Here is a 288,358-nt window from a genome sequence, read left to right as displayed (position 1 = left end):
ATGAGTGAACAACGCACTTTACTTAAGAAAATAGCACAAAGTAACAATACCAATGTGCGAACTGTCAGGGTGTGCGCTACTGGTGGAGAAGTCAGGTGCAGGAGAGCAGAGAGTTGTGAACAGGCACACACTTTATTCAGGCAGAGGCAATAAAACAGACAGACGCCACTGCGTCAATGTAACGACACCTCTCGTGAAGAGGGGGGTGTGTGGAATCCGGAGCAGGAGAGCAGATGGGTTTAAGGGAAACAACCGTTTATTCCAGGCGTTTCCAACAGCACAGCACAAAACACAACGGGAAAACTGCACAAATGGAGCCTCCACCCACAAGGGAGAAACTTCAGTACTCACAGCGGAGAAATCTCTACGCCACAAACTAACGGGCCAAACTGCCCACGGTAAACACATACCGTATAAAAATGAAACAAAGCCCGTGGTGCAGGCACGCACGCCTTACAGCACAAAGCAGTAACAATCCCGCACACAGCCTAACCTGCAGCGGGGAAATATAAACCCCCCACAATCAGAACAACTAGACACAGGTGTGTAAAACTAGACAGTACTAAACGAAAAAGGGATCGGTGGCAGCTAGTAGGCCGGTGACGACGACCGCCGAGCACCGCCCGAACAGGGAGAGGAGCCACCTTCGGTGGAAGTCGTGACAGTCAAAACCTCCAGCCAAAGGTAAAAGTGCTATGTGCGAAACACTCACAAAAAATGAGCAAATGTTGTACAATAAACATCCCTCGTGAAAAGCCACGGAATAACGGGGGGAAACCCAGCATGGCACGTACACACGAACATGTAACAAAAACAATTTCACATAAAGACATGGAGGGGAACAGAGGAATAAATACATGCAGTGTGATTAGGGAATGAAAACCAGGTGTGCAGGGAACAAGACAAAACAAATGGAACAATGGAAAAATGGAGCAGCGATGGCTAGAAAGCCGGTGATGTCGACCGCCGAACGCCGCCCGAACAAGCAGAGGAGCCGACTTCGGCAGATGTCGTGACACGAACAAATAACGGTTGCCACAAAACACGGGTGAAAACAGCACCCCGGAAAAAACTGCCGGAAACGTACCGACCTTAACAATCACACACAAAGACATGGGGGAAACAGAGTGTTAAATACATGACCAGTAATTGGGAAATGAAAACCAGGTGTGTGGGAAACAAAGACAAAACCAATGGAAAATGAAAAGTGGATCGGCGATGGCTAGAAGACCGGCGACGTCGACCGCCGAGCGCCGCCCGAACAAGGAGAGGAAACGGCTTCGGCGGAAGTCGTGACATACAGCATGTTCCAGTTCCTGCCAATATCCAGCAACTTCGCACAGCCATTGAAGAGGAGTGGGACAATGATCCACAGGCCACAATCAACAGCCTGAGCAAATCTATGCGAAGGACATGTGTCGACCTGCATGAGACAAATTGTGGTCACATCAGATACTAACTGTTTTTCTGATCCACGCCCCTACTTTTTTTATGGTAGCTGTCTGTGACCAACAGATGCATATCTGACAAATTGATAACTGCTAATGGGTCTGTGTGGCACTATAGCCATAGTAGATGTGGGACAATGGTAGCCAATGGTAAAAGAGGATGACTTACAGTATGTTTGAAGTACAGATTCTCTTGGTTGCATCCAAACCCTGAATGCCAGGGTGCCCTTGATGGAAAATCTGATATGGTGTCAGTTCAATGAATACTCCATTGATAGCCACTCATGACTTCATGTGTATACAATGAGACCACTCATTTTGTATGACTGTATCAGAACTCAGGATAAGACCCAGAGGCAGACAGTTCAAAGTAACAAAAGTTTTTACAAAAACAGGGGGCAAACGACAGGTCAAGGGCAGGCAGAGGTCAGTAATCCAGAGCAGAGTGCAAAAGGTACAGAACGGCAGGCAGGGGTTAGTAATCCAGGGCAGTGTCACTAGGTACAGAACGGCAGACAGGCTCAGGGAAGGCAGAATGGTCAAAACTAGAAAACCTACCCTTCTGGAAAGAGGAGACTGTGAGACAGAGGTTTAATCCTTGATACATGAAATGTGGGATGTATGTGGAGGGTGCGGGGCAACAGGAGACAAACAGCAGAGGGGCTAAGAATCTTGTAAATGGGGAAAGGGACGATAAAACATGGGGAAAGTTTGCGGGACTCTACCCAGAGGGGCAGAGCCCAAGGAGACAGCCATACCCTCTTCCTCCATGAAGAGCGGGGGCTGATAACCAATGGAGCACTCGAAGGGCGAGAGCCCAGTGGCCAAGCAGGGAAGGGTGTTTCAGGTGTACACCACCGACATGAGTTGCTGGCTCCAAGTGGTGAGGTTGGCCGAGACGAGGCACCGAAGAGTTGTCCCCAGGTCTTGATTGGCACGCTCCGGCTGGCCGTTGGATTGTGGATGAAGAAAACAACCTTCAATCATTACTCATCGTCTGTATGTACAGGGGGAAAATGGGGGCTCATCCAAAGTTGGCATCACCATCCTCTGGAGGATAAGAAATATAAGGGCACAAGGCGAGACCCAGCTGCAGACACGGGAGGTAGATGGTTTGAGTCTTTGATATTTATTACATCCAAAAGGGGTAGGCAAGAGAATGGTCGTGGACAGGCAAAAGGTCAAAACCAGTTCAGAGTCCAGGAGGTACAGTGTGGCAGGCAGGGTACAGAAAACAGGCAGGTGGGTACAGAGTCCAGAAAACAGGTAAGGGTCAAAACCGGAAGGACTAGTAAAAGAGAATAGAAAAGGCAGGAGCACGGGAAAAACACGCCGGTTGACTTGGAACATACAAGACAAACTGGCACAGAGAGACAGGGAACACAGGGACAAGCAACACCTGGAGTGGGTGGAGACTAACAAGGACAGGTGAAACTGATCAGGGTGCGACAGTACCCCCCAGGGACGCCACCTAGCGTCCTACCTGGGCGAAAACTGTACCTGATTGACCGGGGTGTAGGCGGTGGAAGTCAGTGATGAGGGCTGGATCCAGGATGTCTCTAGCGGGTACCCAGCACCTCTCCTCCGGGCCGTAACATCGGAGACGTCTCACTGTGTATTCCGGATGGCCCTTGATGACACGGAGAGGGGGGGGCCTCAGGACAGAAGACAAAGGACTATGACACACAGGCTTAATCCTAGACACATTGAGCGTTGGGTGAATACGGAGGGTACGGGGTAACAAGAGACGGACAGCAGTGGAACTAAGGACTCTCGAGATGGGAAACGGACCAATGAAATGGGGGGACAGTTTGCGGGACTCTACCCGAAGGGGCAGGTCCCGTGTGGACAGCCATACCCCCTGCCCAAATGGGGTAGCAGGGAGCCGGAGTCCGGCCCGCTTGTTGACAATACCTGGAGTTGATTATGAGAATTGCTACGCAAACTCTTCTCCAGGTACGTCGACAGCGGCAGACGAACATCTGGGCCGAGGGTATGTTGACTTCTGGTTTTTGTTCTGGGAAGAGCGGAGGTTGATACCCCATGGAGCACTCAAAAGGGGAGAGTCCCGTTGCTGAACAGGGAAGGGTGTTCCGGGCATACTCCACCCAGGCCAGTTGTCGGCTCCAGGTAGTGGGGTTGGTTGAGACCAGGCATCTTAAGGTGGTCTCCAGGTCCTGGTCAGCTTGCACAAACTGGCCATTCGACTGGGGGTGGAATCCGGAGGATAGGCTGGCCGACACCCCAATTAGGGTGCAGAACGCCTTCCAAAACTGAGATGAAAATTGAGGACCCCGGTCGGAAACCATATCCACCGGGAGTCCATGGATCTGGAAGACGTGCTGCACCATGAGCTGGGCCATTTCCTTGGCAGAGGGAAGTTTGGGGAGAGGGATAAAATGAGTGGCTTTAGAGAACTGATCCACCACTGTCAGACGGAGGAAGCCCAGTGACGAAGTCCAGAGAGATATGGGACCAGGGACAATGAGGAACCGGTAGTGGCTGAAGAAGGCCAGAAGGAGCTTGCCTTGGAGTCTTGTTCTGGGCGCACACTGTGTATGCGGCGATGAAGGCAGAGACGTCAGGAACCATTGTGGGCCACCAGAAACGTTGTTGGAAGAGTGCTAGGGTACTGCGGGAACCTGGATGACAGGTTAGCCTGGTGGAATGAGCCCATTCCAGGACCGGACTGAGTTAGGGACAAACAGCCGGTCAGCCGGATCCCCTTCAGGTCCAGGCTGGGAGCGTTGTGCCTTGCGAACCAGGGTCTCAATACCCCAACCCACTGTGGAGACTGTGGGTGTGCCAGAGGGAATGGTGAAGTTGACTCTCGTAAACAAGAGAGCCCACCGAGCCTGCCTGGAGTTAAGGCTCTTGGCTGTACAGAAATATTCTAAATTTCTATGGTCAGTCCAGACCAAGAATGGCTGTTCTGCTCCTTCCAGCCAGTGCGTCCACTCTTCTAACACCATATTGACTGCCAGGAGTTCTCGGTTGCCCACGTCGTAGTTCTTCTCTGCAGGATTAAGACGATGGGACAGGAAGGCACAGGGATGAAGCTTTTGATCCTGGGCAGGATGGCCCCCACTACAACGTCAGAAGCATCAACCTCTACCACAAATTGACGAGACGGGTCCGGATGGATGAGGATGGGTGCTGTTGTGAACTGATGCTTCAGGTCCACAAAGGCTTTGTTGACAGCTGGAGACCATGTGAACGGTACTTTGGGAGAAGTGAGTGCTGAGACGGGGGCTGCCAGGGTGCTGTAACCCTGAATGAAACGGCAGTAGAAGTTAGCAAAGCCTAGGAATCATTGCAACTGCACCCTGGACGTTGGTTCCACCACTGCTTTCACCTTTCCAGGATCCATCTGGACATTACCCTCAATGACATATCCCAGAAAGGCGATTGTAGAGCGGTGTAACTCACACTTCTCAGCTTTCACGAACAATTGGTTCTCCAGGAGGCGCTGAAGGACCTGCCTGACATGAAGAACATGTTCTTGGCTGACCGGGAAAAAAACAGGATGTCGTCAAGGTAGACAAACACAAAACAGTTTAGCATGTCCTGGAGCACATCGTTTACCAAAGCCTGGAAGACCAAATGGCATTACCTGGTACTCATAATGTCCGCTGGCTGTGTTGAAGGCTGTTTTCCACTCATCCCCTTCACGTATCCGAACCAGGTGGTAGGCATTCCGAAGGTCCAGCTTGGAAAAAATGGTGGCCCCTTGGAGAGGTTCAAAAGCCGAGGAGAGGAGTGGTAGGGGGTACCGATTTTTAACCGTAATGTTATTCAGTCCCCGGTAGTCAATGCACAGACACAGGGTCATGTTGTTCTTCTCCACAAAGAAAACCCTGCGCCGGCAGGAGATGCAGATGGACGGACGGCCCCAGTAGCCTGAGACTCCTTTATGTACGCCTCCATAGCCTTTGTCTCTGGCCCGGATAGAGAATATAGCCGACCCCGAGGTGGCGTGGTGCCTGGAAGAAGATCAATGGCACAATCATAAGAACAGTGCGGGGTAAGGGAAGTAGCACGTGCCTTACTGAAAACTTCAAGGAGGTCATGGTATTCAATGGGAATGGCAGAAACACCAAAAGCCTTGCTAACATCCTGAGGAAGACGTCTCGGGGAACGCTGTGCAGCTTGAAGACAGTGGGAATGGCAAAATGGGCTCCAACCCAGGATGGAGCTTGTGGTCCAGTCAATAACAGGGTTGTGTTTTTGTAACCATGAAAATCCCAAGACAACCGGAACATGGGGAGATGCAATGAGGAGGAACTGTATGGTCTCACTGTGGTTACCTGAAACCCGTATATGAACGGGCACAGTACTATGGGTGACTACCTATTCAGCGGCAGTCCAGTGCCCTAGCATTCCTGGGAACCAAGAGAGGTTGAGTGGGAATACCAAGCTCAGGAACAATAGTAGCATCCATAAAACTTTCATCAGCCCCAGAGTCAATGAGCACTCAGGGAGACTTAGATTGGTCTCCCCACAGCAAAAGCACAAAAAAAGGTGAACGGGTGATGGGAATTAGGGAGCTCCCAGTCAATTCATTTGGAGTAACTGTCATCCATTACCAACATCTCTTTTTCCTTTTTTACAGGCAGGCATGTGAAGAAAATCTATTTGCATATTTACCAAAGGGCCCCAGGGGACCGGTAATTCCCCTTTGGACACATGACTCACATCTGGATCCATGCGTGTGAAAAAAACAACACTGGTGTTAAATCCAAAATAAACAAATTAGAATAAATAAATCAAATTATCTGTTGATAACTCCATAAGGAAATAATTGTATCCCATAAAGTAATGGTAAAATAGACTAGAGACAGCTCTCTCTCTCGTCCTTCTCGTGGTCCGAATCACACATAGGACTATTGATAAATTATAAACTCCTTCTTAATTATTTGTTTTTACATAGCCCATTAAAAAAACAATGTCTCCTGTCTTCCTAGTAAGGGTGATCAGGCCTCACCAGGAAGTCAGAACAGAAGTCAGTCAGCCCTATTAAGTGAGTGTTTTCCTGCACCTTTAACAAATATCCAATAACAGGTGGGTTGTGTGTGGGTGCTGGCATGTGTGTGGCAAAAAATCGTAGGATAAACACAAACAAAATGGCCAGGCCTTGCTTAATTTGGGAGGTACAGCTGGATCCTGGCACTTTTAACTGCTCTCCCAAGGCACCTGCCTCAGGAAGCCTTTCAAAGGAAGAGATACAGAATCATTGATAAACATGAAAGAAAAACTTGGTAGTGGACATTCCATCAGTCCTGGAAGAAAATAAACTTGTACTTAGTTTTCACTATGCTACATTTAATCAGTCCTAAAAATTCAACTCTTGTAATCATAATATTTTTGACCTGTTGCATTGACATACAATTCTGTACAAACTGTCCCTAATTTCCCCACTGTGTCTATTGAGTTCAGTGTGTACTGGCAGCTATCTATTGTTACAAAGGAAAGTTCTCTAATCCAAACAACAGATGACTTAAACACGAGACCAGTGGACCAGGCCTTGAAGAATGAGCAGCCTCTAATTTAATATCAGTCCCAATGCTCAATCCCTCTGTCTTACTCCTTAAAATTGGATTGCTATTTAAAAGCCGTCATTCACTTTGTTACTTTCACTAGTCTCTATAATCTGTTTCCTTCAACTAAAACCTTTCGACTCTTTCCAGTAGAAAAATACATTCTCAATCAGTACTCCTTGTAATGAACACGAGGGGAGACAGAGAGCTGGTTTCAAGCGCAGGGCACAGCAGGTGTTTATTGAAAAGGACCACAGGAGGAGGCAGGTAGCTGGGTCCAGGGGCACGCAGAAGGTCATACACAGGGGGTCCAAAAGGGTAACAGTACAGGCAGGGAAAAGGCTAGTAATGTAGTCCGGGAGATCAAGCAATAGGTAGGTAACGGGAAATCCGATAGGCTAAAGTACAGGCAGGGAATAGTCAAAAGTCGTTAGTCGGTGATGAGGTCCGGGTCCAAGATGTCTTTAGCGGGAACCCAGCACCTCTCCTCCAGGCCATAACCCTCCCAGTCAACCAGGTACTGAAAACCCATGCCCTGTGGTCGAACCCTCAAGAAGCATCTCACCATGTACGCTAGATGGCCCACGATGACACGGGGGGGGGTCCTAGAAACAGAAGACAAGGGGAAGTCAGACATGGTTTTGACTCGAGACACAGAAAATATAGGGAAAATATGGAGGGTACAGGGCAACAGAGGATGAACAGCAGAGGGGCTAATGATCTTGGAGCGAGGGGGACAGGTCTCGGCTTCCGGGGGTGTAGCCGCGGCCCTATAGTGTCGTGCCAGTGCCTCAGACTTGACCTTCTTGGATCCCGGTCGGTGCTGCAGAAGCGAAGTGGCCCGGCCCATACTGAATCCCTCCCAGAGGTCCTGGTACTCAGTGGAGCTGGCAGAGAGGTCCGGGGCAATTTCCAAGCCCCCAGGAAGACGTCCCAGGGCAGGCAGAGCTGACTTCAGGCAATGAGTGTGGCAGGACGGGCTCCAGCCCACAATGGCACCCGAAGCCCAGTCAATGGAGGGATTGTGTCACTGGAGCCAAGAGAATCACAATACCATGGGAATCTACGGAGACTCCACCAGCAGGAATTGGATAGCCTCGCTGTGGTTCCCCGACACTCGTAGGCTGACGGGGGTGGTCTGGTGGGTGACCTGGCCTATAGAGCGCCCGTCCAGTGCTCTAACACCCATGGGAATGGAGAGGGGTTGAGTAGGGATGCCCAGCTCTGACGCCAGGGTAATGTCCATGAGACTCACATCGGCCCCCGAGTTGATGAGTACCTGGAGAGACTTGGACTGGTCACCCCACAGCAGGGTGGCATAGAGATGGGGGCGAGTAAGGGGAGAAAAACTATTATCTTTCAGACCCACCAGTGTACTCACTGCAACGAATGAGCTAGCTCTCTTGAAGGGACAAGTAGACACAAAATGACCGGAAATACCGCAATACAGACAACTCTGGGTCTCAAATCTGCGTATGCGTTCGGCTGGAGACAGCCCAGCCCTTCCGAGCTGCATCGGCTCGGGAAGAGGTGAATTGGCAGTCTCTGGAGGCTCTTGGAGGGACTCGAGTAGGCACGGATCCTTTCTGGGATGTAGATTCCGGGGACTTCCTGAGTTTATCAGCTGCAAGGAGGGATCCCTGAGTGAACGATTGGTACCGCAATCGAACCTCTTCTCCCTCATACGTTCCGATAGCCGAGCATCGGCTAGATGGTTAAAGCAATGAGTGAGTCGAGATCCGTCTGTAGTTCTCGTGCTGCCAGCTCATCCTTTACCTTCTCCGATAAGCCATGCAGGAACGTGTCGAACAGCGCTTCTGGGTTCCAGATGCTGCTAGTGTGTGGAACTCCACCGCATAGTTTGCCACACTGAGGGTGTCCTGGCGAAGCTGGAGTAGCTTCCAGGCAGCCTCTCTCCCGGACACCGGAGCTTCTCTCCCGAACACCTTTCTCACATCCGCCACGATTACCTTCAGACTGAGGCAGATGGCAGATTGTTGCTCCCACACCGCCGTGGCCCAGGCGAGTGCCCTCCCAGACATCAGTGTAATGGGGTTCCCGGGAAAACAGGGTTCCATGGAAAATGGGGTGATGGCGCTGCTACCAGCCGGGTTACAGAGGGGCTGGGAGGTTACCGTCATGGTCGGCTGCCTAGTAAGCAACCCACAGACTTGCTCCCGCAAAATGTCCACAACTTGCCGCGAAACAACTCCTTGTGCCTACCAATGGTGGCTCCTTGGGAGAAGATGGCATAGCGGAGCTGGGTCAGTCATGGCTGGGTCAGTCATGGCCAGTTCGTACTATCAGGAATCAAGGTAAGACCCAGATGCAGACTGTCAGAGTAACACTGTTTATTGTAGGAACAGGGTCAGGCCCTGTACCCGCCTGACCTCTCTGCCTGATGCTAAGCCTGCCTGCCGCCCTGTACCTTTGCTCCACCTCTGGATAACTGAACCCTGCTTGTCCCTGTCCCTGAGTCCACCTGCCATCCTGTACCTTTGCCTTTCCCTGGATTTTCGATTCCTGCCTGCTTTGACCTGTCTGAGGCAGATGGCAGATTGTTGCTCCCACACCGCCGTGGCAAAGGTCAAAACCGGGAGGACTTGCAAAGAGAGGCTGGGAAACGATAGGAGCTGACAGGGAAAATGCTGGTAAGCTTGAACGAGCAAGATGAACTGGCAACAAATAGACAGAGAACACAGGTATAAGTCCACATCTGTCACATCCTGACCATAGTAAGAGGTTATTTTCTATGGTAGAGTAGGTCAGGGCGTGACAGGGGGTGTTTTGGGTGGTTTTCTATGTTTTCTATTTCTATGTTTTAGGTCTAGTTTTTTTATTTCTATGTTGGGTTTTTTGGGGTTGATCTCCAATTGGAGGCAGCTGGTCCTCGTTGTCTCTAATTGGAGATCATATTTAAGTAGGGGTTTTTCTTCCTGGGTTTTTGTGGGTTATTATATTTTGAGTAGTGTTTGTTTCTCTCTGCGTCACGGTTTGTTGTTTTGTCAATTTAGTTATTTATGTATTGCAAAGTTTCACGCATTTAATACAATGTGGAACTACAACCATGCTGCACTTTGGTCCGATCCTTTCGACAGCTGTGACAGAATAACCGACCACAAAAGGACCAAGCAGGAATGAACCTGGGAAGAGATTCTGGACAGTAAAGGACCCGGGAGGCAGGCTGGGGAGTATTGCCGCCCGAGGGAGGAGATTGAGGCAGCTAAAGCAGAGCGGCGTCATTATGAGGCGCTGTACCAACAACGAGGCAAGTGCGAGAGACAACCCCCAAAGAAATTGGGGGGGGGGGGGGGGCACACGGGGAGATTGGCAGAGTCAGGTTGGAGACCTGAGCCAACTCCCCGTGCTTACTGTGGGGGGCGAGTGATCGAGCAAGCACCACGTTATGCTGAGATACGCACTGTGTCGCCAGTGCGCAGCTACAGCCTGGTGCGCTCGGTGCAAGCTCCTCACAGGTGCCGTGCTAGAGTTGGCATTCAGCCAGGAAGGAGTATGCCTGCTCAGCGTTCCTGGTCTCCGGTGCGTCTTCTCGGCCCAGGTTATCCTGCGCCAGCTCTACGCACGGTACCCCCAGTTCGCCAACACAAACATGTGCAACCTGTCACAACGCCTCATGCTTGTCGGGCTACGGAGGTTATCCAGCCAGGACGGGTTGTGCCAGCCATAAGCTCCAGACCTCCAGTGCGCCTCCACGGCCCAGTATACCCTGTGCCTGCTCCGCGCACCCGGCCTCCAGTGACGTTCCCTAGTCCAGAAGTCTCAGCGACGTTCTCTAGTCCGGTGAGATCTATTCCAGCTCCACGAAAGAAGCCTCCAGTGATAATTTATGGTCTGAAGCCTGTAGGGATGATCCATGGCACAAAGCCTCCAGTGATGATTTATGGTCTGAAGCCTGTAGGGATGATCCATGGCACAAAGCCTCCAGTGATGATCCATGGCCCGGAGCCTGTATGGATAATCCATGGCAAGAAACCTGTAGGGATGATCCATGGCCCGGAGCCTGTAGAGATGATCTATGGCATGAAGCCTCCAGTGATAATCCATGGCCCGGAGCCTCCAGTGATGATCCATGGCACAAAGCCTCCAGTGATGATCCATGGCGCGGAACATGTAGTGATGATCCATGGCACGGAGTCTGCAGCAACGGTCCCCAGTCCAGAACCTCCTGAGACGCTCCCCAGTCCGGAGCCTCCAGCGACGCTCCCCAGTCCGGAGTCTCCACTGACGCTCCCCAGTCCGGAGCCTCCAGCGACGCTCCCCAGTCCGGAGCCTCCAGCGACGCTCCCCAGTCCGGAACCTCCAGCGACGCTCCCCAGTCCGGAGCCTCCAGCGACGCTCCCTAGTACGAAACCTCCAGCGACGGCCTGCAGCCCAGAGCCTCCAGTGGCGGTCTGCAGCCCAGAACCTCCAGGCGGGCTGCAGCCCAGAACCTCCAGCAATGATCAGTCCGGTTCAGTCCGGTTCAGTCCGGTTCTCTCGACGACGATCCACGGTCAGGTGGTAATAAAGCAGAAGGATCAGCGGGAGGAGCCGGGAGTACGCCCCGAACCGGAGCCGCCTCCTCTGCTGGAGGTTAAGGTTATGTGGACTGCATTTGAGCCGCCATAGAAAGGAGTTACCCACCCAACCCTCCCTTTTGTTTATGTTTTGTTTGGTGGCATTCGGAGTCTGCACCTTTGGGGGGGGGGGGTACTGTCATGTCCTGACCATAGTAAGAGGTTATTTTCTATGGTAGTGTAGGTCAGGGCGTGACAGGGGGTGTTTTGGGTGGTTTTCTATGTTTTCTATTTCTATGTTTTAGTTCTAGTTTTTCTATTTCTATGTTGTTTTTTGGGGTTGATCTCCAATTGGAGGTAGCTGGTCCTCGTTTTCTCTAATTGGAGATAATATTTAAGTAGGTGTCACACCCTGACCTGAGAGAGATGGTTTGTTTCTCTATTTGGTTAGGTCAGGGTGTGGGGTGGGCATTCTATGGTGTCTATTTCTTTGTTTTGAGCTGAGTATGGTTCCTAATCAGAGGCAGCTGTCTATCGTTGTCTCTAATGAGGAATCATACTTAGGCAGCCTTTCCCCACCTGTAGTTGTGGGATCTTATTTTTGTACTGCTTGTTAAGCCTACAAGACGTTACGGTCGTGTTCATTGTTTATTCCTCATGTTTGTAGTGTTCTGAGGTAAATAAATTCAACGATGAACACTTACCATGCTGCGCTTTGGTCCACTCCTTTTGACGGTCGTGACAGTAGGGTTTTTTCTTCCTGGGTTTTTGTGGGTTATTATATTTTGAGTAGTGTTTGTTTCTCTCTGCATCACGGTTTGTTTTGTCAATTTAGTTTTTTATGTATTGCAAAGTTTTACGGATTTAATAAAATGTGGAACTACAACCACGCTGCACTTTGGTCCGATCCTTTCGACAGCCGTGACAACATCCCACAGTCCACACCCCCTCAATAAAGATCTGTTGCTCCCCAACCCCCATCACTTATTTGGGACAGGCCAGCTCCAGCTCCAACTTGGTTCACTATAGTACGTCCAACTACATAAAAACAGAGACAATGGAAGGAACCCAAGCCTGCACCACAGTGCCATCTTACCTGGGATGGTCCATTTTCAACACTTTATGCTGCTGTCTCCCAATTGGAATTGCGGCAATAGTTTGCTCATGCAAGGTAAGATATCCAAAATTCAGACTCAATCAATTATTCAACAATTATAAAGGTATTTACAAACGCATCTGCTGATTAACTATTGAATAGCTTGTGTGATTTTTTAGATGGATTCTATGGTTATCTAAGTGAAAGTGGGATAATGCATTGATTATCCCCCATTGTGTGTTTGAAGGCGGATAATGCAAACGCAGTTGGAGAGGCAACAGTGGCTGCAGAGGCGTCCAGGATGGCCAAGATCCTCAATATCGTTGGATTTGTTGTTGGGATTGTGTTGCTCATCATTGTTGTTGCACTGAAACTCACTAGTCGGGAGTGAAAAAGGAGAATATGTTTTTGTTCCATCTTTTGCCCTTTGCATTCCTTTTTACGACTTCATACAACACACCAGCCCAGACATACCCTGATGAGGACAAGCTGTGCTCTAACTGAGCCCCAGTGTTAACAAACGCCTTGAAAGCAATTAACTGACCAGCTCTTGCGTTCCATGCTCAGAGACATCTAGGTAGAACTTGACTGTAGATGTTGCAGTTGCTGGTTTGAGAAAATATATGAAGCTTCCCGACTGTCAAATGTAATAATAAACACATGAATCCGCCATAATTCATCGTCTTTGTTTATTTACTTCCAAGCACTTCTGAGACATAGAATTGTTGATATAAGCAATACAGGCATAACGGTTTACATCAAAAGTACAGACTGATCATTGCAAAAAGTTGATAAATCAGTCTTAGATTTTTGAAACGTTTTTAATACTTATCTGTCCTCCTACAGTGTCCTGTGTCAATACTGTGTATACCAATTTTCTAAAACTCAAAACCTCTACTACAATCTAGATTTGAACACCACAATGTTTCAGCCCCACAGCAGCCGCTGCCATTTCAGCAGGGAGGTGGAACTGAAGAAATTCAACCACTGTCAAATTCATACACTCAGCTATGGATACAAGGGTTATCAAAAAGATTGATATGATAGTTTTAAACATACACATTTCTTTAAATTATACAATTATTAACAAAAACTAAGATGACAAAAAAAAGCAAAAACATGGACCATTGCAACCTATATTTTGGATTATTATACTAAGTTCATAAGGCATTTATAAGTTATATTCCTCAAGAGCCAATGGGTATTCATTGATATGACCATTGAACAGCAGGAAATATCACAGATTGTGCCTGCAACTGACAACAGCAACTGATGATCCTAAAAATTATCTCAACACACATAGGGTTGAAGGACACCTCCTGTGCCACCCTCCCAGCATTCTAGTCCCAGTGGGCAAACCTGGTTGCAGTGATGTCAGTCTGATCTCTTTTATGACGTCATGGTCAGTTTGGATACAAATTGTAAAATGATAGGTGTGTGAGTGTGCATGAAGAACCTCTCCGTCACACTTCCAAGGAGAACGTTTTGGTCTTTCATCAGTTGCCAGTTCATACACAACTGTGTTTTTTCCAAGCAGATCAGCCATCATTAATTGTACTCAATACTGTATGTGATGGGCTCTCAACATTTTCCGTTCCGACGCTTACTAAAATGCTTTCCCAAAATCCGGGGACCCCTAAATCATGTCATAGGCCCCCCTGGTTGAGAATCAGTATTTTCCTCCTGGGCTTTGTGACGCACTTCCATGGTTCGGAGCCCCAAGCTCTTCTCTCTCAACAGCCTTTCAACATGGAGGAACACCAAATCCTCCCTGTGCTTCTGCAGGAGTCCCTCCACCTCCTGCTCAAGAAAAAGACACCAAACAGGAATGGAACATGATAATTGCCAAAGACAGTTGTTTTCCATCACCATCGTGTGGAATGCTTTAGAAATAAACTCCGTATCACTTTATTTTAAAAGACCAAAATAGATGGTTTCTTTATTGTTTCTAGCTATCATAATCGTTGAGGTGAAACGCCAGCAAGACATTGTGCTAATGTCGATTCCCCGGAGAGGAAGAACGTACTTCCTGTGAAAGGAGCCCCCGACTGGGCCTCTGAAGCCCCTCCAGCAGGGAGGTGGGGTGGGAGTCCCATGGCATGGAGCTCTGTGGAGCAGCACATTCCATACCCATTGAGGAACTCCGTAGTCGGGCCTGGAATAGCTCACCCAGACATGCTTGCAGCAGCTAAGAAAGAAAAACAGTAACATATTACATATAATGCTTTATAACTTCTTATACGCACAAATTAGTCTTTAAAAAAGTATTATAACTTGTGGTATCACTTTACTTGACGCACCTTCTTATGAAGACTTAGATATCCTTGTAAACATATTCATACTGTAGGACCTTATAGATGCAGTCATAGAGCATTATGAAACTATGATGAATCTAATTGTCTTGAGTGTGTATGATCCCTTTATAATGTCTTATAATAACCTTATAATGATCATAACATATTATAAGCCTTGTTATAATAGAATGAGGAATTGGCGTGCTCCTGTGGCGGTCGGTGTCGTTTAAGATAAGGGAGGACGATTATTTATTTTTTATGAGCATGGTCTTATTTCTATTACAGCATATTGGATGACTGTCATTCATATTCCATTCACCCAGCTCAATGTAACATCAATAAGTTTAGGCTACTACATGATACTCAAATGTTCCCTATACCCATCATGAGGTTGTGTCACGTCCTGACCAGTGAAAAGGGTCATTTGCCATAGTATGGTCAGGGCGTGGCAGGGTGGTTGTTTTGTGTGTTTTGGGGTTTTTGATTCTTGGGGAATTTGTTCTAGTTTTCTATTTCAATGTTTCGTTTTCCATGTTTGGCCGAGTATGGTTTCCAATCAGAGGCAGGTGTCTTTCGTTGTCTCTGATTGGAAGCCATACTTAGGCAGCCTGTTTTCCTTTGGGTTTTGTGGGTGGTTGCTTTCTGTTTAGTTTGTTAGCATACCTGACAGAACTGTTTGGCTGTCATTTGTTTTTTCTTTATTAAGTGTTTTCATTAAAAGTAAAAGATGAGCACTCAACACGCTGCGCCTTGGTCTCTTCAATACGACGCCTGTGACAGGTTGCTTACAACCTAGCCTATAAATTAAAGTTTACAACGTAGGTGGACAGGTCTAGATACATTTGAGTAACCAAGGTGACAGACATTGACACATTCAGTACTGCATTGCACACTCTTGCCTGCATCTACAGTAGGCGATCTAGGATGTAATTATTAGTCCAACAGTTGCAAACAAGAGTTTCTATTGGACAAATGTAGGTATTTTTAATCCCTGTTTTTTTCTGTTTGCTTCCGTTTAAGAAACATTTTTTCAACAGAATCGGTGGAATGAATACACCCTTAATCACATGCAAACACAGTTCACTTTCATAGCAGCCACACACAACAATAAAGGGGTTCATGCTGTTTGTATTTGTTCTCGCATCTACATGCTCCCCTCCTTTCACCTTTTCCCCTTCGCTTGTGAACTTCAGTGCACAACACATCAGCTTTCAGTGACCAAGCGAAAAAAACTTTCGAAGCCAAACCTTCATATCATAACCGTTAACCGCTACACACAGCCCACATCGTTGTCACCATATTAACATCATTGTCAACATAGCTAGCTACTAGAACTAATGTATTAGTAAACCTGTTACAATCATGCAGTACAGTGTACAGTCAGCAGTTTAGCAGCTACACCGGTGGGCCAATGTGGCAATAAATTAATAATCATCTCATATTGCTCAAATAAACAGCATACCTGCTTTCAAAAAACAGATAAAGCAACACCTCACAGCACAACGCCTCTCCCCTATTTGACCTAGATAGCTTGTGTGTATGCATTGATATGTAGGCTATGTGTTGTGATAGAAAAATTACTTATTTACCTGGTTTGTTTATATTAATAGTTAGCAATTAATACTTAACAAACAGGACATGTCTGTTCTGTTTAATTCTGTGTTTTCATGGGCTCCACTCTAGATCCCTGCTGCTAATCTGGGCGTATGGTCACTGGAGATGGCTTGAGCTGACAAATGAGTTAAAGACTGCATTACATAGACAAGAATGTGTTTTACTAGAGATAGCTTAGGAGTAGAACAATCCTTCATTGTCTCAAAATCAAACAGCTCTCCAAACAGGTCAGGGACAAAGTTGTGGAGAAGTACAGATCACAGTTGGGTTATAAAAAAATATCAGAAACTGAACATCACACAGAGAACCATTAAATCCATTATTAAAAATGGAAAGAATATGGCACCACAACAAACATGCCAAGAGAGGGCCACCCACCAAAACTCAAGGACCAGGCAAGGAGGGCATTAACCAGAGAGGCAACAAAGAGACCAAAGATAACCCTGAAGGAGCTGCAAAGCTCTAACTGCAGAGATTGAAGTATCTGTCCATATAACCGCTTTAAGCCATACACTCCACAGAGCTGGGCTTTACGGAAGAGTGACCAGAAAAAAGGCATTGCTTAAAGAAATAAATAAGCAAACACGTTTGGTGTTCACCAAAAGGCATGTGGGAGACTCCCCAAACATATGGAAGAAGGTACTCTGGTTAGATGAGAGTAAAATTGAGCTTTTTCGCCATCAAGGAAAATGCTCTATCTGGCGCAAACCCAACACTTCTCATCACCCCGAGAACAACATCCCCACAGTGAAGCATGGTGGTGGCAGGATCATGCTGTGGGTATGTTTTTCATCGGCAGGGACTGGGAAACTGGTCAGAATTGAAGGAATGATCAATGTCGCTAAATACAGGGAAATTCTTGAGGGAAACCTGTTTCAGTCTTCCAGAGATTTGAGACTGGGACTGAAGTTCACCTTCCAGCAGGACAATGACCCTGAGCATACTGTTAAAGCAACACTCGATTGGTTTAAGGGGAAACATTTAAATGTCTTGGAATGGCCTAGTCAAAGCCCAGACCTCAATCCAATTGAGAATCTGTGGTATGACTTAAAGATGTCTGTACACCAGCAGAGCTGGAGCAGTTTTGCCTTTAAGAATGGGCAAAAAATACCAGTGGCTAGATGTGCCAAGTGTAACCGATGTGAAATGGCTAGTTAGTTAGCGGTGGTGCGCGCTAATAGCATTTCAATCAGTGACGTCACTCGCTCTGAGACTTGAAGTAGGGTTTCCCCTTGCGTTGCAAGGGCCACAGCTTTTGTGGCGCGATGGGTAACGATGCTTCGTGGGTGTCAGTTGTTGATGTGTGCAAGGGTCCCTGGTTCGAGCCCAGGTTGGGGCGAAGAGAGGGACGGAACCTACACTGTTACACAAGCTTATAGAGACATACACAAAGAGACTTGCAGCTGTAATTGCTGCAAAAGAATACATTTACATTTACGTCATTTAGCAGACGCTCTTATCCAGAGCGACTTACAAATAGGTGTGTTCACCTTATGTTATCCATTGGAACAACCACTTTACAATAGTACATCTATAACTTTTTTGGGGGGAGGGTAGGGGGGGTTAGAAGGATTACTTAATCCTATCCCAGGTATTCCTTAAAGAGGTGGGGTTTCAGGCGTCTCCGGAAGGTGGTGATTGACTCCGCTGTCCTGGCGTCGTGAGGGAGCTTGTTCCACCATTGGGGTGCCAGAGCAGCGAACAGTTTTGACTGGGCTGAGCGGGAACTGTGCTTCCGCAGAGGTAGGGAGGCGAGCAGGCCAGAGGTGGATGAACGCAGTGCCCTTCTTTGGGTGTAGGGACTGATCAGAGCCTGAAGGTACGGAGGTGCCGTTCCCCTCACAGCTCCGTAGGCAAGCACCATGGTCTTGTAGCAGATGCGAGCTTCAACTGGAAGCCAGTGGAGTGTGCGGAGGAGCGGGGTGATGAATAGTTATGCACGCTCAAGTTCAGTTTTTTGTCTTATTTCTTGTTTGTTTCACAAGAAAAAATATTTTGCATCTTCAAAATGGTAGGCATGTTGTGTAAATCAAATGATACAAACCACCAAAAAAATCTATTTTAATTCCAGGTTGTAAGGCAACAAAATAGGAAAAATGTGAAGGAAGGTGAATACTTTCGCAAGCCACTGTATATATAGTACTCTGCATTTGTGTAAAGGTTAGGTTACTTGGTCCAACACTCAAGGGTGGGGGGGTCGACCAGCCTCATTATTGCAATAATTAATCAATATTAAATAAGATTAAATAAGAAATGACCAAGTCTCTCGCAGTACTGATTTTCCACAACAGTGTGCCTTTTTTAAAACCTCTTTGGGCTAGGCGTGCCTCAAGCGACCCACCTTGACAACATCCGATGAAATTGCCTGAGCGCCAAATTGAAATTACAGAAATCGTAATATTAAACTTTCATGAAAATACAAGTGTCATACATCATTTAAAAGATAAACGTCTTGTTAATCCAGTCGCGTTGTCAGATTTCAAAAAGGCTTTACGGCGAAAGCACACCATGTGATTATCTGAGGACAGCGCCCCGCATACAAAAGCATTAAAACATTTTCCAACCAAGCAGATGCATCGGGAAAGTCAGAAATAGCGATAAAATAAATCCCTTACCTTTGAAGATCTTCATCTGGTTGCAATCACAAGGGTCTCTGTTACATAACAAATGGTCCTTTTGTTCGATAAAGTCCTTCTTTATATCCCAAAAAAGTATGTTTATTTGGCACGCTTCATTCAATAATCCACCGGTTTCCCCTCGTTCAAAATGCATACAAAATTAATCCCAAACATTATCAATAAACTTGGTCCAAACATGTCAAACAACGTTCCTAATCAATCCTCAGGTACCCTAATATGTAAATAAACAATGCAATTTAAGACGGAAAATAGTATATTCAATACCGGAGATAAATAACCAAGTGCGCGCCCTCACCGGTGCGCGTCACAATCATTTTCCAACAAAGCAGATGCATCACGAAAGTCAGAAATAGCGATAAAATAAATCGCTTCCCTTTGAAGATCTTCATCTTTTTGCAATCCCAAATGTCCCAGTTATACAATGAATGGTCGTTTTGTTCGAAAAATTCCTTCTTTATATCCCAAAAATGTCTGTTTATTTGGCGCGTTTGATTCAGAAATACACCTGTTCCAACTCGCCCAACAAAGGAATGTAAAAAGTAACCCGTCCAAACATTTCAAACAACGTTTCTAATCCAACCTCAGGTACTCTAATATGTAAATAATCGATAAAATTTAAGACGGAATAAACTGTTTCCAATACCAGAGAAAAATATCGAGGAGCGTGCAGTCATTCACGCGCACCATAATACTAGAGTCCTTCTGAGTGACAATTAGAAAGAATATGAATACTTCTTCATTTAAAAAAAAAACATTGAACAATTTCTAGACTGTTGACATCTAGTGGAAGCCATAGGAATCTGGGTCCTAATAATTCGGCTTTCCCATAGAAAAGCATTGGAATGTAAATTGACCTCAAAAAACGTTTTCCTGGATGGATTGTCCTCAGGGTTTCGCCTGCCAAATCTGTTCTGTTATACTCACAGACATTATTTTAACAGTTTTAGAAACTTTAGAGTGTTTTCTATCCAATACTACCATATGCATATCCTAGCTTCTGGGCTTGAGTAACAGGCAGTTTACTTTGGGCACCTCAGTCATCCAAACTTCCGAATACTGCCCCCTATCCCTAAAAAGTAAAAAATGTATGTAGTTCTGTCTTTTAGCTGTTCTTATCTATTGATGTTCTGTATTATGTCATTCTGTATTATGCTTCATGTTTTGTGTGGATCCCAGGAAAAGTAGCTGCTGCTTTTGCAACAGCTAATGGGGATCCTAATAAAATAACAAATAACAAATAAAACCAAAAGCTTACCTTGGCTTGGAAGAGTTCCAGTGTTGAATAGCCATAACCAGCTAGCTAACATAGCATCCCTCTCTGTTTGAGCCAGGTGTTTGAGTTGGCTAAACTAGCTGCATTCACTAGCCAAGTAAGTGAAAGTGAAAAGAAATCTCTTTCTCTCGCTTCTTTAATTAATTAAACTATTCAACTATTGTCTTTCTCTCTCTTTGAGTCAGCTACTCACCACAATTTATGCACTGCAGTGCTAGCTAGCTGTAGCTTATGCTTTCAGTACTAGATTCATTCTCTGATCCTTTGATTTGGTGGACAACATGTCAGTTCATGTTGCAAGAGCTCTGACAGGTTGGAGGACGTCCTCCGGAAGTTGTCATAATTACTGTGCGAGTCTATGGAAGGGAGTGAGAACCACAAGCCTCTAAGGGTTTTGTATTGAAGTCAATGTACCCACCCAGAGGAGAACGGAAAGCAATTGTATCCAGCTACACCATTGTGCTACCCTACAGTGCTGTTGAGGCTACTGTAGACCTTCATTGCAAAACAATGTGTTTTAATCAATTATTTAGTGACGTGAATATATTTAGTATGTTTTATATAAAAAGGATAACTTTAGAGCCTCCACTGGCGTGCTTAACTCAATAGTTTATAGTAACACAAAGTATTTGAGTGCCAGGTTCAAAAGGCACATACTGGGGAAAAGGGAAAACCCACAATCACTGAAACATTCGTCAAGTTTAAATGTGTTTTTAAGCAGCAGAGGTCAGAGCAAACGGACATGTTTTGGCGACAGCCTTCATCAGCGTTTGGAGAACAATAGGCATTTACCCACAGCCTTCAGAAAGTATTCACACCCCTTGACTTTTTCAACATTTTGTTGTGTTACAGCCTGAATTTTAAATTGATTCATTTGAGATTTTGGGTCACTAACCTACACTCCATAATGTCAAAGATTAATTATGTTTTTTGAAATGCTTACAAATTAAGAAGAACAATTAAAAGCTGAAATGTCTTGAGTCAATAAGTATTCAACCCCTTTGTTATGGCAAGTGTCATGACTCTTCTGTGAAGATCTGAAGGATCAGTTTACAGTGGGTCTGCTCTTCAGCGCCTTCTCTCTCCCGCAGAGGGGGAGAGAGGGGTGAAGTTGGCAATTTTATGACGGTCGTAAATACCAGCAGGAACTCGCTTTCTCCCACCCAATGAAAAGGGAAGTTAAAAATCCCTTTGTTACAACAGAGAGAGATTTTGTAGTACTGTGACATCCAGGTATGGATAATTAAACAATATTTCTGTAATCCAAACAGTTGGAAGAGTCCGTGGGTACTTAAAGAACAATTATGTCATATCAGTTGTTGTTTTGGGATCTCATTAAGGCCGGTATAACAATGTAACTGTATCTCTGAATGTGTACATTTCCCAGTTGTCAGGTTCACAGCTAAATGTTCAGGAACTTATATCATTAAATATGAAGCTATTTGTGAGATGTAATGTGATGTTAGCCTTCTAAATGAGAGAATTGTTTTTCATTTGAAGTCTTAACCATTCAGTCAGTGACCACACCCACGTGAACACAGACATTATGTCAACGTCATGGAACGACCCCTTTTTCCAGAATGCATAACCCCCCCCCCCCCCCCCATCGTGACCCAATTCACATGTTGAACATGTTGAAATGGTTGGCAATTTAAATACAGACCAGTTACGTGCAGCGCCAGCTGTACACGTTGAAATGGTTAAGAAAACTACAAGACTACACATTCACAGTCTGCAGCTGTGCATGTACAATAGTCTAGTAAACTCGACCGAAAACGAGAGACAAAGAAAAATTTGCTCTCACCACTCTATTCTAACGAACAGAAACCGCTGAACAAGCTACAACTATGAAAGACTTCGAGACTTCTGTCGAATTACTCCCCATGCAGACCGCCGATTTCAACAAAAAGACAACAAAGACATACAAGCGTAAATATGTGTTGCATTTCAAAATCTGAATGAGCGGTTGTTAGGGTGCTAAATATCCATATTTACGGTGGGCGTATTTTCACATGTATGTACAATAAGCCCACTCTCTGTCTCTCCCACTCTGTCTTTCCCGCTCTTTATCTGTCCACACCCCTTTCCATTGTCTACCAAGCCATCATATCGGGTTAGTCCACTAGGGATCCTGTTTGTGTGTTTATGTAATTCTGTGTGATTATTTTGTTAGTTAGTAAATAAATAATTAAGCCAATTTGTATATCGCTGATTCATAATTTATGCTAGAGTTCGTGCAGATATCCAAGAGTTTTGCGACTTTCAAAAAAAAGAGTTTAATGGCTGTGATATGGGAAAACTGAGGATGGATCAACAACATTGTAGTTACTCCACAATACTAACCTAAATGGCAGTTCATTTCGCAAGGAAGCCTGTACAGAATGAAAATATTCCAAAACATGCATCCTGTTTGCAATAATGCACTAAAGTAAACCTGCAAAAAAAAAATCCTGAATACAAAGCATTATCTTTGGGGCAAATCCAACACAACACATCACTGAGTACCACTATTCATACTATCAAGAATAGTGATGGCTACATCATGTTATGGGTATGCTTGTCATCGGCAAGGACTATGGAGTTTTCTGGGGATAAAAAGAAACGTAATAGAGCTAAGCACAGTCAAATTCTTAGAGGACAACTTGGTTCAGTCTGCTTTCCAACTGACACTGGGAGACAAATTCACCTTTCAGCAGGACAATAACCTAAAACACAAGATCAAATATATATTGGAGTTGCTTACCAAGACCACATTGAATGTTCCTGAGTGGCTTAGTTACAGTTTTGAATTAAATCCACTTTGGCAAGACTTGAAAATGGCTATCTAGCAATGATCAACAACCAATTTGACAGAGCTTGAAGAATTTAAAAAATAATAATGTACAAAAATAGTGTACAATCCAGGTGTGCAAAGTTCTTAGAGAGTTACCCAGAAAGATTCACAGCTGTAATCACTGCCAAAGGTGTTTCTAACATGTCATGACATGTGAATACTTATGTCAATTAGATATTTCTGTGTTTTATTTTCAATACATTTTCAAAAATGTTTAAACACATGTTTTCACTTTGTCATAATGGGGTATTGTGTGTTGATGGGTGAGATTTTTTTTTATTGAATCCATTTTGAATTCAGGCTGTAACACAATAAAATGTGGAATAAGTGAAGGGGTATGAATACTTTCTGAAGGCACCGTAGATGATGTCACAATGTAGTACTGCTTCTTTCTTTTTTCACAATCCTTATTTACACAAATAGTTGATATACTGTTTTGTATATTGTTTTACTTGTTTTTTTACAAAAAAAGAAATGCACACCTGTTGCTCACAGGAAGTAACCTAACAGAAATGTTTAATTCAGGCCTCTAGGGCTCTGTTTGTAGTGCACGGATATAATATGCCTCTCTGCAACAGCAATTTCTCTATATCACCTCCTCTCTTAGGTGGCTGTACAACTTCTATGCCAAAAAAAACTTAGTTGGCAAACATCATGTCCCACAGCATTAACACTAGAACCCACCCAGCCTGGAAACGTCTTTCTAAAATCGAAGGATCCAAATCACGTTCTGCGCATATGTTATTTTACACACACATTCAAATATCGCTCTTTACTCACCCTCTTCTGAACCCTCAACCAATTTGATCAATATGATGATGTAGTCTATGTCTGTGCCTCGTATTTCTGAACAGCTGCGATTTGAATGAACATTAAAAAAATATATATGAAGGCTACGACTATGTCTGTGGTAACGGATAACGCCGTAGGCACAAGCAAGACTCAGTCTACACATTGCATTGGGGCAAAACAATTAGTGTTTTGTGTGATGATTATGGTGCGATATAGCCTCCTGTTTAGCCAATGTTTGCAATGATGAAGAAAAAATAACATTACATCGTTGTTGATTGCCTGTCTGTGTCTTGCTTGTTTGATATGCTGTGCAGGCTACATACCGTAGCTGCATCTAAATACCTGCGTGTAACTCCCTTCCTGAAAAAATAACATAAAATTGTTAGACAACCTCTTTATGTTGTGCTTATGTTTGCAATAGCCTACTTTTACAACAGACGGAGAACTAAGTTTGTTCGAAATGTAACTGTCATTGTGGACTATTTGTGTAATTGCTTTAAGAGAGAGTGGCATTGCCTGTCTTCCCTGACTATTTAAGGAGCCTTACTTGGCCCCAGTCTTAGTGCGTCATCTATAGTTTGAAAGGTGATGAACTCTTACAAGAGCAGCAAGTATATTTTTTGATTCAATAAGTAGCAGTTGGTGTTGTTAGGCCCATTGAAATTAAGTGCTGTCTTTTCCCTAGTAGCCTAGTTAATCACTGCTGTTTGAACTGTCTGATTGCTCAGTAACTGTGATTGTCATTGTGGCCTTGGATTAGTTTCAGGCCAATTTGTGTATGCCAATTTTCTGTGTCCTGGCACCCCAATGGTGGAACAAGCTCCCCCTAAAGTCAGGACAGCGGAGTCCCTGCCCATCTTTCAAAGATGTCTGAAACCCTACCTCTTTGAAGAGTATCTTAACTCTCACGGCGCCCCCAACGCTGAATAAAACATACAGCGTGGGTTGCTCACAATGGCAATCCCAAACAAACAAATGGACAAAGAACTTAGATGAGCTGGAGTCGGATAGAGGATCGGATATTGAGCTTGAAAGCAGCATTGCTGATGAAGTCTTCACCTGATTCTGATGTTGACTTCAAGCCTCCGCCTCCGGTACCTGAGTTTTGCCAACTGAGACGGTAATCCCAACTGCCACGGTGGAAACAGAAGTCTGGGAGGGATGGCATGGTTTGGGTAGAAAGAGTGACGAGAACGCAACAGGAAGGCGGCTTTTCCAGAATATTCTCACAGAGAGAGCAGGCTCTACACCTCACGCAAAGAGACAAATTGCCAGCGCACTCCACAGATTTCTTTGCTTATGTGACATTCAGATGTTGTAGCACATCAGAGATTGCACTGTCACTCATGCGCACAGGAAAGTAAACAGTATGTGGGTGGGACATGCCTTTATTGCACTCTTGTGTATCTGTGGGGCATACGGCCGAAAAAGCAAGGATGTGGAGTCATTTTTGTCTGATAGGTGTGCAACCGCTTCAAAAGCCCTGTTTATACCTGGTCCTAACCTGCTTCCTTTGCCCTGATCTTGTCCACATTCTGATTGTGCCCAGAATTTTTGACAGGTGTAGACGATTAAAAGACACATTGTGATCTGATTGTGATCAGATCTTACTGACCACCTACAGAGGTAGTCAGGGATGCATTGTTCCCAGAAGTTTGGACAGGTGTAGACAATTAAAATACAAATTGTGATCTGATCTCCCTGACCACCTCCCGAGGTAGTCAGGGATGCATTGTGTCTGGATATCTTACAAGTGTAGATGAATCTGGACAGTGAAACCATGTAAATCATAATTATCCTGCCCTCCAAATGAAATCACAGGTGGCACCATTGACTTATGGCATCAATATTTGTCTTAAAACACATTTATGAATATGCATCCCATGGAAAATGGCGCCGACAGAGATGGTCAGCTCACTTCAGGTCCTTAGAAAACTATGCAGTTATTTGTTTTTTATGTATTATTTCTAACATTGTTAACCCAGAAAATCTCAAGTGTTATTACATTCAGCCGGGAAGAACTATTGGATATAAAAGCGAACTTACCATCATTACGACCAGGAATGCATCTTTCCCGAAGCAGATCCTTTGTTCGGACCTCCACTCTGTTCATGCGATCTTATCCCAGAGGCCGACCCAAAACAACGCAGTCGCCGCAGGAGAGGCAGACGGAGCGGCCTACTGGTCTGACTCAGAAGGCGAGCACACCATCCACCACTTCCGAGCATATTACTCGCCAATGTCCTGTTCTCTAGATATCAAGGTGGACGAAATTAGGACACAAGTTGCCTCCCAGAGAGACATCAGAGATTGTAACATTCTCTGTTTCACGGAAACATGACTCACTTGGGATATGTTGTTAGAGTCGGAACAGCCACCCGGTTTCTTCACGCATCGCGCCGACAGAAACAAACATCTCTCTGGTAAGAACAAGTGCAGGGTGTATGCCTTATGATTAACGACTCAAAGTGTAATCACAACAACATACAGGAACTCACGTCCTTTTGTTCACCTGACCTAGAATTCCTTACAATCAAATGCCATCCGCATTATCTTCCAATAGAATTCTCTTCAATTATAGTCACAACCGTGTATACCCCCCCCCCCCCCCCCCGCCATCCTGAGGCTGCATAAATTGTAGATGGGGATTTTAACAAAGCTAACCTAAGAACAATACTTCCTAAATTCTATCAGCATATTGAATGCGCGACACGAGCTGGTAGTATTCTGGATCATTGCCACTCGAACTTCTGCGATGCATACAAAGCACTCCCCCGCCCTGCCTTCGGCAAGTCTGACCATGACTCCATTTTGTTGCTCCCAGCCTATAGACAGAAACTAAAACAAGAAACGCCCGTGCTCAGGTCAATACAACGCTGGTCTGACCAATCGGATTCCATGCTTCAAGATTGCTTCGATCACGTGGACTGGGATATGTTCCGGATAGCCTCAGACAACAACATTGAGGAATACGCTGACTCGGTGAGCGAGTTTATTAGCAAGTGCATCGGAGATGTCAAACCTTTGGGACTATTAAAACCTTCCCTAACCAGAAACCGTAGATTGATGGCAGCATTTGCACAAAACTGAAAGCGCAAACCACCGCTTTTAATCATGGCAGGCGACCAGAAACATGACCTGAATACAAGCAGTGCAGCTATTCCCTCCGCAAGGCAATCAAACAAGCAAAGCGTCAGTATGGAGACAATGTACAGTCACAATTCAACGGCTCAAACACGAGACGTATGTGGTAGGGTCTACAATCAATCCCGGATAACAAAAAGAAAACCAGCCCCGTCGCGGACATCGACGTCTTGCTCCCAGACAAATTTAACAACGTCTTTGCTCACTTTGAGGACAATACAGTGCCACTGACACGGCCCGCTACCAAAGCCTGTGGGCTCTCGTTCTTCGTGGCCAACATGAGTAAAACATTTAAACCGTGTTAGGTCCCGTGTGGCTCAGTTGGTAGAGCATGGTGTTTGCAACGCCAGGGTTGTGGGTTGGATTCCCACGGGGGATCAGTACAAAAAAAAAAAAAAAAATGAAATGTATGAATTCACTACTGTAAGTCGCTCTGGATAAGTGTCTGCTAAATGACTAAAATGTAAAAAATGTGTTAAACCTCGTAAGGCTGCCGGCCCAGACGGCATCCCTAGCCGCGTCCTGGCTGGTCTGTTGACAGACATATTCAACCTATCCCAGTCTGATGTCCCCACATGCTTCAAGATGGCCACCATTGTTCTTGTTCCCAAGAAAGCTAAGGTTACTGAACTAAATTACTATTGCCCCATTGCACTCACTTCTGTCATCATGAAGTACTTTGAGAGACTAGTCAAGGATCATATCACCTCCACCTTACCGCTCCAATAGGTCCACTGACGATGCAATCGCCATCATACTGCCCTATCCCATCTGGACAAGAGGAATACCTATGTAAGAATGCTGTTTATTGACTACAGCTCAGCATTTAACACCATAGTACCCTCCAGACTCGTCATTAAGCTCGAGACCCTGGGTCTTGACCCCGCCCTGTGCAACTGGGTCCTGGACTTTCTGACGTATCACTAGTCACTTTAAATAACGCCACTTTAATAATGTTCACATATCCTACATCACTCATCTCATATGTATATACTGTATTCTACACCATCTACTGCATCTTGCCTATAACGCATACCATCGCTCATCCATATATTTAAATGTACATATTCATATTCATCCCTTTACATGTCTGTATTTGTGTGTGTAAGGTAGTTGTTGTGAATTTGTTAGATTACTTGTTTGATATTACTGCATAGTCGGAACTAGAAGCACAAGCGTTTCGCAACACTCGCATTAACATCTGCTAACCCTGTGTATGTGACCAATAAAATATGATTTGAATATTATTTTAAAAAACAATATCTGTCAAATGATTTGCATACAGGGAAATTTGGTCACAGTGTGGACACGGTGGATGGGTAAGAGACATTTTAATACTATGTGTAGATGCAACGGTTTATACGTGGGCACAATCAGAATATGGACAAGATCAGGACAAAGGACGCATGCTAGCCGCAGGTATAAACAGGACTAGAGAGATTATTCTAGTTTTGATGACAAGGAGACAAGACCAATATGTGTGCAGACAGACAGGTTTGCCGCTCTCAGACATCTGGACAAGTTCTGTAAAGAATTGCATTACTTGTTACAAGCCAGGAGAGAACATAACTGTTGATGAGCAACTGTTCCCAACCAAAGCTTGTGCCGTTTTACCCAATACATGGCCAACAAACCAGACAAATGTGTATTTAAGTTATGGTTATGCCAAAACCAAGTACTTGCTCAATGGCTTTCCATATCTGGGGAAAGATTAAACCAGGCCAGCGGGTGAGCGACGGTCTGAGACTGTGGTTTTGAGACTTGTGGGGCCTTACATAGGCAAAGGCAGAAATGTGTCTATGGACAACTTCTTTACATCAATTTCCCTGGCAGCCAAGTTGATTCGTAAAGAAGACCTGCTCGGAAGAGTGAACAAACAGATGGGAGCTGCATGGTCCTCAGCACCATGCATCCCAGTGTTGCCATTGGCATTGACCAGAAGAAGAAACTGGAGACGGTGACAGATTACAATCGCACAAAGGTAGACTATATGACCAAAATCCCAAATCATGGGCATTAATAGGGAGTTGATTCCCTTTGCTACTATGTCAGCCACCACTGTTCTGGGAAGGCTTTCCCCTACATGTTGGAACATTACTGCGGGGACTTGCTTCCATTCAGCCACAAGAGCATTAGTGAGGTCGGGCACTGATATTGGACGATTAGGCCTGGCTTACATTCGGCTTGCCAATTCATCCTACAGGTGGGGTTGAGGTCAAGGCTCTGTGCAGGCCAGTCAAGTTCTTACACACCGATCTTGACAAACCATTTCTGTATGGACCTCGCTTTGTGCACGGGGGAATTGTCATGCTGAAACAGCAAAGGGCCTTCCCCAAACTGTTGCCACAAAGTTGGAAGCACAGAATCGTCTAGAATGTCATTGTATGCTGTAGCATTAAGATTGCCCTTCACTGGAACTAAGGGATCTAGCCCGAACCATGAAAAACAGCTCCAGACCATTATTCCTCCTCCACCAAACTTTACAGTTGGCGCTATGCATTGGGGCATCCGCCAAACCCAGATTCATCTGTCGGACTGCCAAATGGTGAAGCGTGATTCCATACTCGAGAGAACACTTTTCAACTGCTCCAGAGTCCAATAGCGAAGAGATTTACACCACTCCATTGCTCATGGTGATCATAGGCTTATGTAAAGCTGCTCGGCCATGGAAATCCCTTTCATGAAGCTCCCGACGAACAGTTCTTGTGCTGATGTTGCTTTCAGAGGCAGTTTGGAACTTGGTAGTGAGTGTTGCAACCAAGGACAGACTATTTTTACACTCTGCATTCCTGTTCTGTGAGCTTGTGTGGCCTACCACTTTGCGGCTGTGCCGGTGTTACTCCTAGACGTTTCCACGTCACAATAACAGCACTTATAGTTGACCGGGGCAGCCCAAGCAGGGCAGAAATTTGACGAACTGGAAAGGTGGCATCCTATGACAGTGCCACGTTGAAAGTCACTGAGCTCTTCAGTATGGCCATTCTACTGCCAATGTTTGTCTATGGAGATTGCATGGCAGTGTGCTCAATTTTATACACCTGTCAGCAACAGATGTGGCTGAAATAGCCGAATCCACTATTTTGAAGGGGTGTCCACATACTAATGGACAATAAAGTTGTAGTGTTTCCACTGAAACTAGAGATCCTTTTGACACAAAGAATCACATAAATTCTGCGAGGATTCAGTTCTCAGTATGTGGCGGGCTGACTTTTTTAGGGGAGAAAACTATTCTGTGGAAAGCAACTAAGCAGTTTTTGAGATTTCAAAATAGATAGATTAAAACAGACAGGAACAGCTTCCATTCACACTGAAAGGTACCTTCTGAGCAGTGTGGCTCAGCACAGCTTTCAAACATCTGCCATTTCCGTATGTTTGAGGCAAACACCTGCAGCTCACATCTTGACATTAGAAGTCATGCAAAATATATTCAGTTGTTTTTAAGAATGTAACGGTAATCTAAATACATGTATTAAAATGTAAATTGGGGCTGATTACAGTTATTTAATTTTTGTAATGTGATTACCTAATCCCTGTTACAGGTTATCCGTTACTACCCAACCCTGTTCACGATACAGTCACACACAAACGCAAACAAAGACATTATGTCATCTCCAGACAGTTTTTTGGGATATGACAGAGGTTGCGTCTCAAATGACACCCTATTCCCTAATATAATGAACTCTTTTTGACCAGGGCCCATACGGCTCTGGTCATAAGTAGTGCACTAAGTTGGAAATAGGTTGCTTTCTGGGACGCAGACAGAGTTTGGCAGCACCTTGAAGAAAGCCCGTTGGAAGGTAGGACTTGAGTCGACGGTCATGTCCCCAACAGTGACATGTGACAGACAGTGCAAGAGGAGCAGAGAGAATCCTCCCACTGACTGCAGTCTCTGGCGACGCACAAACACCGTCTTCTCAGCCTCCTACCAACACATGACATCAGTTAGTAGCAAACAGATGTGGCACAGATGTTAACATCACAAACATCAGATGCTAAACTGCAAGATTCAGAGCTGTCATTCAATCCTAAAGGGAAATAGATTTTATTGATGTTGATTATCGTGTACAACATGCACACTGTTCCCCAATGCATATTTTATTCCAAAATAGAAATGTAGTCTCTCTCCATCCCTCCATCCCTCCCTCCCTCCCTCTCTCTCTAGCTCATGCACACACAGCGGAAATTGGGACATCACCTGATAAAAGAAGGAATTTCGGAAGGCATTGTATTTGTAGTTATTGGATGGAAGACTAGTTGCTATCTGGAGTGACACTGCTGGAGTCTATGGAAGTAATATTATTAACAATTGGTGCTAAGAACATTCACACTGACAAAGAAAAATACTTTTAGACAGACAGTAAAGACCACATATGATTAATTAATCTCCTTTTGATAGGAAAGATGAGTTAAACAATGCTTTGAACTATGACTCCTTCACAAACCTTTCTCAGTATGTGGGAGAGAAAGTGAGTGACTAACCAGTTCGAGAGTATGTAGTGTTTGCAGTAGGAATAGCCCATGGTGGTAGACCAGGAACTCTCTGGGATTAAGACAATCTGGGTCAAGAAGGAGCAGCTCTCCTTCACACTCCCACTGTGCATCCAGATAGTCAATAAAAGAGCTCGCTCTGCCTGAAATACAGAAATAATCTATAAATCCAGTTGCCCATTTCTGCTTGCTGGGTTATCAATTCACACTTCACGTAGCACAAGTAGTCTAGGAACTCTAAAAAGGCTGTGTATTATCACAATTGAAAGCATACATTTTAGGTCAAGTAAAGTTGTATTGAGTGTTGTGGGTGTGACATTTGGTAATAATTATCAAAGCACCAAAGCAGTCGTTAACAGGGTATTGTCTTTTTGGCAACGGCTATTTTGTCTTTTTTACTTTTGTCTTTTGCTTGTTTTCACTTTGATTCAGATCTTTTTCTAGTTCCTTCACAACCACAGCTGGTAGAGATTTTCCCTGAACAAGTGGTCCGGTTTGGCCTTTTGGTTGCATTTTGGTTGTGTAATTTTGTGACTAATTTTAGAGTCAGACTGAAACAAATCATATTATTATGAATTCTATGTATTTTCTATGGTTTTCTCACCTTGTCTCACATAGCGATCTTAAGATGAATGCACCGACTGTAAGTCGCTCTGGATAAGAGAGTCTGCCAAATGACTCAAATGTAAATGTAAACAACGAGGGCCAAAGGGAGGGGAATTATGACTCCCGGTGTAGCAAAACCTCGGAGGATAAGAAGCAGCTGTGGTGTTATCTTGCTATGTCAGCCATCTTAGCTGCTTTTTTCCCGTGATGGTGGGGTGATTTGATTATGATGGATGGTCAGTGTTAGGGAAGCTACTCTGAAAATATAGTTTACCAAGCTACCAATTACTTCACACTGGAAGAAGTTAAGCTACGCTAATGCTACCCTTAAACAAAAAGTATACTTTACTTAACTAAAGTTACTTTCAGAAAGTAGTTCACTTCATCTAAACTACAGTACTACGTGAAAAATGATCATATGTATATCATCAGACTACAAATTCCAAGAACAGATCACTTTGGGGTCATTTGGTAACATACTGTAATGTGTAATTTAGCTTATTAATCACAAAAACAATGATTCAAGTGAGAATTACGCAGGCCTGATGGCGAAAAAGAAAGACAATTATTACATAGCTCCAGTAGTTAGCTACACCGCAACATGGGAAAAAAAGTAATTAACTAAGTTGAAATTAGTTCAAATACCAGCAAGATACTGCAAAATGTAGTTAAATTACTAGTTGAAATACATGTAGTTCACTACTTCCCAACACTGTGGATGGTAATCCTTATCTAAGAATTACGTTATTTGTATAGTGCATACCATGACAGTTTGTTTCAAAGTGCTCCTCACAAAAATTATATCTAATCTCTAATCTCCCAACTGTCTTCCTTCCTGTCCCGTTTCTCTGTTTAGACTTTTACTGTTTCTGAAATAGTCTTCTTAATGATTCCTTATTGAACGTCAGAGTTGGTCTCAAATATTAACAACTACCGTGTCAAATTGCATTTGTGTTGAACAAGGACTGGCTGAAAGAGTCCCTCACAAAGCCTTTTAGTTCAAAGAGGTGGTACACTATGTTCTTACTCAGATCTTTCTCCATGCCAATGTCATCCTTTACTTCCTCTTTGGGGGGTTTGGTTATTGATTTTGGTACAAACTATTTGGTGACTAAAGGTTTGCCACAAGAGAAGTACGTATAAAAATAAACATTGTTCGGTTTGTTATTGTGTATTGTTCGGTTATTATATATTGTGGTATGTGGTGGAGCAATCGTGTGTGTGAGGGTCCTCTTTAATCTCTACAATTCTTGGCCCAAACACATCACAGGACGTTTGTAATCTGCGTTTTACTCTACAGGCTATTGCGTAACCCACCGTCGAGCTCCCCCCTCAGGAGTCCTGCATCTCGCGCTGGGCCCCTCAGCTTCCTCTCCACACCCTTTAGCAGCTGGAAGAGTGGGGAGAGCTCCAGCAGTTTATCCCACTCCCCCTCTGTATGGGAAACATCATCACAGACTTATACCGTACACACACACTGTACACATAGAGCAGGTCACACATAAACATTTACATGCCATTATGAGACACTCATCTCAGAGCTACTTTTACAACAAGTCATCCTTGTGATCTTGTTTGAGAAGTTCTGTAATTCGTCCAAACACTATATGTAGTCAATGTGTTACCCACAAGGTGGAGACATAGTCAAAGCACTTGAGTAGAATTGAAACGAGATGAGATTACAATTTCTCTGCACACAGTTATAGTGAAAACAAAAGAATAGTCTTGTTAAATCTTTATTTTGTAATAAAGAGCACATTTCAATGTTGTTCTTTACCTGACAGTGTGGGGACACAGACATGTGACTGCTGAACAGATTCTTTCATAGGCTGGCCCTCTGTGAAGGAATGGGACATCATTAGGACTCTTCATAAATATGATCAGCAGAGCCTATGATGAAGTAAAGGTAATTCATTTATTAAATCATTAATCAATTAATCTTACCTTGTGAGTGTATGTCGGAGATTGCAGTTTTTCTGTGAGCTGTCTGTGAGTGAGTAGGACTGGGCTGGGGGACACTGGGGCCCTTAGAATCCTGGTCCTGAGGCTGAGCTTTCATTGGTTCTCTCAGAGACTGGGTGGAGATTCCTTCATAGATATCTCTCACTGTTAACAACAGTAACTCATCAAAAATAGATCCCTTTTTACTAGATAAGGCAGTGTTATGAACAACAAGCAACCGCAGTAGAATGGTTCTATCACATAGAACAGTGTGAACAGTCTATCTGTGACAACCCACAACACTAGTGTCGCCAGTACCATGCTCCAACCAACCGAGCCATCTGAACCACTAGGACCACTGTCTATTGCGCCTACCTTTAACCACAGGCACGGACTCTGTCCATGCACGAGAACATGTCTCCAATCCAAACGTCTGTTTTGTTGACAAACCTACAAACACACATTTGACAAAAAAGCTATATAAACAACATCCTTATCAGAAAAAACAAGACTGAAAAATGCAACATAATGCTTGCTGAGGTACTAGAGATGCGCTGGCGGTAGGTGCTCGGGGAGAGACTTGGCTGTTTGTTGTCCTCCAGTAGCTGAATGAGTCGCTCCAGGAGAGGCACAGCTTTCTGCTGGGTCAACGACACCACCTTCAGAGGGTTACTGGGGACCATCAGCCTGGCCAGCCCAAACTCCTTGTACCAGAAGGAACCTGATAACACAGACTGGATAGAAAGATACGCTCAATGGCAACACTAGTCGACTATATTAAAGGGATAGTTTATTCAATAACAAATATACAGTGAGCTCCAAAAGTATTGGGAACCTGAACAATTGTTTGTGAAATTATACAATGACTATTAGGTCAAAGAAATTACAGCACTTTTTGTACATAGTCCCCACAATACCAAAGGTATTGCTAGAAATTCACTTACAGTATACACTACTGGTCAAAAGTTTTAGAAAACCTACTAATTCAAGGGTTTTTCTTTATTTTTACTATTTTCAAAATTGTAGAATAATAGTGAAGACATCCAAACTATGAAATAACACATATGGAATCATGTAGTAACCAAAAAAGTGTTAAATAAATCAAGATATATTTTGTATTTGAGATTCTTCAAAGTAGCCACCCTTTGCCTTGATAACAGCTTTGCACACTCTTGGCATTCTCTCAACCAGCTTCACCTGGAATGCTTTTCCAACAGTCTTGAAGGAGTTCCCACATATGCTGAGCACTTGTTGGCTGCTTTTCCTACAAGGTAGGAAATAGTAAAAAATTAAGAAAAACCCTTGAATGAGTAGGCGTGTCCAAACCTTTGACTTGTACTGTAAGTATTAAAGCAGTAAAAAATTAAGTATTTGGTCCAATATGCATCGCACGCAATGACTACATCAAGGTTGTGACTCTTCAAATTGTTTGGATGGATTTGCTGTTTGTTTTGCTTGTGTTTCAATTGCTTTTGTACCCAATAGAAATTAATGGTAAATAATGCATTATTGTGTAATTTTGGAGTCACTTTTATTGTAAATAAGAATATAATTTGTTTCTAAACTCTTCTACATTAATGTGGATGCTACCAAGACTAAGGACAATCCTGAATGAATCGTGAATAATGATGAGTGAGAAAGTTAGATGTACAAATATCATGCCCCCAAGACATGCTAACCTATTTATTACAATAAAAGGGGAGGATAATTTTTTTGGGGGGGGGGTGATATTTGTGCTTCTGTAACTTTCTCACTCATCATTATCCGTAATCATGGTAGCATCCATATTAATGTAGAAGTGTTTAGAAACATATTCTATTCTTATTTACAATAAAAGTGACTCCAAAATGACAATACATTATTTACCATTCATTTCTATTGGGCACAAAATCATCTGAAACACAACCAAAACAAACAGCAAATGCATCCGACCAATTTGTAGTCACAAGCTTGATGTTGTCATTGCATGCTGTGAATATGGGACCAAATACTTAACTTTTACTACTTTAATACCCAATACTTTTGGTCCCCTAAAATGGGGGGTGGGGGGGGAGGTACTGTAATTTCTAAATGGTTTACCCGATATAGATGAAAATAAAGCTGACAGTTTGCACTTTAACCTCATAGTCATGGTATCAAATCCAAAGTTCTGGAGTACATAGCCAAAACTACAAAACATTTGTCACCTTCCCAATTGGGCTCCAGAGTGGCGCAGTGGTCTAAGGAACTGCATCTCAGTGCTTGAGGCATCACTACAGACACCCTGGTTCGAATCCAGGCTGTATCACAACTGACCGTGATTGTATTCCTTTCTGCCTGTGCTTACCTGCGCTGTATCTGCACGGAGCTGGCAGAGTTCTCGGACACAGCGCAGCTCTATAAGAGCAGCATCTAGTTCTGCCTGCCTGGAGTTTAGCTGCTCCCATATTTCTTTCTGTCTCCGTTTCCCATCCTGGGAGACATACAAGAGAGACTCAAAACAACACATTTCCATATTTGTGAGTCATTGTGACACATTCATTTCTTGTACATTAACATGCATTCATCTGCAGATTACAATCCCCTTAATAAATTATACAATTCATCTTCACCGTAAAAGGATTTTGTTTTTCTAGTGAGCAAGCTTTTTAGTCTAGGACTAAGCTTAATCTTTGTCCGGGAAACCGGCCCCTTGTGTTTACTTGATCTATATGTTTGCGTAATCGGATTGAACTATGCTAGATCTGACCACGACATGGATTGATGGCGTCTGCTCTCCTCTCTGTGCTGTCCATCTTTCCTGGTCCTGCTGCAGTTTCTCCACGCACACGTTCACCCTGTCCAGCCCAGCCACCAGCTCTGTCTGCCAGCAGCACTGCTGCTCCCACTCCTTATCATCACCTAAACACAGTAAGACACACACAGACACGTGCTGAGTTGTGGTAACACAGTATAAGCCACATTTATGATTCCCCACCGGAGATCGGGGCTCAATCCCAGCCACCACTTTTTCCACTGTTACTCTCCTCCTCTGAATTCCTTATTCTAAATAAAGTTAAAATCCATAAAATATACACACACATCACAAGGTAGCCTAATATGCAATCAAAAGTATATTACAATATAGCTTTGAGCTATGGATAAGCCTATCCAAATCCACTCTCTAACGATTAACTGAAGACTTGCAATACCTTGAGTGAGGATGAGCAGAACGCGAGGAGGCAGGAGCAGAGACAGGTCTGAGAGCTGGGATGCTCTCCTCTGGGCTTCTGACTGGCCAGCCTCATGAAGCTCCGCTGCAGCCTCCCTCAGCTGCCTCTCGGTGTCCACCCAGTGGGCCTACAGTGCACACACTCACACACACACACACACACACACACACACACACACACACACACACACACACACACACACACACACACACACACACACACAGAATGGATAAGGATCTCCATTATACAGTAATGCCACTAGGGAGATTAACATAAATCAAAATGACATGTATGCATTCAAACAATTCAGCAGAAGACAAATCCTTTCCTGTTTGTTGAGGACTGAGCAGCCCCATCCATCTGCCTGCCCAGCCTAGTTCAGCTTACCTGCTCAGAGTCCTCCTGAGTGGCCACAAGGACACAGTGCTGCAGAGCTGCATCCAGATCCCCAAGAAGCTCCTCCTCCTTCTGTTTCTCCTCTTTCCAGTACCTGTTCCTCAGACACCACTCCTTCCGCAGGGCCTCCACCTGGCATGCACAACAAGTCAACAAGAGATACATGTGATTTATCCTATGGAACTCAATCACTGTGTGTTGATTATGTTAGTTGTTTGAACAAGGGACGGAAAAGCACTCAAACGCAACATGTTGGAGCCATTGTGTGCTTAACCTGTCATTTTGGGAACATGTATATTGACAATGGCCAAGTTGAACGTGTTGAAAAGAAAAGCAACCAGTGTAATTTATCTTTCTTACCAGCACACTGTCAGTATTATCTCCCAGAGCCAGGCAGTATGAAGCAGTAACAGGCACAACAGTCTGTCTGGACACATCCAGGCGAACCCCCACAACAGGAGCCAGCACCTCTGTTACAGGGTCCACTGTCAGGGCCCCAAAACGAATCGCAACTAGTCCTGTCGAATAACATACAGTAGCACAGAAATACTGATATGATACACTATAAGTGTATGGCAATCAAATATATTAAATGTACTTCTGTATCAGGCAATCAGTCAGTCCATCCATCATCCAATCACCTTTGCCATCTGGGTCCTCCATGGTTCCAGCCAGGGGGACAGTGAGTCCTGACACAGGGTCCATTTGAGCCCCCAGGACGGGGACCGTTAGGCCAGAGCCCTGTGGATCAGGATACTCCATCCCAGGCAGTGCCGGGAGGGACAGATCAGCACCAGGGAGATGGATTTCTCCTAATGTAGTAGGATACAGATGTCAGGTCCCCATAACTCTTAACCCTTTTTACCCCGAAAGCAGTGGGAATAAGGGGCAGCCAGGAAGACAGTGGCACTTTTTGACGGACAAAACGGATTGATGTATTTTTTCAGCCGTTTTCATCCGCCACTGTCTACCCCGGCCTAAACTTGGCCTTCCATTCGCTCTATTTCTAAACATCTGGATTGGGAGTAAGGATTCAATCAGATCATCGTTAACCCGCTGTAACCGACAAACGCATAGCTTATTATTGCTCTTGTTAAGACTGTGTTGGAGCTGTCAAATCCATCAGCGGCTAATCTTGCGGTCATTGTCACAAAACCATAACCATCCCGACTCCCACCCGCGTGAGAAGTTCAGAACAAGAAAGCGTAGGCTATATAGAAAATAATGACACTTAAATTGAAAATCATTCAACAAAATAATAAAGATTTATATCAGCCTAAATGAGGTGTAGATTACATCACAAATCCCAGGGTTCAAACTGCATGGGATTTCTAGTAATGCGATGGCAATGTCCACAATAGGTATAATGCTGGGTGTCGCTTGTGGATTTGATCCTTTCAATGCATTTACACCTCCGACACGCCTAAACAAAAGCAATGATAAGCAATGCATTTGTTGGTTACCGCGGGTTAAGGCTGATCTGATTGAATTCTGGACAAAAATAACTGGCAAAGTACACAAGCACGTGTGAAAACAACCTACCTTGGACGCCACCATCTTGGGCAACGCCCCAGGCCCAGTCCAGCAGGGTCTCCAGCCGGCTCAGCAGCTGCAGGTGACAGTGTAGCCCTTTCACCCAGGCCTGCTCCAACTCCTTGGCTGCAGCCTGGATCCGTCCCAGCTCAGTCTCCTTCCTCTGGGCCTGCAGACCCCGCAAACCCATCTCCCCAGAGCCCCAGTCCTCTCTGAGCCCACGCAGAAGCTCCACCAGGCGGATACGGGCAACCAGAGTCTGGCTGTTCAGTAGAGCCTGGAACCCCCCGGCATGAGGCACCAGCTTCCCAGCCCGGATGCTACCGCCGCCCACCCGGACCACCATGCTGCTCAGGGGCTCGATGAAGGACTCACCCAGGAGGAGGCCGCCTACCGGAAGCACCGCTCCTAGAGAGAGGGATATGACATTATGTGTAGGGCCAGGAGTTTGTCCTTACCATTTGACCTGACCAAGAGGAACTTAGTGTCCTAGTTACAGTTTTTCCTGGTTCAGGTCAAGTGGTCAAGGAAAACTCCTGGTCCTAATTATGATTAAGTCACCAGTAGATAGGCTATTGTCTTTTTTTAACTTTTCTTTCTTTACTTTCTTCCCGAGACCAGAGGAGTAAAAAAAATCTCAGAATACTCAGCTTCCATTCAGTCAGCGCATAAAACCACTTCACCAGGCCAAATATATACACTCCTTTCTTGAAACATTAATACGGTATCTTAACAGCCTTTATATCTATTATAGACAAGTTTGCGCAGTGGAGAACCTATAGGCCTTCAGTGTGTGACAGGTTCGTGATTCTGAAAGGACACCAACAGGGACGTCACTTGACATTCAGAACATCCGGGGCTCAGACCTGAAGACCTGACTCGGAGGGGGGTCCCTGCGCGGCCGAAATGAAGCGCCCCGTACTCTTGGCCTCCCCCAAACTAGAAGTGAACATTTTGCAGAAACAACGCGATGTCGCATATCTCACCGCTTTCTTCCATGCGCTGTGCTCTCCTGATGCCAAACTTCCTAATATTAGTTTAATGGATTGTGGTCAGTAAACCCATGGAATATATTGTTAATAGTACAAATTACAAGTGCATAAATATTTCGGAATGTTCCATATAGACAACTTGTTGGAGAAGGTATGTATTATTTTGGTTGCAATGTTTTCATAAACAATGTCCAATATTCGATTGAAAAAACAACTCATGGTGTTGGTCACAACAAATGTGAGATTGTCATGCTTTGCGCACTGTGCAGTTCCAACATAATCCAAAGGGTTATGCCATCCTTTGGATTATGTTGCAACTGCGTAAATTTACATTAGCAGTAGGCTTGTATTATAACTGTAGAGTGCAGGGTACCCAGAAAACTTTTGCAGATAATATGTACAAACTCATGCACCAAACACTTGAAAATCATGATTTTATAATATTTGTGGTAATAAATCCGATTCCAAGCTCAATTGGCTACAGGACAATATTTCTACCTATTTAATTAAACAAAAAAAACAATATATTGCCTACTTGTCCGCTGAAAACAACTTTCCTGTTGAGGGTAGCATCAAGCTATATTGCCTATTTGTTCGATTTTCAAAGCGTGTTATTATGAACAGTGGGGGAAAAAAGTATTTGATCCCCTGCTGATTTTGTACGTTTGCCCACTGATAAAGAAAGGATCAGTCTATAACTTTAATGGTAGGTTTATTTTAACAGTGAGAGACAGAATAACAACAAAAATATCCAGAAAAACGCATGTCAAAAATGTTATAAATTGATTTGCATTTTAATGAGGGAAATAAGTATTTGACCCCCTCTCAATCAGAAAGATTTCTGGCTCCCAGGTGTCTTTTATACAGGTAACGAGCTGAGATTAGGAGCACACTCTTAAAGGGAGTGCTCCTAACCGCAGCTTGTTACCTGTAAAAAAGACACCTGTACACAGAAGCACTCAATCAATCAGATTCCAAACTCTCCACCATGGCCAAGACCAAAGAGCTCTCCAAGGATGTCAGGGACAAGATTGTAGACCTACACATGGCTGGAATGTGTAACACAAAATCAACCACAAAGACCAGGGAGATTTTCCAATGTCTCACAAAGGCAGTGGTGGAAAAAAATATCCAATTGTCATACTTGACTAAAAGTATAGATACCTTAATAGAAAGTTACTCAAGTAAAAGTGAAAGTCACCCAGCAAAATTGTAGTGTAGTGTAACTGTAGTGTAACTGATTTTACTCATTTCATTAGTACTGTACAAAGTTAGGTATGAAAAGTAGAAGTAAAAGTATAAATAATTTCAAATTCCATATATTAAGCAAAGCAGACAGCACCATTTTCTTGTTTTTAAAATGTACAGATAGCCGGGGGCATACTCCAACACTCAGACATTATTTACAAAAGATGCATTTGTGTTTAGTGAGTCCGCTAGACCATAGGCAGCAGGGATGACCACATGTTCTCTTGATAAGTGCGTCAATTTCACCATTTCCCTGTCCTGCTAAGCATTCAAATCCTTTCCCTTTCAAAATGTAATGAGTACTTTGGGTTGTCAGGGAAAATGTATGGAGTTAAAAGTACTTTATTTTCTTTAGGAATGTAGTGAAGTTAAAGTAAAAGTTGTCAAAAATATAAATAGTAAAGTAAAGTACAGACACCCCAAAAAACTACTTAAGTAGTACTTTAAAGTATTTTTACTTAAGTACTTTACACCACTGCACAAAGGGCACCTATTAGTAGATGGGTAAAAATGAAAAAAAAGACATTGAATATCCCTTTGAGCATGTTGAATGTATTAAGTACACTTTGGATGGTGTATCCATACACCCAGTCATTACAAAGATACAGGCACCCTTCCTAAATCATTAGCCGGAGAGGAAGGAAAACGCTCAGGGATTTCACCATGAGGGAAATGGTGACTTTAAAACAGTTTAATGGCTGTGATAAGAGAAAACTGAGGACGGATCAACAACATTGTAGTTACTCCACAATACTAACCTAATTGACAGTGAAAAGAAGGAAGCCTGTATAGAATACAAATATTCCAAAACAAACATCCTGCAAAAAATGTAGCAAAGCCATTCACTTTTTGTCCTGAATAAAAAGTTATGTTTGGGGAAAATCCAATACAACACATTACTGAGTACCACCCTCCATATTTTCAAGCATAATGGTGGCTGCATCATGTTATGGGTATGCTTGTAATCGTTAAGTTTTCCACCGGACACTGCGAGATGAATTGACCATTCAGCAGGACAATAACCTAAAACAGAAGGCCAAATCTACACTGGTGTTGCTTACCAAGAAGACAGTGAATGTTTCTGAGTTTCTGAGTTACATGATTGACCTAAATCTGCTTAAAAATCTATGGCAAGACCTAAAAATGGTTGTCTAGCAATTATTAACAACCAATTTGACATAACTTGAAGAATTTTGAAAAGAATAATATGCAAATGTTGCACAATGCAGGTGTGGAAATCTCTTAGAGACTTACCCAGAAAGACTCACAGCTGTAATCACTGTCAAAGGTGCTTCTACAAAGTATTGACTCAGGGGCAGAGGTGGTTCTAGCTTGTACGGCTCCTTTGGCGAACCCCCTCTTCAGTGCCCCCCCACCAACAACAAAAAAACACCCCATTCTGCACTAACTGTAATTTTTATTCAGACATTTGGAACAACACAAATAAATAATCATAACATTTAAAACTATATAAATATAAAAATGTATATAAAAATAAAACATGTAAAAAAGACAAATAGAAACAAATTTGTGTTGATTTGGCACTCGAGCATCAATACATTACCCATCCCCCAACACTATTATTCTGAACGATTTTGCATATATATCTTTTTAAATAAACAAAATAAATAACAAAAAATTAAATAGCAGCAGTAAAATAACAGTAGTGAAGCTATATAAAGGGGGTACTGGTACAGGCGGTACTGGTACAGTGTGCACAAATTAGTCGTGGTAATTGAGGTAATATGTACATGTAGGTAGAGTTAAAGTGACTATGCATAGATTATAAACAGAGAGTAGCAGCAGCGTAAAAGAGGGGGCGGGGGACAATGCAAACAGTCTGTGTAGCCATTTGATTAGCTGTTCAGGTATCTTATGGCTTAGGGGTAGAAGCTGTTAAGAAACCTTTTGGACCTAGACTTGGAGCTCCGGTACCGCTTGCCGTGCAGTAGCAGAGAGAATAGTCTATCACTAGGGTGGCTGGAGTCTTTAACAATTTTTAGGCCTTCCTCTGACACTGCCTGGTATAAAGGTCCTGGATGGCAGGAAGCTTGGCCCCAGTGATGTACTGGGACGTACGCATTACCCTATGTAGTGCCTTGCGGTCGGAGGCTGAGCAGTTGCCATACCAGGCAGTGATGCAACCTGTCAGGATGCTCTCGATGGTGCAGCTGTAAAACCTTTTGAGGATCTGAGGACCCATGCCAAGTCTTTTCAGTCTCCTGAGGGGGAATAGGTTTTGTCGTGGCCTCATCACGACTGTCTTGGTGTGTTAGGATCGTAATAGTTTGTTGGTGATGTGGACACCATGGAACTTGAACCTCTCAACCTGCTCCACTGCAGCCCCGTTGATGAGAATGGGGGCGTGCTCGGTCCTCCTTTTCCTGTAGTCCACAATCATCTCCTTTGTCTTGATCACGTTGAGGGAGAAGTTGTTGTCCTTGCACCACACTGCCAGGTCTCTGATCTCCTCCCTATAGGCTGTCTCATCGTTGTTGGTGATCAGGCCTACCACTGTTGTGTCATCGGCAAACTTAATGATGGTGTTAGAGTTATGCCAGGCCATGCAGTCATGAGTGAACAGGGAGTACAAGAGGGGACTGAGCACGCACCCCTGAGGGGCCTCCGTGTTGAGGATCAGTGTGGCGGATGTGTTGTTACCTACCCTTACCACCTCGGGGCGGTCCGTCAGGAAGTCCAGGATGCAGTTGCAAGGGAGGTGTTTAGTCCCAGGGTCCTTAGCTTAGTGATGAGCTTTGAGGGCACTATGGTGTTGAACGCTGAGCTGTAGTTAATGAATAGCATTCTCACATAGGTGTTCCTTTTTTCCAGGTGAGAAAGGGCAGTGTGGATTGCAATAGAGATTGCATCATCTGTGGTTCTGTTGGGCCGGTATGCAAATTGGAGTGGGTCTAGGGTTTCTGGGATAATGGTGTTGATGTGAGCCATGACCAGCCTTTCAAAGCACTTCATGGCTACAGACGTGAGTGCTACGGGTTGGTAGTCATTTAGGTAGGTTACTTTAGTGTTCTTGGGCACAGGGCCTATGGTGGTCTGCTTGAAACATGTTGGTATTACAGACTCAGACAGGGAGAGGTTGAAAATGTCAGTGAAGACACTTGCCAGTTGGTCAGCACATACTCGGGGTACACGTCCTGGTAATCCGTCTGGCCCTGCGACCTTGTGAATGTTGACCTGTTTAAAGGTCTTACTCACATCTGCTACGGAGAGCGTGATCACACAGTCGTCCGGAACAGCTGATGCTCTCATGCATGCTTCAGTGTTGCTTGCCTTGAAGCGAGCATAGAAGTAATTTAGATTGTCTGGTAGGCTCGTGCCACTGGGCAGCTCGGCGGCTGTGCTTCCCTTTGTAGTCTGTAATAGTTTGCAAGCCCTGCCACATCCGACAAGCGTCTGAGTCGGTGTAGTACGATTAAATCTTAGTCCTGTATTGATGCTTTGCCTGTTTGATGGTTCGTCGGAGGGCATCGTGGGATTTCTTAGAAGCTTCCGGGTTAGAGTCCCAATCCTTGAAAGCGGCAGCTCTACCCTTTAGCTCAGTGCAGATATTGCCTGTAATCCATGGCTTCTGGTTGGGGTATGTACGTACAGTCACTGTGGGGACGACGTCATTGATACACTTATTGATGAAGCCAGTGACTGATGTGGTGAACTCCTAAATGCCATCAGAAGAATCCCGGAACATATTCCAGTCTGTGCTAGCAAAACAGTCCTATAGCTTAGCATCAGCGTCATCTGACCATTTCTTTATTGACCTAGTCACTGGTGCTTCCTGCTTTACTATTTGTAAGCAGGAATCAGGAGGATAGAATTATGGTCAGCTCTGCCAAATGGAGGGTGAGGGAGAGCTTTGTACGCATGTCTGTGTGTGGAGTAAAGGTGGTCTAGAGTTTTTTACCTCTGCTTGCTCATTTAATATGTTGGTAGAAATTAGGTAAAACGGATGAGGATGAGTGATTTCCTGTTTGCTTATGGCCTTATACAGCTCATTGAGTGCGGTCTTAGTGCCAGCATCGGTTTTTGGTGGTAAATAGACAGCTACGAAGAATATAGATGAAAACTCTCTTGGTAAATAGTGTGGTCTACAGCTTTTCATGAGATACTCTACCTCAGGCGTTGGTAGGATATACGTGATCGTAGTTCATCTATTTTATGTACGTTGGCGAATTGGACTAATGGTAAAGGCAGATTACCCACTCGCCATCGGATCCTTCCAAGGCACCCCGACCTACATCCCCAATATCTCTGTCTTTCTCCTGTGAATGATGTGGATGAGGGCGTAAGTAAAGTAAATCCTTTGCGTCCGACTCGTTGAAGAAAAAAATCATCTTCCAGTACGAGGTGAGTAATTGCTGTCCTGATATCTAGAAGCTCATTTCGGTCATAAGAGACGGTGGCAGAAATATTATGTAAAAAAACAAGTTACAAATAACACGTAAAAACATAGACAATAACACAATTGGTTAGGAGACCGTAAAACGGCAGCCATCTCCTCTGGCGCCATTGTAATACTAGGGGTTTAAATACTTTCTGAAGGCACTATATAGAGCATCAGGATCTAACAGCTTATACACACAGGACATGTCAGAAGTGGCATCTTTCTTTTTTTGAGAGGTAATGTTTAGCAAGTACTACTTCCTCTGGTTTGAGAGGAATATTATATGTTTCTCTTCTGTGGGCCTCCCCTCTCTCTATGTTCTCTCTCTTCCTTGCTTTCTGAAGATGGATCTCCTATTATTACAGAGACAGAATAGTATCAGTGCCGTAACAATATGGATTATTCTGAACAGAAAAACACAGAAGTAATATGAACAATAGGCGAATAATATTTACCTGAATTGAGCTAGGTAAAATATGGGATCACTAATGCTCCTTAACGATATTAGCAGTTCACTCAATCTACAGCCTGATTAACATTCAACTGTCCTAACCTATCACTAACAACAATACCTGTGTTCTCTGTCACTTTAACAACAAAATTGACACACGTGCAGCCATGGGACAAACAGATGAGTTTGTCTTAGATTGTTAACATGTAAACTATATTTTGTCTCCATTGTTTATTGAAAGCAAATAAATGTGCACAATGACCACTTGCTGTTTCATACATCATTACAGTTGTTGGTTACTAGTAGCTAGCTGGCAAATTTTAGCCATATTTACATTTACATTAAATCAGTTAAAATACCATAAAACAAGACTCGGTATCTATAACAAGATGAAACATGCTGAAATGAGCCACTTACGACCCCCCACATGGCAGTGTCTTGTCATTCTTGCTAGCAATCTGGCCATATAGAATCACAACAGTCTGACCTCTGCCCCATGGAAGCGCTAGAATCGTTTTCGTGTCGTTGCCAGCAAACCCATATATGAAATGCTACAAGTAAATAATTGTGTTGCAAACACACACACACAATCTATTCACTTACTCCTGCAAATACAATAACCGTCTCTGTGTTTGCTGAGCTGCATCTCTCACCCTTTTTCTCAAGAAGAAATTCTGTATGTCCATCTTCTTTAAGTTAGAAAAACAATGATAACTCCGCTATCCAGCTTTGTTTTCTCAACCAACCCAACAACAGATGGCAAGTTAATTGAGCTGACGATACTAAACATAGCTAATGTCATGTTAGCCATAAGTTAGCTAGCTTCATTAGAATAGTTTTGCATATTTGGACAAATTAAAAGCCCAATGAATACTCGCCTTTGTGTAATGATTTAACTCCCACCTCTTATGGGACATTTATTTTGAAGGCACGTATAAATAACTGCACGAGGACAGACAGTGACGGACAGGCTGACACACACGTCACAGTTACAACTAGTAGCGATCTAGAATTTGCTCAAAAATGTGTTTTTCAAAGATTACAAAGAAACGGAAAGTAGACAATGAATGTAGGGTGTTACAGCAAGAGTGGACATTGAAATATTTGTATATTGAGGTATCGGGGAAGGCTGTGTGCTTAGTGTGCAAAGACACCATCGCTGTCTTGAAAGACTAACGTTACAACTTGTCCCGACACACACCAGACAAAGCATGCAGGGAAATATAGGAATATGTCTTCTGAGCAGAGGGCAAGTGCATTGAAAGAGTTGCTTTCTCAGTTGCAAAAGAAGCAAGGACTTTTCACAAAACTGCATTCAGCAAACAACGGAATTGTGGGAGCTAGCTATGTACTGTCCCACACAATTGCTAAACATAGTAAAACATTTGCTGAGGGCGAATTCATTAAAGAACGTTTAATTGACTCTGCAGCAATACTTTGCCCCGACAAGAAAGAGCTGTTTGAAAATGTTTCGCTGTCAAGACGAACAGTGACCCGGTGTGTTGAGAACATCGCAGAGAATATGGAACAACAGTTGAAAGACAAGGTAAAGGATTTCATCTATTTGTCTTTGGCCCTGGGTGAGACCACGTGACACGGCACAGTTGTTGATATTCTTACAAGGCAAAATCCCAGACTTTGAAATTACAGAGGAGTTTGCTTCAGTGCAGTCAATGAAGAGCACAACCACAGGGAAATATTTATTGGAGGAGGTTAATAAGTGTGTGGCAAAGCTGGGACTGAGTTTTGAAAAGTTATCCAGTGTGACCACTTATGGGTGCCCAAACTTGACAGGAAAAAACGTTGGCCTTTTGAAAAGAATGCACGATCAAGTAGCTGAGCTGAACCCAGATTAGAAAATTATTTTCCTGCATTGCATTATTCATCAGGAGGTGCTCTGTAAATGTGTTCTGAAAATGAGCCATGTTGTGGATACAGTCACTAAAGTGGTAAACTTCATAAGAGCAAAATGTTTAAACCACAGGTAGTTTGTCTCACTGTTGGAAGAGACAGTCGGGTCATGCAGATCTCCCCTGCCACACAAACGTGAGATGGCTGAGTTTGGGGAAGGTGCTTAACCTGTTTAGGATAGGGGGCAGTATTTTCATGGCCGGATAAAAAACGTACCCGATTTAATCTGATTACTCCTGCCCAGAAACTAGAATATGCATATAATTGTTTGATTTGGATAGAAAACACCCTAAAGTTTCTAAAACTGTTTGAATGGTGTCTGTGAGTATAACAGAACTCATATGGCAGGCCAAAACCTGAGAAGATTCTATACAGGAAGTGCCCTCTCTGACCATTTCTTGGCCTTCTATAGCCTCTTTATCGAAACAGAGGATCTCTGCTGTAACGTGACATTTTCTAAGGCTCCCATAGGCTCTCAGAAGGCGCCAGAATGGGGAATGATGACTCTGCAGTCCCTGGCTGAAAAACAGTAGCGCATTTGGATAGTGGTCGATCTGAGAACAATGAAACGGGCGTGCGCATGCACGTGAAGAGTCCATTTTACATTTTCAGTCTTTGAACGAAAACGACGTCTCCCGGTCGGAATATTATCGCTATTTTACAAGAAAAATCGCATTAAAATTGATTTTAAACAGCGTTTGACATGCTTCGAAGTACGGTAATGGAATATTTTGAATTTTTTTGTCACGATACGCGCCGGCGCGTCACCCTTCAGATAGTGTCTTGAACGCAAGAACAAAACGCCGCTATTTGGATATAACTATGGATTATTTGGAACCAAAACAACATTGGGTGTAAAGTAGAAGTTTCGGTGGGTATGCTAGTTCTGAACGTCACATGCTAATGTAAAAAGCTGGTTTTTGATATAAATATGAACTTGATTGAACAAAACATGCATGTATTGTATAACATAATGTCCTAGGAGTGTCATCTGATGAAGATCATCAAAGGTTAGTGCTGCATTTAGCTGTGGTTTTGGTTTTTGTGACATTATATGCTAGCTTGAAAAATGGGTGTGTGATTATTTCTGGCTGGGTACTCTCCTGACATAATCTAATGTTTTGCTTTCGTTGTAAAGCCTTTTTGAAATCGGACAATGTGGTTAGATAAAGGAGTGTCTTGTCTTTAAAATGGTGTAAAATAGTCATATGTTTGAAAAATTGAAGTTTTTGGATTTTTGAGGAGTTTGTAATTCGCGCTAGCGGAACATCTAGATGTAAGAGGTTAAAAGGGTGTGGGACCTGAAGTCGGAGATTGCTGAGTTTCTGCAAATGAAAGGAAAATATGTGGATTTCCCTAAACTGCAAGATAAAGAATGGTTGGCTGATTTTGCCTTCACCGTGGACATCATGGCCCTCATGAATGAACTGAATTCCAAACTACAAGGGAAGGGCCCTTTGCACATCAGATGTACAGCCTTGTCAAAGCCTTCAAGGGAAAATTACTCCTCCTGACCCGCCAAGTAGAAGCCAACAATCTCACCCACCTTCCGACACTACTAGTCTGTTCCCTATCAGATGACCTGCGGGAGAAGTATCCATCGCTGCTGCGTGCTTTGAATGGTGAGTTTTCTTGTCGTTTTGAGGATTTCAAAGTGTTGGAAAATGACATGTTGTTGGTTTCCTCTCCTTTCACCTTCAATGTGGATAACGCTTCCACTGACCTGCAACTTGAGCTTATCGATCTTCAGTCAGTGATTGGAGAACTATTTAATTGACACTGACAAGGTTTTATGCATCTTTTGTTGAACAAAACTTTCCAAAGATTAGGAGTCATGTTCAGAAGATGTTTGTACTGTTTGGGTCAGCCTATGTATGTGAACTGACATTTTCAGTGATGAAATATAACAAGTCAAGTCACAGATCATCTCTTACTGATGCTCGCCTCTCAACAAACCTGCACATAGTGACGTCAGAAACTATACCTGACTTCACTTCTCTAGTCAATTCCCACCAGAGACTTCACTCCTCACACTGATTGAGTAGTTTAAATGTAATGTTGAGCTCTCTCTCTTGCTTGTGTTTTTGTGCATACCCGTTAACAAGAGTTCTGTCCGTGGTGCTGAATGCACAGTGTACTTTTCCCTCCATGTAGTTCATTGCATGTTTAATAATGAAAATACCTACCAAAAGGAGAACATGGATGTGGTTTATTTCTCTGCATGTTAAAAAAGTAAAATAAGTAACATATCAAGATGTGATTTACAGTAGATATATCTGTCAACAGTCATACACATTATGTATAATCCTGTAACTTCCGGCGCTGACAGAGATGCAGTATTTTGCAGTATTTCGTTTTTTTTATGTATTATTTCTTACACTGTTACCCCAGGAAATCTTAAGTCTTATTATATACAGCCGGGAGGAACTATTGGATATAAGAGCAATGTCAACTTACCAACATTATGACCAGGAATACGACTTTCCGGAAGTGGATCCTCTGTTTGGTCCACCACCCAGGACAATGGATCGGATCCCAGCAGGCGACCCAAAACAACGGTGCCGCAGAAGGGGCAGACGGAGCGGTCTTCTGGTCAGGCTCCGTAGATGGGCACATCGCTCACAAGTATACTACTCGCCAATGTCCAGTCTCTTGACAACAAGGTAGACGAAATCCGAGCAAGGGTTGCCTTCCAGAGAGACATCAGAGATTGTAACATTCTCTGTTTCACGGAAACATGGCTCATTCAGGATACGTTATCAGAGTCGTTACAGCCACCTGGTTTCTTCACGCATCGCGCCGACAGAAACAAACATCTCTCTGGTAAGAAGGGCGGGGGTGTATGCCTTATGATTAACGAGTTGTGGTGTGATCATAGCAACATACAGGAACTCAAGTTCTTTTGTTCACCTGACCTAGAATTCCTTACGATCAAATGCCGACTGCATTATCTACCAAGAGAATTCTCTTCGATTATAATCACAGTCATGTATATCCCCCACCCCAAGCAGACACCTCGACGGCCCTGAAAGAACTTCATTGGACTCTATGTAAACTGGAAACCACATTTCCTGAGGCTGCATTTATTGTAGCTGGGGATTTTAACAAGGCTAATCTGAAAACAACGCTCCTTAAATTTTATCAGCATACTGAATGCGCGACCCGTGCTGGCAAAATTCTGGATCATTATTACTCTAACTTCCGCAACGCATACAAAGCCCTCCCTCGCCCTCCTTTCGGCAAATCTGACCACGACTCCATTTTGTTGCTCCCAGCCTATAGACAGAAACTAAAACAGGAAACGCCTGTACTCAGGTCTGTTCAATGCTGGTCTGACCAATCTGAATCCACGCTTCAACATTGCTTCGATCACGTGGACTGAGATATGTTACAGATAGGGTCGAACAACAACAATGATGTATACGCTGATTTGGTGAGCGAGTTTATTAGCAAGTGCATCAGTGACGTTGTACCCATGGCGACTATTAAAACCTTCCCCAACCAGAAACCATAGATTGATGGCAGCATTCGCGCAAAACTGAAAGCTCGAACCACTGCTTTTAAATCAGGGCAAGGAGACCGGAAACATGACCGAATACAAACACTGTAGCTATTCCCTCCGCAAGGCAATCAAACAGCTAAGCCTCAGTATAGAGACAAATTAGAGTCGCAATTCAACGGCTCAGACACGAGAGGTATGTGGCAGGGTCTACAGTCAATCACGGACTACAAAAAGAAAACCAGCCCCGTCACGGACCCCGATGTCTCAGACAAACTTAACAACTTCTTTGCTCGCTTTGAGGACAATACAGTGCCACCGACACAGCCCACTACCAAAACCTCAGAGCATCCTCAGAGCATGCGCAGACCAGCTGGCTGGTGTGATAACGGACATATTCAATCAATCCCTATCCCAGTCTGCTGTTCCCACATGCTTCAAGAGGGCCACCATTGTTCTTGTTCCCAAGAAAGCTAAGGTTACTGAGCTAAACGACTATCGCCCTGTAGCACTCACTTCTGTCATCATGAAGTGCTTTGAGAGACTAGTCAAGGATAATATCACCTCCACCCTACCTGACTCCGTAGACCTACTCCAATTTGCTTACCACCCCAATGGGTCCACAGACGACGCAATCGCAATCACACTGCCCTAACCCATCTGGACAAGAGGAATACCTATGTAAGAATGCTGTTCATCGACTACAGCTCAGTATTTAACACCATAGTACCCTCCAAACTCCTCATTAAGCTCAAGACCCTGGGTCTCGACGCCGCCATGTGCAACTGGGTCCTGGACTTTCTGACGGGACGCCGCCATGTGGTGAGGGTAGGAAACAACATCTCCACCCCGCTGATCCTCAACACTGGGGCCCCACAAGGGTACGTTCTCAGCCCTCTCCTGTACTCCCTGTTCCCCCACGACTGTGTGGCCATGCACGCCTCCAACTCATCAAGTTTGCAGACGACACTACAGTGGTAGGCTTGATTACCAACAATGACGAGATGGCCTACAGGGAGGAGGTGAGGGCCCTCGGAGTGTGGTGTCAGGAAAAGAACCTCACACTCAATGTCAACAAAACAAAGGAGATGATCGTGGACTTCAGGAAACAGCAGAGGGAGCACCACATCGACGGGACAGTAGTGGAGAAGGTGGAAGGTTTTAAGTTCCTCTGCGTATACATCACGGACAAACTGAAATAGTCCACCCACACAGACAGCGTGGTGAAGAAGGCGCAACAGCACCCCTTCAACCTCAGGAGGCTGAAGATATTCAGCTTGTCACCAAAAACACTCACAAACTTTTACAGATGTACAATCGAGAGCATCCTGTCGGGCTGTAACACCTACACCACCCGATGTCACAGGAAGGCCAAAAAGATCATCAAGGACAGCAACCACCCAAGCCACTGCCTGTTCACCACGTTATCATCCAGAAGGCGAGGTCAGTATAGGTGCATCAAAGCTGGGACCGAGAGACTGAAGAACAGCTTCTATCTCAAGGCCATCAGACTGTTAAACAGCCATCACTAACATTGAGTGGCTGCTGTCAACATACTGACTCAAATCGCTAGCCACTTTAATAATTAAAAATTGGATGTAAATGTTTCACTAGTCACTTTAAACAATGGCACTTTATATAATGTTTACATACCCTACATTACTTATCTCATATGTTTATACTGTACTCTATACCATCTACTGCATCTTGCCTATGCTGTTCGGCCATCGCTCATCCATATATTTATATGTACATATTCTTATTCATTCCTTTACACTTGTGTGTAAAAGGTAGTTGTTGTGAAATTGTTAGATTACTTGTTAGATATTACTGCATGATCGGAACTAGAAGCACAAGCATTTCGCTACACTCACATTAACATCTGCTAACCATGTGTATTTGACCAATAAAATTTGATTTGATTTTGTAATAAGATTCTGGCCCGCAATGGCAAAAAAGATATTCTAATGTGGCCCTCCATGGAAAATAATTGCCCAGGCCTGTGCTAGAAGGATGTCATGTCCTGCCATTGGATGAGTGGGTGAGTGACTGACTTTTTCCCCTCATATCATATTGTTTTTCGGTGGCTATACACAGCTAGAGATGCAGGTGTCATTTGGTTAGCTAGCAATAACTTGAACAACTGTTATACAGTTAGCATATCTTTTGCGTTCGCAAATTCACTCTGGCTATCTACTCCAATTTCAGAGCACTCTCGTCTGACTGTGCCAGAGCGCAGAACAACTGATGAATTTACAAACGTGCAACAACTGCTGAATATGATCATAAACATAGGCAAAAAAAGTTATAGTTAGTCAAGAACACAGTAGATAAAATGTAAACAGCCTAATCAGCTCTGCTCCGGTGAGTAAAATGGTCAGAATGAGGTGTATGGGATCAACATCATACCAAATGTATTCGCAAATGTAAATTCCCAATCCACCAATATAAATCACTTTCCACAAATGTGAAATCAGCAATCCACAAACGTAAATCACCAGTCCACAAATGTAAATCACCAATCCACAAATGTAAATCACTTTCCGCTGTCACGACACCCGCCGAAGTCGGCCTCTCTCCTTGTTCGGGCGGCGTTCGGCGGTCGACGTCACCGACGTCACCTTACTAGTTGCCACCGATCGATGTTTCACTGTTCGTTTGGTTTTGTCTTTATTGTGTACACCTGTTTTTGATTTAGCTAATTATGTTAATTATTTAACCTCTGCATTTCCTGTTTGTCTTGTCGGTGATTGTTTCCTGTTTTGTGTGTAGTTGGAGGTGTTTCTCCAAACTATGTATTTTCCTATGAGAAGATTTATTGATATTTTTAGTAAACACGTTTGTTTACATTTATCCCTGTGTCCTGCGCCTGACTCCTCTACTTCTCTAAAGAAAACCATTACATCCGCAAATGTAAATCGCTATCCACTGCGGTGTCTATTAATTGTCCAAACCCATGGCCGCTTTCTCACTCTATATTGATTGCTATAACATTTTCACAAATCCCTTAGTATATGTAATTCCCAAACATTCTAAGAATTTATGAAAACGTGAAAATGACCAAATTGGTCACTTGTCAGATTATTATTTATTTTTTTCAGTATCATATTCTTCCTGGGGGTGTATATGAACAGATTTTAATACATTTTCATGTTGCTAAAATGCTGTCAGTTCCACGTTATATGCAACAATGTTTCATACACATAACTTATTTTCAAAGAGATGGCTAACAACCGCAAGCACGCTGCAATAAAAAACACAGTCCCACTCATCAGATGATGATAATTTGAAAATTAACTTATTTTTGAAAGTTATCCTTGAAAAAGGAGAAGCTAACAAATGAGCAACAACATCCTGTTTGATAACACCTGCTGCAGCCTCTGCAAACTAGCCGGCAACAAAAGCTAGCTAGCTGGACCATAGGAAAACTACTGCTCGCTATTGCTCAGTGACTTGTTGGCCTTCAAGAAGGCAGAAGTTTCCATGTTTTTGTAAAGTTGAATTGTAGATGCCTTTATCTAGCTTCTGATGGCCTAGCCAATGGCTGACTTAGCTAGCTAGATTTATATCCCCAGAGACTAGCAAAGAAAAATCCTGATTTAAAAAAAATAAATATGAAAAGATTAAATCAGAAAATCATTGAGAATAACAATATAAATTCTAATTATTTTGATATTATTATAATCATTATTTTATAAATCCATACTGGACATTTAGAACTCTTATTATGGTGGTGATTTGACAAAATTACAATCATGGTCTTGAATTGGACTCGTATGTTTCTGGTCGCGGTCTTGACTATCTCAGACCTCTTGTCCCCCTTCTGGTCTCTTGGTATTGACTCAGACTCGATTTGCTCCAGTCAACAATTTCACTAGAAAACTAACCTACAACTAGACACCAATGCACAACCAATCCATATGCTAATGACAGTAGGCCTATAAGGTGACCGCAAAAACACTTTAGTAAAGCCTGTAAAACACTACAGTGAATACTATATAAATATAGTAATACTACAGTATTTATGTGGGTAATTTGTTCACCCAGGCAGTACTGACCTGTTATTGGATCTAGACTGACTCCGGCAGTCAGCACCACATTTCCTGTCATGGGGTCCAACATGGGAGAGCCCACCTGGATGGGCTGGGGCAGTCGGGTGAGGGGGCACACATGCACACCTCCCAGGGGGTACACCAGCCCAGTCTGAGGGTGGATGGTCACAGCTAAAATGGGCACCAGGACGCCTGTGTCAGGGTCACACATGGGTCTCCCTAGCAGCAGTCTTTGTCCAGGGCGGAGGCCCCTCAGTTGGGTGGTCACGGGCTGGGCTGAATGGCGGGAGAGGGGGTATGGCACAAACGGCAGGAGGGGAAACTCCCACTTTCTCATATCCCCTGATAACAAGGAGCAGGACATTTTAAGTATCTACAACCTTATCTAAATCATACATTTGGATTTGAGTGAATCTAAATCATTACTATGCCTTTTAAAAGTGAAAGAGTGTGAATTGTTTGTATGTGAACTTGTTGTACGTAAACTTACAAAGTTAAAGTGCATTACGAAGTCGTAATGCATGTACTATCGATCTCTAGTTGTGGTTACCACACAGCGCACTTGACTCACCTGTACATGAGTCTGTTGTGAAGACTAGGGTAGAGCTTGCTGGGTCATAGCCCACGTTGCCAGCTACGGGCAGCAGTCTGCCAGTCTGAGGGTGGAGGAAGAAGTCAGGGGGCACTGGCATACTGTGCCCGCTGGCCAGGAGCATGTGGGTGTGGGGTTTGGGTAGTATGAGACCTGTGATAGAGTCTGCATGGACTGCTCCACAGGCACGCACTGACCCGTCAGGGGCTGGAAGAAATGAAGTTGGAGAAGGATTTGATCCACCTCATAGGAAGCAATATGTCAAACGTTATAACAATATTTCAGTAAATCTGGCTTAAGTCTCTTACCACAGCCAATGTGTCTATGAAGCAAAATTAATCTGACTTGAGCGTAGACTGATTTACATTATATATTGGCCCTTTTGTCCCATTGACAAATACATAACATCTTTCTATCACAAGGTGGTGTCATTTCACTCGCTACAGCTTTGGAGTGAATGAAACACAAATCAGGGTGACTCCTGTGTGTAACTACTATTTATTTATCTTCATTCATATAAAATATGTATTTCTCTGAACTTCTCAAATTTAGCAGGGACAGATAATAGAGCCTAGAGTATAACCTATTATCTGTCGTATAACCTATTATCTGTCTAGGGACAGATAATAGATTCTAGAATGACTGTTTATTGCAGTCGTGTGCCTGTACTGTAAGATACTGTATCCGTTATTTAATGATTAAGCCTTCAGTTTCAAGCCTGGTGCAGTATGGTAAGAGGTCTCACCTATGATGTCCTCCTTGCTAAGGACTGAGCCAGTGTCAGGACACAGAAGCTTCGCCCCTGTTCCCTCTCCCAGGGTCGCCCATGCCCCCTGCCGCTGGCACTCCCCCGACACCTGCTCTGCCATCTCAGATGCCAGTGACGCCACCCTCTGAACAACACTGTATTAAAGATCATAGGGCACAGAGTTTTTTTCTGGTCAGGTCACATTGTCAGGCATTGGGAAAACGCAAGGTTCTAACTGTGTACCACAAAGCATAGCAAGGTCTATCTAACTTGGCTGTATAGCTCCTGTTTTCAAGAGCTGCTGTATTCCTGGTGGTTTTCATTTCTCCTTTGTTGTTAATTGATCATAATATAACTGCTGTTAAAGGCAAGGATAAACAAGCTCATCACCGAGCTAGGGACCCTGGGACTGAACCCCTCCCTTTGCAACTGGATCCTGTACTTCCTGGCGGGCCGGCCCCAGGTGGTAAGGGTAGGCAACAACACATCCTCCACGCTGACCCTCAACACGAGGGCCCCTCGGGTGTGTGCTTAGTCTCCTCCTGTACTCCCTGTTCTCCCACGACTGCATGGCTTCGCATGACTCAAACACCATCATCAAGTTTGCTGACGACACAGCGGTGGTAGGCCTGATCACCAACGGCGATGAGGTCAGAGACTTAGCAGTGTGGTGCCAGGACAACAACCTCTCCCTCAATGTCAGTAAGACCAATGAGCTGATTGTGGACTATAGGAGAAAAAGGGGGGGGCATGCCCCCATCCACATCGAAGGGGTTGTTGTGGAGCAAGTCAAGAGCTTCAAGTTCCTTGGCGTCCACATCATCACATACACCCACACAGTCGTGAAGAGGACACGGCAGCTCCTCTTCCCCCCCAGAAGGCTGAAAAGAATTGGCATGGGCCCTCAGATCCTCAAATGTCTACAGCTGCACCATCAAGAGCATCTTGAGTGGCTGCATCACCGCTTGGTATGGCAATTTCACCACATACCTCGTACTGCTGCTCATTGATCTGGTACTGGTACTCCGTATATATACAGTACCAGTCAAAAGTTTTCAACATTGTAGAATAATAGTGACGACATCAAAACTAGGAAATAACACATGGAAGGATTCATGTAGTAAACAACAGTTTTAAACAAATCAAAATATATTTTATATTTGAGATTCAACAAAGTAGTCACCTCTTGCCTTGATGACAGCTTTGCACACTCTTGGCATTCTCTCAACCATCTTCACTTGGAATGCTTTTCCAACAGTCTTGAAGGAGTTCCCACATATGCTGAGCACTTGTTGGTTGCTTTTCCTTCACTCTGCGGTCCAACTTATCCCAAACATTTCAATTGGGTGGAGGTCGGGTGATTGTGGAGGCCAGGTCATCTGATGCAGCACTCCATCACTCTCTTTCTTGGTAGAAATAGCCCTTACAAAGTCTCACAAGACACAGTGGTTGGATCCAAAAATCTCAAATTTGGACAAATTTCCACAGATCTAATGTCCATTACTTGTGTTTCTTGGCCCAAGCAAATCTCTTCTTCATATTGGTGTCCTTTAGTAGTGGTTTCTTTGCAGCAATTCGACCATGAAGGCCTGATTCATGCGGTCTTCTCTGAATAGTTGATGTTAAGATGTCTGTTACTTGAACTCAAGCATTTATTTGGCCTGCAATTTCTGAGGCTGGTAACTAATGAACTTATCCTCTAAAGCAGAGGTTACTCTGCATCTTCCTTCCTGTGGCTGTCCTCACGAGAGCCAGTTTCATCATAGCGCTTGATGGTTTTTGCGACTGCACTTGAAGAAACTTTCAAAGTTCTTGACATTTTCCACATTGACTGACCTTCATGTCTTAAAGTAATGATGGACTGTCGTTTCTCTTTGCTTCTTTGAGCTGTTCTTTCCATAATATGGACTTGGTCTTTTACCAAATAGGGCTATCTTCTGTATACCACCCATACCTTGTCACAACACAAATGATAGGCTCAAAAGCATTAAGAAGGAAAGAAATTCCACAAATGTACTTTTAACAAGACACACCTGTTAATTGAAACGCATTCCAGGTGACTACCTCATGAAGCTGGTTTAGAGAATGCCAAGAGTGAGCAAAGCTGTCATCAAGGCAAAGGGTGGCTACTTTGAAGAATCTCAAATATTAAAAATATTTAGATTTGTTTAACACTTTTTTAGTTACTACATGATTCCATTTGTGTTATTTCATAGTTTTAATGTCTTCACTATTATTCTACAATGTAGAAAATAGTTTTTTTTTTAAATAAGAAAAACCCTTGAATGAGTAGGTGTGTCCAAACTTTTGACTGGTACTGTCGCTCCATTGTTGTGTATTTCATTTTTGTTGGTTCCTCTTTTATTTGTAATATTATTTTTAAACTATGCATTATTGGGAAAGGTTCGTAAGCAAGTGTTTCACTGTAAAGTCTACATCAGTTATATTTGACATATGTGGTAATACAATTTGATTTGATTTGATGTGCTGCCCTCCAGGAGTCAAGCTTGACACCCCTGATCTTAATTAACAGACCAATGAGAGGTGAGTTATTTTTTTTTTTTAATCATTTACAAGCAATTTTTGGGTCTGTATTGAAACGTATCAATAACAGAACAGCAATGATCAAATTCTTAAAATACATTTACAGAACGTCTTATTTTCTTGCCTTTGGATCTGACTTGCATATCTTAGACCAACTTTTGCTGAACTTTAAATACAAATGTCATCTAAGTGTTTTGTTGACTGAATATTAACACATATTTTCATTCGAAGAGAAATGTGTTCACTCTTTCTGGCAATAATGTCACGTCCTGACCATAGAAAGCTGTTCTTTTCTATGGTAGAGTAGGTCAGGGCGTGACAGGGGGGTTTTCTAGTTTAGTTTTTCTATGTTATGTTCTAGTTTTGTATTTCTGTTGGGTTTGGTTTTTGGTTTGGGTTTGGTTTTTGGTTTGATCTCCAATTAGAGGCAGCTGGTCATCGTTGTCTCTAATTGGAGATCATACTTAAGTAGGTGTTTTTCCCACCTGGGTTTGTGGGAGATTGTTTCTGAGTTAGTGTATGTTTCACCTCTGCGTCACGGTTTGTTGTTTTTTTGTTCTTTAGTTTGTGTATGTATTGCATAGTTTCACAGTGAAAATAAAATGTGGAACGACACACACGCTGCACTTTGGTCCGCTCCTTCCTACGACAACCGTGACAGAATCTAACCACCACAATATGACCAAGCAGCGTGGTATGGACCAGTGGACTTTTGAGGAGATTAGGAGGAGTATATCCTGGACTTTGGAAGGAGTAGTGGCAGGAGACAAGAGCCTGCCAGGGAAGCAGGCGGAAGCAGCGAGGGAGGGACAGCTATGAAGTCGGGAAGGAAGGCCACAGAAACCCCAAGAAAATGTTAGGGCGGGGCACATGGAGCAGTCGGCGGAGCCGAGGAGGGAACCAGAGCCAATCCAGGAGAAGAGAGATATGGGAGAGTTGTTGAGTTGGTGGAGGATGCACAGATTTTTCCCAAAGGAACGTGGTTATCAGTTTGGTGCCACCTGAGTCAGCTCCCCGTACTCGCCCTGAGGTGCGTGTTACCAGTCTGGCGCCACCTGTGCCAGCCGCACGCATCAGGCCTCCGGCGACAGTTCCCAGTCCAGAGCTTCCGGCGACAGTTCCCAGTCCGGAGCTTCCGGCGACGTTTTGCAGTCCGGAACCTCCTGAGACGGCCCGCAGTCCGGAACCTCCTGAGACGGCCCGCAGTCCGGAACCTCCTGAGACGGCCCGCAGTCCGGAACCTCCTGAGACGGCCCGCAGTCCGGAACCTCCTGAGACGGCCCGCAGTCCGGGTCATTCGGCGACGATCCGGAGTCCGGTGACACAAAAGCGGAGGGATCAGCGGGCGGAGCGGGGATTATGCCCCGAACCGGAGCCGCCTCCTCTGCTGGAGGATCCGCGGGATGAGAAGGTTCTGAGTACTGCACCAGAGCAGCCATAGACATTTGTCACCCTCCCTTACCCTCCCAATTTTTTTGTGTGTTGGTGCATTCAGAGTCCGCACCTTTGGGGGAGGGGGGGGGGGGGGGGTACTGTCACGTCCTGACCATAGAAAGCTATTATTTTCTATGGTAGAGTAGGTCAGGGCGTGACAGGGGGGTTTTCTAGTTTAGTTTTTCTATGTTCTAGTTTTGTATTTCTATTTCTAGGTTTTGTTTGGGATGATCTCCAATTAGAGGCAGCTAGTCATCGTTGTCTCTAATTGGAGATCATACTTAAGCAGGTGTTTTTCCCACCTGGGTTTGTGGGAGATTGTTTCTGAGTTAGTGTATGTTTCACCTCTGCGTCACGTTTTTTTGTTGTTCTTTAGTTTATGTGTATGTATTGCATAGTTTCACAGTGAAAATAAAATGTGGAACGACACACACGCTGCACTTTGGTCCGCTCCTTCCTACGACAACCGTGACAAATAAGTAAATACTACTGCATTACACTACTAAATTCTAAATCACGCTATCAGTGTCATACCATGTACAATATAGGGAAATATCTAGACAATAGGGACACATGTTTTTTAGTTTTTTTTACAATATTGCAAACATGTATAGAATGAAGTTGGGTTACTTCTAAGTCATCATCTCCAACATTGTGACCTTCCATTTTACAGCTTTGCTTTGGTGTAGATTGAGGCCTGTACATTCATAGAAGTTGTATTCCTGCAATGCATTAACATTTCCTTATTTCTATTGTGGATTGTTTCTGTGTGCCAATGGAAAATCTACAAAACTATGCACTAACCAGGCTATGTATTGAATACATGGATTTGGATAGTGATGATACCAATGAATGAATCCTGCACACAATGTGCTTGTTTTTTTATTTTATGTGTATAAAATTGTTTGGTGAAATATGCATAAAAGGAGAGTAATTACCTATAATTATGCACCTTTGGATAGTTGTTCTTCCAATTTTGACCATCATGATTTAGTGACTACAAAGAAAATGTGTTAATCTACTGGAATTTTTAAAGAGACAGACTAACTTTCTCGATAAGTATGGTTGCGTTAATCTTTTTGCAGGCAGTCGTGGTCTTTTGATGAATTTATTAGCAATTTTGACAGTATAATATAGTTTTGATGAATGTATTTATGTTTTGAGTTTTGCAAAAGGACACCGCGTTCTGTGTTTTGTGGACTTTGTTTTGTAAAACGACAACATTGGTCCAAGACATGCTTGTACGGGATTGAGAAAAACTGTAACACTCTCATTAAAACCCCTGGCCAATTAAAAACAGCTGTAGTTCAAAGCTCTTTCCAGAACACACAGGCATGACAGGAAGAGACAGGGGACACAGATTCAGACATTACTGTTGTGGGTGTTCATCCCAGAGAGGGTGGTCAGTGTTGTCCACTGCTTGGCCCAGTAGCCTCACACATTCCCTGAGATGGGCCCCGAAGTTCCTGTGCACCGTCTGCTGGGCCATCAGCTCTGTCCTCAGGACCCCGAGCTGACTGTCCAAGAGATGTCTGAGCTGCTGGGCCAGGGACCTGCGTCGGATCACCTCCTGCTCCACCTGGTGATGTTTAGTGGGAGAGATGGAAGCAACAGTGGATGACAGTGGCACATGACAATGCCCTCTTATGGCAACAGGGGGATAGCATCTAGTATTGCAGTACTTTACTTACCACAATGTTAGTATAGAATGCAATGCATGTGAAACAATGAGACCTGGGTCAAATACAAGGTGCACTTGATTTAGCTTGATGTTTGCACTTCTGGGACTATTTCATTAGCTCCGTTGGTATTTGTACAGCGCAAGTAGCATGTGTTTGATTCAGGTCAGGGTAACACACACCTGCCTCCGCAGCCTCTCATAGCCCTCCTTGGTCTTCCCAACTGCAGACCAGCCCGGCTGTAGCTGGAGCCCCTTCAGCTTGCCCATCACCCCCTGATACAGGTCCTTCACCTGCAGACACACACACACACACACAGTAGAGCATAGCAAGTTTCTGTCTCCGAAACAGGGTTCACAAAGACTTGCAGGGTCCACGCTGCTCATATTACTGTACATCGTTATCGGTCCAGCTCCCCGGAGCAGTGTAATAATCTTAACCACTCTCCGATACTCTAACCACAAACAGGAAAGACCAATACGGTCAGGGTCGGCCCCAGGCATAAGCAAGATAAGTGATCGCTTAGGGCACCTTGGCACTAAGGGGCCCCAGACCCAAAAATAAATGTTCAACTTACTGTTGAGTTATAAAAACGGAATACACGAGGTGCAATTTGGTTGTGCATAAACATACATCCGTTTTTCTCTTATGTCAGTCACTGACAGTCACTCAATTGACCCATGTCAACAAAACATTTCTAGATTGGTAAATTAGTTTAGCCAGCTATCTAAACTTGTACTAATCATGGCCAAATTACCAACCAGGCATGCAGGGCACTTGCGCAGGGGCCCTGACCTCCAAAGGTCGCTGGTTCAAATACCCGAGACAACAAGGTGAAAAATGTGCTGATGTGCACTTGGGCAAGGCACTTAACCCTACATGGCATAACTCATGGAAAAATTTGTAGAATTGCACAAACATTTTTGTAGTTTTAAAGAATTATCTCCACTCTATGGCAAAATGTGTAGAATTGATGGAAATGAGCGATAAAACTGCATATTTTTCTCTCTGCCCCATAACAAAATGAGTAGAATTGCATAAAATATTTTATAAAATTGCTAAATCTTCTTCAACCCATGACAAAATCTGTGGAATTGCAGCAAACTTCTTTTAAAATGTCATTTTCTTCTCTCCAATTTTAAAAGTGGGGCCACTAAAATGTTTTGCCCATGAGGTGCTTAGGGCCCCAAAAAGGCTAGGACCGGCCCTGAATATGGTGAAAAACGGGTGTAACCCAAAAAAAACACAAGCATTCCAATATGTCATACAATATGAGAAGACTATACAATATGACATTGTCTCAATTTACTTGGACTTTACGTTTGGGATATTTGAGGCTTGGGAAGGTGAGAGTGAGAGGTTTGGTGCGAGGTTTGGCTTACCTATAGAAATACATGTACATACAGTATATGACAAATAGCTGTGAGTTTGTGAGATCATGTTGCTCAATCTATAAAAAAAATCTAATCCTATAGAGTTAGGCATTATAATACTATTGTTATTCCATTTCTGCAAGGTTATACCTCTCCTCTGAGCTGGCTCAGTCTAGCGGTGACAGACACACTGTGTTTTAGTAGGATGCTGTAGAAGGTGTTAGTGCTGAAGGCCTCCAGGTCCACCTGATGCTCATAGTCCCAGAACTCATCTGCCTCCAAGTCCAGGGCTACCACAGAATTAAATAGAACACAGAATGTATAGCATGAAGTATGCACTTGCAAACCAAGGGCTGTGGATTCGATTCCCGCTGACGCCACCCATATGTAAGTGGCTTTGGATAAAAGCATTTGCTAAATCCCACTGGGAACAGACGTCAAGTCAACGTCTATTCCACGTTGGTTTAATGTGGAAACAATGTTGATTCAACCAGTGTGTGCCCAATGGGATGGCATATATATATATATACATATTCAACAAGGGAGGTTATCCTGAATAGGTATTTTGTTTTATTAGCTTATCACTTAAGCCAAATCCTAACTTGAGATCCATGCTCTTAACTCAAATTTAGTCTCAAATTGATATTCATGAATGATATACATGAAAGTCAGAGTTACGTGCACAGATCTCCAGTTAGGATTTGGCCCACTGTAACTAACTGATATCTGTATTCAGAGGCATGTGTTCATGAGTGTCAAAGGAAGCCAGGCTTTAGTGTATCATACTTTTCCTTTTCCTTTCACATGACTGGGCTGGGGCGCAGCCAATGGGTGGACCTGTGAGAGCATAGGCCCACCCACTTGGGAACCAGGCTCACCTCACTGGGGAGCCAGACCCAGCCAATTGGAATGAGTTTTTCCCCACAAAAGGGCTTTATTACAGACAGAAATACTCCTCAGCCCCCCCCCCCCCCCCTCCCCCCCCCGCGAGGGAAGCCATTGAACTCAAGGGAAGCCAGCGAGCATTTGGCCTCCCTTGATAAAATAAAGTATAAAATAATAGCTAAACTGACTGACCTCAACTGTGAACGGTCCTGGCACACCAAAAAAAGGGTCAAGGGAAGCCAGCTTGGATTTGGCTTCACACAATTCACATTACATCGAGAGCAAAACATCAAAATACAGAAAAAAATAGAATTGTTGCATCTCACTGTGTTGTTGTCCTCTGGAGGCTAGCTAACTAGCTAAAACTGTCCCTTTCATAACTTAGGGATTTGGACTTGTGGGTTTTACTTAATTCTCCGTACTAGCCAATGATTTTAATGGTGATTCTGATCCAACCATAAAGTCATCCTTTGTGCCCCTGGCCTGAGAGGATAGAAGTTCAATATGTAGCTAGTTGTAGTACGCTAATGTTATCAAGCTAACGTTGCCCATGAAAGGAAGTTAGGCTAGCGAGCAAGCATTTTAGCCAGGTAGCCTAGGATAACAAAAACTAAAAGCGTATTGTATGACCGAGTTAGACTGTTTCGTCTCATGGAAGAGAGGGGGATGGCATTGGCGTTTCTCTACAAACTGGGTGAGTCAACATGTTTTTTTCCTACTTGCACGCATACACAGAGAAATCAGAACCATGGACAGCCAAATCATATTTAGCTTATGTTGATTGGACTAAATTGTTTTTGGTATCTTCTAGTTGTCACTGTATTAGACTAAGCGTAGGTGATTTCATGATGTTGAAATTTTGAAGGTGAAATGGTGTTGGAATAGTGGAGGCAGCTCCTGTTTTCTTTGCGACAACTCTGTTGTTCTAAATCAATATTGTTTAGTGGTCCGAAAATGTCGGAAACATTAACTTGCCTGACTATGCTGTAGGTCATGTAACTGTTTGTTACATGTAATATGCTTTGTGGACAGAGGTTGCTCTCCAGTTTTGTGATGAAACAAATGTGTGGTTGAATTTATTCTGCCACTGTCTCTTCTTAGTGTCTCGGCCTTAGGCCTATATATCACGGTAGCAAGCCATAAGAACTACCTACCTATCTTTCCGATTTAGTCCTGCCGTACATACCTACACGTACGCTACGGTCACAAGACGCAGGCCTCCTTATTGTCCCTAGAATTTCTAAGCAAACAGCAGGAGGCAGGGCTTTCTCATATAGAGCTCCATTTTTATGGAATGGTCTGCCTATCCATGTGAGAGACGTAGACTCGGTCCTAACCTTTAAGTCTTTATTGAAGACTCATCTCTTCACAGTAGGTCCTATGATTGGGTGTAGTCTGGCCCAGGAGTGTGAAGGTGAACGGAAAGGCACTGGAGCAACGAACCGCCCTTGCTGTCTCTGCCTGGCCGGATCCCCTCTCTCCACTGGGATTCTCTGCCTCAAACCCTATTACAGGGGCTGAGTCACTGGCTTACTGGTGCTCTTCCATGCCATACCTAGGAGGGGTGCGTCACTTGAGTGGGTTGAGTCACTGATGTGATCTTCCTGTCCGGGTTGGCGCCCCCCTTGGGTTGTGCCGTGGGGGAGATCTTCGTGGGCTATACTAGGCCTTGTCTCAGGATGGTAAGTTGGTGGTTGAAGATATCCCTCTAGTGGTGTGGGGGCTGTGCTTTGGCAAAGTGGGTGGGGTTATATCCTGCCTGTTTGGCCCTGTCCGGTGGTATCGTCGGACGGGGCCAGAGTGTCTCACGACCCCTCCTGCCTCAGCCTCCAGTATTTATGCGGCTATAGTTTATGTGTCGGGGGGCTAGGGTCAGTCTGTTATATCTGGAGTATTTCTCCTGTCTTATCTGGTGTCCTGTGTGAATTTAAGTATGCTCTGTCTAATTCTCTCTCTTTTTCTCTCTCTCTCGGAGGACCTGAGCCCTAGGACCATGCCTGAGGCCTACCTGGCTTGATGACTCCTTGCGGTCCCCAGTCCACCTGGTCGTGCTGTTACTCCAGTTTCAACTGTTCTGCCTGCGGCTATGGAACTCTGACCTGTTCACCGGATATGCTACCTGTCCAAGACCTGCTGTTTTCAACTCTCTAGAGACAGCAGGAGCGGTAGAGATACTCTGAATGATCGGCTATGAAAAGCCAACTGACATTTACTCCTGAGGTGCTGACCTGTTGCACCCTCTACAACCACTGTGATTATTATTATTTGACCCTGCTCGTCATCTATGAACATTTGAACATCTTGGCCATGTTCTGTTATAATCTCCACCCGGCATAGCCAGAAGAGGACTGGCCACCCCTCATAGCCTGGTTCCTCTCTAGGTTTCTTCCTATGTTCTGGCCTTTCTAGGGAGTTTTTCCTAGCCGCCGTGCTTCTACACCTGCATTGCTTGCTGTTTGGGGTTTTAGGCTGGGTTTCTGTACAGCACTTTGTGACATCAGCTGATGTAAGAAGGGCTTTATAAATAAATTGGATTGATTGGTTGATTGAACTAACAGGTTATACAGCAAACAATACGATTATCGCAACACATAGGTTGTAATATGGATTTTTTCTGGCTTGTCTTCCCCAGTGATTTTACCCACACTACTGGTATTGCTGTAACATTGTGTCCCTATTGTACTGTCTTGCACAGATTGTCCTGTCTATGATGTCATTGGTTCACATAAAACATGTTTTCCATTCTATATTATGCTGAATCGGCTACTGAGCATATTTTTCTGTATATTGGTCTTGTTCTTACACCACTGCAGTGATTTCGTTGCAATGTAAATTGAAAAAATATAAATTGTCAAAATATAAATATAACAAATCTAAGCGTATTTGGGCTGATTTTCCAACTTGATCAAGATTGTTTCAGTTGTAGTATGTGTGGCTGTTGATATTGCGTGAGCATGCACGTGAATGGGGGTATTTTGCAAGCACCACACCAGTGTGATTGGTTGTAGCTTTTGGGTGTCTAAGGGTCAGTCTCCCTATTGTGTAAACAGGGTTGTGTAAGGTAGTAAAGGGTACAGGTGTGAGCTGTTATACTATGGTCCGGTCCCTGGGAATGTTGTATAATAAGGTGTTTGGGTAGCTTGCTTGCCTATGGGCTATGGTGGGTGAAGAGTGAGTGGGAACGAGGAGGATATATTATACTGTACCGGGTTGTACAGAGGCCTCTGTCATCCTGGCCTGGAGGTTTCTGTGGTACTTCTTTAATGTCGTCACCCTGGAACCCTTTGATGAGTAGTCTTCCATGGGGTACTGGATCTGGAGTATACGGTACTGGGCTCTGGTGGCCACTTTCTCTGGCCAGCCATACTCCCGAAACAAGATCTACACATGGGAGTACAAATCTGTCTGACTTCTGTGTAAAAACAGAATTGTGTGTACAATGTGTATGACCTTTGCTCCACTAGAATCTAAAAGGTAGTCAACAGCAGCCCGAGAGGCTTGCAGGAAGTCAAAACAAAAAAGGAAGTGAATTTGTCACCTGCTACAGAATCATAGTGTTCACAGAATGTCATCAATACAATAAAGCAGTGAATACTCAGTGTCCTTGTACCTCCATTCTGGCTGCAATCAACAGATATGAGAATAATCCATAACATTCAGTATCAAGGTCTAGTGACCATCAACCCACACCTTGAGTGTCACAAATAGAACACTGAAAAATCATGTGCAATACAGAAAGGAAAGATACACTGGTGGAAAAGGTTCCCAAATGTCATACCTGAGTAAAAGTAAAGATACCTTAATAGAAAATTTCTCAAGTTAAAGTGAAAGTCATCTATTAAAAGAATACTTCAAATTGCTTATATTAAGCAATCCAGACGGCACAAGTTTCTTGTTTTTATTTTATTTTATGGATAGCCAGGGGCACACTACAACAGGCAGACATAATTTACTAACAAAGCATTTGTGTTTAGTGAGTTCACCAGATCAGAGGCAGTAGGGATGACTAAGGATGTTCTCTTGATAAGTGCGTGAATTTGGCCATTTTCCTGTCCTACTAAACAGAACTTTTGGGTGTCAGGGAAAATGTATGGAATAAAAAGTACATTATTTTCATTAGGAATGTAGTGAAGTAAAAGTAAAAGTTGTCAAAAATATAAAAGTACAGATACCCCCCAAAAAACAACTTAAGTAGTACTTTAAAGTATTTTTACTTAAGTACTTTCCACCACTGCCCCACAGCAACCATTTTTACTATGTTAGCCCACACAGCCACACAGATGCACTTTCATGCTTGGTTTAGGACTGCATATACTGTATAAGCTTATAGAGTCTCTAACTGATGTATAGAACAGTATTAAAATGATCAGTTTTGGCTTAGATGCAAGCATCATGAAAGCTATAACACAATACATTAATCTGACTTTGTGAAAATCCGTTTTTTGAACCTGACTTGCTTACCACTTTTCTTTCTTTTTTTATTCCTAAATATTTGGTCACATGATTCATTTTATGTATAGTTTCCTAGAAAGAGGGGGTGACTCAACTAACCCTTTGGCTCGACTGACCCCAATCTCCACTACGTTCTTAACTGTTACACATATGCATTTTCTAAACTGAAATTTCTCCATTATACTTGCCAATAATGTTTATGGACGTGTGTGTGTGCTTGCAATCAAGGCATGCCTGTGAGGACGCATGTGTGTGTGCCTGTCAACGCCAAGAAGTGCTCTCACCAGCAGCGTCACACACAGGCTGAGGATGACCACAGCACCAAGCAGCAGTCCTCCTGTCACCAACCAGTCAGGGCGTAGAATCAGGTGTCGTCTCTTGGCGATGCCCATCCTTGTCAGATGATGGGGGACAGTGGGGAAGAATGGTCCAGCCTCATAGCACTGTCCACCTGCTGGCATTACCCTCACATACTGTAAGAGGAGCACGTGAGCATATTGGCTTTAGATATTGGGAAAGTTTATGGATTTCACTTTTATCAGTTTAAAGTTACTCCATAACACAATTTTTTTAAATGAAGAGGAGCAGGGCATTACTATAGAACGATTGCATCTTTCGCCCATTTTGTTCATTAGGTAAGAACCTCTAAGGCCCTGTACAAACAAACAGGGTAATACCATGTGTTTGTATTGATGGTCACTGAGTTTGAAGGCGTACACCCCAGGTTGAGTGAAGACCAAGGAGAAGAGTGTCGGTGGAGTCCTGGCCAGTGTCAGGTCCTCAGCCAGCAGCCTCAGAGAACCCCAGTCAAAGTCACGGTTGGTATTGTACAGGTTCTCTCTGGACAACAAGACAGGAAGCTTGAAGCTCAGTAGTAAAAAAGGATAAAGAAAATGCTGCTCATAGAAAGATACCCACGCAAAGGCCAAAATAATTGTTGCAGATGGTGGCTTTTCCATACTGCACTTTCAGAAGTGCATTGGATTTGCAACGGCACCCTGTCCCAGATGAAGAGGTTTGACATTTTATAAAAAATCTTCAAGTCCTATGCAAATAAAAAACACATTTCTGAGAGCGAAGTGTAGAAAATCCACTATCAGGAGCAGTTTGATTGACTTACACATCATACTGAGGGTAGTGTTGTCTGGTGACAGTGAAGAGCAGTGTGTCTCCTTGGTGTAGACATGCAGTAGGGTTCAGAATTCCCACAGAGCTGGAGTTCATGGTTCCTCCCCAGATGGTCGATCTGCTGGACCAATCAGACCCAGCCCCTCCTTCCTCTCTGACACCAGAGTCACCTGGTAGAAAATAGTCATGGAGGGATGGATGGATGGTTGAATTAATTAATGAACAAATTAACAAACGAACAAAGAAACAAACGGAGGAATGGATAGATGGATGGATGGATGGATGAATGAATGAATCACAGAGATAATATTTTATCAGTAAGTGTGTTGGGACAGTAAAATTAGGATAACATGTACAGTGCCATGAAAAGGTATTTGCCCCCTTTCTGATTTTCTCTTATTTTGCATATTTCTTTATACTGAATGTTATCAGATCTTCAACCAAAACCTAATATTAGATAAAGGGAACCTGACTTTACAAATAACAAAAACGATGCCTGGCAAAAACCAATCACTGCATTCTACAGTAAGAACCTTATACCAATGGTCAAGCATGGTGGTGGTAGTGTGATGGTTTGGGGAGGCTTTACTGCCTCAGGACCTGGATGACTTGTTTTAATAGAAGGAACCATGAATTCTGCACCAGAGAAATCTACAGGAGAATGTCAGGCCATCCATCTGTGAGCTGAAGCTGAAATGTAGCTGGGTCATGCAGCAAGACAATGATCCCAAAACACACAATCAAGTCTACATGAAAATGGCTAAAAAGCAGCAAATTTGAAGTTTAGGAATGACCTAGTCAAAGTCCAGACTTAATCCCAATTGAGATGTTGTGACTTGAAACGAGCAGTTCATGCTTGAAAACCCACAAATGTCACTAAGTTAAAGCAGCATTGCCTGGAGAAGTGTGCCAAAATTCCTCCACAGCGATGTGAGAGACTGATCAACAACTACAGGAAGCGTTTGGTTGGAGTCACTGCAGCTATAGGTGACACAACCAATTATTGAGTGTAAGGGGTCAATTACTTTTTCAAACCAGGGCATTGTGTGTTGCATAACTTTGTTTATGAAATAAATCAAATAAGTATATAATTGTCGTGTTATTTGTTGACTCAGGTTCCCTTTATCTAATATTAGGTTTTGGTTGAAGATCTGACAATATTCATTATAAAAAATATGCAAAAGTAGGGAAAATTTTTTTTGACAGCACTGTAGGTTTTGTATCATTCTCTGATGATAGGGTAACCTGTAGAGATGTGCATTCCCATGCTTTTCTCTGGAAATAACTTCTGAATCGCCGCTGGGACGTCATTGAGGAGACCAAGGAACCCTGCATCTTTAAAAAAGCAGACACACAAAGACAGTCATTGTTATTATTGGTCCTACCGTGTATTAAGGACCTATTTTAACTGGGCCCACTCTGTATCCGAGGAGCTCACCATTTGTCTGCACTGTGTACACAGGATGGGAGACATTGTGGCGACCATCACACTGCAAGGTCCCCTGGGAGTCCCAGCGTTTGAACACGGTCTCCAGCAGCACACTCCCGGAGACGCTCACCTGTTAGAGAAAACACAGGGCCGTTTACTGATAACTATGTCAGGTTGTTACTCTATATGGCTGTCTATGATGTCCAAGCATATGATATCCAAGTATGTGATTTCCAAGTATGTGATTTCCAAGTTTATTCAGTGCATCCTCTGTCCATTGTCTGTGATTGTACAAGCTACGTTTTAACCCAAGCTAGTGTACTGTATACCCATCAATTTTTCATTAAAATGGTGCTATGGATGTTGATTAGAGTTAAGAGGACAGGATCAAGTGTTTGTAATTGAAGAGTTTCATTCCAAAATGCTATATATCCATGTTCAGAAATGTTGGTAAATTTGCTTTTATTGTTTAAAGAAATTATGAAAGAGATTAGTGTGTTTTTTCACTATCTAATCATTGCATGGGGTTGTTCAACGACAGACATCGCTTGATGGTTGAATTTCAGAGAGACAAATAATCGTACGTACGTACGTACGTACGTGCGTGCGTGCGTGCGTGTGTGTGTGTGTGTGTGTGTGTCAAATCCACGTTTTTATTGGTTGCATACGTGTGTGTGTGTGTGTGTGTGTGTGTGTGTGTGTGTGTGTGTGTGTGTGTGTGTGTGTGTGTGTGTGTGTGTGTGTGTGTGTGGTGCGTTGTGTGAGTATGTGCGCATAATGTGTCTGCCATGCAACTCTTTCCAACACATGCTCAAGTCATCATGGCTTACCTGGCCTTCAGAGTTGCTATATACCAGCTGCAAGTCTACAGCAGCACACACTAAATGCAGTGCCAGCTTTGGCCTGCTCCTACACCAGCCCCCACACACAGCTCTCTCTGGGGGTTCCCTGCACAGACACAGGCCCAGAGCTCCATCAAAGCCCTGGTAGTCCCCTGGAGAGAGACACACCTGGGAGAGGAAGAGAGGAACACTTGGGATCTGTTGACCTACAGACTAAAGGAAAAGGCTGGGACTGAGCGGCAGCCAGTCAAGGGAAAAAGGTTACACATTAAGTTGGACTCAATTATGTATATAAACCTTGGATTGATGATGCTATATATGGGCCAATGACATGATAATAGAATAAACGTGCCAAAAAAACTAATGTAGACATTAATAAATGCATTTCGATGGTTTCCAAAATATTTTTTACAATGGTGGGGGAGTGTGAAGATGGAGGTGCGGTGGCTTCAAAACAGTGCCCCCTGTCAGTCATGTAGTGCAGGGGTTCCTAAACTTTTTCACTCAGGCCCCTCTTCTAGCATTGGGGAACATCCCACGCCCCCACTGCGCACGTGTACATGTGCCACATTTATTTCTATGGGCACAAGCACTGTTCACACCCTCTTGTTGGTGGAGAGAACATTTTGCAGGTTTAAAGCTTATTTTCTTGCAATTCTAGATATTTTGCCTATGTCTAATGTGTATTCATGTGATATGAGTGTCTCAAGCATTACAACACAATCTATGGGGGGAAAAAACTAGCTAAAAATTGTTAGCTGACAATGGCTAGTTGATCTGGACATTTCTGACAAGTTATAAATAGCTCTCTAAGATACAGTATGCAACGACTGACAAGGAAAACAGATCATGCACTACAGCATTTCAAAATTGCATCTTGTGCATTCTACTATTACAACTTTCAAGAGTAAGTTGAAAGCTGGACTGATTTCCTTAAAAAAATCTATTTAAACTCGCGACCGCGAGCCCCACAGTTTGGGATCCACGGATCTATTGTATAAATAAATGATTGGTTGGACTAGTACAGAGTAGACACCCATGTTGCCACAGTTCCATCTGTACATTGTCTATGATTGTACACAGAATAGAATGTAACAATGGAAACAGTTTCCACGGTTTTTGTATGCATGTCTTGGTAAAGCAAATCGCGTTATTAAAAAAGTACTATCAACACACCTGTACTGCACAAAGTACTTTGTTCAATGAACTACAATACGTTGTTCAATTAACCATTGACACAGAATGTAGAGTGTCTGTGTGTGTGTGTGTGTGTGTGTGTGTGTGTGTGTGTGTGTGTGTGTGTGTGTGTGTGTGTGTGTGTGTGTGTGTGTGTGTGTGTGTGTGTGTGTGTGTGTGTAGGGTGTGTGTGTGTGTGTGTGTGTGTGTGTGTGTGTGTGTGGGTGTGTGTGTGTGTGTGTGTGTGTGTGTGTGTGTGTGTGTGTGTGTGTGTGTGTGTGTGTGTGTAGGGTGTGTGTGTGCATGCATGGGTGAGTTATCTTCTCCTAACCTGCTGGGTACAGTGCTGTGCCCACTGCTGCCTGTCCAGACAGGTTCCATGTTGTGTCCTCGCTCTCCCATCTCTACAAATATCATACACACTGTGCAAACAAGTGTCCCCTTGGCCCATGAGGCGGTACCCTAGGGCACAGGGGCACTGCCCATCACTGGCCTAAATTGGCACATGCACACACCCACACACACCCACACACAAACATCACACCAACACACACACACACACAAACACAAATACCAACACATACACACAAACACACACATGCACACAAATAGACATTAGACCTTTTGCAAAACTCGTTTGACTCGAAGCACACACACTGGACTCTCCCCACGCACTTGTTTACGAAGCATGTGACAAATACAATTGGATTTTGATTTGATTTGACATTAAAACGCTTAGATCAACACCCAATACCTGGAAGTCATTCAGAGTATCTAGTCATTTCCCCTTTGAACATGAGCTGCTGAGTGGAAGGCTCAACAGTCACTGGGTGACTGACACGGACGGAAATTAGACTCCGGCTATGTTGAAACTTGATATGAAACATTCTGAGCCGCGGGCTACAGATTGAACCCATGAACCAAGTGGATATACTGTATATTGTGTTAACTGTTCTTGCATGCAACCTGTGTGCCTGATACTACAGAAGACTGACAGGACAGAGTCATTGATACACAATACAAATCATAAAAGAAGGGCTTTGCACCCACACACACACACACACACACACACACACACACACACACACACACACACACACACACATACGTAAACACACACACACAGACACATACGTAAACACACACACACAGACACACACCTGGAAGGTTTGCCCTTCTCCAAGACACACACATCTGTCCTGGCCAGGTAGGGGCTGCTCTGCCCAGGCTCCACAGGGTATGCCGGAGGTCAGAGCAGGTCGTGGACAGTAGTGGTTGGTTGGGCAGCTGAGACAGCTGTCCATGGAACTAGCACCAACCGTCGGCCCAAACGTACCCTTCGGACATGGCACTGATGTGGGACTTCCCACCGGACAATAGTATCCTGTTTGAATAAATAGAGTTTTACCACAAAATGGTAGTGGTAGTGTACCACCAAGGGTTTCCATGTGCTGTCACAAGGTGACATAGTCAGGTTTTGTCTCTCATGCCACACACAGCTAAAACACAGTAGCCTCACAATAGGATCATAATTATTCTCAGGTCTATATAAGCATGCAGAGACATACAGTGTGTCTACCTTGTTCACAAAATGGCCTCTCCATCTCCCTGGTTTCCACAGTTCTGTTGTGGCCATAGACAGTGTGCTCCTCCACAAAGACGTACAGGCACCAAAGCAGCAGGGTTGGCCACCTGCAGACTCCTGGCCCTAACTTCCTTAGCATCATCCCGGTGCTGGACGATCCTGCTACTGCTGTCCCAGACTCAGTGGGGGACTGGAGACCAGCACTTTCCCTGGCCTACTGAATAATTGATGGGGCCTGAGAGGTAGGGTAACATGGGAGGCTGGTGGGTTGAAAATGGCAACCCTATGCGTCCAGGTCAGATTACAGGCTTTGTCCACATCAATCCTACCATGGAACTGATATTGAATTGATAGTGATTTGGCTCTCGTCACATCATCACAACTTTGCTTTACGGTTCATTGCAATTCTCCCAAAATTCTAGAAATGTACTATTTATTTGAATTGGATGTTTAGAATTAGCAAATTGTTTTTCAGATGGTTTCTGTTTGCCGTTTTGCCTAGGTCAAAGAGTGGTCGTGAGAAATGAATACTTTGTTTTGCTGCTTATCCAATCAAACTTTGTCCTGTGTACTGAAAGGCTGCCAGTTTGTGTTCAAAATCCAAGGTAACATCTTCACCCTTTGCTTCCTCAAGATAACGGGCCTGTCCTGGCTTTCATCAAGTGGTACACATACGCATACACATGTACTAAATCAATACCACATACCAAGTAAATATCAATGAAAAAAAGTAGCAGTTTGAATATAGGTCAACCACCTAGAAACCACAATACAAAACTAAAGTGTATAATGCAAAGCTCTGTGTGTGTGTGTGTGTGTGTGTGTGTGTGTGTGTGTGTGTGTGCTGTGTGTGTGTGTGTGTGTGTGTGTGTGTGTGTGTGTGTGTGTGTGTGTGTGTGTGTGTGTGTGTGTGTGTGTGTGTGTGTGTGTGTGTGTGTACACTAGGAATGTGCATGCACATGGGTATGTGCATGCACACGTGTGTGTGTGTGCTTGAGTGTGAATGCACTTGAGTGTGTGCCTGGGATGTGTAATATTTTATTTAATTTATTTAACCTTTATTTAACTAGGCAAGTCAGTTAAGAACAAATTCTTATTTACAATGACGGCCTACCAAAAGGCAAAAGGCCTCCGACGGGGACGGGGGGCTGAGATTAGAAATAAAAATAAAGAGAGACCTAAGGCAACAATATAGCATGGCAGCATCACATGACAACACAGCATGGTAGCAACACAACATGACAACAACGTGGTCGCAACAGAACATGGCAGCAGCACAACATGGTAGCAGCACAAAACAGGGTACAACAATTATTGGGTACAGACAATAGCACAAAGGGCAAGAAGATAGAGACAACAATACATCAAGCAAAGCAGCCACAACTGTCAGTTAGAGTGTCCATGATTGAGTCTTTGAATGAAGAGATTGAGATAAAACTGTCCAGTTTGAGTGTTTGTTGCAGCTTGTTCCAGTCGCTAGCTGCAGCGAACTGAAAAGACGAGTGACCCAGGGATGTGTGTGCTTTGGGGACTTTAAAAAAATGTGACTGGCAGAACGGGTGTTGTATGTGGATGATGAGGGCTGCAGAAGATATCTCAGATAGGGGGGAGTGAATCCTAAGAGGGTTTTATAAATAAGCATCAACCAGTGGGTCTTGCGACTGGTATACAGAGATGACCAGTTTACAGAAGAGTATAGAGTGCAGTGATGTGTCCTATAAGGTGTCACGCCCTGATCTGTTTCACCTGTCCTTGTGATTGTCTCCACCCCCCTCCAGGTGTTGCCCATCTTCCCCATTATCCCCTGTGTATTTATACCTGTGTTCTCTGTTTGTCTGTTGCCAGTTCGTCTTGTTTGTTAAGTCAACCAGCGGTTCACTCAGCTCCTGCTTTTCCCCTCTTTCTCTCGCCCTCCTGGTTTTGACCCTATCCTGTCCGGACTCTGAGCCCGCCTGACTGACCACTCTGCCTGACCCTGCCCCTACTCTGGATTACCGACCTCTGCCTGACCTGAGCCTGCCGTCCTGTACCTTTGACCCACTACTCTGGATTATCGACCCCTGCCTGTCGTTTACCTGTTGCTGTAATAAACATTGTTACTTCAACACAGTCTGCACTTGGGTTTTACCTGAAACGTTATATAAGGAGCATTGGTGGAAAATCTGATGGCCGAATGGTAAAGAACATCTAGCTACTTGAAAACACCCTTACCTGCCGATTTATAAATTACATCACCATAATCTAGCATGGGTAGGATGGTCATCTGAATCAGGGTTAGTTTGACAGCTTGGGTGAAAGAGGAGCTATTACGATAGAGGAAACCAAGTCTAGATTTAACCTTAGCCTGCAGCTTTGATATGTGCTGAGAGAAGGACAGTGTACCGTCTAGCCATACTCCCAAGTACTTCTATGAGGTGACTACCTCAAGCTTTAAACCCTCAGAGGTAGTAATCACACCTGTGGAGAGAGAGGCATTCTTCTTACCAAACCACATTACCTTTGTTTTGGAGGTGTTCAGAACAAGGTTAAGGGCAGAGAAAGCTTGTTGGACACTAAGAAAGCTTTGTTGTATAGCATTTAACACAAAATCCAGGGAGGGGCCAGCTGAGTATAAGACTGTATCATCTGCATATAAATGGATGAGAGAGCTTCCTACTGCCTGAGCTATGTTGTTGATGTAAATTGAGAAGAGCGTGGGACCTAGGATCGAGCCTTGGGGTACACCCTTGGAGACAGGCAGTGGCTGCGACAGCAGATGTTCTGACTTCATACACTGCACTCTTTCAGAAACCAGGCCAAAGACCCATCAGACACCAATACCCCTTAGAATGGAATGGTCTACCGTATCAAAAGCTTTGGCCAAGTCAATAAAAATAGCAGTACAACATGGCTTAGACTCAAGGGCAATGGTGACATCACTGAGGACCTTTAATAACCTGTTTGGGATAGGGGGCAGTATTTTCACGGCCGGATGAAAAACGTACCCAAATTAAACTGGTTACTACTCTTGCCCAAAACCGAGAATATGCATATTATTAGTAGATTTGGATAGAAAACACTCTGAAGTTTCTAAAACTGTTTGAATGGTGTCTGTGAGTATAACAGAACTCATATGGCAGGCAAAAACCTGAGAAAAATCCAACCAGGAAGTGGAAAGTCTGAGAATTGTAGTTCTTCTTTTGAATCTCTATCGAAACTACAGTGTCTGTGGGGTGACGTTGCACTTCCTAAGGCTTCCATTGGCTGTCAACAGCCTTCAGAAAGTTCTTTCAGCATTCTCCTGTCACTGGGCAGAGAATAGTAGCTCAGTCACTGAGTGGACTGCCTGGGGACAAAGGGATTGGATATGCGTGATCCCGCGAGCTCGCCGTTCCTTCTTTTTCTTCTTGAATGAATATGCTATTGTCGGGTTGGAATATTATCGCATTTTTACATTAAAAATACCATAAAGATTGATTTTAAACAGCGTTTGACATGCTTCAAAGAACGGTAATGGAACATTTTGACTTTTCGTCTCTGGTACTGCGCTCGCGCGTTATGCCTTTGGATAGTGCTCTGTACGCACAAACAAAACGGAGGTATTTGGACATAAATATGGATTATTTCGAACAAAAACAACATTTCTTGTGGAAGTAGCAGTCCTGGCAGTGCATTCTGACGAAGATCATCAAAGGTAAGAGAATATTTATAATACTAATTTTGAGTTTAGGTGACACCGAACTTGGCGGGTGTCTGTATAGCTTGCTGTGATGGCGAGCTATGTACTCAGAATATTGAAAAATGTGCTTTCTCCGTAAAGCAATTTTAAAATCTGACACAGCGGTTGCATAAAGGAGTACTGTATCTATAATTCTTTAAATAATTGTTATGCATTTTGTCAACGTTTATGATGAGTATTTTTGTAAATTCACCGGAAGTTTTTGGTGGGAATACATTTTCTGAACATCACGCGCCAATGTAAAATGCTGGTTTTGGATATAAATATGAACTTGATTGAACAAAACATACATGTATTGTGTAACATGATGTCCTAGGAGTGTCATCTGATGAAGATCGTCAAAGGTTAGTGCTTCATTTAGCTGTGTTTTGGGTTTTTGTGACATATATCCTTGCTTGGAAAATGTTTTGCTTTCGCTGTAAAGCCTTTTTGAAATCGGACAATGTGGTTGGATTAAGGAGAAGTGTATCTTTAAAATGGTGTAAAATAGTCGTATGTTTGAGAAATTGAAAGTTTTCGATTTTTGAGGTTTTGTATTTCGCGCCGTGCTGTTCCATTGGATGTTGGCTAGGCTGTCCTCAACAGGTTAAGGTTGCAGTGACACATCCATAACCTGAGCGGAAACCAGATTGCATACGAGAGAGAATAATATAGACATCAAGAAAGCCAGTCAGTTGATTATTGACAAGTTTTTCCAACACTGGATAAATAGGGCAAAATATAATTAGGCCTATAACAATTAGGATCAGCTTGATCTCCCCCTTTAAATAAAGGATGGACTGTGGCTGTCTTCGAAGCAAAGGGAACCTCCCCAGAGAAGAGAGACAGGTTAAAAAGGTCAGAGATAGGCTTGGTGATTATAGGGGCAGCAACCTTAAAGAAGAAAGGGTCTAAACCATCTGACGCAGATGTTTATTGGGGGTCAAGTTTAAGGAGCTCCTTTAGCACCTCGGACTCAGTGACCGCCTGCAGGGAGAAACTTTGTAGCAGGGCAGAGGAATAAGAGGGAGGAGCATCGGGGCTAGTCGCATTAGACCCACAGAGAGAGAACTGCTTCTTAACCTGTTAGGGCTAGGGGGCAGCATTTGCACGTCTGGATAAAAAAAATGTACCCGATTTAATCTGGTTACTAATCCTACCCAGTAACTAGAATATGCATATACTTATTATATATGGATAGAAAACACTCTAAAGTTTCTAAAACTGTTTGAATGGTGTCTGTGAGTATAACAGAACTCATTTGGCAGGCAAAACCCTGAGACATTTTCTGACAGGAAGTGGATACCTGATGTGTTGTATTGACTTTAAACCTATCCCATTGAAAAACACAGGGGCTGAGGAATATTTTGGCACTTCCTATTGCTTCCACTAGATGTCACCAGCCTTTACAAAGTGTTTTGAGTCTTCTGGAGGGAGATCTGACCGAACAAGAGCCATGGAACGATGATGTCCCATTAGACACCTGGCGCGCGAGTTCATGTTGGGTACCCTCGTTCCAATACGTTATAAAAGAGTATGCATTCGTCCACCTTGAATATTATTCATGTTCTGGTTAAAAAAGGCCCTAATGATTTATGCTATACAACATTTGACATGTTTGAACGAACGGAAATATATTTTTTCCCCTCGTTCATGACGAGAAGTCCGGCTGGCTTAGATCATGTGCTAACAAGACGGAGATTTTTGGACATAAATGATGAGCTTTTTTGAACAAAACTACATTCGTTATGGACCTGTGATACCTGGAAGTGACATCTGATGAAGAGAATCAAAGGTAATGGATTATTTACATAGTATTTTCGATTTTAGATCTCCCCAACATGACGTCTAGTCTGTATCGCAACGCGTATTTTTCTGGGCGCAGTGCTCAGATTATTGCAAAGTGTGATTTCCCAGTAAGGTTATTTTTAAATCTGGCAAGTTGATTGCGTTCAAGAGATGTAAATCTATAATTCTTTAAATGACAATATAATATTTTACCAATGTTTTCTAATTTTAATTATTTAATTTGTGACGCTGACTTGACTGCCGGTTATTGGAGGGAAACGATTTCCTCAACATCAATGCCATAGTAAAACGCTGTTTTTGGATATAAATATGAACTTGATAGAACTAAAAATGCATGCATTGTCTAACATAATGTCCTAGGAGTGTCATCTGATGGAGATTGTAAAAGGTTAGTGCATCATTTTAGCTGGTTTTATGGTTTTGGTGACCCTGTCTTTGACTTGACAAAACATTACACACAACTCTTGTAAATGTACTGTCCTAACATACTCTAAATTTATGCTTTCGCCGTAAAACCTTTTTGAAATCGTAAAACGTGGTTAGATTAAGGAGATGTTTATCTTTCAAATGGTGTAAAATAGTTGTATTTTTGAAAAATTAGAATTTTGACATTTATTTGGATTCAAATTTGCCGCTCTTGAAATGCACCTGCTGTTGATGGAGTGCACCACGGGTGGCACGCTAGCGTCCCACCTAGCCCATAGAGGTTAAAGTAACTAACTTTGGCCTTCCGGATAGCCTGAGTGCACTCATTTCTCGTTTGCCTGAAGGAGAGCCAGTCAGCCTGAGTATGCGTGTGCCGAGCCTTTCGCCAAATGCAATCCTTGAGTAACTCTGCCAGATCACGGTTGCACCAGGGGCTAAACCTGTTTTTACTTCTCATTTTCTTTATGTAATTACCTGCAGTATGTTCATAAGTCAACCTTCTGCACAAGCATAAGCAGGTGGCCTTAATCCACTGCTGGTGTTTCCCCCTCCCTATAGCATATGAAGTGATGGCAAAAAAAAGTTGAATTACAGGAAATTAGCTTTAAAAATGCGAAATCCTCTCCGCCTCATTGCAAAATGTCAATAATGACATTATTGTAGAATTGCAGGACATTTGGTTTAAAAAAATTAGCATTCTCTCTTTGCCCAATGGGGAAATGTGTAGAATTAGAGGATGTTAGCTGTTTCCCCCCTTGCTCAGACCTTGCGATAGATACACTGTTATCCACTCTCGAGGACATTTCACGTAATATATTTTTCCACTTGATTTTTTAAAGAAGAATGGACTTTGGCTACATGGAATAACCTACATAATTCACCACAGAAGCTCTGGACTATGCCCTGTCAATGACAATGCCCTTTCAATGACAACTAGCTAGTTACCTAAGAGAGCTGTGGTGACCTTTTACACACATACAAGCAGGATGAGATGAGTGAAGGATGTGTCCTGGCTGCAGTCAATGGTTAAACCGTCTGTGTTGGCATGAGGTCTGCAGATCATGGACATTATGACTGGTTACACTCATTCATATTTAAATATGTATGACTCGTGTAGAGATATTGCAACAGATGAGCTGAAACGAGGTGAGAGTAATATAGATCGGTGGGTTGTTAACCAATAAAACCAAGATATGCACAACGTTGAGGCAAAACAGACAGGCTTGGCTTACAATCAAAGGAATACTGACCAGTGGAGGCTGCTGAGGGGAGGACGACTCATAATAATGACTGGAACGGAGTAAATGGAATGGCATCAAACACATGGAATCCATAGCTGTGTTCGAATACTCATACTAACCGCACTAACCATAATAGTTGTGACGTATTTTGAGTATATAGTATGCTTACTGGTCACAGTATGGATATAGTTAGTATGCCAAAAGTTCCCGGATGTCGTACTACATTCGCAAAAATACAAAGTATACAAGCAGTGGACACTATTTCCCTGCTTTTAGGGCCCATAATGCAATTCTTTAAAAAAGGGGCGAGGCTTCACAACGTTTTAAGATGTGAAGAAAATGGCAAAAAATATGCAGCCCGAAGTCCAACAAGAGCGAATACCAATTAATTGCCTTATCTGATTATGACAAATGTTCAGAAAATGTTTAGCAATGTAATAAAGTAATGACTTTTCATTACTTACACGTTATATTGGCTGAATATGGCTGGTGTCAGCAAACGTTGGCAAAAAAGCGTAATTAAATTGTTGCCAGCAACACAGTTACAATCACCAACGCTCTGGACAACATGAAAACAGCCTAACCAGCTCTGCTAGAGCGAGTAAAATCGTCAGAGTGAGGTGTTCTCTCATTTGTGTGTGGAAGAAGCTAGCAAGTTAGCCAGTTAGCTTGGGTGCTTGACTGTCGTTGTGCGCTCTGAACGCTCCGAGAGGGAAACGCTCTGAATTTACAAACAGACAATCTGACAATGCTCTGAATTTACGAACGCCCAGAGCGCACTCTGAACACACTTTGGCACTCCAGATTGAATTGAATAATACACCTGAAGTCGTAAAACGTCTAGCTAGTCATTTGTTAGGCTAACAAGCTAGCAAGAGGTTGCATAGCAACAGCATCAACTTCCAGTAGACAGGCAAAGCTCTAATACGCTCAACTGAAAGGATACCGTTCGTTTACAGTATACTAAAATAAACTAATAGTATATAGTATATACTCATTAAGTATGTAGTATACAGTATGTTAGAATGGGTATTCGAACACAGCTCATGTTGATGTATTTGATACCATTCCACCTATTCCGCTCCAGCCATTACCACGAGCCCGTTCTCCCCAAGGTGCCGCCAAACTCCTGTGATACTGACAACATGTAAACTATATTTAGTCTGCAAATGTTTATTGAAAACATATATACATATGCCCAATAAGCACTTGTTGTCTCTCAAATACATTGTTACAGTTGTTGGTTACATAACTAGCTAATTTTAGCCATATTAGCACAGACGTGAGAAGTGTAAAAACACGTCAAAACAAGATATGGTATCAAGAACAAGAAGAGCCGGCCTTAGCCTCAGAAGGCATTTTTTATGATTATGTCTCAATAAGGCTACATTCACAGACAATAACACTAGTCTGTGAATGTAGCCTACTGCCTCCACCCACCATGATCCTGAGTGTTCCATTAAGTAATCCAGAACTGATTAGAGAACTCTAGTCAGATGGAAACATTCAACCAAGTTCAGCCGGATCCTGATAATATATACTACCATTGTTTTCAGAGGAGGAGCATATAGTGTGAGGTCTTTGACAGAAGTCTATTTTCCATGTCTGTGTACTCTTCGTGTACCACAGACTGAGGGCATTCAAGCCAAAATCAAGAATGTTATATAATAGGTTATAGAATGAACTTCAGTATAGAGTTTTTCCAGGCTCACCCAGTTGTTGATTTGAGCCTCATGACAGGGACTGGCAGGAAGCAACCATTGAGCTTTAGCCTAGTTGGCTTCAGTATTCTATATCTGATAGTGCCGCTATGTGCCTGTCACATGTTGCCCTCCCTTGTTTTTCCCCCAATTGGAAACCAGCCCTTTTTGTGTATATTTTATATTTATTTAGAGCTTGCAGTGACCTTTATCATCATTTGTGCACTTTACTCTGTTACATTATTTTCAATGGTTTGCTGTGCCTCCCCCTCCTTTTTTTATTTTCTGATTGATTTATTGTAGACTCCTCCCCCTTGGCTGGTCTCCTTGGATACTGAGTTGGCCCAGGTCTGCCACACCTGGGCATGATTGAAATAACGAGCTACCACACTACTGAAAAGGGAGCTTGCAGGTCCAATTTGGAGATTGAGTGGAAATGGAGTCCCAGAAAGCAAGAACAAAATGGTCGTCAGGAGTAGTGCAGTATTATTGTCAGGAGATGTATACTTGGAAAAAGGAGGAGGGGAAAAAGAGAGGTCTAAGAGAGAGAGGGAAGAAGAGGGTGAGCTTGAGTTGGATAAAAATTGTGGAAAAAAGGGAGATGGTTTGTTAAAGAATGGTGTAAGTAGAGGGAGCTGGAGACAGGAGGAGAAATGGAAGTGAATGAGGGTGACATATCGGAGGTGGTAGATGTGGTGAAGTTATCGAAGACCGAGGTATGCACCGAGGGTCAGGAAAAAGATGAGTCTGTGACAGTAGGAGTGAAGTTTATGGAAAAAGTGGACTTTTGGCTGATCCGTTTGTGGTTTCATGGTGGGTGAAAAAAGAGTTGGGTAATGTGGAATCGGTGAGGGTAACCAGAAGTGGTCTAGTGATAATTATTTATGTCGGTCCGAGGGAGAAGGCGCTCGGAATAAAACAAATGGGGGCAAGAACAGTGAATTGTTTCGCTCTCAATGAATGGAGTGGTAACTGGGGTAGCGGTAAATATAAAAGTTGACCAGCTGAGGGGAAAGATTTCCGCTGTATGTGATGCTCGTAGTTTGATGCGACACAAACAGGGTGGCAAGAGTTGGGAAACCGAAGAGTCATTGTCTCTTTTGAGTTTTGAAGTTGAGTCTTTGCCCGACAAAGTGAAGCTAGGATATATAAGTTATCCTGTATGAGCGTATGTGCCGAATACATTACGTTGTTACAGGTGTCAAGCTTATGGGAGCAGTGGAACAGACTAAGGGCAGGTATCTATTCCAAGTACAGAGAAAAGTCAGGGAGGATGGCAGGAAGAGAAAGAAGAGAGGAAGCTATTTTTACAAGATTAAGGGTTAAATAAGACTTTAAATGTGACCGGAAAGTGTGATTATTGCCAGGAAATATAGATACTGGAGCATGTACTAATACAGTGTGGGCAGTATGAGAGGGAAAGAGGCTGAGATCCAGTGTGAGGGAGAAGGGGATACAGGAAATTAGTTTAAAGACCTTACTAAGTAGAACATGATTAGATACTGTCTGGAATATATATAATTTAAGATAAACTGGACTGGCAGGTAGGCTTTAGTTTCTCTGGCCCCCACTCGTACAGTAGGTGGTGGTAATGCACAATAATGTTGGATGCCAATTGCAGATAAACCCCACAAGACCGTTTGGGGACTGCTTCTGTAGGGAGAACACACCAATGCTAAATCCAGTGCTTAATTTGATCCGGTACCTCTAAATTTGGACAGTTTTGTTCCGGAACCCATTTGTCAGGATCCAGTACATCTTGTGTCATGAACAAAATATTTCTACTGTTTGCAATTCTAATCAAATTCATTCAACTTGATGCCTTTAATTTTCTTGCTCCCTAAAAAAAAACGGAATGTGAAACGTGCCTAATATTCTAAGAATGGATTCATGTTGGGTCAGTCCAGGTTTATGGTTTGCGCAACATTGTAGCTTATGAACAAGGTGTGGTCATTGCTCTCCAGCATTGCACTTCATCATGCGGTACCCCTGATAAATGACAATAATTCAGAATAATACACCAGGAGTAGGCCTGTATTTATTTATTTTTTAAATAGCTTAGCTGTGGATTGTGTGTAGCCCTTTTCATATGGCATGCAGTTGGGAACGTGTGGTAAATATCTCAGTGAACAGAGAAGACTAATCTGTCTGTAGGCTACTAAATATGTTATCAACTTCCAAATAGGCCTATTGAGCGAACAGCATTGTTTTGCAAAAAGTATAACCGAGGCTTTAGGCAGAGCGCATCATTGGGGGAAACTGGAAAGCTGTTTTAAGACTATAATTTCCTCATGTTGTACGAGATCTCCACACACCTAGGCTATTAACGGATTCGAGACGAGGACGTTTTTATTGATCTCGGTTTGTCAGTCAAAGTATACTGTCATTTCGATCATTTGTGAGGTATTAAAAAACGATTCTGCTAAAGTCTCAAATCATCTAAAATGATGTAGAATTGCATGAAATGCTCTATGCTCTTATGCCAGCACACAAAGCGATGATAATGCATGCAATGCTGTATTATAAAGGTGACATTTTTTTCATGCATACCTCATAGGCCCCCCTGTCAGCTTACTTTTTTTTCCGGCACCTCTCAATTTACAAATAAAGATCTGGCGAAACCGTTGCTGCCACCACGGCCAGCATTAGTCACCACGTCACATGCAGCCAGAGCGACCTGAGTCGACAACGCTCTATACTGCAGATAAGGGATGGTCGAACCCTAAACATGCGAGTGTTGTCAAAAACTTCTGTTCAGAATGTCTCATGCACGTCTTCCTCTGTCGCCAGCATGGAACGTACCATGGGCTTGGTGCCACAGACACTTGTTGACAACGGACAAAGAGGAATGACTGGCAACCAACGACCGACAGACAAATGCTGGATGACTGACGGTGATGGCGAAGGCCATCTTGAGGAACTCCAGCAGCGTAGAGAGTATTTTGGGACTGTGTGTGTGAATAGTGTGAAGCCCCCTGATACTGTTGAAATCAAATAAAAAAATGTAAACCATATAGCCTTGTCTGTGTGGTGGCCTGGGATCTCAGAAACCTGCAAGTTGACATACACTAAAAGTATGTGAACACCTGCTCGTCAAACATCTCATTCCAAAATCATAGGTATTAATATAGTGTTGCTTCGGCTCGCAGTTAACGTTCCAATTCATCCCAAATGTGTTCGTTGGGGTCAGGGCTCTGTGCAGGCCAGTCAAGTTCTTCCACACCAATTTCGACAAACCAATTCTGTATGGACCTCGCTTTGTGCACAGGGGCATTGTCATGCTGAAACAGGAAAGGGCCTTCCTCAAAGTTTTGCCACAAAGAAGCACAGAATCGTCTAGAATGTCATTTGTATGCTGTAACGTTAAGATTTCCCTTCACTGGAACTAAGGGGCCTAACCCGAACCATGAAAAACAGCCCCAGAACATTATTCCTCCTCCACAAACTTTACAGCTGGCACTATGCATTGGGACAGGAAGTGTTCTCCTAGACGTTTCCACTTCACAATAACAGCACTTAGAGTTGACCAGGACAGCTCTAACAGGGCAGGAATTTGACCAACTGACTTGTTGGAAAGGTGGCATCCTACAACGGGGCCACGTTGAATGTCACTGAGCTCTTCAGTAAGGCCATTCTACTGCCAATGTTTGTCTATGGAGATTGCATGGCTGTGTGCTCGATTTTATACACCTGTCAGCAACGGGTGTGGCTGAAATAGCCTAATCCACTAATTTGAAGGGGTGTCCACATACTTTTGTGTGTATATATAGTGTACTTTTGGCCATGTAGTGCACCTAAGGGGATGAATTTAATAGAGCATTTAAATATAATTCAAAGTGTTGTTTTTTTAAATCATTTGTCCCCATGGTAGTTGAATTGACCTCTGTTGACCCGCAAACTCTTCCTGATATTGACCCTTTCGCCCCACATGACTCCTTTCATGACCACAACGCTTTTACAGTCTTACCCTTATTACAGGATGACATCATTTGAAATTCTTTAAACCGATGTCGCAAGGAATGTTGGAGCTTGTGCGGTCTGTGACAGTGAGTGTTTTTGTGCGTTGTGTTGGGTGCTATTCGTTATCAACATGACCCTCCACGTGTTGTGTGTTGACACAGGCAGAGTTAAGGACAACCAATGATAAGAAGGACCCATCCCTTTATAAGCACAGTCTTGATGAAGAGTCATTTTGTCAAACCTAGTACATAGGTAAGGACAGGCCACTCTCTCACTTATCGATCTTCTGCTACTTCTGTTTGTGTGGTCTATTTAGTCTGAAGATTCCTGTTAAAACTCCTAATTCATTTTCCCATTTCTCCTCAGTGTAAAAAAAAACAAAAAAAAAACATGCATCTCAAAGTAGTGATCTTCGCCTTGTCGTTTTTGACAACCACAGGTTTGTGCTTTCTTTCCTTTCCATTAAAAACATCATTGCATCTGCTGTCGAATAGTGTTTATAATATAGAGCAGACGCAACGATGTGTTAAAGAGAATAATAGGATTTAAAATGAGTTAATGTATCAATGGTGTTAACTTTTATCTTCTACTGTAGCATACCCACTCCACCGTACCAGCAGAGAAGCATCACAGGCCCTACAGGACATAATGACCAATCAGGCTCATGAGAAGACAGACCTCAACAAGGATGTCAAGTATGTCCTCATACAATATATAACATAAATAATTAAATCATGAATCAGAAATGCATGTATACAGGTGAGCCTTTTAACAGCCTTCTAACAGTCCGATAAAGCCTTATAGCAGTTCCATAACAGGCTTATAACAGTCTTTTAACAGCTTTGTAATGGTATTATAACAGTATTTTAACAGCCTCATAACAGCCTTTATAACAATGTTTTAACTGATCCTGTATGTTAACAGTGGGATGTGGAAGAGCCATGTGGAGAGCAGCAACCTGTACACCCAGGACAGCCCCAACCCCATGGTGAGCGAGATCAGGCACAAGCTTACCCTGGAGTCCGAGAGGCTGCGCGCCCGCCTTCGCCAGGAGCTCACGAAGTTGAGGGAGAGGCTCGCCGTGTACCCTGCCCACCCCCAGTCCAGCGAGTCCACCCTGGCCAGCGTGAGAAATCGCCTGGCCCCCCTGACCAAACAGCTCCAGAGCGCTGTGAACAGCAACAGCCAGGAGCTGTGTAGCCACCTCAGGCTCTACTTTCAGGGATTGGAGGCTGCGGAAAGCCAGGCAGCGGCCGGACCCACTCTATACCTGGAGGCCGTGCAGTGGATCAGCCAGACCTTGGATGACAGCAGTGCCAAAATGACCTCCATCATCCAGGACTTCAAAACCAAGACATCCAGCATGATCAGGGAGCTCAGTGGTACCTTCCAGGGGGACTTCTGGCAGGAGGTGAATGTACGGCTGGGACAGGATGTGCAGGCGTTGAGTCTGGAGGTCCAGGGCAGGGTGGGGGTACTGAAAGCAAAGCTGGTCCGTCTCCTGCTGGCTCCACACCCCCTCAGGGCAGAGGTGTTCACCAGCATGGAGCAGTTCTGCCAGAGCGCCACCTTACAGGACCAGTTGTTCCATGCCAGAATAGAGAAGCACCTTCTGGGGCAGGAGTCACAGGCTCAGAGCCCCAGCGAGCCGCCCTCTCCACCTCTGGGCTTATTGGAGGATGACTTCTCTGCGAAACTAAGCGCTCTCCTGCAGGACATTCTGTACACTGTCCAGTAAAAGCAGAACAGAACTTTCCTCATAGCAAAATGAGAGAGAAAGAACATGGTGTCCCATTATAGGGTACATTTAAACTATATCGTTGTTTCTGCTCCTTGTGCTTATATATATCAACTCCTCTACCATTGTATATACAGTACAGTAAGTAATCCATGTATATTTATGTTTTTGCCGTTTATTTCATGTGGATGATTGTTGTAAGGCATTTTATTTTGTCAACTGTAAATAAAGCTTGTGTGAAGTTTACAGAGTAAACGGCTAGTTCATATGCAGTACTTTATTGTATTCTCATAAAAACAGACACCATTACACAACATTGAATTCATGTTAAACTTTATTTAGTATTTTTTCCAATAATGTACAGAGCAGTAGTAGTAGGTCTGAAATTGGAGCATGATTGACACGAAAACTGGGTTGCTAAACCCAGCCCACTTAGGTTACAAGTCAACTGTATTGAGTACAGTATATATCAAAATAAAATCACCAAAACCCATATCATATTATAGCATTGTGGAAGACTCCGTGCATATATCTATGGAGTCGTAGGCAACGCTATTATTAGTAGTCAGATAAATGCCATAGGTAATATATCAGTTCCCACATTCCAGAATAATTGTTCAAATTCAGAGAAGTATTTATGTTGCCTCATCTAGTACACTATTGCTCAAGTATTTAACATACTTTCAGAAATTCTTATATATTAGTACAAAAGGTGAAGTATTGCGATGGTTCAGGCGGTTACACATTTTCCTTCGTAACCGGTAATTGATATTGATTAACTTAATCTAGAAACAAAAGGGTAATTAGACACTAGTGTCCACTTATTTTCTTAGGACACACTCAAGGTCTTCTAGTAGTATTTGGCTACAAAATTAATGACATCATGAGAAATCTAAAACACACCCTATTAGGCGAAGCAGATTGGGCAGCTCGGAAATGGACAGGTTGGTTGGTAGATGGTCATTGGCCAAGACACCTTTCAGTCAAAGGAGTGGGACAGACCGCCTGCCCAGTAGAACTTCTTGAGGAAAAACCAGCTGCCTAGGACAACCAGGGCTATGGCTGCAGTGCCAAAGAGGATCCCTACCACCAGCCTTGTGATGTTAACCCTGTCACCTCCTGACTGTACCCCTCCGCTGCCTGGATCAAACAGAGGAAAAGTAGAGCATAGTTTTGGGCGTGCTTTGAATGACAGGTTTATCCTCCCACCTAGACATATTCACTATTTGACACTTTAATTTAGCAAAAACATTTAACTCACTATATGCCAACGCAGCAGGTCTTTCCTCTGTAGGAAAAACAACAGGGAGAGAAAACATATTATTAATTTAAATGGAATTTGAGTAGCAGTGGTACTAATAGCAATTCCCTCTCTATAAACTCCAGTGAATGACTTGCTACCTGTGATCATTATTACTGAATATGTGAATCTCAGACATAATGTTGAACAAAATCGTTAATGGATGACTCCAGGTCTCACCATCTCTGCTAGTATAGAGTGGTCCCACAGAAACAGTGGCTGATTCTGCTGACTCGGATCCAAAAGGCTCCAGTGATCTCTTTCTTCTGCTATTGCAAGCCTGTAACAAAGATAAGTTCTTATGCTTATATGAACCATTTATGGTATTGCAGCGAATTCAGGGGGTAGCGCCGACCGGAACTTGGAACCCGGGTCCAGTGACTGTCAACCCAACAAGTTAGCCACTATACCAAGAGATCCGGTCTCTTGACAAGGTCACTGTGATGGGTCAAGGTCAACACTGTTTTATCGATGGTGCTAATTGTAAAGAACAAGATACTGTAAGAATGGTGTAGGTATGTGAACTCCACTTACATCAACCAGTTTCTGACACTTGCTGGGCTCACACAGTCGAAGGATGCAGTGCAGGAAGATACTGGACTTTTCCAGGTTATTGTGTGTCACAAAGCGAAATGCCTCAAAGGAGAATCGGGAATTCTTGGAAATCCCATTCTGTGTGACTGATGAGCGTGAATCAACAGTGCATCTGTGAACAAGGATTATAAGAAAACGCTTTGTCATTTTGCACATACTTATTATGATCAATATTTTGGGCTGTAATTTATCATTCATATATCTCTATATTTGAAATTGATGAGAGGATGGTTTTTGTCAAACCCTGTGAAGAAGTCGTGCTTCTCATTGTTTGACATGTTGTACGCTGATGGGGTTGCAAAGCAGTGGTCAAGTAAAAGATTAAAACTGTTTTAGAGAGAGAGAGAGAGAGAGTCATGTCAATTTGTTAGAAACAGAGTGTACACCATTCACAATAATGAAAATATAGAATATACAAAATAAATATGAATATAATGGATATGGATATGGCAAACAACAATGCAAAATACTGTACATGAAATGAGTATAGACTCCTTGACATTTGAACCAGTAGATAAGTTAAGAGACAAAAGGTTGACTTACTTCCCAGTGAGGTTGGTGGCCTTGACCTCCACATAAACCTTGGAACGCAATTCAAGTCCTGTCGGTGGAACCACCAATGGGTAACCATAATCCGTGCCCTACACAACAAACAGTAGAGAAGAGGAGTTGTGAGGAAGATCACAGGTGAGATGTATTTTGTAAATATCCAAATCAAAAGGCTAATAGTAGAGTAAAATAAGAGTAAGAGTAAATGAACACTTCATAATATGTCGCTAAGATATAGTTACATTATAATAACATTCTATAGGCAGGTACAGTGTACTTGAGATATTCTATACTTCTCAGACAGCCCTGACCATTCGTGGAGGCTTTTTTATACATAAGGAATTGAATCCTGCACTCACATTAAAAACACTCATACTCAAGGTGTTGATGAACGTGCCATTGTTGTCACTGGTGGCCACTGAGACTGACGACCTAAGATAGAACGAGTAGGAGAAAGCTGGCGTTAGAGAAGAAGGAAAAAGTGTCACTTAATATATACGTCAGTTGACCTGACGAAGATACCAGAATTAATTTGTAACCAAAGAAACACCTCCCCCCTCATCTATCTACATCTACGTAGCTACCTCGCTAGCTATATAACCCAATTCACCCTCTGGGGATCAATAAAGTACATTTTTACTGATAAACAGTTAGAGGACCGAGACTCACGCTACAATCTGTGTGTTGTTGAGAAGATACTCCAGTGGGTAGCGACAGGAGAAGTGATAGTAGAGGTCAGTAGCGTAACTGATGATCCCCACAGAGGACTTGGGGGTGTTAAGGTAGCCCGTGATGATGACCGACTGGATGCTGGAGAAAAAGTTGAAAGGACCAGAGGCATCCGGGGCCTCGTCCAAGACCTAGGCTCAATCAACACAATGATGGATTAATGAATTGATGATTGAAAGGGAAAGGGGTAATCTAGTCCAGATTGATTGGATTGATATAGGATCAACACGTTGTTATTAGACATTTAGCTAGTACACAAACACAACCCATCAATACTAGGTTTGTTTTACATTCGATTCTATAATAATGTAAAGTAGTATAATTTTACACAATTGAACAGTTCACAGTAGGCTACACACAATTTTCCTATTTCCATTAGCTATTTCCCAAATAACCACCAGAGGGCTAGTCTTGGACACAGTTCACATTACATACAGTAAAAAAGCCCATATCCTAATGATGTCCTAATTTACACCGTAACTAAGGCACTCTCTCATTGTGCGTAAACTGTAATATGCAGATTTTCTCAAATGTACACCTTACCTAAGGCACTCTGTCACAGTGAATGTCAAGTAACCCTCTCACCTGCAGTGACTGTCGACAGGGATTCGTCTGGCTGTGATTGACAGGCAGCTGGTAGCGGATGACAGGCGGATCCACGCTGGTGTCTATCAAGCCCTGGCACTGGCTCTTGTTGTGCTCTCCATTCAGAGCCAGAACGGCGGGGTCGAAGCCTGCCCACTGAGCCGTACACAGGTTCACCTTCAGGTTGATCATACTGGCCCCGCAGTCCACCGTCAAGTCACTGTTGTCTGAGGGGCCACAGAGGAGAGGGAGTGGAGGTTAAAACATATACAGAAAAATTACTAGATGACAGTAGCTGCTGGGGGAATCACTCAGTGATCTTACCACTGTTTATTCAACGGGTGAGTCTAATCCTGAATGCTGATTGGTTAAAAGTGCATACCAGCCGGTGTCTATTCCACAAGTTACCACCGGCTAAATCTATGACGTTAAAATGCCTATTTACTCTGTTCCACTTGACTGCGTAATCCACTGTCTGTTGTTCCCCCTGAGATTTTCACATGGGGAATTCCATCCCTGAATAGCCACGAGGTTCAACCCTCAGGACTTACCTGGGACCCTCTTGTACAGAGCAGAACAGTTGTAGGTAATGGAGAAGGCAGGCTGGAGGAAAATAGCCATCACAGCAGAGACACAGCACAGGGAGAGCATCTTAACTACTGTGGAGAGAGGATGAGAGACACACCCAGAGGACATTCACAGAACAGAAAGAACCACAGTCGGCATCCATGATCAGAGTGCAAAGCAGATGATAATGCAGAGATGGTTGTGAGACTTGCTATCCCATATAGGAAATAAACATGTAAAATGTACCACTAAAGAAAATCTGTTACATGTCTAAAATGATAAACTTCCCCCCAAAAATGATTCCCTATTCTAAATAAGTTTGGTTTGACCTTTCAAAACTAAAGCAGGAGAGCTGAGTCTCAAGTCATCCCATCCTACCTGTGAGGTTCCTGAGGAGGTGTTTGTGTGAGCAGGTGGTGGTGGGATGTGTCTCATATACTGCAGGTGTTAGACCTCCCTGACATCTAATATCACATGGGAGTGAAACACACATCCATCTCATCAACAAACACACACACACACACCAAGGTTTTTTAAAAAGTGAAAGCCATCAAACAACCACTAAGAGGAATGTGTCAGTGGGGTTTGACATAGATCTCAAAGGTTAACCTGCACAGGATATTTCATATTTCTTGGAAACAAATAGGGGATATCTTAAGAACGATTGAGCGTTGTTGCTTTTCAGGGACATATTGTACACTGTATTCATATCTGTTTTAAATATCATATTGGATTCATTCCATTCAGCATCAGGATTTTTTTTACATTATAAATGAACCCACTTGAATGCAATATTCTTCGGTGATTTGCTAATTGTGGAAACAATTAGTTCTAACTATATATCACTATTTAATATACAGTACCAGTCAAAAGTTTGGACACACCTACTCATTCAAGGCTTTTTCTTTATTTTAACTATTTTCTACATTGTAGAATAATAGTGAAGACATCAAAACTGGGAAATAACACATATGGAATCATGTAGTAAACAAAAAAGTGTTAAACAAATCAAAATATATTTTATATTTTTCAAAGTAGCCACCCTTTACCTTGATGACAGCTTTGCACACTCTTGGCATTCTCTCAACCAGCTTCACCTTGAATGCTTTTCAACATATGTAGGAGTTCCCACATACGCTGTCCAACTCATCCCAAACCATCTCAATTGGGTTGAGGTCGGGTGATTGTGGACTCATCAGACCAAAGGACAGATTTGCACCAGTCTAATGTCCATTGCTCGTATTTCTTGGCCCAAGCAAATCTCTTCTTATTGGTGTCCTTTAGTAGTGGTTTCTTTGCAGCAATTTGACCATGAAGGCCTGATTCACGCAGTCTCTTCTGAACAGTTGATGTTGAGATGTGTCTGTTACTTGAACTCTGTGAATAATTTATTTGGGCTGCAATTTCTGAGGCTGGTAACTCTAATAAACGTATTCTCTGCAGCAGAGGTAACTCTGGGTCTTCCTTTCCTGTGGCGGACCTCATGAGAGACAGTTTCATCATAGCTCTTGATGGTTTTTGCGAAGTTCGGATTGACTGACCTTCATGTCACAAAGTAATGATGGACTGTCGTTTCTCTTCGCTTATTTGAGCTGTTCTTGCCATAATATGGGCTTGGTCTTTTACCAAATAGAGCTATCTTCGGCATACCACCTCTACCTTGTCACAACACAACTGATTGGCTCAAACGCATTAATTAACTTTTAACAAGGCATACCTGTTAATTGAAATGCATTCCAGGTGACCAGCTCATGAAGCTGGTTGAGAGAATGCCAAGAGTGTGCAAACCTGCCATCAAGGCAAAGGGTGGCTACTTTAAAGAATCTCAAATATAAAATATATTTTGATTTGTTTAACACTTTTATGGCTACTACATGATTCAAATCAAATTAAACTGTGTTTGTCACATGTGCCGAATACAAGTGTAGACCTTACCGTGAAATGCTTACTTATTCCATATGTGTTATTTCATAGTTTTGATGTTTTCACAAATATTCTACATTGTAGAAAATAGTTTTAAAGAAATAAGAATAACCCTTGAATGAGTAGGTGTGTCCAAACTTTTGACTGGTACTATAATTGTATTTTTTATTTGATAGGTTGAGATATTGTGTAGAATATGCAATAATATGAATTCTGAGCCAATGAGATGATCCAGAAAATCTATACGAAATTCTGCTTTGAGCATGGTTTTTAGCCCAGGAACAGGCTTAACCTCTGTCTAGGAAAGAGGCCCTTAGAGCTTCACGGGTTGGGCATGCATTGGCATTTCATTACAAAACCTTGTTTGGAACAAGGGTGGGTCGGTTCAAATTTTATAAACATTAATCACCACACAAAACCTATTCATCAAAATGCCATTCAATCCCTGGGGTTCCTTTTGCATTTCTTATCAAACTTCCATCTAAAAGTGAGAAGTTAAGTCTATACGAGAGACAAAGCGGTCTTTGGGATGTCCTATGTAGAAGAGTGGATTCATGTCTTGAGAATGAAACACTATGAATGCTGGAAATGTGATAACGGAAGCCACAAGGTAAGAAACACACAGAACCAAAAATAGGCATTGTTAATTTCACTTGCATGTCATCCCTCTATTCTATTTTGTTCTAAGAGCTACTTTGAAAGTAGCCTTTGCTATAGGCTACAACTGCTACCGTGAATGCCTATTGTTCAGAGTGAAATATAGAATCAAAACGACCAGATATGTTTCTGCCAAAAGCCCCTTGGCGAGAGAAGAGATTTGTTATACTATACGGATGCATCACTTGGTGACAGTCCCTTCACTTTTTGTCTCTGCCCAAGATTTCTCCAATGATAATTGTTTAGTGTTCAACACGGGATGTATTTTTATGTGGTCTAATCATATTATCAGATTCCAATCATCCTAATGGCCGCTGGGGTCACTCAATGGGACAATTCCAGATTATGCAAAACTCTGGACCCTTGTAGTTTCAAGCTAAGCTGTTTACTATTATTTAAATCAAGGTTAATCAAGGTTGTTTGATTCTGAAAATGAATGAAAGAACAGTATTGTACATGTGGAAATACCATAGTAATAAAATGCATGTTGCTTGCCTTACTTGTTATATGATGCGAAGAAAGAAATTAATAAGCTAGATAAAAGGAAACAATTTAGCATGTGTATTTTGCTATATCATTTGTGGTTTGAGAGAGGGAACACAGATATGACAAAGGAATTCTGAACAATTAACTCAAATGTAAAATGAATGGGTTGATAATATACTGAACAAAATGTAAATACAAAAGCAATATCCCATGTTCCATGAGCTGAAATAAAAGATCCCAGAAATGTTCCATATGCACAGATGTATTTACATCCCTGTTAGTGAGCATTTCTCCATTGCCAATATAATCCATCCACCTGACAGGTGTGGCATATCAAGAAGCTGATTAAACAGCATGATCATTACACAGGTGCGCCTTTTGCTGGGGACAATAAAAGGCCACTCTAAAATGTGCTGTTTGGTCACACAACACAATGCCACAGATGTTTGAGGGAGCGTACAATTGGCATGCTGACTGCAGGAAGGTCCACCAGAGCTGTTGCTAGAGAATTGAATGTTAATTTCGCTACCATAAATCGCCTCCAACGTAATTTTAGAGAATTCACCTGCGGGATGGTCTGAGGGGGGAGGGGGTGTTGAGTTTTCTGTCTGTAATAAAGCCCTTTTGTGGCAAAAAAAAATAATTCTGATTGGCTGGGCTCTGGCTCCCCAGTGGGTGGGCCTGGCTACCAAGTGTGTAGACCTATGCCCTCCCAGGCCCACCCATGGCTGCACCCCTGTCCAGTCATGCAAATCCATAGATTAGGGCCTAATGCATTTATTTCTATTGACTGGTTTCCTCATATGATCAGTAACTCAGTAAAGTCTTTCAAATGGTTGCATGTTGCATTTATACACTGCTCAAAAAAATAAAGGGAACACTAAAATAACACATCCTAGATCTGAATGAATTAAATAATCTTATTAAATACTTTTATCTTTACATAGTTGAATGTGCTGACAACAAAATCACACAAAAATAATCAATGGAAATCCAATTTATCTACCCATGGAGGTCTGGATTTGGAGTCACACTCAAAATTAAAGTGGAAAACCACACTACAGGCTGATCCAACTTTGATGTAATGTCCTTAAAACAAGTCAAAATGAGGCTCAGTAGTGTGTGTGGCCTCCACGTGCCTGTATGGCCTCCCTACAACGCCTGGGCATGCTCCTGATGAGGTGGCGGATAGTCTCCTGAGGGATCTCCTCCCAGACCTGGACTAAAGCATCCGCCAACTCCTAGACAGTCTGTGGTGCAACGTGGCGTTGGTGGATGGAGCGAGACATGATGTCCCAGATGTGCTCAATTGGTTTCAGGTCTGGGGAACGGGCGGGCCAGTCCATAGCATCAATGCTTCCTCTTGCAGGAACTGCTGACACACTCCAGCCACATGAGGTCTAGCATTGTCTTGCATTACGAGGAACCCAGGGCCAACCGCACCAGCATATGGTCTCACAAGGGGTCTGAGGATCTCATCTCGGTACCTAATGGCAGTCAGGCTACCTCTGGCGAGCACATGGAGGGCTGTGCGGCCCCCCAAAGAAATGCCACCCCACACCATGACTGACCCACCGCCAAACCGGTCATGCTGGAGGATGTTGCAGGCAGCAGAATGTTCTCCACGGCGTCTCCAGACTCTATCACGTCTGTCACGTGCTCAGTGTGAACCTGCTTTCATCTGTGAAGAGCACAGGGCGCCAGTGGCGAATTTGCCAATCTTGGTGTTCTCTGGCAAATGCCAAACGTCCTGCACGGTGTTGGGCTGTAAGCACAACCCCCACCTGTGGACGTCGGGCCCTCATACCACCCTCATGGAGTCTGTTTCTGACCGTTTGAGCAGACACATGCACATTTGTGGCCTGCTGGAGGTCATTTTGCAGGGCTCTGGCAGTGCTCCTCCTTGCACAAAGGCGGAGGTAGCGGTCCTGCTGCTGTGTTGTTGCCCTCCTATGGCCTCCTCCATGTCTCCTGATGTACTGGCCTGACTCCTGGTAGCGCCTCCATGCTCTGGACACTACGCTGACAGACACAGCAAACCTTCTTGCCACAGCTCGCATTGATGTGCCATCCTGGATGAGCTGCACTACCTGAGCCACTTGTGTGGGTTGTAGACTCCGTCTCATGCTACCACTAGAGTGAAAGCACCGCCAGCATTCAAAAGTGACCAAAACATCAGCCAGGAAGCATAGGAACTGAGAAGTGGTCTGTGGTTAACACCTGCAGAACCACTCCTTTATTCGGGGTGTCTTGCTAATTGCCTATAATTTCCACCTGTTGTCTATTCCATTTGCACAACAGCATGTGAAATGTATTGTCAATCAGTGTTGCTTCCTAAGTGGACAGTTTGATTTCACAGAAGTGTGATTGACTTGGAGTTACATTGTGTTGTTTAAGTGTTCCCTTTATTTTTTGGAGCAGTATATTTTTGTTCAGTGTAGCTGTTAAACGTGGAATCTTTCTCTATTCAGTTTTAATAATACAGGTCCAATCCATCCAATCACCAATACAGGAAACCTAACATTTCACAAAGTTAAACATTGCAACTGTAACCTTCACCACTGAAAACGAGCTAGAAAAAGTCCCAGCCAGACATGACCAGTGTAAAAAACATCAAGACATGTCAGCCAGGATTATACTGTAGTGACAACATACTCCAACATCACCATTGTGCTTCTTTACAATATCCATTCTTAGGGCTCAACAAAGGTGGCAGATATTTGATCTCAGTCACAGCAATAACCAAGGGCAATTAGGGTTGTTTAAGATGCTGATTTGAATTGGGAAAGAAAATATGCTGGGAATAGGTAAGGGAATGATACTGTAGACTTTAGAAGGTGTGACGGATCAGCTAGTCCAAAACCCCCTAACACAGGTGGGAGGCATGAAATGAACAGACCGGAGGCAGTGGTTGTGGTTCCTTATCTTTCGTATTGTCACTAAACGGGTTTTTTCGCCCGAAAAAATTGTTCCTGTACAAGGTAGCATCTAACGCTGAAACAGTGTGAAAAGCTCTCTCACCCTCCATTTGACAAATCTGACCATAATTCTATCCTCCTGATTCCTGCTTACAAGCTCGGTCTATAAAAAAGTGGTCAGATGAAACAAATGCTAAACCATAGGACTGCTTTGCTAGCACAGACTAGAATATGTTCCGGGATTCTTCCGATGGCATTGAGGAGTACACCACATCAGTCAATGGCTTTATCAATAAGTGCATCGAGGACGTCGTCCACACAGTGACTGTACGTACATACTCCAACCAGAAGCCATGGATTACGGGCAACATTCGCACTGAGCTAAATGGTAGAGCTGACGCTTTCAAGGAGCGGGACTCTAACCTGGAAGCTTCTAAGAAATCCCGCTATGCCCTCCGACGAACCATCTAACAGGCAAAGCGTCAATACAGGACTATGATCGAATCTTACTACACCGGCTCCGATGCTTGTCTGACGTGGCAGGGAAGCACAGCCGAGAGCTGCCCAGTGACACGAGCCTACCAGACGAGCTAAATAACTTTACGCTCGCTTCGAGGCAAGTAACACTGAAACATGCATGAGAGAGTCAGCTGTTCCGGACGACTATGTGATCACGCTCTCCGCCAGCCGATGTGAGTAAGACTTTCAAAGAGATCAACATTCACAAGGCCGCAGGGCCAGATTACCAGGACGTGTACTGAAAGCATGCGCTGACCAACTGGCAGGTGTCTTCACTGACATTTTCAACCTCTCCCTGTCTGAATCTGTGATACCAACACGTTTCAAGCAGACCACCATAGTCCCTGTGCCCAAGAACACTAAAGTAACCTGCCTAAATGACTACAGACACGTAGTACTCACATCTGTAGCTATGAAGTGCTTTCAAATGCTGGTCATGGCTCACATCAACACCATTATCCCAGAAACCCTAGACCCACTCCAATTTGCATACCGCACCAACAGATCTACAGATGATGCAATTTCTATTGCATTCCAATCTACCCTTTCACACCTAGACTAAAGGAACACCTATGTGAGAATGCTGTTCATTGACTACAGCTCAGCGTTCAACAGCATAGTGTCCTCAAAGCTCATTCTTAAAGCTAAGGACCCTGGGACTGAACACCTCCCTATGGAACTGGATCCTGGACTTCCTGACAGGCTGCCCCCAGGTGGTGAGGGTAGGTAACAACACATCCACCACACTGATCCTCAACACGGGGGACCCTCAGGGGTGCATGCTCAACCCCCTCCTGTACTCCCTGTTCACTCATGACTGCACGGCCAGGCACGACTCCAACACCATCATTAAGTTTGCTGATGACACAACAGTGGTAGGCCTGATCACCGACAACGATGAGACAGTCTATAGGAAGGAGGTCAGAGACCTGACCGTGTGGTGCAAGGACAACAACCTTTCCCTCAACGTGATCAAGACAAAGGAGATGATTGTGGACTACAGGAAAAGGTGGACCGAACACGCCCCCATTCTCATCGACGGGGCTGTAGATGAACAGGTTGAGAGCTTCAAGTTCCTTTGTGTCCACATCACCAACAAACTATTATGGTCCAAGCACACCAAAACAGTTGTGAAGAGGGCACGACAAAACCTATTCCCCCTCAGGAGACTGAAAGATTTGGCATGGGTCCTCAGATCCTCAAAAGGTTTTACAGCTGCACCATCGAGAGCATCCTGATGGGTTGCATCACTGCCTGGTATGGCAACTGCCCGGCCTCCGACCACAAAGCAATACAGAGGGTAGTGCGTATGGCCCAGTACATCGCCGGGGCCAAGCTTCCTGCCATCCAGGTCCTCTATACCTGGCGGTGTCAGAGGAGGCCCTAAATATTGTCAAAGACTCCAGCCAGCCTAGTCATAGACTGTTCTCTCTGCTACCGCACAGCAAGCGGTTCCAGACCGCCAAGTCTAGGTCCAAGAGGCTCCTAAATAGGTTCTACCCCCAAGCAATAAGACTCCTGAACAGCTAATCAATTGGCTACCCAGACTATTTGCATTGCCCCTTCCTCCCTCTGGAATGCTGCTGCTACTCTCAGTTATTATCTATGCATAGTCACTTCTTTAATAACTCTTCCTACATGTACATATTGCCTCAATTACCTCGACACCGGTGCCCCCGCACATTGGCATTGACTCTGTATCGGTACCCCCTGTATATAGCCCCGCTATTGTAATTTACTGCTGCTCTTTAATTATTTGTTATTCTTGTCTTTTACATTTTTGTTGTATGTTCTTAAAACTATATTGTTGGCTAAGGGCTTGTAAGCATTTCACTGTAAGGTCCACACTTGTTGTATTCAACGCAGGTGACAGATACAATTTGATTTGATTGAAAAGAATAAATAAACTAAGCAGCTGACCAAAAGGCCGTGGCCAAAAAGGGAACGCATAACAACAAACGGCTCCCCTTGTCTTTAGACTATCGTCTTAACATCATATTTACAGGGGGAATTCTTCCCTCTATCTATAACCTGCCTTGTTTAACATAGAGCCAAGGTGCGTCAGATGAAGTCGCTTTCTCTGCGGTAGGAAAGTCCGATGTCCTCACAGGTCCCCGTGTCTGCTCCCAATCCACCCTGAGCTCCTCTCCTGTTACACCTATATAGAGGGAGACACCAAGCCAATTAGTGGGCCCAGGTGTATACTAATTGGCTTTACACTGAGTACCTATCCCCTGAGGAGGGTGCTGCCGTGTCGTCTTCCTCCGGCTGATCACTGGACTCTCACAAAGGGTATAGTGGAGAGATCAAGGATTCATTATAGTACCTGTCTATCGGAGTTGACATCCCCTGCGTCACGCAACTAGTTTATCTTTCCTTTCTCATCATGCCAGCTCGCAAGGTGGACCTATTATAGAGTACCATAGTATGAGTCATAATACCCATACAACCTAGAGGTCAAACGTGTGAATGGTTCCAATCGTATTTCCACCATTCATTTCTCCCATAGGGGATTTTAGAAACACTTAAAATAATGGCTGTGTTTTTTGTAGGCTCACCTGGTGTGAACTTTTGATAACCATGCAAATATCTCTTGACTTTTATCAATAAATTCAACTGTATTTACCCCTCCAAAATTGAAATGCTAATTATGTGGCTATCAGAAAGAACTACAAATACCATGATGATCTGGATGAGACAGCTGACTCGAGGCAAGGGTAGGAATCTCTGGGTTATAACTATCTAATGTCAGCTAAATGTAGTAATTAATAAAGAGGACAGATTTCTTTAAATTGACAGAATTCTGTGAACTGTCTTGTGCAAGTTTGAAATTGACATAATACATACTAGCAAAGGTATCAAGAAAATATGAGGAGTTTCAACTGTTCTGCCTGCGGCTATAGAACCCTGACCTGTTCACCGGACGTGCTTGTTGCACCCTCGACAACTACTATGATTATTATTATTTGACCATGCTGGTCATTTATGAACATTTTAACATCTTGACCATGTTCTGTTATAATATCCACCCGGCACAGCCAGAAGAGGACTGGCCACCCCTCATAGCCTGGTTCCTCTCTAGGTTTCTTCCTAGGTTTTTGGCCTTTCTAGGGAGTTTTTCCTAGCCACCGTGCTTCTTTCACATGCATTGCTTGCTGTTTGGGGTTTTAGGCTGGGTTTCTGTACAGCACTTTGAGATATCAGCTGATGTACGAAGGGCTATATAAATAAATTTGATTTGATTTGAGGAGCAGGAGCAGGAGCTTGCAGGGATTTGTAGTTTTGCATGACGTCTACTTTGATGCTAATTAGATTTTTTTTTTATAATCTGAAAGTAAATAGAGACAAATATATTGATAAAAGTCACCTTGTCCGGGAGAGATTAACTTGGTTATCACAACGTCACGCCAGGGTGAGCCTACACGAAACACAGCCCTTATTTTAAGTGTATCTAAAATGGTGGGAAAACTGTTGGAACCATTTCCCTGTTTGACCGCTAGGTTTTATGGGTATTATGACACCCCACTGTGGGGATCTATGGCCATACAAGGGCCATTATCTACATGTTATGGTACATGGTGTGTCCTTGAGAAGACTCTTGTGTGTTGGAGATGTTGGAGCAGAACTAGTGTGAAAGTAGAAATAGCATGATTATTGGTCACTGTCATTGCTTGAATAAGACAATGCAATGATGGTCAAGACATGGTGATGAGTAAAAAAAGATTGTCGTAAGAGTAGTAGTCTTTTGCTGTCATCTGCTGGCCAAGTTTGGGTTGTTATCAGTGCTCGTGGACCAAAGTATACAAAACATTCAGAACACCTGCTCTTTCCATTACATAGACTGACCAGGTTAATCCAGGTGAAAGCTATGACCCCTTATTGATGTCACTTGTTAAATCCACTTCAGTCAGTGCAGATGAAGGGGAGGAGACAGGTTAAATAAAAAAATGTTTTACCCTTGAGACAATTGAGACATGGATTGTGTATGTGTGCCATTCAGAGGGTGAATGGGCAAAAAAAAATATTTAAGTGCTTTTGAACGGGGTATGTCAGTAGCTGCCAGGCGCATCGGTTTGAGTGTGACAAGAACTGCAACGCTGCTGGGGTATTCACACTCAACAGCTTCCCTTGTGTGTCAAGAATGGTCCACCACCCAAAGGACATCCAGCCAACTTGACCCAACTGTGCCTCTTATTATTTGGAAATACCTGCAAATTCAAATATGATTATTCAAAATTACCAAAATGCAGTCCCAAATCACAGACTTGTATCAGCTTTCAGTAAGACCATATTTAACATTATATAACATACATTGTTTCCCTGTCAAAAAAATCAACTGGCGCCTTGAAGTAAAAAAGGCCTATTCCATTCCTGAGTTACACCAGAGGTGGACCCCCTCACAGAGAGACAGTGCATGCCTTTGCGTGACTTGAGTAACACTACCCTGGCCTCACTCAGATTACGACCCTCTCATGGGGCCAAGACTCGTGTCACTAATAAAGGGACATGATAGAGCGTTACATTCCAGGAAGACGAGTAGTGAAACTCTGGCCCAGAGCCAGCCAGACAGCACAAAAGTGCCTCACATAAAATTACTGTGTTGTGGAACACATCCCGGCTTGTCTGAGCTCTTCATTTTCTCCCAGAAAACATATGTTGCAGGGTTTACCATCTGCTGATGACTTATTGAGACAGCACGAAGAGAGGCGATGAGTCTCGGTCTTGTGGCTGACTTGTGGCTGACTTCTGTGTCTGCTGGGCCAAATAGGATAGTATTTTCTATTTAGACGTAAAAAAAAAAAAATGGATTTGTTATTTATTTGGCATAAATTCCCCTCCATTTATTGATAAAGGCACATGACTCTAGAACCAACAAAAGTCATAAAAAAATCTTGTGAATGTCCATGACTAGTCTACATGGAAATGTATCTGAAAATAAATGCATTTATTTATTTATTACAGTCTTGTCCCATCGCTGCAACTCCTGTACAGACTCGGGAGAGGTGAAGGTCCTGAGGAGCCATGCGTCCTCCGAAACACGACCCCGCCAAGCCGCACTGCTTCTTAACCCGGAAGCCTGCCACACCAATGTGTCGGAGGAAACACCGTACAGCTGGCTAAGTTAGCATGCATGCACCCGGCCCGCCACAAGGAGTCGCTAGATCGTGATTGGACAAGGACATCCCAGCCAGCCAAACCCTCCACTAACCCGGACAATTGTGCACCGCCTCATGGGTCTCCCGGTGACGGCCGGCTGCGACACATCCCGAGATCGAACTCGGGTCTGTAGTGACACCTCTACCACTGTGATGCAGTGCCTTAGACTGCTGCGCCACTCGGGAGGCCCGCTATTTGATTTTTTCTAAAATCAAAAGTCTACTTTTTGTAGATAATAGGTTTTTCCATTGGCGCAGCAGTCTAAGGCACTGCATCTCAGTGGTAGAGGTGTCACTACATACCCTGGTTCGATTCCAGGCTGTATCACAACCAGCCGTGATTGGGAGTCCCATAGGTCGGCGTGCAATTGGCCCAGCGCTGTTCGGGTTAGGTTTGGCCGGGGTAGGCTGTCATTGTAGATAAGAATTTGTTCTTAACTGACTTGACTAGTTAAATAAAGGTTAAACAATAATGAAATAAAAATTCCAGGACACCGACAATGCTATATATGGTATATGAGAAAACGTATGCTACGTCTTCATTCATAGAAGATTGTATTTGTTCTTTCATGATTCTGCTTGGGCATAATCTGTCATTGACAATATTGCAAAAATTATGTTCTGACTACACTAGGCTATATGTAACTAATATTATTAGTTGAGAGATGAGAGATATTTACTGCATGGAATGTGTATTATACTGTTATTGATTACTCTATTTTAAGCCTTTTAAAGCCTCTACATTCTTCTTCGTATTCTTCAATAGGCCTATGCATCATTTTTCTAGAGAGAAAAGGGAAATTAGTGGAAGTGCCTGAAAAACAAATGAGAAAGGACAGGGACAGGAAATATGGTGTTGAAAAAACAGCTCTTCCCTTTCCTCCTTTCTGGCTTCCTGTCAGGGACCAATGCTTTGCACACTCCTCTGAGCCCATGAACTCACTGCGATCAACTCTCCTCACAAGCAACCCGATCCTAGATCAGCACTCCTACACTAAGACCAGTGGAGGCATAGAAACCATGTGTTTGATACCATTCCACCAATTCCCCTCCAGCCATTACGACAAACCCGTCCCCCCCCCAATTAAGGTGCGATCAACCTCCTTTGTCTAGGACGCTTTATGAACGCAGGCCCTGGACTTTCCATTTCTGATAGTTACAGTCAAAACACTAACTGAAAACTGTTCACTGTAGGGGTAATTAAGGTTTCCAGGTTTAACATACCTGGCAACCCTTTGCTGTTTGTTTCCAAGTTAGCCAACCCCTTCCCATGTAGCCTAGGCCACAGCATATAACCAGCTGTGTTATTATGGTAGAGTCTGAAGTGACAGATGTTGGTTTTCTGAGACTACCAGATTAGCATCAACACTCAATCGTATCTCAAATCTGCTCTGGCATAAAACAGGCTTTTTTACTGACTGACAATGTGTAAGTTATGTGGATACAGATTTCAGGGTCATTGCTATCTGTTTATCAAATCAAATCAAATAAAATGTTATTGGTCACATACACATGGTTAGCTGACGAGTTTCAGAAGAAAGAGTCTTTGTTTCTGGCCATTTTGAGCCTGTAATTCCTCTTGTCCAGATGGGATAGAGCAGTGTGCAGTGTGATGGCGATTGCATCGTCTGTGGACCTGTTGGGGCGGTATGCAAACTGAAGTGGGTCTAGGGTGGCAGGTAAGGTGGAGATGATATGATCCTTGACTAGTCTCTCAAAGCACTTCATGATGACAGAAGTGAGTGATACGTGGCGGTCGTCAATTAGTTCAGTTATCTTTGCCTTCTTGGGTTCAGGAACAATGGTGGCCATCTTGAAGCATGTGGGGACAGCAGACTGGGATAAGGAGCGATTGAATATGTCCTTAAACACACCAGCCAGCTGGTCAAATCAAATCAAATTTATTGGTCACATACTGTCACGTCCTGACCATAGAAAACTGTTCTTTTCTATGGTAGAGTAGGTAAGGGCGTGACAGGTTTTTTTTCTAGTTTAGTTTTTCTATGTTGTTACGTTCTAGTTTTGTATTTCTATGTTGGGTTTTGTTTGGGATGATCTCCAATTAGAGGCAGCGGGTCATCGTTGTCTCTAATTGGAGATCATACTTAGGTAGGTGTTTTTCCCACCTGGGTTTGCGGGAGATTGTTTTTGAGTTAGTGTATGTTTCACCTCTGCGTCACGGTTATTTAATTTTTTTTGTTCTTTAGTTTATTTGTATGTATTGCATAGTTTCACAGTTTAAATAAAGAAACCGTGACAGAATCTCCCACCACCCAAAGGACCAAGCAGCGTGGAATGGACCAGTGGACTTAGGAGGAGATACTGGAAGGGAAAGGACCCTGGAGGCAGGCTGGGGAGTATCGCCGTCCTAAAGAGGAGATTGAGGCAGTGAAAGCGGAGCGGCGATATTACGAGGCACTATACCAACCACGAGGCAAGTGCGAGAGGCAGCCCCCCCAAAAAATTTGGCACACGGGGAGATTGGCAGAGTCAGGTTGGAGACCTGAGCCAACTCCCCGTGCTTACCGTGGGGAGCGAGTGACGAAGCAAGCACCGTGGTATGCAGTGATGCGCACTGTGTCGCCAGTGCGCATTCACAGATGGTGCGATCTGTGCCCGCACCCCGCATTTGTCGAGCTAGGTTGAGCATCCAGCCAGGACGGGTTGTGCCAGCTCTACGCTCGAGACCTCCAGTGCGCCTCCACAGCCCAGTATATCCTGTGTCTGCCCCACGTACCAGGCCTCCAGTGAGTCTATCCAGCCTGGTACGCCCTGTGCCTGCTCCTCGCACTTGCCCTGAGGTGCGTGTCACCAGTCTGGCCCCACCTGTGCCAGCCCCACGCATCAGGCCTCCAGTGCGCCTGCCCAGTTCAGGGTGTCCTGTTCCTGCTCCTCGCACTCGCCCTGAGGTGCGTGTCACCAGTCTGGCCCCACCTGTGCCAGCCCCACACATCAGGCCTCCAGTGCGCCTGCCCAGTTCAGGGTGTCCTGTTCCTGCTCCCCGCACTTGCCCTGAGGTGCGTGTTACCAGTCTGGCGCCACCTGTGCCAGCCCCACGCATCAGGTCTCTAGTGCGCATTCCCAGTCCAGAGCTTCCGGCGACAGTTCCCAGTCCAGAGCTTCCGGCGACAGTTCCCAGTCCAGAGCTTCCGGCGACAGTTCCCAGTCCAGAGCTTCCGGCGACAGTTCCCAGTCCAGAGCTTCCGGCGACATTACCTAGTCCAGAGCTTCCGGCGACATTTTACAGTCTGGAACCTCCTGAGAAGGCCCACACTCCGGAACCTCCTGTGACGGCCCGCAGCCTGGTACCTCCTAAGACAGCCCGCAGCCCGGAACCTCCTAAGATGGCCCGCAGCCCGGAACCTCCTGAGACGGCCCACCGCTCAGAACCTCCTGAGACGGCCCGCCGCCCGGAACCTCCTGAGACGGCCCGCCGCCCAGAACCTCCTGAGACGGCCCGCCGCCCGGAACCTCCTGAGACATTCCGCAGTCCGGAACCTCCTGAGACGGTCCGCAGTCCAGAACCTCCTGAGACGGTCCACAGCCCGGAGCCTCCAGCGGCGGTCTGCAGCCCGGAGCCTCCAGCGGCGGACCTCAGCCCGGAGCCTCCAGCGGCGGTCCGGAGCCTTCAGCGGCGGTCCACAGCCCGGAGCCTCCAGCGGCGGCCCGCAGCCCGAAGCCTCCAGCAACGACCTGTAGCCCGGAGCCTCCAGTGGTGGCCTGCAGTACAGAACCTCCAGCGACAATCCAGGGTCCGGTGACACAAAAGCAGAGGGATCAACGGGAAGAGCGGGGGTTACGCCCCGAACCGGAGCTGCTTCCTCTGCTGGAGGATCTGCGGGATGAGAAGGTTCTGCGTACTGCACCAGAGCCGCCATAGACATTTGTCACCCTCCCTAACCCTCCCTTTTTTTAGTTTTTTTGTTGTTGTTGTTTAGGTGCATTCGGAGTCCGCACCTTTGGGGGGGTACTGTCACGTCCTGACCATAGAAAGCTGTTATTTTCTATGGTAGAGTAGGTCAGGGCATGACGGGGGGTTTCTGGTTTAGTTTTTCTATGTTGTTATGTTCTAGTTTTGTATTTCTATGTTGGGTTTTGTTTGGGATGATCTCCAATTAGAGGCAGCTGGTCATTGTTGTCTCTAATTGGAGATCATACTTAAGTAGGTGTTTTTCCCACCTGGGTTTGTGGGAGATTGTTTCTGAGTTAGTGTATGTTTCACCTCTGCGTCACGTTTATTTATTTTTTTGTTCTTTAGTTTATTTGTATGTATTGCATAGTTTCACAGTTTAAATAAAGAAAATGTGGAACGATACACACGCTGCGCTTTGGTCTACTTCATCCTACGACAACCGTGACACATACACATGGTTAGCAGATGTTAATGCGAGTGTAGCGAAATGCTTGTGCTTCTAGTTCCGACCATGCAGTAATATCTAACAAGTAATCTAACAATTTCACAACAACTACCTTATACACAAAGGTGTAAAGGAATGAATAAGGATATGTACATATAAATATATGGAAGTGATGGCCCAACTGCATATGCAAGATGCAGTAGATGGTATAGAGTACAGTATATACATATGAAATGAGTAATGTAGATTATATAAACATTATATAAAGTGGCATTGTTTAAAGTGACTAGTGATACATTTACATCCAATTTTTAATTGATGAAGTGGCTAGAGATTTGAGTCAGTATGTTGGCAGCAGCCACTCAATGTTAGTGATGGCTGTTTAACAGTCTGATGTTCTTGAGTGGAAGCTGTTTTTCAGTCTCTTGGTCCCAGCTTTGATGCACCTGTACTGACCTCACCTTCTGGATGATAGCGGGGTAAACAGGCAGTGGCTCGGGTGGTTGTTGTCCTTGATGATCTTTTTGGCCTTCCTGTGACATCGGGTGGTGTAGGTGTCTTGGAGGGCAGGTAGTTTGCCCCCGGTGATGCGTTGTGCAGACCTCACTACCCTCTGGAGAGCCTTGCAGTTGTGGGTGGTGCAGTTGCCGTACCAGGCGGTGATACAGCCCGTCAGGATGCTCTCGATTGTGCATCTGTAAAGGTTTGAGTGTTTTTGGTGACAAGCCAAATTTCTTCAGCCTCCTGAGGTTGAAGAGGCGCTGTTGCGCCTTCTTCATCACGCTGTCTGTGTGGGTGGACCATTTCAGTTTCAGTTTGTCCGTGATATGTACGCCGAGGAACTTAAAACTTTCCACCTTCTCCACTACTGTCCCGTTGATGTGGATAAGGGGTGCTCCCTCTGCTGTTTCCTGAAGTTCATGATCATCTCCTTTGTTTGTGTTGTTGACGTTGAGTGTGAGGTTGTTTTCCTGACACCACACTCCGAGGGCCCACACCTCCTCCCTGTAGGCCGTCTCGTCGTTGTTGCACATGCTCTGAGGATGCGGATAAGGATACCTTCTGGGCCAGCAGCCTTGCAAGGGTTAACACGTTTAAATGTCTTACTCACGTCGGCCACGGAAAAGGAGGGGGGGTTGCAGTCCTTGTTAGCGGGCCGTGACGGTGACACTGTATTATCCTTAAAGCGGGCAAAGAAGGTGTTTAGTTTGTCTGGAAGCGAGACGTCGGTGTCCGTAACGTGGCTGGTTTTCTTTTTGTAGTTCGTGATTTCCTGTAGACCCTGCCACATACAGTGGGGGGGGGGAAAGTATTTGATCCCCTGCTGATTTTGTACGTTTGCCCACTGATAAAGAAAGGATCAGTCTATCATTTTAATGGTAGGTTTATTTGAACAGTGAGAGACAGAATAACAACAAAAATATCCAGAAAAACGCATGTCAAAAATGTTATAAATTGATTTGCATTTTAATGAGGGAAATAAGTATTTGACCCCCTCTCAATCAGAAAGATTTCTGGCTCCCAGGTGTCTTTTATACAGGTAACGAGCTGAGATTAGGAGCACACTCTTAAAGGGAGTGCTTCTAACCGCAGCTTGTTACCTGTAAAAAAGACACATGTCCACAGAAGCAATCAATCAATCAGATTCCAAACTCTCCACCATGGCCAAGACCAAAGAGCTCTCCAAGGATGTCAGGGACAAGATTGTAGACCTACACAAGGCTGGAATGGGCTACAAGACCATCGCCAAGCAGCTTGGTGAGAAGGTGACAACAGTTGGTGCGATTATTCGCAAATGGAAGAAACACAAAAGAACTGTCAATATCCCTCGGCCTGGGGCTCCATGCAAGATCTCACCTCGTGGGGTTGCAATGATCATGAGAACGGTGAGGAATCAGCCCAGAACTGCACGGGAGGATCTTGTCAATGATCTCAAGGCAGCTGGGACCATTGTCACCAAGAAAACAATTGGTAACACACTACGTCGTGAAGGACTGAAATCCTGCAGCGCCCGCAAGGTCCCCCTGCTCAAGAATACATATACATGCCCGTCTGAAGTTTGCCAACATCTGAATGATTCAGAGGACAACTGGTGAAAATGTTGTGGTCAGATGAGACCAAAATGGAGCTCTTTGGCATCAACTCAACTTGCCGTGTTTGGAGGAGGAGGAATGCTGCCTATGACCCCAAGAACACCATCTCCACCGTCAAACATGGAGGTGGAAACATCATGCTTTGGGGGTGTTTTTCTGCTAAGGGGACAGGACAACTTCATCGCATCATTTGACGGGGCCATGTACTGTCAAATCTTGGGTGAGAACCTCTTTCCCTCAACCAGGGCATTGAAAATGGGTCGTGGATGGGTATTCCAGCATGAAAATGACCCAAAACACACGGCCAAGGCAACAAAGGAGTAGCTCCAGAAGAAGCACATTAAGGTCCTGGAGTGGCCTAGCCAGTCTCCAGACCTTAATCCCATAGAAAATCTGTGGAGGTTGCTGAAGGTTCGAGTTGCCAAACGTCAGCCTCGAAACCTTAATGACTTGGAGAAGATCTGCAAAGAGGAGTGGGACAAAATCCCTCCTGAGATGTGTGCAAACCTGGTGGCCAACTACAAGAAACGTACTAAGTCATGTTTTGCAGAGGGGTCAAATACTTATTTCCCTCATTAAAATGGAAATAATTGTATAACATTTTTGACATGCGCTTTTCTGGATTTTTTTGTTGTTATTCTGTCTCTCACTGTTCATATAAACCTACCATTAAAATTATAGACTGATCATTTCTTTGTAAGTGGGCAAACGTACAAAATCAGCAGGGGATCAAGTACTTTTTTCCCCCACTGTACGTGTCTGAGCCATTGAATTGCGACTCCACTTTGTCCCTATACCGACATTTTGTTTGTTTGATTGCCTTGCGGAGGGAATAACTACACTGTTTATATTCGGCCATATTCCCAGTCCTCTTTCCATGGTTAAATGCGGTGGTTCGCGCTTTCAGTTTTGCGTGAATTCCGCCATCCATCCACGGTTTCTGGTTAGGGTAGGTTTTAATAGTCACAGTGGGTACAACATCTCCAATGCACTTCCTTTTAAACTCATTCACACAGTCAGCGTATAGATCGATGTTATTCTCTGAGGCTGCCCGGAACATTTCCCAGTCTGCGTGATCAAAACAATCTTGAAGTGTGGATTCCGAATGGTCAGACCATCGTTGAATGGTTCTAGTCACGGGTATATCCTGTTTGAGTTTCTGCCTATAGGACGGTAGGAGAAAGATGGAGTCGTGGTCGGATTTGCCGAAAGGAGGTCGAGGGAGGGCCTTGTTGCATAGCGGAAGTTAGAGTAGCAGTGATCGAGTGTATTGCCCGCGTGAGTGCTGCAATCAATATGCTGATAGATTTTAGTTAGCCTTGTTCTCAAATTTGCTTTGTTAAAATCCCCAGCTACAATAAATGCAGCCTCAGTATATTTGGTTTCCAGTTTACATGGAGTCCAATGAAGTTGTTGAGGGCCGTCGTGGTGTCTGCTTGAGGGGTTATATACACAGCTGTGACAATAACTGACGAGAATTCTCTTGGGGGATAATATGGCCTGCATTTGATTGTGAAGGAATTCTAGGTCGGATGAGCAGAAGGACTTGAATTCCTGTATGTTGAATATGATTGCCCCATGAGTCGATAATCATGAAGCATACACCCTGTCGGCACGACGCTTGAAGAAGCCCGGTGGCTGAATCGACTCCGACAACATATCCAGAGAGAGCCATGTTTCTGTGAAACAGAGAATGCTACAATCTCTGATGTCTCTCTGGAAGGCAACCCTTGTTCTAATTTCGTCTACCCTTGTTGTCAAGAGACTGGACATTGGTGAGTAGTATACTCGGAAGCGATGGGCGGTGTGCACACCTATAGAGCCTGACCAGGAGGCTGCTCCGTCTGCCACTTCTGTGGCGACGTTGTTTTGGCTTGGCTTCTGGGATTAGATCCACTGTCCCGGGTGGGGGTCTGAACAAAGGATCTGCTTCAGGAAAGTCGTATTTCAGGTCGTAATGTAGGAAAATTGACATTGTTTTCTGGGCTAACAATGTAAGAAATAATACTTAAAAAAAAAAAATACTGCATAGTTTTCAAAGGACTCAAAGCGAGGCGACCATCTCTATCAGCGCCATCGTGCAGTTGGTAATCACAAAACAACCTCACAAAAAACATCTTGTATTGTCTGGAGTTTGCTGCCTGGAACACAGTCTCACCAAAGTTTTCCATGTTGTAGCCTCATTACTGGCTAAATTACCACCCACCACCCGGCCCTAGAATTTCCTAATTTCCTCAAGTGAAAGAACACAATCTTCTCCTCAGGCTAATGCTTGACCTTTACATAATTAATTCCCAATTTTTCTCTCAACTGTTTTATTTCTTATTTCCCGCCCTGGTTGTCAAATCTTTCCCCCAGCACACAGTAGATCTAGGCTATAATAGAAGGAACATTTGTATATGAATGTTTGATATTCAATGAAAGTAGTTTGTGTGTGTGTGTGTGTGTGTGTGTGTGTGTGTGTGGTGTGTGTGTGTATGCGCGCGCGCGCGTGTGCGTGCGTGTATGAAATAGACGTTTGCTGAGCCAGGGGCGGAAATCCCGGGGGGGACGGGGGGGACACGACCCCCCCATCCTGGGAAAAATATGATTTGTCCCCCCCAATATATCACTGAAACATAACTATGTAATTTAAATAATATTAATAATACGCAATGAAAGCAATTGTGCTGATTATAGACACTTAATAGCTCGTTTTTAAGTTTCAAAAGATTGCAACCCCCCCACCCTTTGCCTCACAATGGTTTGATCCACTGCCAGTTCCTTAGCTTGCGAGGTAACGTAGAGGTCGTATCTACTGTCTGAAAGGCACTCAATGCACGTAACTGACGTGAGGTTAATCCAGTCAATCGCGCACACACACTAGCTGAATATGCAGAGCTAGCGCGCAAATATTAACTATTAAGCTAGCTAGTACCTATTCCATTTATGTGGCGTCGTCAAAGATGGAATCTTTGCTATCGTCAATTTATTCCAAGATCAGCATGCATGTAAGTTAGTGCTTCAAAGTCCCTGTGATAAGGTTAGCGATAAACTGAACAGAACTACACTCTCTTCTACCATTGTTTTAAATATATTTAATGGTCTCGTTGCAAAAGCTAAATTGTCGCAAGGGAACTTTTATTTATATATTTTATTTCACCTTTATTTAACCCGGGTAGCAAAGATTATAGCAAACACCACTGAATTGGTGCTCGCTAGCTTTGCAAATTCAGCTATTGTTAGAAGCCAGCCAATATGAAACAAACGATTAAAATTACAAAAGGTTGCAGCATATGTTGTGTAAATGGTGAACTCATACAGCTGTCAACTCTTGTCACTGCAATCCGTTTCACATTTGCTAGCTACCTTTTAGATCGAAGCCCATATAGAATGATAGAAGATAAGATGATAGAAGCCCATATAGAATGATAGAAGATAAGATGATAGAAGCCCATCTCCTACTGTAAATAACCTACATACTGTGTGTGTGTAGCCAACCAGGTAGAAAAATTGCAGAAAAAAGACAGACATCAGAGTATTTTTCAGTACACCAAAACGCAAAGTAAGAACCCTAGTAGCCTAATATCTCAAAGACTAGTTGATAAAATGTTCATAAGAAAGAAATGAAATTCTAATGGAAATGTTTCACAATGATGTCATTAGGCAGAGCAGGCAACAGATGGCACACAGACAGCAGAGTTGGGGACAGATATGCAGGGACAGACTGGCAGAGACAGGGAGTCTCAGGTAAGTTTCTTGAGTCTTTGTTTGGCAACATTATGAAAGGTTCTCCATTTTTTTGACTTGTAAAATAGGAACATAATTGGAAAATGCCATGGACACCCCCACTCTCAACTTAAACTGGTGACTGAACTAAGATTTGTTAAAGGCAATGGTATTGCTGTTGTGATTAGTTGTGTAGTTTTGGGTACCGGTAGTTAGGAGTACGGCAAACACCTTATTTCTTTGGTTCCTCAATATACATTTACCATATTAAACGTAGGCTATGTGTTACAGCACTACTTTTGGTGTCCCCCTCAGGAATTGCTCTTGAGAAAATGTAATGTAATTGTCCCCTCCAAAGTTGATATCAGATTTTCGCCCCTGTGCTGAGCATGTACATTTCTCCTGCTCAGTATAGCATATCACTCAAAGACATCTATTCAGTCTCTCTTCCATTCTTATCAAATAAATGTGACTTTGATTAGATTATTGTGTGGGTGCAGCATGGATTAGCCTCATTTCATTATGCCTATGAGTGCAAAAAAAAACATAGCAAGGTATGACAAGCATTCCTGCTTTAAACTTTTATCTTCGATGGATTTACTCAAAGTAATGAGCCAGTCGCAGTGAGAGCGGTTTAAAAAACGCAAAAATACTTCGACCTAATTCTGATTGGACCATATACGACTTTTCCCCTCTCTCAGGCTTTGACGGGCGGTTACGGATTTTCTCGAATTTACACGAAAGCTTAGTGAAGATGAAGAAATGGATTTTGTTAAACTGCTCGGGACTGTTATCGCCGTTTTCTGCCACCCAGGATTCACCCAATTTCAACACAATGGTGAGTGTTGACAGGGAAACAATGTCAAACTTGTCAAAGCCCGTTGTCAAAAAGTTACGGTATGATTAACCAAAGGTTATCTATAATGCATTGCAATATTGCGCTCTTTTGATTGTGCGAAAAAAAATCTTATTATGTAGTACCCAACGAAAGAAGAAAGATTTTGGAACGTTAAAATGTTTAAATAGAAACTTCAAATGTCACCTAAAATACGGGTGCTTTTGTAAACTAGATGGCAAAAACAGTCACTGCAATATTTCTCTTCAATAGGCCTAGGCATTGCCCAGAGCAGGCTTTTTGTTTTGGTTTGTGTGTTGGGAACCTATGATTCGTTTTGAGATGGGCCATTATGCTCAGAAGTAGGCTATATGTAATAGCCTAGGTGGTGCAAAAATCAAGGTGGGCCATATTACTTTAAAGCTTATTCACTGTGGTTTGCAACATTATTAATAAAGGCCCTAATAATAAAGAAAATAAGACAGTAATAATAAATAAATAATAACACACAGCCTATTCATAGTGTTACATGCAAGCACTTATGAAAAACAATACAACGTTTCTTAAGCTTATGGCAATTGGTCTACATAAAATCAAGAGATCTTGTACATAGGCCTATTATCATGTAATCCATGTAGGCTAATACATGTGCCTTATGTCCTCACAGTTTACATAACAACTTGCAATGTTATTCCACCGAATTACCATTCTGATTTTACGTTATTTATTACCCATGTTTAGATTTGCAATTTTCCAATTGAATTTGCAATTTGATTTGCAACTTCTTGTTTTCCAATGCGATGCACTGTAGGCCAGAGGATCTGCCGGCGTGGCACAGAGCGACCCTGCTACAGGATAAACTACTTCCAGGACCCACGGCGGAGGGTGACCTTCAATGATGCCAGGCAGGCCTGCAGGACGGATGGGGCAGAACTCCTCAGTATTGAGACTGACAATGAGCAGCGTCTGGTCGAGAGGTTCATCCAGCAGTTGCAGGCCACTGATGGGGACTTCTGGATCGGGCTGAACAGAAGCCCACGCCACTGGGTGACTACCATAGGATGCCCTTCGCAGTACTACTGGCTGGATGGCAGCAAGGCCAAATTCAGGTGTTCTTGTGTTTTACTTTGGTTTCAAGTCTAGGAGATCCCTGTAGCAAAAAGTATTGGAGATCCCTGCATCTGTTGGCATGCACACCACAGGAAAATACAGGGCCATAGAGATACTTCACATGACTCACAGTAATCTGAGAGTCATCACAGAGCATCGTGGATTAACATATGTTGGTGTCTACATGCTTTGAGGGTCATTGCTATTTTATCGGTACAATTTGTATTATCATGAATGTTGTGGTATTGGCAGTGTTGGGGAAGCTACTCTGAACATATAGTTTACCAAGCTACCAATTACTTCACACTGGAAGAAGTTAAGCTACATTAAAGCTACCCTTAAAAAATATACTTTACTTAACTAAAGTTACTTTGAAAAAGTAGTTCACTTCATCCAAACTACTTCATGAAAAATTATCATATGTAAATCTGAAATGTCATAGACGACAAGTTGCAAGAACAGATCACCGTTGTCAGATGTTAACAGAATGTAATTTACCCTATTACCCTATTAGTGTAATTTACCCTATTAATCACAAAATAAAATGCTTCAAGTGAGAATTAGGCAGGTCTGAGGCCAAAAAAAGGATTGCAAAAAGAGTAGTGTGTAGTTCCAGTAGTTAGCTACACCACTACATGGCAAAAGTTATTAACTACTGAAAACTCTACCTTGATTTGAATTTAGTTCAACTACCACCAAGCTACTGCAAAATGTAGTTAAATTACTAGTTGAAATACATGTAGTTCACTACTTCCCAACACTGGATATCAGTAGGATGAGAGTCCATTTTCAGAGGCATGCAGTTGACTATCAGAGGATCTCTGATAAAGTTGTTGACCTATGGAAAACACGCTTGTTGCAGAAACTGGCATTGGGACGAGCCATCGTGTGGCAACGAGATGTGTGTGGTGCTGTATCACCAGCCTTCTACCCCCCCTGACGAAGGGGGACGCTTAATGTTCCAGTGGAACGATGACAACTGCAACACCAAGAACAATTTTGTCTGCAAGTACTCCGAAGGTGAACTGTACCCTGGACACGTTATAAGTAGGCAAACGTTGTGGAACATTGCAGATAGAAATGTTATGAATAGAGTTGACATGATTTGTTATTCTACATGTCAGAGAGTTATGTTTGTTTCACATCATGTTTTTCTATCTGAACGTTCCACAACATTGTGCCCTGCTGAACATGGCCCCGGTGTCCTTGATAGTGTCCATATTTAGACATGAATAGGGTTGTATTCAAAGGACAGCAAATGGAAGGAAAGGGACCAAAACAGGGAGGGACTATACCTGAATTTGTCCAATTTTTTTGGTTAAGGATTGCAACAGTGTGCACTAATGAATTCGGCAATGTTACATTACATTTATCCTATCTCAATCCTGTAGTTTATCTCCACTGAAGGAGATAATATTGTATGGTATGATTTTGATTTTGATTTAATACTAGTTTATCAACAAGGAACCATAGAAAATATAATTCACAGTCAATATAGTCCATATTCTATTGCAGCTGACGATGTCTCTTTCTCTCTCGTACAGAAAAGTTACCAGTGTTTACTGTGGTGTGGAATTCATTATACACAGGTAAACCCACCCCTGCAACTAACATTTCGATTTTTTTAAGGTCAAATATTTGAATCCTTGAGATGAGTGCTTTGTTGATACTGAGATCAACAGCTTGAACATTGTTATGACATCACCATTCTCAATCGCCGAAGTGTCTATGTATAGGATGACATCTAGTGGTAAAGATTTATGAATCACAATATAATCTAATAGGAGAGAATATAATAGAAAATAAAAACTTCATCAGTGTCATTGAATCAATCCTCTTCCCAGATAATAAAGGCTATGCATGACAAATACAGTAGGCTATAGTACAGTTACAGATTACCAGTGAAGCTGCTTGAAATTGTTGTTCAGATTGAGTTCATTCCTAGGGAGTTTATTTGCATATTAGTCATACTGTACTTGTCTACACATTGCTGCATCACACATGCTCAATCTTTCTTCTCTGATGAAGACAAATGTTGCTTATTTTTGGTCTGCACATTTATTTGGGCAATATGATGTTTTTGTATATCAATCCAATTTACAGTGTCTGTCTATTTACAAGTTTTGCTCATTATCTATTTTCCAGTTGCACCAATTATATCTTTAATACCAATCCTCCCATCAGCTAAAGTGAGTGATGAGAAGACAAAACTAGGACTGTCTGAGTCATCAGGTAAAAAAATCTGCTCTCTTCATGTCTATCGAGTTTGATCCTTGGTTATGAAATATTGTACATTATGAACTGGGTGGTTCGAGCCCTGAATGCTGAATGGCTGACAGCCATGGTATATCAGACCGTATACCACGGGTATGACAAAACATTTGTTTTTACTGCTCTAATTACGTTGGTAACCAGTTCATAATAGCAATAAGGCACCTCTGGGGGTTTGTGATATATGGCCAATATACCACAGCTAAGGGCTGTGTCCAGGCACTCCGCATTGCGTTGTGGGTAAGAACAGCCCTTAGCCGTGGTACCACACCCCTTCATGCCTTATTGCTTAATTGTGTCCCAAATACAATAAATTATCTCCTCATTTATTTTCCAAAGTTTCTTTCCAAAAGTATTCATAGTGAGGTGCCAACTTACTGTCATTAGCCTGGTCCCAGATCTGTGTGCTTGTGCTATCATGTCAGCTCCTTTTCATTGACAATGAGTGACACGGAGTTGACATGATAGCGCAAACAGATCTGGGACCAGGCTATAATGCCATTGTCTTACCTCTGGTGTTTTTTTTCTCCCTGCAGTATCTCTTTCAGATAATGCCCTGTATGTCTCCTACATTCTATTTGCTACTATCCCTATTCTACTGCTGCTGCTTGTGGCTACAGGAGTCTTCTGCTATAAACGGGCTGCCAAAAGGTAATACTTGTTCGCTTCATTGAATAATAACAGGTAATAATACATTTTGTATGTTAGGCACCTGTCAAGGTCACCTAACATTATTTAAAAGTATGTAAAAAAGAATCTGTAAGTAAAAAATGACACAGATAAGAGGGGCAAAACAGAGTAAGCTTGCAAGAGGGCTTGTGAAACATAACCAACATCAGACGTCACAGAGCATAAGAGATGTTTTGTTTTGAGGTGGGTTTAAATGCCGTATTTGAAATAAGCAATGCTGGAGGTGTTTGTGGCTCGCTACATGCCTCTGTAACTGATAGTGTAACTGTCTTTATGCAGGAGAAAGTCTCAAACAGACAGCTACCCTAAGCAAGAGCAATGGGGTACAATGTCCACTGCGGCTTGCAACATCCAAGGACCCTATGCCTACCAGGACATCACCAAGCTTCAACCAGCCGATCTGGAGAGCATGGCACCTGCAATCAAGAAGATGTCCTTCTGTGCCTCCTCTTTTGATTCCCAGTGTGATGATTACGAGAATGTTTCAAACAAGGAGACAGTGACAGAGAGTGGCTTTGTGACCAATGATATCTATGAGGCCTGCCAAAACCAGGGTCGGCACTATCTCAACGAGACTGGATGGGTGGAGAATGAGATCTATGAGTAATGTTGCAGCCCTGCAGTGCCTCTCTCTTTACCACATGTCCACTGGGCCATCTGGGCATCTGACTCTTTTTGTCTCCATTCATCTTTCATATCTCCTGCTGGTGGGTTGTATGGCATCATGTGATGCGAGACAGGACGGACAGATCCTGTGTGGTATTATAAAGTGTTCGCTTTAGGGTACGCCCACTAACCGTACAAAGACGCCTATGGTGCCACCCCCATTTGAGGTTTCCTGTGTGGAAGTTGATGTCAGGGAACAGGACAATATCTTCGGAAATTCGGATAACAGAAGTCTGACCCCACGATACCTCTGAGCAATGGCCGCCTGCGAGAGATGATCCTCCCAGTGATGTTTACCAAAGCCTCCACTGCTATGACACCAGTTTGAGCTGGCTGGATAAAGTCATAATGTGCCTTTTCATGGCTACACCAAAGTCCTGGTTGAATAACAAGAGTGTGGCATTTGTTTATTTGCCTATTCCTTTGTCTTCGTCTTATAATCTTGTATTTATCACAATGTTGTGAAGAAAATCAAGAAAGGACATGTTTTGCGTATATGGTAGATTCAAGTGGGCCTGACTAGAGTGTTGTGAAAAAGTAGTCTAACGAGCTAAAGCTGAGTGTTCTTGGAGGATGTCGGACAGGAAATACCAAAAGCACATCTGGAACTCGCACATACAGGAAATCTAACAGTGACAGCAGATGCTTTTGGGTTGCTGCGCTCAACAGTTTTGTAAGGCTGTCACGATAGGTTAATTAACAAAACATGTACTCGCTGGACCTGTAGGCCTATATGGGTAATATTTCAAATACCGTGCACCGCTCTGGCTACAAATAAATGTTTTGTTTTTAGTTTTTTTATAATAATGTGCCTTTATTGTGTTTTTGTGTACAAGAAGAAAGAAAAATAGACAATTTATAAGCCGTAAAACCTTTGGTAAGATATAGCTTACTTTACTGTACTATTGCAAGCAGTACTTACTTATGGCTTCCATATTGTTTGTTTGACCAGCAGATGGTACTGTTTCATGTAATATTTTAACTGTCTTTCCATTGGTCTCTAACTCCAGCAGTTTCACTAAAATTCTATGTTGATCGCAAGATGTGCAATGGGTATGTTAAAAAAAATGATAATAATGTGCTAATATTCTGTCATATTATTGTATTATTCTCAAACCAATTGATTTGGCTTAATAACCTGTATCTAAAATGTATACTGAACAAAAATATACTGAACAAAAATATAAACGCAACATGCAACAACTTCAATTTCAACAATTTTACTGAGTTACAGTTCATACAGTATAAAGAAATCAGTCAATTAAAATAAATTCATTAGGCTCTAATCTATGGATTTCACATGACTGGGCAGGGGCGCAGCCATGGCTGGGCCTGGGAGGGTATAGGCCCACCCACTGGGGAGCCAGGCCTAGCCAATCAGAATGAGTTTTTTTCCCACAAAAGGGCTTTATTACAGACAGAAATACTCCTTAGTTTAATCAGCTGTCCGGGTGGCTGGTCTCAGACGATTCCACAGGTGAAGAAGCAGGATGTGGAGGTCCTGGGCTGGCATGGTTACACATGGTCTGCGGTTGTGAGGCCGGTTGGAAGTACTGCCAAATTCTCTAAAACGATGATGAAGGCGGCTTATGGTAGAGAAATTAAGATTCAGTTTCCTGGCAACAGCTCTGGTGGACATTCCTGCAGTCAGCATGCCAATTGCACGCTCCCTCAAAACTTGAGACATCTGTGGCATTGTGTTGTGTGACAAAACTGCACATTTTAGAGTGGTCTTTTATTGTCCCCAGGACAAGGTGCACCTGTGTAATGATCATGCTGTTTAATCAGCTTCTTGATATGCCACTCCTGTCAGGTGGTTGGATTATCTTGGCAAAGGAGAAATGCTCACTAACAGGGATGTAATCAAATTTGTGCACAACATTTGTGAAAAAAATATACTTTTTGTGCATATGGAACAATTCTGGGATGTTTTATTTCAGCTCATGAAACACTTTACATGTTTTGATTATATTTTTGTTCAGTGTACAAACCTGAATTGCAGAACACACACCATCCAGCATAATCCATATTAATGTTTGCCGTTTTGTGCGTAGCTGGGAAACCTGGCAAGCATCTCACACTCTCTTCTCAAAATGTATGATTATTTTACCACAGCCTTAAAGGGCAATTGCAACCAACAAAAGTCATAATAAAATGTATTAGGGGTTGCATTACTTGCATGCATCCTTTGCTTTGTGCATAAGCATGTATACATTACATAGTCAGAGCCCAGCTGCACACACACCTTTACACATCAAAACAACATGCATGCATGGATTAATGTGCTAGTATAAATGTACATAAATAATGCACCAGTCCAATCCCTGCACTTTGACTCAGAGTAACAAAAGATTTTTCTGTGCACCTGCAGGTCAAACTTCAAAGTCAACCCTCCACTCAGGGCGGCGAGCAAACAGATATCAGAATAGCAATGTTACCGGTTGACGTAAGAGGTGGGTCCGGTTGGCTTGGAAACGAATTGGCACTGAAGCGTGGAGGCCCGCCCCCTGTACAAATACCCCCATGGCTCTGACGTCAATGTACGTCAACGAGAGAATATGATGCCTGCTGCAACTCAACTCATGTACTTTAGCAAATATAGGTAGCTAGCTGAAATATTATAGCTCTATTGTATTGGGGAACGTGGCGTGACAGCCGTAAATGTCTTCTGTCGTCTCGTTGGTCTGAAGGCTCGTTAATGTTCAAACTGGCTGGGCGACCGAGAAATGTACTTTGTCTATTTTGAATAGACAACATTTTAGCGGGCGGTTTGTTTTCCCTTTCAACATCTGTAGGCTCAAGTCGCGAGCCCCTAGGTCCTCACCCCAAACCCTATTTAATAAAGCATGGTCATGGCTGACAATCACCAAAAACCAATGGTCCGGGGTCCTGTCCGAGTGGGCTTCTACGATATCGAACGTACTCTAGGAAAGGGTAATTTCGCCGTTGTGAAGCTGGCTAGACATCGCATTACCAAGACCGAGGTGAGTGCTGAGAATTAGCTAGCTGGCTGGCTAGCATGCTATTTAACAGTGAGCTAAGCGTGTGATTCTCTTGCAAAGGGCACTAACCTTGTCTTTTAACTAACAAGCTAGTAGTTACTTGCCCCCTGCATTGCAGTTGTAAGTTAGCTAGTTATCTGAAGTTATATTTGCACATTTATTCTGTAGTTGTCTCATTCTGTTCACATTGACATGTTTAGACCATTTCACACCTACCTAGTTTACTATGTTGCAAACAGTCTTTTTATTTTTTTTGCAAAGATTTTGACCCGTACATGAAAGTTATAGACTTGTAACTTAACAACTATTATGTAACTTGATAATCAAAACTGTCTAGGATTAGCAAAATTGGGTGTCACACAGTTTTACATTTAGGCAATGTTAGCCTAACTGTGAAGCTGATTCATTCATGTGTGTTCATGCCATGAGATTTACATTATCCCATCACTTTGTAACCTCAATGTTGTGCAATACACTGCCTTTCTTTGACCATGGATCAATACCTTGCTTCATTACTCTCACTAACAATTGTGTGCAGTTTGTATAGTGTTATGTATAATGTGGTCAACAAGACACCCCCCCCCCCCCCCAGTACTACACAGCTGATTCAAATAACCAACTCATCATCAAGCTTTGATTATCTGAATCTGCTGTGTAGTGCTAGGGCAAAAACCAGAACATGCACCCAGGGGGGACTCCAGGACAAAGTTTGGGAAACCCTGCCATAGACCTGTGTAAACAATTAGACCTGTGTAAAAATTAGATTTTTTTGTTGTCTCTTCTTGGGACAATCAGTGTGCAGTTGTTGTGTGCACTATTCACAGACGCTAATTGTCCTTTATCATGACTCTTACATTACACATAAGTCTTTGGACGATGGCATGTTCTGTGCAGGGGAGTTTTGTTAAGTGCGCTGACACTCAATCTGAACGTTAACAAGTGTAAGGACCGTATCTTTCATATCAGCGATTTCCAAAAGGTTAAATTGATCAAATCAAACTCTATTTGTCACACGCGCCGAATACGACATGTGTAGACCTTAACCAACAGTGCAGTTCAAGAAAGAGTTTACCAAATAAACAAAAGTAACACAGTAAAATAACAATGAGGCTATATACAGGAGGTACCGGTACCGAGTCAATGTGTGGGGTTACAGTTTAGTTGAGGTAATTTGTACATGTAGGTAGGGGTGAAGTGACTATGCATAGATAATAAACAATAAGTAGCAGCAGTGTAGAAAACAAATGGAGGGGGGGTGTCAATGTAAATAATCCAGTGGGCTTTTCATTAATTGTTAAGCAGTCTTATGGCTTGGGGGTAGAAGCTTTTAAGGAGCCTTTTGGTCCCGCACTTGGCACTCCGGTACCGCTTGCCGTGCGGTAGCAGAGAGTACAGTCTATGACTTTGGTGACTGGAGTCTTTGACAATGTTTTGGGCTTTCCCCTGACACCGCCTAGTATATAAACTCAGCAAAAAAATAAACTTCCCCTCACTGTCAACTGCGTTTATTTTCAGCAAACTTAACATGTGTAAATATTTGTATGAACATAACAAGATTCAACAACTGAGACATAAACTGAACAAGTTCCAAAGACATGTGACTAACAGAAATGCAATAATGTGTCCCTGAACAAAGGGGGGGTCAAAATCAAAAGTAACAGTCAGTATCTGGTGTGGCCACCAGCTGTACTGCAGTGCATCGCCTCCTCATGGACTGCACCAGATTTGCCTGTTCTTGCTGTGAGATGTTAGCCCACTCTTCCACCAAGGCACCTGCAAGTCCCTGGACATTTCTGGGGGGAATGGCCGTAGCCCTCACCCTCCGAACCAACAGGTCCCAGACGTGCTCGATGGGATTGAGATCCGGGCTCTTCGCTGGCCATGGCAGAATACTGACATTCCTGTCTTGCAGGAAATCACGCACAGAACGAGCAGTATGGCTGGTGGCATTGTCATGCTGGAGGGTCATGTCAGGATTAGAGGTCGGCCGATTAGGATTTTTCATCGCCGATACCGATTATTGGAGGCCCCAAAAAGGCCGATACCGATTAATCGGCCGTTTTTAATTATAAAAAAAATTTAACATTTTTAATTTTTTATTATTTATTTATTTTGTAATAATGACAATTACAACAATACTGAATGAACACTTATTTTAACTTAATATAATACATCAATAAAATCAATCTAGCCTCAAATAAATAATGAAACATGTTCAATTTGGTTTAAATAATGCAAAAACAAAGTGTTGGAGAAGAAAGTAAAATTGCAATATGTGCCATGTAAGAAAGCTGATGTTTAAGTTCCTTGCTCAGAACATGATAACATATGAAAGCTGGTGGTTCCTTTAAACATGAGTCGTCAATATTCCCAGGTAAGAAGTTTTAGGTTGTAGTTATTATAGGAATTATAGGACTATTTCTCTCTATACGATTTGTATTTCATATACCTTTGACTATTGGATGTTCTTATAGGCACTTTAGTATTGCCAGTGTAACAGTATAGCTTCCGTCCCTCTCCTCGCTCCTACCTGGGCTCGAACCAGGAACACATCGATAACAGCCACCCTCGAAGCAGCGTTACCCATATAGAGCAAGGGGAACAACCACTCCAAGTCTCAGAGCGAGTGACGTTTGAAACCCTATTAGCGCACACCCCGCTAACTAGCTAGCCATTTCACATCGGTTATACCAGCCTAATCTTGGAGTTGATAGGCTTGAAGTCATAAACAGCTCAATGCTTGAAGCACAGCGAAGAGCTGCTGGAAAAACTCACGAAAGTGCTGTTTGAATGAATGCTTATGAGCCTGCTGCTGCCTACCACCACTCAGTCAGACTGTTCTATCAAATCATAGACTTAATTATAATATAATAAACACACAGAAATACGAGCCTTAGGTCATTAATATGGTCAAATCCGGAAACTATCATCTCGAAAACAAAACGTTTTTCCTTTCAGTGAAATACGGAACTGTTCCATATTTTATCTAACGGGTGGCATCCCTATGTCTAAATATTCCTATTACATTGCACAACCTTCAATGTTATGTCATAATTACGTAAAATTCTGGCAAATTAGTTCGCAACGAGCAAGGCGGCCCAAACTGTTGCATATACCCTGACTCTGCGTGCAATGAATGCAAGAGAAGTGACACAATTTCACCTGGTTAATATTGCCTGCTAACTTGGATTTCTTTTAGCTAAATATACAGGTTTAAAAACAGATACTTCTGTGTATTGATTTTAAGAAAGGCATTGATGTTTATGGTTAGGTACAGTCGTGCAACGATTGTGCTTTTTTCACAAATGCGCTTTTGTTAAATCATCCCCCGTTTGGCGAAGTCTGCTGTCTTTGTTAGGAAGAAATAGTCTTCACAGTTCACAACGAGCCAGGCGGCCCAAACTGCTGCATATACCCTGACTCTGTTGCAAGAGAAGTGACACATTTTCCCTAGTTAAAAGAAATTCATGTTAGCAGGCAATATTAACTAAATATGCAGGTTTAAAAATATATACTTGTGTATTGAAAGGCATTGATGTTTATGGTTAGGTACATGTTGGAGCAACGTGTACCTAAGCGATTATATGCAACGCAGGACAGGCTAGATAAACTAGTAATATCATCAACCATGTGTAGTTAACTAGTGATTATGATTGACTGATTGTTTTTTATAAGATTAGTTTAATGCTAGCTAGCAACTTACCTTGGCTTCTTACTGTGTTCGCGTAACAGGCAGGCTCCTCGTGGAGTGCAATGTAAAGCAGGTGTTTAGAGCGTTGGACTAGTTAACCGTAAGGTTGCAAGATTGAATCCCTGAGCTGACAAGGTAAAAATCTGTCGTTCTGCCCCTGAACAAGGCAGTTAACCCACCGTTCCTAGGCCGTCATTGAAAATAAGAATGTGTTCTTAACTGACTTGCCTAGTTAAATAAAGGTGTAAAAAAAACAACTGCCAAATCGGCGTCCAAAAATACCGATTTCCGATTGTTATGAAAACTTGAAATCAGCCCTAATTAATCGGCCATTCCGATTAATCGGTTGACCTCTAGTCAGCATGAGCCTGCAGGAAGGGTACCACATGAGGGAGGAGGATATCTTCCTTGTAACGCACAGCGTTGCAATTGCCTGCAATGACAACAAGCTCAGTCCGATGATGCTGTGACACACCGCCCCAGACCATGACGGACCCTCCACCTCCAAATCGATCCCACTCCAGAGTACAGGCCTCGATGTAACGCTCATTCCTTCGACGATAAACGCGAATCCGACCATCACCCCTGGTGAGACAAAACCGTGACTCGTCAGTGAAGAGCACTTTTTGCCAGTCCTGTCTGGTCCAGTGACGGTGGGTTTGAGCCCATAGGCGACGTTGTTGCCGGTGATGTCTGGTGAGGACCTGCCTTACGACAGGCCTACAAGCACCTTTCCAGCCTCTCTCAGCCTATTGCGGACAGCCTGAGCACTCAGACAGTTGTTGTTGCCATCCTGTTCCTGTCCCGCAGTTGTGATGTTCGGATGTACCGATCCTGTGCAGGTGTTGTTGCACGTGGTCTGCCACTGCAAGGACGATCAGCTGTCCATCCTGTCTCCCTGTAGCGCTGTCTTAAGCGTCTCACAGTACGGACATTGCAATTTATTGCCCTGGCCACATCTGCAGTCCTCATGCCTCCTTGCAGCATGCCTAAGGCACGTTCACGCAGAAGAGCAGAGACCCTGGGCACCTTTCTTTTGGTGTTTTTTAGTCCGTAGAATGGCCTCTTTAGTGTCCTAAGTTTTGTGACCTTAATTGCCTACCGTCTGTAAGCTGTTAATGTCTTAACGACCGTTCCACAGGTGCATGTTCATTAATTATGGTTCATTGAACAAGCATGGGAAACAGTGTTTAAACCCTTTACAATGAAGATCTGTGAAGTTATTTCGATTTATCTTTGAAAGACAGGGTTCTGAAAAGGGGAGGCTTCTTTTTTCGCTGAGTTTAGGTCCTGGAATGCAGGAAGCTTGGTCCCAGTGATGTACTGGGCCGTACGCACTACCTTCTGTAGCGCCTTGCAGTCGGAGGCCGTGCAGTTGCCATACCAGGCAGTGACGCAACCGATCACGATGCTCTGGATGCTACAGCCTTAGAACTTTTTGAGGATCTGGGGACCCATGCCAATTCTTTTCAGTCTCCAGATGGGGGAAAAGGTGTTGTCGTGCCCGCCTTTTCCTGTAGTCCACGATCAGCTCCTTTTGTCTTGCTCACATTGAGGGAGAGGTTGTTGTCCTTCAACCACACTGCCAGGTCTCTGACCTCCTCCCTATAGGCTGTCTCATTGTTGTCGGTGATCAGGCCTACCACTGTTGTGTCCACAGCAAACTTAATGATGGTGTTGGAGTCGTGTTTGGCCACGTAGGTGAACAGGGAGACCTGGAGGGGACTAAGCACACACCCCTAAGGGGCCCCATTGTTGAGGATCAGCGTAGCAGACGTGTTGTTGCCTACCCTTACCACCTGGGGGCGCCCCGTCAGGAAGTCCAGGATCCAGTTGCAGTGGGAGGTGTTTAGTCCCAGGGTCCATAACTTAGTGATGAGCTTTGCGGGCACTATGGTGTTTAACACTGAGCTGTAGTCAATGAACAGCATTCTCACATAGGTGTTCCTTTTGTCCAGGTGGGAAAGGGTAGTGTGGAGTACGATTGAGATTGCGTCAACTGTGGATCTGTTGGGCTGGTATGTGAATTGGAGTGGGTCTAGGGTATCCGGGAGGATGCTGTTGATGTGAGCCATGACCAGCCTTTCAAAGCACTTCATGGCTACTGACGTGAGTGATACGGGCAGTAATCATTTAGGTAGGTTACCTTTGCTTCCTTGGGCACATTACTATGGTGGTCTGCTTGAAACATGTAGGTATTACAGACTCAGTCAGTGAGAGGTTGAAAATGTCAGGGAAGACACTTGCCAGTTGGTCCGCGGATGTTTTGACTACACGTCCTGGTAATCCGTCTGGCCCCGCGGCTTTGTGAATGTTGACCTGTTTAAAGGTCTTGCTCACATCGGCTACCGAGAGCGTTATCACACAGTCGTCCTGAACAGCTGATGCTCTCATGCATGCTTCAGTGTTGCTTGCCTCGAAGTGAGCACAAAAGGCATTTAGCTCATCTGGTAGGCTCGCATCACTGGGCATCTTGCGGCTGGGTTTCTCTTTGTAGTCCGTAATAGTTTTCAAGCCCTGCCACATCCGACGAGCGTCAGAGCCGGTGTAGTAGGATTCAATCTTAATCCTGTGTTGATACTTTGTTTGTCGGAGGGCATAGCAGGATTTCTTATAAGCGTTCGGATTAGTGTCCCACTCCTTGAAGCAGCAGCTCTAGCCTTTAGCTCAATGCAGATGTTGCCTCTAATTCTTGGCTTCTGTTTGGGATATGTACTTGCGGTCACTGTGGGGACGACGACGTCAATGCACTTATTGTTGCAGCCGAAGACTCCTGAATGCCATTTGATGAATCCCGGGAACATATTCCAGTCTGCAAGTAAAACAGTCCTGTAGCGTAGCATCCGCATCATCTGACCATTTGGTAATTGGTCACTGGTAATTCATGCTTTTGTTTTTTTGCTTGTAAGCAGGAATCAGGCGCATTGGTTTGTGGTTGTAAATGGACGGGTACGAATAATATAGATGAGATGAGATAGTTTGGTCTCCAGTTTTTCATAAGGTACTCTACCTCAGGCGAGCAATACCTCAAGCGAGCAATACATTGAGACGTCTTTAATATTAGACATCGCGCACCAGCTGTTATTGACAAATAGACACACCTTGTCTTAACAGACGTAGCTTCTCTGTCCTGCCATTGCATGGAAAATCCCACCAGCTCTATATTATCTGTCGTCGTTCAGCCACGACTTGGTGAAACATAAGATATTACAGTTTTTAATGTCCCGTTGGTAGTATAATCTTGATCGTAGGTCATCCATTTTATTTTCCAATGATTACACATTGGCCAATAGAACGGATAGCAGTGGGAGTTTACTCACTCGCCTACGAATTCTCAGAAGGCAGCCCGACCTCTGCCCCCTTTTTCTCCGTCTTTTCTTCACGCAAATGACAGGGATTTGGGCCCTTTCCTGAGAAAGCAGTATATTCTTCGCATCAGACTCGTTAAAGAAAAATGGTTCTTCTAGTTCGAGGTGAGTAATTGCTGTTCTGATGTCCATAAGTTATTTTTGGTCATAAGAGATGGTAGCAGCAACATTATGTACAAAATAAGTTTAACTTCTATGGGCTAGGTACCTGCGGGACACAGCCAGTGAAATATCAGGGCGGAAAATAAAAAAACAACAAAATGTCATAATTCAACTTTCTCAAACATACAACTATTTTACACCATTTTAAAGATAAACTTCTCGTTAATCTAACCACATTGTCCGATTTCAAAAAGGCTTTACAGCGAAAGCAAAACATTAGATTATGTTAGGAGAGTACATAGACAAAAATAATCACACAGCCATTTTCCAAGCAAGGACATGTGTCAATAAAACCCAAAACACAGCTAAATGAAGCACTAACCTTTGACGATCTTCATCAGATGACACTCCTAGGACATTATGTTACACAATACATGTATGTTTTGTTCAATCAAGTTCATATTTATATCCCAAAACAGCATTTTACATTGGCGCGTGATGTTCAGAAAATGTATTCCACCAAAACGTCCGGTGAATGTGCACATCAATTTACAAAAATACTCATCATAAATATTGACAAAATATATAACAATTATTTTAAGAATTATAGATAGACTACCCCTGGATGCAACCGCTGTGTCAGATTTTAAAATAGCTTTACGGAGAAAGCACATTTTTCAATATTCTGAGTACATAGCTCAGCCATCACGGTGAGCTATTCAGACACCCGCCAAGTTCGGGGCAACCTAAACTCAGAATTAGTATTAGAAATATGCTCTTACCTTTGCTGATCTTTGTCAGAATGCACTCCCAGGACTGCTACTTCAACAAGAAATGTTGTTTTTGTTCGAAATAATCCATATTTATGTACAAATACCTCCGTTTTGTTAGTGCGTACAGATCACTTATCCAAAGGCATAACGTGTGAGCGTGGAACGAGAGACAAAAAGTCAAAATGTTCCATTACCGTACTTAGAAGCATGTCAAACGCTGTTTAAAATCAATCTTTATGGTATTTTTAACGTAAAATTGCGATAATATTCCAACCGGACAATAGCGTATTCATTCAAGAAGAAAAAGGAGGAACGGCGCGCTCGCGGGACCGAGCATATCCAATCCCTTTGTTGCCAGGCAGACCACTCAGTAACTGAGCTCCTATAATCTGCCCAGTGACAGGAGAAGGCTCAAACCACTTTCTGAAGGCTTTAGACAATTCTCAGACTTTCCACTTCCTGCTTAGATTTTTCTCAGGTTTTTGCCTGCCATATGAGTTCTGTTATACTCACAGACACCATTCAAACAGTTTTATAAACTTCAGAGTGTTTTCTTTCCAAATCTACTAATAATATGCATATTCTAGTTTCTGGGCCAGAGTAGTAACCTGTTTAAATTGGGTACGTTTTTTCATCCGGCCGTGAAAATACTGCCCCCTAGCCCAGACAGGTTAAAAAATAAGTTACAAACAACGCGTAAAAATGAACAAAATAGCACAATTGGTTAGGAGCACGTAAAACGTCAGCTATCCCCTCCGGCGCCATTCTTCACGCCATATCTCCATGTTACAGCGCTTGTTATTCTACCCCCCAAGCCATAAGACTCCTGAACAGCTAATCAAATGACTACCCTGACCAGGCCCACCCATTTACTCTGTACTGGTACCCTCTGAATATAGCCTCACTATTGTTAATTTACTGCTGCTCTTTAATTATTTGTTACTTTAATGTTTTATTTTTGACTTATCTATTTTTGACTTATTTTTCTTAACTGCATTGTTGGTTAAGGTTTTATAAGTAAGCATTTCACTAAGGTCTACACGTATTGTAGTCGGCGCATGTGACAAATAAAATTGTATCTGTTTATAGAAAACAGCCGGAAGACGAGACGACCACCTGTGCTAATTAGCTACGGTATCTAGCATAGTCCGAACACATGTGTGTAACTCGGGAAGTGTAGCAGAAGTGACATTTCATTGGATAGAGGCACCCATAGCTTTATTGATCTGTGCAAAATGTATACATGGCTGAAAACTCTCTAATGCCGCCTAGAGTTTTCGAGAGCTAAGACGCTAACTGCTTTAGCGCCTTTTGACGGTAGAATCTAATGAACGGGGGAGTTTTTTTGTTGAGCCCAGACGCTTGCTCTAAACGTTAACACGCATCCTTGCAGGTACGGTTTTGGAAACATAAGGAACTTATCTTTCATATCGGCAATAAATAATTTTCCAAAAACAAAAGGTTAAATTACTACACACCTTTTTATAGGGTTAGGGTTCATACATGCCCGTATTTCCATGTTACATTGCTTGTTTACGGAAACAGACGGAAGACGGGTGGATTAGGGAGAGGCTGTGCGGACACACCTAGTGCCCAAATTGCTGACGTGTTGCGCAGTTGAGAGTCGGGTGGAGCTTAATGGATTCGGTTCAGTCAGTCCTCTTGATAAGCCCTTCCCAGCTTGTTAGTTTATGCTTGCTAGCTTGCAAAAAGAGCAGCATGGTGCTAGTTAAAACTTGTAAAAGAAAGTAATGTTTGTTTCGATGGGCGAGGGAGAAATAACTTGTTGTTAGGGCTTGCACAATTATCGTAGAATCGTGTAACCGACAATTAAGGACAATAACCGTGAACAATTTTTTTTGTTGTAGTAATAATCGTCATACAACTCTTTTCTGGAGGGTGGATTCAACGTTTTATTTAGTAGATATAGTTTACCCAAGAACACTTTAAAATGATGTGGGTAAAGCAATTAATAATTTTACGAGCAGAATGGCACAGTCGGGAGGAGAAGCATCATTTCTAAAAGTTCCAAGCTGTCAACACCATTCGTTTTGGAGGCAGGGGTGTCACCAAAGCTGTGTTGTATTTAGGGCTGAGCCCATTTAGTCGACTGGTCGATTGTTTGGTCGATAGGCTGTGCCACACCAGTAGTACATGTACTGTTAATTACCATAATTGCTCATCTATAACGTTTGTTTGGTTAGGGCAATTTCTGTTAATGCATTCAATATATTATTATTCTATTCTTACCATTGTTGTTGTAGGTGTGGACACGTTGTTTTTAGAGCGCACAACTACAGTAGACTACACTTGTGATAATTATGATTTCATTCCATTTACGAGCTGTCAATTTATTCATTGTCTTTTTGTTTGGAGTGCTCCTGTCAGTCTTGAGGAAGGACACGCACTTGATTATTCATAGAAGTAAGTAAGCGGCCAACAAGTGCTCAGCATATGTGGGAACTCCTCCAAGACTGTTGGAAAAGCATTCCAGGTGAAGCTGGTTGAGAGAATTCCTAATGTGTGCAAAGCTGTCATCAAGGTGGTTACTTTGAAGAATATAAAATATATTTAGATTTGTTTAACACAAGCATTTCCCTACACCTGCAATAACATCTGCTAAACACATGTATGTGACCAATAAAATTTGATTTGACATTTTTGGTTACTACATGATGCCATATGTGTTATTTTATAGTGTTGATGTCTTCACTATTATTCTACCATGTAGAAAATAGTAAAAAATAAAGAAAAACCCTTGAATGAGTAGGTGTGTCCGAACTTTTAACTGGTACTGTAGCTAGCTAATTAGCACAGGTTTTCCACTGGGAGAGGCTATACGGAGACGCCTGGTGCCCAAAATGTATGATGCATGCCATGCAGCAAGAGTTGAGTGGGGACGAACGGATTCGGTTCAGTCAGTTGTACTAATGAGCCCTCACCAGCTAGCTAATTTATTCTTGTGACTTCAACGAGAATTAGAAACTTGTCTGCCAAAGTTGGGACTTGAGAGAGTCATTCCATTTCTATCAGGGTAATTGTTTTTATTTTTATGTAGATATTAATGCCGTAGTTGTACATTTTCGGGGAAAATCACTACAATAAATTCGTTTTAGCTGTCATCCTGGCATGATATTGGCCACACGATCTAGCTACTTCCTTCTCCTTACTGCAGGACAGCAGTGCTCGGCATTAGCCGGCAAGCAGGAAATAAGGACACACTGTGCCCGGTGATGTTGTGTTGCCTGCTTGCATCGCAAACTCTCATTGAGCAGTAGACTGTATCACGGTGACTACCAATGCTACAAGTTAATTCTTGTGTAGGCTGCTATCCTACTCAAAGTATACTCAAGTGGGATGGAACAAATTGGCTACGTTAGCTGCTGCCAGCAGCATGATACATCTGCCCGGTGAAGCAAAACAGTGGGAAGAACCTCGATACAACCTCGTTACGTTAGCTAATTGGCACGTCAAGATGACATCCAGATGGTGACAAATGTTTCCATATATAGACACACACCCTATATTTGAATAAAGTAAACTATATGTAGGCTACTGAGCTTGTCTGATGCTTTAATAAGCACAGCGACTTTAAAAAGACATACAAATTACAAAAAAGAGGGAGCCAGAGATCATTATAGCCTAACCAGAAGAAAAAAACCTGTTCTTGACCAGACCCCCCTCCCACTTCGCAGATTGTGCCCCTGGTAATAGGCTTCACCAGCGGTTGGCAACCTTTCCCATTTGGAGTGTCAAGCTATCATACCATTTCTACTGATCTGCGTGCAAGTTGTGATTTTTCATATGCACGTTTTTGTGGAATAGTTTCATTTAATTTATAATAAGTCTTCATATCTCAAAATCAATGTCGTGGTTAATCAATATTCCATCTAAATGATACAAATCTAAAAGGTTCTTTATTGCCATTATTTAATAATAGGTTACATAGCTTACAAATATATTTTGATTTGATTAACACTTTTTTGGCTATTACATGATTCCATATGTGTTATTTCATAGTTTTTTTTCATGTCTTCACTATTATTCTACAATGTAGAGAATATTAAAAATAAAGGAAAAACCCTTGAATGAGTAGGTGTCCAAACTTTTGACTGGTATTGTATATGCGTCTCCAAACACCTGTATGTAAACAGAAGACGGACGCCACAAACGGGTTGTCAATGAAAAATACCGCTGGCTGCAGCTGTGTTATCTGTATGTGTGCTGTTTGCGTTTGTGGAATTATTTGAAAGTAGGGGGATTTATGTTTCTATAACCGTACCGCATTTGAGAATCGATTCACGTTTAGATGGGGTATTTGTCTGTTTTGGCTTCCAAAGCCATTTCGCCTTTAACTAGAACATTTTAAGGTCCTTGGATTATAATGAGCAACATTAGGCTCCTTTAGTCCATTACGGGGCTACTCTGTACATAACTAGTAATTGCCAAGCAAATCCGTCAGCCCCTGTTTAGTGTTTACTGCTTGGATATGGTATTAGCAGCAGCCCACTGTCCTGGATTCTTGACTTTGCAAGATTTAAAATCTCTCTCGTTACTCATATCGTCTTAGTGATCTTGTGATCAGTAGGTCCTCAGTTCAAGAATGCCCCCGAACCTTACTTGACCTCCTTGTAGGGGCTGGCAGTAGGCCTAACGCCTCATCACACCGACAGCGTCTTTGTGTTTTGGTACACCAGAAGTGTATTCATTTCCAATGGAACACTGCGTTTGCCTTGCAGCATTGCGTTGCAGAGGTAGTTGCAGTGCGTTCTTTGTGGTGCATAAATTGGAAATATTGAACGTATGCATCAAACAATATGCGTAGACGGCTTGACAGAAATGGTAGCAGAAGGTGAATGTTGAACTTTTGTTGCACTCATATCCAGATGATGCTGCGTACCATTTTGCGCAATGATGCTGTAGGTGTGATCAAGGTGTAAATGTCTTCTGTTCATAACGAAGAGGGAGGGGAGCATTAGTGCAGTGATATGGATGTAATCAAGCATTGTATTGGGTAAGATTAGAGTAGAATGATTAAAGGCCTCCCCTCGCTTTTGTTAAATGCTGTTTATGAGAGAGCTAGACTTGGGATATTGCATGTTATCATGACATGGACACTGTTAATCAACTCTTGCAAGGATGAAGAAATTGCCTGTTTTCCAGCAGCTTCTGCTAGTGTCTGCCCCCCTTACCTCTCACCCAGTGTGGATGGCAGAATATAAAAGCTGTTTATGATTTCTCTTAGCAAACCGTTTTTTGTGCAAAGGATAGTGTTTGAGGTTTATTGTCTGTGCTCGCCTTGCAAGAACTTAGAGTGCTGTGGAATTATATTAGGGAGAGATAGGCCTACTGCTTACCACTTTTGCCTTTGGACTTTCTTAGAATTATCTGCCTCAGTCTTAGCAACACTTAAATGTATGCCTATATATATATATATATATATATATATATATATATATATATATATATATATATCTATATATGCATACATTTAAGTGTTGCTAAGACTGAGGCAGATAATTCTAAGCATACATTAATATATATATATGCATACATTTATATAGAGGTCTTTTTGTGTAAAGGAATATATCAAGGGAATCCTTTTGAATGTTTTGTCCAGGGACTCATCACTGTATTCTGTGTTCCACAGGTTGCCATTAAAATCATAGACAAGAGCCAACTAGATGCTGTGAACCTGGAGAAGATCTACCGGGAGGTACAGATCATGAAAATGTTGGACCACCCGCACATCATCAAGTTGTACCAGGTAAACCGCTCCTTTTAAAACACCAGTCTACAAAATATAATCAATTTTTATTTGTTCCTCTGGGTTTTTGTATAAATGTGCAATGCCTATGGTCATTCAGGACATTTTCTAATGGGTGAGCAAACATCTCCAATCTACCTGGCCTTCACAGTCCTAGACCTTCATAGATATCAGAACTGACGTCTGACGGAGTTAATAACTAACCAACCAGCCCTCTCAAAGCAACGTGTCAAGGTGCTTAACAAAATTTCACCTAAACTGTACTGTAGGATTCAGCCTCTTGTGTTAATAGCAGTGGGGGGAAAAGCAATGTTCAGCTGTCAAGCTCTACAATCAGAGGAGGTCCTACTAGTCAACCTGAAAATCCCACCCCAGACTTCACTTTTCTTACATAAGACTTTAGGTCACTTTGGTTGTTGGGAATGTGAATAGCAGTTAATTATTATTATACAACCAAATGGCTCTGGTCCAGGCTTTGCTGTGTAATCATTGTATATCATTATTTCCAACAGCTCTTCCATACAAACGGCATGGGTCAATTAGTCATTTCCTTTCAGGCCTCATAAACAGAGGGCAGCAGGCTTGGCATCGGCTCTCATCTCCAAACAACCAATCCCCCCCCCCCCCCCCCCCCGTTCAGTTTGTCTTGGGGTCTTTGCTTCACAGGATGCCCGCTCCGCGGACTCAGAGGCCCAAGTTTTCCACAGTCACATACACACACACACACACACAGCTCTTCACGGTTTCCAATGAACTTGTAGGCTATAATGTTGACATTTGCATGGGATAACAATCCATGTAATTTCCCCATTTGCATCGTTGACCAAGTACTGTGACAGAATTTGGATAGTAAGTGCCATGTGATCGGCATGTTATGGAAAGCACTGGGGAAAGTGACATTGATTATCCCTACAGGGTTTTTGGTAAAATCATGGAGACGGGCATATTGGTCAGAAATGGTGCCGAGTAAAGCGTAAGTTTGCCCAGATGGGAATTTACATGAAATAACCACTTTGTAGGATTCCTATGTGAATGTATCTGATTCATTAATGCGTTTATTTTTTATCTCTATTCATCCCTTTGTTTTCTTTGGCTAATTCTAGGACACGTCCCAAATGACATCCTATTCCCAATGTAGTGCACTACCTCCCATAGGGCCCTGGTCAAAAAGAAGTGCACATAGGGAATAGTGTGCCATTTGGGATGCTGTGCACATAGGGAATAGTGTGCCATTTGGGATGCTGCCCTGGTGTCCTCCCACACACACCGCTGGCACTATCAGTACCGTCTCTCTACTGGGAATAGTGGAGCCGTTCAACCAGAACATCGTTCCCATTCTCTCATGTCTTCCATATTTGTGTCATTTTTGTAATTCCAAAAAATAAAGCATTCTTTTATTTGCTGTGAGCAGCATATATGAGCCTTTACGGTGTGACATTTGCAACATTTACTCTGCTGATCAATGCAAGTTTGTATTAATTCATTTGTTCTTTTATGATCCTTTCATTTAAGACTGTTCTGCTGTTCTCAGTACACCCACGTCAGCCAGCCTAATACTGTTCCAGGAATCTATGCACGAGGATTATCAGATGAATTTACATTTTAACAGCACCAAGGTCATTGCTGAGGTTGGTCTTAATCTGTTTTGCTGTGTGCTTATTGCTTACTCATTGTTTCCTTCCCTTTTTCACAGGTGATGGAGACCAAAAACATGCTCTACTTGGTGACAGAGTATGCCAAAAACGGGGAGATTTTCGGTAAGTGAAGCAGACGTACCAAGTGAATTTGTACCCGACTGGAAACAATGTCAAACAATTTTAGCTGAAAGATTTTTTTGTCATGTGTTGTCACCTCTCCTCTCCTGTTAGTTATATTGTGTACTTGCCTGCTGTAGCCTATACGCTGTGTACAAAACATTAACAACACCTGCTCTTTCCATGACATAGACTGACCAGGTGAATCCAGGTGAAAGCAATGATCCCTTATTCATACAACTTGTTCAATATATTTCAATCAGTATAGATGAAGGGGAGGAGACAGGTTATAGAAGGATTTTAAGCCTTGAGAGATTTGAGACATGGTTTGTGTATGTGTGCCATTGAGGGTGAATTGGCAAGACAAAAGATTTAAGTGCCTTTGAACCGGGGGCATGGTAGTGCAGTGGTTCCCAAACTGTGTTGGCGGGGCTTTCTTGAAAGTTGTAATAGTAGAATGCACAAGGTGCAATTTCAAAATTGGGTAGTGCCTCATCAGTTCCTCTTGTCATGTCAGTCATTGCATACGTTCGAGAGATTTTATAACTTGTAAGAAATGTCCGGATCAACTAGCGCATGTCAGCTAATGTTTTTTAGCCCATAGATTTTATTTGTAATGTTTTAGTCACTCAAATATCACATGAATACACATTATACATGGCAAAATGTATAGAATTACCTAAAGATTTGCTTTAAAACTGCAGAATGTTCTCTGCAGCCCATGACAAAATGTGTAGAATTGCTTGAAATAGGCTTTAAACCGGCAACATTTTCTCTCCGCCAACCAGAGGGGTGTGAATAGTTTTGTGTCATGAACCGTGCTTGTGCCCATAGAAATAAATGTGGCACGCACACAGGGGTGGTGCAAAATGTTCCCCAATGCTGGAAGGGTGGCCTGAATGAAAAGGTTTGGGACACCCTGTGGTAATGGGTGCCAGGTGCACCGGTTTGAGTCAAGAACTGCAATGCTGATACGTTTTTTTCATGCTCAATAGTTTCCTGTGTGTATCAAGAATGGTCCACTACCCAAAGGACGTCCAACCAACTTGACACAACTGTGGGAAGTATTGGAGTTAACATTGGCAAGCATCCCTGTGGAACACTTTCACACTTTGTAGAGTCCATGCCCCAACGAATTGAGGCTGTTCTGAGTGGATTGAATGTCCTCAAGAACACAATGGCCTCCATCATCCACCACCAAGACTCTTCCTAGAGCTGGCCACCCAGCCACACTGAGCATTCGGGGGGAAAGGCCTTGGTCAGGGTGGTGACCAAGAACCCGATGGTCACTCTGATAGAGCTCCAGAGTTCCTCTGTGGAGATGGGAGAACCTTCCAGAAGGACAACCATTTCTGCAGCATTCCACCAATCAGGCCTTTATGGTAGAGTGGCCAGACAGAAGCCACTCCTCAGTAAACGGCACATGACAGCCTACTTGGAGTTTGCCAAAAGGCACATAAAAGGACACTCGGACCATGTGAAACAAGTTTATCTGGTCTGATGAAACCAAATGGAACTCTTTGGCCTGAATGCCAAGTGTCACGTCTGGAGGAAACCTGGCACCATCCCTACGGGAAGCATGGTAGTGAAAGCATCATGCTGTGGGGATGTTTTTCAGCGGCAGGGACTGGGAGACTAGTCAGGATCGAGGGAAAGATGAACGGAGCAAAGTGCCGCGAGATCCTTGATGAAAACTTGCTCCGGAGCGCTCAGGACCTCCGACTGGGGGCGAAGGTTCACCTTCCAACAGGAGATCGACCCTAAGCACACAGCCAAGACAATGTAGGAGTGGCTTTGGGACAAGTCTCTGAATGTCTTTGAGTGGACCGGACTTGAACCCGATTGAGCATCTCTGGAGAGACCTGAAAATAGCTGTGCAGCGACGCTCTGTATCCAACCTGAAAGAGTTTGAGAAAATCTGCAGAGAAGAATTGGAGAAACTCCTCAAATACACGTATGCCAAGCTTGTAGTGCCATACCCAAGAAGACTCAAGGCTGTAATCGCTACCAAAGGTGCTTCAACAAAGTACTGAGTGAAGGGTCTGAATACTTATGTAAATGTGATATTTACTTAATTTTCAAAAAAACAGTTTTTGCTTTGTCATTATGGGGTATTGTGAGTAGGTTGATGAGGAAAAAATCGATTTAAATCCATTTTAGAATAAGGCTGTAACATAACAAAATGTGGGAAAAGTAAAGGGGTCTGAATACTTTCCAAATGCGTTGTATGTTACTGATTGGCTTTTACGTAATCAAAAGGGAATGCTTCTTCTGTCTGTTGAAGGACAGGCAGTTGGGAAAAGGAATGCCTCCACCTGTTGTGAGAGGATTTGATTAAATGTTCCCATGAGTTCCCCCTCCATTTGCATATCTTGCCCCAAAGCTTACTTTCAGTGAAGATTGATTGTCATAGGTGAGAACCATTGTGTGAAACCCATATAATTAGAATTCTATGATTGTGACTCATTCGATAGATAGTCTAGGAAATCATCTCTAAAATCACTATGTTTTGACTTAGTTTGTCCTAAGACCATTGTTTACATTGTTGTGCCACTTGGATGGCACCCACCGGAGCAGGGAGAGGGCAAGGAGGCGGCACGGGTTAGTAGCGCTTGTCTGGCCTCCATATTCAGTTTAGAAGTCAGTCAAAACAGGCTTTCTTCAATACCTGTCTGTATCTGTACAGAGTTGATACAGGCTTACCTGTCTGTTCTATATGCCCACCATATAAGATGGAATCTAAACCTAAGATAATATCGTATGATATAGGTAAAGATGTGAAAAGCACATAAGCAAAGTTCGCTTTTGCACAGTACATGGATGTCACAGACAGGCCTTCTTCCCAACGCAAGCCATGTCATTTGTGTATGTTCTCTATAGTTATGTACTTGAAAATGTATCAATTGACCATTTGGGCAGACTTTGAACAGTAATGCAATGGTTCACTGGATCAGTCTAAAACTTTGCACATACACTGCAATCTAAATTGCATCTAGACTCCTAAATGCCATTATATCACTTATCTTTCATTTCAAAGCTGATGGAACAAAGATTATATTTTATCAGATCTAATGTGTTCTCCTACATTAATTTCACATTTCCACAAACGGTATCAAGAATATGCATATCCTTGCTTCAGGTCCTGAGCTATATGCAGTTAGATTTGGATATGTCATTTAGGCTTTTTTTTTTCTTTTTTTTTTTTAAGGGTCCGATCCTCTACACTATTATTGCATGGAACTTATTATTTGACTGTTTAAGCAAATTTCTACTCCTGCACTTATTTAGGCTTGCCATAACAAAGGTGTTGAATACATTTCAGATTTTCATTTTTTATTAATTTGTAAAAATGTCTAAAAACATAATTCCATTATGGGGGTGAGTGTGTGTGTGTGTGTAGGCCAGTGACCCAACATCTCAATATAATATCTTTTAAATTCAGGCTGTAACTCAACAAAATGTGGAATAAATCCAGTAGTGTGAATACTTTCTGAAGGCACTGTATGTTTTTCGTGTTGCATTTTTATTTAATTTTTTTACACACATTCTCACTTCTTAGGGTGTGTGATTTTGCCTAGTCAGAGTAATGCATGTTTACAGAGGTTCAGGAGGAGGGAAATGTAGCAATGATTTACATCAAGTGGTTGATGCCTTTTGGATGGTCATCACTGTGTGTGGGTGTGCGCACAAAGCAGCGATACTGCACTAAATAAACAAACTCTGTGTTTGACACTGCGTCTCCCCGTGCCTAGGTTATGCCAGGGCCAAGCTCAGAGCTGACACTGGTGTTGATTCTAACAGCCATCTTGTTTTCACCACGACTGATAATGAAGGATACAGAGTAGGGGCAAGTGAATGGGACAAAGACGACGGCATTGATACCATGGAGTGCATCCCAAATGACACCCTATTCCCTTTTTAGTGCACTTCTTTTGACCAGGGCCCTTAATGTGTGCACTACATAGGGTGCCATTTGGGACTCTTTCCGGGGCTGTATTGGCTTCTGTGGCGCTTGGAAGACTTGTCTTGCAATCAGCCCATTATGATAGAAATAGACTGGGCTTGATTGTGCGCTCAGTACATTGGGTAACCTCGTTTCAGAGAATCCTTAGATTGCTTCGCAGATCATGTCTAGGTATTACAGAACCATTTTGTCCCCACTTATTGTGCTGTAAGTCCTGATTGCGCAATGTAATATGGTTAGGTAATGCATTTATATGCCGTCTCCATCAACATCATCACTGAGATTGACAGATACCCAGCAAGCAGCACAAACGCTGACGTAAGTAAACAGGATTATAATGTTCTGTTTTCTTCCACTATAAACAGACATCCCTTCCACTTAACATCAATTTAAAGATCCACCAAGCTACATTTGTACAACTTGACTGGCTGTCAAGTAGCATCATTTAAAGCCCCAGTTCTTTACCCAATCACCAGAAAGCACTTCACCCATCTACCCCTACCCCGGTCAACAGCCCTGCACCCCCCACAGCAACTTGCCCAAGCCTCCCCCATTCCTCCTTCACCCAAATCCAGATAGCCGATGTTCTGAAAGAGCTGCAAAATCTGGACCACTACAAATCAGCCGGGCTAGACAATCTGGACCCTGTCTTTCGAAAATGATCCGCCGCAATTGTTGCAACCCCTATTACTAGCCTGTTAAACCTCTTTCGTATTGTCTGAGATCCCCAAAGATTGGAAAGCTCTTCAAAGGGGGAGACACTCTAGACCCAAACTCTTACAGACCTATATCTATCCTACATTTCTACGGTCTTCAAAAGCCAAGTTAACAAACAGATCACCGACCATTTCGAATCCCACCGTACCTTCTCCGCTATGCAGTCTGGTTTCCGAGCTGGTCATCAGTGCACCTCAGCCACGCTCAAGGTCCTAAACGATGTCATAACCGCCATTGATTAGAGACAATACTGTGCAGCTGTATTCATCGAACCTGGCCAAGGCTTTAGACTCTGTCAATCACCACATTCTTATCGGCAGACTCAACAGCCTTGGTTTTTCAAATGACTGCCTCGCCGGTTTCACCAACTACTTCTCTGATAGAGTTCAATGTGTCAAATCGGAGGGCCTGTTGTCCGGACCTCTGGCTGTCTCTATGGGGTGCCACAGGGTTCAATTCTCGGGCCGTCTCTTTTCTCTGTATACATCAATGATGTCGCTCTTGCTGCTGGTGATTCTCTGATCCACCTCTACGCAGACGACACCATTCTGTATACTTCTGGCCCTTCTTTGGACACTGTGTTAACTAACCTCCAGACAAGCTCCAATGCCATACAACTCTCCTTCCGTGGCCACCAACTTCTCTTAAATGCAAGTAAAACTAAATGCATGCTCTTCAACCGATCGCTGCCAGCACCTGCCTGCCCGTCCAGCATCACTCCTCTGGAGTGTTCTGACTTAGAATATGTGGACATCTACAAATACCTAGGTGTAATACCTGTAAACTCTCCTTCCAGACTCACATTAAGCATCTCCAATCCAAAATTAAATCTAGAATCAGCTTCCTATTTTGCAACTCATGCTGCCAAACACACCCTCGTAAAACTGACTATCCTACCGATCCTTGACTTTGGTGATGTCATTTAGAAAATATCCTCCAACACTCTACTCAGCAAATTGGATGTAGTCTATCACAGTGCCATCCGTTTTGTCACCAAAGCCCCATATACTACCCACCACTGCGACCTGTATGCTTCATATTCGTCGCCAAACCCACTGGCTCCAGGTCATCTACAAGTCTTTGTTAGGTAAAGCCCCGCCTTATCTCAGCTCACTGGTCACCATAGCAGCACCCACCCGTGCACGAGCTCCAGCAGGTATATTTCACTGGTCACCCCCAAAGCCATTTCCTCTTTGGCTGCCTTTCCTTCCAGTTCTCTGCTGCCAACGACTGGAACGAAGTTGGAGACTAATATCTCCCTCTCTAACTTTTAAGCACCAGCTGTCAGAGCAGCTCACAGATCACTGCACCTGTACATAGCCCATCTGTAAATAGCCCATCCAACTACCTCATCCCCATACTGTTATTTCTTTTTTTTGCTCCTTTGCACCCAATATCTCTACTTGCACTTTCATCTTCTGCACATCTGTCACTCCAGTGTTTTAATTGCTAAATTGTAGTTATTTCGCCACTATGGCCTATTTATTGCGTTACCTCCCTTATCCTACCTCATTTGTACACACTGTATATAGGCTTTTCTATTGTGTTATGGACTGTATGTTTGTTTATTCCATGTGTAACTCTGTTTGTGTTGCACTGCTTTGCTTTATCTTGGCCAGGTCGCAGTTGTAAATGAGAACTCGTGAAATTAATAAAAATGTAAAAATTAAATCACTGTTTAGAAGTTATTTTTATTAGCCTACTGCTCTCGGTCTGTGTCCATCCAGCTTTGTCCCAGACTCTGAGTGTCAACTAGCTAGTTGTCTGGGAGCAGCTCTAGTATGTCCATCCCATAGAATTACTAGAACGGACGTTCCTATACAAGTCAATGACTTAAACCGTTTCAATAGGTCTATTTCTACGATCCATCCATCCCAGCCCTATGGAGTTTGAGTCTGGCAGGGTAGTGGGTGCCGGACACAGTGAAAGCAGCCATTCCAACCTGTCTGCTGGCTAGTGAGCCTCACCCACCCACCCAGCGCTGCGGGAGTGGATCATACCTGGAGAAATTGGGTCAACCACAAATAATGAGGAGGAGCGGCAGAACAGAACCGCCAAGGCAGAGGAGAGGGGGGAGAGAGGAAGGGAATGTCCATTTGAATTTGGAAAGGGGGTGAAAAAATGTAGGCCATGCATATTAAAATGAAAACTGCCAGAGAGTGGGTGGGTTTTATTGACTAGGCCTGAACACATCTGTCTTCTTGATAGAGTGCCCCGGCGAGATTCATTTTGCCTGTCAACTTCTTTTGTCTGCTGCAATAGTTGTCTATAAAGTTTTTTTTCTTCGGTTACTCAGTAGGTATCGGTGTTTTTTGTCTGAGCTGAAAAGGCTTGGCTATACTGTTGACTCACCCAGCTGACACTATTATCATCTCTTTGCTGGCTTATTTGACCTGGGGCCTGCTCGGTAAGTGTTGAATTGTGTAGCCTATGGGTACGTCTTTACTTCAGCACTAAGTTTCAGGAAAATACATTTGGAGCTGAGATGTTTAAGGAGGGAGAGCGGGAGAGCATTGTTATTGCCCTTGTTCAGTGGGCAGGCTCTGCTTGGCTGTCTGGATGCTGGCCAGCACAGAAATGTACGGACGCCGGGTCCTGCTCTCGCTCGGCTCTCCAATCTCTTCTAAACCTGAGCAGCTGTTAAGAGATTACACATTTCCCCAACAGACCTGGAACGCGGTGCTCTTCTGAGCTTTTTCCTCATTGTTTTTAACACCTTGTCCTAGATCTGTGATTCATCATTCACCCCCCTTCTCCTCCTCTCTTTCTCCCAAAATGCAACACTTCTTTGACTGAGTACACCTGACTGTGCTGCCATGTTGTCGGTCCTCCTCCTTGCCCCTTCTGACGTTCAAGCAGTGCATTACTCATCCTTCCACTGGTGTGATGAGTGTGCTTTTTTTGTGTCATTAACTCTTAGCACTCTGGAGCGCACCAGACGCTGTTGCTAGTGTGTGAAAGGAACAGATTAGGCTAACAGTGAAGCTGAAGGTCTGGTTTGCCAGAGCTGGTTTACCTTCTGGCTAGTACAGTGCCTATAGAAAGTCTATGCCCCCCTTGAACTTTTTTTCCCATTTTGTTGCGTTACAAAGAGGGATTAAAATGTATTTTTCTGTCAACGATCTACACAAAATACTCTGTCAAAGTGGAAGAATTCTAACATTTTATAAAGATGAATAGAAAAAAAACACAAATACCTTGGTTAGATAAGTATCTCCCCCCCCCCAGTCAATACATGTTAGAAACACTTTTTGGCAGGGATTACAGCTGTGAGTCTTCTTGGGTAAGTCTCACAGCTGTGAGCTTTGCAGACCTGTATTGTGCCAAAAAGTGTCCGTAAGTCACTCCAGTGTAAATTTGGATTTGTGTTGTAGGTTATTATCCTGCTGAAAGGTGAAATCCTCTCCCAGTGTCAAGCAGACTGAAGCAGGTTTTTCTCTAGGATTTTGCCTGTGCTTAACGCCATCCCATTTCTTTTCATCCTGAATAATTCCCCCGTCTTTGCCTATGTCAAGCATACACATACCATGCTGCAGCCTCCACCATGTTTGAAAATAAGGGGGCTGAGTGTTGTTTTGGATTATTATTTTCTGTATAGGCTTCCTTTTCACTCTGTCATTTAGGTTAATGTGGAATCACTACAATGTTGTTGATCCATCCTCAGTTTTCTCCCATCACAGCCATTGAACTCTATAGCTGTTTAAAATCACCAATGACCTCATGGTGACACCTAAGCAGTTGCCTTCCTGTCCTGCAGCTCAGTTCAGAAGGACGACTGTATATTTTATGTGTCTGGGTGGTTTAGTACATCAGCCACAGTATAATTATTAACTTTCAAAAATCATGTCAACCTCTTGTGTTTCTCGTAATGTCTATTTCAATGCTTCTATTGTCCAATGTCATGGTGTCAGCTAATTCAAGCCAGACAGGTATCCAGGATCCAAAGTCCAGACTTTCTCTAGCGAGGGATTGGTTAGGTACGATAGGGCAAGAGGCCGCTGTAGGCCTTCTACTCAGTGTATGCAGAGAGGTTTATCGCATAGCTGTGTTGTGTAGCTGCAGCGGCCCTAGCCCACCCAGTCTCTGTATTCAGAGCACCTCGCCACATTCCCATGCCAAGTGCGTTTTCTTTTTAATTAGCGACACGCCACACAGAGAAGCCTCAGTCAAGAGGGGTAACAATATGGAGTTAACCATATGAAGTGAACCATTTATCAGAAGCACTGTCTGTCTATAATGTCACAGTTTCCTGGAACTTTAGCCGTATGCATTCCCATCTGCATGATGAACTCTGTGTATATACGTGAATTATAATTCAGCTTAATGCTTGCTATTGCCCTTGCTCCATCTGTCATTTTTATCCAGCCCTCTTGTTTGAGCACAGGATGGTCAACAGTGTTATTGTGAGGAACATCGACCCCCACCTAAATTACTTGAAATGACACGGACTCTAAAAACCCGAACTCTGGTCAGACACCTGAAGTGTTCTGTATCGTTAATTTCTTCAACGTAATTCTGCCCTACTGTAGAGGGATATGGGTGCTCATTCCTCTCCGTCTCCTTCCCTCCATGCTATGTGAGGGTGTGAAATACAGAGCTGCATGCACGGCTGCCTGCTGGTTGGAGGTGTGAAGAGTCCGCCATGAAACGTGTTCCCCAGAGGCTGTTGATGAGGCTGGATGGGAAACGATGAATTAGGAATTATTAATTCTCTCCCCCATTATATCTGTTCATGGGCCTGCAGGATTTGAAGGTTGTAATTGGCGGGAGGAAGTCGTAACGAGTTTGATTTGACATTTGCAGATGGTTACAAATAATTTTTAAATGCCACATGCACCGAATACATTTCACCTTACCGTGAAATGCTTATTTGCACCATTTGATTAACTGTTCAGCAGTCTTATGGCTTGGGGCTAGAAGCTGTTAAGGAGCCTTTTGGTCCCAGACTTGGTGCTCCGTTACCGCTTGGATAGGGAATTCGGTGTGGATTATACAGCGACAATCATTTTTGGAGTTGCTGTGTGTGTGCGCTCGCATAGACTATTAGCCTCATTGAATACTGATTAAAGAAATATGAACAGAATCGAGCCACGATGGCTCCATGATCTTTAGAGATGGACGGGGGGAGTTTTATTTACATGTAGACTATTCTAGTTGTCAACCAAAACAAGATAAGCCAAGCCCAAAATAGATTCCAAATGTTTGCATTTGTCTCAGGAAAAGGGTGCGTGGCCCAAATTGTTTCCTCCTGTTTGTCCCTCAGAGAGGCAGCGTAAGGGTCAGGACAGAAGAGTGTGATGCAGCCAGGGACACTGGAGTTAGGTAATCTTGGCTCTGACTCGCTCCTTCCCTCCCTCCCCCTCTTATGTGCAATTTTTTTTATATCTATATACAGTTGAAGTCGGAAGTTTACATACACTTAAATTGTAGTCATTAAAACTTTTTTGTTAACAAACTATAGTTTTGGCAAGTCGGTTAGGACATCTTCTTTGTGCATGTCACAAGTAATTTTCCCAACAATTGTTTACAGACATATTATTTCACTTATAATTCACTGTATCACAATTCCAGTGGGTCAGAAGTTTACATACACTAAGTTGACTGTGCCTTTAAACAGCTTGGAAAATTCCAGAAAATTCCATCATGGCTTTTGAAGCTTCTGATAGGCTAATTGACATCATTTGACTGTGGATGTATTTCAAGGCCTACCTTCAAACTTCTTGACATCGTGGGAAAATCAAAAGCAATCAGCCAAGATCTCAGAAAGAACATTGTAGACCTCCACAAGTCTGGTTCATCCTTGGGAGCAATTTCCAAACGCCTGAAGGTACCACGTTCATCTGTACAAACAATAGTACGCAAGTATAAACACCATGGGACTACGCTGCCATCAATACCGCTCAGGAAGGAGACGTGTTCTGTCTCCTAGAGATGAATGTACTTTGGTGCGAAAAGTGCAAATCAATCCCAGAACAACAGCAAAGGAAGATGCTGGAGGAAACAGGTACAAAAGTATCTATATCCACAGTAAAATGAGTCCTATATCGACATAACCTGAAAGGCCGCTCAGCAAGGAAGAAGCCACTGCTCCAAAACCGCCAGAAAAGCCAGACTACGATTTGTAATGTCCTCTGGTCTGATGAAACAAAAATAGAACTGTTTGGCCGTAATGACCATCGTTATGTTTAGAAGAAAAAGGGGGAGGCTTGCAAGCCGAAGAACACCATCCCAACCGTGAAGTACGGGGGTGGCTGCATCATGTTGTGGGGGTGCTTTGCTGCAGAAGGGACTGGTGCACTTCACAAAATAGATGGCATCACGAGGAATGTGTTATGTGGATATATTGAAGCAACATCTCAAGACATCAGTCAGGAAGTTAAAGCTTGGTTGCAAATGGGTCTTCCAAATGGACAATGACGCCAAACATACTTCCAAAGTTGTGGCAAAATGGCTTAGGGACAACAAAGTCAAGGTATTGGAGTGGCCATCACAAAGCCCTGACCTTAATCCTATAGAAAATTTGTGGGCAGAACTGAAAAAGCATGTGCGAGCAAGGAGGCCAACTAACCTGACTCAGTTACACCAGCTCTGTCAGGAGGAATGGGCCAAAATTCACCCAATTTATTGTGGGAAGCTTGTGGAAGGCTACCCGAACCGTTTGACCCAAGTTAAACAATTTAAAGGCAATGCTACCAAATACTAATTGAGTGTATGTAAACTTCTGACCCACTCGGAATGTGATGAAAGAAATAAAAGCTGAAATAAATCATTCTCTACTATTATTCTGACATTTCACATTCTTAAAATAAAGTGGTGATCCTAACTGACCTAAGACAGGGAATTTTTACTAGGATTAAATGTCAGGTATTGTAAAAACAATACAGAGTTTAAATGTATTTGGCTAAGGTGCATGTAAACTTCCGACTTCAACTGTATATATGTATCTTTTTTTTGTCTAACCTTTATTTAACTAGGCAAGTCAGTTAAGAACAAATTCTTATTTTATAATGACGGCCAAACCCTCCCCTAACCCGGACGACACTGGGCCAATTGTGCGCCTCCCTATGGGACTCCCGATCACGGCCGGTTGTGATACAGCCCGGGATCGAACCAGGTTCTGTAGTGACGCTTCTAGCGCTGAGATTCAGTGCTTTAGACCGCTGCGCCACTCGGGAGCCCTTTTATTTCCTCATGCACAAACAGGCCAGTTCTGAGTAACCTCCCTCCTAGTTCCTCCTTGAGCTAGCTGATGAGGAAATAAATTGGTCAATCCCTTCATTTTGAATGTATTCTGTTTTCTGTGTTAAAGTAGGCATAGGCTATAATGTGTTTCACTACCCAGCGGAGCAGTTTCTGCGTTAGCTGGGCCTGTTAGGGCTGGGTCTGTGGGCTTTGCTGGCCGAGGGCCAGGGGGCTGACCAAGCACTCCTGGGTGTGGTGACTGACCGCATGATTACATCCATGCGGGGGGATGTTTACTCTGCTGCATCGACCCGATCACAGAATCACAGGCCAGGCTCCTTATTGTGGCTCATCACTGTCCTTGTCCTCTGTCGGCTGGCTGTCTGGCCGGGAGAAGGGTGGTTACTGTAAGAGTAGTTGAGAGAGCTGAGGTATTCCATGCCTCTGTGATTGTACTCTACAAACATAGATATGGCTTAATAAACCCAAATGGATTTGTGCTAGCCTATTACTGTTCAGGCATGAGCAGAGTGGTGATTCTATTAGTTACACACTGATGGATTTGGTCTAATATGTAGTCTAGCAAGCCTTAGCTAGGAAGAAGACTTTGAGAACACATAGGCCTACATGTTTGAGGCCTTTGCATCCTAGCCACCCCTGATTTGAATGTAAGCCAGCTGAACTTATGACTCTAACTCTCTCCCCCTCTCTAGACTACCTGGCCAAACACGGGAGACTGAGCGAGCTGGAAGCGCGGCGCAAGTTCTGGCAGATCCTGTCAGCGGTGGAGTACTGCCACAACCGTAACATAGTCCACCGAGACCTGAAGGCTGAGAACCTGCTGCTGGACGGACACATGAACATCAAGATAGCAGGTAGGCGGTCGGTGCATTAAAGCCAGAAGTTTTGTCTGTTTTTTTCCTGATCCCATTACCTGTGGAGTTTTTGTCAGTTTTGTAACCCTACTCTTAGTGTTTCAGGGTTACCTAAGAATAATCTTGGAATTGCCAGTGGGATGGACTGTATGAGAGTTTCACAAAGTCATGAAGAAACTGTAAATCGACATAGGCCAAGAAAATGTAAACCAAGTCTTTTATATTGCAGTGAGAACAACTTCACAACTTGTTTTGATCAGAACATTGCTGTTGGATTACATGGCCAGGAGCAATGACCTCAGCCACGGTTCAGTTCTGAAATGTCTAACGACCAGAGCAGGCCATTTGCACTGTGTTGAGAGGTAACCAAAGTCCTCTAGCTAAATGAGGGAAGCAGGAGCTGAAGCTAGGCCGTACTGCACAGAGCCCTGGGCTGCTGTTGCGTTATCAGGAAGATGGCATTTTGAGCGAGCCAGTGAAAAATGTCATCGAGCATCTGGGAGAGTGCCGGGCGAGAAGGTGTGTTCTGAGCTTCAGACACCGTGACACAATGTGCGCATGCCCACAGAGTCCCTGTGGTCCTGCTCCAGGGGTGTTAGATCTAGGCTAGTCCGGACAGTGACTGATGGAGAGAGAGAGACTTGGCCGGGGCTTCCTAAGAAGCCTGTTTTCTCTTCCTTGGCCGTGTTCATTAGGACAGGAATGGAAAACGTTTCCAAACATTTTTCAGCTGAAAATGAAAATGAGTCCCTGTAGTTCCTCCTCGATTTTTGTCAGTTTTGTTCTGTTTGATGTCTAATGAACACAACCCAGTTTGTCTCTCTGGATGTAAGAGAAGATGATCAGTTGTTGTGAGTGGTGGCGGGTGGTTGTTGTTATTACCAAAGGCAATATCGCCACCACAATAACTCAAATCCAATTGTTGGGGAAGGTACACTTATTTTGAGAAACTGACCAATGAAACTACATTTAACCTAGGATTACAAATACATCAGGCAGGCACACAAGAACATTGGTACATCCTGTGCTTTGCTTGGCTTAGATGAGGAAGTTTGTTGTTTTGTTCGAGTCTCTCTGGATTTAAAAGAGACTCACTGCACAGAGAAACAGATAAATATTCCCCCAGTGATGTTTAACCCTTTGTTTTACCTCACCGAAGGACATTGTGTGATTCATGTTTCATCCTCAAATAAGAGGATTTACTGCCACACTAGTCCCCCTTTTTAAAGGTCTCCTTTTGTATACCCAGAACTGCCCGGGTGGTCAGTCGCTCAGAAGCTCTGTGGTGGTTGATGGTCAGTCAAGGAAAGGTCACCCAAGTGCCAGGCAGCGGGGGGTGTTGCCTTTGTTTCCACTTCAAAGAGTGTGCGTGCGTGCGTGCGTGCGTGCGTGCTCAGCACGTTCTAAGAAGCAGCCAGATCATGCACTTATCAGTAAGCATCTTAAATGGATTGGTTCTGCTGCTGCAGCAAACAACATTTGATCACAGGGGTACATTGCTTTCCCCCCCCTTCACCCATACTATGTCTTGTTTTATTGTTCATGGACCAAGCTGAAAGGCCACCCGCTACACAGAATAACATGTTGAAGGTGCAGGTGTTATATCATTATTCAGCCACCCCCTCATTCATCCTCCCCAGTGGTGAAAGTAATTTGATATGGCCAACATGCATGCTTTTGTACCTCAGACAGGATGATACTCACCCGCAGTCACATTCCCCCAGCTGTATAAATCTCCATAGTAAGCTGAGCTCTCTATGCACTTGTATCAACTTGCGCAAGGGCACATCGCATTATCCCTCATTATAAACACACAACCACTGTTGGCTACTAGCTAGCGTTGACCCCCCCCCCACCCACCACCACCCCCCACCCCTGTGTGAGTAGACACGTTAGGCTAATATTTGGAACAGGAAGTAGTCTAGATAGTGTGTACATCCCAAATTACACTTTATTCTTAATGTAGTGCACTACTTTTGACCAGAGCCCTGCTCAAAAGTAGTGCACTTAATAGGGAAAAGGAATCCATTTGGGACACAGCGTAATCGGGGCTGGACGTGGCGTTGCGCAGCCCACCGTCCACACATAGCGAGCCCCTGGCCTGTTGGGAACATTTACGTCAGCCAGCCGCGCTGCTCAATATGCAGCCCGCAAAGTGGGTCAGCTCCTCTGATAAGTCCTCATGCCTTCCTTACTCTGCCTTAACATGCCTTGCCGTGACTCTCACCGTCATATCATTATCTCGCCTAGTCTATTTTTATTTATTTATTTAACCTTTATGTAACTAGGCAAGTCAGTTAAGAACACATTTTTACTTACAATGACGGCCTAGGAACAGTGGGTTAACTGCCTTGTTCAGGGGCAGAACGGCAGATTTGTACCTTGTCAGCTCGGGGATTCGATCTAGCAACCTTTCGATTACTGGTCCAACGCTCTAACCACTCTAACCTGCCGCCCCAAAATCTACAACTTAATCTACAATTTACTTATAGGCTTGAGGTGTAGGCTTGACTGCTTCTTTTGTCTCTAGTTCAAATGTAGCCTAAAGCCATGGCTAAATCTAGACGTACGTATACCGTGCCTTCACCTCTTAAAATGTTCACATTTTGACCTTGATGCAGTTGCATTGCTAGAGCCAATTTTTCATGTGAGGTATAAAAAAAAAAGGGGGGGGGGAAACATGTTTCAGATTATTATCATTCAGTAAACCCAGATTCACAGTATTACTAGAATATAATCCAGACGTGCATGGGATGGATTCGTGTACATTTTAGATGACGGTTAAGAAACCTTGTGTTTTTAGCTAGGCTAGTCAATGGCGTTGCTGCCCTGCGTGTGCTGTGCAGTCTGTGGTACACATCACACAGGGTTTCCTTTTGCTGGTAATTGCCGGCTTTTTAATTTTTTTATGAAAAGCAATTTAAATAAATCTGTTGCCGGCCAAAATGACTGGGAGAAAAATGCTTTTTATTCATTGATGGAAATACCAGTTGATATAAATACATTTGACCGTCATACTTTTCGGTCTATGGGGTCATTTGCATAATTTAGAGGAATTAAATTGGCCTGTGTATTTTCGTTAGTCATAATGTAGGCTTATCTTATTTATCCAGCACAACTATCAGACGCGCACAGCATACAGAGCCAATTTTGAGTGGGATTTCTCCTGCAGCTCCCAGTTGATTGCTGCTGGAGTAAAACATGTGCTTTTTATAAGCCTATTCATTGCGCAACAATTCTAAAGGCAATCGCATGTTAAAAACAGTTTTGGTGCACAATTAAAATGCGCAATTAAAATAGTTTTATTTCTCAACTGTTCATTGAAGCACACCTCCCATTCAAGTGCAGGCAACAGGCTATCGTATCAGCGTGCCACCCACCACTTTACAATGTGAGCTGGAGGCAGTATGCACTTTGAAATTATATATAATTGTTTGAAACCTGAAAGTTTTATTTCATGTTATGAGGTATGTCTTACCTTGCTTCAAAGTAGCCTATAGGCAAAATACGACCATGGACTTGAAGGCAATTATTTTATAAAGACCTAATAGGCGGTGCATGAGTTTCAAGTTTGGGGAAGATTACAATTTATTCTACTGTTCTGCGTGCCAGTTAGGATTTTATGTGCATTTTCATGGAACTGTTCATTTCAATAATAATGTATTTTTTAAATAGCTTACTGTGAGGAATTATAGTTGTAATATATTGTCATTCGCAATGGATGTTAAAAAAACACTTTCCTACATTTCCGAGCAGCAGGCCAGGTACGACTATGCGTGCTCAGGCTCCCTAAACATTATCAGGACAGAGAAACGGGGGGTGTTCATCTTAAGATGAATGCACTAAGCCGCTCTGGATAACACTGTCTGCTACGTGACTAAAATCTCAAATGAGTACAGGAGGGGACTAAGCATGCACCGCTGAGGGGCCCGTGTTGAGGGTCAACGTGGCGGATGTGTTGTCTACCCTCACCACTTGGGGACGGCCTATCAAGAAGTCCAGGATCCAGTTGCAGTGGGAGGTGTTCAATTCCAGGATCCTGAGCTTAGTGATGAGCTTGTAGGACCCTATCGTGTTGAATGCTGAGCAATAGGGAGCCCTCCCTTCGGCAAATCCGACCACGACTCAATCTTGCTCCTACCGTCCTCAAACAGGATGTACCCGTGACTAGAACCATTCAACGCTGGTCTGACCAATCGGAATCCACGCTTCAAGATTGTTTTGATCACACGGACTGGGAAATCTACCGGGCAGCCTCAGAGAATAACATTGATCTATACACTGGCTCTGTGAGTGAGTTTATAAGGAAGTGCATTGGAGATGTTGTGACCATTAAAACCTACCCTAACCAAAAACCATTGATGGATGGCGGCAAAACTGAAAGCGCGAACCACCGCATTTAACCATGGAAAGAGGACTGGGAATATGTCCGAATATAAACGGTGTAGTTATTCCATCCGTAAGGCAATCAAACAAGCGAAATGTTGGTATAGGGACAAAGTGGAGTCGCAATTAAATGGCTCAGACACGAGAAGTATGTGGTAGGGTCTACAGGAAATCACGGACTACAATGTAGAAAACCAGCCACGTCACAGACACCGACGTACTGCTTCCAGACAAACTAAACACCTTCTTTGCCCGCTTTGACCAACAGTCAAGGAGAGGTCCTTCTCCGTGGCTGACGTGAGTAAGACATTTAAACGTGTTAACCCTCGCAAGGCTGCTGGCCCAGACTGCATCCCTAGCCGCATCCTCAGCATGCGCAGACCAGCTGGTTGGTGTGTTTACGGACATATTCAATCGCTCCCTATCCTAGTCTGCTGTCCCCACATGCTTCAAGATGGCCACCATTGTTCCTGTACCCAAGAAGGCAAAGATAACTGAACTAAATGACTACCGCCCTGTAGCACTCACTTCTGTCATCATGAAGTGCTTTGAGAGACTAGTCAAGGATCATATCACCTCCACCTTACCTGCCACCCTAGACCCACTTCAGTTTGCATACCACCCCAACAGGTCCACAGATGATACAATCACACTGCACACTGCCCTATCCCAAGAGGAATATGTATGTAAGAATGCTGTTCATTGACTACAGCTCAGCAATCAACACCATAGTACCCTCCAAGCTCATCATTAAGCTGGAGGCCCTGCATATCATCCCTGCCCTGTGCAATTGAGTCCTGGACTTTCTGACGGGCCGCCCCCAGGTGGTGTAGGTAAGAAACAACATCTCCACTTCGCTGACCCTCAACACTGGGTCCCCACAAGGGTGGGTGCTCAGCCCCCTCCTGTACACCCTGTTCACCCATGACTGCGTGGCCATGAACGCCTCCAACTTAATCATCAAGTTTGGAGAACGACACAACAGTTGTGTAGGCACTCAGAGTGTGGTATCAAGAAAACAACCTCTCACTCAACGTCAACAAAACAAAGGAGATTATCGTAGACTTCAGGAAACAGCAGAGCACCCCCCCAATCCACATCGAAGGGACAGCAGTGGAGAAGGTGGAACGTTTTAAGTTCCTCTGTGTACACATCACATACAAACTGAAATGGTCCACCCACACAGTGCCTCTTCAACCTCAGGAGGCTGAAGAAATTTGGCTTGTCACCTAAAACCCTGACAAACTTTTACAGATGCACAATTGAGAGCATCGTGTCGGGCTGTATCACCGCCTGGTACGCAAACTGCATCGCCCTCAACCGCAAGGCTCTCCAGAGGGTGGTGCAGTCTGCACAACGCATCACCGGGGGCAAACTACCTGCCCTCCAGGACACCTACAGCACCCGATGTCACAGGAAGGACAAAAAAGAGAATCAAGGACAACCACCCGAGCCACTGCCTGTTCACCCTGCTACCATCCAGAAGGCGAGGTCAGTACAGGTGCATCAAAGCAGGGACCGAGAGACTGAAAAACAGCTATCTCAAAGCCATCAGACTGATAAAAAGCAATCACTAACTCAGAGAGGCTGCTGCCTACATAGACTCTCTAGTCACTTTAAACAATGCCACGTTAATAATGTTTTACATATCTTACATTACTCATCTCATATGTATATACTGTATTTTATACCATCTATTGCATCTTGCCTATGCCGCTCGGCCATCGCTCATCCATATATTTATGTGTACATATTGTTATTCTATCCCTTTCGATTTGTGTGTATTTGGTAGTTGTTGGGGATTGTTAGATTACTTGTTAGATATTACTGCACTGTCGGAACTAGAAGCACAAGCATTTCGCTACACTGGCATTAACATCTGCTAACCATGTGTATGTGACCAATAAAATGTGATTTGATTTAGATTTATAGTCAATGAACAGCGTTCTCACGTAGGTGTTCCTCTTGTCCAGGTGGGAGAGGGCAGTGTGGAGCGCAATAGAGAGTGTGTCATATGTGGGACGGTATGCAAATTGAAGTGGGCCCAGGGTGTCTGGGATGATGGTTTTGATGTAACCCATGACCAACCTTTCAAAGCATTTCATGGCTACAGATGTGAGTGCTACGGGGCGACAGTCATTTAGACAGGTTACCTTGACGTTCTTGGGCACAGGGACTATGGTGGTTTGCTTGAAACATGTAGGTGTTACAGACTGGGTCGAAGAGAGGTTGAAAAGGTCAGTGAAGACACTTGCCAGCTGGTCAGCGCAGGCTCTGAGTACGTGTCCTGGTAATTTTTCTGACCCTGCAGCCTTGTGAATGTTAACCAGTTTAAAGGTTTAACTCACATCGGCTACGGAGAACAATTTCACACAGTCGTCCAGAACAGCTGGTGCTCTCATGCATGGTTCAGTGTTGCTTGCCTCAAAGGGAACATAGAAGGAATTTAGTTTGTCTGGTATGCTCGCATCATTGAACATCTCGCGGCTGATATTCTCTTTGTAATCCGTAATAATTTGTAAGTCCTGCCACATCCGACAAGCGTCAAAGCCGGCGTAGCAGGATTTGATCTTAGTCCCGTGTTGACATTTTTACTGTTTGATGGCTCGTCGGAAGTCCTAGCGGGATTTCTTATAAGTGTCTGTGATTGATGTAGTAAACTACTCAATGTTATCTTATGAATCCCAGGAACATATTCCAGTCTGTACTAGCGAAACAGTCCTGTAGCTTAGCATCCACTTCAACGGAACCCTTCCGTATTGATCGCGTCACTGGTACTTCCTGTTAGTTAAATGTTAGTCTGGAGTACTGCCTATGGGCTTCCCAATGGGCCCTGGTCAAAAGTAGTGCCCTATAAAGGGAATAGATTGGCGTTTAGGATGCAGACGGAGACACTGCTGCAGCTTGATACAGGTTGATCTTGGACATTGGATCTCATGCTGTCGACATTCACTCGGGGAGGGGTGAGCGCTTCATTTGGCCGGAGCACTGAAGAGACTAAATCAATTTGAAAAGCTGTTGAACACTGCTTTGTGCCACGCAGTCCAACTCTACCTGCCCCCATTACGTAAGCCGCAATATTAATATTTGTATTTGTCGTAACGCATCTTCTTCCCTCGGGCTTTATATAACTGTGATGATGAATCAAAACAAATACTAAAAATAGTTATTCATCTGATAAATGTTAGTTGTTACAACAGGGTCCCTTAACACCGTCGGGCTCCACAGATAACGGTCTCTCCATTCTCATACTCGAGGGCAACGACACTGAAATGTATTCAAATAGAATCTTAAACATAAGGAACAGACGCGAGGGAGTGAGACGGATAGAGAGTGAAAGGGGGGGGGGGGGCAATTTGCAAAAGTAAAAGCGAGCAGCTTCATACTGGTAAAAGATTTGGCAACACGTCGTTGGAAGTTGAATTTTAATGAAAGGCAGACTTTTTTTTCCCGAGTTATGATTAAGATCAAGGTGTAAGTTTGTCTCTCGCTCTCTCGCTCTCTCTTCCTTCCTTGGAACAATCAGAACAGTCATTCTATGAGCTCAAGTCAGTCTCCTGGGAGATGACCTCATGAAGGCCCAGCTAGCCCATCAATGGCCTCAACACACAAATATGTGCATTACATATCGCATTGGCTAAAAATAACCTGCAGGTTGTTCTACTGTGTGACCTAAATAACACCCTATTCTCTATATAGTGTGCACTACTTTTGACCAGAGTTGTGCACACTATATTTTGACCGTGTGCGCACACATTTGTTTGTTCTAATCTGGAGCTAGCTTTAAAGCTTCCCCTGTGCTACAGGTAGTCAGTGAATCAGCCACCTTCTGACCCTCCGACCCGTCTGCTGTTTCTCCCTCTACCTCGCTCTCTTTCTCCCTGAGTAGTCCCTGTTCTGTCTGCATCTCCCCCTGTTCCGAGCCATTCCCTTCCATTGCTCACTCACCCACTCAGCCTGCCAGCCAGCCAAATGTGCCCAGGCAGAACCCTCCATGCTATCTATGGGCAGAAGAACTCAAGGTGAAGGTGTGTAATAATATGAGGTTAACCATGTCATTTTCCCCTTCGTTAGATTTTGGCTTTGGGAACTTCTTCCAGCCCGGGGAGCCCCTGGCCACATGGTGCGGCAGCCCCCCCTACGCCGCTCCGGAGGTGTTCGAGGGACAACAGTACGAGGGCCCCCAGCTGGACATCTGGGTAAGACGATGCTCTTGTTTGCATCCTAAATGGCATCCCTATTCCCTCAATAGTGCCCTATTGGCCTTGGTCCCCAGTAGTGCACTATATAAGGAATAGGCTGCCATTTTGGACACACACCTGCTCTGCGATGAGTCACAAATACTGCTACTAGTACCTCGGTGTTACACACTGAGTGTCCCAGAACTGACTGCACATTGTCTTTGAAACTGGACCTACTCTCATCATGGGCATTAGAAGCAATAGTGAGGCCAACCAATGTGCTTCAGATCAGATTAAACAAAGAGAAAACTGGGGGAGGTCTGCATCCCAAATGGTACCCTACTCCCCACATAGTGCACTACTTTTGACCAGAGCCCTATCAAAAGCAGTGTGCTGTATAGGGAATAAGTTGCCATTTGGGATGCTGCCAAGGTGCTCAACTGACAGGTGGGAGTTTTTTTGTTAAAAGATACTGGACATGATTTGCGTTGGGGGATCTGATTGTGAATCATCAACCCTAGTCTGCTGATCAATTGTTTGCTTTCCCCCTAAGCCTTGTAGTGTTAAGTGTATGATAATTACATCTTGCCCTAAACCAAATAGCCCTACCTACAGTGGGGGAAAAAAGTATTTAATCCCCTGCTGATTTGGTGCGTTTGCCCACTTACAAAGAAATGATCAGTCTATCATTTTAATGGTAGGTTTATTTGAACAGTGAGAGACAGAATAACAACAAAAAAATCCAGAAAAACGCATATCAAAAATGTTAATGAGGGAAATAAGTATTTGACCCCTCTGCAAAACATGACTTAGTACTTGGTGGCAAAACCCTTGTTGGCCACCAGGTTTGCACACATCTCAGGAGGGATTTTGTCCCACTCCTTTTGCAGATCTTCTCCAAGTCATTAAGGTTTCGAGGCTGAGGTTTGGCATCTCGAACCTTCAGCTCCCTCCACAGATTTTCTATGGGATTAAGGTCTGGATACTGGCTAGGCCACTCCAGGACCTTAATGTGCTTCTTCTTGAGCCACTCCTTTGTTGCCTTGGCCGTGTGTTTTGGGTCATTGTCATGCTGGAATACACATCCACGACCCATTTTCAATGCCCTGGCTGAGGGAAGGAGGTTCTCACCCAAGATTTGACGGTACATGGCCCCGTCAAATGATGCAGTGAAGTTGTCCTGTCCCCTTAGCAGAAAAACACCCCCAAAGAATGTTTCCACCTCCATGTTTGACGGTGGAGATGGTGTTCTTGGGGTCATAGGCAGCATTCCTCCTCCTCCAAACACGGCGAGTTGAGTTGATGCCAAAGAGCTCCATTTTGGTCTCATCTGACCACAACACTTTCACCAGTTGTCCTCTGAATCATTCAGATGTTCATTGGCAAACTTCAGACGGGCATGTATATGTATTCTTGAGCAGGGGGACCTTGCGGGCGCTGCAGGATTTCAGTCCTTCACGGCGTAGTGTGTTACCAATTGTTTTCTTGGTGACTATGGTCCCAGCTGCCTTGAGATCATTGACAAGATCCTCCCGTGTAGTTCTGGGCTGATTCCTCACCGTTCTCATGATCATTGCAACTTCACGAGGTGAGATCTTGCATGGTGCCCCAGGCCGAGGGATATTGACAGTTCTTTTGTGTTTCTTCCATTTGCGAATAATCGCACCAAATGTTGTCACCTTCTCACCAAGCTGCTTGGCATTCCAGCCTTGTGTAGGTCTACAATCTTGTCCCTGACATCCTTGGAGAGCTCTTTGGTCTTGGCCATGGTGGAGAGTTTGAAATCTGATTGATTGATTGCTTCTGTGGACAGGTGTCTTTTATACAGGTAACAAACTGAGATTAGGAGCACTCCATTTAAGAGTGTGCTCCTAATCTCAGCTCGTTACCTGTATAAAAGACACCTGGGAGCCAGAAATCTTTCTGATTGAGAGGGGGTCAAATACTTATTTCCCTCATTAAAATGCAAATCAATTTATAACATTTTTGACATGCGTTTTTCTGGATTTTTTTGTTGTTATTCTGTCTCTCACAGTTGAAATAAACCTACCATTAAAATTATAGACTGATCATTTCTTTGTCAGTGGGCAAACGTACAAAATCAGCAGGGGATCAAATACTTTTTTCCCCCCACTGTACCCTCTTTTTCAAAGGTGCCCTGAAAACATCATATGCGAGCATAAGATTTCCCAAACTCTTTTTATAGCCCTCCCTGTTTTACGGCATATTGAACTCGCCCTCGCATACATCTAGGTGCCTTTGTACATGATTGATCTAGTTATGTGAGTGTAAAGATTTTTCCCACTGCAGCCCCTGACCTAGTGTGTGTGTGTGTCTGCATTCCTGCCTGCGTGGTTGGGTGTCTCAATGTAGAGTATGGGGGTGGTGCTGTACGTGCTGGTGTGTGGCGCCCTGCCCTTCGATGGCCCCACCCTGCCCGTGCTCCGACAGCGCGTCTTGGAGGGTCGCTTCCGCATCCCCTACTTCATGACAGAAGGTGAGACTCAATAACATAGTGCTTACTTCAGGCCTTTTTGGGGTGTAACACCATTGCTCCTATGGAAAAACACCATCCGAAGCCAAACAGCAGTCTGTGTTGTTGTTGGAATGGGTTTTGTTCGCTGGTGAATACCAGCAGAGGACATTAAAGGGGCAATATGGCATATGAAAAACAACAAAATGGTCACTCCACAACTTGTTTTGGTAAACTGCTGAGGGATGGGGCTGTAGAATTTTAATCTCCTCGAATCAGTGGTGACATAGTTCATTTAATAGTCCCCCAAAATGTATATACCAATCCCGGATTACCCCTTTAACTGGCTGCTTGGAGCTCTTCAGAATCCACTCTGTTGTGTCTCACCACTGCACAGGGGTCTAGCATGCAAGGAAAGCATAGACCGCTTTTGACATGAGGCTCAACTGCATGGCATAAATACCTGTTCAAAACACCTGTCCAAAATGGAACCCATTTACTACTAGGGCAGGGAATTGCCAGGGACATCATGATACGATATATATAGATAGATTTATTTATTATATTTATTTTTTTAGGGGGTAGATCAGCTTTATTATTGCAGATAGATTGTAGCTTCCATCAATGTAATCGTCTGCATCATTTCCAATCCCCCATATATTATTTTTGTAAATATATACAGTTGACGTCGGAAGTTTACATACACTTAAGGTTGGAGTCATTAAAACTTGTTTTTCAACCACTCCACAAATGTCTTGTTAACAAGTCGGTTAGCACCTCTACTTTGTGCATGACACAAGTTGTTTACAGATAGATTATTTCACTGTATCACAGAAGTTTACGTACACTAAGTTGACTGTGCCTTTAAACAGCTTGGGAAATTCCAGAAAATTGTCATGGCTTTAGAAGCTTCTGATACGCTAATTGACATCATTTGAGTCAATTGGATGTGTACTTGTGGATGTATTTCAAGGCCTACCTTCAAACTCAGTGCCTCTTTGCTTGACATCATAGGAAAATCAAAAGAAATCAGCCAAGACCTCAGAAGAAAAAAAAAAATGTATACCTCCACAAGTCATCCTTGGGAGCAATTTCCAAACACCTGAAGGTGCCACGTTCATCTGTACAAACAATAGTATGCAAGTATAAACACCATGGGACCACACAGCCGTCATACCGCTCAGGAAGGAGACGCGTTCTGTCTCCTAGAGATGAATGTACTTTGGTGTGAAAAGTGCAAATCAATCCCAGAACAACAGCAAAAGACCGAGTCCTATATCGACATAACCTAAAAGGCTGCTCAGCAAGGAAGAAGCCACTGCTCCAAAACCGCCATAAAGAAAGCCAGACTACGGTTTGCAACTGTACATGGGGACAAAGATCAAACTTTTTGGAGAAATGTCCTCTGGTCTGATGAAACCAAAATAGAACTGTTTGGCCATAATGACCATCGTTATGTTTGGAGAAAAAAGTGGGAGGCTTGCAAGCCAAAGAACACCATCCCAACCTTGAAGGACGTTTTACCCAAGTTAAACAATTTAAAGGCAATGCTGCCAAATAACAATTGAGTATGTAAACTTCTGACCCACTGGGAATGGGATGAAATACACCTTAGCCAAATATATTTAAACTCAGTTTATCACATTCCTGGCATTTAATCCTAGTAAAAATTCCCTGTCTAAGGTCAGTTAGGATCATCACTTTATTTTAAGAATGTGAAATGTCAGAATAATAGTAGAGGGAATGATTTATTTCAGCTTTTATTTCTTTCATCACATTCCCAGTGAGTCAGAAGTTTACATGCACTCAATTAGTATTTGGTAGCGTTGCCTTTTAAATTGTTTAACTTGGGTCAAACGGTTCGGGTAGCCTTCCGCAAGCTTCCCACAATATGTTGGGTGAATTTTGGCCCATTCCTCCTGACAGAGCTGGTGTAACTGAGTCAGGTTTGAAGGCCTCCTTGCTCGCACACACTTTTTCAGTTCTGCCCACACATTTTCTATAGGATTGAGGTCAGGGCTTTGTGATGGCCACTCCAATACCTTGTCTTTGTTGTCCTTAAGCCATTTTGCCAAAACTTTGGAAGTATGCTTGGGGTCATTTGCGACCAAGCTTTAACTTCCCAACTGATGTCTTGAGATGCTGCTTCAATATATCCACATAATTATCCTTCCTCATGAAGCCATCTATTTTGTGAAGTGCACCAGCCAGTCAATAATACAGTAGAAAAAGTATGTATACAGTGTGCAAATGAGGTAAGATAAGGGAGGTAAGGCAATAAATAGGCCATGGTGGCGAAGTAATTACAATATAGCAATTAAACACTGGAGTGATAGATGTGCAGAAGATGAATGTGCAAGTAGAGATACTGGGGTGCAAAGGAGCAAGATAAATAAATACAGTATGGGGATGAGGTAGTTGGTTGGGCTATTTACAGATGGGCTATGTACAGGTGCAGTGATCTGTGAGCTGCTCTGACAGCTGGTGCTTAAAGTTAGTGAGGGAGATATGAGTCTCCAGCTTCAGTGATTTTTGCAATTCGTTCCAGTCATTGGCAGCAGAGAACTGGAAGGAAAGGTGGCCAAAGGAGGAATTTGCTTTGGGGGTGACCAGTTAAATATACCTGCTGGAGCGTGTGCTACGGGTGGGTGCTGCTATGGTGACCAGTGAGCTGAGATAAGGCAGGGCTTTACCTAGCAAAGACTTGTAGATGACCTGGAGCCAGTGGGTTTGGCAACAAGTATGAAGCAAGGGCCAGCCAACGAGAGTGTACAGGTCACAGTGGTGGGTAGTATATGGTGCTTTGGTGACAAAACGGATGGAACTATGATAGACTGCATCCAGTTTGTTGAGTAGAGTGTTGGAGGCTATTTTGTAAATGACATCGCCGAAATCGAGGATCAGTAGGATGGTCAGTTTTACGAGGGTATGTTTGGCAGCATGAGTGAAGGATGTTTGTTGCGAAGTAGGAAGCCGATTTCTAGATTTAATTTTGGATTGGAGATGCTTAATGTGAGTCTGGAAGGAGAGTTTACAGTCTAACCAGACACCTAGGTAGTTGTCCACATATTCTAAGTCAGAACCGTCCAGAGTAGTGATGCTGGACGGGCGGACAGGTGCGGGCAGCGATCGGTTGAAGAGCATGCATTTAGTTTTACATGCGTTTAAGAGCAGTTGGAGGCCACGGAAGGAGAGTGGTATGGCATTGAAGCTCGTCTAGAGGTTAGTTAACAGTCTCCAAAGAAGGCCCAGAAGTATACACAATGGTGTCGTCTGCATAGAGGTGGATCAGAGAATCACCAGCAGTAAAGCACCCCCACAACATGATGCTGCCACCCCCGAGCTTCACGGTTGGGATGGTGTTCTTCGGCTTGCAAGCGTCCCCTTTTTCCTCTAAACATAATGATGGTCATTATGGCCAAACAGTTCTCTTTTTGTTTCATCAGACCAGAGGACAATTCTCCAAAAAGTACGATCTTTGTCCCCATGTGCAGTTGCAAACCGTGGTCTGGATTTTTTATGGTGGTTTTAGAGCAGTGGCTTCTTCCTTGCTGAGCGGCCTTTCAGGTTATGTTGATATTGGACTCGTTTTACTGTGGATATAGATACTTTTGTACCTCCTTCTTCCAACTATTTAGTCCTTGTTGAGATTGTAGGAGTGTTACTTAAGCCCCCTCGCCTGCCTGCCTGCAGCCCCCCGGCCCGCTCCGGTCCTGTTCCCTCCTTTAGCTTCAGACGAGAAGAACAGAGTGCCATTTCCTCCCTACATGTTCTCACTCTCTGCTACACATACACATACACATACACATACACATACACACACTGTACGGTACAGAGGCTCTCTATAACAAATCAGGCAGCGCTGTACTGTTAGTGCACTGCTTTGTTGTACCTCCAGTACTGTACATTCTTTGAAATCAGTATTGAAGTTGCCCTGGGCTATTGGGTGTAACAGAAATCCGAGATAAAGCAGGGGGGGGGGGGGGGGGACAAAAGAAAGGAAGTGTTAACCGTCCCGGCCCTGAATATTTCCATGGTAGTGTCATAATGTCCAAAATAGAAAAGAAGAGGGTCAATGTGGATTACATAGTTTCTCTCGCTCTTTCTCTCTCGCTCATCCCTCTCTCTCATCCCTCTCTCTTGCTGGCTTTCTCTCCCAGAGAAGTGCTCATTTGGCAGCAGAGCAGTCATCATAAATAAGACCATAGATCGAAAGGATGAGTAGGTAGCTCGGGCTGAAGAGGTGAGAAGAGGAGAGACTCAGACTAGCGCGCGTGCGCGCACAGAGAAACACAGATGCAAACACACGCACAGCCTCAGCCCAGTGGGCGGTAATCCTATTAAGACCCAGCGGTTAGTGACGTCAAGCTCATTTAGCTGCTAACTGAAGGTTAAGAGTCCTCTCCATCCTCCTCTGAGAGATGAGGGAGAAAAAGAAGGCGAGATGGAGAGGGATGGAGTTAAGAAGGCAGAGAGAGTAAGAATGAGAGGGGGATAGAAAGAGAACAACAGAGGGGGGCTAGAGAAAGAAGAGGGGACGAACCCACTGCATTCCTGCCTGAGATCATTTGTTTTTCTTAGCGTGAGTAGTGGAGGCGCTCCTTCACTCCTTCCCTGTGGCCTGCCCTGCTTCAATAGAACCGCTTTGTTCCCCCAACATAACGTTTCAGCTGGAGCTTTCTCTTCACTCAAATGGGGTTTTTCTTCCCTCTGTACTCTCGGTACATGGTACACACAGTACACTCAGTACCACTGTCCCGGGCTGCATGTTGTTGTGTATGGTCTGATGTGTCAGGGGCAAATGTGCAAAGTCAGACGTGACAAGAGAACACTCTCCTCTCTGTCATCAGACAGTCTCAAGTGAGGACTCTCTGTAATGGTTCTGAGTACCAGGGATTGTACATACATTTTCTTCCCCTTTCTCTCTCTGTCTCCATCTTTATTCTTCTTTCTCTCCCCATCCCCCGCTCTTGTCCTCCCTCTCCCAGACTGCGAGCACCTGATCCGGAGGATGCTGGTGCTGGACCCGTCCAAGCGTCTGTCGGTAGCCCAGATCAAGGAGCACAAGTGGATGGCACTGGACGTGCCGGTGCAGAGGCCCATGCTGTACCAGCAGGAGAGCGACCTGGGCGTGGGCGAGTACAGCGAGCAGGTTCTGCGGCTCATGCACAGCCTGGGCATCGACCAACACAAGACAATCGAGGTGAAAGATGACCGAGAGAGATGGCGCCTTGTTTCTTATATAGGGCCCTGGTCAAAAGCAGTGCACTGTAAAGGGAATAGGGGTGCCATTTAGGACGCAGGCAATATCTACGCTAGCAGAGCCGGCTTTAGCCATTTGGTTGGACGGCACCCACCTCATGGCAAACAACACTGTTTTGAGACCCAGACTGAGTTCCTTTTTTGGTCGCTTATGTCTGGAACCGGCCCTTTACACTAGCATACCAAAGAGAATGAAGAAATGTGTTCTTTTATTTATTTTTTATTTTATTTCACCTTTATTTAACCAGGTAAGCTAGTTGAGAACAAGTTCTCATTTACAAGTGCGACCTGGCCAAGATAAAGCAAAGCAGTGCGACACAAACAACATCACAGAGTTACACATGGAGTAAACAAGTGTACAGTCAATAACACGATGGAGAAAAGGAAAGTCTATATACAGTGTGTGCAAATGGCGTGAGGAGGTAAGGCAATAAATAGCCCATAGTAGCGAAGTAATTACAATTTAGCAAATTAACACTGGAGTGACAGATGAGCAGATGATGATGTGCAAGTAGAAATACTGGTGTTGGGCATGGATTCAAAGTAGTGTGCCAGAGTGGATATTGGCTGTATCTCTAAAGACACCCTATTATGAGTATTGATGTTAGCAAGGCTGTGGTCCTCTAACTCACCTGGTAGAACATGGCTCTTGCAATGCCGGGATAGTGGGATTCGAACTAGCGACCTTTCGCTTACTGGCCCAACGGCTAGGCTACCTGCTGACCCTACGTGTAGTGGCTGTTTCAAGAAAACCAAACCATATATTACATTCAGGGTGAGGAACAATCTAACATCAAGTTATAAAATACTGAATTATCCCTTTAAAGATGCACTATGCAGAAAGGGCTCAGCCACTTCCTCATTGCTAAAATTCTAATTGTTCGCCTTATTTCAGTTTGTGACAAAACAAGCAAGTGACGTGTAGAGACTCATTGTACCATCTAAACCAGTGGTTCCCAACCTTTTTTGGTTACTGTACCACCAACTGAATTTTGCTCTGTCCAGTGTAGCGCTGAAGTACCCCCCTCGTGCATTTTACCAGCAGGCCTTTGATCTCCTGAGTCTTCTCAAGTACCCCCTGTGGATAGGCCAAGTACCCCTGGTTGGGAACCACTGATCTAAACCGCTGTGAAATATATTTTTTACCGAAAATATTGTATTTTCAGCTGTTTTGAAGCAGGTTTACAAAACTGAAAGTAAAAGACGTAAAACTAAACTTAAGTACGGGAAGCATAGAAGTGGTGCACGTAGAATAAATCTACCGCTTCTTAGACTTGCTTTCAATGAGAATGACAGATCTATAACTCAGATTTCTATGTGGATTTGGACGGTCGGGTCTCCCAAAAAGTTACATTGCAGCTTTAACATGGTTTGTCCCTCCCTGTGTCCAGTCGCTCCAGAACAAGAGTTACAACCACTTTGCTGCTATCTACTACCTGCTGGTGGAGCGTCTCAAGTCCCACCGCTGCAGTTTCCCTGTGGAGCAGCGGCTTGACGTACACCAGCGCCGGCCCAGCACCATCGCCGAGCAGACTGTCGTCAAGGTAACCCCCGCTTGTCTTCATCCCCGGTCTCCGGTTTTCAGCGCCACAAAGCAGATTTGTCTGTGTGGTGCATTAGTATGGTTGTCTGTGGTCCTAAGGATCAAAGACATTTCCATTCACACACCTGGCTTTTCAAAGAACATGTATTCATTCATTCATTAATGAAGCGTCTTTTCTCTTCCTTTCGCTGCCATCTTTTTTCCCCCCTCTATCCATTCAACTTCATTTCTTTCTTTTTTTCTCTTTCTGTTACCTTTCACCCTCTTCCTCTTTGATTCGCTCTCTATCCATTCCTTTCACCCTCTTCCTCTTTCTTTGATTTGCTCTATCCATTCCTTTTACCCTCTTCCTCTTTCTTTGATTCTCTATCCATTCCTTTCACCCTCTTCCTCTCTTTTTGATTCTCTATCCATTCCTTTCACCCTCTTCCTCTCTTTCTTTGATTCTCTCTCTCCAACTTTTATCCTCATCTCTTTCTCCTGATCTTCCTCCCTCATTCTCTCTCACTCTCTCTGTAACCCTCCATCTATCTCCCCTACAGCCGAGCGAGCCGAGCGGTGGCTCCCCCCAGGTGGGTCTCTTGCCCCAGGGGGTGCGGGGTCTCCTACGCTCCCCGGCCCTGCCTCAAGCCTCGGCCGATGCCTTCAACTTCCCGCAGTCGCCTCTTCTGCCTGAGCACAGCTTCATGGTTGAGGACGTGGCCACTCCTAAAGTAAGTCACAACACCAAACAACATGTCATCTAAGGTTACGAGCTATTCTGAACTGAAGCACCCAGGCCTGTGGACACCCACTATGTGGAGTGTTATCTAGTTATCCAGCTGGATAACACTGTTGAGTTAGTGGAATTAAGGAAAAAACAAATGACAAAAATTGATGTTCATATTGGACAAACTCAGGGAGAACCTCCCCTGTTTGAAAACGTTTCAAAAGGTTTTCTCCAACTGAGCACTTATTGCAACTGGACAGTGATGATGCTACAGAGGACTGATCCTCCCCCCAGGCCACCCCAACCCCGACTGGCCACTGCAGTTGAGTTATCCAAGAGGGGACTCTTGTCTGTATTTAATTTAGTTTAGCCCACTCGTGCTGCCTTCTCCTTTCTCCCTCCTTTTCTCCCCAGGGGGCTCTTTGTTCAAGGCTGTCCCCAACTCCCCACAGCCAGGCAGCGAGAGAACAGAGCGTTGCCAGTTTGGCACTCAATAGAACAACAACACAAAATCAGCTGAGGAGTGACACAGTCTGGCCCCAATCCCCTCTTACCCCCTTTTATACATTGTGTCAAAACTTCTAGTTAGTTCCGCCTGAGGTTGCATCCTAAATGGCACCCGACTCCCTATTTAGTAGTGCACTACTTTTGACCTGGGCCCTGGTCAGAAGTGGTGCACTATAAAGGGAATATGGTACCATATGGGATGCTGCCTGAGTGATGGATGGTGGTAACTGCGTCACAGTTATGTTATGAAAGAGCTCTGACTCACATTTCGCTGAGGTCGGGGCTCCACAGTAGAGTACATAAGCTGGGACCGTGACGGTGTGTCTGTGTGTTAAATCCCCTGTCCTATTCTGACCCCTCCTGACCTGGACCTGCTGCTAATGCTACTTGTCTGGCCCCCATTCTCTCTTCTGCATCCCAAATGGCACTCTATTCCCTATATAGTGCACTACATTTGATCAGGTCCCATAGATTTCCTATATAGTGCACTACTTTTGACCAGGACCCTATGGGGAAACCCTATGGGCCATGGTCATAAGTAGTGCACTATATAGGGAACAGGGTGCTATTTGGGACACACTCTGTCTGTGCACTCTGCCCTAGCCACAGCCTGGTTATCAGAGGGGGAATGGAGGGATGTGTCTTGCCCTGTGAGCAGGTCCCCAGAGCCCTTAAGGCTTAGGCACTGGGCTGGCTGGGTCTAACAGTAACCGCACGGCCAGCTGCCTCTCGCTAGTTTATGTAAGCCACTACACTCAGCCCCATCCTTCCCCTCTATCTGTCTGTCTCTGTCTGTCTGTCACTGGCTGGGGCCACACATCTGATATGACAGCTGCCAGTTCTCTACAGCTCGGGCACAATCAGAGACCTCTCTCCCACACATACACACACACACACACACACACACACACACACACACACACACACACACACACACACACACACACTTAGTGTTGGACCATGTGACATCTGCTGTACTCTTGTCCCTGCACGTCTGGATCCAGACTCTCTCCCTTACTCCCCTCCTCCTCCTCTGCTAAGTGTCTGTCTTCATCTGTGCCAGACTGTGACCTTTTCTTCCAGCCTGGCCAGGCTTTAGCGTTCGACTTCGCTCCTGACGTCAGCGCTCTACGTTGAGCAATCTACCATTCCCCTGCTTTCTGCTGTGTGTTGAACAGCTGCCTTATACGCACAGAACCTACACAACTTTTATTTTGACCACTTCATTATTTATCACTTTTACAACCCATTTTTTTCTTAACTATACTTAAAAAATATATATTAACCCTCAGGAAAAAAATGACTTGCGAGAGATTAAATCAAAATAACGCTCAAGTGTTATCTTGGTGAGGGAACACGGCGTGGCCCCTCAAGAACAAGGAACTAGCATGATCTCAGCAGCAGAAGCACCAGCAGAACACATGACCAGGATGCTGCCTGTTGAGCCCGTTCCCTCTGCCCTCCCTCACTCTTGATGAGCCCCTGCTGGCTCTAGGCACTGTAGGGACTAGGAATGAATCCCAAATGGCACCCTGTTACCTATTTTAGTGCACTACTTTTGGTCAAACTAGTGCACTAAAAAGGTGCCTTTTTTTCTAGGCCTAGGAACAGTGTGTTAACTGCCTTGTTCAGGGGCAGAACGACAGAGTTTTACTTTGTCAGCTCGGGGATTCGATCTTGCAACCTTTCGGTTACTAGTCTAACCACTGGGCTACCTGCCGCCCCTTTTGGTGTGGCCTGGGTTCGTGCAGCCAGCCCCTCTCCGTCCCCAGTGTGTTGAGTAACAGGCAGCATTCCTGGCCTAGCACGCTTCAGGGGACTGGGTTCAGGAATTGTACAAAGCGGCTCTGACTGGAGGAGCCCAGGGTTCTGGTTACCCCAGCAACTCATCCAGATGATCCGTGTCAGAGAGGCAGACAGAGTGTGTGTGAGTGCGTGAGAGATTTGTGTCAGAGGGAGACATTTGTGTGCGAGAGAGACACTGTGAGCGAGAGGCGTGTGTGATGAGCGAGCCTGATTGTGTCTGTGTCTGTGGGAGAGTCTCTCGCTGCATTCGGCCAAAGCACACTTCCTGTGCATGCATACCAGACTTCCTCCCCTCTCACAATGTCTGAGCAACGGGGGGGGAATAGAAAGAGAGAGAGAGAGAGAGAGAGTGGCAGACACATTTTGTTTACTCATCTAGCCCCCACGCCTTGCAGTATTGTAGGTGCAGAGCTGTCCACTCCAATAACACAAGTGGAGAGGACCCTCTGGATGTGTACATTAGGGGAAAGCTGCCTGGTCATGAATTAACCGATAGAGGAGCCATTTCCCTCTTAGGGTGTGTGTGAGAGACAGAGAAGGAGGTCCCATTCACGTCCATAGAATCTCATGCTGCCCCGTAGGAATGAAGATAAATGGGGAGAGCAAAGTGTAATGGAGGTGTTTAGGTGAGAGCCTCTCTCATTGGGGTAACCTTGCCTGGCTGCTGGAAACTCACGTTAGCTCCCCAGAGCGAATGCCCTGAGAGTCTGTGTTGGTAACCCAGTTTGAACTTTATTGCGAGTTCCCAAGGACTATGGATGAAAATTAGCTCTTTTCCGAACACCTAGCACTTGAGCATTGATATGGAAAGGGAATTAATGACTAATGTCCACTGTCCCTGTGAAATACATTTCATAAATGAATTGCTCCAGCAAACAACTCACCGTGCCTCTCCCTGTCTTTGCCTTTAGGTGAATGGCTGCATGCTGGACCCCCTGCCCCCCCCAGTGCTGCGCAAGTCCAGCGCGTCGTCACCCAGTAACATGATGGAGACGTCCATCGATGAGGGCATAGAGACGGAGGAGCCCGACGCCAAGGACGACCCCGCCCACCTCTTCTCCGCCTTCCAGACGGCCCGCTTCGGCCAGCGCCGACACACCCTGTCCGAGGTCACTAACCAGCTGGGCCCCGTCATCAACCAAGGTCAGAACTGAACCAAGGTTCTGGGACATTAGAGCATCATATAGGTCATTGGCTAGCACAGGGGACATACGATGGGTTGTTGATCTGCTAAGCCAGCAAGTATTGCGTATGTGAATGGTGAAAATGTGCGCATCCAGTGCAAATTGTTATTTTAAAGGCACATTTATTCATAGGTGGATGGATGAGTGGAAGGATGAGTGGATGGACTGGTTTTATTTATTTATTGTATCTAGCTGAGGCCAGAGGGGTACACTGCAAAGCAGGATCAACGAGTTAGCCAGCTAACTTTTATAAAAAACTGACATAACTATTGATTTTCTGGTTAATTTAAGAAAGCTAAACTTAGTGTGTTTTGGTTGTTGAGGCAATTAGACCATGCCCATTTCATGCTTATCTTCTTAAAAAATAAATAGTTATTTCAGAATATTCTGGGAAGTTAACTGGCTAAGTCATTGGTCTTGCTTTGTAGCATACCCCTCAGGAATCTTTCCAGCGACCTTACCCAGGAAACGGGGCTGTGACGATTATGGAATTTGGGGTAACAATTAATTGTCATGCAAATGGACACTATTATATTCATAATTATTTTATTTTTTAAAGGAAAAAAAAGCTTGTAATGCATCCTTAATACATATTTGGAAATGTAGCTATCACATACCTAATGAATACAAGACGGCTTCTGTGACACCCTTGTCTCTAACTATTGGTTTTGACAGCTTTGAGCTTTTGGAAATGAAGGGTCTCCACCCAGCCATGTCGTTCTGCTCGTAAAATGATTGCTAACTATACCCACTTCATGTAAAAAAAAAAAAAAAAAAAATGTTTTAATCCTATTGGGTAAACTATATCTACTTGAATGTAAAGTTGAATCCCCTCTTATCATAACATGAATGTATGAAAAAACGATTATGACAACAAACGGTTATTGTCCATAGTGTCGGTTACACGTTTATATGGTAATTGTGCCAGGCCTACCTGGAAAAACCTGTGACCCTAATTAGAGCAATATCCAATACACCAGTAGTACTGTCAATGAACCCTTGCTTTCCTGTATTGCTGTGAACCAACAGGTAAACTGTTCACCATGGGCCACAACCCGTCCCTGGGCAGCGTGGACTCTGACATGGGCTACGACATGGGCTCCTTGCACAGTGACCTGGGTCTGCTGGAGGACGCCCCCTCTCTCAGCGAGGTGGTCCTGGCCAACACCCTCAGTTCGGGGCCCCACATGACCCAGGGCCGCTTCATGAGCCAGCGGCCCCCCAACCCCACCATGCAGGGCCTGAGCTCCCAAAAGAGGGAGGCCCACAACCGCTCGCCCATCAGCTTCAGGGAGGGCCGCCGCGCTTCCGACACCTCCCTCACACAAGGTGAGATCCACTGGTTGTCTCTCGATCTTTACTCATCTCCGTCTCGAGCTTCCCGTTTCTTTCACCCCGTCTTTCCCTCTACATTTCTCCATCTTTCTCTCTGTCGTCAGCCTCCGTCTCATAAGACACCTGGTGTGACTTTGCTCCAAAGTAGAGCGCTATATACACCAGGGAATAGGGTGTCGTTTGCTAAATGAAAAATACAATTGACTTCAGGTCTCCACCTGAGCATCTTCTCCTCCCTCAACCCCTGAACATTAGGGCCCTGAGAGGACGCCATCATCAAGGTCTCGGTCTCTAATCATTGCACAGACGACACGACACCCCTGTGAACCGCAGCTCATTCACACCCCTGCACGCACACACATTCAAGCTGAAATTGGCTCTCATTCTCTTTATTTTCTTCTCTTTCACCCACCCACTCTGTCTTTCGCTCTCTCTCTTTCTCTCTCTGATGATTCATTTTGTGAATCAGACTGCGCTTTGAAGGTTTGGCCCACATAGCTCTGTTTAATGTTTAATCCCGTAGCAGCAGCAGAAGCACCCTGTAAAGTAACTTAATTAATAGCGCTTAAAATGTATATACAGGAGTTGTGTGTGTGTGTCCCAGCTGCCTCTTCAGTCTGCGCACACACACAGCAGGAGCTAAGAGTCACCAGAGCCCCCACTTCTTTCTAATGGCTGTTTGAAGCTGCTGGGTTCTGCGTGCCGCTGCAAGGAGGAGATGTGGAGAAGCTTCTCAAATCTTTATATAGCCTTATTATTAGGATGAGTCAGGTCCCATGGTTCACGCCATCATGAACAGTCACCCAGCCTTTTAGGAGCCGGAGATGGATTTTTATTACAATCACCATTACACACACAATGTTACCACCCACACACACACTCATGACGTACATACTCTCTCCCTGCAGGCGGTGAAGGTAGGCTAGAAGTGATGGCTATTTCAGTCGGAGATGCAAGGGAACCGGGTTATAACAATTAGTTTGGATGCTATAATCCCCTGACTCCCAACTCTATGTTGTCAGGTCTGGTTGCGTTCCGGCAGCATCTCCAGAACCTGGCGCGGACCAAAGGCATCCTGGAGCTGAACAAACAGATGTATGAGCAGATGGGCTCCGGGGAGGACCCATCCTCCATGAGGACCCTGGGGCCCCATGCAAACCTACAGAACCTGCTGGACCCCAAGCTGCAGGTCAGTACTGGCTCCACAGTGACTGAGAGTGAGACCCCACCCAGCAGCACCACTCCTGACCTCACCAGTGATTAGTTAGCCAGCCAGCCGGGGAATCACAGACGAGGCTGGTTATATAATGATCCGTCCGGACGAAGAGGCAGCCCCTGGAGCTGCACAGAGTGAAGACAGCCATTGTTGAGGCAATACTGCTCCCCATAGCAATGACTGGTGCCCACTGGGCCTTCACTTGCTCAAGGACAGAAAAATAGGGAGCGAGAGAGGGTGTGGAGGGAGCGAGAGAGGGTGTGGAGGGAGCGAGAGAGGGTGTGGAGGGAGCGAGAGAGGGTGTGGAGGGAGCGAGAGAGGGCGTGGAGGGAGCGAGAGAGGGCGTGGAGGGAGCGAGAGAGGGCGTGGAGGGAGCGAGAGAGGGAGCGTGGAGGGAGCGAGCGTGGAGGGAGCGAGCGAGCGTGGAGCGAGCGAGCGTGGAGCGAGCGAGCGTGGAGCGAGCGAGCGTGGAGCGAGCGTGGAGCGAGCGAGCGAGCGTGGAGCGAGCGTGGAGCGAGCGAGCGTGGAGCGAGCGAGCGTGGAGGGAGGGAGCGTGGAGGGAGGGAGCGTGGAGGGAGGGAGCGTGGAGCGAGCGAGCGTGGAGGGAGGGAGCGTGGAGCGAGCGTGGAGGGAGGGAGCGTGGAGCGAGCGAGCGAGCGTGGAGGGAGGGAGCGTGGAGCGAGCGAGCGAGCGTGGAGGGAGGGAGCGTGGAGCGAGCGAGCGTGGAGGGAGGGAGCGTGGAGCGAGCGAGCGAGCGTGGAGGGAGGGAGCGTGGAGCGAGCGAGCGAGCGAGCGAGCGTGGAGCGAGCGAGCGAGCGTGGAGCGAGCGAGCGAGCGAGCGTGGAGCGAGCGAGCGAGCGTGGAGCGAGCGAGCGTGGAGCGAGCGAGCGAGCGAGCGTGGAGCGAGCGAGCGTGGAGCGAGCGAGCGAGCGTGGAGCGAGCGAGCGAGCGAGCGAGCGTGGAGGGAGGGAGCGTGGAGCGAGCGAGCGTGGAGCGAGCGAGCGAGCGAGCGAGCGTGGAGGGAGGGAGCGTGGAGCGAGCGAGCGTGGAGCGAGGGAGCGTGGAGCGAGGGAGCGAGCGTGGAGGGAGGGAGCGTGGAGGGAGGGAGCGTGGAGCGAGGGAGCGAGCGTGGAGGGAGGGAGCGTGGAGGGAGGGAGCGTGGAGGGAGGGAGCGTGGAGGGAGGGAGCGTGGAGCGAGCGAGCGAGCGAGCGTGGAGGGAGGGAGCGTGGAGCGAGCGAGCGAGCGTGGAGGGAGGGAGCGTGGAGCGAGCGAGCGAGCGTGGAGGGAGGGAGCGTGGAGCGAGCGAGCGAGCGTGGAGCGAGCGAGCGAGCGTGGAGGGAGGGAGCGTGGAGCGAGCGAGCGAGCGTGGAGGGAGGGAGCGTGGAGCGAGCGAGCGTGGAGGGAGGGAGCGTGGAGCGAGGGAGGGAGCGTGGAGGGAGGGAGCGTGGAGCGAGCGAGCGTGGAGGGAGGGAGCGTGGAGCGAGCGAGCGTGGAGGGAGGGAGCGTGGAGCGAGCGAGCGAGCGTGGAGGGAGGGAGCGTGGAGCGAGCGAGCGAGCGTGGAGGGAGGGAGCGTGGAGCGAGCGAGCGAGCGTGGAGGGAGGGAGCGTGGAGCGAGCGAGCGAGCGTGGAGGGAGGGAGCGTGGAGCGAGCGTGGAGGGAGGGAGCGTGGAGCGAGCGAGCGAGCGAGCGAGCGAGCGAGCGTGGAGCGAGCGAGCGAGCGAGCGTGGAGCGAGCGAGCGAGCGAGCGAGCGTGGAGGGAGGGAGCGTGGAGCGAGCGAGCGTGGAGGGAGGGAGCGTGGAGCGAGGGAGCGAGCGTGGAGGGAGGGAGCGTGGAGGGAGGGAGCGTGGAGCGAGGGAGCGAGCGTGGAGGGAGGGAGCGTGGAGGGAGGGAGCGTGGAGCGAGGGAGCGTGGAGGGAGGGAGCGTGGAGCGAGCGAGCGAGCGAGCGTGGAGGGAGGGAGCGTGGAGCGAGCGAGCGAGCGTGGAGGGAGGGAGCGTGGAGCGAGCGAGCGAGCGTGGAGGGAGGGAGCGTGGAGCGAGCGAGCGAGCGTGGAGCGAGCGAGCGAGCGTGGAGGGAGGGAGCGTGGAGCGAGCGAGCGAGCGTGGAGGGAGGGAGCGTGGAGCGAGCGAGCGTGGAGGGAGGGAGCGTGGAGCGAGGGAGCGAGCGTGGAGGGAGGGAGCGTGGAGGGAGGGAGCGTGGAGCGAGGGAGCGAGCGTGGAGGGAGGGAGCGTGGAGGGAGGGAGCGTGGAGCGAGGGAGCGTGGAGGGAGGGAGCGTGGAGCGAGCGAGCGAGCGAGCGTGGAGGGAGGGAGCGTGGAGCGAGCGAGCGAGCGTGGAGGGAGGGAGCGTGGAGCGAGCGAGCGAGCGTGGAGGGAGGGAGCGTGGAGCGAGCGAGCGAGCGTGGAGGGAGGGAGCGTGGAGCGAGCGAGCGAGCGAGCGAGCGTGGAGGGAGGGAGGGAGCGTGGAGCGAGCGAGCGTGGAGGGAGGGAGGGAGCGTGGAGCGAGCGAGCGAGCGTGGAGGGAGCGAGCGAGCGTGGGAGCGAGCGAGCGTGGAGGGAGGGAGGGAGGGAGGGAGCGAGCGAGCGAGCGTGGAGGGAGGGAGCGAGCGAGCGTGGAGCGAGCGTGGAGGGAGGGAGGGAGGGAGGGAGCGAGCGAGCGAGCGAGCGTGGAGCGAGCGAGGGAGCGAGCGTGGCGGGAGCGAGGGAGCGAGCGTGGCGGGAGCGAGGGAGCGAGCGAGCGTGGAGCGAGCGTGGAGCGAGCGTGGAGCGAGCGAGCGAGCGAGCGTGGAGCGAGCGTGGAGCGAGCGTGGAGCGAGCGAGCGTGGAGCGAGCGAGCGTGGAGCGAGCGAGGAGCGAGCGAGCGAGCGAGGAGCGAGCGAGCGTGGAGGGAGCGAGCGAGCGAGCGTGGAGGGAGCGAGCGAGCGAGCGTGGAGGGAGCGAGCGTGGAGGGAGCGAGCGAGCGAGCGTGGAGGGAGCGAGCGAGCGAGCGTGGAGGGAGCGAGCGTGGAGGGAGCGAGCGAGCGTGGAGGGAGCGAGCGAGCGAGCGTGGAGCGAGCGAGCGTGGAGGGAGCGAGCGAGCGAGCGTGGAGGGAGCGAGCGAGCGAGCGTGGAGCGAGCGAGCGTGGAGGGAGCGAGCGAGCGTGGAGCGAGCGAGCGTGGAGGGAGCGAGCGAGCGAGCGTGGAGCGAGCGAGCGAGCGAGCGTGGAGCGAGCGAGCGTGGAGCGAGCGAGCGAGCGAGCGAGCGTGGAGCGAGCGAGCGTGGAGCGAGCGAGCGAGCGAGCGTGGAGCGAGCGAGCGTGGGAGCGAGCGAGCGAGCGTGGAGCGAGCGAGCGTGGAGCGAGCGAGCGAGCGAGCGAGCGTGGAGCGAGCGAGCGTGGAGCGAGCGTGGAGCGAGCGAGCGTGGAGGGAGCGAGCGAGCGTGGAGGGAGCGAGCGTGGAGCGAGCGAGCGTGGAGGGAGCAGAGAGCCTGGAGCGAGCGAGAGAGAGCGTCGAGAGAGAGCGTCGAGCGAGAGAGGGAGAGCGTGGCGAGAGAGAGAGAGAGCGTGGCGAGAGAGAGCGTGGAGCGAGAGAGAGCGTGGAGCGAGAGAGAGCGTGGAGCGAGAGAGAGCGTGGAGCGAGCGAGAGCGTGGAGCGAGCGAGAGAGAGCGTGGAGCGAGCGAGAGAGAGCGTGGAGCGAGCGAGAGAGAGCGTGGAGCGAGCGAGAGAGAGCGTGGAGCGAGCGAGAGAGAGCGTGGAGCGAGCGAGAGAGAGCGTGGAGCGAGCGAGAGAGAGCGTGGAGCGAGCGAGAGAGAGCGTGGAGCGAGCGAGAGAGAGCGTGGAGCGAGCGAGAGAGAGCGTGGAGCGAGCGAGAGAGAGCGTGGAGCGAGCGAGAGAGAGCGTGGAGCGAGCGTGGAGCGAGAGAGAGCGTGGAGCGAGAGAGAGCGTCGAGAGAGCGTGGAGCGAGAGTCGAGAGAGCGTGGAGCGAGAGTCGAGAGAGCGTGGAGAGAGAGTCGAGAGAGCGTGGAGAGAGCGTGGAGCGAGCGTGGAGCGAGCGGGAGAGCGTGGAGCGAGCGGGAGAGCGTGGAGCGAGCGCGAGAGAGCGTGGAGCGAGCGGGAGAGCGTGGAGCGAGAGCGGAGAGAGCGTGGAGCGAGAGCGAGGAGAGCGTGGAGCGAGCGTGGAGCGAGCGGGAGAGCGTGGAGCGAGCGTCGAGCGAGAGAGCGTCGAGCGAGCGAGAGAGCGTGGAGAGAGCGTCGAGCGAGCGAGAGAGCGGGCGTGGAGCGAGCGGGCGTGGAGCGAGCGGGCGTGGAGCGAGAGAGGAGAGAGAGAGAGGAGCGAGAGAGAGAGAGAGAGAGAGAGAGAGTGGAGCGAGCAAGAGAGAGAGTGGAGCGAGCGAGAGAGAAAAAAAACAAGGCCTATGTGTGGTTGGTTGTGGTGGTACATACACAGGGGCTTAGGATGCGACTCAAATGGCACCCTAGCCCCTATTTAGTGCTCTGCTTTTGGCCGGTGCTCTGGGCGAAAATAGTGCACTAATAGGGATTTGGGAATAGCTGCCATTTGGGACAAAGCCCTGGTGGTTGAAAGGGCTTATTGGCAGCATGCATGTCTGTCCACAAGGTCCCTATAGTTGCTTACCACACAATCACTATACACAGTCAGCAACAACAATAAAACAGCAACACACTGGCCCTCTATACAAGAGTGGCAATGACTTCATTACTCAGTGGAGGTGTGTGTTTTCGTGTACACGCCTCCGCGTCAGGGTTTCTGTTAAGACAACGTGATCGGGAAGATTTGAATTTACCGGCCATTTGAGAAAATGTACCAGACGCAAATGCATTGGGTGCGTAACCCGTTCGGGCGTCCACCCACGGTGCTCAGAATGACAAAAATCACGTTTATCTTATGATAATTCATCTTGACAGAACATGCAACTCCTGTGATGAAACATCATTCTAAACAGTGCATATGTGACAGTGATGAAAATCTCAGTTAGAAACTTAGAATGAGGGGGAATCTAAAGATGCAGCAACTAGGATGTATGGCTAATATGACAAGGATTGTGCCTTTGGCCTCTGGACAACGAAAAACAATGCGTATGAAAACAAGTAGAACAGGTGAGAAATTCTAGTTTCAATGGTCAGATTTTGCCTAGGCTACTTTGAAGCCAAGTGAGACATGCCTCATAATATGACGTAAAACATTCAGGTTTCAAACAATGAAGTATATGTTTTCAAAATGCGTACTGCCTCCAGCTCACATTGCAAAGTGGTGGGTTGATGCGCTGATAGCCTGCCTACCGTTGCCTATGCACTTGAATGGCCAATTGGAAGGCGCGCTTCAATTACCAGTTGAGAAAGAAAAATAGTAGCTCTTTTTAATCATGGTGATCAAAACTGTTTTTGACATGCGATTGCATATATAATTATTGTGCAATGACTGGGCTTATAAAAGCATGTTTCACTCCAGCAGCAATGTGCTTGAGGAACCGCAGCAGCAGGTCGAGTGCTGTCTGACAAGTGATATTCCGCTCAAAATAGGCTGTGTATGCTGTGCTCGTTGTGTAAATTACGACAAAAATGCACACGACCAATTTAATTCCCCTAGATTTAGCAAATTACCCTAAAGACCGATAAGCATGACGGTCAAATGTGTTTCCATTGACTGAATAAAAAGCATTGTTGGGGGGCCTCCCCCCCCCCCCAGGTAAATTTGGTCGCCAACAATTTGATCTGCTTTTCATCTGTAACCCAGTGAGATTGTGAGTGTAACCTCCTCTGAACTCTTCTGTGTGTATTATGCGTTTCAGGGAGAGGCATCCAAGCACGAGGATAACTTGGCTTTATACCAGGGTGGCGCCCAACCTCTACTGTCTCGAAGACAGAGTCTCGAGACACAATATCTCACACACAGACTACAGGTACTAATACACCACTCAATCTGTCTTATACTGTATGTATCTAAATATTTATTAAAGGAGTAATCAATTACAATAAAACTGACTAATAAAATGTTGTTAGATTGTCTGCATTACTGTAAGATTTTCTCAATTTCAATGTCATTTTATACCTATCAGTGATTATGGATGGCATATTTTGAGACTGGTAAGATATAGTTATTGAATCCCTCATATTTCCCTCTCTCTCCCTTACAGAAAGCTAGTGTCATGGCTAATGTGAGTCCTGCTAGCTGCCAGCTCTTCTGTAAGGAGAATCCTCGGAGTCTAGAGCAACAGCTGCAGGAGCATAGGTACATTATTAGCTATTCACACGTATCAAACAGATCCCACCGACATCTTGTTTTCCTGGTTGTCTCTATAACCTATTTCACTTTATCTTCAGGTTGCACCAGAAGAGGATGTACCTCCAGAAGCAGACTCACCTCCAAACCTACTTCAACCAGATGCAGATAGTGGAGGGTTCCTATCCAGGGGACCCAGGGGCCCCTCCGCAGCAAGGGGCCATGGCCGGGGCCCACCAGCAGCAGGGCAGCTCCCAGGCCTCCCCTCCCTACACCCAGGCCCTCAGCCCCCTCATGGAGCCCAGCGCCGACCTGGTCTACGACACCTACCTGGCCCACCACTACCCTCACTCCCACCTCAGCCCAGTACTCATGCCCCCCGGCCTGGCCGGCCAGCTGCAGAATCACCCTCACACCTCCGAGGCCCTGGGCTACAGCTACCAGCTGTGTGACCAGCAGGGACAGTTTCACTCCCCCCAAGAGGCACTTTATGCAGAACAATACGAGTTCCCCCTTGATCCCGGACAGCCGCACCCGCCTGGCCCAGGAGAGGCCCCTGTGGCCGGGTACGAGGGGCTGGCACTCCCCGCAGAGCTCCAGGACTCCTTTCTGGACAGCGAGATGATGGAGACAGTAGACTCGCAGCACGGCTTCGTACTGGTGAACTGAAGCCGGTGGGGCTGTGGGGAGAAAGCAGTATTACCGACAGTTGAAAACCTACACAGCATTATGTCGTAGATATGATGGAGTGGAGATGGGGGTCAAGGTACATGGGAAAGTGTTTTTTTTTTGTATCAATGAATACTATTTTTTTAGTTGTGGTGAACCAACCTCAGAACCTTTCTACCAAAATCAACCCTATCGCCCTTTTTCCCGCTCCTCTGTTCCCATCAGCCCTATGCTAGGACCCAGGTCTGGTGGCTGCCTGGGCCATGAGGGTGTGCCAGCATGGCTGGCTGGCTGGGTATATGTTGATGGATGGATGTTGCCATGATGGGGGGTGTCACGTGTGAAGTGATATCGCTCCACAGGAACACAATTGCCTCAAAGCTGACTGCAGCCGCAGCGGCCTCATCGAGAAGAAGAGCTGGACGGTGCAAAAAGCCTTAGCACAGTTTGGTCGTTTTTGGAAGACGTGCACAACGGAACTTGGCTTACCGAAAGCACAATCCAAACGACAACCATGCTATTTGGTATTGAAATAGGACAAGAACTCTCAAAAACACATTGCGTGTTTGACATAGTAAAACAAAAAACGAACAAGAGACAAAGTAATGAATTAATGCGCGCTTGATAAGTGCAGTGTTCGTCAATATTTTATCGTGGCAATATTGAAGCAATATATCTGGGACTAGGGAGCAGCACGGGCGACTTCCTCACCAGAAAGTCGTATTTTAATGTGACGTTTTTCGGGAGAATTCCAGTATGATGACTCACAGCCAACATATCCACAGTGACGGCTCATCACCGCGTAGACAGCGATGATGTAATCGTGAGATAATCCCCCCCACTAATCCCATTGAAGCAGATAAAAGGGAAGAAAAAATACAAAAACAGTACTCCAATCTATATTTAATGAAGAGAAACACGATTTGTGTTCATGTTCCTTATAAATTGGGTAGTTATTTCCAACAAGCTACACAAATCAGTTTGTGAGGCCCTTTGCTTCACTAGGCGCTAAAAGGAATAAGTCAAGTCCAATCAAATCAGTTTGCTGCGCTAGTGTTGTTAGGTGAGGGCTTTATCTCCAGATTGTGTCCTTATACCTTCTGTGATATGCAGCTGATGTGGGCACAACAGTGTTGATGTAGAAAACGTCTAATCATGATTCTGTGGAGGAATAGACCTAAATACCTACTGGGTTTCTGAAGGAATGTGTTTTTCTAACCTAAAGGTTGCTGTAAAAAACTAAAATAATAATATTAAAATGAAGAAAAAGACAAATGTAAGAACAGAACGTTAGTCACACGACACTGGATTAATTGTGTCAAGTTTCACAATGGCTCTCTTACAACAAGCTTAGAATGAACACTTAACTTTTGAATCTACTTGAAGCATACAGATCTCTGATGAAGAGATAAAACTCTACTTTTCATTAAATAGGATGAAAAACAGAAGTGGTCGAGGTCAGAGGCAAAGTCTGCTTCTCAAATGGCAGCCTATTCCCTACATAGTACACTACTTTTGTGGGCTCTGGTCAAAGTAGTGCACTATATAGGTAAAATGGTGCCATTTGGGACACAGCCATAGACTAGACTACAGGATTGTCTTTGGAAGCTGAATTACTGGAGCACTTTTACGAGGTAAAAAGGACATATAGCGAGAGCAAGGTGGTGATGGTAGTCAGAATGGTGTTTAGCCTAGTCTGCTGCTTCCCCTGGAGACTAAAACAAAAGCGAGGGAACCATTCACTCTCTGTTATCCCAATAAATGGACACGAAACATTTGGTTCTTTCAAAGAAAGACCAGAGAATAACACTATTGGTTGTTCATTGTGCTTTGTAAAAATTAGGGGTTTAGGGACTTGAGTGCTCTCAAGATGCAACAAATATTGTGTTGAGTGAATAGTGTTCAGTGTGCCTTTTTACTTGTTTTGTTTAAGATTTCAATATATTAGCGTTTATTTCTGGTTTTAATTCCGTTCTGTTTTTATTTTGGGGTATCTTTTCCAGAAATAAGTAGACCCAGGTTTTACAAAGGTACAAAACCAAAGTCCCCTCAGAAGTTTCCCTGTCCGACCACACCATGTGGAGTTAGGAACTTCTTGGTTTTAGCTTCTTGACAGTGCTTTTTTTGGTCCATCAGTATATGCCATTTTAAAAAGTATTATAGCAATATTTCTAAGTAATAGTTGAAGATGTAAAGAAAATAATGAAGATTAGGAGTGGATGTGTTTCAATATCATAATTTCACTTCCTGCTGACAAACACCTGTCTTTAGAAAATCCAATTTTATATTTACCTTCATTGATGTTGACCACACATAAGCTAACTTGCTGTTGAGATTAAAAAGGTTTATCGAACAGCGTGTGTATGAGCATTTCTTGATCTACTTTTTTCAAATAATCTGACTTGCGTTGAATCCAATGATGAATATATTTATGTCCATGGTTGAATTATAGGCACTGTCATTCCCCAAAACACAGCTCACTATTTGAGATTCCATTACAACAGCCCAAATGGGGACATCAGCGGATCTTCTATTGTACCAGTATAACCTGTGTAGGCGTAAATGAATGAACTGGATGGGTGAATCACACGTAGCCCTTTTATAATAAACAGTTGAGTCACACAGTACATGAGCCTGAAATCGTTTCAGCTAAAATATTCAAGGTCTCCATTGTCAGTTATTAAAGGTACTTTATTACCCAAACTCAGTTCAACATCCTAATTGATCGGCAATGTGGCATGGGTTTTGTAAAAACACAATTACCGATGGGTATGTGGCGTCATTACGGTGTTGATAAATATGTTCAGGGTTCTTTTTAACACCATTGACTCAGTCCTAGTTATGCGAGTCATTTAATGACATAATTGGACCAGAGTTAATGGTTTAAACTTATGGAGTGAAATGTCCGCCCTCACAAGCCCGGTACATTTGTCATCGCTAGGTGTGGAGTAAATCAGGGCCTGTATTCATAAAGCTGCTGATCTAGGATCAGGTCCCCCCTCTCTATAATATTATGTATAATATTCATATGATCTAAAAGGCCAAACTGATCCTGGATCAGCACTCTTACTCTGAGATGCTTTATGAATGTGGCCCAGGAATGGGTGTGAATAGATACTCGGACTGAGTGAAATGTTCCACTTTTCCCAAAGGTCTGTACATGACTGTAGCCTATATCCCTCTTGGTTCTCTTGTCTAGAATTATATCAGGATCCCCTACAGGAGTTCTACTTATAACTAGACCAACCAGTTCCCGTTCCCATCGGTGTCTGTCTCAGTTGCTAACTGGATTGTTGTCAACACAAACAAGCTTCAGAGGTTATTATTCGATTAGTTGCTCCCCTTACTCGGCTGATGCCCTTGCTATTTGTTATCTGGATATGGATTAGCAAATGATGCACCCCGGATCTCTGAGTGAACCCAGAGATGCCATGTCCTCCCATTAGTGCACTGCCCCCCCCCCCCTATTGCTGCATTTCCCTCCTATTCCTCCACTCAACTGTACTGTACAGTTGTGGCCAAAAGTTTTGAGATTGACACAAATATTAATTTTCACAAACTCTGCTGCCTCAGTTTGTATGATGGCAATTTGCATATACTCCAGAATGTTATGAAGAGTGATCAGATGAATTGCAAAGTCCCTCTTTGCCATGCAAATGAACTGAATCCCCAAAAAACATTTCCACTGCATTTCAGCCCTGCCACAAAAGGACCAGCTGACAACATGTCAGTGATTCTCTCGTTAACACAGGTGTGAGTGTTGACGAGGACAAGGCTGGAGATCACTCTGTCATGCTGATTGAGTTCGAATAACAGACTGGAAGCTTCAAAGGGAGGGTGGTGCTTGGAATCATTGTTCTTCCTCTGTCAGCCATGGTTACCTACAAGGAAACACGTGCTGTCATCATTGCTTTGCACAAAAAGGGCTTCACAGGCAAGGATATTGCTGCCAGTAAGATTGCACCTAAATCAACCATTCATCGGATCATGAAGATCTTCAAGGAGAGCGGTTCAATTGTTGTGAAGAAGGCTTCAGGACGCCCAAGAAAGTCCAGCAAGCGCCAGGCGCGTCTCCTAAAGTTGATTCAGCTTGCTCAGGAATGGCAGCAGGCAGGTGTGAGTGCATCTGCACGCACAGTGAGGCGAAGACTTTTGGAGGATGACCTGGTGTCAAGAAGGGCAGCAAAGAAGCCACTTCTCTCCAGGAAAAAAATCAGGGACAGACTGATATTCTGCAAAAGGTACAGGGATTGGACTGCTGAGGACTGAGGTAAAGTCATTTTCTCTGATGAATCCCTTTTCCGATTGTTTGGGGCATCCGGAAAAAATCTTGTCCGGAGAAGACAAGGTGAGCGCTACCATCAGTCCTGTGTCATGCCAACAGTAAAGCATCCTGAGACCATTCATGTGTGGGTTTGCTTCTCAGCCAAGGGAGTGGGCTCACTCACAATTCTGCCTAAGAACACAGCCATGAATAAAGAATGGTACCAACACATCCTCCAAGAGCAACTTCTCCCAACCATCCAGGAACAGTTTGGTGACGAATAATGCCATTTCCAACATGATGGAGCACCTTGCCATAAGGCAAAAGTGATAACTAAGTGGCTCGGGGAACAAAACATCGATATAACATCAAAGATATCTAAAGACACTGAAGCAGCAAACTTTGAAAATTAATATTTGTGTCATTCTCAAAACTTTTGGCCACGACTGTACATACCAGAACAGTAGAGTGAGCCTGCTGAGCCATGACTAGAGTGCAGTTGAAAAGTTACCGGTTGTGAGGACCTCCACATAAGTGGATGATGAGATCACTTGGCTTTTAGCCTAGCTGTCTCTTTGTCCCCAGTACAGATTTTCCATCAAACTAGAGCAGGAATACAGTTAATCCAATCAGGCCTGTAATCCCATTCAGACTAGTTACAATTTCAGGTAACTGCCAAAATAAAGGAAACACCAACATAGTGTCTTAATAGGGCGTTGGGCCATCACGAGCCAGAAAAGCTTCAATGCGCCTTGGCATAGATGCTACAAGTGTCTGGAACTCTATTGGAGGGATATGACAATTTTTCCACGAGGAATTCCATCATTTGGTGTTTTGTTGCTGATGGTTGAAAACGCTTTCTCAGGCACCGCTCCAGGATTTCCAATAAGTGTTCAGTTGGGTTGAGATCTGATGACTGACACAGCCATGGCATATGCTCATCAAACCATTCAGTGACCACTCGTGTCCTGTGAATGGGGGCATTGTCATCCGATGAGGGCATAGCTGTGGTAGCCAAAATAATGGCCTAGTAAGCATTTTTATGCATGATGTGATGTTAATTGCCTAATTAACTCAGGAACCACACCTGTGAAGAAGCACCTGCTTTCAATATACGCTATATATACAAAAGTATGTGGACACCCCTTCAAATTAGTGGACTCGGTTATTTCGGCCACACCCGTTGCTGACCGGTGTGTAAAATCGAGCACACATCCATGCAATCTCCATAGACAGACATTGGCAGTAGAAATGCCTTACTGAAGAGCTCAGTGACTTTCAATGTGGCACATAGGATGCCACCTTTCCAACAAGTCAAATTTCTACCCTGCTAGAGCTGCCCCAGTCAACTGTGTTTTTATTGTGTAGTGAAAACATCTAGGAGCAACAACGGCTCAACTGCGAAGTGGTAGCTCACACAAGCTCACAGAATGGGACCATCGAAAAAAAACACTCACTTCCGAGTTCTGCTTCTGGAAGCAACGTCAGCACAAGAACTGTTCCTTGGGGGCTTCATGAAATGGGTTTCCATGGCCGCAGCTGCACACGAGCCTAAGATTGCCAAGCGTCAGCTGGAGTGATGTAAAGCTCACCGCCGTTGGACTCTGGAGCAGTGGAAACGCGTTCTCTGGAGTGATGAATCACTCTTCACCATCTGGCTGTCCGACGGACTAATCTGGATTTGGCGGATGCCAGTATAACGCTACCAGCCCGAATGCATAGTGCCAACTGTAAAGTTTGGTGGAGGAAGAATAATGGTCTGCGGCTGTTTTTCATGGTTCGGGCTAGGCCCTTTAGTTCCAGTGAAGGAAGATCTTAGCGATATGTTCTAGACGGTTCTGTGCTTCCATCTTTGTGGCAACAGTTTGGGGAAGGCCCTTTCCTGTTTCAGCATGACAATGCCCCCATGCACAAAGCGAGGCCCATACAGAAATGGTTTGTCGAGATCGGTGTGGAAGAACTTCATTAACCTGCAATGAGCCCTGACTTCAACCCCATCAGACACCCATCTAGTGGAAAGCCTTCCCAGAAGAGTGGAGGCTGTTATAGCAGCAAAGGGGGGACCAACTCCATATTAATGCCCATGATTTTGGAATGAGACATTCGACAAGCAAGTGTCCACATACTTTTGTTCATGTAGTGTACTTTCTATCCCTCCATTTATGTAAGTGTTTCCATTATTTTGGCAGTGACCTGTAGTTAAGATGTACAGAAACCCTGTGTTACCTGTAAGACCACACAGAACAACCTAATGTGTTCAAGGAATCTGAGCTCCATCGAGTATTCCTGGACACAATCCATGTGCAAGCTAGATGAGCCCATCTAATTGGCTATTTGGGCCTAAGCCAATGCTATTCTGTGAAAGCACACTCGAAACTCAATGAATATACCCATTTTACCTTCTGCAAATGGATTACATTCCAAACAGACTACTTCATTCACTGATGTAAGTGTAAGCTACACTGTAAATTGTCACAATTATAAACACTCAACAGATAAAAGTAGGTCCCCTGAAAAGGTACTCTGTCTCGCGACACAATGTCCATCACAATGTTTTGTTTTTTAAGTTAAAAAAGAAAAAAAAAAGCCATCAGCGACATTAGAATCTGTGACCTTCTGGTCCCTGTCTCAGTGCGTTGTCCACTGCGCTAGCAGAGGGGAGTGAACCACTTTTTTCTTTATTTCAGTTATGTAAAGCTGTTCAGTTAGTCAGTTGTTTAGAATGTCAATAGAAATGTGATTTGTTGGGTAAGGTCGGAAAGCAAAAGCTGCATTAGCATTCAAATTGGTCGACCTTGTATGTCGCAACCCCCGTTTAATGCTCTCCGTCCACCTCCAACCTACCTCCCTGCGAGCCTTTTCTTTATTTGACTCGAACCTGTAAACTCTACCCACTGGACTGTCACTAAGGTCTGCCCGCTGAGCTTTCATAACCAATCGATTCTTACCCGAAATATTATCACAGTCGTTTATTTTAATCGTCAATACTGGTCTAAAAAATGTGGGCACAATCAGAACAGGGACAAGATGACACAGGACACATGTTAACACCAGGTATAAATGGGGCTTTTCAATATTGTCTTCCAAATCAGAACTCTACCCTCTGATCATGCTGGTGAAACTGAAATCAATGGTTGCCATGACAACCGGTGAAGGACCACAGCATACTTCTGCTCTCCAGCTGAGGTCAGAGTACTCATCAGTTTAACCCTCTGAGGTCAGTTGAAGCTACACTGAGCAATGGGTACTAGTCAAAAGAAAACAGACTGAAACAGGGAAAGACTACCTGGACATTTTAGTTTCCCATTGCAAAACCAAAAATGCTCTGTCGCATGCCATAATGAACACGACCCTGATGGAAGATGCATATAGCTGACAATGAAAAAAAAGAAACCTTCACATGAGATGATAGTTCATCAAAAATACCTGTCTAGCCTGACCCAGATCCCTTTAGCCTGACCTACTACTGATATGTCTCTTAGAGAGTCACAGACATGACCATGCAAGGTTGTTAATTCTAGGTCATGTGCCTGCCGGGATTAGGGTTGCGCAGATAAAGTAGAACAACACCTTAAGACAGACCGAGACCTACACTGACTACTGCTCATCAGTTACGCAAGATCCTTCGTACATGGAAGAGGTCTGGGTCTTCTTTACATGGAATGAGATCATATGCTTGGCTGTGACTTATGTATTAAAACTGTAGTCTATACACGATAAGAAGAGACACTTCAGATGCGTCATGCCTATTGATCAGGGCACCCTAAATTAGACACAGTTGTAGGATTAAGTTACAAGGCCTGAGGAGGTGTGGTATATGGCCAATATACCATGGCTAAGGGCTGTTCTTACACACAACCTAACTCGGCGCTCTTAGCCGTGGTATATTGGCCATATACCACAAACCCCCTTGGTGCCTTATTGCTATTGTAAACTGGTTACCAACGTAATTAGAGCAGTAAAAATAAATGTTTTGTCATACCCGTGGTATACGGTCTGATATATCATGGCTGTCAGCCATTCAGCATTCAGGGCTTGAACCACCCAATTTATAATTAAATATATTATACAGAAAATATTGTATGGTTTATTTCACACAGAATTAATTGTAAGATATTGAATTTGTCCATCAGTGCCCCCACAGAAACAGAGGTAAGACACTTCTGCTTGTGACGGTCGAGCGTGCGAGATAGACAGAATAACCTACTCATGACAGCGCGTGAGAAAGAAAGGACAGATTGAGGGCAGAGTGACTTTAGTAAAAATTCTCCCTTTGTCATTTGTCACTGAGAGAAACCAACTGGAGGGCGTCTCTCCCCCACTGAGCTGAAGTACCTTTGCTGAATCCTGTCATCATTACTTTATCTAGTTTCAGAGGAGCCAGCTACATTGTTTTAATTTTCTCAAAGTTTACAGCTGTTCTGACTGTTTGACGGTTTCAATTACTAGTATCCAAGAGATAATAGAATCCATAAGTCCTCTGTTCAGTAGGGCTTCCTGTATGAATTACTGCGCTGGGCTTCCTGTATGAATTACTGCGCTGGGCTTCCTGTATGAATTACTGCGCTGGGCTAATAATATTAAATCAAAACAAACATACTTTTAAAAAGGTCTTATTTAACCGTTATTTAGGCTACAGGCACATTAAATCTCCAAATAAGTCTATGTTTGGCAATCAAGTGCGGAGGATTATTGCATAAATTGAACAACGTCCAGCTGTGACCTCTTTGCTCCAGGCTCCCTATCATGCCATTAAACCACCAACAGCCCACATGTACTAGTACAGTACTGTTATGCGACCATGTGACGTAAAGACTAACCTTTGCATAACGTGTAGGCCTCTAACAGCGATGAGCTATAATCGGGGGTGGGCCGTGGCTTGGGTGGGTTATGTACGCTGATGGAGATTTAGAGAGATTAAAAAGTGTTCCCATTCTAATGATCTTTCATGCGATGGCTTTGTTTAGTGTTTAAATGCCTGAGTGGTGAACGGAAGTGGTGTTTGTGATGTGCTGCCAAGGTCTTCCCTTGTGTAACCCTTCAGTGTGACAACCAAGTGAAAGTGGCAAATAGAAAAACGATCTACTTCAACATGAATTCGCCCTCTGCTAACTGCTGAATATGAAGGCCAACTTGAAAAACAGTGCAGCAGCATAGTGAGTGAACTAAGTCATAACAGCCTCAAAAAGCACAGTCATCACAAAAAAATTGAATTTTTACAACTCCTTATCACTGTCCACTCCTTTCATCCAGACCATGCTGTTGTACACATTTGGAAATCCTCTATCTGCAATTGATTGAATTCCAGAATCATTATCATATCACACTATCAGACACCTTTTCTTATTTGACGTCATCTAAGTGAAGTTGCAGTAAGTCCAAATCAATTTGTCCCTAAATTGACTTTGAGGTGATCTTCATTATCTTGATGCCAACCGTTTTGCAACAGAGAGATTCTTATTGAGCAAATTCAGTTACATCCCTCCCTGTTTTGTACAGTTTGCTTCTGTTTGGTTCCTAATGAATATACTCCTGGTGCCAGATCAGGATCAGCAACAGCGCAGAACATTCAGAGAGAGATGTGAACTTCAGCGATATGGATTGAATCCAGCCCCTTGTAAGCAGTCCATCGACTAAACCAATGTGTAATTTTGTAAGTTGGGTGAACTATCCCTTTAATCTGTGTCCAGGAAACCAGCCCCTGAACGATTCACCTCAGTGAACAGAGCCTACCCACTGAACACAGATGTCATTTCAACGTCTAGTTTTGATTTACATTTGGTTGAGATGTCAAGTGGTCAACTAATGTGAATTCAATATGAAATCAACAAAAAAATCACCATGTTGTTGGATTTACGTAAAAAGTTGGGCAAAAGAAATACAAAATTCCCTTAAATGTATGACTTTTTGCAAATCCAATCAGTTTTGCACATTGATTCAACGTAATCCATTTTTTGGAGGTGGAAACAACATTGATGCAACCAGTTTTTGCCCAGTGGGTCGGGCCCACATCAGAGTTGACACGAGGTATAAGTAAAGTTATGCTCCAGTTCCTCCTCTCTGCATGGTTCCCTGTTGCCAAAACAACCTGCCGGTTATTTATATTTCATCTCCACAGCAGCTGCCATTCCATAATGCTGAAACATGAGCACAGGAACATCTGAAAACAATTGACCGCAATGGGTCTCCATGGATGGACTGGAGGTAGCTGGGTTGATCACTGAGAGAGCTGTGCAAACACACTTTGAAGCACTGACACATGTAGATAGATAGGACACCAGGTCTGCACATGGCCCAGGCATGGATGGACTTCTGTGGAGAGAAGGGAAGCACCTGGCTTGACTCTTACTGCCATTAAGAGGGCCAGCAGCTCATCTGTTCATCCATCTTAACCATTAGGCCAGAGGGTGATTCAGTTCCTGGCCTGCTGGTTTTCATTTTTTCTTCTAATAAAGGACTGTTTCAGACCTGGTGTTGAGTGAGCTATCTGGCCAATCAATGACATTATTTGATTAATTGATCAATTCATTAACCAGTAGCTCTTGAGGCCCATAACCGAATAGCTCTGCCTTGAACATTAGATTAAAATTTATCGATTTGGTTACTAGTTAGCAAATGTTAGATTATAACTTGTTTTTGAGATCTTCTATACAATATACATTATCTGGTTGCATTAGTCAGCAGCAATTACCACTATCATAGAAAAACTGTCAGCATCCCAAATGGCACCCTATTCCCTATAGTGCACCACTTCTGACCAGGGCCCATAGGGCTCTGGGTGAATCTACAGAATTGGTATGTCTCCAGGACATGTATTTACATGATGTTTGGGGTCACTTAGAAATGTCCTTGTTTTTGAAAGAAAATACAATTTTTGTTCCTTTAAAATACCATCAAATTGATCAGAAATACAGTGTTAAATAAAATAATCATTTACAACATTAACAAGGCAAGTCAGTAAAGAACAAATTCTTATTTTCAATGACAGCCTAGGAACATTGGGTTGACTGCCTTGTTCAGGGGCAGAACAACAAATGTTAACCTTGTCAGCTCGGGGATTCGATATAGCAACCTTCCGGTTGCTATCCAGCACTCTAACCACTAGGCCATCTGCCACCCCATGGAATATCTACATAGACGTACAGAGGCCCATTATCAGCAACCATCACTCCTGTGTTCCAATGGCATGGTGTGTTAGCTAATCCAAGTTTATCATTTTAAAAGGTTAATTGATCATTAGAAAACCCTTTTGCAATTATGTTAGCACAGCTGAAAACTGTTGTCCTGATTAAAGAAGCAATAAACCTGGCCTCCTTTAGACTAGTTGAGTATCTGGAGCATCAGCATTTGTGGGTTCGATTACAGGCTCAAAATGGCCAGAAACAAAGAACTTCCTTCTGAAATGTGTCAGTCTATTCTTGTTCTGAGAAATTAAGGCTATTCCATGCGAGAAATTGCCAAGAAACTGAAGATCTCGTACAACGCTGTGTACTACTCCCTTCACAAAACAGCACAAACTGGCTCTAAGCAGAATAGAAAGAGGAGTGGGAGGCCCCGGTGCACAACTGAGCAAGATAACAAGTACATTAGAGCGTCTAGTTTGAGAAACAGATGCCTCACAAGTCCTCAACTGGCAGCTTCATTAAATAGTACCCGCAAAACACCAGTCTCAATGTCAACAGTGAAGAGGCGACTCCAGGATGCTGGCCTTCTAGGCAGAGTTGCAAAGAAAAAGCCATATCTCAGACTTGCCAATAAAAATAAAAGATTAAGATGGACAAAAGAACATAGACACTGGACAGAGGAAGGTTGGAAAAAAGTGTTATGGACAGATAAATCTAAGTTTGAGGTGTTCGGATCACAAAAAAGAACATTCGTGAGACGCATGAACAATTAAAAGATGTTGGAGGTGTCATGTTGTTGTAAGGATTGGACCAAGGTGCAGTGGGAATGTGTATACACATCTTCTTTATTTAAAATTAAAAGAAGGAAAAACAAACAAAATACGTATACAAAAAAACTACGACCGACACACAACAGTCCTGTCATGTGCACAGCCACAAAACAGGAGACAACTACCCACAAATCCCAATCCAAAAACACCCCTATACATAGGACCTTCAATCAGAGGCAACGAGGAACAGCTGCCTCCAATTGAAGGTCAATCAAAAACCCTAAACATAGAACTAGAAGGACTAGACTAGAACATAGAAATATACTAACAAGAACATAAACCCCCCAAAAAATGGAACACATAAAACAAACACCCTCTACCTAAGTACATAGCCCAACAAACCCCGAACCACATAAAACAATCACCCCCTGCCATGTCCTGACCAAACTACAATAACAAATAACCCCTTTACTGGTCAGGACGTGACAGGAGGAGTGCTTGACGCCATCTGTCAAGCATGGTGGAGGCAATGTGATGGTCTGGGGGTGCTTTAGTGGTGGTAAAGTGGGAGATTTGTACAGGGTAAAAGGGATCTTGAAGAAGGAAGGCTATCACTCCATTTTGCAATGCAATGCCATACCCTGTGAACGGGCTTAATTGGAGCCAATTTCTTCCTACAACAGAACAATGACCCAAAGCACAGCTCCAAACTATGCAATAATTATTTAGGGAAGAAGCAGTCAGCTGGTATTCTGTCTATAAGAGAGTGGCCAGCACAGTCACCGGATCTCAACCCTATTGAGCTGTTGTGGTAGCAGCTTAACCGCATGGTACGTAAGAAGTGCCCATCAAGCCAATCCAACTTGTGGGAGGTGCTTTAGGAAGCATTGGGTGAAATCTCTTCAGATTACCCCAAGAAATGGACAACTACAATGCCAAAGGTCTGCAAGGCTGTAATTGCTGCAAATGGAGGATTCTTTGACGAAAGCAAAGTTTGAAGGACACAATTATTATTTCAATTTAAAATCATTATTTATAACCTTGTCAACATCTTGACTATATTTCCTATACATTTTGCATCTAATTTCAGGTATGTTTTCATGGAAAACAAGGAAATGTCTAAGTGACCCTAAACTTTTGAACGGCAGTGTACATTCTCACAAATCTACACAGTATGCAAAACTAACTTTATAAGAGATGTTAATGTAGGCAGAACGCATTGGAGTAGGCTTCTCCCCATAACGACAGTGAAAACATGTTTTTTGAAATGTTTGAAAATGTATTGAAAATGAAATACAGAAATATCTAATTTATAGAAGTACTCACACACCTTTGCTATTACACTTCAAATTGAGTACAGGTGGATCAAATTTCCTTTGATCACTACAACTTGATTGGAGTCCATCTGTGGCCAATTCAATTGTTTGGACATGATTTAGAAAGAAACACACCTGTCTATAAAAGGTCCTACAGTTGACAGTGCATGACAGAGCAGAAACTATACCATGAAGTCCAAGGAACTGTCCGTAGATCTCCAAGATAGAATTGTGATGAGGCATACATCTGGGGAAGGGTATAAAACAATTTCTAGAGTATTGACATGGGAAATTGAAAAAAAATATGGAACTACCCGACCAAACTGAGCAACCGGACTGAATGATAGAACAGCTATTTCCATGTTAAAATGTTATGGGATGTATTTTCTCCAATGTTTTTGATGGTAGGCCACCGGAAGTTGCACAGGATTTTCACAAAGTTGAAGTTTGTGCTCAGCAGACCTGAAATTTGCTCAGTGATGAAAAGAATTTGAGGGAATATCGGTGGTGGCAGCATCATGCTATGGGGATGCTTTTCAGTGGCAGGGACTGGGAGACTGGTGAGGATAGTGAATGGAGCCAAATACAGGCAAATCCTTGATGAGAACCTTCTTCAGAGTACAAATGACCTTAGGCTGGGGGGCGAAGATTTACGTTCCAACAGGACAAAGACCCGCTGCTCCACCTCTAACTTAACAGAGCTTGACATAATCCCCAAATTCAGATGTGCAAAGCTGATTCAGACATACCCGAGACAACTCAAAGCTGTAATTGTCGCCAAAGGTGCTTCTACAAAGTATTGACTCCGGTGTGAACATTTACATTTACATTTAAGTCATTTAGCAGACGCTCTTATCCAGAGCGACTTACAAATGGGTGCATTCACCTTATGATATCCAGTGGAACAACCACTTTACAATAGTGCATCTAAATCTTTTAAGGGGGGGGGGGGGGGGTTAGAAGGATTACTTTATCCTATCCTAGGTATTCCTTAAAGAGGTGGGGTTTCAGGTGTCTCCGGAAGGTGGTGATTGACTCCGCTGTCCTGGCGTCGTGAGGGAGCTTGTTCCACCATTGGGGTGCCAGAGCAGCGAACAGTTTTGACTGGGCTGAGCGGGAACTGTGCTTCCTCAGAGGTAGGGAGGCGAGCAGGCCAGAGGTGGATGAACGCAGTGCCCTTGTTTGGGTGTAGGGCCTGATCAGAGCCTGAAGGTACGGAGGTGCCGTTCCCCTCACAGCTCCGTAGGCAAGCACCATGGTCTTGTAGAGGATGCGAGCTTCAACTGGAAGCCAGTGGAGAGAGCAGAGGAGCGGGGTGACGTGAGAGAACTTGGGAAGGTTGAACACCAGACGGTGAACAAAACTCTAAAAACATGTTTCGACTTTCGGTATTGTGTGTAGATACATTTAGATACAAAATAAATACATTTAATCCATTTTGAGTTCAGGCTGTAACACAACAAAATATGGAATAAGTCAAGGGGTATGAATACTTTCTGTAAACCAACATTTTGAAAATACATAACACCATCTAACCAAATATCAAAGAATGTTAGCTGTATGCAGTTATCTTAGCCAGCAACCTAGCCAGCCAGCCAGCTAAATAATAATAATACACATTTTAAAAAGCAGCCAGCCAGCTAATGTTAGCTATCTAGCCAAATAACGTTAGCTATTAGCCTAGCCAGTCTAGCCAATCAACATGGCTATGGTCGGCATGGTTGAGCCCAACTACTGGACTAACCACACCACCCTCTGGACAGCCCCGTGATTGAGGACGGTGTAATTGCCGTACCAGGCGGTGCCGTGCCAATGTTCTCAATGGTGCACCTGTAGAAGTTTATGAGGGTCTTAGGGGCGAAGACACATTTTTTCAGCCTCTTGTGGTCAGCGCCTTCACCACACTGTCTGTGTGAATGGACCATTTCAGGTTGTCAGTGATGTTCACGCCGAGGAACTTGAAGATTTTCACCCTCTCCACTGCGGCCCCATCGATATGGATGGGGGAATGCTCTCTCGGTTGTCTCCTGAAGTTCACAATCAGCTCCTACATTTTGTTGATGCTGAGGGAGAGGTTATTTTCCTGGCACCATTCCACCAGGGCCCTCGTCTCCTCCATGTAGGCTGTTGTGTCATCGTTTGTAATCAGGCCTACCACTGTTGTTGTCAGCAAACTTGATGATACAGTTGGAGACGTTCGTGGCCACGCAGTAATGGGTGAACAGGGAGTACAGGGAGGGCTGAGCACCCACCCTTGTGTGGCCCTCGTGATGAGGATCAGCGTGGCGGAGGTGTTGTTGCCTATCTTCACCACCTGGGGAACTTCTGGATATTAGATCGGAGATCACTTACCAGCTTTTCGACCAGAAATTAGATTTCCTTGAATTGGATCCTTTATTTGAATCACCGAGGCAGTTCCATTCATCCTGGGGGTCGCTCCATGACGCCTCCACAGGAGAAGCGGAATAAGGAGTGTGCTCCTAGTCATACTCAGGAGGCATGCATACCATCCACCGCTTCCGAGTATATTACTCGCTAAAGTTCCGTCTCTGGACAGCAAAGCATATGAGCTCAGGGCTCTCCTTCCAGAGAGACAACAGGGACTGTAACATACTCTGTTTCACTGAATCACGTCTCTCTCCAAATATACTGTCCCTGTCCATTCAGCCAGCAGGGTTCTCCGTCCATCGGTCCAAAGGTGGAGAGTGTGTGATTGTGGTAACGTACAGGAACTCAGGTCTGTTTGTTCCTACTGATCTGGAATATCCACCATCAAATGTCGACCGCATTACCTGCCGAGATAATTTTCTTTGGCCCGCTAAGAACTACACTGGACTCTGTGCAGTACTGTAAACCACATATCCTGAGGCCGCATTTATTGTAGCTTGGGACTTTAACAAATAAAATCTGAGGAAACTCTACCGAAGTTCTATCAACACATCTCCTGTGCTACTCGCTCATCGAACACTCTTGACCATTGCTACTCCCCCTTCCGGGACAGCTACAAGGCCCTCCCGTCCTCCCTTTCACAAATAAAATCACGCCACCATTTTGCTCTCCCTCTAATATAGACAGAAACTTAAACAGGAAGCACCCGTGGTCTGACCAATCGGAATCTATGCTTCATGATTGTTTTGGTCATGCGGACTGGGAAATGTTCTGGGTTGCTTCCGAGAATAGTATCGACGTATACACTGACTCAGTGACTGAGTTCATCAGGAGGATGTTGTTCCCACTGTGATCTTTACAACTTATCCAAACCAAAAACAGTGGATAGATGGCAGCATTCACGCAAAACTGAAAGCGCGAACCACCGCATTTAACCACGACAAGGTGACTGGGAAAATGGACGTGTACAAACAGACCAGCTATACCCTCTGCAATCAAAGAGGCAAAACGACAGTACAAGGACAAAGTGGAGTCGCAATTCAACGGCTCAGACACGAGACGCATGTGGCAGGGACTCCAGACAATCACAGATTATAAAGGGAAAGCCAGCCACGTCTCGGACACCGACTCCTCGCTCCCGGACAAGCTAAACACCTTCTTCACCCGCATCGAGAAAAACACAGAGCCGAGGTCGCGGGCTACCTCTACACGCGAGGACTGTGAACTCTTGTTCTCCGTGGCAGAGATAAGACATTTAAGTGTGTTAACCCTCGCAAGGTTGCCGACGCAGACGGCATCTCTAACCGTGTCATTAGAGCACGTGCAGACCAGCTGGCTGGAGTGTTTATGGACATATTCAATCTCTCCCTATCCCAGTCTGTTGTCCCCACTTGCTTGAAAGCGAATGTAACTGAACTAAATGACTATTGCCCCATAGCACCCACATCTGTCATCATGAAGTGCTTTGGGAGGCTAGTTAAGGATCATATCACCTTCACCTTACCCGACACCCTAGACCCACGACAATTTGCATACCGCCCCAACAGATTCACGGATGACGGAATGGGCATGGCACTGCATACTGCTCTATCCCATCTGGAAAAGAGGAATACCTATGTAAGAATGCTGTTCAACTCAGTTCCCAGTAGTTAACACAGCCACAAATCCGTGAAGCTCATGAGGTGTGGCTAACTTTAGCCAGCCTGAGCTAGGTGTCGAGCTAGCATACCAACTCGGTAGCACAGAGTAGATCCTCTATATGACGTTGAGAAATAGTGCATTGTGGGTAGTTTACATGTAAAAAAAAAAAAAAAATCTAAACATAACTATGTTTGTAGTTATTGGTAACCAGATCGTGACTACAACTAAGTCTTTGACCACAATGTGTTGTTACTTTAGTGAGTAAAAACTCATGCTTCCTACCCTTTAATGGGAGTCTGTGCAGCCAGTGGCAATGTCCACTTTAGGTATAATGCCAGGAGCTTGTGGATTTGATCAGCCAGGTCACCCGTGATATGGGCATAAGCATCTGTCTCAGATTCCAAAGTTTATAGTTCGAGACCAGTGATATAACTTTTTTTTAAGCCTATCCCAAACCTTAATCCTTATCTTAACCATTCGGAGTTAATGCCTAACCTTAAGAATTTGGAGTTAGTGCCTAAACTTAAACACGTTGAGATTTGGTGTTTGGAACAACTTCAAAATTTGACGTTTGAGAAACATGGATGAACGTCTAATTCTGACTTGAGACTGTGAGAGCTGGTAGGATTTGACAGCTCAACACAGTTCCATCTATGACACCACCAAAACAACCGCTTTTGTGGATGTCAGCTAAAGCAATCTGATTGAATAGAGCCCTAATGGGCCGATTCAGATTCAGGAAATGTACGCCATTCATACATACCAGATAATAGTTGATATTCAGACTTACCTTATGCAGGTGCGTAGCGGCCTTTGCAGGCGTGGTTCCCTTGCGCAAACTGAATACATTTTATTCAACTGGGGGCCAATTCCGACCCAAAGTATGTATGAATCATAAAAAAACTGGTTTGGAGAGCCTTTACGCACAAAATATATTTAATTAAACATACAGTGGTTTGATTCATCCTGAAAGTTGTCATATTCAAGTTCAACCCATGAAATATTTGAACATAATTAGATTTTTATGCACTTTTTTCTCTATGCGTATTCTGACCTTGAATTTAAGCATGAGAATAGTTTTCTATTCAGCCGCTATTCGTTCGGGTTGGAGATCTAAAATTTTTTGCATGTATGCACTTTAGAATGTTTTAATTACATACCCGGGCTTTTCTCAATTTTATTTCACAATTTTTATAATGTTAATTATTAGCCAGTATTGGGAACCACCATCAGTAATTCCCACATACATTTATAATTCTCACTTCAGTGTTAGTTTTCTTCAATTTGTACCTTACATTTCACATCATTCCATTCTGTTTGCTTTTCTTTCCTCTGTCATGTCTGTGTAGTTGTTCCTGAAGTTCACTAGCATTAGTGGATCATATTAGCCTAACATTGTGCAATAATTTGGGACATGTAAGCCAATTTGAATCATTATGGAACTCAGAACACATGTAGCAGGTTAATCCTGGAGCCTGGCACACGGTTCACAACGACCGGGCCATTGTCATACAGTTCCATGATTAGTGAGGATTAAGATAAATGTATAGGACTATTGTTCAAGCCTTATTGTACGCTTTTTTTCCACCTTCAAATATTTCATGGGTTGAACTTGAATATGACAACTTTCAGGATGAATCAAACCACTATGTTTAATTAAATATATTTTGTGCGTAAAGGCTCTCCAAACCAGTTTTTTTATGATTTATACATACTTTCCTAACCCTAAAATGACAGATGGTGATGAGATGAAGACAAATATGGATATATTTATATGGATTTCTTTCATTGATCTCTATATTCTGAACCCATTTCACAAAGAATTCTTCTCTGTAGAAAAAAAAATTGAATTAATGATAAAATAATGGCGTAAGATAAATCTACTTAAAACCCTATTGAATGAAAACTCCACGAGAAAATCTGTTGAGCAGCAAGTGGGAGGGTTTTCAGTGGTTGAATGAAATGGATTGAGCACGCGCAAGGGAACCATGCTTGCAAAGCCTGGTAAAAAAAAAAATTGAAATCCTCATTAATCTACACACAATACCCCATAATGTCAAAGCAAAAAACAATTTTAGCAAATGTAATAAAAATGTAAAACTGAAAAATCACATTTACATAAGTATTCAGACCTTTTACTCAGTACTTTGTTAAAGCACATTTGGCAGTGATTACAGCCTCGAGTCTTCTTGGGTATGACACTACAAGCTTGGCACACCTGTATTTGGGGAGTTTCTCCAATTCTTCTCTGCAGATCCTTCCGAGCTCTGTCAGGTTGGATGGTGAGCGTTGTTGCACAGGTATTTTTAGGTCTCTCCAGAAATCTTAGATCGGGTTAAATTACAGGCTCTGTCTGGGACATCAAGGACATTCAGAGACTTGTCCCAAACCCACTCCTGCTTTGTCTTGGCTGTGTGCTTAGGGTTAGGGTTAGGGTCTTGGCTTCCATCTGGCCACTCTACCATAAAGGCCTGATTGGTGGAGCTGCAGAGATAGTTGTCCTTCTGGAAGGTTCACCCATCTCCACAGAGGAACTCTGGAGCTCTGTCAGAGTGACCATCGGGTTCTTGGTCACCTCCCTGACCAAGGCCCTTCTCCCCTGATTGCTCAGTTTGGCCGGGGACCCAGCTCTAGGAAGTCTTGGTGGTTCCAAACTGTTTCCATTTAAGAATGATGTAGGCCAATGTGCTCTTGGAGACCTTCAATGCTGCAGAAATGTTTTGGTACCCTTCCCCAGATCTGTACCTCGACACAATCCTGTCTCGGAGCTCAACCTCATGGCTTGGTTTTTGCTCTGACATGCACTATCAACTATGGGACCTTATATAGACAGGTGTATGTCTTTCCAAATCATGTCCAATCAATTGAATTTACAAAAGGTAGACTTCAATCAAGTTGTAGAAACATCTCAAGGATGATCAATGAAAAGGGGTCTGAAAGGGTCTGAATACTTATGTACATAAGGTATGTTTTTTTATGAATTAGTAAATGTCTAAATACCTGTTTTCACTTTGTCATTATGGGGTATTGTGTGTAGATTGATGAGGATTTATTTGTATTTTATCCATTTCAGAATAAGGCTGGAACGTAACAAAATGTGGAAAAAGTGAAGGGGTCTGAATACTTTCCGAATGCACTGTATTTATGAAAAATACAAAAACAGTTTTGGAGAACCTTTAAGCACAAAGTATATTGGTGAATAAAAAAACTGTGGTTTGATTCATCCTGAAAGTTGGCATATACAATTGTTCAATACATGAAATATTGGAAGGTGAGAAAAGTGTACAATTGGGGTTGAACAGTAGTTCTATAAATCGACCCTAATAATCCTCACTAATCATGGAACTGTGATAACGGTCCAGTCGTCGTAAACCGTGCGCTAAGCTCCAGGTTTAAACTGCTACGTATGGTCTGCGTTCCATAATGACTCAAATAGGCTACAAATCCCAAATTATTGCACAACTTGTAACACGTTAGCCTAATATGATCCACTATTGCTAGCGATCCTCAGGATCAAGCACACGAACGACAGAAGAAATAAAGGTTAATATAACAATGGAATGATGTGAAAGCTATGATCGCTTATTGATGTCACTTGTTAAATCCACTTTAAATCAGCGTAGATGAAGGAGACTGGTTAAACAAGGATTTTTAAGCCTTGAGACATGGATTGTGTCTGTGTGCCATTCAGAGGGTGAATGGGCAAGACAAAAGATTTAAGTGCCTTTGAACGGGGTATGGAAGTAAGTGCCAAGCGCACAGGTTTTTGTCAAGAACTGCAAAACTTATTGGTTTTTCCACACAACTGTTTCCTGTGTGTATCAAGAATAGTCCACCACACAAAGGACATCCAGCCAACTTGACACAACTGTGGGAAACATTGGAGTCAACATGGGCCAGCATCCCTGTGGAACGCTTTCGACACCTTGTAGAGTCCATGCCCTGACAAATTTAAACTGTTCTGGGGGCAAAAGTGGAGGTGTACAACGCAAATGTCCTTTGTGTGGTGGACTATTCTTGATACACACAGGAAACTGCTGCATGAAAAACCAAGATGTGTTGCATGTCTTGGCACCTACTACCATACCCCGTTCAAAAGCACTTAAAACTTTTGTCTCGCCCATTCACCCTCTGACAATCCATGTCTCAAGGCTTAAAAATCCTTCTTTAACCTGTCTCCATCTACACTGATTTAAAGTGGATTTAACAAGCGACATCAATAAGTGATCATAGCTTTCACCTGGTTAGTCTGTCATGGAAAGGGCAGGTGTTAACATTTTGTATACTCCGTGTATAACTGTCACTGACTTTTATATTACACTCATTTACACACGCTTAACTCAGGTCAGAATTAGGAGCTTTGGCGTGCCAGGCTAAACTTCCCTGCTGTTTTGGTCCAGTGGCTTTCACATAAGAGCCTGAAGCAAACCGGTGCACATGTACAGATATTGTGTGAGACAGCAGTCTAATCTTGCTCATTGCGGTGCTGCTGTGCAAAGTCATTTCGCTGAATACCTTTAAGGCAACAACATCTGTAAACTTAAGGGTGTGCAGACAACTAAACAGTTCCAACACTCAATGCAAAAGTGTATTCAGTTCAAGCACAGCATCACAATTGTGGAAAGAATTCAATAAAAACCAAAGCAGGGTCTAAATGTTATGGGCCAATCAAGGTTTGTTTATTTAAGAGACCGATGAGAAAATGGGGAGGGAGACATGAGGGAAAGACAAGTTTCTTTTGACTGTATTTGACCAAATCATTCACACACACCCTTCCCATCCCATATTATACAACCACCCACACACAGAGCCCTGCTGTTCTCACTGCTCCCTGTCCTTTTAGCTTCAGTGGTCAGCCTTGTTCAAATGACTGAATGACAACCCGTGAGGAGCGATGCCTTGTCTTTAGAGAACACAAAACATCATTACGACATAAAATTAGAGCAATCAAGAGCTAAACCTTACGAAAGCTTACTAAAAAAAAAAACACATTGCTCATCAGTAATTGGCACAAAGATTAAGAGCAATATAGCAAGAGAGATTGAACAATTACTCCCAATGTTCCCCCCCGTGTCAAACAAATGACTCAGAAAAAGAAATAACGCCAGTGATGAACTGAATACATAAACGAATCTATAATGACAAATCAAATGATGGGCAACACTTTGTGGTGGTCCCCATTACTAAACAGGATACTTCATGATTTGGGCAATGAGGTCCTTTATCTACTTCTCCGGTCAGATGAACATGTGGATACCATTTTTATGGCTCTGCGTGCAGTTTGAAGGAAGGTACTAACTAACACAGGCGTAATTGCGAACTAGCGTTAGTTAACGAATGCTCACGAAACTACCCCCAACTTCCTTTATACTGGACACCGAGACATAAAATGGTATCCCCAAGTTCATCTAACTCTGGGGAAGTAGATAAAGCGCCATTGCCAAAATCCTGAAGTATCCCTTCACATTTCGATAGAATACTGGGTGTGTATTACTCATTTCTTAGACAAATTCAACTAACTCATTGTACACACACAGAACACCTGCACAGGACAGAAAGCGAGGATGGGGTGTTGCGCAAACAGATTTTATGAATACATGAGAAACATCCGAGGGGGGGGGGCAGCACATGTGAACAAAATTTGCAGGTGCCTTAGCCTTGCAGTTCTTCACGAGCAAATAAAACAGCCTTCCTCACCATCTGCTGCAGCAATAGCATCTGTCTAGCACTTGGACATGCAACCAAGAGCTGGCTCGCGTGTTCTGGGTGTTTCGTACAGAGAAATGTGGCAGCGAATGGGGCCGTTGCTAATAGTAAACGTTATAGTCAGCGGCTATGCATGTAGGAGAGGAATGTGTGGGTCAAACCAGCAATGCTACTTAAGCACAGTGGTCAGCATGCGATGATTAAATGCATGTTTCATCACACTTGGAGAAGCAAAAGAGTTACAGCGAGGGGAAATTAGAAGCCTGTGCTATTCCTGGACATTTTATTATCACTGAGAGTAAAGAAAAAAGACAAATAGGTGTTAATAGGTGTTAATTCTCCGTACATCACCAGTTGCTCTTGAACATCAATAAATATATTGTGAAAAGTGTTTGCAACATGTCACGACATCTTGGGTTGTTGTTGTTTCCTCTGGATAGCCAAGCTTGGGTTGGTTTATGCCAGGGCCAGAACTAAGGGGAGAAACGAATCAGAATGACAAGATGGACTAACGTTCACATTGGGAAACGCATTCAGCAGGGCACATTGTGGAACGCTCAGATACACATAACATAGGCTATTTCTAACAAACATGCGTCTGACGTAGCACAAGGACTACCAGCAGCTCTATTCAGGACATTTCTATTGGCAATGTTCCACAACATGTGCCTAACTGAACGTGGCCCCAGTGAGGTGACTTCATACAAGAAGAAAATGGACAGAGTACTATACTTACCACTTATAGCTTCCTGGGCAAAGTACTTAACATCCATATCTGTGTCTGTGTCTAGTTTCTCCAGGACTGGTTTCACCTCTGTCTGCAGAGCACTGAGAAAAATGAAACGTTTCACACAGGGCACACATTTTCCACACACTCCCGTGCCATAAAGGATTAGCTGACTGCAAGGAATTAAGGTTGAACATGGAGATCTGGGTCGTGTTCAGTAGACGCAAAACATACTATCACAGAATAACTCAAATGAGCATCCTTACTGGGCCAGTTCAAGCAAGAGCCTCATCAGTTTCATAATTTGTGCTCCCGTTTTGCGCCTACTGAACACAACCCTAATGTAGACTGTGGTCAAGTCATCGGAGATGGTTGTTCAGGTAGGCCTGAACGAGATGAACGAGGGCTTTGTGGTGGACGTACTTGCTGTCCAGGACGGGGCCGATCTTCTGGAGGGACTTGGCCACATTGAAGCGCACGTTGGCCACTTGGTCGTTGGACATCTTGAGGACCACGGGCAGCATCTGCTTAGTGGTGATGTCCTGGCCACAGACCTCAGACAGAGCCTGGGGTGGATGACATGGAAACCAACAATGCATAAACAAATGATCGTTAGACACAAGTGACTAAGTTACTCTGGATAAGAGCGTCTGATAAATGCCTAAAATATCAGATGTAAAATAATGATAAACGACCAGAATAAATGACTGGGACAGAAAGGTACCTGCTAAAAAAAAAGTATGATTGTTTTAGAAGTAAAATGTTGGCCAAAAATGACTTGGTTTAAATCCATCTGAGGTTTAAGGAGATCAGCCCTATACTACGAATCAGGTTAGACGCGTAAGCGAGGTAACTTTGATCAATTCAGAGATAACAGGTCATACGAAAGTGGCTCACCTTTTAGCCAGGTACATTTCTATGACAACGGATCCTTCAGAACTAACCTGCTCCAAGGCAGGCCACTAACTCCACTTACCCTGAATGAAATTACTGAGCTGCGAGGTGAGGACCAATCAAATCAGATTCACTCCCTTTCGCAAAGATTGCGCCATCGTCCACTTCATTTGTGGGAGACGACTGATTACATATTTTATGAATGAAATGTGTTATAGTCTCATTAAAAACCCATCACACTAAACATTTAGTAATGACAGCAAGCATAAGAAAGTTCACGCATAGTTAAAGTTTTATATGACATAATACAATTATTTTATCGATGGGGTGGTGGGGGGGGGGGCAAAACAGCCGTTTGTGCATTGATAAGCACCCCAAAGTCTGCATTAATGATATGTAATAAAATATGCACTTCTAATATCCTATTTTATACCATAGCCTGCGTAATTTGAAATAGCTTCTCTTTCATGTTGATTTCGGCAAAACTCGTCACTTACTCTCCCATGGATTGATGGTTCAGCATCAACTCAGATGAATAGTTTGGCGTTCAACTAGCCATGTGCGACATGCATGCAAAGTTACAAGCCTGCTTGAGCTGGCGGCAGCTACGTGATCAATATCCACCTTGGTAATATGACTAGCTTTATATAAAACCTGAGTAGATCTAGCTTCCATCTTCCACTTGTCAGGAGGACTCACGTTGATGCAGAAGAGCGTGGTCATCCTGTGCAGGTAGTTGGGGTCGTTGGCCATGCCCAGCACCTTGGGTACGATGGTGTTCTGGGCCCACTCGGCTCCAAACTTCTCCACCAGCTTCATAAGGTTACAGGTGGCTGCCTCGCGTATAGCGTATACTGTCGAAAACACACACACACACACACACACACACACACTTAGAGACATTGGCCTGTAGCACTAGACAAACTACTAGGCCTAATTCTATTTTTAGTAGTAGTTCTCAAGAAAAAAAAGAAAAGAAAAAAGTCTGGGTTTTCCTTTACAAAACTATAATATTAATAGTACTAGGTGGACGTATTGACTAGTGTTCCTCAAATTAAATTGCGATCTAAAATGGTGCACAAAACTCAATTACACAGAGATAGACATATGGAAACTCCACAAGCGAGTAGGTCGTCTGTATAAAACATTGCTAGGATTCTTGGTTCTTTTGAGCACTTTTCTAGCCATTTGGCAGCCATCTCTGGATTACTGTCAGTTTGTTTGTTATATAAACAAATAACATGGAAGACTTCCCATTTGCATGGAAAACATGTCCATCAGTAATCATGGCTAAAGAGGCTAGTGATGGCAGAAATGCTCAAAACACTCAATTGTGCCCAGAATACAGTGACATAACATCTGGGTACACACAAGCCTGATTTCCTGATATTTGATACTAGCTTTTGGACAGAGCGAGGGAGACCAGTGGGCCTGGGTAAAACACATTTCTAACCCACTGACAAACCTGGCCCTTTGGCTACTAATACGGCCATAAAGAGACTGCTAGAGAGCCTAGCTGGGGCTAGAAACACATTGCCATTGGCATGTGGACCCAAGGCTTTGGCGCTACAATGAGATATTAAAACCTGTGCGTGACACTGGCCATGTCAGAAATCTGTCTGGGCAATTTCTTACTAAAACTACATACCGTGTACTAATCGTACGACTTTGAACGTACTGTTTAGTATAAATGTATGCAGTAAGCCACAAACTAGGCACACCCATCCTGAGAATGTCATCCAATGCTTAATTGCGCCGTTTCCCACAATTCTTTAATTTTGGTACAGCCCATCCTCTTATCAGCTGTTGTCAAACAAGTGGGTTTGAAAAGACGCTTCTCTTCCTTAAAATGTGCAGCGAATTCTACTAGATGAAGCCAAAATGAGGACATCCTGGGATTTAAAAGCAACATCTTTATTGTTGAAATGTGATATAAACTTTCTTTACTGAACAAAAATATAAAATTCAACATGTAAAGTGTTGGTCCCATGTTTCATGACCTGAAATAGAAGATCACCAAGATTTTCCAAACACACAAAGCTTATTCTTCAATTTTGTGCACAAATTTGTTTACATCCCAGTTAGTGAGCATTTCTCCATTGCCAAGATAATCCAGCAACCTGGCAGGTGAAGCAATAATATCTGTAATATCTTATACTTCACAGAGTCGTGGCTGAACGACGACATTATCAACATACAGCTGGCTGGTTATACACTATCGGCAGGATAGAACAGCATTGTCTGGTAAGACGGGGGGTGGACTATGCATAATTGTAAACAGCTGGTGCACAATGTCTAAGGAAGTTCAGGTTTTGCTCACCTGAGGTAGAGTATCTCATAATAAACTGTAGACCACACTACCTACCTAGAGAGTTTCTCTGTATTTTTCGTAGCCGTCTACATACCACCACAAACCGATGCTGGCACTAAGGCTGCACTCTGCCATAAGCAAACAGGAAACACTCATCCAGAGGCAGCGCTCCCAGTGGCTGGGGACTTTAATGCAGGGAAACTTAAATGTGTTTTACCAAATTTCTAACCGCATGTTAAATGTGCAACCAGAGGGGGGAAAAAATATATTAAAACTCTAGACCACCTTTACTCCACACAGATGCGTGCAAAGCGCTCCCTCACCCTCTATTTGGCAAATGTGACAATTCTACCCTCCTGATTCCTGCTTAAAAGCAAAAATGAAAGCAGGAAGCACCAGTGACTTGATCAATAAAAAAGGGGTCAGATGAAGCAGATTCTAAACTACAGGACTGCTTTTCTAGCACAGACTGGAATATGTTCCGGGATTCTTCCAAAGACATTGAGGAGTACACCACATCAGTCATTGACTTCATCAATAACTGCGTCGATGACGTCGTCCCCACAGGGACTGTTCGTACATACTCCAACCAGAAGGGATGGATTACAGGCAACATCCGCACTGAACTAAAGGCCAGAGCTGCCGCTTTCAAGGAGCGGGACTCTAACACAGAAGCTTATAAGAAATCCCGCTAGGCCCTCCGACGAACCATCAACCAGGCAAAGCGTCAATACAGGACTAAGACCGAATCGTACTACTCCGGCTCTGACGCTCGTCGGATGTGGCAGGGCTTGCAAGTCATTACAGAGTACAAAGGGAAGCACAGCCGAAAGCTGCCCAGTGACACGAGCCTACCAGAGGAGCTAAACTACTTCTATGCTCGCTTTGAGGCAAATAACACTGAAACATGCATGAGAGCACCAACTGTTCAGGATGACTGATCACGCTCTCCGCAGCCGATGTGAGTAAGACCTTTATACAGGTCAACAGTCACAAGGCCAGACGGATTACCAGGACGTGTATTGCGAGCATGCTCTGACCAACTGGCAAGTGTCTTCACTGACATTTTCAACCTCTCCCTGTGAGTCTAATACCAACATGTTTTAAGCAGACCACCATATTCCCTGTGACCAAGAACACTAAGGTAACCTGCCTAAATGACTACAGACCCATAGCACTCACGTCTGTAACCATGAAGTGCTTGAAAGGCTGGTCATGGCTCACAACACCATTATCCCAGAAACCCTAGACCCACTCCAATTTGCATACCACCCTAACCAATCCACAGACAGTGCAATCTCTATTGCACTCCACACTGCCCTCTCCCACCTGGACAAAAAGGAACACCTATGTGAGAATGCTATTCATTGACTACAGCTCAGCGTTCCACACCATAGTGCCCTCAAAGCTCATCAATAAGCTAAGGACCCTGGGACTAAACACCTCCCTCTGCAACTGGATCCTGCACTTCCTGACAGGCCGCCCCAGGTGGTAAAGGGAGGTGACAACCCATCTGCCACGCTGATCCTCAACACGGAGGCCCCTCAGGGGTGCGTGCTCAGTCCCCTTCTGGACTCCCTGTTCATGACTGCATGGCTAGGCACGACTCCAACACCATCATTAAGTTCTCCAATGACAACAGTGGTAGGCCTGATCACCGACGTGACAGCCTATAGGGAGGGGGTCAGAGACCTGGCCGTGTGGTGCCAGGACAACAACCTCTCCCTCAACGTCATCAAGATAAAGGAGATGATTGTGGACTACAGGAAAAGGGGGACTGAGTACGCCCCATTCTCATTGACGGGGCTGCAGTGGAGCAGATTGAGAGTGTCAAGTTCCTTGGCGTCCACATCACCAACAAACCAGAATGGTCCAAACACGCCAAAACACAAAAGATTTGGCATGGGTCCTCAAAAGGTTCTACAGCTGCACCATCGAGAGCATCCTGACTGGTTGCATCACCGCCTGGTATGGCAAATGCTCGGCCTCTGACCGCAAGGCACTACAGAGGGCAGTGCGTACACCCTAGTACATCACTGGGGCAAAGCTTCCTGCCATCCAGGACCTCTATACCAGGCGGTGTCAGAGGAAGGCCCTAAAAACTGTCAAAGACTCCAGCCACCCGTGTCATACTGTTCTCTCTACTACCGCACGGAAAGCGGTACCGGAGCACCAAGTCTAGGTCCAAGAGAGTTCTAAACAGCTTCTACCCCCAAGCCATAAGGCCCCATGAACTTCTAATCAAATAGCTAATCAAAAAGCCTACTATTTAAAATGCAAGTACAGGTACTTGGACTGTGTCTGACAAATGTATAGGGAATGTTCAACTATTGAGCTGTCTCCATCCTGTTTCTTCTATTCTACAGCCATGATGGTTGTCCATAAAGCCAGAAGGGAAATGGGGGATGTGGTGATGTAAGGTAGATTGCATTATGCATAGCGGAGAAAATGCCCCTTGACACTGACCATGGGTCAGTTTTGTATTTAGGAGGTTAGGATTTGGGGAGGAAATCCTGATCCTAGATCTGTAGCTTGGGAAAACTGTTGGCCAGAGCTAAAGTCTTCCATGCGAGAAAATTAAGCAGGTTTTCTAAAGACAAACAGAACCTAGTCTAAACACTGAGGACAGCTCTCAGAAGACATTTATTTCTAAACAGGATTACTAAAGATGCACTCGAGCGATAGGCCAATAACAGATTCAATCTTGCTGTTCAAGGCTTTATAGACTGGTTGGCTGACAATGTCACAAATATGACGAGCGCATCGATTTGGCCGGAAGGTGAGAGTTATGATTGAATGGTCAGATAGTTTGTAACAATAACAACAAGCTGCCAAGTGGAGAATCACAGGTGGCTCGTTGATAGCGTGTGTTGTTTTGACTGATGTTTCGCAGTGCTTCCCCCTATAATCAAACTGGCACTCATTTAAAGCAGCCCCCATGGTTTAACCCCCCCCCCCCATATTTGCCAGTTACAGATAAAGTGCATTCAAAGTATTCAGACCCCCAAATAATTAAAGAGCAGCAGTAAAATAACAATAGCGAGGCTATATACAGGGGGTACCGGTACAGAGTCAATGTGCGGGGGCACTGGTTAGTTGAGGTAATATTTCCATGTAGGTAGAGTTATTAAAGTGATTATGCATAGATAATAACAGAGTAGCAGCAGCGCAGAAGAGGGGGGAGGGGGGGGCACTGCAAATAGTCTGGGTAGCCATTTGATTAGCTGTTCAGTAGTCTTATGGCTTGGGGGTAGAAGCTGCTTAGAAGCCTCTTGGACCTAGACTTGGCGCTCCGGTACTGCTTGCCGTGCGGTAGCACAACATTGAATTTAACTTGCTCAGCTAGAGAGGAGAGGGCAGGAGAGAAATTAAGGAGAGCGCATTTCCCTGGCCTCTCCCAGTCCAAGTCACTGGGTTCTTATCAGACCTTTGTCATTGGCATAGCCGTAAGGCTGAGAGCTGCAGCCTGACACGTCTCTCTCTCTCCCCAAACCACAGAGGATGCGGGGGAGGAGGGAAGCTGGAGAACAACTGCTAGCTTAGACAGCAGCATGGGACATGATCCGTCTGGGACGTGACCCACCTCTGTCCAATGTTGGTGTCCTTCTACTCCCACTGACTTATCTCACAGTGTGGACACAGAGGTCAAATGCATTGAACAGAGAGTGGTGTGTATTGGGGGGGGGGGGGTGTCTTACCGTGGTCAATGAGCCATGCCATGCAAAGGGTGTTCAGCTTCTCGTCGAAGAACTCCACTCCCTGGGGTAGAGAGATTAGAAGAGAATATATTTAGAAACAATTTTCAAATAAAATCCAAAGAAATAACATCCAAACATTACAGTGGAAGCAACACTATTACTGAATAGTAATTGAAGGTATGCCACTTTCTACATAGATATCACAAAAAGCTAGCTGAATTACTTACACATTGCATAGCCATTTTTTACAATGATATTGGTGACCAGCACTTGGCCACCGTGCACTGCGGAACACACGCATGGCACAACTGCTCAAAAGTAGTGCACTATGTAGGGAATAGGCTGCAAGGGCTCTGGTCACAAATAGAGCACTATGTAGGGAATAGGGTGCCGTTTGGGACCCAGCCAAGGACTCACCAGCTGTCCGGCCAACAGGGGCATATACTCAATGATGGCCAGGCGGACCCTCCACTTGGCGTCCTCGGCCAGCTCCACGATAGCAGGCAGCAGCGACTGGGAGAGCTGGCGGATGCCGATCACCTCGTTGACACAGTCCAGGTTGGAGATGATGTTAAGGCGCACCTCAGGGCACTGCAGGGAGAAAGAGGAGGAAGGAGAAAAAGAGCAAGAAAGAGAGGGAGAGAAGAGAGGGATCTCTTGTATAAGTCGCTGGGGATAATTAAATTAGGGAACATTACATGTCATATGTCCTTCAAGAATGAAAGCCATTTTATTTCAAGTGTTCTTAAGTGGCAAAAATCTTTGCGACAGAAAATCTGAGCTATTGCTTATGCTTCCCCATCTGCTTGTAATGACGCCTTTCTTGGCTCCAATCGCAACATGACATTAGCAACAACGGCTAAAATAATTGCCAAAGACATTCCGCTCGTTCCCAACTCATGCTGCCAGTCCCAGACCCTTGATTCTTAGCCTCCGAATGTGCAGACAGATGTCACATCAAGCTTTTTGTGAACCAAATAGGATACGACAGAGTTGGCAGCCAGCTGAGGGACCATACACATTCCAATAACTAAATATTTACAGTAGAAATATTGAAGAAAACAGATTATTTTTATATTCGTGAGTCATTCGGGCTGTTTTGCACCTCAGTTGTCTGTTTTGACTAATCCTTTATGACACTAACCCTGTCAACTCAGCGTTGGCTGCAAGGCAAACTAGAACATATTTTAATAGTAAAGCTGCCATAGATGACAGCCAATCGTGTCTGTGTATTTGTGCACCTTTATTTTTTTGCAGGGAAGTTTGCGTCATCTACCCAAACCTTTCCACTCCAGTATGAATAAGCCACCAGATATACAGTGCCTTACATATACCCCTTGACTTTTCCCACATTGTTACATTACAGCCGTATTCTAAAATTGATTAAATGAATACAAATCCTCAATCTACAAACAATACCCCATAATGACAAAGCAAAAACAGGCTAGAAATCTTTAAAAATGTAAAAACAAAAAAAAACAAATACCTTATTTACATAAGCATTCAGACCATTTGCTATGAGACTTGAAACAGAGCTCAGATGCATCCAGTTTCCGTTGATCATCCTTGATTAGAGTCCACCTGTGCCAAATTCAATTGATTGAACATGATTTGGAAAGGCACACGCGTGTCTATATAAGATTCCAGAGTTGACAGTGCATGTCAGAGAAAAAAAACCAAGCCATGAGGTTGAAACTGCATCCCTCCATAGAGCTCCAATACATTTTGAAAAAAATGTCCCAAAGAACACAGTGGCCTCCACCATTTTTAAACGGAAGTTTGGAACCACCAAGACTCTTCCTAGAGCTGGCCACCAGGGCAAATTGAGCAATCGGGGGAGAAGGTTCTTGGTCAGGGAGGTGACCAAGAACACGATGATCACTGACAGAGCTTTAGAGTTCCTCTGTGGAGATGGGACAACCATCTCTGCAACACTCCACCAAATCAGACCTTGACGGTAGTGGCCAGACGGAAGCCACTCCTCAGTAAAAGGCACATGACAGCCCTCTTGGAGTTTGCCAAAAGGCACCTAAAGACTCAGACCATGAGAAACAAGATTCTATGGTTTGATGAAACCAAGAATAAACTCTTTGGCCTGAATGCCAAGCGTCACGTCGAAGAAACCTGGCACCATCTCTACAGTGAAGGATGGTGGTGGCAGCATCATGCTGTGGAGATGTTTTTCAGCAGCAGGGACTGGGAGAATAGTCAGGATCGAGGCATAGATGAACGGAGAAAAGTACAGAGAGATGCTTGATGAAAACCGGCTCCAGAGCGCTCTCCAACCGGGGTGAAGGTTCACCTTCCAACAAGACAACGACCCTAAGCACACAGCCAAGACAACGCAGGAGTGGCTTCGGGACAAGTCTCTGAATGTCCTTGAGTGGCCCAGCCAGAGCCCGGACTTGAACCCAATCTAACATCTCTGAAGAGACCTGAAAATAGCTGTGCAGCGACACTCCCCATCCAACCTGACAGAGCTTGAGGATCTACAGAGAGGAATGGGGAAAAACTCCCTAAATACAGGTGTGCCAAGCTAGTAGTGTCATACCCAAGAAGACTTGAGGCTGTAATCGCTGCCAAAGGTGCTTCAAACAAGTAGTGAATAAAGGGTCTGAATACTTATGTAAATGTAATTTCAGTTTTTTAATTTGAATATATTTGGAAATATTTAGAAAAAAACAGTTATTTCTTTGTCATTGTGGGGTATTGTGTGTAGATTGATGAGAAAAAACTAACAATTTAATCAATTTTAGAATAAGGCTGCAACGTAACAAACTGCGGAAAAGGTCAAGGGGTCTGAATATTTTCCAAAGGAACTGTACGTAAATGTAGTCGGCTAGGTCTTACGTCATATGGATTTTGGCTGCGATACAGGCCACATTTAGGAAGGATATGTCAGAATGAAACCACACAGAATGAAAACCTCAAACAGCCCACCACCGCTACAACAAATGTCACCAGGAAAAAGATTCAAACCCTATCAGGGTCATCCCTTGGTTTATACTCCGGTAGGGAGCCAGCCAGGTACATCTGATCCTGAACAATAGCATTACAGGATATTAAGGGGGTGATCAGATCAGACTCCAAGTCCAACCAGTCCCTCCCAGTTTCAGCCTATTTTCTGCCATTAGGTGCCTAATGAATAGAACGAATAGGAGAAGTAGTGAGTGGTGTTTACCTCGTCCTTGAGCTGAGCCAGGAACAGAGGCAGCAGGTGCTCCACTGTGTTGTCTTTGCCCAGGATAGTGGACAGGCCCATGATGACAGAGGCCAGGGCAGACTTCACATGCTGGTTGGTGTCAGACACCAGTTCCTGTCAGGAGAGAAAGAGAGTCAGACATTTCAGTGGACAGGGACAGCAAATCAAGTATTTTCAAATAGGGCAATATTATTGCTACATTGATATTTCCCTCGGGAGAAAAGCGGCCTCGAAAAAAAAGTTAGAGAAGCACTATGACAATGTTCCTCAAGAGGCGTATACAGTCAACATCCTGCCCATAGAATACGGTGCCGATGTGGACAAGGTAAGTGCAAACTAGCCTCTGTGTTGAAATGAATCATCTGTTTACGCAAGCTGACTCGGCGCTGTGAAGCGTACTGTGCTCTACAGACCAGGCATTTACACTATATACATACACACAAAAGTGCTGTGTGAAGACACCCCTTCAAAATTAGTGGATCTGGCCATTTCAGCCACACCTGTTGCTGACAGGTGTATAAACTCAACCACACAGCCATGCAATCTCCATAGACAAACATTGACAGTAGAATGGCCCGACTGAAGAGCTCAGTGACTTTCAACATGGCACCGTCACATGATGCCACTTTTCCTGCCAGTCTATTCGTCAAATTTCTGCCCTACTTGAGCTTCCCGGTCAACTGTAAATGCTGTTATTGTGAAGTGGAAATGAACAACAGTTCAGCCGAAGTGGTAGGCCACACAAGCTCACAGAATGGGACTGCAGAGTGCTGAAGCTCATAAAAATTGTCGTCCTCGGTTGCAACACTCACTACAGAGTTGCAAACGGCCTCTGTTCGTCGGGAGCTTCATGAAATGGGTTTCCATGGCCGAGCAGCCCCACACAAGCCTAAGCCCACCATACGCAATGCCAAGCATCGGCGTGGAATGGTGTAAAGCTCACCGCTATTGGACTCTGGAGCAGTGGAAACTCGTTCTCTGGAGTGATGAATTAAGCTTCAGCATCTGGCAGTCCGATAGACTAATCTGGTTTTGACGGATGTCAGGAGACCGCTACCTGCCCAAATGCACAGTGCCAACTGTAAAGTTTGGTGGAGGAGGAACATGGTTTAGGGCTGTTTCATGGTTTGGGCTAGGCACATTAGTTCTAGTGAAGGGAAATCTTAACGCTACAGCATTCTGTGCCTCCAACTTTGTGGCAACAGTTTGGGGAAGGCCCTTGCCTGTTTCAGCATGACAATGCCCCTATGTACAAGGCAAGGCCCATACAGAAATGATTTGTCTAGATCAGTGTGGAAGAACTTGACTAGCCTGCACAGAGCCCTGACCTCAACCCCATCAAACACCTTTGGGATTAATTGTAACACCGACCGCGAGCCAGACATAATCGGCCAATATCAGTGCCCAACCTCACTAATGCTCTTGTGGCTGAATGAAAGCAACTCCCCGCAGCAGTGTTCCAACATCTAGTGGAAAGCCTTCCCAGAAGAGTGGAGGCGGTTATAGCAGCAAAGGGGAGGGGCCAACTTCATATTAATGCCCATGATTTTAGAATGAGATATTTGACGAGCAGTGTCCATATACTTTTGGTCATTTAGTGTATTTCCGCAGGTTCTTATTTTCTCAATTGCTTTCATGAAAACAGTTTGGCATTTATCCGACATGGGTTAATAGCTGCACCTAGCTCATATACTGTATTACAGTCATATTTGGACCAGCTTTAAATAAGTTAATAAGGACTTGGAATTTGACTAAAGACGGTATAGGCTAAAATTTTACTTTTGTATTTTATGCTGGAGTTGTTCCTAGAAGAGCTGTTATTTCCCAAACAAAAAGGGATGTCATTTAAACTCAGGAACCAACCAGTGCGTTCCAACACAGACAGTGAATAGGAGTTGTGTGGTGATTTGGTAGACATTTTTAAATACAACATTGCCCCCTGCTGTCCAAAGGCTATACTGAGCTCAAGTCCTCATCTCTTCACAAGCCCCAACTACAATGCATAATATCCTCCCAGTTCACATATAGAAAGTACAGCCTAAAACAGGTTAATCAGTTTAACACTCATGCTAGAAATTGATTTGTGGGTGTCTAAAAATATCTAGTGCCTGCGCATTTGCACTTCTGAACAAGATAATTTGCTTAACTCGTATTATTGTCGAGACTTCAGAACACATGACTATTCGCCTAAAGCACGACAGCTCGGTTAAAAGAAAATGTGTTGTTTAGAAAAATGCTTTTTTAATTGCCCCTTCGTAAGTCATGGGTGCTCGGAGTTACTTCCATCAAGTGAGAAATTGACAGGTCAAAGAAACCAGGACAAGCTAGTAGAATAAAAGAGGGATAAAAGTGAACAGTGGCTGTTTTTTTTATACCTTGACACAGGGAAGAATGTGAGTCATGATGATAGTCTCTCTGCTGTCTTCTGGAAGGTTCTCGCAGAACTCTGAGGAAAGAAATGGGGTTTATAAATACTGTGGTCTATTAGATGGTGAAAGCTTCTCGTTCAAACAGTTCTTTTTTTATTTCAATAGAGCCTTTCTTTGACTGGCGGATATAGTCCATACACTCACCCTTGACCTTGTTGGCGGCGGCGGCTCGGACCTCAGCCTCGCAGTCCTTTAGCAGGTTCTGGAAGGCTGGGACCAGGTCGTTCTTGGTGATCTCTGGGCCCACCGCTTTCTGGAGCTGTGGAATCAGTGACATGGCAATTAACATCCACCACTAAACCTTTGTGTGAGACTCCATGACCAACACACTCAACTGATGGGATTCAGGTTGGGAACACACATAGGCTACAAAGTCCAGGGTGGCAAGGGGGAAAGTGCACAAAACTATTTGCCATTGCCAGGCTTTAATTTGTGTGCAAGTTTCCTGCGAACTGTTATATTGGATGAGGGAACTTCTACTCATACCACAGACATAGCAATTACCATCCAGCAGGCATCTCCATCTACAGCTCTGACATGATCCCACCTTCAAACCTTGCTCTGAGATTTGCTGATCAACACACTAAACTAGTGGGATTTCAGGTCGGGAACACAGGCTACCAAAGACCATGGTGGTGAGGGGGAAAACGGTAGAAAACCTTTCAGTAAGTGTGGTGCACAAACAAATGTGTGCAAGGTTGCCTGAAAGCTTTTACATTGATTGACTGAACTTCTACAACATATTATTGAACAGTGGCAATATGTCTCATTTTATACTAAATGACAACAGAAGGTCATATGGGTTAGCAATCAATGTGTTAGTGTAATGAAGTTAAGTGGCAATGAGGACATTAAGAATGTTCTACGCTGGGGGACTAAGGACATTACAGGCCCCCATAACTGTCCTGCTATCCATGTCCACTCTACTTTCCCCCTGCAGAATTGTATTACTTAAGTTCAATACCGTAAAGCAACGGAAAATATAAACGCCTAGACTAAAATGACAGCGAAAATAATGCAAATACCTCTGACAAATTAGAAAGTTCTCCTTTCCTTTTTTTTCTACAAATGGGCATACTAAAAACGACTAAAATAACACTTTTAAAGTGACCACTTGTGAAGCATTGAATGTCGTCCCCCATTTCTTCCGTTCCAGGTTGGGTAAAGCAGCAAATATTTTCGAGGCATTATGGCTACGTGCAGCATATGAATGTTTCCACATGCTCACCTCAGAAAACTTGTCAGCCACCATGTAGCGGACCCTCCAGGACTTGTCCTCGGCGGCCTGGCGCAGGGTGGGCATCACCAGCGTCTCCAGGTCCTCCTGGGGCAGCAGCGTGGCGATGCTCACACAGGCTTCCACGGCCAGCAGGCGCACTGAGTCCTACAGGCAGGGGGACAATGGGATTATTTCTCATTCTGTGCCAATTGAATAAAATACTGTAGCAAACCATAGAAATGCATAGAGTGAACACTCAATCCCCCATTGGACGGATTTCATGGCGTAACTGCTGAGGCGTTGGGGTTAACAATAGCTAGACACGGTTTTGAGTCCCAGGTGGGGCTACCTACTGAATTCGCTGAAATATTCATCCATCCCCATTCAAAGACAGCTAATATGTATGGCCATGTTATTTCTATTGGCCAGTCGATTTAGGAATTGTGTGGTAGAACTCCAGGCACTTCCCACCGCAATGTCACAGAACGCCCCGTGCGCTTGTAGAGTACATGTATGTACCTGCTCATCAGAGGCCAGCGCGGTGAAGAGGGAGATGATGTCACTCTTGACATAGTCCAGCTCCAGAACCTTGGCGAATTCCCCAAGCTTGGAGGCTGCGGCGCGGCGCACCATGGGAGTATCATCTGAGCACAGAGTTCGGAAATGCCTGTGGAGAGAACATGCCACCCACCATCAAACCATAACTCCATTGTATCTCCTCTACAGAAAAAGAGTAGCTAAACATCCCGATCTGATTGACTTGGGACTGGAAGGCTAGTATGTGTGACTACAGGAGATGGGGGCATGGGACCCCTGATATGAGACAAATTAATGTCCGCAATTCTAATATTATGCTCCCAGTGATTATTGGGGGACACAAATAATAGACCATATTTCAATCACTAATCAGGTCTAAGCTGATATAGCTACTCACTGGCGAATTTCAGCCTTGACGGTGCTGGACACGCGGGGGTAGCAGACGCTGAACAGGCCACAGGCAGAGGTGCGGGAGGTGAACCAGTCACCACTGGCCAGCCTCTTCACCAGGGGCTCAAAGTGCACCTCCAGGTCCACAGGAGAGTGCTCCTGGGAGATCTTACGCAGAGACTCCACCGCCTTGTCTCGCACCACCGTTTCCTCCACGGTAGCCAGGCTCTCCAGCGGTGGCTGTGGAGAAAGACACAGGGACATAAGTATGCGTATGTAGAGTAGTTGACTGGATATTTTGAGATAGGTGTCTATGCATGGGTTAACTCTAAAATTGTGTTGTAAGGTCTATATGTTGAATATCTGTATGCATCTTATATGCTCAATGGCAAATTTTGTTTTTAACAGATACGTACCAGCAGACAGTGAACATATTCAGGGCCTCCCACCAGCATGGTGAAGTTGCCCAGCTGCTCAGCCAAGGCAAGAAGCACCTCATCCTCATCATAGATGGTGTCTACAAGAGGTCAGGTGTTAAACATAATTGAAAGAGTGGGGGCACGGGGGATTGGCATGACAGCACTATTAGATAGATGAATTCTACTGACTTCAACACATGCAATCTCAGAACAATTTCCAGCAAAGTGCCTATGTTGATGCTGGTTGTACAATGTCCTGTGAATCTCTTTAAAGAGTGTTGACTCAGTCAGAATTATCAGCCTTTCACACATCTTGACTCACGAGGATGGCTGTAACTGGGGACTTAAGGTGAGGACATACCTGTGAGGAAGGGGAGGAGTTCAGTGCGGGTCCTCTCCACTCCAAGGGCCAATGCGATGGTAGACAGCTTTTTGATACTGTTCAGTCGCAGCTTGGAAAGTAAACAATGCCAGATGATGTTATGACATGAAACTTACAAGAGAGGCCACCATTAGCCATAAAAAGATTATTCGCATTTCAGTGAGGCCAACTATGAAGACTATTTCAGATGTGAGCGTTTCAGAGAAGAGAAATGTATTCCCTTTCAGGTGCCTTCCTACAAACAACTTTTTTCTAGAGTATAGATAATGTGTGTTTTGTAATGCTTTCAGACACCAAAGCAAGATGCAGATATATTACATAACTAACCATGTCAGTAGTTACCCAACTAACGTTAACTAGTTAGTTACAACATGAAAATAATGATAATCTCATTACCATTAGCAGGGTGGAGCTGGATGACTATCAGGTACATGAAGGAAGGAAGCTATGTAGTTAGCAGCTATATACATATCTGAGCTTACTAATTAACGTACGGTAACGTTGTGTACATTGTACATTTTAATACTTCAATAACAAACAAGTAGTTAGGTTAATTTACAAGTTAACACGCGAATTGGAGCTAGATAGCTAACGTTAATTAGTTCGCTGCTAACTACTGACTGTAGCCTAGATAGCCCGGCACACTAGCTAGCTAAACAAGTGGCCCAGTAGTAACTAGCTAACGTTAGTTAACACCAGTTACTTTTACACCCCGCAAATAACTAGTTAGTTAGCTACACATTTTTGACAGTAACTAAATACGACATGCAGCTATTCCGTTTGATATTTATCACACCATGTAACACGCTATAGCCAGCTAACGTTAGCCAGACTGGGTGCGACGGGCTGAGATTTCATGAACAGGCCAAGAGGCCTAACGTTAGCTAACGATGCTTTTTGAAATCAGACATGTTTAAGTAAAATAAATACCACCAATATAATATCCCAAACGAACGTCTTATGATCAGAGCATCGGTGATTACCTGCACATCCTCATTACGAAGCTCGTCAATGAGCACCGCGATGGGGTAGAGAGAATCGTCTCCATCAGCTCCTGCCATTTTGGATTTATGTTGCATTAAACGAAAAGCTATTCACTACGGGGTTTCTTATAAACAACCACCACCAGGGGCCTCCTTTCTCCACGGACTTGTGTCGTCGTCACAAGTTACCACAGTTACAAATTCATAAACCCCGCCTATTTCTTTTTTATTTTACTAAGCAAGTTTCTACCATTCCTCTTCTTAAAATCAGATGTTAAACCTAACCACACTGCTAACCTTATGTCTGACCCTAAACTTAAATTAAGCCCAAAAAAGCACTTTATTTTCATAAATTTTTACGATATAGACCATTTTGACTGTGGCTTGGAATGCGCGAGAGTATGATACCGATAGTTGATGTTCTCGCTGGATTTGCAAGTTCACCAAAAAGGCCCCAGAACCTGTGCCTGGATCTGAGAAGTAATTTGAACAAGACTGAGCATTTTGTTGAGTTTCTTAGTTTTCGTATTATGAGCATATTCAGATCGGAAGAGGCGAAGCAAAGGCGATGATTGGGCCCGAAATCTATATTCTCCAGCAGGTGGCGTTTTTTCCGCATACCTAGCCAGGAGTTTTTGTATGTAGGTCAATGAGAGAGCGTTTAATAGATCCCTACGGTGGGAGTGTCATAATACCCATAACACCTAGCGGCCAAACAGGGAAACGGTTCCAATCTTTTTTTCCACCATTCATTTTTCCTATAGGGGATTTTAGAAACAATTAAAATAAGAACTGTGTTTCATGTAGGCTACTTCCGGCGCCGACAGAGATGGCCGCCTCGCTTCGCGTTCCTAGGAAACTATGCAGTATTTTCTTTTTTTTATGTGTTATTTCTTACATTGTTACCCCAGGAAATCTTAGGTTTTATTACATACAGTCGGGAGCAACTATTGGATATCTTGCCTATGACGTTCGGCCATCACTCATTCATATATTTGTATGTACATATTCTTATTCATTCCTTTACACTTGTATGTATAAAGTAGTTGTTGTAAAATTGTTAGGTTAGATTACTTGTTAGATATTACTGCATGGTCAGAACTAGAAGCACAAGCATTTCGCTACACTCGCATTAACATCTGCTAACCATGTGTATGTGACAAATAAAATTTGATTTGATTTAAGCATGGCATGATGTTTTGATAACCATGTAAATCTCTTTCAGACACGGTGTCTTATCAATATATTCAGCTCTATTTACTCAGATTCGAAAATGCAAATTAGCATCAAAGTAGACATCATGCGAGACTGCAAGCTCCTGCACGTCATCTCTAGCTGACACCTTTACTAACAGGTATTGTGTCAATTTATAACTTGCCCAAAACAGTTCACAGAATTGGAAATTTAAATACACTATCGTTCAAAAAGTTTGGGGTCACTTAGAAATGTCCTTGTTTTTTTTAAAGAAAAGCAATTTTTTTGTCCATTAAAATAACATAAAATTGATCAGAAATACAGTGTAGGCATTGTTAATGTTGTAAATTACTATTGTAGCTGGAAACAGCTGATTTTCTTTATATAATATGGCTCTCTCGGGATATATTGTCGGAATCGTTTCAGCAAACAGGCTTCTCCATGCATCGCGCCGACAGAGATAAACACCTTTCTGGGAAAAGGAAGGGTGGGGTGTATGCTTTATGATTAACAACTCATGGTGTAATCATAACAACATACAGGAACTCAAGTCCTTCTGCCCACCCGATCTAGAATTCCTTACAATCAAGAACCGGCCATTTTACCTACCAAGAGAATTCTCATCAGTTATAGTCACAGCTGTGTACATTCCCCCTCAAGCAGACACCAAGACTGCCATCAAGGATCTTCACTGGACTATATGCAAACTGGAAACCATACACCCTGAGTATGCATTTATTGTAGCTGGGGATTTTAACAAAGCAAATTTGAGAACAAGTCTACCTAAATTCTTCCAGCATATTGATTGCGCTACGCCCATGCTCAACACCCTCGACCACTGCTACTCTAACTTCCGCAATGCATACAAAGTCCTCCCTTCGGCAAATCCGACCACGACACCATCTCGCTCCTTCCATCTTATAGGCAGAAACTCAATCAGGATGTACCAGTGACGAGAACCATTCAACGCTGGCCACGCTTGTTTTGATCACGCGGACTGGAATATGTTCCGGTCAGCCTCAGAGAACAACATCGACCTATACGCTGACTCTGTGAGTGCGTTCATAAAGAAGTGCATTGGAGATGTTGTACCCACTGGGACTATTAAAACCTACCCTAACCAGAAACCATGGATGGATAGCGGCATTCGCGCAAAACTGAAAAGCGAACCACCACAATTAACAATGGAAAGAGGTCTGGGAATATGTCTGAATATAAACAGTGTAGCTATTCCCTCCGCAAGGCAATCATCAAGCGAAATGGCTACCATTGTTCCTGTACCCAAGAAGGCAAAGATAACTGAACTAAATTACTACCGCACCGTAGCACTCACTCCTGTCATCATGAAGTGCTTTGAGAGACTAGTCAAGGATCATGTCACCTCCACCTTACCAGCCACCCTAGACCCACTTCAGTTTGCATACCGCCCCAATAGGTCCACAGACGACGCAATTGCCATCACACTAAACACTGCCCTATCCCATCTGACAAAAGGAATACCTATGTAAGAATGCTGTTCATTGACTACAGCTCAGCCTTCAACACCATAGTACCCTCCAAGCTCATCATCAAGCTGGAGGCCCTGGGTCTCAACCCTGCCCTGTGCAATTGGGTCCTGAACTTTGATGGGCTGCCCCCAGGTGGTGAAGGTAGGAAACAACATCTCCACTTCGCTGACCCTCAACACTGGGGCCCCACAAGGGTGCGTGCTCAGCTCCTGTACTCCCTGTTCACCCACGACTGCTTGACCATGCACACCTCCAACTCAATCATCAAGTTTGTAGACAACACAAAAGTAGTGGGCTTGATTACCAACAACAATGAGACCGCCTTCAGGGAGGAGGTGAGGGCACTTGGAGTGTGGTGTCAGGAAAACAACCTCTCACTCAACAAAACAAAACAAAAGGAGATGATCGTGGACTTCAGGAAATATCAGAGGGAGCACCCCCCTATCCACATTGAAGGGACAGCAGTGGAGAGGGTGGAAAGTTTTAAGTTCCTCGGCATACACATCACAGACAAACTGAAATGGTCCACTCACACAGTGTGGTGAAGGCGGTGCAACAGCGCCTCTTCAACCTCAGGAGGCTGAAAAAATGTTGGCTTGTCACCCAAAACCCTGACAAACTTTTAAAGATGCACAATCGAGAGCATCCTGTCGGGCTGTATCACAGCCTGGTACAGCAACTGCTCTGCCCACAACCGTAACGCTCTCCACAGGGTGGAGCGGTCGTCACAACGCATAACCAGGGGCAAACTACCTGCCCTCCATGACACCTACAGCACCCGATGTCACAGGAAGGCACAAAAAGATCATCAAGGACTGCCTGTTCACACCGCTACCATCCAGAAGGCGAGGTCAGTACAGGTGCATCAAAGCTGGGACCGAGAGACTGAAAAACAGCTTCTATCTCAAGGCCATCAGACTGCTAAACAGCAATCACTAACTCAAAGAGGCTGCTGCCTACATTGAGACTCAATCACTGGCCACTTTAATAAATGGGTCACTTTATACAATGCACTCTAAATAATGGCACTTTAATAATGTTTACATATCTTACATTACTCATATCACATGTATATACTGTATTTTATACCATCTATTGCACCTTGCCTATGCTGCTCATCCATATACTTACATGTACATATTCTCATTCACCCCTTTAGATTTGAATGTATTAGGTAGTTGTTGGGGAATTGTTAGATTACTTGTTAGATATTTTTTATTTATTTTATTTCACCTTTATTTAACCAGGTAGGCAAGTTGAGAACAAGTTCTCATTTACAATTGCGACCTGGCCAAGATAAAGCAAAGCAGTTCGACAACATACAAAAACACAGAGTTACACATGGAGTAAAACAACATACAATCAATGATGCAGTAGAAAAAAAATAAAAATAAGATTATATACAATGTGAGCAAATGATGTGAGATAACGGAGGTAAAGGCAAAAAAATGCCATGGTGGCAAAGTAAATAAAGTATAGCAAGAAAAACACTGGAATGGTAGATTTGTAGTTTGAAGAAAGTTCAGAGATAAAATATAAATAATATGGTGCAAAGGAGCAAAATAAATAAAATAAATAGATACAGTAGGGGAAGAGGTAGTAGTTTGGGCTAAATTATAGATGGGCTATGTACAGGTGCAGTGATCTGTGAGCTGCTCTGACAACTGGTGCTTAAAGCTAGAGAGGGAGATAAGTGTTTCCAGTTTCAGAGATTTTTGTAGTTCGTTCCAGTCATTGGCAGCAGAGAACTGGAAGGAGAGACGACCAAAGGAGGAGTTGGCTTTAGGGGTGACCAGAGAGATATACCTGCTGGAGCGCGTGCTACAGGTGGGTGCTGCTATGGTGACCAGTGAGCGGAGATAAGGGGGGACTTTACCTAGCAGGGTCTTGTAGATGACCTGGAGCCAATGTGTTTGGCGACGATTATGAAGCGAAGGCCAGCCAACGAGAGCGTACAGGTCGCAGTGGTGGGTAGTATATGGGGCTTTGGTGACAAAACGGATGGCACTGTGATAGACTGCATCCAGCTTGTTGAGTAGGGTATTGGAAGCTATTTTGTAAATGACATCGCCGAAGTCGAGGATTGGTAGGATGGTCAGTTTTACGAGGGTATGTTTGGCAGCATGAGTGAAGGATGCTTTGTTGCGAAATAGGAAGCCAATTCGAGATTTCACTTTGGATTGGAGATGATTGATGTGAGTCTGGAAGGAGAGTTTACAGTCTAACCAGACACCTAGGTATTTGTAGTTGTCCACAAATTCTAAGTTAGAACCGTCCAGAGAAGTGATGCTGGACAGGCGGGCAGGTGCAGGCAGCGATCGGTTGAAGAGCATGCATTTAGTTTTACTTGTGTTTAGGAGCAGTTGGAGACCACGGAAGGAGAGTTGAATGGCATTGAAGCTCGTCTGGAGGGTTGTTAACACAGTGTCCAAAGAAGGGCCAGAAGTGTACAGAATGGTGTCGTCTGCGTAGAGGTGGATCAGAGATTCACCAGCAGCAAGAGCGACATCATTTATGTATACAGAGAAAAGAGTTGGCCCAAGAATTGAACCCTGTGGTACCCCCATAGAGACTGCCAGAGGTCCAGACAGTAGGCCCTCCGATTTGACACACTGAACTCTGTCAGAGAAGTAGTTGGTGAACCAGGCGACGCAATCGTTTGAGAAACCAAGGCTACTGAGTCTGCCGATGAGGATGTGGTGATTAACAGAGTCAAAAGCTTTGGCCAGGTCAATGAATACGGCAGCACAGTATTGTTTCTTATCGATGGCGGTTACGATGTCGTTTAGGACCTTGAGCGTGGCTGAGGTGCACCCATGACCAGCTCTGAAACCAGATTGCATAGCGGAGAGGGTGCGGTGGGATTCGAAATGGTTGGTAATCTGTTTGTTAACTTGGCTTTCGAAGACCTTAGAAAGGCAGGGTAGGATGGATATAGGTCTGTAGCAATTTGGGTCAAGAGTGTCACCTCCTTTGAAGAGGGGGATGACAGCAGCTGCTTTCCAATCTATGGGAATCTCAGACGACACGAAAGAGAGGTTGAACAGGCTAGTAATAGGGGTTGCAATAATTTCGGCAGATAATTTTAGAAAGAAAGGGTCCAGATTGTCAAGCCCAGCTGATTTGTAGGTGTCCAGATTTTGCAGCTCTTTCAGAACATCAGCTGAATGGATTTGGGAGAAGGAGAAATGGGGGAGGCTTGGGCGAGTAGCTGTGGGGGGTGCAGTGCTGTTGAATGCAGTAGGGGTAGTTAGGTGGAAAGCATGGCCAGCCGTAGAAAAATGCTTGTTGAAATTCTCAATTATAGTGGGCTTATCGGTGGTGACAGAGTTTCCTATCCTCAGTGCAGTGGGCAGTTGGGAGGAGGTGTTCTTATTCTCCATGGACTTTACAATGTCCCAAAACTTTTTAGAGTTGGAGTTGCACGAAGCAAATTTCTGTTTGAAAAAGCTAGCCTTGGCGTTTCTAACTGCCTGTGTGTATTGGTTTCTAACTTCCCTAAAAAGTTGCATATCGCGGGGGCAGTTCGATGCTAATGCAGAACGCCACAGGATATTTTTGTGTTGGTTAAGGGCAGTCAGGTCTGGGGAGAACCAAGGGCTATATCTGTTCCTGGTTCTAAATTTCTTGAAAGGGGCATGCTTATTTAAGATCGAGAGGAAGGCATTTAAAAAAAATAACCAGGCATCCTCTACTGACGGGATGAGGTCAATATCCTTCCAGGATACCAGGGCCAGGTCGATTAGAAAGGCTTGCTCGTTGAAATGTTTCAGGGAGCGTTTGACAGTGATGAGTGGAGGTCGTTTGACCGCTGACCCATTACGGGTGCAGGCAATGAGACAGTGATCGCTGAGATCTTGGTTGAAAACAGCAGAGGTGTATTTAGAGGGCACGTTGGTTAGGATGATATCTATGAGGGTGCCAGTGTTTGCGGCTTTGGGGTTGTACCTGGTGGGTTCATTAATAATTTGTGTGAGATTGAGGGCATCAAGCTTGGATTGTAGGATGGCTGGGGTGTTAAGCATGTCCCATTTTAGGTCACCTAGTAGCACGAGCTCTGAAGATAGATGGGGGGCAATCAGTTCACATATGGTGTCCAGAGCACAACTAGGGGCCGAGGGGGGTCTATAGCAGGCGGCAACGGTGAGAGACTTGTTTTTGGAGAGGTGGATTTTTAAAAGTAGAAGTTCAAATTGTTTGGGTACAGACCTGGATAGCAGGACAGAACTCTGCAGGCTATCTCTGCAGTAGATTGCAACACCGCCCCCTTTGGTCGTTCTATCTTGTCTGAAAACGTTGTAGTTAGGGATGAAGATTTCAGAGTTTTTGGTGGACTTCCTCAGCCAAGATTCAGACACAGCTAGGACATCCGGGTTGGCAGAGTGTGCTAAAGCAGTGAATAAAACAAACTTAGGGAGGAGGCTTCTAATGTTAACATGCATGAAACCAAGGTTATTACGGTTACAGAAGTCATCAAAAGAGAGCGCCTGGGGAGTAGGAGTGGAGCCAGGCACTGCAGGGCCTGGATTCACCTCTACATCCCCAGAGGAGCAGAGAAGAATAAGTATGAGGGTACGGCTAAAAGCTATAAGAATTGGTCGTCTGTGACGTCCAGAATAGAGAGAAAAAGGAGCAGGTTTCTGGGGGCGATAAAATAGCTTCAAGGTATAATGTACAGACAAAGGTATGGTGGGATGTGAGTACAGAGGAGGTAAACCTAGGCATTTAGTGATTATGAGAGAGATATTGTCTCTAGAAACATCATTGAAACCAGAAGATGTCATAGCATGTGTGGGTGGAGGAACTGAGAGGTTGGATAAGGTATAATGAGCAGGGCTAGAGGCTCTACAGTGAAATAAGCCAATAAACACTAACCAGAACAGCAATATTACTGCACTGTTGGAACTAGAAGCACAAGCATTTTGCTACACTCGCATTAACATCTGCTAACCATGTGTATGTGACAAATACAATTGGATTTGGAATATCTACATAGGTGTACAGAAGGCCAGTATCCTGGAGTCGCCTCTTCACGGTTGATGTTGAGACTGGTTTCTTGCGGGTACTATTTAATGAAGCTGCCAGTTGACTTGTGAGGCATCTGTTTCTCAAACTCGACACTAATGTTCTTGTCCTCTTACTCAGTTGTGCACTGGGGCCTCCCACTCCTCTTTCTATTCTGGTTAGAGCCAGTTTGCGCTAGATATTAGATATTCCATAAAAGATCTGCCGTTTCCAGCTACCATAGTCATTCACAACATTAACAATGTCTACACTGTATTTCTGATCAATTAGATGTTATTTTAATAGACAACAAAAATCGCTTTTCTTTCAAAAACAAGGACATTTCTAAGTGACCCCAAACTTTTGAACAGTAGTGTACATTTAGACAATTTATTCATTATTACATTTACCTAGCATTAGATAGTTAATCCAGAGATTCTTACCTTTGCCTCGATTCAGCATTCTCATCCAGATCATCATGGCATCTGTAGTTCTTTATGATAGCCATATTAGCATTACATTTGTTGGGGGTAAATACAGGCAAGTATATTGATAAGTCACCTTGTCCAATAGAGATTTGCAGTTATCAAAACATCACGCCAGGGTAAGCCATCACAAAATAAGTGCTGTGTTTCAAGTGTTTCTAAAATCCCATATGGAGAAAATGAATGGTGGAAAAACAATTAGAACCATTTCCCAGTTTGACCGCTAGGTTTTATGGGTATTATGACTCATACTGTTAATGTATTTGGTTAACAAAAAATGGTTTGACTTATTTGCCACATAATGCTTAGGGTGTTAAGAGTGTACTGACATAAGTAGGACATCCAGGCAACTTTGAGAAAAAAAAACTTTATATCTGAGTTGTTCACACCAGTTCTTGCCTCCTGACTGCCTTCCATTTTTTGAAGACGTTTATTTTCATTGTTAGAGCAGCTACTTGAGTATCTGGTCACTACAATGGATAAACTGTGGTATGTTTTTCACTTGTAGCAAATATATTTAGTCCTACAACCAAGAAATAAGTTCTGGTTCGTTCAGCCATCCATATGGGCAAAATGAATGGCGAAAGAATATGGTTTTGGAATAAACACTGAAAATAAGGTTTGAGGTTAATAACACAGGTTTAGGAGATCTTATACGATTTGTTCTATGAGATAATATGACCTTTATGAATTATGAAGCCTTTGCAATTTGTGTTTCATTATTACACAAATTCTTCTAAATTCACAATGTGAAGTTAGCTGATGATAATATCATAGAACACAACGTATAACATATCCTAAACCGTGTTTACCACAGACCTTATTTTCGGCGTTTATCCCAAAACCCTACAAAAAAAGCAATTTATTTTTCACCCCAGCCAGTAGGTGGTGGCAATAAACCATGAAAGAATGTAGTCCCGCGCAAAACTTCCCCGAAGAAGAAGTTCACCCAAAAATGGCCGCACAGCAACAACCCGGAGGACCGATTCCGCAAGTTGGAATGCAGCAAGCTGCTACACTTCAACAACAGCAGTTGAGTCAACAGCAAGATTTCGACCCCGTTCATCGATTCAAAATGCTTATTCCACAATTAAAAGAGAGCCTCCAGGTACTCCAGGTTTTGTTTACATGAGCTGGTAACAATGGCTGGTCAGTCTGGTCTCTTCACTGCCACACAGAGGGGAAAAGGCGAATTTTTCGACCAACCTTTACTTGGCGATCCTTCCAGTAATCCAACAATGTGTACGCTGCCATCTGTCTATTTCAAATATTCTCATTGATTGAGACGGGTGAGTGCCATTCAACCAGTAGTTAAATTAGGAGGTGAGGTGAGGTGGGGGGCGTCTTTAGTTCGGGGGCACTCAGCCAAGGTTGTAGCCAGCTGACTAGCTCTAAACTCAAGCCTTACCCAGCGTTAAGAGTTCTCAATCAATCCGGCATATAACAGCTGGATCAATGAACTGCAACACTGACGCTCTGTTGTAACGTTACTAATCCTGCTTGTGATACGGGTTTGGAAACCTTTGGAACGTTAACATTCACATCAGCGAGAGAAAAAAAATCTTGCAAATACATAAGGTAAACTTACTGTAGGCAGTCTAGCAAAGTTGCGTCCTGGTTGCTCCCGGCAGAATGTAACAACACTGGGCAAACGATAAGAAACGTCCTCCCCAGTTAAGCTCCTGGTGACGTGAGGAGGAAGTGTAGTCTCTGTTAGTCGGTGTTGAAAATAAAATTGCCGGGTGTAAACAGAAAGCAACTTTGCTAAACTACATACAGTAAGTTTCTTTTGTATTTTTACAATTATTTCTTGCTTATATGAAAGTGAAATTCCAAATATTTCCAAAACTGTATCGCGTGTATCAAGTTTGTATGCCCCAAGGTGTAAATATTATTTTGTTTTGAGTTTAGAGAGTTTCGGCACTCCGTCAGCGGTTGCATTGCCCCTTAGCTAATCATAACGGAAATTGAATTACTCCAAATGCATCAATTGGTGTCATGAGAAGGGCTAGTAGCTCACCTGTCTAATGACTGGGCATGCATGTTTTTCTCCCTGAGCCACTCGCAATTTGAAAGCGCCCAGAGGAGTATTATTTTCTCCCATAGAATACGACAAGCTTGAATAGGTAAACTATTCTACTATGGGGTTGTCTACTGTTGATTACTCATGTTGTTGACTGAGGAAATATTAAATGTGGACAATTTTACAAAATTAGCATTACCAAAGGTGCCGGAGCCCCACTTGGCTCTAATTTGGATCATAAAGTGCAGGGTTTGGGAATCAGCCTAATTCAACCCATTCAAGATTTCTGAGTCACACTCATGACATGCATAACACCCACCTGTCTCAAGAAGATTTGAAGTAGACAAGATGGCAGCGTACACATTGTTGGATTACCTAATGGAGCAAAACATTTATTTCATTTAATAACGGAGCATTTTCTAAGTTCAAATGAACCATCTGCAACTAGCAATGCGTAGTCTTCCATGTTGGGAATTGAGGAAGTATCGACAAGGTTGGTCCAAAATTCTCTGGGCTACGCTTTACACTACCTAAATAAAAACGCCCGTCAGCCATCAGGAACAGTAGTAATGCTCTGACTAGGCAATATTTTTAATGCCTACCTTTTTTAGTTGAACTGCAAATAGTGGTCAGAGACAGTGAATATGGTGATAATGCTTTTTAATGCAATATGTATGCATAGTAACAAAATATTGTATATAGCTATGTACAGGGTTGCAAAATGTAGCTACACCAAATATAGGATAACTAAGCATTATTTTCTGTCTAGAATGTTATGAAGATTGCCTCTTTAAATTTGGGACATAATACATCAATTGACAATGGCATGTAAGTACCCTTTTTCCTTAACTCTCAATGGCACATACACAGCCTATAAGCGTGTATTTTCTGGAACTGGAGATGCACAACTTTCCTTTGTGTTTCAGAAAGAGCAGCGATGCCAGTGTACAGCGGTTTGACAAGAGTCTGGAAGAGTTTTATGCCCTATGTGATCAGCTGGAACTCTGCTTAGTGAGGCACACACACAACCTGCTTGTATTTCCATGCTCCAGTGAAATTGTTCACCACCTCTTGTTACTACACAAATGTCCTATTTCTATTTGGCTTTTAGACTGCCAAGCATCATTCACCATAACATATAGTTTATGAATCGATAAAGCTGGCAGCCTGGTCATCCTCTCACTATTACTCCTCTTTTCTTTCCCCCATAGCGGCTTGCCTACGAGTGCTTATCCCAGAGCATTGACAGTGCCAAGCACTCTCCTAACCTGGTCCCAACAGCCACCAAGCCTGACACCGTACAGACAGAGTCCCTGTCCTACTCACAGTACCTCAGCATGATCAAGTCGCAGATCTCCTGCGCCAAAGACATTCATAACGCTCTATTGGAGTGCTCCAAGAAAATCGCAGGAAAGGGCCAGCCACCAGGAATCCTGTAGAAATAGACATTTTATATTATTTTCCTAAAGTTATTTGTATTTTTTTTTGTAATGATAAAGACATACAAAGTTGATTTAACTGTTTAACAGATGCCCATCTTCACTTTTCTTGCCCCCCAAAATCAGAAAAGTAGCAAAAATAATGTCCTCGAGCATCAAGTAATGAGATTCACAACTTCCTGGGACATCTGTGGCGCCGTTTCCCGCTACTGTAACCAAAATGATCAAATTCCCGTTCATTTCTCTGTCTTGATTCAGATTGGTGCTTTGCCAGAATGTGGACCGTTTGTCAGCATGCTAGGCTAGCCAATGCTATAGCAGCCCATTGGATTCCATGAAAAAATAACTGTTACCGTTGGGAATTCAACAAGACAACAAAAGTGTTGTTGAATTGAATGGGTTGCTATATCATTAGCTTACCTAGCATGCTGACAAAGGGCTGTTTAATTAAAAACTCAGTATTTCGATCATCTCGATTCATCATTTCGGGATGATTAGGAGTACAGCGAGGTATGTTTTCCAAGCAATTTCTTTTGTCACATTCACATGGTTAGCGTGAGTGTAGCGAAATGCTTGCGCTTCTAGTTCCGACTGCAGTAATATCTAACAATTTGCCAACAACTACCTAATACACACAAATGTAAAGCGGTGAATGAGAATATGTACATGGAAGTATATGGATGAGCGGCATAGACAAGGTGCAATGGATGTATAAAAAAAACAGTATACGTGCTATGAGTAAGATATGTAAAAATTATTAAAGTGGCATTATTTACATTGTATAAAGTGGCCAGTGATTGGGTCTCAATGTAGGCAGCAGCCTCTGAGTTAGTGATTGCTGTTTAGCAGTCTGATGGCCTTGAGATAGAAGCTGTTTTTCAGTCTCTCGGCCCCAGCTTTGATGCACCTGTACTGACCTCGCCTTCTGGATGGTAGCGGTGTGAACAGGCAGTGGCTTGGGTGGTTGATGTCCTTGATGATCTTTTTGGTCATATACCGTGCTGGGCTCTGGTGGTCCACATTCTGGCATAGCACCGTTCCGAATTCAAGAGAGAAATGAACAGGTCTGATCATTTTGACTACCGCTACTGCGGAGTTCAGCTTTAATCAAGTTTGTATGCCCCAAGGTGTAAATATTATTTTGTTTTGTCACATTACCTAATATGACCACCAGAGAAGTGACTGAGTCATGTGTTGAATTCTGTACCAAAGCTGTCCAAAACCAGCTACTATTCAACCAAACTGCAAAACCTCTGTGTGGCAGAGTAGTTGTCTTAATTATAATAAACCTTTTTACTCATTTTAATTTCTCTTACTTTTACATACATTTTCAATATATATATTTACACACACACAGTGCATTTGGAAAGTATTCAGACCATTCACTTTTCCACATTTTGTTACGTTACAGCCTTTTTCTAGAATTTATTAAAAATTGAAAAAAAATACTGTATCTACACAGAATATCCTATAATAACAAAGCAAAAACAGGTTTACACATTTATTTAAAAAAAAAAAAACGTACATAAGTATTGAGACCCTTGTTGATGCATATTTGGCAGCGATTACAGCCTCGAGTTTTCTTGGGTATGAAGAAACAAGCTTGGCACACCAGTATTTGGAGAGTTTTTCCCATTCTTTTCTGCAAATCCTATCAAGGTTGGATGGGAGCGTCGCTGCATAGCTATTTTCAGGTCTCTCCAGAGGTGTTCTATTGGTTCAAGTCCGGGCACTGGGCCACTCAAGGACATTCAGAGACTGTCCCGAAGCCACTCCACCGTTGTCTTGGCTGTGTGCTTAGGGTTGTTGTCCTGTTAGGTGAACCTTTGCCCCAGTCTGAGGTCCTGAGCACTCTGGAGCAGGTTTTCATCTCTCTACTTTGCTCTGTTCATCTTTCCCTTGATCCTGACTTGTATCCCAGTCCCTTCCTACTTGAACTCTGAAGCATTTATTTGGGCTGCAATCTGAGGTGCAGTTAACTAATGAATTTATCCTCTGCACCAGAGGTAACTCTGGGTCTTCCTTTCCTGTGGCGGTCCTCATGAGAGCCAGTTTCATCATAGCGCTTAGATGGTTTTGCGACTGTGCTTGAAGAAACTTTCAAAGTTCTTTCCGCATTGACTGAACTTAATGTCTTAAAGTAATGATGGACTGTCATTTCTCTTTGCTTATTTGAGCTGTTCTTGCCGTAGTATAGACTTGGTCTTGTTGTGGAAATTCTTACACAGGGACACTCAAAGTCAATCTTAAATGAATCATTGTCAGCGCGCTGGAGAGGTTCCAACAAACTTAATTCACCATAGGGAACATCTGTTAGAAGCTCTAATGGGGCAGTCCCGTTTGTTCTCTTATATACGGCAGACAAGTTATATTTGCATGTTTTAGCTTATTCATCATTAACGTTTGCTTCATTCATGTGACTAACCAATACTGGGTCATGCATGTGACAGACCAATACCTCACAAGGCTTCTTCTCTAAGCTGAGACCTTGAAACTGAGATATTAAAACAAGGGTCTGGGCGTACTGCTAAATTGCAGATACTGATAGTGAGGGTTCGTTCAATCAGTCACTTGCATGTACATAGAAAAGGGTTATTAGAAAAGCAAAAACATAAAACACAGAAATGTATGAAATAGAAAAGTATCAACAATATTTTCCATCACATTCCATCCTCTTATCACTTCTGTTAATAATCATTACATTTTATTTAACCTTTTTGTACAGGTTTTTCTCATTGAGACCTGGTCAAATAGTAACAGGGGGAACAAAGTTTCCAACAAAACAACTTACATACACTAACACAACATTAAACAAAACTATAGACATATACAGTCGTGGCCAAAAGTTTTGAGAATGACACAAATATTAATTTCCAAAGTTTGCTGCTTCAGTGTCTATATATTTTTGTTAGATGTTACTATGGAATACTGAAGTATAATTACAAGCATTTCATAAGTGTCAAGGCTTTTATTGACAATTACATGAAGTTGATGCAAAGAGTCAATATTTGCAGTGTTGACCCTTCTTTTTCAAGACCTCTGCAATCCGCCCTGGTATGCTGTCAATTAACTTCTGGGCCACATCCTGACTGATGGCAGCCCATTGTTGCATAAGCAATGCTTGGAGAGTTCAGAAATCAATATTTGGTGGAATAACCCTTATTTTCAATCACAGCCTTCATGTGTCTTCACATGCTCTCCACCAGTCTTTCACATTGATGTTGGGTATCTCCAGGCGCAAAAATTCAAGCAGCTCGGCTTTGTTTGATGGCTTGTGACCATCTATCTTCCTCTTGATCACATTCCAGCAGTTTTCCTCCACTAAATTTCACAGTGGATGTGAGACACTGGCTTGTAGGCCTCTCCAGGTCTCGCACCCACTGCTTCAGCGAGGCTGGAATTGTGCAGATTTGTCTTTGTGAAGGACACATGAATCAAGCCACGTACAAGGTTGTCCTGGAAGAAAACTTGCTTCCTTCTGCTCTGACAACGTTCCCCAACTCTGAGGATTGGTTTTTCCAGCCCAATCTCCAGACCTGAACTCCATTGAAAACCTCTGGAATGTGACCAAGAGGAAGATGGATGGTCACAAGACAAAACAAAGCCGAGCTGCTTGAATTTTTGCACCAGGAGTGGCATAAAGTCACCCAACATCAATGTGAAACACTGGTGGAGAACATGCCAAGACGCATGAAAGCTGTGATTGAAAATCAGGGTTATTCCATCAAATATTGATTTCTGAACTCTTCCTAAGTTAAAACATTAGTATTGTGTTTAAAAATTAAATTGAACTTATTTACTTTGCATTATTTGAGGTCTGACAACACTGCATCTTTTTTTGTTATTTTGATCAGTTGTCATTTTCTGCAAGTAAATGCTCTAAATGACTATTTTTATTTGGAATTTGGGAGAAATGTTGTCAGAAAACAAAAATATTAATTTTACCCAAACACATACTTTTATAAATAGTCAAACTAAAGAAACTGATCATTTTGCAGTGGCCTCTTTTTTTCCAGAGCTGTATATAACATCACTAAAATCTAAAACCACCAGTAATGTACATCATACAAGCTCCTTCCTGGCCTCCAGAGAAAAATGAGCCTTTTGCTGGTAATAAAAAACTATTCTCAGCTTGAGCTTTCTCATCAAGTTCGCCACATGCACAGTGAAGTTCAGCTTGTCATCAACCCACACACCAAAATATTTATACACTTTGACTTCCTCTATAGTATGTCCAGGCAATGTAGCAATGACATGATTAGTAACATGCCTGGCATTTGAAAATACCATGCATTTTGTTTTACCCAAATTCAGAACCAGCTTTAAATCACACAGATTCTGTTGTATGATGTTAAATGCTCTTTGGGCATTTTCTAAAGCTAAAGATGAACTACTACCACTTGAATAAAGAACAGTATCATCTGCATAAAAATGAACATCTGCTGTTTCAATACGAATCCCAATGTTGTTATACAAAATGAACAACAGTGGGCCCAAAATAGAACCTTGCGGAACACCTGAGCACAACTTTTGGACTGATTTACAACCATCCGCCATTACACATTGGTTTATAAATTACCTATCAAATCGTACACAATCTAGAGCATGACCAGTAATTCCACAACATTTTAACCTTTGCACTAACACAGCATGGCCCACGGTGTCAAATGCCTTCGACAAATCAATAAAGACAGACACACAATGTAACTTCTTGTCAAGAGCACAGTGGATGTCATTTAAAACCTTCAATGTTGCTGAAACAGTGCTGTGGCCAGACCTAAAACCTGACTGCATTCCATTTAAGATGTTGTTTTCTTGGAGGTAGTCCTTCAGCTGCCTAATAATTAAGGACTCCAGTATCATAGATGGTACAGACAATTTTGATATGGGGCGATAGTTGTCAAGTAGCGAAGGATCTCCACCTTTCAGGAGAGGCAGTACAACAGCAGATTTCCATAACTTGGGGATTTCCTTAACATCAAGTTTGAGGTTTAAAAAATATGTTAAGGGGGAGCAAAGACGTCTGCAGCTAGGTTTAGGAGGCTAGGTCTAGATCATTAGGGCCAGGTGATTTTTTTTCCTATCAATTTCTTTCAGGGCTTTACACACTTCTGAAACAGAGAAGGATGAAAAGGAGTGCACAGGGGTGTCAGGTAAATTCATAGGAGGCTCAATTATACCTTTGACCTTTTCAAATAAACTGCCTGCATCTAGAAAATGCTGATTTAAGGCTTTCAGAATGGAGGTTCTCTCAGTTACAATCTGTGTGTCTACCAACAATTGTTTGGGAAGCTGTGTATCAATTTTTGCACTCCAAACCTTTCACTGCTTGCCAAAATGTGGATGTATTTAAATGATCTGAAGTAGATTTCAGGTAGTGGTCTGCTTTCAATTTTACGGATCACAGCCACACCCATATTTTGAAGACGTTTAAAAGCCATCCAATCATCTGCCGTACCAGACCCTCTTGCTTTAGCCCACATAGCATTTCATTCCCTTAGGATTTTAGTAAGTTCATCAGTAAAGCAAGGCTTCTCTCTGCCCTTATACCTGAATTTCTTTTTAAGAGGCATGCCTATTGCATACATCCTGGAATGCATTGTGGAAGTAAGAAAAGGCTAGTTCAACATCAGGGATTAATTCCATTCTATGCTAGATACATCATTTAAAAAACCTTGAATATCAAAACGTTTCCAGTTTCTTTTCGTAATGACACGTGGATATTGCTTAGGAATTTTACCATCTCTCACACAGGCAATAGCACAGTGATCACTTATGTTATTTGCAAACATACCAGAAGTATTAAAACAATGAGGAGTATTGGATAAGATCAAATCAATCAAAGAGGATTCCAGAGGATATTTTATATTCAACCTAGTTACGCTGTTGCCAACCTATAATCTCACTCGGATTGTCAACAGTGTAACTAGGTTGAATATAAAATATCCTCTGAAATCCTCTTTGATTGAGCCAGCAGTAGCAGATGGAGGTCTATAACAGCTCTACAACAAGATACAACAATATTTAAAGATGAGCCAAGGTTTAGGTTCAAAGACAGATATTGAAATTGCTTAGGTTTAGTCAGAACAACCGCCGAGAACTTGTCTTTTACGTATACAGCAAGACCACCACCCATAGCTTTTACGATCTGTACGAAAAACATTGTAACCATTTGTGCCAATATTTTTGTCTAATAGATTTTTGGAGCCAGGTTTCAGAAAGCATACATACATCAGGGCTAGCAGTTTTTATCCATATATTCACAAAATCAAGCTTCGGCAGAAGTCTTCTTACATTCATATGCAGAAACTTCAGGCCAATCTGACTACTTAATTCAGCAGGGGTAAGAATGTCAGGACGTGGGTTAGATTGCACATTTCCAGACAGTAGAAGCAGCAAGATAATGGCAAGTCTAGATCGGGGGTTACAACATTTGGATTTACAGACAGCACTTGAACGACAATCCATAGTCACCAGAGTCTTTAATGCCACATATGAGGAGATGTGTAAAGTCCAGAGAGACAGTCCTGACATGTGAGCGCAAGAGTCCGATTTCTCCCATGTTGTTTGGGAGAAATCTGCAGAGTTCTCACATGTATTTATGAAGCAAGCGTGTGGTTTCTCACAACTCGAGGGAGAAAGTCATATATATCTCTTCATTCACAGAGCAACGGGCTCTAAAAGTATCACCAACATTGTCAAAGCCAAAGGTAGACAACAGCAAAATTAACAACAGCAACATGTTTATTGCCCTAAGAATCACTATTCAAATAGTCCAACAGCAGATCAATAAAAAGTCAGCGATGTAGGCGAACAAAGCTCCGGGGAGAGAGAGAGTGGCGAGGGGACCTGTACCAGACTGGGAGAGATGGAAGCAGGGAGCAGTGCAGCAGGTGAAGTAAGCATTAGATTTGAGCTTCTATCAAAAGGAGGTTCTATCAAATTACATAATTATAATAAATCAAATGTTACACTTCTAGTAACTACATCATTATAATGAATCCTAATAAAGCTAAAATCTACAATTAAAAGGTTATAATCAGCGGGAGTGAGTATCAAAAATACACACAAGGGATCTGTAGATTCAGAGATGAATAAATCTCTCAGTGTTAACCATTGTTCCCATATCTCTTACCATAATAGGGTTGTTTTGACCTATGTTTTTCACTAAGTGGGACATCAACATAGTCAAAATAAAAAACCTTGTTGTTTAACAATTCTGCTAAGAACTTCAAAAAGTTGGTGCTGTCTCTTCACCTCAGTGTTCCACATAATGGAAACTGGTTAAGGGTTTAGATTACCTTACCCTCAACTTGTTCAACGAGAACAACCTTTACTCATCGTCCGTATCTACAGGGAGAAATGGGAGCTCATCTCGAGTTGGCAGCTCATTAGTTTCACCATCGCCTGGAGGAGCAGAAAACATGATAGCTGCTGAAATCTTACCAGCATGGAGGCACAGATTGCCTTACAGCATGTTAATAACACAATTAAGCAAACTAAACAAAAAACACACGCTGCAGCCCATTGGGCAATTTGGGATCTCCAACTTCCAAACAAGGATTGCAACCAAGTTGCAAGCACCCACTCTGTTTTTTGGGGAATGATTCTTAGCAACAGGGGCAGCATGTAGCCTAGTGGTTAGAGTGTTGGGTCAGTAACCAAAAGTGTATCGAATCCCCAAGCTGACTAGGTAAAAATCTGTTGTTCTGCCCCTGAACAAGGCAGTTAATCCACTGTTCCTAGGCTGTCATTGTAAATAAGAATTTGATCTTAACTGACTTGCCTAGTTAAATAAATAAAATTAAAAAAAAGTGCCAATGTATTCGGCAAGATCCATCACATTAGAAGAGTGATCTGGGACAAAAGTACAACATTCATCGCCAAGTGCCCCCTTGACCTGCAGAGCCAATTTACGCAATTCTTTTAGCATTTCCTATTTTCTCTACGTCTCTAGAGATCTCCCGAATTTGGTCTAGGGCACATGCATATTGACTTTCACAGGGAAGAGAGAGAGAACACATAACAATTTCACACCAACCTTGATTGGGGCAAGGTTAGACCAATTTACAATCTAGTGGCTCTCCTCACACTTTAGGTGCATAGCTCTGTCTCTAGAAGCCTCGCTTTTCCAAATTATAATAATAACTGTTTTATAAATTATCCAACCCAAATGTAGAATGACAGTCTTTAGTGATTAACATTGGTTCTATAACTTTAATTTAAGACCCTCAATTTAGCACACACCATTTATTGTCAGAATGTACATTACCATTGACATACAATATATTCATCTTACATTTCTAGCGTTAACTATTCACTTGGTATTGACAGATTGGTATCTCAAAGCATTCTTAGTGTGACGTTCGTCGTTAAGGGTAGACCAAGGCGCAGCGTGAGTTGGGTTCATCATATTTTATTTTCAATGTGAACCAGCAAAAACAATAAACAATACAACGAACGAAAAGCTAGGTGTGCAAACACATGCAACACAAAGACAAGATCCCACAACTGACTGTGGGGAAAAAGGGCTGCCTAAGTATGATTCCCAATCAGAGACAATGAATGACACCTGCCTCTGATTGAAAACCATACTCGGCCAATCAAAGAAAAAAAAAACATAGACATAACACATAGAATGCCCACCCCATGTCACACCCTGACCTAACCAGCCAGAGAAAAATGGCTCTCTCAGGTCAGGGCGTGACAGTACCCCCCCCCCCCCCCCAAAGATGCGGACTCCCGGCCGCAAACCTGAACCTATAGGGGAGGGTCCGGGTGGGCATCTACTCATGGTGGCGGCTCCGGTTCAGGGCGTAGCCCCCACTCCGCCCGCTGATCCCTCCGCTTTTGTGTCGCCGGAGGAACCAGAACGTGGATCATCGCTGAAGACTCCGGGCTGGAGGCTGCGGGACCCTCGCTGGAGGCTCCGGGACCGCCGCTGGAGGCTCCGGGCTGCGGGACCGCCGCTGGAGGCTCCGGGACCGCCGCTGGAGGCTCCGGGACCGCCGCTGGAGGCTCCGGGCTGGGGGACCGCCGCTGGAGGCTCCGGGCTGGGGGACCGCCGCTGGAGGCTCCGGGCTGGGGGACCGCCGCTGGAGGCTCCGGGCTGGGGGACCGCCGCTGGAGGCTCCGGGCTGGGGAACGTCGCTGGAGGCTCTCTCAGGTCAGGGCGTGACACTTAGTCTAAATGACCTATATATTTCGCAGTGTGCAGACCTCCACAATCAACTTGATACCCCAAATAAACAATTTTGGATAAGCCTAAATCAATTATGGGCACGGTTGAAACACTTCTTCATATAGTGTTTCAGTTCGTCCCTCCCAATGGCACGTTCAAAGTGGATGGCCCTTGATAATGTCTCACCTGAGCCGCCACTGTCCGTGTCCATTTTCACACCAGTACACCAGCAGCATGAGAGATGTTTGGATGGGATCTCTCGCCATGCTCACTCCACGTGGACTCAGCTCGCACTCCTGAGAGAAAAGGCATGAGAGAAAAGGTAGTTGATAGCTTCGACTGGATGCTGGGTACAGGTTGCTGGCTCTGACTAAGGTCTCACGGTAGAAGTGGTGAAGGACCATACTGAATGACATTTTAGCCATTGCTTCAGCCAGATAGGGGTGTTGAGGTTCACACTGTTCTTGGTCAAATTATCCCTTCCATGCATCTAGACACCATCTGTGGTCACCTTCGCCATAACCTCGAGAGAGGACAGATCAGAACAACAGTTTAGTTTAGGGCATTTCTGATTCAGGAAATCCAGACAAATGATTTACTGTATGACAAATTATTACTACTACCAATTTTCTTAATACAGATTTCTAAAACAAATGCAAAGAGAGTAACAACACATAGTTGAAACCATTTCCCCCCCCCAAAGTGGCTTATACTCCCCTATTTTCTTGGCGATCTCACTGCAGAGTTACAGTTCAAGGAGTTAGAGGGATAATCCTTAGGGAGATATCCCGACCATCCAGCACACCGAATTTGGTGAGATTTGTTATTGAAGCAGGACAAATACAGAGTAAAGAAAACAACAGCAATACACATATAATCACTCGATGTGGGGACAACTTCAATCCATTTAGAGTAACTGTCAACCATTACCAACATGTTTTTTTCCTTTTACATTGTGATTCATGCGTCCACAATAACAACACTGCCTGTTAAATAAAAAATAAAACAATTACAATAACATATCAAATTAGAATTGCACTCTTGATAACTCCATAAGGAAATAATTGTATCCTACAAGGTAATGGTAAAATAGACTAGAGACAGGTGTCCCTCATTCAGGGGCAGCACTCCCTCTCTGTCTTCTCATGGGCCGAATCACACATAGAAGAAGTTTATAATGTATCAATAGTCCTAAGTATTAGTGTTTACATAGCCCATTTAAATCTCACCCAATGTCTCCAGTCTTTCTAGTGAGGGTGATCAGGCCTCACTAGGAAGTCAGAACAGAGGTCAGTCAGCCCTATTAAGTGAGTGATTGTTTTCTTGTACCTCAAACATTATTTAAAGACATTTCAAACATTTTGTGTATCAGGTTTACATTGGGTTTTTCTGTACATTTCTTCTAATCAAGAGAACTTAAATGTGTGCACCCAAAACTCTGACAATAGAAACTTCAGAAAATGTCATTTTTGTACAACATCCTAAAACCAAAATAAAAAGACCCCACACCATAAATCAAACAGAGTATTAACCACTAACACATATTCATTAACAGGTGGGTTGTGTGTGGGTGCTGGCGTGTATAAAGTAAAAATTGTATGGCAAAAACAAATAAAATGGCCAGCCCTTACTTATTTTGGGGGCTCCCTTACCAGCTGGATCTGAGTGCCTTTAACTGCTCTCCCAAGGCACTTGCCTTAGGAAGCCTTTCAAAGGGACAGATACAGAATCATTGATAAAAAAAAAAAATTAAACTTGGTAGCGGACATTCCATCAGTGGTATACAGAATTATACTTCAGACACATCGAATAGGCATCTTCTAAAGTAAACAATCCCAGAGCCCCTCTCTTGTAATCATTGTCATTTTGTTGCATTGACATACAATTCTGTACAAACTGTACCTAATTTCCCCACTGTCTCTCTTACAGCCTGTTTGAGTTCAGTGTTTACTTGTTTCACAAGAAGGTTATCGCCAACCCAAACAACAGATGACTTTAAACATGAGGGCAATTGTTTGCGAATTATGTATTTCCTTCTGGGCAGCTCACAGTAAGGATCTGGGCGGGTCTCGTTGTCTTTTGGTCAGACAGGAATTTCCCTCATGCTTCATAAAACGCGCCACCGGTTTTCCTCGAAGACCCCACTGGAAAGCTCTGCAGGCAGAATCAATCATCCTGTTCGTTGATGCCAAATTGTTGTGGAAATTCTTACACAGGGACACTCAAAGTCAATCTTAAATTAATTATTGTTTATTTTCAGCGAGCTAGAGGTTCCAACAAACTTAATGCACCATAGTGAACATCTGTCAGAAGCTCTAACGGGGCAGTCTTGTTAGTTCTCTTATATACTGCAGACAAGTTATATTTGCATGTTTTAGCTTATTCATAATTAATTCATCATTAAAGTTTGCTTCATTCATGTGACCGACCAATACTAGGTCATGATTGTGACAGACCATACCTCACGAGATTTCTTCTCTAAGCTGAGACCTTGAAACAGATATCAAAACAAGGGTTTGGGCGAACTGCCAAATTGCAAATACTGATAGTGAGGGTTCGTTCAGTCAGTCACTTGCATGAACACAGAAAACAGTTATTAGAAAAGCACAAACATAAAACACAGAAATGTATAAAATAAAAAAGCACCAATAACATTTTCCATCAGTCTTTTAACAAATAGGGCTATTTTCTGTATACCACCCCTAGCTTGTCACAACACAACTGATTGGCTCAAACATGTTAAGGAAAGAAATTCCACAAATTAACTTTTAACAAGGCACACCTGTTAATTGAAATGCATTCCAGGTGACTTCCTCATGAAGCTGGTTGAGAGAATGCCAAGAGTGTGCAAAGTTGTCATCAAGGCAAAGGGTGGCTACTTTGAAGAATCTCAAATATAAAATATATTTTAATTTGTTTAACACTTTTTTGGTTAGTGCATGATTCCATATGTGTTATTTCGTAGTTTTGATGTCTTCACTATTATTCTACAATGTAGAAAATAGGAAAAGAAACAAAGAAAAACTATTGAATGAGTAGGTGTGTCCAAATGTTTGACTGGTACTGTGTATACAGTCCCTTCAAAAAGTGTTCAGACCCCTTGAATTTTTCCACATTTTGTTACGTTACAGCCTTTTCTGAAATGTATTAAATAGTTTCCCCCCGCCCATAAATGAACACACAATACCCCATAATGACAAAGAAGAAAAAATGGTATTAGAAATTTCTGCTAATTTATATATATATAAAAAAAACATGAAATACCATTTAGATAAGTATTCAGACCCTTTACTCAGTACTTTGTTCAAGCATCTTTGGCAGCGAGTACAGCTTCGATGGAAGAAGTTTGGAACCACCAAGACTCTTCCTAGAGTTGACCGCCCGGCTAAACTAAGCAATCAGGGGAGAAGGTTCTTGGTCAGGGAGGTGACCAAGAACCCGAATGTCACTCTGACAGAGCTCTAAAGTTCCTCTGTGGAAATGAGGGAACCTTCCAGAAAGACAACCATTTCTGCAGCACTCCACCAATCAGGCCTTAATGACAGTGACCAGACGGAAGCCACTCCTCAGTAAAAGGCATATGACAGCCCGTTTGGAGTTTGCCAAAAGACACCTAAAAACTATCAGACCATGAGAAACAATATTCTCTGGTCTGATGAAACCAAGATTGAACTCTTTGGCCTGAATGCCAAGCGTCACGTCTGGAGGAAACCTGGCACCCTCCCTACCATGAAGCATGGTGGTGGCAGCATCATGTTGTGGGGATGTTTTTCAGCAGCAGGGACTGGGAGACGAGTCAGGAGAGGCAAAGATGAATGGACAAAAGTACAGAGAGATCCTATATGAATATCTGCTCTAGAGCACCCAGGACCTCAGACTGGGGTGAAGGTTCACCTACCAACAGGACAAGAACCCTAAGCACACCGCCAAGACAACGCAGGAGTGGCTTCGGGACAAGTCTCTGAATGTTCTTGAGTCGCCCAGCCAGAGCCCGGACTTGAACCCGATCGAACATCTCTGGAGAGACCTGAAAATAGCTGTGGCTCCCCATCCAACCTGACAGAGGATCTTCAGAGAAGAATGTGAGAAACTCCCCAAATACAGGTGTACCAAGCTTGTAGCGTCAAACTCAAGAAGATTCAAGGCTCTAATCGCTGTCAAAAGTGCTTCAACAAAGTACTGAGTAAAGGGTCGGAGTACTTATGTAAATGTCATATTTCCGTCTTTTCTTTTTTTATACATTTGCAAACATTTCTAAACCTGTTTTTGCTTTGTCATTATGCAGTTGTGTGTGTAGATTGTTTTTTCCCCCGCATCAATTTAATACATTTTAAAATAAGGCTGTAACCTAACAAAATGTGGAAAAAGTGAAGGGGTCTGAATACTTTCCAAAGGCACTGTATGTGTGTCACAGAAGAACAAATGAAGATGTTTGAGGTAAGGTAGCCTCAGACACCCAGGTTTCGATGAGATATGAAAGGATGGCCCAGCGAAACCCAGATGTCTCCTTTCCTTCATCTGCCCTGATGGAACTGGTCAGGTGAAATCAAATTCCCGGTAGGCATCCCATTAGCCATCCTTTGAATCTCTTACCTCCTACCATGATTTGTCAGTCAGATCAGTGCAAATCGAGGAGAGGAAGCCACTTCACACATTCCCTCTGAATCCTAACATCCAGATGATATTACTGAATTGGCTAATTTATGCATCCCTCTTAAGCTAGATGGGCCATTTAACTTGTTACATAAACACACTGAAGAGTTATGCCACTTTGTCCTGTGAAACCTGAGACAAGAGGCCATCCATGTGGCCCAACCGCTCCCATCGTCTTAACTTCTAATTGAGAAGCCTACATATGGACATTCGTTGATTTAACATTATAGGTGATTCCTTAATACAGTTATAGTCGGAAGTTTACATACACTTAGGTTGGAGTCATTAAAAACTCCTTTTTCAACCACTCCACAAATTTCTTGTTAACAAACTATAGTTTTGGCAAGTCGGTTAGGACATCTACTTTGTGCATGACACAAGTAATTTCTCCAACAATTGTTTAGACAGATTATTTCACTGTATCACAATTCCAGTGGGTCAGAAGTTTAAACAGCTTGGAAAATTACAGAAAATGTCATGGCTTTAGAAGCTTCTGATAGTCTAATTGACATAATTTGAGTCAATTGGAGGTGTACCTATGGATGTATTTCAAGGCCTACCTTCAAACCAAGTGCCTCTTTGCTTGACATCATGGGAAAATCAAAAGAAGTCAGCCAAGACCTATGAAAAAAAAAATTGGAGACCTCCACAAGTCTCCACAAGAAATTTCCAATCGCCTTAAGCAAGGAAGAAGCCACTGCTCCAAAACCGCCATAAAAAAATCCAGGCTATGGTTTGCAAATGCACATGGGGACAAAGATCGTACTTTTGAGAGAACTTTCCTCTGGTCTGATGAAACAAAAATAGAACTGTTTGGCCATAAATACCATCGTTATGTTTGGAAGAAAAAGGGGAAGGCTTGTATGCCGAAGAACACCATCCCAACCGTGAAGCAAGGGGGTGGCAGCATCATGTTGTGGGGGTGCTTTGCTGTAGGAGGGACTGGTGCACTTCACAAAATAGATGGCATCATGAGGCAGGAAAATTATGTAGATATTGAAGCAACATCTCAAGACATCAGTCAGGAAGTTAAAGCTTGGTTGCAAATGGGTCTTCCAAATGGACAATGACACCAAACATACTTCCAAAGTTGTGGCACAATGGCTTAAGGACAACAAAGTCAAGGTATTGGAGTGGCCATCACAAAGCTCTGACCTCAATCCTATAGAAAATCTGTGGGCAGAACTGAGAAAGCGTGTGCGAGCAAGGAGGCCTACAAACCTGACTCAGTTACACCAACTCTGTCAGGAGGAATGGGCCAAAATTCAGCCAACTTATAATGGGAAGCTTATGGAAGGCAACCCGAAACGTTTGACCCAAGTTACACAATTTAAAGGCAATGCTACCAAATACTAATTGAGTGCATGTAAACTTCTTACCCACTGGGAATGTGACGAAAGAAATAAAAGCTTAAATAAATCATTCTCTACTATTATTCTGACATTCTTCACATTCTAAAAATAAAAGTTGTGATCCTAACTGACCTAATACAGGGAATTTTAACTAGGATTAAATGTCAGGAATTGTAAAAACTGAGTTTAAATGTATTTGGCTAAGGTGTATGCAAACTTCCGACTTCAACTGTATATTTTCACACTTGATATAAATGCGACGAGACATAAATAAATACAAGTTCCACTAAATCAGGAGCACATGATGGGGCACGTGACGCGAGAGAGAGCGCTGTTTTCATAACAGCTGTGTGCGACCGCTCAGACATCTCTGAGTCACTGACAGGTCTGTTCCAAAAATACCCTGCTAGATGTATTTGCCACAGGCACAGCCAGCAGCTCTCCCATACAGTATCAGACACTCTGAACAGTGATTAACACAATGCTTGATGACGAGTCAAATACATTTTGGTACCTTCAAAAAAAGGACATTTTGGAACCTTCAAAATAAAACACTCAGTTTAAGAATAGTCTATGCTACCATTCGCTTTTGATATGAAATATTTATTTTCAAATTGAGGATCTTATGAGGTCAATCGATAAGAATATTTCAGAATTAACCGGACACTTTCATCCCAACCATAAATTCTGCGTTTTAGGGGATAAATTAATACCATGGTGAAAAACAAGAGAAACCCACATGAAATAACAATATAAAAAGGGTAATATAATTTTTTACAAAGATTACAGCAGGTGGCCACTACACTAAAAAAAGGCACACCATTTTGACATCTAAGTGCACTTATGGACTTCAAACTGCATAAATATATACGTTTGTTTCCTTTTTGATGCAATCTATACAATGTGAACATGACATTTCCAAAAGCAGGATAGTATTTCTCAGACAACATTGACCTGATGCCCAATGATAGACCTATATAGTGTTTTATCTAATTGTGACCAATTATGTCTGCTCTCATGAAATGATTCTGAAATCATATATCACTTGCTAGTAGCTTATGGTGTCCCTGTTTTAATGCTACTTCTACAGGAGTCCTGAGCTTTTTGGAAGAAGGTTGTGTGGATCTTCTGACAGAATAAGTGCCTGACTTCATTAACAAGTGTTCTTTACTTGGTAGTGTGAAAATTAATGGGTAAAAAGCATATCAACAACTGGGATCATTCTGATTTTCTGTGAGACAAAATATCTGGAAACCAAGCTTGTCTTAGAGAAAGGTATAAGCATCAAAGAGTTGTTGCCTGACATAGCTTTATTCGCTAGAAATTTCTACTGCTTCGTCATGCCTGAGCCTTTGACGTTGAGATCGTCGATGTGTATTTTCCTTCCTTCAGGTTTTGGGTTTCGTTTGCCCCTGAGGGGGAAAATGACATAGCAGACATAAATCATTCATCCATCAACCTAAAATTCAATGAACTGTTAATCAACCATAGTATAATACTTGACATTCCAATCATAACCTAAATTCAAAGTGATGTAGAATCCAGAAATGGTTTGTTTTGGTTTACGGCCACTCCTCCTTGAGCGGAACTGTCATTATATGACCTATGACCTGTGATGACTGACCTCCGTCCCTGGTCGGGGCCGGTGGCGGCGGCGGCGGTGAGGGCTGCCCGGTGCACTTCCCTGGGCTTGGGGGCCTCCAGACGGGACATGGGGGCAAATGGTCGGAATTTAGACACCTCTTGCTGCCACTCTTTGTCAAAGGACTGCGCCTCGGCTATGAGAGTAAAGGGCAGAGGTCAGGGATTAGGGGTTAGGAACCGTTTATGTGTCACTCTGTGATGAGCCTGGCGAGGAGCAGTTTCTTGGAATCTGAATACCTAATTTTTTCTGAGATAGGAACATAACTGGTCTATGGAATGTCTCAGACTTCAAACCCCAAACAGAGCTGGGAGAAGAGAGTCCTCCGATAGTGAATTCTGTGTCTTTGTTTATGACTATTCATCGAACACGGATTATAGCCAACATACCTTAAAAGAATGATCAAAGCATCATAAAAACACTTAATACATTTTTGGTAACACTTTACTTAATGACTGCAAGTATAATAATGTGTTATTTCTTGATATAAGCATTTATGCGCCTTTGTAATGTTTTATTATAATGCTTATAATATGTTATGTCTCTATTTTCAACTCAAGTAAGGATCATTATGAGATGATAATAAGACATAAGGGGGTAATACATTCTTACGTCTTACAATTCATTATAACCACATCATAATGCATATTATCTGCAGGGTTAAAGTGTTACCCTTTGTTTTTTGGGGGGGGATGCTGGCCCCCTTACACTACAACTGACTTACATTCATCCAGATTCTGGAAGTCCTGGTTGAGCTCCCGTTCCCCTGTCTTCTTGTTGTGTTTTTTCTCCAGCACGTGTCCCCGGTCCTGGATATGGTGTCCAATGGACATCTTCTCCAGGCCGCTCTCTGAGTCCTTAAGGGACTGCCGAGTTTCCTTAATCTAGACACGGGGACAGCCAATCAGAATGAGTTACCAAAGAGGCAACGGCCAATAAGGACTGAGAAAGCAAGCGTCAGAAACTCTTGCTGTGTCAGACAGTTGGCCAGATGTTATTTTAGTGTAAATGCTTAAAAGAAACTGAAACCAAAAGGCCTAACTCTATATGAACCGTTTTTTTTCCGAAAACACATCAGAAATGATTGCTTATGTGTGCGTATAATGTGTGTGTACAATATTATACCGATTTTTTATTCATAGATATTTAGATGTGTATGAAAAAAAAACTCAATCACATTATGACACCTGCACTTTCCATGACATAGGTGAAAGCTATGATCCCTTATTGATGTCACGTGTTAAATCCACATCAATCATTATAGATGAAGGGGAGGAGACAAGAAGAATGACTTTCAAGAATGACTCAAGCCTTGAGACAATTGAGACATGGATTGTCTGTGTGTGCCATTCAGAGGGTGAATGAGCAAGACAAAAGATTTAAGTGCCTTTGAATGGGGTATGGTAGTAGATCCCAGGCGCACCAGTTTGAGTGTGTCAAGAACTGCAACGCTGCTGGGTTTTTCACGCTCAACAGTATTACATATTAGGAAGAGGATCTTCATGGTTTTGTACACTCAGCTGGAATGGAATGTTCATATCCTGTATATTTGACTGTGATATGTGGTTGTCTCACCTAACTATCTTAAGATGAATGCACTTACTTTTAAGTTGCTCTGGATGACAGCATCTGTTAAATGACTAAAATGTAAATGTTTTACATAAAGATCTCATATTAGTATATTTAATCGTTTGTAAAAATATGAAGGTCACAAATTTCAAAGGTGTACAGTCCTTTATAAAGAAAACATTGTTACATTTGACTGTGTAAAGCCTAGCAGTACTACTTATTTCTCTGAGAGAAATATTTAGCAATTTGCAAAATAAATTCTCTGAAATGAAACCATCAAGTGCTAGATTTTAAACAAATCCATGTCTGTCATTGAACAACCCCATGCCATCATTAGATAGTGAAAAAAGACAATTTATTTTAAACAATATAAGCTAATTTACCAACAATTCTGAAAATGGATACAGTGTATAGTGTTTTGGACTAAACACTTCATATAAGCTCTATATTGCTCTGAGCTCTTGCAGTTCTCGTAAACGACCTCTCCCTTAGTGTTCAGTGCAGTATCAGCTTGGAGAGACCTCCCCCAGCCTCTCAGCATTATCTCTGGCCATACTTGAGTGTACGTACCCCGCCAGGAGCGCGCCGTGTCTGGGAGGAGGCCTGGAACACCTTGGGGGGTTCGTCTCCAACCTTGGAATAGGTCATCACTGAGGAGGAGCTGAATGAGTGAGCGGTGGTGTTGGCGTTCAAGTCTGTGGACAGGTTCTCCTGGAAAACAACACACACACGCACAGATTGACGTGAGTATAAAGCCATGTAGAACACACATGCTAAAACAACAATGAACAAAGTCGGTCATAGAAATATAATTAATTCATTAATACTATGCCCCTTCTAGTAATTCGATTTGGATGGGCTGTGTGGGGTATTAGAAGAGACACAACGTGACTCACAAAGTTTCTGTGCATGTCCCCCATCCTGTTCCTCACGCCGAACATCATGCTGTCCAACATATTGAAAGGGTTCCTCAACTCCATGTCCTGCAGAAAGAACAAGAGCAATGGGCCATTCAGAACTAACTTTATGGTCCATACCACCATTACGACATCCATATACAATACGAAACCTCCATCCACACTGTACCATCATAGGGACAAAACTTCCATTTAAGTCGAATTTTCACTTATTTTCCCATTGACGTCAACGCATGACTGGGCTTGACTTAAGCTAAAGTAAGGATTCACCCCATGCTGCACTAGCATATCATCATCTAGATTGTTGAAATCCATGGAGAAATGTAGGCTAACTGTATTGGAAATCTTTTTTAAAAATCCATTCTTCAGAGATGCACTAAACTCAAAATTCTCCCAGTTTACTTTCCATTGACATGTTGTCACTTCAGTGGACAGATATGTTTAAGTAACATGCATTAGTTGGGCATTTGCAACCTTTGTGATGCAAAAATCACACTGATACGTTAACATAGCTTTAGGCTGCGTCCTTAAGGGCACCCTATTCCCCTTATAGTGCACAACTTTTTACCAGGGCCAATAGGGCTTTAAATCAACATCCTGTGCATGTCAATGTCTAAATAGAGCTCTTTGACTGTTTTACAAGACTCGACCGAACCACATGATCCTAGTCTCCCTTGTAGTGGAGTGTAAGTTCCAGTAACTAACCACAGGCCTCCTAGGACGGCTAGAGTGAGCTTGAGTGCTAGGCTGAGCCACCATGGGTACCAGCCAGCAGAGTTGATCTGGCCCGCTGTGGGTGCCAGCTGGCTGGGGTAATATTCGACCCAACACCCTCGAAGGGAGGGGTCAACCAGCTCGTAAAACAACCAGGCCACTGATACTGATCGCATGCAAACATACACACGTAGCCTAGTAAGCCTACACATACACTTGGTATGGGGTGAACACATGCATACTCTCACATCTAACCAATTTGACATGGCACATGTGCACTGTGAATGTGGCCTTTGTTCAGATTCACATTAAAACAGATATTATGGCATTACGATAAATTCAGCTAGTTTCAAATTGGCTGTGTGTGTGTCTATAAAGACATAGTGTAAGTGAGGGGGGTTAGTACGTGCCAATGGTTAGTTTGGGAATGAAACAAGGAATCGTGCTGCATCATAGCATTTGAGCAGTCTGCCGTACTAACCGTGTTCTCAATACTGCCGAAAGGCGAAAGCGACTGGCTCATCCCCTGAAAAGCGGTACAATACAGAATGAACACACAAGCACACAAAGAAGCCTGAGAAAGCACAAAGCACCACGCAGGCTCATGAACACAAAAGTGTCCGTCCTTACAAATGTATTCAGTTTGTTTTCAGTATGTAGTCTATAGTCTCTAGCTTTCTTCTCTTGTTATATTACACTGTGAATCTGAACCTGAGCCCTTCTCACATTTCCACAGGGCCTTGAACCTGCTGAATGTACAAATTAGGAGAAAGACTCTTTCAGTCCTAGCCGTTGCTCCCCTGAGTCTCTACCCCAGGGTGTTTATAACCCCTGGATGCCTGGAGGCCTGGGCAGGCATCCCAAACACCCCAACCCAGGCAAGGGGCACCGTATGTGGACACAGACACCAGAGAGAGGGAGAGAGGTTGGGCTAAAGGCTGGAGCTCAGCCTGGAGAGTGTTGAGAGAGCTCTGCCCTCCGTGTAATTGGGACCTGTTGCCATGGATTACAGGGGGTTTAACACTGAAAACAGATCCTCGTTCTGAGAAACCCTGCAAGGACCCAATGGGCGGGCGGGGGGAGAAGAGTCTGGGTCTATCTCGGCTGCTCGCTCAGCTCTTTTCCAAAGGTCACGGTGATGTAAACCGCTCCTCGCTGCCTCTGACAGGCGTGTACGTAGCACGACAGGCAATTATATCTCTGAATGGCATCTATGAACAAATAAATGCCCGTTACACTCCCGTGGTGGGTATATTTTTAGAAGGCCGCAGAGGTTGAGAGTGCAAAATGTAAGTCATGGACTTGACGGGGCTTTAACACATTATTTTGGGGATGGCTGTGCTACTGCTCGATTATTTGAGCTCATGGTTCCTTTTTCCCCCTCCCAGCCTGTCATGGCATCACATCTTACACTATTCCCCCCTCTCGCTGTTCAAAGGGGAACTATGAGTCACACTGAGGCCAGGGCATTAGGCTTTTATTTCAGCTCTCAGGGATGGGAGGGATAAGCGAGTTCTAGGAACTGTTAGTGACCACTGGGGAGGCTAAAGATGCCACCCCCAAAAATGTTTAACTGGTCAGCAGATGAATGATACAGAGAGCAGGTCTAACTTTAGCGACAATGTGGCCATTTCCTTTTATAATCAAAACACATAAAGTGAACTGAAATGAAACAAACTCCTCTGAATTCAATGTATTTTATGAAAGGTGATATTAAGTAAGCAAGTAGTTGAGTATGATGGAAGGGAAGGAAATGTGATTGTCCAAACAGCCTTTGAGAGGGAAGACTGAACATATTCACAGGCTGGGGGGGATCGAATGCTCAGCAAACCGCCAAGAGAAGCAGTAGCTTTCCTTCAACGATGCCGTGAATGTGTGTGTGTGTGTGTTGTGCGCGCGTGTTGCTTGTGTGTTTGTGCGCTGATGTGTGTGTGTGTGTATGCATGTATCTGATTACAGGGGGCGGATTCTCTAAAGCATGCGTGATACTTGAGATCAGTAGGGGAGCCATAATATCTGTCATAGCTGATAAGCCTTCTGCAGTGGGTGCCAGAGCACACTTGCCAAGCAGATGGAAGCGCAAAAGTAACTACACAAAACACAGCACCCAGAACCACATCCACCCAGGGCCGGATTAAGGCTGGATATAACCGGGGCTGACGCCCCTGGGTCCAGGCCCATGGGGGCCCAAGAAGAAGCAAATGTTTTTTTCAAAAAAATATTATAAAGGAATGATATTCACTACCGGTCAAAAGTTTGGGGTCACTTAGAAATGTCCTGTTTTTGAAAGAAAAGCAAATTTTTGGTCCATTAAAATAACAGAAATACAGTGTAGACATTGTTAATGTTGTAAATGACTATTGTAGGTGGAAACGGATGATTTTTAATGGAATATAGGCATACAGAGGCCCATTATCAGCAACCATCACTCCTGTGTTCCAATGGCATGTTGTGTTAGATAATCCAAGTTTATCAATTAAAAAGGCGAATTGATCATTAGAAAACCCTTTTGCAATTATGTTAGCACAGCTGAAAATTGTTGTTCTGATTAAAGAAGCAATACAACTGACCTTCTTTAGTCTAGTTGAGTATCTGGAGCATCAGCATCTATGGGTTCAATTAGACTCAAAATGGCCAGAAACAAATAACTTTCTTCTGAAACTCGTCAGTCTATTCTTGTTCTGAGAAATGAAGGCTATTCCATACGATAAATTGCCAAGGAACTGAAGATCTCCTACAACGCTGTGTACTACTCCCTTCACAGAACAGCGCAAACTGGCTCTAACCAGAATAGAAAGGTGTGGGAGGCCCCGATTTCTAGTTTGAGAAACATACGCCTCAAGTCCTCAACTGGCAGCTTCATTAAATAGTACCCGCAAAACACCAGTCTCAACGTCAACAGTGAAGAGGCCACTCCGGGATGCTGGCCTTCTAGGCAGAGTTCCTCTGTCCTGTGTGTGTTCTTTTGCCCATCTTAACCTTTTCTTTTTATTGGCCAGTCTGAGATATGGCTTTTTCTTTGCAACTCTGCCTAGAAGGCCTCTTCACTGTTGACGTTGAGACTGGTGTTTTGCGGGTACTATTTAATGAAGCTGCCAGTTGAAGACTTGTGATCCTGGAATGCGTTGTGGAAGTAAGAAAAGGCTAGTTCTACATCAGGGATTAATTCCATTCTATGCTAGATACATCATGTAAAAAACCTTGAATATCAAACCGCTTCCAGTTTCTTTTCGTAATGACACGTGGATATTGCTTACGAATTTTACCATCTCTCACACAGGCAATAGCACAGTGATCACTTATGTAATTTGCAAAAATACCAGAAACATTAAAACGAAGGAGTATTGGAAAAGATCAAATTAATCAAAGAGGATATTTTATATTCAACCTCGTTACACTGTTGACAATCTGAGTGAGATTATAGGTATTGCACAGAATTTAGAGTTGATCAGAGCTAAATGTTAACCAATCCTGATTCAGATCACCTGGCATTCTGTGATAACAATACGAAAATATACTGCTCAAAAAAATAAAGGGAACACAAACAACACATCCTAGATCTGAATGAAAGAAATAATCTTATTCAATACTTTTCGCTTTACATAGTTGAATGTGCTGACAAAAATCACACAAAAATAATCAATGGAAATCCAATTTATCAACCCATGGAGGTCTGGATTTGGAGTCACACTCAAAATTAAAGTGGAAAACCACACTACAGGCTGATCCAACTTTGATGTAATATCCTTAAAACAAGTCAAAATGAGGCTCAGTAGTGTGTGTGGCCTCCACGTGCCTGTATGACCTCCCTACAACGCCTGGGCATGCTCCTGATGAGGTGGCGGATGGTCTCCTGAGGGATCTCCTCCCAGACCTGGACTAAAGCATCCGCCAACTCCTGGACAGTCTGTGGTGCAACGTGGCGTTGGTGGATGGAGCGAGACATGATGTCCCAGATGTGCTCAATTGGATTCAGGTCTGGGGAACGGGCGGGCCAGTCCATAGCATCAATGCCTTCGTCTTGCAGGAACTGCTGACACACTCCAGCCACATGAAGTCTAGCATTGTCTTGCATTACGAGGAACCCAGGGCCAACCGCACCAGCATATGGTCTCACAAGGGGTCTGAGGATCTCATCTCGGTACCTAATGGCAGTCAGGCTACCTCTGGCGAGCACATGGAGGGCTGTGCGGCCCCCCAAAGAAATGCCACCCCACACCATGACTGACCCACCGCCAAACCGGTCATGCTGGAGGATGTTGCAGGCAGCAGAACGTTCTCCACGGCGTCTCCAGACTCTGTCACGTCTGTCACGTGCTCAGTGTGAACCTGCTTTCATCTGTGAAGAGCACAGGGCGCCAGTGGCGAATTTGCAAATCTTGGTGTTCTCTGGCAAATGCCAAACGTCCTGCATGGTGTTGGGCTGTAAGCACAACCCCCACCTGTGGACGTCGGGCCCTCATACCACCCTCATGGAGTCTGTTTCTGACCGTTTGAGCAGACACATGCACATTTGTGGCCTGCTGGAGGTCATTTTGCAGGGCTCTGGCAGTGCTTCTCCTGCTCCTCCTTGCACAAAGGCGGAGGTAGCGGTCCTGCTGCTGGGTTGTTGCCCTTCTACGGCCTCCTCCACGTCTCCTGATGTACTGGCCTGTCTCTTGGTAGCGCCTCCATGCTCTGGACACTACGCTGACAGACACAGCAAACCTTCTTGCCACAGCTCGCATTGATGTGCCATCCTGGATGAGCTGCACTACCTGAGCCACTTGTGTGGGTTGTAGACTCCGTCTCATGCTACCACTAGAGTGAAAGCACCGCCAGCATTCAAAAGTGACCAAAACATCAGCCAGGAAGCATAAGAACTGAGAAGTGGTCTGTGGTCCCCACCTGCAGAACCACTCCTGTGGCAGAGCATGGTGTTTGCAACGCCAGGGTTGTGGGTTCGATTCCCACGGGGGGCCAGTACAAAAAAAAATGCACAAAATGAAATGTATGCATTCACTACTGTAAGTCGCTCTGGATAAGAGTGTCTGCTAAATGACTAAAATGTAAATTGGGGGTGTCTTGCTAATTGCCTATAATTTCCACCTGTTGTCTATTCCATTTGCACAACAGCATGTGAAATTTATTGTCAATCAGTGTTGCTTCCTAAGTGGACAGTTTGATTTCACAGAAGTGTGATTGACTTGGAGTTACATTGTTGTTTAAGTGTTCCCTTTATTTTTTTGAGCAGTGTACAATCCAGAAAGCCAGCAGTAGCAGATGGAGGTCTATAACAACAAGATACAACAATATTTAAAGATGAGCCAAGGTTTAGGTTCAACGACAGATATTCAAATTTCTTAGGTTTAGTAACAGAAGTCAGAACGACCGCCGAGAACTTGTCTTTTACGTATACAGCAACATGTCACATCCTGACCAGTATAAGGGGTTATTTGTTATTGTAGTTTGGTCAGGGCGTGGCAGGGGTGTGTTTGGTTTGTGTTGTTGGGATTTTAGGTTAGTTGGATGGTCCTTATTTTTATATTTCTACGTTCCCTTCTAGGTGTTGTATTTCTTTGTTTTGGCCTGGTATGGCACTCAATCAGGGACAGCTGTACATCGTTGTCACTGATTGGGAGTCATACTTAGGTAGCCCTTTTTTCCACTGTGTTTGTGGGAAGTTGTTTTTGCATTGCTGTGTGTAGCCTGCAAGACTGTTTGTCGTTCGTTCGTTTTCGTGTTTTGTTACCCGTCTCAAATAAAAAAGTTAAATATGAGCACTCAACCCGCTGCGCCTTGGTCTACTCCGTACGACACCCGTTACACAACACCACCACCCTTAGATTTACGATCTGTACGAAAAACAAAGAAAACATTTATGCCAATATTTTTGTCTATAATAGATTTTTTGGAGCCAGGTTTCAGAAAACAAACTGAATTTCTGATCAATTTGATGTTATTTTAAATGGACAAAAAAAACAAAAAAAAAAGTACTTTTCTTTCAAAAACAAGGACATTTCTAAGTCACCCCAAACTTTTGAACGGTACTATATCTATATATTACCAGTCAAAGGATTGGACACACCTTCGCATTCAATGGTTTTTCTTTATTTTTTTACTTTTTTCTACATTGTAGAATAATAGTGAAGACATCCAAACTATGAAATAACACATATGGAATCATGTAGTAACCAAAAACATGTTAAACAAATAAAAATAGATGTTATATTTGAGATTCTTCAAAGTAGCCACCCTTTGCCATGATGACAGCTTTGCACTCGCTCAAACAGCTTCATGAGGTAGTCACCTGGAATGCATTTCAATTAACAAGTGTGCCTTGTTAAGTTAATTTGTGGAATTTCTTTCCTTCTTAATGCGTTTGAGGTAGGGGTGGTATACAGAAGACAGCCCTATTTGGTAAAATACAAAATCCATATTATGTCAAGAACAGCTCAAATAAGCAAAGAGAAACAACAGTCCATCATTACTTTGAGACATGAAGGTCAGTCAATCCGGATAATTTCAAGAACTTTGAATGTTTCTTCTAGTGCAGTCACAAAAACCATCAAGCGCTATGATGAAACTGGCTCTCATGAGGACCGCCACAGGAAAGGAAGGCCCTGATTTACCTCTGCTGCAAAGGATAAGTTAAGAGTGACCAGCCTCAGAAATTGCAGCCCAAATAAATGCTTCACAGAGTTCAAGTAACAGACATCTCAACATCAACTGTTCAGAGGAGACTGCATGAATCAGGCATTCATGGTCGAATTGTTGCAAAGAAACCACTACCAAAGGACACCAACAAGAAGAAGAGACTTGCTTGGGCCAAGAAACACGAGCAATGGACATTAGACCGTTGGAAATCTGTCCTTCGTTTTGATGAGTCCAAATTTGAGATTTCTGGTTCCAACCACCGTGTCTTTGTGAGACACAGAGTAGGCGAACGAATGATCTCCACGTGTGTGGTTCCCCCTGTGAAGCATGAAGGAGGAGGTGTGATGGTGTGGGGGAGCTTTGCTGGTGACACTGTGATTTATTTAGAATTCAAGGCACACTTAACCAGCATGGCTACCACAGCATTCTGCAACAGCAATACGCCATCCCATCTGGTTTGCGCTTAGCGGGACTATCATTTGTTTTTCAACAGGACAATGACCCAACACACCTCCAGGCTGTGTAAGGGCTATTTGACCAAGAAGGAGAGTGATGGAGTGCTGCATCAGATGACCTGGAAAACCACAATCACCCGACCTGGAAAAGTAGCCAACAAGTGCTCAGCATATGTGGGAACTCCTTCAAGACTGTTGGAAAAGCATTTCAGGTGAAGCTGGTTGAGAGAATGCCAAGAGTGTGCGAAGCTCTCAAGGCAAAGGGTGGCTACATTGAAGAATCTCTTCAAATCTCTTTGTTTAACACTTTTTTGGTTACTACATGATTCCATATGTGTTTTTTCATTTTGATGTCTTCACTATTATTCTACAATGTAGAAAATTGTAAAAAAAAGAAAATTGAATGAATAGCAGTATCAGTCAAACGTTTGACTGATACTGTATATATTTTTTTTACTGCAACCGCCAACCACAGGAGGACTTCGGAGCCCGCTCTCAATGAGTGTAGACAGCCTGCTGCTGCCGCTCTGCTAATCATCAGATGGGGGGAGTAGGAGGTAGGGGGCCCACATGAGTAACTGGGGGGCCCTTCCTTGATTTGGTTAATAACAAATAAACATCATATTAAATAAATGTGACTGATCGATTGTGTGAGTCATTTAGAATACATTTTTTTTTATCAAACCACAGGAGCCTGCTCTCACACCAGAGAGCATAATTTAGCCACAGAGGATCAATAGTTTATAAAAAAAAACAACTATGGATTAAGTTTTATCACAAGCGCATACATGTACCTGCCAAAATAAAGGAAACACCAACATAAAGTGTCTCAAAAGGGTGTTGGGCCACAACGAGCTGCCAGAACAGCTCCAATGCGCCTTCGCAAAGATTCTGCAAGTGGACCTAAACCATGCCAGGAAAATACACCCCGCACTATAACATATACTTTGTATCCCTCATTTACTCAAGTGTTTCCTTTATTTCGGCAGTTACAGGTATGCCAACAGTCGGGAAGACCGCAGTTTGGGCAGCATGCGCGCCAAATATACAGCTTGTTATGTTGTGGCTATAGACATATCATCCATAAAAAGGTTTTGTAACCTCTTACCCTGGCAATTTGACTGTTAAACTCATCGGTACACTAGCAATGGATGCCAGTCGTATTTGAATGGGAATTGCCTTTTATGGATTATATTTCTATGGTTGGTTGCGGCTGTCTCTTTGCCTTTTGCAGATTTTAAAATACAATACGTACAGTTTAGAAAGCAAATGCCTACTGCTGAAAAGAGAAGACTAATCCGTCTGTAGAATCAATAGAAGATTAAAAAAAAAGGAAAAAAAAACAATGCCCCGGGGCCTATGATTTCCTGATCCGGCCCTGCATCTACCAGTAGCTTTTCAAAGATCCCTACAACAGCCCACTGCTACAGAACTAGCCACCACTGTGCACAGCGCACCACACACACACACACACTATCTTACTAATGACAGCTTCGACTAGCTACAGTAGCGCTCTTTAAAGCTCTCTAAAACAGTGTCTACGTCCCAAATAGCACAATATCCTAATCTAGTGCTTATGACCTATGTAGTGCACTACTTTAGGGAACATCGTGCCATTGGGGAAGCACACTCAATGAGAGGCCACTTAGCGTGCTTGCCTCTGTGGAGAGAGACAGAGGAGAGAAATAATTTTAAGGAACAGGATCGCGAGCAGCGAGACAGAGCTGAGGCTGGCATCCTTTGAAAGTAATTACCAGGGATAAATATACTGGGCACACGGGGAGGGGTGCAGGATTAGCTAGGGACACGGGGACTAAGTTTAGCACCTCAGATCTTCTAGAGCAGGGCAGCTGCCTGGTCATAATGAGACCTTCATACTGGGAGAGAGAAGGTGTCTTCAGGGGGAAATTGGAGCAAAGGCCCATTAGACCGATCTGGGTCATGTTCATTAGGCACAAAATGGAAGAAAAGGGACTGAAAAAGGGAGAGACAACTTGGACTCATTTTTGGAATCTGTTGCAAAATGTTTTAAAACAGTTTCATGTCCTAATGAATATGACCATTAGACTAGTGGCCAATCCTCAAAAAGGGCTTGAGATTTTGAGCAGTGGCGGTCGGTGCCGTTTAAGGTTGCAAAGGGAGGTTATATTACTGGAAGCTTTCTAAGTCTACCAGTAAACTACCAGAATTTTGGAATCTTTCAAGGATTTTATGTAATATATCACAAGACATCTAGTGGCCGTTTTGGGTACTTCAGATTTTTACAGGTGTCTAGTTATCTCTGGCCCTCTCTCTGGTCTTATCACATGTAAAACATAGAAAATAATTAAATAAGATGATTTTCAAATAAAAAATGGAATCGCAAAGCTGTTAACATTATCCTTAATATGAACCATCAACTTAGTGAATTCCATTGGTGTTTCATGAGGGTTTCAGCAAAACATCCTTTGTATTTGTTTTACACAGTTTATTTTACGACGTCAGCATGCATTCATTTTGTTGTCAATGTGTTTGCATTAAAATGGTGGATGCAGTTGTGGAAAAAGGCAATATTGGAAGAGTTGCAGAGTTAATTGAAATAATGCCATTGTTGATTAGATGCTTTTTTCATTAATTAGGCTATTTTCTCTTGAACCATATTGTCTATCTACTAGAAACTCATGGACAATATGGCACAGATATAAAACATTAAAAAAATATATTCATATATAATATTCAAGTTATTCAAGTCTAAATTACAAAAGTTATGATAGATTGCCATAGACCAAAATTACTGAAGAATCCGGTAACTTTGGTAAACTATGGGTAGCTTTGCAACCCTAGTGCCATTAAGATTAGGGATAACCATTTTTTCTTCACGAGCATGGCCTTATTTCTATTACAGCATAATGGATGACTGTCATTCATATTCCCTTCACCCAACTCAATGTAACAGCGATAGGTTTAGGCTAGTAGCCTACTACATGATACTCAAATTTGCCCTACACCCATCATGAGGTTGCTACAACCTAGCCTAAAAGTTTATAACGTAGGTCGAGATACAAATGTAAGTAATGTAAGTAAATGAAGTGTAAGTAAATCAAGGTGACAGACCGTGACACATTCAATACCGCCTTACACACTCTTGCCTCCATCTAGCTGATCTGGGGTGTGTAATCATTAGTCCAAACAGTTGCACCTCCTGAGGTGCTGACCTGTTGCACTCTCTATAACCACTGTGATTATTATTTGACCCGGCTGGTCATCAATGAATGTTTTAACATCTTGAAGAACGATCTGGCCTTAATGACCATGTACTCTTATAATCTTCACCCGTCACAGCTAGAAGAGGACTGGCCACCCCTCAGAGACTCGTTCCTCTCTAGGTTTCTTCCTAGATTCCAGCCTTTCTAGGGAGTTTTTCCTAGCCACCATGTGCTTCTACATCTGCATTGCTTGCTCTCTGGGGGTTTAGGTTCGTTTTCTGTAGAAGCACTTTGTGACAACTGCTGATGTAAAAAGGGCTTTATAAATACAATTGTTTGATTGATCCGTTTTGCAACTAAAACAGGAGTTTCTATTAGACAAATTTAGGTAGGTCCCTCCCCGTTGCTTTCCGTTTGAGAAACGTTTTGCAATAGAATCGGCCCAATGAATACACCTCTGATTAACCGCACACACAGTTCACTTTCATAACAGCATCATCACTTTGCTCGTTCTATAATGTTTTCTCGCATCTACACGCTCTCCTCTTCTCACCTTTTCCCTTCGCTTGTGGACTCCAGTGCGCAACACAACAGCTGTCTGTGACAAGGCGCAAAAACCTCTCCAAGCCAAACCTTCATACTATAACCGCTTAACGCATCAAAGCCTACTTCGTTGTCACCATATTAATGTTATGGTCAACAAACTAGAACTAACACATTAGTAAACCCCAAATCATATGTACAATTAGGCAATAGTGTACAGCAAGTTACTTAATGTTATGGTCAACAAACTAGAACTAACACATTAGTAAACCCCAAATCATATGTACAATTAGGCAATAGTGTACAGCAAGTTACAATGTAGCAGTTACAATGACGGGCCCCGTTGGCAATACATCAATAAAACACAAAGCTTACCTTGACTTGGAAGAGTTGCAGCGTTAGATAGCCTTAGCCAGCTAGCTAACATAAATTGCATTCCTCTCTGTTTTTGTTTGAGTTAGGTTGTTGAGTAGGCTAAGTAAGTGAAAGGTAAACTAAGAAGAAAAAAGTACAATGAAATATAGCTAGCGCTCTCTCTCTGCTGCTTCTATTCATTTTTTAAGAAGTTAATTTGTACAAAACTGTTCAACTATTATCTTTCTCACTCTTTGAGTCAACTACTCACCACACTTTATACACCGCAGTGCAAGCTAGTTGTAGCTTATGATTTCATGACTAGATTCGTTCTCTGATCCTTTGATTGGATGGACAACAAGTCAGTTCATACTACAAGAGCTCTGATAGGTTGGAGGACAACGTCCGAAAGTCATCATAATTACTAAGTCTATGGAAGGGGGTGAGAACCATTAGCCTCCTAGGTTTTGTATTGAAGTCAATGTACACGGAGGAGGACAGAATATAGCTGTAGATTAAATAGAGATTTTTTGGCTCTGGCCTACACACAATAACCCATAATGTGAAAGTGGAATAATGTTTTTCAACATAAGTTCAGGAGTAAACATTTTCGTAACAAGTCACATAATAAGTTGCATGGACCCTGTGTTCAATAATAGTGTTTAACATGATTTTTCAATGACCACCTCAAAGACCAGGAAGGTTTTCCAATGCCACGCAAAGAAGTGCACCTATTGGTAGATGGGTAAAAATGTAAAAAGCAGACATTGAATATCCCTTTGAGCATGGCAAAGTTATTAATTACACTTTGGATGGTGTATCAAGACACCCAGTCACTACAAAGACACATTCGTCCTTCCTAACGCAGTTGCCAGAGAGGAAGGAAACCGCTCAGGGATTTTACCATGAGGCCAATGACTTTAAAACAGTTACATGGTTGAATGGCTGTGATAGGAGAAAACTGTTTTTCCAAAACATGCATTCTGTTTGCATCAAGGCACTAAAGTAATACTGCAAAAAATGTGGCAAAGCAATTCACCTTTTGTCCTGAATACAAAGTGTTAAGTTTGGGGCAAATCCAATACAACACATTACTGAGTACCACTCTCCATATTTTCAAGCATGGTGGTGGCTGCATCATGTTATGAGTATGCTTGTAATCGTTAAGGACTGGGGAGTTTTTCAGGATAAAAAATAAACGGAATGGAGCTAAGCACAGGAAAAATCCTAGAGGAAAATCTGGTTCAGTCTGCTTTCCACCAGACACTGGGAGATGAATTCACCTTTCAGCAGGACAATAACCTAAAACACAAGGCCAAATCTACACTGGAGTTGCTTACCAAGAAGACAGTGAATGTTCCTGAGTGGCCGAGTTACAGTTTTGACTTAAATCTGCTTGAAAATCTAGGGCATGACTTGAAAATGGTTATCTACCAATGATCAACAACCAATTTAACACAGCTTGAAGAATTTTGAACATAATAATGGTGAAATATTGTACAATCCAGCAGTGGCGTGTATTCATGGATACCAAGGGAAGCCAGGCTTCCCCCCAAAATTGACCAACAAAATATAAAAAAAATATAAAATAATCTATCTTTCGTCTCTCTGTGTTTCATCATTTTCCTTCAATTCGCAAGAGGCTGAATGTATCTCACAGGTGAAAGCATCCGAGCGACCAAAACAGCACCCCTCTGTCTCTCTACGTGTAGGCCATCTATCTGATGCTGTCTGGTCCAAACGAGTATGACATTGTTTGCTGCCTGTAGCATTGTAGGCAAAGGAAGCCAGAGAGCATTTGGCCTCCCTTGATTAAAAAAAAAGTATAAAAAATGTGCCAATCAGCGGTGAGCTAAACTGAGCGAGCTCAACTGTGAATGGTCCTGGCGCACCAAAAAAAAGAGTCAAGGGAAGCCAGCTTGGATTTGGCATCACTACTATCAAATCCCATTGAGAGCATACGTCATTAACAGAAAAACTTGAATTGTTGCATCTCGTTGTGTTGTTGTCCTCTGGAGGCTAGCTAGCTAGCTAAAATGGTCCCTTTCCTAAATTAGCCATGGATGGATAGGGATTTGGACTTGGTTTTACTTAATTCTCCATACTGGCCAATGATTATAACAGCGATTCTGATCCACCCATTAATTAATACATTGTTGTGCCCCTGGCCTGAGAGGATGGAAGTTGTAGCTAGATGTAGGCTAATTTTAACTAGCTAACGTTGACCATGAATGGAAGTTAGGCTAGTGAGCAAGCATTTTAGCCAGTTAGCCTAGGATAACAAAAAATACAAGTGTACTGTATAACAGAGTGATAGGCCGTTTCGTCAACATGAAAGAGAGGAGAATGGCATTGGCGTTACTCTACAAACAGGGTGAGTCAACATGTTTTTCTACTTGCACGAATGCGCGCACACACGCACGCACACACACACACACACACACACACACACACACACACACACACACACACACACACACACACACACACACACACACACACACACACACACACACACACACACACACACACACACACACACACACACACACACACACACACACACAGAAATCAGAACCATGCACAACCACATCATAATTAGCTTAAGTTGGACTAAATTGTTTTTGGTATCTTTTAGTTGTCACTGTATTAAACTAAGCAGAGGTGATTTGAAAATGTTTAAGTTGAAATGGTGCTGGAATAGTGGAGGCAGCTCCTGTTTTCTTTGTGACTTCCAAATCAATAGTTGTTTGGTAGTCCGAAAATGTCGGAAACATTAACTTGCTTGACCATGCTTTAGGTCATATAACTTTCTGTTAATGTACATGCAATATGCTTTGTGGACTTTACTGCTATCCGATTTTGTGCAAACAACGCAATTATCAGAACACATAGGTTGTAATATGGGGTAGGGGGGGGCTTGGCAATTACGTTAGCTCCAACAACCTGACACTCATTGACAAGAAATGCCATCGACTTAGTGGGCCTTTGCATTTCATAGGAATTGCAGCTCTCCAATGTCAATGCCATCCTGAAATGCCCAGTCTGCCCTGGGGTTTCCATACATGTTAACATGGTGACATTATGGGGTATGGGGAGGATGTAACCACATATGATGACAAGCTCATAAGGCAGGTGTTCACCACATTGAACCAACACAACCTGACACTCACTGACAAAAAATGCCATCAACTTACTGGGCTTTCACATATGATAGGATTTGCACCTCTTCAATGTCAATGCCATCCTGAATCTCCCAGAACTGTCCACGATAGCTTCACTCCACCATCAGTCCCCCCTCTGGCAGTTACTACAGACAGAGACACCATGGAATTGGACTGCCACATGTCAGTAGGCCATTCAACAGCCAAAATGCCACCTGAAAAGAGCTGGCGTGCAATGTCATCAATACACTACATGACCAAAAGTATGTGGACACCTGCTCGGCGAACATCTCATTCCAAAATCATGGGCATTAATATGGAGTTGGTCTCCCCTCAAACCATTTCTGTATGAACCTGGCTTTGTGCATAGGGGCATTGTCATGCTGAAACAGGAAAGGGCCTTCCCCAAACTGTTGTCACAAAGTTGGAAGAACAGAATTGTCTAGAATGTCATTGTATGCTGTTGCATTATGATGTCCATTCACTGGAACTAAGGGGCCAAGCCCAAACCATGAAAAGCAGCCCCAGACCAATATTCCTCCTCCACCAAACTTTACAGTTGGCACTATCCATTGGGGCAGGTAGCGTTCTCCTGTTCGTCGGTAGCTTCATGAAATAGGTTTCCATGGCCGAGCAGCCGCAAACAAGCCTAAGATCACCATGTGCAATGCCAAGCTTAGGCTGGAATGATGTAAAGCTCACCGCCATTGGACTCTGGAGCAGTCTGGTGTGTAGAATCACTCTTGACCATCTGTCAGTCCGACAGACGAATCTGTGTTTGGCAGATGCCAGGAGAACGCTATCTGCCCCAATGCATAGTGCATGAGTGTTGTACACAATTATGAAAGAATCCAAACTAATTCCGATGTCGGAGCCCACTTGCTTTCCTTAGAGCAGATTACACTAGCAATAACATAAAAAAATATGTGTAAATGTATGTTTTTGTGTCCGGCAGGATGATACAGAACTGAATGAGAGACATTTGACATGGAAAATTATAATTGAATCAGCTAGCAAAAAGTAAACCTTACATTCATCATAAGTATTTATAGTTTTCATTTCTGCCTATTGTATCTCTGTGTTTACAGGTCTATATTTCCAAGATGCATTATGATATCCTAATGCTGTTTGTGTACGTAGGGCAGACAACTGACTACTTGTATTCCACATTTTTGCAATATCAGAGCCTGCAATATTGGGTTACATGAGCCTGTGGCCCACCCCCCTCCAGCCAGGCATTTGTCTGTGCTTTTTGAGTTTAGGGGGTGTATCAACATTTCTAACCACTTTTGCAGAAAAATATTTGTACACAACTATCCATTTCATAAATGGGAGACATTAGGGATTTTTAAAAACATGGTTGTGTTATGTTCTACCTAGGGTAGGGGTATAAAACATGTTTTGGGGGGCCTTCCCATTAGCCTACATTGCCTATTTGCCTTCTGATAGAAAATGTATCTAACTGCATTGCAAAGCTGAGCAAATAGACTAGTGTTTAACTGTCATGAAACTGTCATTCAGGAGTGGAACAGGACTGTTCATAATTACAGAGAAGATTAACTACACACAAGACACTGAATCCTAACTTTGCGCACACTTAACTTGGCAATCATGCATTAATGTCAATGGATGAATTGCACGAAAACATTATGTACGAGGATATCAAGTCAGGATTCAAGCATACGTGAAAACATAACTATATTGTGATAAACTCATAACCAATGTCATGAGAAACGTGAACAGTTTGTCCTTTCAGATTTGCTACATTTGACCACGGGCCAAACAGCTATGAAACCAAACATGTCTGTTTTGACTTGTCTTTTCAATCTAGAAGAAAAAGAAACGCACACCTATTAAGGCGAGGTGCTGGCTAGCGGAGTAGAAAACTTGAAAATAAGGGAGAGCCGCACACTCTAGGAGCTCAGATGCAAAAATGTAATATCCAACGTTTCGACAGCCAAGCTGTCTTACCCTGATGAAGACAGCTTGGCTGTCGAAACGTTGGATATTACATTTTTGCATCTGAGCTCCTAGAGTGTGCGGCTCTCCCTTATTTTCAAGTTGACTTGTCTTTTCAACAGCTCGGGTCATTGGTGTGTTTGAGTGAGAAAGCAGTTGGTCAGTGGAACAATGCTCTAAATATACCCTCCTCAGGCCAAAGATAGCTGTCCAGAAAGGTGAGGGGGTTGTTCTTCTACAACCCACCACACTCTGCAGTGCCCCAGCAGATCAGCAGCAGAGGTTCAATAAGCAGTACAGCATCGCTGGACTGAATCGGCAGCAGGGGGGATCCGGTTACACGTCCATGGCCATTTTCCATCACAGTAAACCTAAGCCCTTTCCTTTTTTTCTCTTTCGGCTGGCCAGCGTTCTTGTTTGTTTGAATGCTGGCCGCTGAAATGGCAGGGAAAGGTGGAGGGGGACGAGTTGTGGTGCAGGTGTTTAGGTTCTTTCACTCACTGACACAGATGAAGAGGACAGTATGTAGGTCAGTACAAGGAACTGACCAACCCCTGGGACAGGGATATGATTCCACACCTTCACTGTCACGTATACTCCCTCTCTGGCCTCTAGGTCACCAGACTGCTGATTATTACACACACCTGTCACTATCGTCACGCGCACCAGCACTTATTGACACTCACCTGGACTCCATCACCTCCTTGATTACCTGCTTTTATTCATGTCACTCCCTTTGGTTTCTTCCCCAGGCGTTATTGTTTCTGTTTCATGTCGGTGCACTGTTCTTGTTTCTTGTTTTGTTTATGTTCGATTATTTATTAAAAGTATTCACTCCCTGAACTTGCTTCCCGACTCTCAGTGTACATTGTTACATTCACCAAGAGAGTACGAATGAATTGGGAAAATCTACAATGCACTGGGAGGTATGGTTGCCAGTTTCTGTTTCTCAAGCCAAGAGACCATAACCTGGTCCCAGATCTGTTTGTGCAGACAAATGTTTGGGTTGACATGATAGAACAAACATGTCTGTTAGCAGTGACCATCTTAAGGATAGGGTATGAACTAGAGGCACTGAGGCAGTCACCTGTTTGAGATTCAAACCAACAACCCTCTCCTGACCTGACATATCCTGGTTAGGATCTGTATGTGTTTAGCCGATATCAATACTCCAAGGCTACTCGAGTCATGCTAACTGAGTGTGGGAAATGCGCTTTACAAATGAAATATTATTGTGTGGGACCAAACCTGGGTCACCATAACAACACATTAGCCCTAGTTACCCTACCCCAGTCAGTGAGTCACAGTCAGAGCATCGGTTCTCACCCTGTGGTCCTCCTGTAGCGCCATGCTAGTGTTGGGTTGGCCCCTGGCTACGCGGCCCCTGTCATACCCGCCTGTCAGACTGGGCATGAAGTCCCGACCGAAGGGCTCTGATAAACTCCGCATCATCTGTTGTACATGTGTGTTGTGTGCCTGGAATGGATCCCTGTGGAGAAGAGGAAGAGGAGATTGAATCAGCCTAAATGTTCCCAGAGCCGCTGAATTCTTTGCAGAATTGATGACTGTGCTGATGAGTGAAAAACAAAATGGTCATACCTTGATGAGCTGTAGATTGGAAAAAGGGAAAGTGGAGGGAGAGGAAGGAAGGAAGGAAGGAAGGAAGGAAATAAGGAAGGAAGGGAACTTGTTAACACCAGGCATTCACCATTTCATAATTTACTGTCTGTCATACAATCAAATCAGTGCAAGGCATTTTTTTTTCTGTGTGCAAATAGTAAAAATAGTCATAGCTAGATGTAGGGTGGATGGGTGGCGCTCCGGGGACAACAGGAGGGTATGGGGGTGTTTGGAGCGGCTTCATTTCGGTGTACAATGTATGTTTTAAAATCTAAAATAAATAAATATACTGCTCAAAAAAATAAAGGGAACACTTAAACAACACATCCTAGATCTGAATAAAAGAAATAACCTGATCAAATACTTTTTTCTTTACATAGTTGAATGTGCTGACAACAAAATCACACAAAAATAATCAATGGAAATCCAATTTATCAACCCATGGAGGTCTGGATTTGGAGTCACACTCAAAATTAAAGTGGAAAACCACACTACAGGCTGATCCAACTTTGATGTAATATCCTTAAAACAAGTCAAAATGAGGCTCAGTAGTGTGTGTGGCCTCCACGTGCCTGTATGACCTCCCTACAACGCCTGGGCATGCTCCTGATGAGGTGGCGGATGGTCTCCTGAGGGATCTCCTCCCAGACCTGGACTAAAGCATCCGCCAACTCCTGGACAGTCTGTGGTGCAACGTGGCGTTGGTGGATGGAGCGAGACATGATGTCCCAGATGTGCTCAATTGGATTCAGGTCTGGGGAACGGGCGGGCCAGTCCATAGCATCAATGCCTTCGTCTTGCAGGAACTGCTGACACACTCCAGGCACATGAAGTCTAGCATTGTCTTGCATTAGGAGGAACCCAGGGCCAACCGCACCAGCATATGGTCTCACAAGGTGTCTGAAGATCTCATCTCGGTACCTAATGGCAGTCAGGCTACCTCTGGCGAGCACATGGAGGGCTGTGCGCCCCCCAAAGAAATGCCACCCCACACCATGACTGACCCACCGCCAAACCGGTCATGCTGGAGGATGTTGCGGGCAGAAGAACTTTCTCCACGGCGTCTCCAGACTCTGTCACGTCTGTCACGTGCTCAGTGTGAACCTGCTTTCATCTGTGAAGAGCACAGGGCGCCAGTGGCGAATTTCCCAATCTTGGTGTTCTCTGGCAAATGCCAAACGTCCTGCACGGTGTTGGGCTGTAAGCACAACCCCCACCTGTGGACGTCGGGCCCTCATACCACCCTCATGGAGTCTGTTTCTGACCGTTTGAGCAGACACATGCACATTTGTGGCCTGCTGGGGGTCATTTTGCAGGGCTCTGGCAGTGCTTCTCCTGCTCCTCCTTGCACAAAGGCGGAGGTAGCGGTCCTGCTGCTGGGTTGTTGCCCTCCTACGGCCTCCTCCACGTCTCCTGATGTACTGGCCTGTCTCCTGGTAGCGCTTCCATGCTCTGGACACTACGCTGACAGACACAGCAAACCTTCTTGCCACAGCTCGCATTGATGTGCCATCCTGGATGAGCTGCACTACCTGAGCCACTTGTGTGGGTTGTAGACTCCGTCTCATGCTACCACTAGAGTGAAAGCACCACCAGCATTCAAAAGTGACCAAAACATCAGCCAGGAAGCATAGGAACTGAGAAGTGGTCTGTGGTCCCACCTGCTGAACCACTCCTTTATTGGGGGTGTCTTGCTAATTGCCTATAATTTCCAGCTGTTGTCTATTCCATTTGCACAACAGCATGTGAAATTTATTGTCAATCAGTGTTGCTTCCTAAGTGGACAGTTTGATTTCACAGAAGTGTGATTGACTTGGAGTTACATTGTGTTGTTTAAGTGTTCCCTTTATTTTTTTGAGCAGTGTATATATTTTGACTGGAATATACAGTACCAGTCAAAAGTTTGGACACACCTACTCATTCAATGGTTTTTCTTTATTTCTACTATTTTCTACATTGTAGAACAATAATGAAGACAACAAAACTATGAAATAACACATATGGAATCATGTAGTAACCAAAAAAGTGTTACACAAATCTAAATATATTTTATATTAGAGATTCTTCAAAGTTGCCACCCTTTGCCTTGATGAACGCAGCCTCCTCTGAACAGTTGATGTTGAGATGTGTCTGCTACTTGAACCTTGTGAAACATTTATTTGGGCTGCAATCTGAGTCTAGTAACTCTAATGAAATTATTCTCTGCAGCAGAGGTAACTCTGGGTCTTCCTTTTCTGTGGCGGTCCTCATGAGAGACAGTTTCATCATAGCGCTCGATGGTTTTGCGACTGCACTTGAAGAAAGTTCTTGACATTTTCCGTATTGACTGACCTTCATGTCTCAAAGTAATGATGGACTGTCATTTCTCTTTGCTTATTTGAGCTGTTCTTGCCATAATTTGGACTTGGTCTTTTACCAAATAGGGCTATCTTCTGTATATCCACCCCTATCTTGTCAAAACACAACTGATTGGCTCAAACGCATTAAGAAGGAAAGAAATTCCACAAATTAACACCTGTTCATTGAAATGCATTCCAGGCTGGTTGAGAGAATGCCAAGAGTATGCAAAGCTGTCATCAGGGCAAAGGGTGGCTACTTTGAAGAATCTCAAATATATATAAAATATATTTTGATTTGTTTAACACTTTTTTGGTTACTACATGATTCCATTTGTGTTATTTCATAGTTTTGATGTCTTCACTATTATTCTACAATGTAGAAAATAGTAGAAATAAAGAAAAACCCTTGAATGAGTAGGTGTGTCCAAACTTTTGACTGGTACTGTATATTTGGATTTTTTTCTAAATAGTCATAACAAGAACACCCAACCGGCATTGCGAGGGAAGGGCCGGTTTGTGAAGATGGGGCGATGGGGGTCGTACAGTAACGTTTATCTGATTTTAGACCAGGCCTAAGATACACACGAAAGTATGTGGACACCCCTTCATACTAGTGGATTCAGCTAATTCAGCCACACCCGTTCCTGACAGGTGTATAAAATCAATCACACATCCATGCAATCTCCATAGACAAACATTGGCAGTAGAATGGCCCGTACTGAAGAGCTCAGTGGCTTTCAACGTGGCACCGTCATAGGATGCCACCTTTCCAACAAGTCAGTTCATCACATTTCTGCTCTGTTAGAGCTGCCCCGGTCAACTGTAAGTGCTGTTATTGTCACGGCTCAGCCGCGGACTGAATATACTCTCCTGCAACCCGCCTCACCCAGTGTGGTACGGATCTGCTATTTTTATACTTTAGAACCGGAACCCCCATCAGGAGCTAGCCAGCTAACTAGCTACTAGCTAGTAGTCAGTTAGCCACTGCTAGCAGTCTTCACCATTAACTCGGACATCAGCCAGCTTCAGCTCGGTCAATACCTGCCAGTCTGCACAGCTCGATATCAACCCAGAGCATATCGGACTGCTTTTTCTCTACCACATCTCCGGATTCCTACCGCAAGCTCTGGACCATTACACCAGATCATCCTAACTAGCTAGCTGTTATCCGAGTGGCTACTCCTGGCTAGCGCCTCTGTCCCGAAGCAAGCACCAGTTAGCCTTGAGCTAGACCCATCTCCCGGTTAGCCGAAGAGGTCTACCAGCTAATTCTTGGGCTACAATACCTCTTTTGCCAATTGGCCTGGACCCTTTATTGCCGACACAGAGCTCCGCCGATCCATCACGACTGGCCTGCCGACGTAATCGTCCTAGGTGGTTTCAACAGACTTTTCAGTTGCGACGTCGCCAAAGACCCATCTGCTGGCCACGGCCCGCTAGCTCCAGCTTGCCTAGCGTAGTGGCAACTACCGAACAGCTCCCTGACTCACCCATTGCTGCTCATTTGGACCCTATGATCACTCGGCTACACATACCTCTCCCTAATGTCAATATACCTTGTCTACTGCTGTTTAGGTTAGTTATTGTTTTATTTCACTGTAGAGCCCCAAGCCCCGACCTAAATGCCTTAGATAGCTCTTTTGTCGCACCCTCCAAACATGCAGAGACCTCACCTGGCTTAACTGGTGCCTCCAGAGACGCAATCGCTCTCATCGTCACTCAATGCCTAGGTTTACCTCCACTGTACTCACATCCTACCATACCCTTGTCTGGACATTATGCCCAGAATCTATTCTACCACACCAAGAAATCTGCTCCTTTTATTCTCTGTCCCCAACGCACTAGACAACCAGTTCTTATAGCCTTTAGCTGTACCCTTATCCTACTCCTCCTCTGTTCCTCTGGTGATGTAGAGGTCAACCCAGGCCCTGTAGCCCCCAGAACCACACCCATTCCCAAGGCGATCTCATTTGTTGACTTCTGTAACCGTAAAAGCATTGGTTTCATGCATGTTAACATCAGAAGCCTCCTCCCTAAGTTTGTTTAATTCACTGCTTTAGCACACTCCGCCAACCCTGATGTCCTAGCCGTGTCTGAATCCTGGCTTAGGAAGGCCACCAAAAATGCTGAAATTTCCATCCCCAACAACAACATTTTCCGACAAGTTAGAACTGCGAAAGGGGACGGAGTTGCAATCTACTGCAGATATAGCCTACAGAGTTCTGTCACAGGTCTCTGCCCAAATAATTCGAGCTTCTACTTTTAAAAATCCACCTTTCCAGAAATAAGTTTCTCACCGTTGCCGCTTGATATAGACCCCCCTCAGCCCCCAGCTGTGCCCTGAACACCATATGTGAATTGATTGCCCCCCATCCATCTTCAGAGTTCGTACTGTTAGGTGACCTAAACTGGGATATGTTTAACACCCCGGCCATCCTACAATCTAAGCTAGATGCCCTCAATCTCACACAAATTATCAAGGAACCTACCAGGTACAACCCTAAATCTATAACCATGGGCACCCTCATAGATATCATCCTGACCAACTTCTACTCTAAATACAACAAGGATTTCAGCGATCACTGCCTCATTGCCTGCGTCAGTAATGGGTCCACTGTCAAACTCTCCCTTAAACAAGTCAGCAAACAGGCCTTTCTAATCAACCTGGCACGGGTATCCTGGAAGGATAATGACCTCATCCTGTCAGTAGAGGATGCGTGGTAGCTCTTTAAAAGTGCTTTCCTCACCATCCTAAATAAGCATGCCCCATTCAAAAAATGTAGAACTAAGAACAGATATACCCCTTCGTTCACTCCAGACTTGACTGCCCTTGACCAGCACAAAAACATCCTGTGGCGTACTGCATTAGCATCGAATAGCCCCCGCGATATACAACTTTTCCGGGAAGTCAGGAACCAATATACACAGTCAGTTATGAAAGCTAAGGCTAGCTTTTTCAAACAGAAATTTGCATCCTGTAGCACTAATTCCAAAACGTTTTGGGACACTGTAAAGTCCATGGAGAATAAGAGCACCTCCTCCCAGCAGCCCACTGCACTGAGGCTAGGAAACACGGTCACCACCAATAAATCTACGATAATCGATCATTTCAAAAAGCATTTTTCTAAGGCTGGCCATGCTTTCCACCTGGCTACCCCTACCCCAGCCAAAAGTTCTGCATCCCCGCAGAAACTTGCCCAAGCCCCCTCCCCCCCGCTTCTCCTTCACCCAAATCCAGACAGCTGATGTTCTGAAAGAGCTGCAAAATCTGGATCCCTACAAATCAGCTGGGCTAAACAATCTGGACCCTCTCTTTCTAAAATTATCCACCTGAAATTGTTGCAACCTCTATTACTAGCCTGTTCAACATCTCTTTCGTATCGTCTGAGATCTCCAAAGATTGGAAACCTGCCGCGGTCATCCCCCTCTTCAAAGGGGGAGACACTCTATACCCAAACTATTATAGACCTATATCCATCCTGCCCTGCCTTTCTAAAATCTTCGAAAGCCAAGTTAACAAACAGATCACCAACCATTTCAAATCCCACCTTACTTTCTCCACTATGCAATCTGGTTTCCGAGCTGGTCATGGGTGCACCTCAGCCACGCTCAAGGTCCTAAACGATATCATAACCGCCATCGATAAAAGACAGTACTGTACAGCCGTCTTCATCGACCTGGCCAAGGCTTTCGACTCTGTCAATCACCGCATTCTTATCGGCAGACAAAACAGCCTTGGTTTCTCAAACGACTGCCTCGCCTGGTTCACCAACTACTTCTCAGATAGAGTTCAGTGTGTCAAATCGCCTATTGTCCGGACCTCTGGCAGTCTCTATGGGGGTGCCACAGGGTTAAATTCTCGGGCCAACTCTTTTCTCTGTATATATATATCAATGATGTCACTCTTGCTGCTGGTGATTTTCTAAACCACCTCTACACAGACGACACCCTTCTGTATACATCTGGCCCTTCTTTGGACACTTTGTTAACAAACCTTCAAATGAGCTTCAATGCCATACAACACGTCTTCCATGGCCTCCAACTGCTTTTAAATGCTAGTAAAGCTAAATGCATGCTCTTCAACCGATTGCTGCCCGCACCCGCCCACCCGACTAGCATCACTACTCTGGAAAGGTTCTGACTTAGAATATGTGGACAACTACAAATACCGAGGTGTCTGGATAGACTGTAAACTCTCCTTCCAGACTCACATTAAGCATCTCCAATCCAAAATTAAATCTAGAATCAGCTTCCTATTTCGCAACAAAGCCTCCTTCACTCATGCTGCCAAACATACCCTCATAAAACTGACTATCCTACTGATCCTTGACTTTGGCGATGTCATTTATAAAATATCCTCCAACATTCTACTCAGCAAATTAGATGCAGTCTAATCACAGTGCCGTTTTGTCACCGTTTTGTCACCAAAGCCCCATATACTACTCACCACTGTGAGCTGTATGCTCTCATTGGTTGGCCCTCGCTTCATATTTGTCGCCAAACCCACTGGCTCCAGGTCATCTATAAATCTTTGCTAGGTAAAACCCAGCCTTATCTCAGCTCACTGGTCACCATAGCAACACCTACCCGTAGCCCGCGATCCAGCAGGTATATTTCACTGGTCATCCCCAAAGCAAACTCCTCGTTTGGCCGCCTTTCCTTCCAGTTCTCTGCTACCAATGACTGGAACGAACTGCAAAAATCACTGAAGCTGGAAACTAATGTCTCTCGCTCTAACTTTAATCATCAGCTGTCAGAGCAGCTTACCGATCACTGTACCTGTACACAGCCCATCTGTAAATAGCACACCGAACTACCTCATCCCCATTTTGTTATTTATTGTTTTGCTCTTTTGCACCCCAGTATCTCTACTTGCACATCATCATCTGCACATCTATCACTCCAGTGTTAATGCTAAATTGTAATTATTTCGCCTCTATGGCCTATTTATTGCCTTACCTCCCTAATCTTACTACATTTGCACACCTTTTCTATTGTGTTATTGACTGTACGTATGTTTATCCCATGTGTAACTCTGTGTTGTTGTTTTGTCACACTGCTTTGCTTTATCTTGGTCAGGTCACAGTTGTAAATGAGAACTTGTTCTCAACTGGCCTACCTGGTTAAATAATGATGAAATAAAATACATTTTAAAAAAAGTGGTAGGTCACACAAGCTAACAGAATGGGACCGCTGAGTGCTGAAGCGCGTAGGGCGTAAAAATAGTCTGTCCTCGGTTGCAAAACTCACTACTGAGTTCCAAATTGCCTCTGGAAGCAACGTCGGCACAAGAACTGTTTGTCGGGAGCGTCATGAAATGCGTTTCCATAGCCAAGGAGCTGCACATAAGCCTAAGATCACCATGCCCAATATTAAGCGTCGGCTGGAGTGGTGGAAAGCTCGCCACCTTTGGACTCTGGAGCAGTGGAAATGCGTTCTCTGGAGTGATGAATCACTCGTCACCACAAACGAATCGGGATTTAGCGGATACCAGGAGAACGCTACCTGCCCCAATACGTAGTGCCAACTGTAAAATTTGGTGGAATCGGAATAATGGTTTAGAGCTGTTTTTCATGGTTCGGGCTAGGCCCCTTAGTTCCAGTGAAGGGAAATCTTAATGCTACAGCATACAATGACATTCTAGACGATTATGTGCATCCAACTTTGTGGCAACAGTTTGGGGAAGGTCCTTTCCTGTTTCTGCATGACAATGCCCCCATGCACAAAGCGAGGTCCATACAGAAATGGTTTGTCGGTGTGGAAGAACTTGACTGGCCTGCAGAGAGCCCTGACCTCAACCCTATCGAACAGCTTTGGGATGAATTGGAACGCAGACTACGAGCCAGGCCTAATCACCCAACATTGACCTCACTAATGTTCTTGTGGCTGAATGGAAGCAAGTCCCTGCAGCAATGTTCCAACATTTAGTGGAAAGCCTTCCAAGAAGAGTGGAGGCTGTTATAGCAGCAAAGGTGGGACCAACTCCATATTAATGACCATGATTTTGGAATAAGATGTTCGATGAGCAGGTGTCCACATACTTTTAGCCATATAGTGTATGACAAGGGTCTAAGGCAGGTGATTAATAGATATTACATTCTCAAAGTTTTCCTGGGGAGTGGCTACACTTACTCAAAGCATATATTCACTAATGAAAAACATGAACCAATATTTTGCTGACACCAGTAACTCTATTCCTTGAGTAGTAAGTACCATGCTATTACTGTAGCCTACATGTCAACCAGTAGCTATTAACACACATCAAACATGGATTTCAGTGTGCATTAGTTGTCATTTAAATTTAGTAATATCTCCAATCAGTTCTTCAGGTGTTTAAACAGGTGCAGCGAAATGCTTATGTTACTAGCTCCAACAGTGCAGTAGAATGTCTAGGAAATTCAACACAAATACACAAATACTAAAAAATGTAAACAACAAATCAAGAAATGACAGAATGAGTCCAATTAACAATCCAGGGGTAGACATATTAGAGTGAACAGCTTCAAAATCCAGAATTTAAATATAGACACTGACAGTATATAATTTGAAAGGAAAATTGTATGTTCAGTAGTAGCTAGGTATATTAGGATGAGCTATTTCTAGAATACAGTATATACATACATAGGGAGTAAACAACAGTATATTAACAGAATATGAGGTGACTATATTTACATGGGGGAAAAGTATCAAGGTGGAGGGCAGAGTACAGTGCAGGTAGCCAGCAAGTGATGGCTGTTCAACAGTCTGATGGCCTGGAGATAGAAGCTGTTTTTAAATCTGGAACAGCTGATATAATATAAGGGAATAGGCTATGCTGATAACAAAGCATTGAAATTGGGCACACAACTGCCCCATAATAATATCTGCAAACTATTAATTGTGAATGTGGCTCTTAAAATATAACATGATTAACAATAGCCTACAGACTGTCATTGTAGACAAGGGGTGGGTAGCATACAGTCGTTATTGTCCATTATCTGAAACAACGTGTCGTTCAAAGTGGTGTTGACTGGAATTTAAAATAAACATAATTTTTTCGAGAAAAAAAATCTTCATACTGTCGAATTAATGAGTGGCAGAATACAATATTGATACTACTTACGAGAAGAAAGGGTCCTCGTCAAATTCCCTGAGAAGACTGTTAAACATTTCCACGGGTGTTGGAGAGGAAAAGTGAAGTGTGAAATATCTATTTTCTGTTTCGCGCTATGAAGCGGCTTCTACTAGCCAGTGTACGACAGCCAAGCTCCCACTGTGTCAACGAAGTTACTATGGAACCTTGCTACACTTCAGAACGTTGGGCTTTATGAACCAGGAGCCACATGACCTCCGTCGAGCCATCTGATTGGCTGGCTATTCACAGCTCGCTCAAGATCTATCAGAAGAACGTTATGTTGTCAGTTGCTGCCATGACAACGCAGCTCGCTTCAGAGAAAGATATACCATGTTTTGCCATATTTTACAAGCGTGTGCCACTTAAGCAACGAGGCAATGCTGTAAAAGATGTGTAGGCTAAATGGCGTTTGTTGTTGAATTGATCAATTTAAATACGATGTACTATATTACTTTTCATTGGGTCTACATGTACTGTACATAGTTGTATTTGCAGTTGTCACTATGACAATGAACACACCCTGAAAGCACTGAATGGTCTGAACCAGTATCTGTGCGTTAGCGACCTCATGAATGATTTTATGCTACTATTTTATTAATAGGCAACGTGCAGTAGGATGCGTAATCTGTTGATTGACAGGACTATAGAACGATAATCGTTCCTCTAGTGTGGATGCTCACCAACGTGTTAGAGTTATGTAGCCTATAGTTTATCATTATAGTAATCGGCTGGGTGGATGGCTCCGACACAACACAACATTATTATTGCAACAGAACTAGCCTACTAGTAAGTCTAGCTAACGTTAACGAACTTGAAAGAAATACATATAAAATTACACGTATACACTTACACTTGACTTTTATACTCTATAAAGTGTCTCTTTCAAATAATTTACTCTGGCAAGTTTGCCATGCAGTAGGGAAGTAAAGCGGAAGTCGAATCCATCACTTCCGTTGTTTGGGTGTGCCATAGTGAAGTGGAAACAACCAACAATACCGTTATGAACTGCTGCGGTAACGACACGGTAATTACTTTGTGAGAAGGCAGTATCATGTGTTGTTCAAAGTGGCTAGGACTCTATAATGAGAGATAAATAAACATACGGAAAATATTGGCCTACAAGATTCAATCGAGCTACAGTCCATAAGTTGCATCTCATTAATGAGAGGAAAGAAACCTGTCTCATTCCTCGCACATATGCTGATCATCATGACTTGCTTACATTTTTGCAATTTTTTATGCTCATTTCAGTCATGTTATTTGTCCCTCCTCTCTTAATTTTATTACCTCTTTTTCTCCCCAATTTCATGCTATCCAATTGGTAGTTACAGTCTCGTCTCGTCTTGGGAGAGGCGAAGGTCGAGAGCCGTGCGTCCTCCAATACACAACCCAACCAGCTTCTTGACACAAGGCCCTATTAACCTGGAAGCCAGCCGCACCAATGTGTCGGAGGAAACACCTTTCCGTACACCTGGCGACCATGTCAGCGTGCACTGCGACCGTCCCGAAACAGGAGTCGCTAGTACACGATGAGACAAGGACATCCCTCCCCTAACCCGGAGGACGCTGGGCCAATTGTGCACCGCCCCATTGGTCTCCCGGTCGCGGCCGGCTGCTAGATGGAATCGAACCCAGAATCTCTAGTGGCACAGCTAGCACTACAATGTAGTGCCTGAGACCAGGATTTCATTAAATAGGCCTAGGCACTGTACTTTTTTTTATTGCACATTTAATTAAACTGACACATTTAGCGATATTCAACTTCAATTTATTGGCACAAAACAAGCGTAAGACAAAACCTTTTTTGTCAGGGGGCCGCGATGTTTTTGGCCTGCGCTGAAGACTTCTTTGTCAGTCAGCTGCTACTAGTAAAGGCTCAGTGCACTACTATTGTAATTTTTTTAAACTAAATGTATTTGAGTGTTTACCAGCATGTGTAACTTGATTCTGATAATTATATGTACAAAATAGTTATTCTGATAATACTTGTGGAATATTTACTTGATATATGTTTTCCAGTTTCTTGAAATACTTTGCAAATGCAACTTATTTCTATTTGAAAACTGAAATGGTTTATTCATTCCTTTTCCATTTTAGTAGAGGCTCTTATCCAGAGCAATTTACACTAGTGAGTGCATACGTTTTTATACTTTTTGTGCTGGTCCCCTGTGGGAATCAATCCAACAAGTGCCATGTTCTACCAACTGAGCCACATCATCACAAACCACTTGATGTCTCAATGTACCCAGTTACTGCTGTCGTGTCTTTGGGGGTACCATTAAACTGAAGACATGTTTATCAATTAGCTCCCTGTAATTATTATCACACGATTAAACGGATTAATCGTTTAATTGTAATTAACTAGGAGATCGGGGCACCAAGGAGAATATTCAGATTACAAAGCTATAATTTTCCTAATATAACTTTCCTGTACTATAATATTCTATTCTTGTAAAGGCCAATTATCTTCTGGTTTAAATGGTGTATTTTACCTTTAGTCCAGTCTCATTCCAAACGTCGTAAATTGTTGTATCTGCACGAACCCAGTCTTTACTAAAATCATCCATACATCAATTGTCTTAAAATCATTTATTTACTACACTAAGTAATTAACAGAAAACATACAAACAGTAATTATCGTCACAAAGGATTGGTAGCCCTTGTGGGCTAAACAGGCAGGTCGGCCTGTTGAACAATGGATCATAAAAGGTCAGCTGTGGCACACAGAGTTCATTAATATTAACAATTGAAGGCTCACTCATTCGGGAACAATTGCAATCAATATATATTTACACTCAGTGTGTCGTTCTGATTCTTGTTGGAGAGTAGTTCTGATGGAGTCTCTCTCTCGGTTAGAATGGATCTTTCAAAGCGACATTCATTAATGTCGTCATCGAATGGTTGTTTCGTTGGTCTTCGCGTTCAATGATATAATTTACTTAGCTGCAGACTAATAATTAATATCAAAGACTTGTTCTTATTCTGTCGGTATCAATAGTCTAAAAGTTAACCACGTGGTATGGTTCACTTTCAGTAGAGGAATTGGATGGTAAAACCTATAGGCCACGGAGTGTAGGCCTGGTCTGAAGAAATGTAAATCAGGGAGTGTTTTATAGTGCCCATCGAACAGGCTTGTCAAATGACGCCTGGTCCTGTATGTGTCCCTGGGGCGTGCCTATGACTGAGCTAGACTTGGTTACAGAAATACAATTCTATCACATTAATATCAGTACAATAGCATCTCATGTGTATTATAAAAGCTTCATCCTTATTAATACATTCTATCCACCCATTATGATGCAAGTCTCAAGCTGAGTCTATTATATAAACAGTTTTATGGTAATATGGCTATATTGTCTCTTCTGAGTATCACAAAATTGTACCAAGCGGATCAGTTCGTAGCTGGATTCTTCACCAATCTTCCATACCTTCTCCAGAACACAAAATGTCGCTTGGCTCTCCAATTCTATGAGTTGGAAGAATTTCCTGTGTCTCTCTATGGGCCATGTGGCCAGAGACTCTCCTGGAATTTTAGAGTTTTTACAACCCTTTCACACAGGGCCTGGGTTGGGGGTGGTGGTGGGGGGGGCAAAAGGGAGGGGGTCAACTGTCCTCCCTGTACCAAAAGAGGCCAACGTCATGACACTGCATTGTGCATTGTTTTTCTTCATAGTGATGGAAAGTCTACAGGTACAAACCTAGATGACCAGCCTATGTACAATACAGTAATGTACATTTACATTAAGTAGCTTGTAAGGATGGTACATTCATATTGCACAAAAAGTGTCTGTTTTCCATGTTATTTGTTCAAGAAAAATATTTAATTTGATGTGGATGTTTTGTGTCTTTGCCCATAACTTTGCACCTTTTGTTGTAAATGTTTGAGTACTGGTTTTGTTCTTTCTGGATTCTATTAGAATGACAATCACAGAGAAAGGCACAGGGCAATTACTCAAAAAATTCCAACTATTGAATCCTGCACGATACTGTTCTTAATTATACAACTACTTTTTGTTGCCCTGCTACAAACCTCTTTATTTTGACCATTAATACTAGTGAAGGTCCAGTGCACTACTTTTGTGATAAAAAAAAATAATTCCCCCAATTTTTTACATTTGTATTATTGTTTTTATTTAGATTTATCAAGGGGTGCTACAGAACCCCTACTTCCTGTGG

General features: G+C 43.8%; 8 protein-coding genes across 11 annotated transcripts; 4 read left to right on the top strand and 4 right to left on the bottom strand.

Annotated features, from left to right (window-relative positions):
- Positions 1 to 29,622: 29,622 nt before the first annotated feature.
- On the bottom strand, positions 29,623 to 75,900 carry LOC123729204 (uncharacterized). Its single transcript, XM_082966089.1, has 30 exons — positions 75,756 to 75,900; positions 75,337 to 75,560; positions 74,508 to 74,669; positions 72,989 to 73,168; positions 72,168 to 72,288; positions 70,722 to 71,124; positions 70,279 to 70,441; positions 69,886 to 70,074; positions 68,356 to 68,530; positions 64,415 to 64,554; positions 63,074 to 63,184; positions 62,586 to 62,791; positions 57,232 to 57,389; positions 56,466 to 56,693; positions 55,901 to 56,236; positions 39,352 to 39,750; positions 38,451 to 38,621; positions 38,170 to 38,327; positions 37,801 to 37,941; positions 37,393 to 37,540; positions 36,951 to 37,102; positions 36,549 to 36,674; positions 34,776 to 34,956; positions 34,598 to 34,672; positions 34,226 to 34,387; positions 34,059 to 34,118; positions 33,599 to 33,715; positions 31,667 to 31,818; positions 31,383 to 31,469; positions 29,623 to 31,109 (listed from the first exon to the last, which is right to left on the bottom strand). The coding sequence occupies exons 1-30, from the start codon at positions 75,898 to 75,900 to the stop codon at positions 30,912 to 30,914; spliced, it is 5,268 nt and encodes a 1,755-aa protein (XP_082822215.1). The 3' UTR covers positions 29,623 to 30,911.
- A 12,920-nt stretch (positions 75,901 to 88,820) lies between these two features.
- Positions 88,821 to 90,598, top strand: LOC123729203 (uncharacterized). The gene is made up of 3 exons (XM_045703438.2): positions 88,821 to 89,033; positions 89,190 to 89,289; positions 89,519 to 90,598. The coding sequence occupies exons 1-3, from the start codon at positions 88,985 to 88,987 to the stop codon at positions 90,330 to 90,332; spliced, it is 963 nt and encodes a 320-aa protein (XP_045559394.1). The 5' UTR covers positions 88,821 to 88,984; the 3' UTR covers positions 90,333 to 90,598.
- A 50-nt stretch (positions 90,599 to 90,648) lies between these two features.
- Positions 90,649 to 95,090, bottom strand: LOC123729202 (zona pellucida-like domain-containing protein 1). The gene is made up of 11 exons (XM_082966461.1): positions 95,035 to 95,090; positions 94,641 to 94,748; positions 94,090 to 94,316; positions 93,445 to 93,635; positions 93,135 to 93,207; positions 92,770 to 92,867; positions 92,470 to 92,553; positions 92,167 to 92,338; positions 91,813 to 91,912; positions 91,594 to 91,620; positions 90,649 to 91,472 (listed from the first exon to the last, which is right to left on the bottom strand). The coding sequence occupies exons 2-11, from the start codon at positions 94,738 to 94,740 to the stop codon at positions 91,312 to 91,314; spliced, it is 1,233 nt and encodes a 410-aa protein (XP_082822587.1). The 5' UTR covers positions 94,741 to 94,748; positions 95,035 to 95,090; the 3' UTR covers positions 90,649 to 91,311.
- Positions 95,091 to 116,903: 21,813 nt separating this feature from the next.
- Positions 116,904 to 123,249, top strand: laynb (layilin b). The gene is made up of 7 exons (XM_045703414.1): positions 116,904 to 117,312; positions 118,121 to 118,418; positions 119,282 to 119,439; positions 119,964 to 120,008; positions 120,565 to 120,651; positions 121,227 to 121,341; positions 121,660 to 123,249. Exons 1-7 carry the CDS (start codon positions 117,237 to 117,239, stop codon positions 121,985 to 121,987), a joined length of 1,107 nt encoding a protein of 368 aa, XP_045559370.1. The 5' UTR covers positions 116,904 to 117,236; the 3' UTR covers positions 121,988 to 123,249.
- A 1,323-nt stretch (positions 123,250 to 124,572) lies between these two features.
- On the top strand, positions 124,573 to 187,085 carry sik2b (salt-inducible kinase 2b). The gene is made up of 15 exons (XM_045703410.2): positions 124,573 to 125,030; positions 138,633 to 138,749; positions 140,443 to 140,506; positions 153,080 to 153,241; positions 161,702 to 161,826; positions 164,182 to 164,305; positions 169,270 to 169,484; positions 170,935 to 171,087; positions 171,629 to 171,799; positions 175,020 to 175,251; positions 176,322 to 176,621; positions 177,650 to 177,816; positions 183,633 to 183,743; positions 183,978 to 184,072; positions 184,165 to 187,085. Exons 1-15 carry the CDS (start codon positions 124,893 to 124,895, stop codon positions 184,730 to 184,732), a joined length of 2,742 nt encoding a protein of 913 aa, XP_045559366.2. The 5' UTR covers positions 124,573 to 124,892; the 3' UTR covers positions 184,733 to 187,085.
- A 19,801-nt stretch (positions 187,086 to 206,886) lies between these two features.
- ppp2r1bb (protein phosphatase 2, regulatory subunit A, beta b) lies at positions 206,887 to 225,307 on the bottom strand. The gene is made up of 15 exons (XM_045703360.2): positions 225,133 to 225,307; positions 224,129 to 224,219; positions 223,765 to 223,865; positions 223,356 to 223,588; positions 222,941 to 223,088; positions 222,431 to 222,586; positions 221,347 to 221,461; positions 221,149 to 221,219; positions 218,753 to 218,887; positions 215,989 to 216,162; positions 215,572 to 215,632; positions 210,262 to 210,416; positions 209,092 to 209,234; positions 208,678 to 208,769; positions 206,887 to 208,414 (listed from the first exon to the last, which is right to left on the bottom strand). Exons 1-15 carry the CDS (start codon positions 225,226 to 225,228, stop codon positions 208,398 to 208,400), a joined length of 1,788 nt encoding a protein of 595 aa, XP_045559316.1. The 5' UTR covers positions 225,229 to 225,307; the 3' UTR covers positions 206,887 to 208,397.
- An 8,942-nt stretch (positions 225,308 to 234,249) lies between these two features.
- On the top strand, positions 234,250 to 238,091 carry LOC123729161 (mediator of RNA polymerase II transcription subunit 29). Its single transcript, XM_045703359.2, has 4 exons — positions 234,250 to 234,431; positions 236,116 to 236,174; positions 236,273 to 236,357; positions 236,558 to 238,091. Exons 1-4 carry the CDS (start codon positions 234,279 to 234,281, stop codon positions 236,783 to 236,785), a joined length of 525 nt encoding a protein of 174 aa, XP_045559315.1. The 5' UTR covers positions 234,250 to 234,278; the 3' UTR covers positions 236,786 to 238,091.
- Positions 238,092 to 252,553: 14,462 nt separating this feature from the next.
- On the bottom strand, positions 252,554 to 285,109 carry LOC123729160 (myeloid leukemia factor 1). 4 transcript variants are annotated; one of them, XM_045703358.2, is made up of 8 exons: positions 285,033 to 285,109; positions 274,436 to 274,598; positions 257,295 to 257,339; positions 256,079 to 256,165; positions 255,753 to 255,893; positions 254,338 to 254,497; positions 253,596 to 253,749; positions 252,554 to 253,383 (listed from the first exon to the last, which is right to left on the bottom strand). In XM_045703358.2, the coding sequence occupies exons 2-8, from the start codon at positions 274,559 to 274,561 to the stop codon at positions 253,299 to 253,301; spliced, it is 798 nt and encodes a 265-aa protein (XP_045559314.1). In that variant the 5' UTR covers positions 274,562 to 274,598; positions 285,033 to 285,109; the 3' UTR covers positions 252,554 to 253,298. The 4 variants fall into 4 exon arrangements, with proteins under 4 accessions (XP_045559314.1, XP_082822586.1, XP_045559309.1 ...); XM_082966460.1 differs by lacking the exon at positions 285,033 to 285,109 and adding an exon at positions 284,171 to 284,368 and having other exon boundaries at positions 252,554 to 253,357; XM_045703353.2 differs by lacking the exon at positions 285,033 to 285,109 and adding an exon at positions 284,171 to 284,364.
- Positions 285,110 to 288,358: the final 3,249 nt, after the last annotated feature.

This window comes from Salmo salar, chromosome 20, assembly GCF_965601325.2.
Source record: "Salmo salar chromosome 20, fSalSal1, whole genome shotgun sequence".
NCBI lineage: Eukaryota > Metazoa > Chordata > Actinopteri > Salmoniformes > Salmonidae > Salmo > Salmo salar.
Note: the sequence above shows the minus strand (reverse complement) of the source record. Positions and strands in the feature narration are given on the sequence as shown.

What these genes read in the sequence shown, in the direction of transcription:
- sik2b (XM_045703410.2), top strand. Translation starts at nt 124,893, where the DNA reads ATGGTCATGGCTGACAATCACCAAAAACCAATGGTCCGGGGTCCTGTC. An exon ending in ATCGCATTACCAAGACCGAG is followed by an intron (nt 125,031 to 138,632) that starts GTGAGTGCTGAG and finishes TGTGTTCCACAG; the next exon opens with GTTGCCATTAAAATCATAGA. An exon ending in ACATCATCAAGTTGTACCAG is followed by an intron (nt 138,750 to 140,442) that starts GTAAACCGCTCC and finishes CCTTTTTCACAG; the next exon opens with GTGATGGAGACCAAAAACAT.
- laynb (XM_045703414.1), top strand. Translation starts at nt 117,237, where the DNA reads ATGGATTTTGTTAAACTGCTCGGGACTGTTATCGCCGTTTTCTGCCAC. An exon ending in CACCCAATTTCAACACAATG is followed by an intron (nt 117,313 to 118,120) that starts GTGAGTGTTGAC and finishes GATGCACTGTAG; the next exon opens with GCCAGAGGATCTGCCGGCGT. An exon ending in TGTCTGCAAGTACTCCGAAG is followed by an intron (nt 119,440 to 119,963) that starts GTGAACTGTACC and finishes TCTCTCGTACAG; the next exon opens with AAAAGTTACCAGTGTTTACT.
- LOC123729203 (XM_045703438.2), top strand. Translation starts at nt 88,985, where the DNA reads ATGCATCTCAAAGTAGTGATCTTCGCCTTGTCGTTTTTGACAACCACA. An exon ending in GTCGTTTTTGACAACCACAG is followed by an intron (nt 89,034 to 89,189) that starts GTTTGTGCTTTC and finishes CTTCTACTGTAG; the next exon opens with CATACCCACTCCACCGTACC. An exon ending in GACCTCAACAAGGATGTCAA is followed by an intron (nt 89,290 to 89,518) that starts GTATGTCCTCAT and finishes GTATGTTAACAG; the next exon opens with TGGGATGTGGAAGAGCCATG.
- LOC123729204 (XM_082966089.1), bottom strand. Translation starts at nt 75,900, where the DNA reads ATGCTAAGGAAGTTAGGGCCAGGAGTCTGCAGGTGGCCAACCCTGCTG. An exon ending in CCAAGATGGTGGCGTCCAAG is followed by an intron (nt 38,622 to 39,351) that starts GTAGGTTGTTTT and finishes CTACTACATTAG; the next exon opens with GAGAAATCCATCTCCCTGGT. An exon ending in CCTGAGGGGGGAGCTCGACG is followed by an intron (nt 31,819 to 33,598) that starts GTGGGTTACGCA and finishes TCTGTATTTCAG; the next exon opens with GCAGAGCGAGCTCTTTTATT.
- LOC123729160 (XM_045703353.2), bottom strand. Translation starts at nt 284,217, where the DNA reads ATGTTTAACAGTCTTCTCAGGGAATTTGACGAGGACCCTTTCTTCTC. An exon ending in CTTCCAGAATCTGGATGAAT is followed by an intron (nt 253,750 to 254,337) that starts GTAAGTCAGTTG and finishes TTACTCTCATAG; the next exon opens with CCGAGGCGCAGTCCTTTGAC. An exon ending in GGCCCCGACCAGGGACGGAG is followed by an intron (nt 253,384 to 253,595) that starts GTCAGTCATCAC and finishes TTTCCCCCTCAG; the next exon opens with GGGCAAACGAAACCCAAAAC.
- ppp2r1bb (XM_045703360.2), bottom strand. Translation starts at nt 225,228, where the DNA reads ATGCAACATAAATCCAAAATGGCAGGAGCTGATGGAGACGATTCTCTC. An exon ending in TTCGTAATGAGGATGTGCAG is followed by an intron (nt 224,220 to 225,132) that starts GTAATCACCGAT and finishes TTACTTTCCAAG; the next exon opens with CTGCGACTGAACAGTATCAA. An exon ending in TGGCTGACAAGTTTTCTGAG is followed by an intron (nt 221,462 to 222,430) that starts GTGAGCATGTGG and finishes CTGATTCCACAG; the next exon opens with CTCCAGAAAGCGGTGGGCCC.
- LOC123729202 (XM_082966461.1), bottom strand. Translation starts at nt 94,740, where the DNA reads ATGCTCTCCCTGTGCTGTGTCTCTGCTGTGATGGCTATTTTCCTCCAG. An exon ending in CCTGTCGACAGTCACTGCAG is followed by an intron (nt 93,636 to 94,089) that starts GTGAGAGGGTTA and finishes GATTGAGCCTAG; the next exon opens with GTCTTGGACGAGGCCCCGGA. An exon ending in GCCACCAACCTCACTGGGAA is followed by an intron (nt 92,554 to 92,769) that starts GTAAGTCAACCT and finishes TCTCTAAAACAG; the next exon opens with TTTTAATCTTTTACTTGACC.
- LOC123729161 (XM_045703359.2), top strand. Translation starts at nt 234,279, where the DNA reads ATGGCCGCACAGCAACAACCCGGAGGACCGATTCCGCAAGTTGGAATG. An exon ending in AATTAAAAGAGAGCCTCCAG is followed by an intron (nt 234,432 to 236,115) that starts GTACTCCAGGTT and finishes TTTTCTGTCTAG; the next exon opens with AATGTTATGAAGATTGCCTC. An exon ending in ACATCAATTGACAATGGCAT is followed by an intron (nt 236,175 to 236,272) that starts GTAAGTACCCTT and finishes TTTGTGTTTCAG; the next exon opens with AAAGAGCAGCGATGCCAGTG.